General features: G+C 38.6%; 6 protein-coding genes across 12 annotated transcripts; 1 reads left to right on the top strand and 5 right to left on the bottom strand.

Annotated features, from left to right (window-relative positions):
• Window positions 1-6,762: 6,762 nt before the first annotated feature.
• LPAR3 (lysophosphatidic acid receptor 3) lies at window positions 6,763-51,012 on the bottom strand. 2 transcript variants are annotated; one of them, XM_058177980.1, is made up of 3 exons: window positions 28,368-28,437; window positions 26,921-27,677; window positions 6,763-11,954 (listed from the first exon to the last, which is right to left on the bottom strand). In XM_058177980.1, the coding sequence occupies exons 1-3, from the start codon at window positions 28,368-28,370 to the stop codon at window positions 11,623-11,625; spliced, it is 1,092 nt and encodes a 363-aa protein (XP_058033963.1). In that variant the 5' UTR covers window positions 28,371-28,437; the 3' UTR covers window positions 6,763-11,622. The 2 variants fall into 2 exon arrangements, with proteins under 2 accessions (XP_058033963.1, XP_058033964.1); XM_058177981.1 differs by lacking the exon at window positions 28,368-28,437 and adding an exon at window positions 50,759-51,012 and having other exon boundaries at window positions 6,764-11,954.
• Window positions 51,013-76,148: 25,136 nt separating this feature from the next.
• MCOLN2 (mucolipin TRP cation channel 2) lies at window positions 76,149-102,604 on the bottom strand. Of its 3 annotated transcripts, none has more exons than XM_058176339.1 (14): window positions 102,516-102,604; window positions 95,379-95,541; window positions 92,775-92,948; window positions 91,558-91,711; window positions 89,244-89,331; window positions 89,071-89,167; window positions 87,122-87,221; window positions 86,197-86,312; window positions 82,889-83,038; window positions 82,653-82,754; window positions 82,437-82,559; window positions 80,675-80,881; window positions 79,393-79,508; window positions 76,149-76,377 (listed from the first exon to the last, which is right to left on the bottom strand). In XM_058176339.1, exons 2-14 carry the CDS (start codon window positions 95,535-95,537, stop codon window positions 76,341-76,343), a joined length of 1,623 nt encoding a protein of 540 aa, XP_058032322.1. In that variant the 5' UTR covers window positions 95,538-95,541; window positions 102,516-102,604; the 3' UTR covers window positions 76,149-76,340. The 3 variants fall into 3 exon arrangements, with proteins under 3 accessions (XP_058032322.1, XP_058032320.1, XP_058032321.1); XM_058176337.1 differs by lacking the exon at window positions 102,516-102,604 and adding an exon at window positions 96,125-96,334; XM_058176338.1 differs by lacking the exon at window positions 102,516-102,604 and adding an exon at window positions 96,125-96,334 and having other exon boundaries at window positions 86,197-86,309.
• A 2,739-nt stretch (window positions 102,605-105,343) lies between these two features.
• MCOLN3 (mucolipin TRP cation channel 3) lies at window positions 105,344-125,526 on the bottom strand. The gene is made up of 14 exons (XM_058177758.1): window positions 125,135-125,526; window positions 120,742-120,965; window positions 119,112-119,279; window positions 118,528-118,681; window positions 116,104-116,188; window positions 115,930-116,026; window positions 114,508-114,607; window positions 113,840-113,952; window positions 113,600-113,749; window positions 112,969-113,070; window positions 112,724-112,846; window positions 112,145-112,351; window positions 110,777-110,907; window positions 105,344-109,658 (listed from the first exon to the last, which is right to left on the bottom strand). Exons 2-14 carry the CDS (start codon window positions 120,961-120,963, stop codon window positions 109,652-109,654), a joined length of 1,659 nt encoding a protein of 552 aa, XP_058033741.1. The 5' UTR covers window positions 120,964-120,965; window positions 125,135-125,526; the 3' UTR covers window positions 105,344-109,651.
• A 5,399-nt stretch (window positions 125,527-130,925) lies between these two features.
• On the top strand, window positions 130,926-180,187 carry DNAI3 (dynein axonemal intermediate chain 3). Its single transcript, XM_058178607.1, has 23 exons — window positions 130,926-131,037; window positions 149,343-149,620; window positions 151,232-151,273; window positions 152,612-152,793; window positions 153,165-153,269; window positions 153,410-153,550; window positions 154,768-154,967; window positions 156,455-156,571; window positions 157,762-157,952; window positions 159,414-159,538; window positions 159,669-159,758; window positions 160,297-160,380; window positions 161,583-161,711; window positions 162,634-162,707; window positions 163,556-163,703; window positions 166,025-166,112; window positions 167,439-167,575; window positions 169,532-169,595; window positions 172,596-172,726; window positions 173,247-173,451; window positions 177,056-177,147; window positions 178,381-178,503; window positions 179,781-180,187. The coding sequence occupies exons 2-23, from the start codon at window positions 149,356-149,358 to the stop codon at window positions 179,928-179,930; spliced, it is 2,883 nt and encodes a 960-aa protein (XP_058034590.1). The 5' UTR covers window positions 130,926-131,037; window positions 149,343-149,355; the 3' UTR covers window positions 179,931-180,187.
• A 1,219-nt stretch (window positions 180,188-181,406) lies between these two features.
• Window positions 181,407-229,071, bottom strand: SYDE2 (synapse defective Rho GTPase homolog 2). 4 transcript variants are annotated; one of them, XM_058175269.1, is made up of 8 exons: window positions 227,052-229,071; window positions 218,853-219,557; window positions 207,568-208,664; window positions 204,512-204,638; window positions 194,222-194,403; window positions 189,144-189,375; window positions 185,854-185,908; window positions 185,299-185,433 (listed from the first exon to the last, which is right to left on the bottom strand). In XM_058175269.1, the coding sequence occupies exons 1-7, from the start codon at window positions 228,628-228,630 to the stop codon at window positions 185,898-185,900; spliced, it is 3,933 nt and encodes a 1,310-aa protein (XP_058031252.1). In that variant the 5' UTR covers window positions 228,631-229,071; the 3' UTR covers window positions 185,299-185,433; window positions 185,854-185,897. The 4 variants fall into 4 exon arrangements, 3 of the variants coding, with proteins under 3 accessions (XP_058031251.1, XP_058031252.1, XP_058031253.1); XM_058175268.1 differs by lacking the exon at window positions 185,854-185,908 and having other exon boundaries at window positions 181,407-185,433; window positions 227,052-229,069; XR_009154153.1 differs by lacking the exons at window positions 185,299-185,433; window positions 185,854-185,908 and adding an exon at window positions 193,411-193,507 and having other exon boundaries at window positions 189,237-189,375; window positions 227,052-229,070.
• Window positions 229,072-260,107: 31,036 nt separating this feature from the next.
• Window positions 260,108-266,853, bottom strand: C3H1orf52 (chromosome 3 C1orf52 homolog). The gene is made up of 3 exons (XM_058178206.1): window positions 266,266-266,853; window positions 262,952-263,159; window positions 260,108-261,861 (listed from the first exon to the last, which is right to left on the bottom strand). The coding sequence occupies exons 1-3, from the start codon at window positions 266,539-266,541 to the stop codon at window positions 261,782-261,784; spliced, it is 564 nt and encodes a 187-aa protein (XP_058034189.1). The 5' UTR covers window positions 266,542-266,853; the 3' UTR covers window positions 260,108-261,781.
• Between the last annotated feature and the right edge of the window lie 2,711 nt (window positions 266,854-269,564).

Below are 269,564 nucleotides of genomic sequence, written 5' to 3'. Positions count from 1 at the left end.
TGAGGTCTCCTAGATTTAAAAACAACAAGCCAAATTCATGATTATGCATTGAAAACACACAGGATTTGAATAAACATATTTCAGCCTTAGTTTATTTGTCAAGATCAAACAAATCTTCACAAAGTATCCATATGCCAGGAATTGCATCATACAAGGATAACAGAGTAAAATTGTGCATCTAAAAAACAAGCAACAGCAAGACTTTCATCAAGCAGTTTAATACCTTGTATATTGGATGGATGAACTCATTTTGACATCTCAAGTAGTAGCTAAGAGATAACATGTACACCATGTAAACAATTGAGATGCCAAGAGTTTTCAAGATGTTCTTTTGTTTGTTCTCCTATAAACTGAGAGGACCACACTCAGCTTTGCTAACTTAAAGAACCTTCAACCAGAATCCTTTGAAATATCTACAGCAGGAAATAAAGAAAAATGTCCATTTGTTATTTATGATTTTAGGAGGTTTATCCAGTTGAATATGGTACCATGATTTTAAATGAGCATTTGTATAAATATTTGTAGTGTTGAAATGGGTCTTCTGTTCACTCCTAATGTTTACCTTTCTTTTCTGAAATTTTCTATAGGCAGAAACTAAAAATGAAAATTCAATTACGTTTACTCTTCCATCTCTGATCTTGCTCTCCCTAAGAGAATACTTGCAACTAGTGTCTGATTACTTCACTTTGGACGTTTTTCTTTAAAAACATTTTCACCCTACTGATCTAGAATAATATTCAGTATCAACAGAAATTAATGAAATGAATAAATAAAAGAAACCCAAATACAAGATTTCAACTTACAACCATTCGTTTAGTGACTGTTCAAAGTTACAGTAGCACTGAAAAAATGACTTACAATCATTTTTAACTTTTATGACCATTGCAGCATCCCCATGATCACATGATCAAAATTTGGACCACTTGGCAATTGCTATGTATTTATGACAGTTGCAGTATTCTGGTGTCATGTTATCACCTTTTGTGACATTCTGACAACATTCCTTAACAATCATGTTATTAACAACTGAAGTGATTCACTTAACAACTGTGGCAAAGTAGGTCATAAAATGGAGCAAAACTCACATAACAACAGTCTTACTTAGCAACAGAAATTTTGGGTTCTATTGGGGTTGTACGTTAAAGATAATCTGTACTGCCTGGGACAAAATACCATAAATTTAGATCTATTTATTAAAACAATACAGTTAGCAAACAGACTGATTTTAGTATTGTACTAATTTAAATGCTAATAATGAAATCTGAAATACTATAAGTTCTTTTAGAAGTCTCTCTTGAGTTCTAAGCTCTCAGGCAAATAATCTAATGTTAGTCCTCCCACCATCAGAGCTTTGAATTCTCAAAAGAAAGGTCTAGCTTGTTGCCTTGCAAGTATTTTTTCACTAGCAGGCATTATTGGTCATGTAGCTATCAGCCACAGATGCTACTTTGCTAGAAGCTTATGCTTCGCTATTGTTTTAAATACTTTGTTATTTTTTAATATTTAACTAGCTTGTTTACTTATTTCATAGGAACTCTAGGTAGCATACTAACAAATCAAAAACTATCATTAAAAGAACTATCTCAAAGCAGAATAAATTGGCAATTGAAGATGCTAACTAATATATTACAACACTTGTTAGAAATGAATTCATTCAATAATCTGGCCTAATGTGCTTTCTTCCTGAGGGAACAACCAGGTCTTAGGACGCTCATGAAAGGCTATATATATAATTAGGATTATCCAAATCTTGGGGACTAATTGTTCCACAGGGAACCTGCATTTGTGCATTTAATTAAAGCTGCCTCTCCCAGTTTGGAGGAGTGGTAAAGGCACTCTGCTAAAAATCAAGAGACTGTGAGTTCTAACCCTACCTTTGGCCAGTCACTTTCTTTCATCCTTAGAAAGAAGGAACTGGTTAGCCACTTCTGAAAATGTTGCCAAGGATGCCAATCCTGCATGGATTTGTCCAGGTAATCTCTAGGAGGTAAAACTGACACAAGATACAAATTTCCTTTCCCCCTCTTTCTCTTCCCCTTGTCAGGCATCTGACAAGAAAGAACAATGAATATTTAACATAATTTAAATAAAAATTCATATAAAATTAACAATCAGCCAATTTAAAAAACAGTATTAGCATTTTCAGTATTTTCACTTTAGTGTTTATCTTCTAAAATCAAATGATAATGCACAACAAGATCTTAAGTTCCACAGGCTCTATAAAGAGCCAAGTTTTTACAGCTCTCCAAAAGTATGAGTATGGAAACATACAGATTTCAGAGATAGCATATTCCAGAGAGATATGAATATAATTGAAGGAAAAATTATTTTGGGACTCCTGTCCTTCTGAGTTTCAGTAGTAAATCCTGGTTGCTTGCTTCAGTGCCATAATCCTGGTTGTTTGGATTGTTTGGTTCTAAAAGCATTACATATCAATGAAAGAAAGAAAGGAAGCACATTTTAAAAAAATGTCTTGATTTTTTGTCCTGTAAAGTTAAATTAAATTGTCCCAGACTTTTCTAGAAGGCAAATGAAAGGAAGGAAGGAAGGAAATGAAAATATTGAATATTCTATAAAAAGGGGAAACTTTCTCTGTGGCCACCTATTAAAAAGGAAAAATATAGCCCACTGGGACATCCCCCAACAATTCCCAATGGACATCAAACAACATTGTACGGTATCTTTATTTTCAGGACTGTATTTTTAAATTTCCTTGCAAATTGTTAACATACCGCTAATCACTCAAAACCTGGCTATCCTATCAGGCCTGAGAATCCCAGGGGACTGAGAAGATCTTGCAATGTCTCCCTTATGTGGTTCATCTCTTGTTTTATAGTTTTTAATAATGATTTTTTAAATATGTATTTATTGGTTACCTTTTTGAATTGTTTATGCTGTCAAGACTCACTCTCTTGTAAGATGGATGGCTAAACAAATATGATAGATGATAGAACACAAAATTTTCCTCCCACAATCTCTCTAGGTAGGCCAAACTCTATCAGAAAAAAAAATTAGGTTTAGCATGTAGAACATGTACTATATACGAGGCGGTTTAATAGTCTATCTACACTACAGGATAAACACTCCCTGGTAATTAGTTTTGTAGGATATGTTCCCATTACATAGTCTTTGTTTCATCCCCAGCACTCCATAGAAGCGGCTTTAAAATAATGTTTTCCCTTTTCCCCTCAATAAAATTAATGCTGCGGTTATTATCTCCTTGCTTCAAGAATAAATACAGTAGTTGATAATATACTCATGGACCACTCAACTCACCAGCAGAAAGAATGGAATAGGTTGCAAAATTACATCTAGTTAACAATCAAATACTTTCATGCATGAACAAGCCTGTTGCTTTCAAAGTGTTAGATCATTCATAAGTAAATATTTACTTTTGGTCATTTATTTTCACTTAATGAAGGCAGGGAAATCATCCATGTACAGAGATGAAGCATATGCAAGAAATGTCAGATAAATGATATGTGCACACCCTCTAAAGCAGGGCATCCTTCAGAGTGTTTTTGGTTTTTTTAGACTGGCATATTTAAAAAACCCACTCATAAAAAGAAAATAAAGAGGGTCACAGCTGCACACAAAAAAGACAGCAGACAGAGAACAAATCAAGAAAATGCAATATAGTAGAATAAAAATGTTTGCCCAAAGTCCCTCATAATATTGTTTGAGAAGGATGAGTGATATATTTCTTGGGAATGAAATTCAAGGAAGAACATTTGGGATATTAGCAGAGACTAAGTATGTCATTTTCTATATCCTTAAGGGTGGCATATTCTACTGCAGTCTTTAGAAATGCAGAACTAATTCCTTTGTTTAATAATAGCACAGTTGAACAAAAGCCCTACTTTCTTGATGTTTAATTTCTTAACTAATAACTTGTATATATTGATAAATGTAAACTTCCTTGAATTTTTCTAATTTATCTCTAAAGTTATTGTAGCTCATGGGCAATGAACGTTATTGCAACTTGCAGTCATTAACTTCTACCGCTGATTAACATATTATTCATCAGACATAATGGCCTTACAGCAGTCCCACTCAAGATGCAATGGTCTCATGAAGGTTGTTTAAATGGTTGCTTAAATTGTATTTCTTCACGTACTTCAAATACTATTTCAAAAGATTATTTTTATGCATCACTTAAAATGTGGTCAGTCAGTTTTGTTGCTTTTGGAGAAGCCCTCCTATTCATTCTGCTCTACAGAAACCTGGAGTTCTGCCCTGAAATCCTCCCTGACTGTACCACCCTGATGACACCACTGAAGTCTACAGCTGAGTTTTGTTTTGTGTGAAAATATGATTCCTTTGATCTGTCTCAAATATTCCACCATTCCTCTTGTGCCAAATAGTTGAGAATCACTAACTATAATGCTGCAAAAGGAGATTCAGAGAACTACTAAACTATCTTATCATAGAGCAGTGATGACAAGCCTATGACATATGTATCAAAAGGTGACACACCATATTTTGGATGATATGGTAGCATCCAACAACACTCAAGAAGAATTCTCGAAAGCGTGCCTCATTCACGTATGATTTTCAGAGGCTGCGGAGGCTGTGCAAGAGGGCCAGGCGCTCACTCTGACTCCTGAGCCTCCAAAAATACAAGAACAGGGCACACTTTGCAGAGTTCTCACCACTGGAGAGGCTGCGGAAGAGCATTACCCAGCCATAGGTAGGCCACAGGCCTTTCTGTCAACAGAAAGAGAGCACCACCTGAAGGTAAGCAAAGCACGGCAAATCCTGGGAAGTACTTGGCTGCAGAGGCAATTCTGCTGTTCCCCAAGGCTCAGGCACCTTAGGAAACGGCAACCATTTTGAGTGGTAGCGGTGGCTCTCAAGCTGAAATCCAAGCCGAGGCCTCCACTTCAAGGCCAGTCTCAGTGCTTCCACTTAGTGCTGTTGTTCTGAGTGGCCTTGTTCAGGGAGGGGAGGGGGAGAAGAGAGACTTGTTTCTCTTTTTTGGGATGTATGTGTGATACGCCAGTAGAGTCAAATTAGGCATTTTTTTTTATTTTTAACACATTGAGACCAGGTTAGGGTTTGGGTATGCTCAGGACAGATAATACTTCCATTTTGTGAATAATCCTTTATAGCAGTGACAATATAAATATAAATCCTATTTAAATTCAGAATAGAGTGGTCTTCTGAGTAATTCCTTGAACTGGATTTATTAAATATCTCAGCCAGTAATGTCATGCATTCAAAGGTTACATTGTCTAGTTTGGGAAATACCTAGATCAGTGCTAGTCAACCTGGTCCCTACCGCCCACTAGTGGGCATTCCAGCTTTCATGGTGGGTGGTGGGGTTTTGTCCAGTACAGAAGCACTTTCCTTTTTTTAAATTTAATTGACTTTTTAAAAAAAATTCTGTAAGTTGAAGTCCACAACCTTAAGGTTGCCAAGGTTGGAGACTCCTGTCTTAGTTTGTCTTTGTTACACTGTTTTGTGAGCTGCAGTAGGTCCTGGTTTTTTACTAGATGCAATCCAAGGTGCTGGCCATTGATTTTGAAGCCCTACGTGGCATAGGGCTAGGTCAGTATTTCTCAACTTTGATAACTTTATGTTTTGTGGACTTCAAGCTTAAAGTGGGGGGGGGCAATGTTCCACAGGGCATGGCCTAGGTTATTTGCAGGACCATCTGGTCCTGAGGACATATGCCCATCCCACCAGGTCAGAAAGAGTGGACTCCTTCCCTTAAATGCTGCCATTTATTGGGACCCCGAAAGTGTGACTTTTCCATAGTAGTCCATGACCTGTGCAACATCCCCCCCCTCTGGATTCTGCAGCCCCCACTCTTTTATCTTTCCTAGAAGGCCATAAAGTGTTGGCTCTTCTCCCAGGTAGGGCAAGCTGTGAGATTGAAGCCCATGGATGGTTTTTTTGGAGGCATCCAAGGATAGCTCTAAGGTCCAGGTTTTTGTTTTTATGGTTTCTTGGTTTTATTGTTTTGAGCTGCCCAGAATTCTCTAATGGGTTTTATCATACAAATCTGATAAATATTATCTATTTCAGAAAGACAATTGTAAAAAATCAGACAAGATGTTCATTTCTTGCTCCCACTCTCCTTGCACATTGATATGAGATAATGCATTGTAATATGGCATAACTATGAGAAACGAATGATTCAGGAAAAATCGCTTTTCTTTGAGAAAACCTTTTTCTTTCCTTTCCCAGAAAACCATATTTTTTAGTGCTAATTTGACCAGTGTGATATATTAAAAACTAAAGACTCTTAATAGGACTTTTAAAGATTAGCAGAACTGCAGTAAACAAAAAAGATTTAAGAACAGGAGGAGCAGGTTCTGATTAAGACAGAAGACAAAAGGACTGAGTATATTCAGCAGTTTATGATGGAAGCAGTAAAATAGAGGGACATCACGCTTTTCATACTGATTAGAAATACTCAGTGAAATCAGGAATTTGTGACATGAGGTTAGTATAGCATGTATACTCAATTTACAATCTTCTGAAAATGTAATATTAACAGATATTCATGTACCCAATCTAGTTTTCTCTGAAAAAGGTTAGTTGGTGCCTCATTTTTCACTATTAAACCAACTTAACTCCTACATGTCAAAAAAAAAAATAATCCAAACATTTTTAGCCTATCCAATTTAGTGGCTCTCCCCAGCTATCAATAGTCCTGGCCAAAGAAACCCGAAGTTAAATATTTGATTATATTTTTTCCTAATAAATCATTCCAGATTAGTTTCAAAGGGAAGGCATGATTTGTTCCCAACCACTTGATCAAACATTTTCAAATTCTTTATAAGCCTTAAAAATATTGCTTAACATTAGTTGCCATTCCTTAAAAATGCATACTCATTTCTCATTTCTCTTAAAGAAGGAGCAATGGGAACTTTCCACCTCAGGCTTTTCCACTAATCTGGCACTGGGACTCTTCTCTTTCCAGGTGGTGCTCTTGATAGCAGAGTTCATTTTTCTCCACGTTGGGCATGCACAGGACAGATAAGACTTCCATTTTGTGATTTGCCACACATTTAAGTTCATAGAGTTGTTGGTGGTCTTACCTTATCACCTCCTCTCATGTTCTCTAGAAAGTAGTATTAGCTCAATATGTCAGTTTATTTTAATCCATTTCATATACAATGCATGTGAAAAAGAGCAGGGTTTTTGTTCCTGTAGCTGTGGCTGCCATCTTGACATCCACCCAGATTTATTTATCAAACTTATATGCCACTCATCTTATCAAGAGGTGACTCTAGGTGGTTTATAACATCGCTTAACTTGATATTCCCTATTTATATAGGCAGTTGTCCTCAAAATCTTGCCTTACCTTGCCTCTGACTATAATAAATTGATTACTCCACCCACTTAAAAGCTGTAGGCAGCAGCCTGCATTCCTGGTTGAAACTATTGAGGAAAGCACATTAAAAAAAGTGGGATATTTTTTTTAAAAATACCAGAATTTGTCATAATCACTGCTTTTAATAGGTGTTTATTCATAGGAATATAACCTAACTGAATGACCATGCTTGAACACTCACTCCCTCTCCTCTCCCTACTCTCTCGTTGGCTTTCTGATTAATGTGGATAGATTACCATTATAGTACACAAGTGCAGCCCTAAATACTTAAGTCTCAGAAGGTGGCTTATAGTACTTTTCTGACTAATATCTTAAAAGACATAAGCTGAAGCTCACTTCATCAGATGCATAGAGTGGCTAGATTGATATAGGAAAAGGTTGGGGGTGTGAATGTGTAGCTGAAGGAATTTTCAAGTAAGATGGGGAGCTACTTAGATGGTTGAGAGCAAGTGCCATAAGGTTGGAATTATGGGAGAGGCAAATAGCTTTAGCTGTAGTTCTCAGAGAAAATGAAGGAAATGGAGCATGAAAAAAAGTCAGAGAGATACAATAGATAAAGCAATAAGCTACTATTTGAATCATATTTTTATGTGTGAGGAGAAGAAGCAGATTTTCAAAGCTGCGCAGAGAGAAAGAGAACTACTTGTAGATTCTTATTTGCCTTCCTATTTCAAGTGCCTCTATTCAACTATCAGGAGAGTTTCTATCTATCAGGAAAATTATGTTCTCCAGGGGGCACCACTGTGCAAAAGACTATGTCAGAAGTTGAGAGGGACCCTTATTCTGTGGAAGTAGTATTTTTTAGAAATATAGCTTTATTCTGCATCACAATTTTGTATTCATTAAAGAATTGAAATAGATCAAGGATAGGCACTCTTTGGTCCTCTGGATGTTACTAGTCGCAACATCTCTACAATGGTCATGTTAATTGACTGAAGCTGCTGGAAATATTTATTCACAATGCCTGTGCAGTACCATAACCTTAGCACAATCAAAAGTAAAAGCTTTTAGCAATAACTATGGCTTATCGAAGCAAGTTTGATATTCTCCTCTAATTTTTTTCAGATTTGGTTTTCTGTATTTTAAGCTTTTTACTTATACTTTTGTACTTGTGTTTTATTTTTTTGGGACTATAAATAATTTGATCAGATACAAAGGATAGAAAAATAGAGAACTGGAGTTAGTTTTTTTTTAAAGGTAAGGGAAGAGTGTGCTACACTGGAAAAGAGATAATGGTGTTATTTATTTATAAAATGTATATGCTGCCCCTCTCACTGATAAAACTCTGGGCAGCTTGGTAAAAAAAATATAGAAAAAATTAAAAAAACTAAACGCTATATAAAAATTAGAACCAAGGAGACAATGGCATGGGGATGAGATTTTGTTCTCATGGAATGCTTCTAGTGAAGGATACAATAGGAAACAAGAAAGTACATAGAGGCAGTCCTCATTTAGCAACTGATTTGTTTAGTGAAGTTGTAATGTTGATGAAAAAGTAACTTTGCAACAAGTTTCCACATTTATGACCCTGCAGCTCTGTAAGGCAATGGAAAGTTGATGTAAGTTCTTAAGTACAGTCAGGTTCACTTAGTGACCACTTCACTTAATGGCTAAAATGCTGGTCCCAATTGTGCTCAGAAACCTAGACTATCTGTATAAGAATTAAATGAAGTTTGGAGAATGATTAAACCACTGAGAAGTGAAGAAAACTGAAATAAGATTCTGAAACTTTTATTTTTACCAAGAATCATAGATAGGTTATTTTTGTTTCTAGGGTGGCCTGTTATTTTTTAACTGTCTTAAATGTAAAATCATAAAATCATAAAAATATATAGCTGTAACAAACAATAGCAGGCAAGTTGTTTCATCATTCTTAGCTCTTCTAGGAGATCTAACAACAAATTCTCTCATATGCCTCTGCAGGTTCTAACAGCAGAAAATCCAGAATACAATGTTTCCTTTCATTCTTACAATGAAATTCTTTTAGAAGAAAAAAAATACTTCTTTTAAAAGAATGAGGCTTACATCTGAGTTAGCCTATCAAGTTAAATTAATTTGGTCTCCTTTGATTCCTTTTCATGCCAGGAACACACAGGAAGAGAAAATGCACCTCTTTCTTTCAATACATGGTTATTTCCAAACTGAAGCCAAAATATTCATGTTGCAGAATAAATGAGTACATACTGTATAAATAACAAATAGTATTTTCCCCTCACCTTGGAAAGCAGCTATTCCTTGTCCTTTTTTTATGGGAACAGTTTGGTCAACTTTTTGGAACTTAACCATACGTAATCTTAGTGATTGTTTTTTGTTAGTTGCAGGCAGGATTTTTAAGACAATTACAGCATGAAAAAGAAACACAAACCACCCCTCAATAGAAACTATCCATCATTACCTATTCATCACATGTGATTAAATAAATATGGTTGCAATAATGAGATTAACATCATGTGTGATTAGACCTTTAGCATTTCTTCTTTAAAAAAACCAGTAACTTGAGGTGCTCAAAATCAAATACAAAGCATTTATTTTAAACACTAGATAATCCTTTTCTTCATTCTTTCCACAGGCATTAAACCATTTAAAAAGTAACATATGAAAAGCAATCTGTACATATTAAGATTTTTTAAAATTAAAATATTGTAATAAAAGTATATACAAATTCTCATGTTTTTGCAGAAATCTTTCCAGGATCTTATACTAACCTAAAAAGATTATTGCTATCAAATACAGCTGATAAATATTGTTGCCTTTTTCTCTTTTTCTTCTGGTTATAACATACTACCTTGACTATACTGATAATTCATATGCATTCAAGAAATTCAGTTCACTAACAAAATGTCTAATGTTCTTCTGTTAGCAATACACTGGGTTGCAATGTACATAAATGATTGTGAGGCAAAATCCTTTATATTTTTAATGGCATACCATAATAAGTCCACTCCAATTAAAACAGATGCTAATAATTTTTGGACGTATTAATATGGCATGGGAGCTACATGTGCATGGAATAACTTATTTGGGGGACTTTAGCATGCTCTAAAAAATTTTAGAATGCTATTAAATATTGCCCCGCTGAAGCAGAAAATGCCATGCGTGGAAACTACCAGTTTATACAGATTGGGGGTGGGGTAGAGTTAAATAGCAGCTAAAGGACAAATGCTGGTTCTACAGCTCACATTTACAGCCTGAAAAATCTTTATTAAAACGCTTAATTGCAGAACACGTATAATGTTCCATTTATAAAACTAAACAGCCGACTATATTTACTCAGAAGCAAGTCTCACTGAGTTCAGAGCAGCTGTAGGCTGCTACTAAAGCAAACAATTTAAAAGCCACTTTGAATAACCAAACTAATTCAGGCCTAGCTTCTTCCCAAAGAAATTGATGTCTGGGGTGTACCACTTCAGACAGAAGAGAGGTAGCAAACGGACCGAATAATCTCTATTATAGAAATGATAGTCACAAAAGAGAAAGCCCTTCATGTAAAGAACTGGAACATTGTGGAGAAACTTGTTCACATTATTCCCTAATATCCTGGTTATCTGTGTGGCTTTTTATTAAAAGGGAACAACCCCAAATCTGCAATAGTGGTGCAATCCATCTTGCCACCAGAGAGTGTCTTCTCCTACTTGCTGGGCCACTAAAATGCTTTACTTGGCACCAGAGAACTAACCAGCTGCTTTGTTGTAGTGGCAGAAAAGCACTCTTTGCTTTGGAGTATTTGCTTAATGCCCAATTCTGAATAGATGTTTGTCAGAAGGAAGCGCTGAGCGCTGAGAGAGAGTCCAATGTTTGGCAACTGAGGTACTTTTGTGCCAGGCACCCAAAATGTAACGGGATGGCAGCCCTCAAAAGATGTAAAAATAAAGCCTCACTTGAGGAAGAAGTCCTCCCCCCCCCTCCCATCACCTGAGAAGCTGATCCTGCCACCTCACCACAATTGGCTGTTAAGGTGCAGCCCTGGCACAGTGACATCTCACCACTGCCTAGACCTCTGAGGAAGGAGACTCCATAATGCTGCTTGTACTGTTTCCAGATTTATAAGGAACACTGCAGAGTTGAAACCACTCCTTCTATTCTTTCACATCCCTTCAAGTACATTTTTCCCATCCAGTAATTATTTACAAAGATGTCAGGTAACCCTGGGATCTGGGTTTTGGTACAGAGAACATATTCTTCTGTGGTTTCAGGGTTCAGTGATCTCAGGTGGTTCAGAGATCATTTGGATTGTGGCCTACCCCCGCTGCAGTCCCCATTTGGAGGAAGAGAAGAATTCATGTATTTTCTTTGCCACTGATAGTCACTTGACTAATGCCATTTTCCAAGTACTGACTAGAGGAATCTATGCTCCTGCCGAGCACCGCAGAGGGGATCCTTGAAGACCGGCGCTCCTGGCTTCTCTCCTCAAATGAGCAACAAATCATGCGCCTCATAGTATTTGACATCTCGTCGTCTTTGTAAGAGTAAATTATTGGATTCATGATAGAGTTCAGCAGAGCTAGGAGAAGGAACCACCGTTTCACATTCTGAACCTCACAATGAGTGCAATTCAAACCATCAAGGAGTAGTACTACAAGTCCAGGAGTCCAGCACACAATAAAAGCACCTGTGGGGAGAGAACAGAGGATTATTCAAGGACAAGTTTACATTTTCTAAAAAGACGCTACTCATCCTAAAATGTATATGCATAAAACAGTACTAGAGTTACACAATTCACCGACAGATCGTGATAGGCAAGAGTCCATTATTTTACCCTCCTGCAAATTATTTTACCTTTAAAGGTGTTTAGGCAGTTTAATACCTGCTTCTAAGGAAAATATACCATACCCACCAATGCCCATTGGAACCCTTAAATCAGATAATCTGCAGAAGAAGGCTTAACTTACTTTTCCTCCAAAATTATCTATTATTATTGCCTAAATTGTTTTAAAATTTCAAGATAACATAGAGTGCTACAAGAGATATTTTATGAATTGATATGAATCAAATGGTTTGACTTTTGTTTCACAAAGCACTGGGTAAGAGCATTCACGTGGATTACAAAGACTTAAACTTTCTCATTGCTATAATACCCTATATTGTAAATGTTTGTTATAACATCTTTTTCTTTTTTTAAATCCAGGCTGGGATAGAAGAGGAGGAATTTTGAAATGGCAACAGCTAGAAGGATTATGCTTCCTCAACTTACATAATAGTTGTTTATATCCAGTGTTTACACATTTAATATGTTACGAAAAAGAGGGGCTCTGATGGATTAGGTAGAAGTTGTTCATATGATTCCACAGGATCCTTTCTAATCCAATCCTGGAGTAAAATTTGAGAGTATAAATTCATCAGTAATTTTTCCTTGAGGCAATGCTCCTTAGGAATTGGTAGAAGGCTATTGATGTAACATTCCGGTGGTGTATTACAGTGGGAGTAAGGAAACAGCAGTAATGGACAGAAATGAATAATCTTTCTCTCTACTCCATCACTTTTTCTTTTAGAGTAAATTAGTCTACCCTCTCAATATAAAAAAAAGGTCCCTATCTTATGTTCAGTTTTTATCGCTTTCTAAAGATATTAAATCTGAGTGAATGCTGGAATTCCTGAAACTTCATATTGCTTAGAAGGTACAGTACAGGGAAAAAAAATAAACAACAGTTTAAAATATATGTACAAAAAATGCAAGAACATAATTGTGGAGTCACAAGGAATCAAGCTTGATTTCCAGGTTCTAGGCAACACAAAATCATCACTGAATTCGTTCAAGTAATATAGCACAAGTCTGCAATTAGAGTTTGACTAATTTAAATCAGACAAGATCTCTTATGGTATCTCATTGAAAACCATGTTTAATTACTTACTTCCTGCTTAGATCTTTTGGGGTCCGCCACTTCCTTTTCTGTCCAAAACTAAAACTGAAAGTAGATGAACTAGCTTCCATTGAATCACCTAATCTCACTACTGCCTTATAACAGTAAAGAAAATAAATATGGCGAGATGGTAAAAATAAATGCAGCAAATCTTATTTACCTGTAATAATTGCACCACCCATTAAAAGATTGGTTGAAGGGGCTTCACGACAGAATGATTACTAAAGCGTAGATGAGCAAGTTAGAAAAGCTTAGGCACTACAGCATTTTATTTTATTTACATCCCATTATTAAATTCCCAGTTAGCAGAAAGTCTATTAAATTAGAAATTAAAACTACAATATTTAAAGATGCTTCTGATACATTAAATAATTATAAAGCATTCAGATGTGTTATGTCTTCATATCTGGTGCCAACACTGCAAGTTTGTACTCTAGGATTTCAATGCAAACAAGAGAGGGAAAGAGAGAAAATGGCTACGCATAAACCAAGTGTGTGCTTAGCTGAAGCCACAATTGCAGCCCAGCTTATAAAAATAGAAAAATTACAGCTTTGCACAAAAGGCAGGCGGTAGAAATCATACAGAGGAAAATCTGTTTTGTTTTGTTTTTTAAAAAGTCACCGTTTATATTTCAAGTAGTCTTTCACCTCTTTTCTAAAGTTTACAAATATTTTTGTAAAGTGTTCTTGTGGCAACAAGGAAGTTTTCTTCAAGTGGTCTGGATATCTTTTAACCAGGCAGATATGGAAACAAATGATTCAACTACGTGCCTAGAGTTCAACTTACCAGTACACCATCCAACTAATATCCAGTTCAGTAACTCTTAGGACATAGGGAAGGGAGCGGAGTTCAGTTCCTACATTTGTGCCCGACTTGCTGGGCAACTTTAAGGAAGCCCTCCACTTTTCTAACTGCAAAATGTGAATAAAGAGTATATAATCAAGATTGCATGTGAATTTTACATGCTTCCATTCTGCACCACATGAGCATGAATTGTACCTAAAAGAATGCTGAAGCCTCTAAATCAAACTTCATTCCTGGTGACTCCACAATTATGTTCTTCTGTTTTTTTAGGAATGGTAGGAAATGGTTTGGCATTTTTTCTTGCAGAATGTTTTTCAACTTCCTAGTCTAATTTACAGCCCCAAATAAGTCAAAGCACATTCAACACAGAGGATTTAATTTGGAACATTTTCAGATGTTAAAAAAAGTTCTTATAAGTATAATTACAGAAAGTATTCTCAGGATAGATGATCTTAAGCAACATTCCCCAATTTGCTGCTCTCCAATGTATTGGACTACAATTTACATAATTCCTATTGATATCACCATCATAGGAGTTGTAATCCCACCCTACCTAGACAATACCAATTTGGGGAAAATTCAACTTTTAAACATAATCACATCCAATTTTGTTTATTTTTTTTCTGAAATTGCAGCTTTTTTCTGAAATTGAACTACTGTGGCGCAGTGGTTAGAGTACTGCAGGCTACTTCTGCTGACTGCCGTCTGACTGCAATTTGGCAGTTCAAATTTCACCAGGCTCTAAGGTTGACTTAGCCTTCCATCCTTCCTAGGTCAGTAAAATGAGGACCCAGATTATTGGGGGCAATATGCTGACTCTGTAAACTGCTTAGAGAGGACTGTAAAAGCACCGTGAAGCGGTATATAAGTCTAAGTAGTTATTGCTAGAACTGGCATGTAGATAGCTAGTTTTTTTATATTTTGCAAATATATAAATATTAGTATATTTGGAACAACATTGCACAGGACAAGTAAATAAAGTGGAATGAAGCTTTTTAATGATTTTTAAAATCCGTCATTTGAAAGAGTTTACAACCTAAATCTATTTTCTCTTAAAGTCTTTTCTTAAAACTGCATTGATAAATCCTCTAGCTCCAATTATTACTTCCTACATTCCACCTTCTGGAAAGAACATTTTTAAACAACCACTCAAAACATTTGTATACTGTCAATGTAAGCAATATATGTTTATATGAAGAAAGACTTAGGGGAAATAATAGCATTTCATCTCAAATATAGGCATGTCACAACAAGGGCTAAGCACACTTCAAATTAGCAAACCAAAAGTCTTGTGCTGGCTTGTCTGGTATGCCATATTCTTTCTTTTCAAAAAGTTGTTTTGAATTTTTAGCCAAGATGCTTTTGTAAAAGTAATCTGCAAACTGAAGCGCTTCTAGAACAATCTCTCCAACGCAGCAGCTTCTATATACTTTGAACTGCAATCCCATCATCACCCATAAGCCCAATGACTGAAGGTATCTGAAACTGTCCAAAGTCAGGAAACACTGATCTGAGACATGAAAGAGCATAATATTCAACAAAATTTTATGTAGTATCATTCAAAAGTTTGTACATTTATAGCTTGATACATCATAAATTCAGGACAGTAATGACTGACTTTATTTTTTTATCTATATCTTGGTACATATTATACAATACATACTACATATAACATATAATTTGTACATATTTTGACCATAATTCCAATGTTTTTTTACAGACTGCTTTTTTCTAGTTATGGTTAACTACTTAAAGCTTCATTTCAGAGGAGAGCAGAGAATATTAAATGAACGACAGTATCTGATGCAGTTACTAAACAAAAATTGAGTGCATAAATTTGGATGACAAACAAATACACTTCTGGTTTCTAGTCTTCTTTTTCAAAGGAATATAAAGAAATGAATAAACTGGACATAATCAAAACTCTTTTGTCTTCTTAAAAAAAAATCTTAAATAGAAACAGGGAATAATTTTTTTTACAGGTTTCCCTCCCTAGCTGCAGATAACAGTTTTTAGTCTGTGAATGTGAAGGTCAAATGTATCAGGCAGAGCCTATTATGCAAGATGAAGAGAGAATTAAGAGCAATGGATCAGAAATAAGGAAAACCATTTTAAGCATCAAGAGCTTGGAAAACACATGCAGAAATATAAACCCTCATAGACTATTGTTACTTCAAACACTAGTTTACAACAAACTGAATCTTAGCAGTCAGCATACAATCCTGCTAGTCTACAAGATCTTTTATTCTAAAGAATCTATGCCTTGTGTTTCCAGTGATGATGGCCTCCAGTGATGATGGCCTATATCTACTTTATCTACTTATCTACTTTGATATAGTGGCTATTCAATCCTCTACCTTTCTTAAAAAGTTGTCCAAAGATTCTGATAGCAAAAGAATTTTCAATAGAGGCTCTCTTACACTGTCAGGCTCTAGCGAAGAGTTCACATTCAGGAATTATAGCATTAGCCATAAAGAAGTTTCTCATTGGCTCATTGCCATGAATCAATATCTAAGAAATGAAAACTAGTTTTGGGGAATAAAAACAAGACATTGGACAACTTAGGATAAATGAAAGCAGCATAATAATTTTTCAACCACTAAAATACGCAGATACAGGGAGTGGAAACAGTCGTTTAAAAATTTAGGTAGATTGTTATCTCTAAACATAATAGGAGAAAGAATTAGAAACTTCTGAAAAGCAATTGCGATGACGTGCAACCTTAAAGAATATACTTCTGTTCTGAGCAAATTAGTCAGTTGTAACTTACTGCACACAGAGCCTTTATCTGATTTCTGAAAATGTTTCCATCAGTTTAGATTGGCTAGATGCTTTATTTTACAAGTAGTTCATACAGAAATCCCCTTTTTTCCCATCCAAAGGCAATGAAACATATGTGAAACACTGCAAATATGTGCATTAAGTGCACATATTTGCATTAAGTCCCTTGAGGTATCTTTAATTCTTGTTAGCTGTACTTATTAGAGCAAGAGTTGTGTGTCAGATGCTCATTCCATTTGTAATGTTGACCATGTATGTTAAAAGCTGGATCATGAATGCCAACTGATCTTATTTGAAATAAAAATTTCACAATTAGTGTTATAACTCCTAACTAGGGTTGTAAATCTTTTCCTTGAAATGTTCCTTCAATCTAATGACTGCAGGAACTCATCAACTGAGCTTCTGAATGAATATTCCTGACAGGGAAAAAAAATTTGCCTACTGAATTTCTGCTGACACACAACTTTGCAGAATAAAAAACTCTAACAAAGAGACAGGGTGTAATCCTATTCAGATTTCAAGGCCTCCCTGCTTGAAGATTTTTAATCTTTTAGGCTGCTAAATATCTACTAAGCTTTGGAAATCAATCCAAAATCTTAAGACCTGCCCTAGAGGTGCAGGTGTACAGGCTTGAATTCCGTGAGAAAAAGGCCTTAGGATGTTATCTATCACCATAAAGGCTGATCAAAAGTCTCAACATTGAAGAAATTAATGGCAAATTGAGTCTGGACATCAAAATGGTGTCTACCAAATATATTTCTTTGTTATCTTCTGTAAAATGGGTTGACAGCATTCCCCTATAGAGGAAAACAATTAAATATTTACATCTGCCAGGTTTACATGGATCTAGAATAGATTCAGATTTAGATTCTGGATTTAGGTAAAATTCAGAAATGTGTGTCAGAGTCCTTCCAAAAAATACAACTTTGCCCACAAACAAAGTGACAGATCCACTTCCTCTGTTCAAATCTAGCTGTCAAGATTTTAATTTCACTTGCGTATTAAAAGGAGAAGCATAAATCCACATGCAGTGCCACATGAAACTACTGTGGAGAACATCTAAAGTTTTGGAATATGCAGATGATATCAAGATTCATTGCTCCTTAGCATCCAACTTCAAAGAAATAATGGGTACCCTTGGACAGTGGTTAAGTTTAATACTGTGCTGGACTAAGGAGAATAAGACTGAGGGTTTTTTAATAAATAGGAATCTGGACTTGGGGCAGAGGTTCAGTCTTATATGGATAGGATTGTTCTTCCCTGTCTGGGAGTGACAGTAGACTCCCTGGTTTTAAATCACTGGATTTGAAAGTAGTACCTGTTTCAGTGAGTGTACTGCATAAAGATGGCAACTAAGCATTTGAGATTCTTTCTGAGTTGCTCAGATTTGGCAAGTTAACAATGTTTAATTATTGGGTTCCTATCTCACTAACATGACTTTGGGTGGCTAATACAGGTTACAACCACAATATAAAAATATAAAATACATAAAATATAAAAATTTAAAAAAATATTTATTTATTTATTTATTTTGTCACAACAATATATATAAGTATCATACAGAAAAGATTATATAGTGTATAAACATATATAAGAGTAAATATTAGGAGGAATAAGCGCATATATATATATATGAATGGGGTGAGGTCAATAGTAGAAAGTTTTTGGTTAAAGCTTTTAGGATTATGAGAAGAGACCACAGAGTCAGGTAAAGTATTCCAAGCACTGATGATTCTGTTACAGAAGTCATATTTTCTGCAATCTAGATTAAAGCGGTTGACATTAAGTTTAAATCTATTAGTTGCTCTTGTATTATTGCAATTAAAGCTGAAGTAGTGTTTAACAGGAAGGACATTACAATAGATGATTCTATGAGTTAAACTTAGGTCTTGTCAAAGGCAACGGAGTTCCAAGTTTTCTAAGCCTAGGATTTCAAGTCTGGTGGGATAAGGTATTTTGTTGTTTTCAGAGGAATGAAGAACTCTTATTGTAAAATATTTCTGGACACGCTCAATTGTATTGATATCAGAAATGTGGTGAGGGTTCCAAACAGGTGAGCTGTATTCTAGAATTGGTCTAGCAAATGTTTTATATGCTCTGGTTAGTAGTGTAGTGTTTTTGGAAAAGAAGCTACGCAAGATTAGGTTTACAACTCTTAGAGCCTTTTTTGCTATGTAGTTGCAGTGGGCTTTGGCACTTAGATCATTTGATATGAAAACTCCAAGGTCTTTAACAGGGTGGGGGTCATCTGCAAGGTAATGTCCATCAAGTATGTACTTAGTGTTTGGGTTCTTTTTTCCAATATGTAAGACTGAGCATTTGCTGGTTGAGATTTGGAGTTGCCAAGTTTTAGACCAAGCGGTTAGATGATCAAGGTCTTTTTGAATGATAGATGTATTGTCTGTGGTGTTAAATAGTTTGACATCGTCAGCAAAGAGAACACAATTACTTGAGATATGGTCACAAAGATCATTTATGTATAGTATGAAGAGTGTTGGTCCAAGAACGCTGCCTTGAGGAACGCCACTCTTGACAGGAACAGGATTTGATAGAGTATTGCCAATTTTGACCACTTGTTGTCTGTTAGACAGAAAAGCAGATATCCATTTGTGAAGGGGTCCTGAAATGCCATAGGATTTTAGTTTTAGGAGAAGTTTATCGTGTACTACTGAGTCAAAAGCTTTGCAGAAGTCTATGTAGATTGCATCTATTGTTTTGCCTTGATCAAGATTTGTAGTCCATATGTTTTTACAATGGAGAAGTTGTAAATTGCATGGTAATTTTTTCCTGAAACCAAATTGTTTATTAGAGAGTAGGTTGTTTGTTTCTAAGTGTGAGATGATGGATTGGTTGATGATTGATTCCATGACTTTGCAGGTGACTCAGCAGAGAGAGATTGATCTGTAATTTTCGACTAAGCTGGGGTTTCCTTTTTTGAAGATTGGGATGACTGTGGCTAGTGACCAAAGTTTAGGAAGGGAACTGGTAGTGAAAGCTTTATCAAAGATTATGCTTAGGGATTCTGCTATATTAGTGGAAAGTTTTTTAAAGAAATATACACATAGTCCATCGGGTCCAATAGATAGCGATGGTTTCAAGTTATGAAGAGCTTTTCCAACATTATCTTCTGTGAAATCTATATGTATATAGATTTTTATATAAAGATATATATATAAAGATACATATAATGACAAACTAAATAAACCAAATTGGCTGCTGGAAAAAACATTCGACAATCCCAAAGGTGCTTTTCAAAAGGCAACTGGACTTCCTTAGGTTGTTTTCTTTTTTTTGAAAACGTTTCACTTCTCATCCAAGAAGCTTCTGCAGTTCTGAAGCTTCTTGGATGAGAAGCAAAGTATTTTCAAGAAAAAACTAGGAAAGGCTAGTTGCCTTTTGAAAAGCATCCTTGGGATAACCATGGCCTGGATGATTGAGAATCTCCGTAGACATATGCCATCAATGTGGGAAGGATAGATACTGATAAAGTGATGATGGGGGATGGAATAATTGTATTTTATATATATATATATATATATATATATATATATATATATATATATATATATATATATATATATATATATATATATATATATATATATATATATATATATATATATATATATATATATACACACACATATATTTGTTTTCTGAGTTTTTTATGGGTGTTTGTATGTAGGTCTTTGGTTATTCGGGTTTTCTCCCGCGTAAAATTGGAAGTCTCTTGGCGACACTTCGACGAAGTCTCATTTGTCATCTTCAGGCTGATGTTTACAGCTTTGTGTTCCTAGATATATATATATGGGTCTTTGGTTATTCGGGTAGATTCCACCATTCTTAGGATGGTGGAATCTACCAGAAGAAAACACACACAAACCGCTATCTGCACGCACTCTCACACCACCACCCAGCACAGATCAACTCCGTAGCCAAGACACTCATCTCTAGAACAAAACGCTTAGCTGACGAACAACGCCTAAAAACCGAACTACACACTCTCACAAACGTACTAACATCCAATGGATTCCAGAGAAATAAGATTACCAAACTAATCCAAAAAGAACCCCCCACTAAAACCCAAGACAGAGAACAAGAAAACGGCACAGCCCTCCTCCCATATATAAAAGGCACCACAGACAGAATCAGCAAGATCCTCCACAAACATAACATCAAGACAGCATTCTGCACAAACCAAAAAATATCCACCATCCTAAGAAACCCCAAAGACAAAATTGAGTTAGAAAATCAAGGAGTATATGAAATCCCATGCACCGCCTGCCCCACCACATACATCGGACAAACCAACAGAAGAATAAGTGCACGCATTGAAGAACACAAGAACTCAGTCAAAAACAAGGAACCAACTTCTTCCCTGGTCCAACACCTTAAAGCCACAGGACACGATATTGACTTTAAAAAGACCAGAACTATCGCCAAAACTGAACACTTTAACAACAGAATAATCAGAGAAGCCATCGAGATAGAAAAATGCCCACACAGCATGAACAAACGAGATGATACCTCCCGCCTACCAGCCATTTGGAAACCCGCCCTTATTGACAAACGAGTCCTTAACACGAGGAATGACACCAGACCCACACTCACGAGGTCCACACAGGATGTCACCACACAACCACCCAGAAAGCAGACCCAAACCCACACTGATCAGGAAGCACGACCAAGGACTAGAAGCCAGACCGCAGCTGCAAAATTAGCCATTTCAAACTCCTCCAATCCATACATGCAGCAGACTGACACCCACTACGAAGATGTAGCACGACCACGACCACGAAGCCACATAGCAGCAGTGCAGCTCACCAGCTCAAATCCCCCTGCAACTCAGACTAATCTGAGCACAACCAAACCCCCACCCAAACAGGACACACCCCCAGCCAATCAGAACACAAAAGACCCCATCCAATCAGAGCACAGCCAAGCTCCCACCCAATCAGTTCAAACCCCACTAGCAGTTAAAAGGAAGAAACAGCTGCAATCACACATTGCTCCCAGAAGCATGAAGCTGAACCCTGAAGATGACGAATGAGACTTCGAAACGTCGCCAAGATACTTCCAATTTTACGGAGAAAACCCGAATAACCAAAGACCTACATACAAACACCATGAAAACCTCAGAAAACAAATATATATATATATATATACACACACATATATACATACATACATATATACATATATATATATATATATATATATATATATATATATATATATATATATATATATATATATATATACACACACACACATATATTTGTTTTCTGAGTTTTTTATGGGTGTTTGTATGTAGGTCTTTGGTTATTCGGGTTTTCTCCCGCGTAAAATTGGAAGTCTCTTGGCGACACTTCGACGAAGTCTCATTTGTCATCTTCAGGCTGATGTTTACAGCTTTGTGTTCCTAGATATATATATATGGGTCTTTGGTTATTCGGGTAGATTCCACCATTCTTAGGATGGTGGAATCTACCAGAAGAAAACACACACAAACCGCTATCTGCACGCACTCTCACACCACCACCCAGCACAGATCAACTCCGTAGCCAAGACACTCATCTCTAGAACAAAATGCTTAGCTGACGAACAACGCCTAAAACCGAACTACACTCTCACAAACGTACTAACATCCAATGGATTCCAGAGAAATAAGATTACCAAACTAATCCAAAAAGAACCCCCCACTAAAACCCAAGACAGAGAACAAGAAAACGGCACAGCCCTCCTCCCATATATAAAAGGCACCACAGACAGAATCAGCAAGATCCTCCACAAACATAACATCAAGACAGCATTCTGCACAAACCAAAAAATATCCACCATCCTAAGAAACCCCAAAGACAAAATTGAGTTAGAAAATCAAGGAGTATATGAAATCCCATGCACCGCCTGCCCCACCACATACATCGGACAAACCAACAGAAGAATAAGTGCACGCATTGAAGAACACAAGAACTCAGTCAAAAACAAGGAACCAACTTCTTCCCTGGTCCAACACCTTAAAGCCACAGGACACGATATTGACTTTAAAAAGACCAGAACTATCGCCAAAACTGAACACTTTAACAGCAGAATAATCAGAGAAGCCATCGAGATAGAAAAATGCCCACACAGCATGAACAAACGAGATGATACCTCCCGCCTACCAGCCATTTGGAAACCCGCCCTTATTGACAAACGAGTCCTTAACATGAGGAATGACACCAGACCCACACTCACGAGGTCCACAGAGGATGTCACCACCACACATCCACTCAGAAAGCAGACCCAAACCCACACTGATCAGGAAGCACGACCAAGGACTAGAAGCCAGACCGCAGCTGCAAAATTAGCCATTTCAAACTCCTCCAATCCATACATGCAGCAGACTGACACCCACTACGAAGATGTAGCACGACCACGACCACGAAGCCACATAGCAGCAGTGCAGCTCACCAGCTCAAATCCCCCTGCAACTCAGACTAATCTGAGCACAACCAAACCCCCACCCAAACAGGACACACCCCCAGCCAATCAGAACACAAAAAGACCCCCATCCAATCAGAGCACAGCCAAGCTCCCACCCAATCAGTTCAAACCCCCACTAGCAGTTAAAAAGGAAGAAACAGCTGCAATCACACATTGCTCCCAGAAGCATGAAGCTGAACCCTGAAGATGACGAATGAGACTTCGTCGAAACGTCGCCAAGATACTTCCAATTTTACGCGGGAGAAAACCCGAATAACCAAAGACCTACATACAAACACCCGCGAAAACCTCAGAAAACAAATATATATATATATATGCACACATATATTACACATACATACATATATACATATACATACATACATATATATATATATATACACATATACATGTATATTTGCAGTTATGTGGTTGCTAGCACTCTCTGAGACCTGTTGAGACCACTTGGGGGTTAATCAGTGCTCTCAGGGTCACCTGAATCAGGGCGCAATAGGTTGTGGAATCTTCTTGGAACAGCTGCAAGGGCTGCATTGTAAACTGGTTTCTTATTCCTCCCCCTCTGTTGAAGGAGGGGTGTTCAATTTTAACCAGATGGATTATTTTACCCCTCTTTCAAACCAAAGGTCCCCTCTATCCAAAATGTGGTTGCAACTATGCAATGGGTACACCTTGATTTGATTATTATAATGCAATGCATTCTATACAGGATTTCTTTTGGAAAGCTTCTGGAAGTTACAGTTAGTGATAAACCCAAATCTATTAATTGCTACAAGGTATAGGAATCATGCTATGCTTGTATTGAAAGATCTGTTCTGGATGTCAGTTGCTTAGTAGACAAATTTTAACATTAAAGCCCTTAATGGCTTGGGTCATGACTCTAGGAGGACCACCTCTGTTGTTAGAAACTTGTCCTGGTGTTATCTACAGAAGAGGCCCTTTTAAAGATACTCTCACTGTCAGAGGTTTGTTTATCTGCTACATAGAAGTTAGCATCCTGCATCACTCCTAAGCTATGGAATGAATTAGCGGAGAACTGCATTTGACCCCCCCACTCTTGCTATCTCAAAAATTTGTAGAGTTGCATCTCCTACGCCATGCTTTTAAGTATTATTGTTAATTGATGTTATGTTTTAAATGTTTGCCTTAAGTTCCCTTTTTAAAATTTTGGAGTATCCGTTTCAGCAAAAAGCTGTATTAAACAGGAATAAATTAAACATGTCAGTAAATATCACCTGTGCTGAAAAACTGTGTTCAGAAGGTATAATCTGCCAACAACAGGCTGGCTGAGTGAAAAAAGATTTGCAGTGAAATTTCTGGAGAGCACCAAATTATTTAATAGCTTTCCTTTTATAAATGCAGCAATATGGGTATTTGTTTTGGCTTTACACATAGTAAAGAAAATGTAATGCTAATATTTTGGATTTTAACCAACTACTACTGGGAAATTCTGCAAGCTTTTGTGAACTATGGTTTAATTTAATCTTCCCTATGAAAGCTTCATGTCTGATCTAGCACTACTTTTAGAGAGTATGTCTTGATAGAGAACAACATCTGTCTCAGATGCCCTGATAGGAAATGAAAACAAGAAGAGATATATAACCACCTAAAGAAGAAAGAAAAACTCCAGAAGTTTCACATCACAAAACATTATGACTATAATTAAGCATAATTTATTGCTTAGGGTAAGAAATTACATTAATACCCAACAATTTATAAACATACACAATATTGGTATAACAGTGATAACATTCATTTATTTGGCTTAGCACTGATTTCAAGCCCCCTGCCAAATGATACATTCTAATTTCAGAAATGGACTATAGTTTTCTATTTGCTAAATAAAATCAGACAGAAGTGTCAAAAGGTTCGTATAAGTAAAACAGTTACCTTTTTTTTAACAACAGAAGACTGCACTCTAGGTGCAGAACTCTTTATCTTGAATTGGACTATTATTGATATTTATTATTAAGTACACTGCTTTTTATTTAGGTTATATATCCCCCCCATCCTTTGAATTCTAATTAGACGAGAAGCAAGCCACCTGCCAGACTGAATTCACTTATCAGACTATGTCCTTGAGTCTAGCTCAGATAAGAACGTTAAACTTGCTTTTTGCATGTTATGGCTATCTCACAGTATTAAAATACGGGTGTCCCCAGCAAGACAGAGCAGTGTTTTCTTTTGTTATCTTATGTTAAGAAGGCAACTCTAAGAAGATTAATGTGGCATATTCGTAATTATGAAAGGTTTTCAGCTTATGACCAAAAGTAAAAAAGTTTGCAAGCAGCCACCCCCAAGCTTCTCAAGGCCACTTTATCGTCCTTTTTTGAACATCTGCTGAACAGCTTGAGTCCAAGATGCTTCTTTGTAACATTACATCTTTCCTATCAGGTGACAATGAATTTGAGGGAAGAAATTGTCTTTGTGAAAGTATCTTACATAAGAAAGGAATCCTAATGAAGTTGCTAACAGTTAGGAAATATGACACAAGCTAAGGAAAGTTATACTTTTTATTAGCCTTCCCTAATCTGACGTCTTTCAAATATGCTAAATTTCAGCCAGCACGTTCATAATTGGATGAGAAGTGGAATCCAGATTGTCAAAAAGAAGTAAAAATAAATATCTCAGAAGACAAGAGATTTTAAAGGGGACAAATTCCCTAAATCCTCTAATTTTTGCTCTCAGATCATGCCAGTATCTGAACTAGAATGTTTTGTAGAACACCAAGCTACCCCAATTTTTAAGAATCCATATTAGACATTCAAGCAACTAACAAAGGAGTTCTAAAAGTTTTGTTAACTAATTAATTAAATAAAATAATTAAACATGACTTATTTATGCCTGAATTACAGAATACATCAATTCTCCTCTAAATTAGATAGGTAACTGAGCATATGTGATAACTATCAAATTCAAACCAAACTCCTCCCCATTTTTCACTTCAGTGCTCCTATTACTTATTAACAGACTCATTTGTTGCCTTTTGATATTTGTTGTCCTTTGATGGATTGTATCTTTTAACCAAATAGTTCCAATACAGCATCTTAACAAGATATCCTATGTACAGTACTTTACTTGTTTTGCTGCAATTCCCATATGCCACGTGTATTGCATGATTATTGCTGATCCTTAAGCAAGTACCCCAGTACTCGCATGGATAGGAAGGGGACCAAATTAAGCTATTATCATAAATATCAAGAACCTCACAAAGAGTGAATGCTGAAACTACAATCTAAATTAGTCATCTGAAGGGAGATTTCTCTTTTTCCACTAAAATACTAACCTGGGAATTTAGGTGACTCTGAAGTGAATCAGTTTTTTATCTGCAATTGGAATGTTTTTCACTAATAAAACAATCCATGCATTAAAACTCTAAAGAAGATTTCAAGCCTTAGTATTGAGTCAGCAGCTGCATAGCCCCCTTCCACTATTACACAACAACCATATGTAAATAAGCTGAGTATATTTTTCTGAAGAATGTGTACTGAATCAGAAGAATGCAGGCTGAGTCCTAATTACTTGGAGGATGGAACAACAAATAGAAATAGAAATAGAAATAGAAATAGAAATAGAAATATATATATATTCAGGTGCAGAGAAAACTTTTAAAACAAGATAATAATAGCACAGCTCACCGTATCTTACCTAACACTGCCATGACGGTCTTCATAAGTTTCATTGGAGTTTTCCTGCGGCTAATGGATCCACTAGTATGCGGAGACAAAACATTTGTTTTTCTCTGGACATACATGTAGATTCTTATGTATACAACAACCATGATGAAGAAAACTCCCAGATTGGAGACTGTCCAAAATATCAAATAACTCCTGCTATAAATAGGAGCTAGAGAAGAGCAGGTGGAAATGTCGCACAGGCAATTCCAGCCCAATGTGGGCACCGCGCCCATGAAAATCGCTATGGCCCAGATCAACAAAATAAAAAACGTGACCCTCTTCTTGGTGAGATTACTATGAACCCTCATCTTCACAATAGATATGTGCCGCTCAACAGCAATTACCAGTAAGTTGGCCAGAGAAGCTGTCAAACTTGTGTCCAAAAGTCCCTGGCGCAAAAACCATCTGTTTACACTTAATGTTCTTGACACTGGGCCAGTGTTGAACATCAAAAATACATAAGCGATACCTGCAAAAAAATCTGCAGCAGCGAGGTTGGCTAGCAAATAATAAAAGGGGTAGTGGAACTTCTTGTTTTTTACTACAGCAGCTATGACCAATGAGTTTGAAAGGAAAATAAAGAAACAAAAAAAGGTGCCAAAACATAAAACAATTACAAGAGTCGTCCCTGACCACTCGTCCGCCGTATCAGCATTACTCCTATTATAAAAGAAGTCCATGCGTTTATCATAGTGGCATTCATTCATCCTGGTCTTGAGAATTGCATTCTAGAGGTGGGGGAAAGATAAGAAAAAATGTAATTAGAATAAAATTTTGCTTCCTTATCCTTTTACACTTGCTGTAACTATTACATTTTTGCTCAAAAATGATATTCACATTAATACTATTAAATCAAAAATTCTAACGACTATATATTGCCCAAAATATAGGTCTGTGTACATGCAACATAAGCTAGCTACAGAACTGGGATATTTTCTTCCACTTTCTGCATTTTTCATACAGGAATAAAACATTTTATTCCTGTATAATATAAGATACAACTATGATATATTTTGAGAATGCACGATAATACACATAAATATTCTTTATTCAATATCTTCATGAATATGTACCATTAAATGAATTTAAGCACCCATAGTGTTTACTGAAACCTTTTAAACACCATGATCACAAAGCTTTTGTATCTATCTCACAGTGATTACAATCCCTTGATCATAGATCACAAAACTCATTAGTTGCGGTTCTAAGATGAAGCAAAGTTACAATGCAGCAACTTGGCTTCACTTATGGGTAATGTGTAACTGCAATCATTCTGTGCTCATGGTTTATGGCTTGGTGTTTGCACAATCCAAGCTATTCTGGGTTGTTCCTTTAAGTGTTTTACTGAACCAGATGTAGAACAAAGGGACGTGTTCAAAGGCATTTCAGTCTGTCTTAGCAATTGTTCAAAAGCCTACCATGACTACACCTTTATGCTCTTGATTTAATTTTAAATTTCTTCTTGATGGTTTTCCAATAGTTCCCAGTACATCAACCATTTGTCTTTGTCTGCTGTTTCCCTTCTATGATACACTTCTTGATCCAACATCTATAAAGGTGTTTTCAGGCACAGCCTGGGTTTATATCTATTCCATATTCTCAGTTTGGAATGTCTAATAAAATGATTTTTGAAATCCATGTTAATTTTAACATTATCATACCATAAATATCCATGCTATCAAACCTTAGGCCGTGACCTTTTAGCTCTAAAAGTCTCTTGTATCTTAGCAACATCCATCCAGACAGAATAAATAACAAAATACAATTTCAAATTTGGTAAAAATTCTCTTTCCTTTGCATCTTTAATGGTTTACATTTAATTCGTGGGGTTTTTTTTTTCCCTTTGCCATATAAATTTGGATGTATGTTTCTGCCATTATAGTATCATTGGTTGTCAAAATAGGTATTGTCTGAAAAAACATTCTTGGCAAAACGATTTTTATCACAGAAATTCTCCCCAACATTCTCTTTTAATTTCTCCTATCTTAACATATCTGTCTTTACACAATTATTCTGAAATAACATACAATTCATATTTGTCATAATACTTTTCTCAATCTTAAAAACACTTATATACATTAGTTCTACTTAATCTTATACTTTCATATTATTTGTTAACATCTTTGTCTTCTGATTGTTAATACAGTATTAAACCCTGTAGTCCAGTCTCATACTCTTAGTTTCCCAGAATCTCAGTGGAAGAATGTCTTCAAATCAGAAAAGAACAGCACATAAAATCATGGACTTTCTTAGTATGGAGCACGGGTGTCAAACTGGCAGCTTGTCGTGTCCCACTCCTCCGCTGACGGCCGGGTCAGGGAAATCCGAATCAGGCTTGCCTCTGCAGCTCTGCCCAAAGTCCTCAGAGCAGACAGGAGACCAGTAAGTGACTTCAGCAAGATAAGTTCGACTTTGCCTGACTCAGAGACTGCCAGAAAGCAGATCCTTTATATAGGCCATGGGGTGTGGCTCCATGACTCAGCACTCATTAAGGCCTGCCCCTCCCTTCCTTCTGTTGCCTCCGCCTATCCAATCTTCTGATGCGAGGGTCACTCCAATCAGCTGTTGTTGGAAGTAAACTTTCCTCAGGCTCACATGCTGTGGAGGAGGGGGAGGGGTCTAGCTGCTCCGTTTGCCTGGGCATGGAGCCAGGGCTGGGGCCGGGGGATGCTCCCTCCTCTGCAGCCTGCTTGGGCATGGAGCCAGGGCTGGGACCGGGAGGTGCCCCCTCCTCTGCAGCTTGTCTGGGCATGGAGCCAGAACTGGGGCCGGGAGGCATACATTCCTCCGTGTTCGGGAGCAGATAAGCAGACCCCGGCTGCTGTGAGAGCGGACAAGACACAACACAGCTCTTGGGCCAGATGTGTCACATGCAAGCCACACCCACCCTGGCCCCACAAAGGTAAAAAATGTCATGTGATGCAATTGAGTTTGACACCGGTGATATATAGTATTAAATGTTATAATTTAAAAATGGCTATTACAAATTTAGGAAGCAAAGTTGAATTTTCCATTTGTATTGGTGGTAAGAGAAAGAAAAAAAAGCCTACTATCTATATCAGGGGTCTCCAACCTTGGTCCCTTTAAGACTTGTGGACTTCAACTCCCAGCTTTGCTGGCTTTGCTGGCTGAGGGACTCTGGGAGTTGAAGTCCACAAGTCTTAAAGGGACCAAGGTTGGAGACCCCTGATCTATATGTATTTGGTCTCATAGGACAAAACTCTTCTTTAATAGTAGCTCAAATTTCGTAGGAGAGGCACATCCAGAATGGTAGGAAACCAAAACAGAATACTTCAGTGGAAATGACTAGTATCTCCATAACGTTTTAGAAGATGATGTGTAGTAGAAAATGTTTCCTTTTATCCAATTGGTCAATCACATTCAAGCTGAAATTACAAAAAGCCATTTTTTTTAGCCCAGCTCATGGTCCTTCAGTATAGAGCCGTTAATAAAACAATGAAGAGGGACTGGGAATAATGCCAAAAAGAAAAGCTCCAGTTCATATTTCTTTTCTAAGGGAAAGATTTGCAGAATATTGCAGGAAATATTTGTAAATATAAAATCTACTTTCAAATGGTTTTGGTTTTTTTTATGAATGGAATCTGGCCAAACTTCAAAAAGAAATCATAAGAAATCGTTTTATTGTGTACCTTTGGTTTTTTTTTAACCCTATACAGTATGCCCAGGGAATAATTAGGGTTGGGGTTAAGGTTCAGTTGTTAAGTACATACACACATGGACATCACTAAGAATAATTTAAAATGCATGTTCTGTGTGCTAATCAGAGTAAAATAGTCCTTTTCTACTCTCCTTGGCTTGTAATGAAGATATGATCAGAAAGACATATTTTACTTCAGAAATTTATATCCATAATGAAAGTTGAATGAAATATAATTCCATGAGTCTTACGTTTAAATAACATGTAACAACCTGCATTTATAAAAATAATAGCTGAGTCTGAGGGTAACATCTTGAGTAAGATATACTACAGCTTTGGAAAACAGTAGCAAATCTGTTACAATTAGTGCAAAGAAAATCACTTGAGTATAATAACATCAAACCACACCTATAAACCAAGAACTCTCCATTTTTCTACTTGATTGCTATAGTGTTACTCCTTCCTACCAGTCCAGTCCTGCCTTCTACTTGTTCCTGTCAACAATACATTGGCAAACACAGGAAGGTTCAGGTTCCCTGTTAAGAAATCTTAGAATCTGAAGATTAAAGCTAAGCATATTTGTGAAGCCAATTACGTAAACAATAGAATATGGAATCCTTAAGGAACAAAACACAGATCCCCAGACTAAGCAACCTCTGTTACAAAGTCCTACCAAAGGAAAAGAAAAATTGAGCAAATGTAGAAGGGACTAAGGCTAAGAATTATGAAAATGCAATCTCAGCAACTTATTTTCTATGAATTAACTTCCTTTTTGGCAATGAACACACACTTTTATATCAATGACGAGAAGGATTTCAGCTCATCATATGGCCCGTGATATTCCCCTTTCAAATATAACAATCTGATAAAATAATGAACATTTGATTATGGAATTATTTGATTATGGAATTATCTGACATTGGTCATCATTCATTGAAAACTTCAGCCCTCTTCCCATTACCCAACTAGACGAGCACTCTGTTCATCCTTGTCCAGCACCCCTTCATATTTGGATATAAGAAATCATGGGTGATAGGATGCTACTACAATTGAACGATTATCACTATTCATCTATGAGTTTGCATCTTGAAGCAAGCCACACAATCCTGAATTTGTTATCAGTTTGACAAATGTGATTTTTTTTCTTTGTACTAACTCTGTACTAGTTAGGATGTTAGGTTAGGATGACAAATTAGTTACTGAACAGCTATATTGATAAGTCCTGTGATTTCTGAGGAAGAGTATGTGATGTGTGGCAATTAACATCAACAAAAACTTAACCGAACAGCTAGCTTGCTCTAGTAGTTAAGAAACTGGAGAAAGTGAGTGCTAGTCCTGACTCAGGTACAAAGTCAGCTGGGTTATTTTGGCCCAGTCACACTTTCTCAACCTAACTCACATCAGAAGGGTAAATAGGAGGAAAGTGTATTAGGTATGTTTGCCACCTTGACTTATTTTGTTGTGGTTGTTGTTGTTATTGCAGGATTGTTGTGGCCCGCCAACAGCCAGCAGAGCTGACAGCAGATTCGGACAGTGAGGAGGTTGGGGAGGAACATGGGCCAGTCCTGGAGTCTGGGAAAGGCTTGGACGAGGCTCTGAGTCGGAGGCAGAGAGGGGGCCAAGGCCATCTGATAGTTATTTGCTGCCTCCGGAGTCTCCAGAGTCTGACACCAGTGAGGCAGAAGAATAGCGGGAGCCTGTTCCTAGGATACACATGCGCCGAGCTGCCAGAAGACAAGAACAATTAAGAAAACACAGTCGACTTGGGAGTAAGGCTTGGAGATGATTGGCCCCTCCCATAAGACATAAAAGAGGAGTGAACGGGACATGAGCTTTTGCAGGAAGCAATTAGTTCATCTGGTCAAGTTAAAGCTTTGGAAAGTTCTGTTTGACTCTGTGCTAAATTTGGCCTTGCCCTGCATTCCACAATTAGTTCTCTGGCAGCATTCCAAGGGAGATAAGGTGGGTGTTTATAAACATTCCCCTGAAAGACTGTCTGAGAAGCCTTTGGGACTGTGAATGACAATAATTCACACCCGTGTGAATAAAAGAGGTTTGCCAGGACTAGGATTGTGCTGTTTACTTTCTAAGGAAGCCTAGGTCAGAATAAGGATTTTAAAAAAATCTAAAATAAGTCAAGACTGACTTGAAGGAATAATTTAAAAAAATAGCCTATTATTATACTGGAGACTATTAGCAATTGTCCCGTTTTATTTTCAGTCCTCCACATAATTTTGAAAGTAATCATTCAGGAGATTCTTCCCATGACAAAAAACAGTTTGCTTATATTGTTATCCCCGAAGAATAAGAACAGGGTCCTTGTTCCATATAGACACAGTGTACCTGCCTTCCTCAAGTGGTGGCCTAGCAAAAGGCATAATAGAATTTCTGCTGAAGAGTGTGGGTTTCCTGCCTCCTCTTCTCCTTTAAAACCTCAAGTGCAGATATTCAAAAGATCATCTGCACTTGAGGTTTTGAAGGAGAAGGAGAGGGAAATCCCACAAGTCATCCACTGCACAAAGTTATGAATTGGTTAAAAATAACTGCACTTGACTTGATGGCTTGGGACAAATGAGTCCCTCCTTGTTTTAGGTACCCTCCAAGATGCACAATGATACAAGGAAAGATCATCCTGTCTATTTGGCAAGCCACTAAACAACTAAAATTTAGAGCAGGAGTGTCCAATCTTGGCAATTCTAAGTCTTCAACTCCCAGAATTCCCCAGCCAACCCGACTCCTGATTTAGAGAAAGGTAAGACACTTCTAAACACTGCCCAGATTAGCAGTGGCCATGAAAATCTAGGGACCAACTTGTTTAAAGACCATCAATGAAATCAGGTTTATGAGTGACAATTGGAGTTGCGATATATTCGCTGCCGGACAATGTAGACTAAAAGGGATAAAAGTGATTATTGCCCTTCTGAACAAGTCTCTTGTGCATTGTCACTCATGGTTACTCAATGCCCTTTTTCAGACATGAGCATTAGGGAACACAGCCAAGCTTTGAAATTGTGATGTGGGCTGCACAGAAGCAACTTTGAAGATTAATGAATATGCTTTTTCAATAAACTTTCAAAACAGCACGGATTAGAATAGAATAGAATAGAATTTTTTTTATTGGCCAAGTGTGATTGGACACACAAGGAATTTGTCTTGGTGCATATGCTCTCAGTGTACATAAAAGAAAAGATACGTTCATCAAGGTACAACATTTACAACACAATTGATGATCAATATATCAATATAAATCATAAGGATTGCCAGCAACAAGTTATAGTCATACAGTCATAAGTGGAAAGAGATTGGTGATGGGAACTATGAAACGATTAATAGTAGTGCAGATTCAGTAAATAGTCTGACAGTGTTGATGGAATTATTTGTTTAGCAGAGTGATGGCCTTCGGGAAAAAACTGTTCTTGTGTCTAGTTGTTCTGGTGTGCAGTGCTCTATAGCGTCGTTTTGAGGGTAGGAGTTGAAACAGTTTATGTCCAGGATGCGAGGGATCTGCAAATATTTTCACGGCCCTCTTCTTGATTCGTGCAGTATACAGGTCCTCAATGGAAGGCAAGTTGGTAGCAATTATTTTTTCTGCAGTTCTAAATATCCTCTGAAGTCTGTGTTTTCTTGTTGGGTTGCAGAACCGAACCAGACAGTTATAGAGGTGCAAATGACAGACTCAATAATTCCTCTGTAGAATTGGATCAGCAGCTCCTTGGGCAGTTTGAGCTTACTGAGTTGGCGCAGAAAGAACATTCTTTGTTGTCCTTTTTAATGATGTTTTGATGTTAGCTGTCCATTTGAGATCTTGCGATATGATAGAACCCAGAAATTTGAAGGTTTCTACTGTTGATACTGTGTTGTCAAGTATTGTGAGAGGTGGAAGTATGGAAGGGTGTTTCCTAAAGTCTACCACCATTTCTACGGTTTTGAGTGTGTTCAGTTCCAGATTGTTTTGGTTGCACCACAAGGCTAGTCGTTCGACCTCTTGTCTATATGCGGATTCGTCATTGTCTCGAATGAGACCAATCACTGTTGTGTCATCTGCGAACTTCAGTAGCTTAACAGATGGATCATTGGAGATGCAGTCATTGGTATACAGAGAAGAGAAGTGGGGAGAGCACACAGCCTTGGGGGGCCCCTGTGCTAATTGTACAGGTATTTGATGTGATCTTGCTTAGCTTCACCTGCTGCTTCCTGTTTGTTAGGAAGCTTGTGATCCACTTACAAGTCTGTTCCGGTACCTGTAGCTGGTTTAGCTTAGTTAGAAGAATGTCTGGAATGATGGTATTGAATGCTGAACTAAAGTCTACAAAAAGGACCCTTGCATAGGTCTTTGGAGACTCAAGATGTTGTAGGATGTAGTGCAGAGCCATATTAACAGCATCATCTGTTGATCTATTTGCTCGGTATGCAAATTGCAAGGGGTCTAACAGCGGATCCGTGATGGTTTTCAGGTAGGAAAGCACTAGCCTTTCAAAGGTTTTCATGACTACAGATGTTAAAGCAACTGGTCTGTAGTCATTCAGTTCCTTGATGGTGGGCTTCTTGGCACTGGGATGATGGTAGGCGTTTGAAGCAAGAAGGAACATAACACATCTCTAGTGATTTATTGAAAATATGGGTGAAGATGGGGCCAATTGGTCAGCACAGACTTTTAAGCAAGAAGGAGTTATCTTGTCTGGGCCTGGAGCTTTTCCTGGCTTTTGTCTGTGAAATAGGTCCTGCACTTCCTTTTCTGTGATCACTAGGGGTTGTGAACCCAATGAAATGGGGTCAGTTGTAGGAGGCTTGGCTGTTGTTGGTGTGTCTGAGATGGGGGTTGTGGAGATAGGTGGCTGTAGTTTCCTTTCAAACCTGCAGTAAAACTCATTCAGGTCATCTGCCAGTTGTTGATTACCTTCAGCCTGGGAAGGAGGTTTGGCATAGCCGGTGATATTTTTAAGAGTTTTCCACATGTTTGCTGGTTCATTTGCTGAAAACTGATTCTTTAGCTTTTCAGAGTAGCTTCTTTTTGCTGCTCTTATCTCCCTTGTTAGTGCATTTCTGGCCTGATTGTACAGCATTTTATCACCTTTTCTGTAGGCTTCCTCTTTGGAATGTCGTAGCTGTTTAAGTTTAGGTGTAAACCAAGGTTTGTTGTTACTGTGTATTAGCTTTTCCAACTTGACACTGTCCCTATTTAGAAGCATGAAGGGGAATTCTTGGCGTTTAATCTAATACCGATGGAATGTTTGTTTGTTTGTATCCCGCCTTTATTATTTTCACAAATAACTAAAGGCGGTGAACATATCCAACTTTCTCCCCATATTTTCCCCATAATAACAATCCTGTGGGATGGATTGTGCTGAGTGTGTGTGACTTGCTCAGAATGGCCTCATTGAGAAAAGCTAGCAACTACCGTCAAAAGGTTAATTCTAAACAAAGCAGTTGCTTGAGGTTATAGGAGAGAAGAATATTGAGAAACAACTTTGTAAATGTGAAGTGTAAAAACAAACACTGTGATTAGGCTTTGATTATATTCTTGTTAAATTAATCTGGTTGCTTTATATACATAACCATAAATCATTAACTGCACATTATGTAACATTATGCAGTGTAATTTGATTTGCAGAGAAAGGACTTGCTACCAGATTTCTATCACCAAGTGCGGGTTTGCAAAACTAATGGCCTAGTGTTTTGGCAGAGTAACATACTACTTACTTAAGAATATTTCAAGAGCAAAAGGAAAACAAAAGCTTTCATGTAATAAAATTGGCAAGAGGTGTGTATTTCTGATTAGTATTGAAGATGAACTGCTCAGATGATTTTTGATCATTTATATTTTATTGTAATATTTCTTAATGTTTATGAACATGTAAATTTATCCATTAATATATGGTAGGCATTTGAAATAATTTAGTTCATATGTAAAACAATAAAAGAAAGGAACAAATTAGCAGTTACAAAGCATTTGGCATTTAAGATTTCAGCATTTCTGATTCATTAATAAATTGTGTCTGAATTTGAACTTCATGCTACATTTTATTAGAATAGTATTATTCTAATAAAACGTATTATACTATTCTATTCTATTCTATTAACAATTACTTTTGAATAAGTCACAATTAGCTAAGTTCACAACCTGTATTAAGGCAAAATCTATAGTTTTCAAACCATAAAAGCTGCATTCGGATATCGGAGTAAGTCATCAGTGAAACAAAGTACATTATGCCTTATATGAATCCATCAATTATTTCACTTCATCCTAAGAGGAGGGAGATGGTAATTATCTCTTAAGAAAGCTTTGGTGTGACCATACTGCTGATTTGACAGGCTGGGCTTGTCTGTAATAGACTATAATGACAGGGTAGAAATATTACTCATGTACTGCCCATCTTGCTTTATGGCAGGATGTTTTCACGATCTCTTGAAAGGAGTGGTATTGGAATCTCCTAGAATGCTGGTGGATCTCCATGCCCTAGGACAGGGGTGTCAAACTGACGGTTTGTGGACTGGATGCATCATGCGCAGGTGATGCCCACTCCAGCTCCGCAAATGGGAAAAAGTCATGAAACGTCACATGACGGCAACGTGATGTGGTGAGTTTGACCCCTGTGCCCTAAGAGAAGGTTCTAGAAAGGTTCAGGAATTCATACTCAACTGTGGTAAATAGGGGCTTGTCCAGGGGTGAAATGCTACCAGTTTGCACCGGTTCAGGTGAACCAGTAGTAATAAAAGCTAGCAGTTTATCCCAACTAGTATTTCCAACAATCAGCTGTGCCGTGTGATTTATATTCGCTATAAAGCAGGAAATCCTGCTTTCTAGTGAATCTAAATCGCGTGGCACAGCTGTTTCCCCCTCTCACTGTTCTACTTACCTTCTTAAGCCTCCTTTTTCCGTGTGAAGCGTGTGTTTGGTGTGCACTGTGCATGCGTGCACAGCATGTATTTGGCATGCGCTATGCACGTGCACGCACAGCACATGTTTGGTGTGCACTGCGCATACGCAGGCAGTGAACCAGTTGCAACCCACAGAGGAGTTTGCCATTGGTTTGACTGATAACATTTCTTAATTCACTCCTGTCTAGATACTGGACAATATGTAAGGAGGTAACCAGTCTTCTGAGATTACCTATGATTCCTTTGGATTTCTGATTCTGAGGAATTGCATAGGGTGATTTGTAGAATGAGCTCGGCCACATGTGGGCTAAATCCATATTCAATCCATCTTCAAGAGGCCAGGGTGAAGTGAATGACTGGATAAGGGAGGTGTCAGTCACCTTGCAGAGAAATAAGGTTATACCAGAGGCCTTGAGAGGCTTACATGGGATCTAGCCAATTCAAACAACGATTGCTTAGACTCAAATGTTTCGAAGAAAGTTTTTTTGAGACAGTGGTAAGGCTTCCATAGAGCACTCTAGGAGAAACTTCTTCTAAATACCGTATATACTCGAGTATAAGCCGAGTTTTTCAGCACGTTTTTTGTGCTGAAAGGCGCCCCCTCGGCTTATACTCGAGTCTACTACAGCTGGGCCGGCAGGATGAGCCCAAATGCTGCCGGCATGCTTTGCCAGCTCGGCCGGCTCGTTTTGGGGCGGCGGCTGGCCTCCCGCGTTTTCTTCCGCCCCTTTTTGTGGGGGGGGGCAGCGGGGGGCGGGGGGGGGGGGGGGGGGCGGAGGGGGCGTTCGACATTTTCGCCCCCCTCTCACTCGTCCTCCTCTCGCCCTCGGAGGGGGCGGAGGGGGCGTTTGTCACCCTCGCCCTCCTCTCCGAAAAGCCGAAATTGAGTGCGGCGGCAGTGGGGGTGGGTGGGTGGGTGGGGAGGCCGCCGTGAAGTGCCGGCAGGGCAGCCCAAATGCTGCCGGCATGCTTTGCCAGCTCGGCCGGCTCGTTTTGGCGGCGGCTGGCCTCGGCGTTTTCTTCGCCCGCTTTTGATGGCGGCGGTGGTCGGCGGAGGGGCGTTCGACATTTTCGCCCCCTCTCACTCGTCCTCCTCTCGCCTCGGAGGCGGAGGGGCGGAGGGGCGTTGTCACGAATACATCCCAATAAAATGCAAAGGTTTCAAAGCATGTTTTGGAAAAGCAGCGAGGATGGGGAGAATGCTGCCTTGAATGTGAAAGAAGCGTGGAAAACTCCAACTACAGTATATTCTTCCAGTTAAAGTTATTACTTTAAACGTTCTGAAACTTGTTAAAGACAGACACCCAGTACATCTCTAGTTACCACAAATTTAGGCTATAGAGTCTTTCGTAATTTAAGATCTTCTGAAATTATGGTTTAGGAAGTCTATACATGGAGTCTAAACTAAAAAGGTCATGGCTAAGCTTTCATTTAGAGATTCCCAGAGTAGGGCTCTAAAGGAAGACTTGGCAATTCAGTCTACAATGTGGAAATAATCTCTTAGGATATCACAAAGCCTTTTGCATGATACTTTATTTTTCTACTAACGCTCCTTACCACGGAGGAATATTACGTTTCGATTCATTGCTATCAAATCCATGTGGTTAGTGCATATAAAACAATATGATCGATTCAATTATGTCTTGGAATTTTCAAATATGTTTTTTTTTTAATTTTTCTAATTGTTATAGTAAAACACAGATTTTTTTTCCTGCACTCAAGGAAGGATAAATGGCAAGATCAAGAAAGATATTCCGACTTGATAAATAGCATTTGATATTTGGATCCTCCCAAAGAAATAAGTAACTGCCATGAACATAGCAACTGAGATTACTTTCAGCGGTCCTAAAGTAAAATATTATCTTCCTATAATATTCAGACAACTCTCATCTGTTGGAAGTAACTTATAGTCCTTGTTTAGAGACCACATTTGGGACCAGCAACTCAGTCCTTAAGTGAGGTGGTCACTATGTGAAACCATGATTGTGTTTGTAATCTTACTTAAGCTTTCCTTTGTTTTACAGGCCTGCAAAAATCATAAATGTGAAGATTGTAAAGTACTTTTTATTTTATTTTATTTTTGCCACTTGGGACAAATGAGTCCCTCCTTGTTTTAGGTACCCTCCAAGATGCCAGGGTGAAGTGAATGACTGGATAAGGAGGTGTCAGTCACCTTGCAGAGAAATAAGGTTATACCAGAGGCCTTGAGAGGCTTACATGGGATCTAGCCAATTCAAACAACGATTGCTTAGACTCAAATGTTTCGAAGAAAGTTTTTTTGAGACAGTGGTAAGGCTTCCATAGAGCACTCTAGGAGAAACTTCTTCTAAATACCGTATATACTCGAGTATAAGCCGAGTTTTTCAGCACGTTTTTTGTGCTGAAAAGCGCCCCCTCGGCTTATACTCGAGTCTACCCTTGCAGCTGGGCTGGCAGGACGAGCCCAAATGCTGCCGGCATGCTTTGCCAGCTCGGCCGGCTCGATTTGGCGGCGGCTGGCCTCGGCGTTTTCTTCCGCCGCTTTTGAGTGGCGGCCGGGGCGGTGGCCGGGGGGGGGGGCGGGGGGCGGAGGGGGCGTTCGACATTTTCGCCCCCCTCTCACTCGTCCTCCTCTCGCCCTCGGAGGGGGCGGAGGGGGCGTTTGTCACCCTCGCCCTCCTCTCCGAAAAGCCGAAATTGAGTGCGAAGCAGCAGTGGGGGTGGGTGGGTGGGGGGAGGCCGCCGTGAAGTGCCGGCAGGACGAGCCCAAATGCTGCCGGCATGCTTTGCCAGCTCGGCCGGCTCGTTTTGGGGCAGCGGCTGGCCTCGGCGTTTTCTTCGCCCGCTTTTGATGGCGGCGGTGGTCGGCGGAGGGGCGTTCGACATTTTCGCCCCCCTCTCACTCGTCCTCCTCTCGCCTCGGAGGCGGAGGGGCGGAGGGGCGTTGTCACGAATACATCCCAATAAAATGCAAAGGTTTCAAAGCATGTTTTGGAAAAGCAGCGAGGATGGGGAGAATGCTGCCTTGAATGTGAAAGAAGCGTGGAAAACTCCAACTACAGTATAAAAAAACATTTGCACTCAGTACTTTTTATTTTATTTTATTTTTGCCACTTGGGACAAATGAGTCCCTCCTTGTTTTAGGTACCCTCCAAGATGCACAATGATACAAGGAAAGATCATCCTGTCTATTTGGCAAGCCACTAAACAACTAAAATTTAGAGCAGGAGTGTCCAATCTTGGCAATTCTAAGACTTCAACTCCCAGAATTCCCCAGCCAACCCGACTCCTGATTTAGAGAAAGGTAAGGCACTTCTAAACACTGCCCAGATTAGCAGTGGCCATGAAAATCTAGGGACCAACTTGTTTAAAGACCATCAATGAAATCAGGTTTATGAGTGACAATTGGAGTTGCGATATATTCGCTGCCAGACAATGTAGACTAAAAGGGATAAAAGTGATTATTGCCCTTCTGAACAAGTCTCTTGTGCATTGTCACTCATGGTTACTCAATGCCCTGTTTCAGACATGAGCATTAGGGAACACAGCCAAGCTTTGAAATTGTGATGTGGGCTGCACAGAAGCAACTTTGAAGATTAACGAATATGCATTTTCAATAAACTTTCAAAACAGCACGGATTAGCTTTTCCAACTTGACACTGTCCCTATTAAGAAGCATGAAGGGGAATTCTTGGCGTTTAATCTAATACCGATGGAATGTTTGTTTGTTTGTATCCCGCCTTTATTATTTTCACAAATAACTAAAGGCGGTGAACATATCCAACTTTCTCCCCATATTTTCCCCATAATAACAATCCTGTGGGATGGATTGTGCTGAGTGTGTGTGACTTGCTCAGAATGGCCTCATTGAGAAAAGCTAGCAACTACCGTCAAAAGGTTAATTCTAAACAAAGCAGTCGCTTGAGGTTATAGGAGAGAAGAATATTGAGAAACAACTTTGTAAATGTGAAGTGTAAAAACAAACACTGTGATTAGGCTTTGATTATATTCTTGTTAAATTAATCTGGTTGCTTTATATACATAACCATAAATCATTAACTGCACATTATGTAACATTATGCAGTGTAATTTGATTTGCAGAGAAAGGACTTGCTACCAGATTTCTATCACCAAGTGCGGGTTTGCAAAACTAATGGCCTAGTGTTTTGGCAGAGTAACATACTCGCTTACTTAAGAATATTTCAAGAGCAAAAGGAAAACAAAAGCTTTCATGTAATAAAATTGGCAAGAGGTGTGTATTTCTGATTAGTATTGAAGATGAACTGCTCAGATGATTTTTGATCATCTATATTTTATTGTAATATTTCTTAATGTTTATGAACATGTAAATTTATCCATTAATATATGGTAGGCATTTGAAATAATTTAGTTCATATGTAAAACAATAAAAGAAAGGAACAAATTAGCAGTTACAAAGCATTTGGCATTTAAGATTTCAGCATTTCTGATTCATTAATAAATTGTGTCTGAATTTGAACTTCATGCTACATTTTATTAGAATAGTATTATTCTAATAAAACGTATTATACTATTCTATTCTATTCTATTAACAATTACTTTTGAATAAGTCACAATTAGCTAAGTTCACAACCTGTATTAAGGCAAAATCTATAGTTTTCAAACCATAAAAGCTGCATTCGGATATCGGAGTAAGTCATCAGTGAAACAAAGTACATTATGCCTTATATGAATCCATCAATTATTTCACTCCATCCTAAGAGGACGGAGATGGTAATTATCTCTTAAGAAAGCTTTGGTGTGACCATACTGCTGATTTGACAGGCTGGGCTTGTCTGTAATAGACTATAATGACAGGGTAGAAATATTACTCGTGTACTGCCCATCTTGCTTTATGGCAGGATGTTTTCACGATCTCTTGAAAGGAGTGGTATTGGAATCTCCTAGAATGCTGGTGGATCTCCATGCCCTAGGACAGGGGTGTCAAACTGACGGCCTGTGGACTGGATGCATCATGCGCAGGTGATGCCCACTCCAGCTCTGCAAATGGGAAAAAGTCATGAAACGTCACATGACGGCAACGTGATGTGGTGAGTTTGACCCCTGTGCCCTAAGAGAAGGTTCTAGAAAGGTTCAGGAATTCATACTCAACTGTGGTAAATAGGGGCTTGTCCAGGGGTGAAATGCTACCAGTTTGCACCGGTTCAGGTGAACCAGTAGTAATAAAAGCTAGCCGTTTATCCCAACTAGTATTTCCAACAATCAGCTGTGCCGTGTGATTTATATTCGCTATAAAGCAGGAAATCCTGCTTTCTAGGGAATCTAAATCGCGTGGCACAGCTGTTTCCCCCTCTCACTGTTCTACTTACCTTCTTAAGCCTCCTTTTTCCGTGTGAAGCGTGTGTTTGGTGTGCACTGTGCATGCGTGCACAGCATGTATTTGGCATGCACTATGCACGTGCACGCACATGTTTGGTATGCACTGCGCATGCGCAGGCAGTGAACCAGTTGCAACCCACAGAGGAGTTTGCCATTGGTTTGACTGATAACATTTCTTAATTCACTCCTTTCTAGATACTGGACAATATCTAAGGAGGTAACCAGTCTTCTGAGATTACCTATGATTCCTTTGGATTTCTGATTCTGAGGAATTGCATAGGGTGATTTGTAGAATGAGCTCGGCCACATGTGGGCTAAATCCATATTCAATCCATCCATATTCAATCCATCTTCAAGAGGCCAGGGTGAAGTGAATGACTGGATAAGGGAGGTGTCAGTCACCTTGCAGAGAAATAAGGTTATACCAGAGGCCTTGAGAGGCTTACATGGGATCTAGCCAATTCAAACAACGATTGCTTAGACTCAAATGTTTTCTTTCGAAGAAAGTTTTTTTGAGACAGTGGTAAGGCTTCCATAGAGCACTCTAGGAGAAACTTGTTCTAAATAAGCAAGTTGGGGTTGTGACTAGGCAGGGCCTTTTTCTAGTTTCTGCTGATGCACCTATTGTGGTCCTACTTGAAAGTTGGCTGTGATGACAGTTACCCATAGCTACACTACTGTAATGTGCTCTCAATCACACTGCCTTCAGAGATACAGTACTTCAAAGCCACAAATGGTACAGAATGTAGCAACCAGCATTCTGGCAAAGTTGCCAGAAACATAAAACTCTGGCATTGTGAGCACTGCATTTATGCAATCATATATTAAACCTAGTATCATCACATTGTTTTTTTTAATGTCCTTTGTTGGTATAAGTCACCCACCACAACAAAACATTATATAATATAACTGAGTTCAGTTGGACTTGAAAAGACAAGAATGTCCTGTAGAGACCTACCTCTTTTAAGATAATTATGGATCATGTTACAGTCCAATCTATATATATCAACTTGAACTTAAACTAGCACTGAATTGTGTTTCATACCCCCTAAGAAGTACCATATGTAAATAATTCCAGACTTCGTCAACTAATCTGAGAAACAATTAATGATTTTCTTTAAAAATGTAGTTAATCTAATAATATTAGAAGACTTAAATTAGGTAGGGCATATTAAAATTCAAAGAAAGGAAAGATGGGAATGGAATTGAAAGGAATACAAATACAGATATTTAAAAGGTTTAATAAATGAACAGAAGAACTCTAGAAGCATCATCAGTTCATTGGAAAATATGGCCAAAGAACAGTTAATTTTCAATATCTGATGGGTTCTTGACTGACATGCCAATCGCTACGCAATTTTATACCACATCTCTATAGATACTAAACATCTTTTATTGTATATTTATTCGAAGGAAGATATACTTAAACCAGATATTCAAATGTGTTAGAATTCCAGCTGCCAATGATTGTTAATCAAGCTACAAAAAGAATCTTAGCCAAAAAAATCCACAACAAAACAATCAACGGTTGGCAGCACTTTCTTTCAGTGATGATCTAACCATGAAAAACAAATATAGAAAGAAGCCACATTAAAAAAAGTGTTGTGCAATCCTGTATGATATTATAGGTCACTTTACACTACAGTATATTCTTCCAGTTAAAGTTATTACTTTAAACGTTCTGAGACTTGTCAAAGACAGACACCCAGTACATCTCTAGTTACCACAAATTTAGGCTATAGAGTCGTTCGTAATTTAAGATCTTCTGAAATTATGGTTTAGGAAGTCTATACATGGAGTCTAAACTAAAAAGGTCATGGCTAAGCTTTCATTTAGAGATTCCCAGAGTAGGGCTCTAAAGGAAGACTTGGCAATTCAGTCTACAATGTGGAAATAATCTCTTAGGATATCACAAAGCCTTTTGCATGATACTTTATTTTTCTACTAACGCTCCTTACCACGGAGGAATATTACGTTTCGATTCACTGCTATCAAATCCATGTGGTTAGTGCATATAAAACAATATGATCGATTCAATTATGTCTTGGAATTTCCAAATATGTTTTCTTTTTAATTTTTCTAATTGTTATAGTAAAACACAGATTTTTTTTCCTGCACTCAAGGAAGGATAAATGGCAAGATCAAGAAAGATATTCCGACTTGATAAATAGCATTTGATATTTGGATCCTCCCAAAGAAATAAGTAACTGCCATAAACATAGCAACTGAGATTACTTTCAGCGGTCCTAAAGTAAAATATTATCTTCCTATAATATTCAGACAACTCTCATCTGTTGGAAGGAACTTGTAGTCCTTGTTTAGAGACCACATTAGGGACCAGCAACTCAGTCATTAAATGAGGTGGTCACTATGTGAAACCATGATTGTATTTGTGATCTTACTTAAGCTTTCCTTTGTTTTACAGGCCTGTAAAAATCATAAATGTGAAGATTGTAAAGTACTTTTTTAATTACCACTGTAACCATGAACATTTGTCAAATCAGGAGTCACTAAATGAGGGCTACCTGTATTTCTAAAAAAAATGGCTCATATTCACAGTATCATAGTCTCATTCAGTTTTTAATTTCTTTTGGCTTTTTGCATGGTCAACAGATAGAAAGGATTTAAAAAAATAGTCACACTTCTCTTCATATGTTGAAGAATATTGGTCCATATACTATGTCTGAAATCTTAAAAGACTAGCTGCTAGATATATATTTTCCAACTGTGTATCCCTAAAATGTATTGATTGGAAAGCTCGTGAATTTGGGATTTTATGGGAACAATAGACGTGTTTTGCTGGGTACAATTCTTGACTCACTTTAGAGAAACTAAATCAGATTTTACTAAATCTATGTTGCTGGAATCTGATTTTATATATATGTGGGACAGTATTCAAAGCTGAATTAACAATGTCAACATGCACTGTTTATATTCTTGAGCCGGAGAAGATCCAAGCAATTTTTGATTTTAGAGAGCTATAAAGAGGCACCCTCAAGGTTCTTAAAATGTCTTGATTACAGTGGGCTGAAAATAAAATAAGAGTCCAAACTAGGCAAATCTACGATTTGCATCCTACTACAAGGTATATTTTTGTTACAGTTTCCGGTGTTCTTCCAAAACTCAAAGAAAGCAAAGTTAAAAATGCCCAAGTTGCTATCAATAGCCAGCAAGCCATAAACAGTATATTTTTCTCATTTCATGCTTTGTATTGAATACAAAAAAACTGAAAGAGATAGCATGATTAGAATACTGTTCATTTTACCTCCAAAGGCACTTGGGAATATATATCTGGCACAGAATGGAAAGATAGAACATTTTTTGTTTGTTACTTGTATACAGTATTCTAGTTCAACACAGAATGATTTTTCCCCTAGGAAAAAAAAGTCAAAATCTGACCACTGGTGCAAAATAGTCCAATCATTCAGTGATAGTACACATAAGTCCCTTTCAATAGATAATTTACTTCCATTTTTATATGCATATAAATGTCTGATTGTTTGATTGCAGTGGACAGTAAAAATAATCCGTATTTTAGAAGTCTTATCTTCTAGCATTGAAAAATAACATGTTGCTATGCAAAATATTACTACATATTCATCTTTAAAGAATTATCTTTAAATAATCTTTTTTTAAAAAAACATAAATGTTTAACCTGTAAAATGCCTATTTTAAATGAAATAAATGTATTATTTACTTAATCTATCACCTCCTTCTGAATAGTGTGATTTAAATGATGCTTGTGGGAACAGCATTTGCTCTATCCTGGATCCTCTGGTGCATATCAGAGTCAAAATACACATCCCTAGTTACACTGAAAAGGAAAGTGAATCAGTTAGGCAGCAGAAGAGACACACAAGGATCTGCCCCTGTGTATAAACGGAGAAATTTCTGCCTTCTCCAAGGAGAGAGATGGAAGTCATGTAACTAAGGACATGGCATAATGTAAGACCCGTATCTCTCAATTCTGAGAACTTAAAGGGAAGATAAGTGCATGAACCATTCTGATAAATTCTCATTTACTGTCTCTTCTTCAGTATAATAGTTCACTCACTAAGCACTTTTATCTCAAGTACACTATAGTCTACAGGTAATCCTCGGTTTACAACCTTTTGTTTAGCCACTGTTAAAAGTTACAACAGTACTGAAAAAAAGTGACTTACAACTGGTCCTTGCACTTATGGCCACTGCAGCATCCCCATGATCACGTAATCAAAATTCTGACACTTGTATTTACATACAAATGTGTATGCATGTGTTTACAATGGTTATAGCATTCCATGATCACGTATTCATTATTTGCAGCCTTCCCAGGCAGATTCCAACAAGCTAAGTCAATGGGGGAAGATAGATTCACTTCATGAATGTATGATTCACTTAACAACTATAGTAATTCGCTTAACAGTGCAAAAAATCCTAAAATTGGGCATAGTTCATTGAACAACTACCATGCTTAGCAACAGAAATTCTAGTTCCAATTGTGTTCATCAATCGAGGATTACCTGTACAAGAGGGCAAACTATTGGAGCAAGAAGACAATTTGGGGGGTTTCCAATCATTCCAAAATTCATCTTAATGTATTTATAAATACCTACCTAACTACACCTATACCTACACATATACACCAAAAAGATTAAACTATATACCTTTTGAAGAATTTCAAATATTTTCATCATTTTCCAGCAAACAAGTTAGAGCGGGGAAAGGAAATTTTGGGTGGAGAGCTAATTTCATCTTTAAAAGTACATAGTCAGAATTTAAGTCACATGCAAATATGAAAATATTTCCCAAATTCATATTAGATCCATCCGGGGCTGTGATAGTTAGGTTGCATCTAAGACAGTCCTTAAGAGAACTGCTGAGATGAAAGAACAAGCAATCAATTATTGTTCTACTACCTTTTTGAAACAGTCTTCATCAAATACTGGTACTTGAATGTACATTAGGGACAACTCAAGAAACATATTCAAATTTTAGCATTAAACACTTGAGTCTATCTGTGTTGAAGTCCTGGCTATCTTATTTAATAACCGGAAACGTATTGTTACCATGCACTTTAGTAACATTTTATCTCTGTGATGCAATTCTATTTCATGCATAATTTGCCCTCTAAAAGCTATTTGTCTACCAACTCGGTGACTCTGACTTATAAGCTATGCCTTCTATTGACCGCGACCTTTCAATAAACAGTAAATAGAACATATTATTCTGAATTAGTTAGCACCCTTTTAAAAAAAGCCATCGACTTGTGTCTCAATCCCAAATGGATACAGATGTTAATTAGCACAATTGCTTAATTCTGTTTTTCATAACTGACTGAAACACTCATCCTATGAAAACTCATTCTGAAAAGAATGGTGACACTCCTTTTGTCAGCAGGGAGATCCATCCTTTATATCTTATCTATGTTCTGGCTAAAATAGATGAAAAGCTCCAGCTCATTTGCAGACTGTATAAATCTCACAAGTTTACGGCTGAATCCCGATTTAAAATAAATCATCTTTCTAGCTATCTAATCACTGTTGGAAACTCATAACTCACTTTTAATATAAGGCAGGAACATTTTCATGGTTATACAATGTTACCTGCCAGGACTAGAAGCATTATTTCAAATACTGTTCTCACCTTTGAGTAATCACATTTTGTCATTCCCCCACCCCCCACATACACACACCAGTGCTCACACATAAAACTTCAAGAGTGCCCAATTCTGTGTATGACCAAAGTACCAAGGAACAAAAGGAGACTGGGACAAGACAAAAGAATATACTGTTACACGTCCCCAAAAAGCAGCACAGTCAAATTTAATTTTTTTTTAAAAAAAAAACCCTGCTTTTTCATAAACAGCAAAGAAAAAGAAACACTTCAAATGCATTCTCCAAACAGCTGAGCAAATAAAATGAAGTTAAGAGTTTACTCCACTCTAGTTTTATTTGATTCATGCACACACAGTTCACAAAATGAGCAAACCAGCAATTCAATGGGAAATGGAATGTGAATTAGGATTAAGCTTTCCTGAAAGTGATTAACACTTGACTAGGAACTAAAAACCCAAATATTGGGCTTTGGGAGGCAGAATTTGAATCTGTCACAGCTACAATAGGCAACTAATATGATACTGGCATCAACATTCCAATGATTGATTCTTACTTGAAATTTACAGACTATGACAATCAAACCCTCACACTTAAGGTGTGTTACAGATGAAACACAGAGGACAGCTCTGTCCAGGGGAGCTCATTTCCTAGTGACTTCACGGACATGAGTATGTATGTGTACATGTGCAATTTTTATTATAAGAATACATATGAAAGAAAGAAAATAAAAAAAACAAAGAAAAAGTCAAAAGTGCAAAAAGAAAGAATGAAAAGTAACTTCCAATTTTGTTTGCAGCAATGATAAGTAGACATACAGACTTACTTCGTACTCTGTGTTACAACCCTCCCCCTTTTTTTCTATTATCTATTTTTTCTAATCATTGAAACTGTAAATCATAAGTTCATTTTTTTTCCATTTCACCCAAAAAAACCATAAGGGGAACATGTCAAACATAGTTGTAAGAGTACAACTATTATTTGCCGTTTTCTTCTTCTAGATTCTTCCCCACCTACCCACCCCACAAACTTTCCAACCTAGTTTACAATCCTGGGATTTCCTGGTATCCCATCCAAGTATTAATCACATCCAGCCCTGCTTAGCCAAAGCTAAGAACCTTAGAGAGTCCCAAAGATATTGTTTCCTCTGCTTCGTTGTGCTGGGTCTGAGTGGGGAGCTTGGAAGATCCAACACTGTTAATCTGCCCAAGATATAAGTATGAATTATTCCCCAGGAGAAAACTGAACCAGCCACCTCATTCAACTTTTCACCTGGGCAAAGTACTCTAGAGCGGGGGTCCCCAACCTTGGCAATTTTAAGCCTGGAGGAATTCTGGTAATTCTGGGAGTTGAAGTCCACCAGGCTTAAAGTTGCCAAGGTTGGGGACCCCTGCTCCGGAGAGCTGAGGATGAAAAATGGATCCACCTCACCTGCAGTCTCTTTTGATGTATACAAGAGATGAGTTTAGGACCAATTGTTCATCCAAAGAATGCTTTTTCATGACACAGTAAACTGCCAAAGCCATGCATTTTAAACTGATGTCCTTTGGAAACCCAGCCAATATGGAGAAATGGCTTTCTGAACAAACCTTTCCCAAATATGAAAACACAGCCAATAGGAGAAGGAAAAAGAAACCTAGGGCAGCACTGGCTAATCCCAGCTTCTTTTTCACTGGGAAGTCGAGGCAATGAAAGGTTGCTGGGAGCAACTTCTATTTATTTTGGGGTTACCTCCTCCAGCAATACTCTACTCACTTTCTGCCCTCACTGGCTGGTACATATCTATTTGCCCAGCCATGCCATCCAGAGAGAGTGAGAGAGAGAGAAAAAGAAGGAGGCAGAGCAGAAACAAGGCTACATCTTTGAAGGCAACCTAGACCTTCACAGGAACAGCACCTGCTCCTCAACCCCTTCGTGATCCCCGCTCAGGGACCTTGAGGATGGAGGCCCCCGACATTCCTCTTGTCTTTTGCCCTCCAATTTAGGAAGGCGGTGTTCCCGCTAGACCCAGAAACCGGGTAAAAATCTGAACCCTCTCCCTCTCTAGTTAGAGAGGGTCGTGCGAACGCGGCCAACGGATAATCCAAGTTTTATAACTCAGTGCAGATTCGCCTCCTTGCAGTGCAGAACCAGAGAGGCTCAAAGGGGGAAGTCGGAGCCAAAGGGTAAAGCGCACACCTCAAATCTCACACCCTCCGCATTTAGCCCAAAACGCAAGTTGGAAAAATTCGGCTGAGGCATGTCCCAGTGCCGGGACGTTGTCCCCATCCAGCCCCTTCTGTGTTTGTGGCAGGCAGACTCAGAAGGCGCCAGCCAGTCACCCACTCACTCATTCACTCACCGCGCTCAGATGCCTGGCATCTGCCCGCTGCTCTCCGACGATGCGTCCCTAACCCGGACCACAGGCAGCCCAAAGCCGGCGGCCAAGGCAACGCCACCAGCTAAATCAGCGGCGGGGCGGGGGCGGGACCCTCCGGCGCCGGGGGCGGGGCGTCTTAACCTTTGCGGAACCGGGGTGCCTTCCTTTGGTAACCCCTGCCCGCCTCTTGCCTCCTTCCGATTGCCTCCCCTGGACGAGGACTGCTTTTTCTTCCCTTCCTTTAAAGTCAGCGCGCTGCTTAAGTTGGGGCGGATGGCTCGGATTCAATATTGCGTTGCATTTATTCCTGCATTGCATTATTCTTGCATTGCATGGCATTATTCCTGTTCCGGGCGGGACAAGCCAAGACAGGGAGACGGAACCTGGTGGCGCCGCTGACTACGTTTCAAAGGCGCTCGCCGTCGGGGGTTCCCTCTCGCTTGTCCACACAGTTCGAGATAGCAGCTGTAGAGAGATAGTAGCCTTTCCCTCCTTCTCCTAATATTTATTTATTTATTTATTTAATCACATTTATATACCGCCCTATCTCCCAACTCAGGACTCAGCCGGGTACCCCTCTTATTGCCACAGTTTTGACCCGCTCTAGAACTTCCTCGTATTAACACGGAACACAAGACTGCACTGATGACCCACCGGGCTGGGTGGGTAAGCATTGCAATTCAAGTGTATGGAATTCGTTATCGGGTCCAAACCCCAAACGTCACATAATCAGTCGGTGCAAGACAGGCTGATGCCAAAACAAATTAGATCTGGCAAATACCGCACTCATTCCAGATATATAAATCATGATAGGTAATATGACCTCGTTAAATGGAGGGCGATAGTTAACAGGCAATTTACCGTAGTCTTAGAGCAACTGGAAATAAAAATTTAGACTACCTGGCACAAGGGATAAATCCTCCACATGTTCCTGACATGCACACTCTCAGCAGTCCCAGTAATCCCAGCAGTCCCAGTGTGAGGGATGCTGTGAGATATAATTCTGCCCCATCTGAAAAAAGTACACATTTCCCACCCATTGATTCAGTACAAGCCAGAGGTGGGTTTCAGCAGGTTCTGACCAGTTCTGGAGAACCAGTAGCGGAAATTTTGAGTAGTTTGGAGAATCGGTAGTAAAAATTCTGACTGGCCCCACCCCATATCTATTCTCTGCCTCCCGAGTCCCAGCTGATCTGGAGGAAATGGGGATTTTGCAGCATCCTTCCCCTGGAGTGGGATGAGAATGGAGATTTTACAGTACCCTTCCCCTGCCATGCCCACCAAGCCACACCCACAGAACCAGTAGTAAAAAAAATTGAAACCCACCACTGGTATAGGCAATCAGAAAGCTAATTATATTATTCTTTAAAAAGACCCTTAAACATTTAATTCCAAATAGACTGATCCTTTTCCATCTTGGTGCCATACAAAAGTATTCGAAATATGAAATTCCCAGTAAAATTGGAGATTCGAGTCACCACACAACTGAAAACTCAATATTTGGGGAAGGCTGGAGTGTTTTAAAAAAATGGGTTGTGAGAATAAGTCTTTGAACTAAATATATTCTTGTTCCTAATTCCTCAAATCAACTCTGGTGTTACTGTTGTTTTTAAAAATGATGACTGTTTTCTTTATTTTGAGTAAGAGTTTAGAATAACCTGCTTTAGAATTTAAGGCAATACATTTTATTATCTATACGTGCCTAGACAATGGGCCTTTTCCCATTACTGAGTTATTTCTCTCCACTCATTCCTGAAATTGGCAAAAAATATACCGCATCAGATCTGCTGCCCACTTTATTGATAGGTCAGTAGGCTGCCTTTACTGAATCTATTTTGACTCATTGCCAAATGATTCTGTCTTGATTCTGCACATGTAGGAAGAGATAAACAAAGCAATTAATCAATACCTCTGATTTTACCTGCTTCCCACTGCTGAGTATTGTCCACCATGCAGAAAAACATTTATCAAAGCACAATACTGTGGAAAGAATTGAGTTGAGTCTGGCTGTGGGACTCTTTAACATTTCTAGGCTGTTTCTTTTGCACCAGGGGTATCAAACTCGATTTCATTGAGGGCCACATCAGGGTTATGTTTGACCTCGGGGGCCATGGTGGATGTGGCCATGGTGGGCATGGCCAGCTTGATGTCACTTGTGTCAGGGGTGCCTGTGATGGCCCAAGCGCTCTGACAGCAAAAATGGCTTCCCTATCCCAGCTGCAATGGCCTCCTTGCAACCCTTTGGCAGCAAAAATGGAACTCGGGAGGGCCATGCGGGCCTTGAGTTTGACACCCCTGTTTTGCACCTTTCTTATACCTTATTCTGTTAAAATTTGAGCCAAATAAGGTTTGTAGAAACATTATTGCAACTATAAAGGTAGCAGTCTCACAAACAGCATTTAATTGTTTAAATTCTTTTGTTTAATTGTTTAATTCTTTACCCTTTCTTTCTGCCTTTGGAAGATGTTTGTATAGTATCATGGTGAGGTGCATGCAATAAAAAGCCCAGAATCAGCAAATGCACCTAATCATTTTTATTTTCTTTCTGATTTTTGCTTTTTCTCATTCATCTGATTCCTTCTTTTCCTTCCTTTCTTTCTACCTTCTTTCCTTCCTTCCTCCCCCTCTCCCCCCCAATCAAATGAGCCCCTTTTGTTTACTAATTCAATTTCTCTTCCACTTTTGGGAAAATTTTAGTCTAGACTTCTACTGTTTAGACTCCTATAGATATTCAATCAACAAAGGGAAATGTGTGTTCATTCTCAGAACAATAGGTGGGTAGCCATATTGATATTTTCTTGCATTATTAAACAGCTCTTAGTATCTATCAATCAGTTTCTTGGTGTGAATAGATTTTTTGACACATTCTTCTCTCTTTTTTTTACCACCATAAACCAAAAAGCTGACAACAACATACTTAGCAGCATAGCGGACAATCAATTTTATTTTCATCAGCAACCAGGAAGTTACATAAAGCACAGAATAGTTCTCAGTTTTCTTTTCTTTGTTAAGATTAAAAGTAAAAAAAAAGGGTTTACAGTAAAGGATTAATTTCTGACTCTTGCACAGTAAAGCTAAAATATTTCTCTTGTCAATAAGCAACACATAGGAGCAAAGTCTCTGATATCACTTTTCAAAAATTAATTTAGAAACCACTGGAAAAAAGCTTGTAAAATAATTGACCTGCAAGATTCACATCCTGGGTTTTTAAAGAAATATTTTAGTGCATTGGCAGGTGTTAGACACTTAGACATGCTACAAGGTCTTGTCCCCAACCAGACTAGAAGATAAATACTGAAAAACAAGACTTGAGGATTTAACAGGAGAAAGATCTTTCTCCTGTTAAGTCCTCAATTCTTGTTTTTCAGTATTTACGTTAACTTAAATTAAAAATGTCTCTTGAGAAACCTATATGCAGGTCAAGAAGCAACAGTGAAAACTGGACATGGAACCACTGATTGGTTCAAAATTGGGAAAGGAGTCCGGCAAGGCTGTATACTATCGCCCTGCCTATTTAACTTATATACAGAGCACATCATTAAAAAGGCGGGGCTAGATGAATCAAAAGTTGGAATTCAGATTGCCGGGAGAAATATCAACAACCTCAGATATGCAGATGATACCACTCTAATGGCAGAAAGTGAAGAGGAACTAAAGAGCCTCTTGATGCGGGTGAAGAAGGAGAGTGCAAAAGTTGGCTTGAAACTCAACATTAAGAAAACTAAGATCATGGCATCCGGCAGGGGTGAAATGCTTCCAGTTCGGACCAGATCAGCCGACCCAGTAGCACTAGTGGCGGGTGGTTCGGAGAACCGGTAGCAAAAATTTGTGGGGGGCCCCCGCCCATGCCCACCCAATGCCCAGTCACCCGCTTTCCCGCTTGTCACTTCTTTTAAAAAATTGTTTTAAAAGGTAAAAAAAGAGGCTTTGATGATCACAGCTGAGCCATGTGATCGTCAGAGCCTTTTTTTTACTTTTAAAAGCATTTTTTACAACCTATTTGGCCAAATAGGTTGTAAAAAAATGCTTTTAAAAGGTAAAAAAAAAGGCCCTGACGATCCCATCTGAGTTGCCTGATTGTCGGAGCCTTTTTTTTTTACTTTTAAAAGCATTTTTTTACAACGTATTCGGCCGAATAGGTTTTAAAAAATGCTTTTAAAAGTAAAAAAAAAGATGTGCCACAGCTGATCACACACACACACCCCATGCGCTGTTCTACTTACCCCATGCCTCCTTTTGGTGTGAACTGCATGCGCATGCACCTTGCATTTGGTGTGTGGTTCGCACATGCACAGCCAGTGAACCAGTAGTGAACCGGTTCAGATTTCACCACTGGCATCCGGCCCTATCAATTCCTGGCAAATAGATGGGGAAGAAATAGAGGTAGTGACAGATTTTGTTTTCCTGGGCTCCAAGATCACCCCAAATGGGGACTGCAGACAAGAAGTTAAAAAATACTTGCTCCTGGGGAGGAAACCATGGCAAATCTAGACAGCATACTAAAAAGCAGAGACATCACCCTGCCAACAAAAGTGTGTATAGTCATGGCTATGGTTTTCCCAGTTGCAATGTATGGCTGTGAAAGTTGAACCATAAGAAAGGCTGAGCGCCAAAGAATTGAGGTCTTTGAACTCTGGTGCTGGAGAGTCCCTTGGACTCCAAGGTGATCAAACCAGTCAGTCTTAGAGGAGATCAACCCTGACTGCTCTTTAGAAAGCCAGATCTTGAAGATGAAACTCAAATATTTTGGCCACCTAAAGAGAAGGAAGGACTCACTGGAGAAGAAACTAATGCTGGGAAAGATTGAGGGCAAAAGAAGAATGGGACGACAGAGAACGAGGTGGCTGGATGGAGTCACTGAAGCAGTAGGTGTGAGCTTAAATGGACTCCAGAGGATGGTAGAGGACAGGAAGGCCTGGAGGAACATTGTCCATGGGTTCGCAATGCGTTGGACACAACTTCGCAACTAACAACAAGATTAAAAATCCCATTTCACTGGGATTTCCCTAAGTCCTCTCAACTTTTGTTTAAAGAACTAGGTATACGATTAAGCAAATGTGGTTACTGCCTTCACATCCACTTTAAACAAAGTGGAGCAACTGTTGAACTAAACCAGAACAAACTGTAGGCGTCCCCATGAGGCAGGGGAATGGGGCATACATTGTGAGGCCAAACCTGTTCTTCGTATACTCGTGTGTAATATGGTGGTGCAAGTGTTAAAGAGCAGAGCTTGCAATCGTGATGTCACAATACACATTTTGTCATTATTGTGGTTAGGAACAAAGGCTGATGGAACCATCCAAATAAATATTGCATTCTGGAAGCATAGCTTTGTGCCCAGTATCTGAGATCTTGACCTAAATTTACTAATTTATTATCAGCAAACTAACTTTGATACCCCATATTTAGGATTATTTATAGTACTGTAAATTACTTGTGTGTAAGACACTGTACTTTTTTGCCTATGTCAATTGTACATTTACAGTATTCATTGGACAAGTAACAGGTTAATCCTGACCAGGATACTGCTTTTCTACTTCCATGTTTTAAAGTGTTTTTTAAATCCAAAATAGGAAGTACAACAAGGTTGCTTCATGGTTCTATGACTAAGGTATAATACAACAATATAGTATAGTATAGTACAAACAAGGTTGCTTCATGAGTAAGGTAACATGAATGCTATCTTTACTGTAAAAGTAACCACTATTTGTATTGCTAATAAATGTCCACTTTTTCAGGACTCTAAATAGTCCCAGCTGTTTTTGAGTCAATGTTAATTTTTATGAGGGGAACCTAGTACTAATCATCCAATCAGTAAATGAGTTAGCAAATATCTTTTGGGTGACTCTCTGTTAACGAACACATTGTAAAATTGTAGGAGGAGGGTTTTATTTTTGTTTCTAACTCTAATGTCGTGCCAGGCTTGAGTTCAACTCAGCAACCGAGCCTGAAGATTGCCTGACTCACTGAAAATCCAGACCTTTCCAATTAACATCAGTTTACAAAAAGACCTCCTGTTTTCATTTTCTTTCTTCTCTAACTTAGCCCCCTCCATATCCAGTCCTAATACGATTCTCCCAGATCCGCAGGAAGATACCGTATATACTCGAGTATAAGCCGAGTTTTTCAGCACATTTTTTGTGCTGAAAAACGTCCCCTCGGCTTATACTCGAGTATATACGGCTTATACTCGAGTTTTTTTTTTTTTCTTCTTTTTTTCACATTATACCGGATGGTGCAAACTTGGCGGGCTTTTGCATTAGCGCGGGGAAGCCCTGCCGGTGCAGTGGGAGGGCGGGGCGGGGGGGCCGCCAGCCTTCTCGGCTGAGGGAGGCTTTCCCTGACCGGTAGCTGCCTCATTTCCCTCCCTCGGCTTATACTCGAGTCCCCAGTTTACCCCAGTTTTTTGGGGTAAAATTGGGGACCTCGGCTTATACTCGGATCGGCTTATATTCGAGTATATACGGTACTTTACATTTCAGAGTTGGAAATACAGAAAATGCTCTGGGATTCTGGCATTTAGAATCAGATGGAGATTATTCTATTCCATTTTATTCTTTATTTCCTGGGACCATACTAGAATGTGATTCTGCTGCCAGGTTTAGTCATGGTCAAAGCTGCACTGCCTCAGATGACTTTATATTCTACTCATAAAACGTCACTATTCCTTAGGAGTATCAAATAAACTTTACAATTAAATTACCTCAGAGCAGGGTAACATTGATCTGAAATTCTTTCATTTTAGCGGCTGTATACATAATAGAAAGTCAGAAACATGCAGAAATTGAAATCTGTGATGTGTACATAGAAACACGAACGTGAATTTATCACTCTACCCCCTAAAAGAACCACCAGGTTATAGATAACAGATGGGGATATTCATATGGGTATCAGTTATACTTGTGAAAATCTAGAATCTGCGTTGAACTTCAAATCCAGAGAACAATTTCTCTGCCAATTCCTGCAACTTGTAGAACACAACTTGCCTATTACCTTTTATGCCAACGAATGTCTTTCCAGTTACTATGATGGAGAGGCTGAGAAAATCTTGGCGATTGCCAAGAATTGTTCAGCATTCCAGATATAATGAAATTGCCTCTGAGACCATAAGTTAAAATTTAAAAACAGAGAGATGCCAGATGTAAACTGCTGAATGTATGAATACAGGCTTCATGATGAAATATTTGGTTTAATTTTTAATCTAGGTACTTTTTTAAAAAAAAAAATGCCTGCAAAAAGCAAAAGATAGGTTGGAATGTACAGTAATTGAGAGGTTTGATTCTTGATTTGGAAGGGATCAGCAAATTAGTTACATTACAGAAATTAGTTACCCTGATCACTAACATGATATCAATACAGTAGTACAATTTTTGTTGGGGGGTGGGATTCAAATTAGTTCAGATACTCCAGACAAGTATTCTTAACATATAGTGACCAGACATCCCGCTTTTGTTTTTTTTATTTGAATTTATATCACACCCTTCTCCAAAGACTCAGGGCGGCTTACATTGTGTAAGGCAATAGTCTCATCCTGTTTGTATATTTATATACAAAGTCAACTTATTGCCCCCCCAACAATCTGGGTCCTCATTTTACCTACCTTATAAAGGATGGAAGGCTGAGTCAACCTTGGGCCTGGTGGGACTCGAGCCTGCAGTAATTGTAATTGCAGGCAGCTGTGTGTTAATAACAGGCTGCATTAGCAGCCTGAGCCACTTCCCAGCCCTTTTGGCAGAAGGGCTGCTTTTGGCGGGACAGTCCCGCTTTTTAATAATTTGTCCCACGTCCCGTGGCCTTTCAAAAAAGTCCCGATTTTTTTCCCCACTCCCATTCTGAAAATGGGAGGCGGCAACGCAAGAGGAGGAGGAGGAGGTGGAGGTGGAGAAGGGGGAGTGGAGGAGAAGGGAGTGCGAGATCAACCACTGCCTGGAAGAGCCGAGAGGAGAGCCGAGGAGAGCCGAGCCTGCCTGGAAGAGCCAAGAAGCAGCAGCCGCTCCTCCTCCTTCAGCCAGGTGGCGAGACGCATGTGCAGCCCCCCCCCCGGTCAATGGTGTCCCGCTTTGCTATCGCTGAAATCTGGTCACTTTATCTTAACACAGAATCCCTTTCCTTCCATAATTTATTTTATTGTGTTTATAAAGCATAAGTAAAGCTTCGTTATTATCTGACTACTATGGTATTTACACAATGTTGACCAATGTTGACATTCAGATTTTTTTAGTTGTGACACATAACTCTATCAGAATACCAGCATCTAGTTTGAATTTGCAAAGATGAAGTCAGGAAAGCTAAGGCTCAGAATGAACTAAGACTTGCAACAAATTTCAAAAATAGTAATAAAAAGTTTCTTTTAGCATGTGAAAAAACATGAAAAAAAGTCAAGCAAATGGTTGGGAGAAGAGTTACTTGATTCATTCTTTGTATCTGATTTCATACAACAGGGAAAAAAACATAGCCTGACCTATCAAAAGCAATATCATAAAAGAGATTAGGTATATAAATCTAATTAATAATCAAGAAAATGGTAAGGCAAAACCTATCCACTCGACACAAGTTCAAATCACCAGGACCAGATGGATTACATCCCAGAATTCTGAAGGAGCTGGCAGATGTGATCTCAGAGTGACTGAACCATATATTTCAAAGATCGTAGCGAACCGGGGAATTACCAAAGGATTGGGAAAGAGCTGGTGTGGTTCCCATCTTCAAAAGCGAGATGGGGATGAATCCAGGAAACTACAGAACAATCAGCCTGACATCAATATCTTAGAAGATCCTGGAAAAGATAATCAGGCAACAGATCTGCAGACGCTTAGAAATAAGCAAAGTTCTTTCTAGAAGCCAACATGGATTTGTCAAAACAGATGTCAGAAAAACCTTATTGCATTCTTTGACAAAGTGATTAAACTAGTGGACCAGCAAAATGTTCTGGACATATTATACTTGGGTTTCAGTAAGGCATTTGACAAAGTAGACCACAACCTATTTCTTGATAAGATAGAAAAATGTGAGATAAACAGAATCACCACCAGGTGGATTCATAACTGGCTGTCCAACAGGACACAATGTGTAGTTCTCAATACAACAATATATCTACATAGAGGGAAGCATGCATTGGGGGCTCCAAGATTCTGTCTTAGGCCCAGTACTTTTCAACATCTTCATAAATTATTTAGATGGGGGATAGAAGGGGGAATCATCACATTTACAGACAACACAAAGCTGGAGACAACACTTTAGAAGGTACAGAAAGATCTTGAAAGATCTGAACAGTGGATCCCAGCCAACAAAATGCAAAAAAGCCAATGCATTTTGCATCAACTGAGGGATAGTATCAAGATCAACAGAAGGATAATATCAAAATTATATGAAGTCTTAGTACCATTTTATACTGCTTTGGTAAGACCACACTTGGAATACTTTGTCTAGTTTTAGACACCACAACAAAGATGTTGAGATTCTAGAAAGAGTGCAGAGAAGAGCAACAGAGATGATTAGGGAGCTGGAGACTAAAACATAGAATGAACAGTTGCAAGAATTGTTTACGTCTAAGCAAATGAAGGAAAGGACAAGGGTGACATGATAACAGTCTTGCAATTTTTGAAGAGCTGTCACAGAAAAGAGGGGGTCAACACATTTTTTTTTTTTATTTATTTATTTATTTATTTATTTTTTATTTTGTCATAACAGTATGTGCAAACATTGACATAAAACAACAACACATCATATAAACATATATATAAGCAAAAGTATGCAATAACTATATTAATTTGATATAGTGAAAGGGAACAATAGGACAGGAACAGTAGGCACTTTTGTGCTCTTATGCACGCCCGTTATAGTCCTCTTAGGAATGGGGTGAGGTCAATAGTAGACAGTTTTTGGTTGAAGTTTTTGGGATTTTGAGAAGAGACCACAGAGTCAGGTAGTGAGTTCCAAGCGTTAACAACTCTGTTACAGAAGTCATACTTTCTGCAATCAAGATTGAAGCGGTTAACATTAAGTCTGAATCTATTGTTTGCTCTTGTATTATTGCGATTGATTCCCCAATGCACCTGAGGACAGGGCGAGAAGTAATGGAGATTATCAAGGAGAGATGCAACCTAAAACTAAGAAGAAATTTCCTGACAATGGGAACATGTAATCAGTGGGATGGCTTGACTCCAGAAATTGTGAGTGTTCCAACACTGGAGGTTTTTAAGAAGAGATTGGATAGCCATTTGTCTGGAGTGGTATAGGGTCTCCTGCTTGAGCAGGGGTTAAACTAGAAGACCTCCAAGGTCCCTTCCAACTCTTTTATCTTTTATTGTATGTGTTGATCTGTAGCAAACTAATTGGTGGTTTTCAAGATAACAGTGAAGAACAAGCAGATCTCCCAAGTCTTAAGTCAGTCTAATTTAATTATATTCATTTCGTGTGTGTATCAAAAAGGAGAGAGGATGTTCACAGCTTTAAAACTCTGTGCAATTTACTGGTATTCATATTAATTCGGAAATCAAATTCATATTTGAAAATAAGACTGCAAGGAAATAAACTCATTTGCAGCAAGTTAATAATGACATCTTTCATTGCTTTCTTTATTAATATCTCAGTATACCAAATTTGCTTTTAAGCAGTACCATTTCAGTCATTTAAACTCATCCTTTCTCCCCCATTAAACTGCATATCCTGACATATGTTGCTTAAAAGCTGTGCAAATGCAAACCACTTTGCTTTCAGCAAAAACTGGGTCTTAGATAATTAACTTTTCTAATGGACACTTCAAACAAACAAATAATGATAGATTGCACTGAGACATCTCTATGGGGCGTGACATTTCTTGCTGAATTTGTCTTTTTATCATCATTTTAAAAACATATATGTTAAATAAATGTATATTCTACTTTTTCTCTAGAAGTGCCAGGCAAAATATAGTATTCTGTGTACAGTTTCATTTATGCAATAACCCTGTGTGATAGACGGGCTAAGCAATAGCAATGAAGTCCTTTAGAGAGCATCTAATGGCCAAATGTGATTTTAGGATCTCCAGCCTTAATGCAGAATTTACCCATTACATAATACTGTTTGATTATTTTCTTTTTACATTTACTTAAGGTTCCTCTGGTGCTCCTAAATTCTGCATCACACTTGAGAAATCTGACGGAAATATAAAAACACTGGAAACTGAGAAAGTTTCCAGTGTTTGACTATTAAATAATTGGAAATGCCATATTGAGTTGCATGTATGTGTAACATAAATTGTTATAATTGTTTCTATGGTTATAAAAGCATCAAGAGTCATTTTATTATGGCATATTATACATGCAATAAATAACATGATTTGTTTGTTTTTAAATTGACTGGAAGCATCCAACGTGCCAGGGTTATATGTTTCTCAGTAGAGATTTTAAACCTGTTGTTGGTATCACATGACATTAATAAAACACCGAATTCTCAGCAGAAATCCAGGAGCCTCTTTTCATACATGCAAGATGCTGAAGTTTTAAAACAATAAAACAATGTCTGATTAATGATGGGAGAACAAAGTGGAAAATACTACAGAGTGCAACCACTTGGCAATATTAGTTGGATTGTCTATAAAAACAGGCTGATATATTATTATTAATTATTATATCACACATGATCAATAATGTATTATTGGAACCAAGAAATTGAAATTCCCATATCTGGAGATTTAACTAGTAAATCTCTTTTGGTTACTGGCTTAGAACTGAAGGTAGGGGTTTTTTTCTTCCTTTTTCATTGGGTTAATCCAGCTCATTCATTATTTGCTTTCTGCATTTAATAAAATGCTTTTTAATAAAAACAGATGAATACTAAAGAGGAAAATATTTAAGCAAATATGAAAACATAGGACATAAAACAGCTTACTACCGTACTTTCAGTTATGCCCCACATTTTATATAATATTCATTAGATTTATAACATGAATGTGATGTAGCATGGTTTTAATTATCCAAAACCATGGGAATGACATCATCAGAATAATACAGTAACTTATCTTTTACAGCATATGCATAGTTTTAGGCTCCTTAAAACTTGGGACATATATATTCTTGAATTATATTCTATGCCAAAGGTCTAATTTAAGAAAAGAGTCAGAAATATATCTTCCAAATTATTTTTTTTATATTCCACCATATTTAGAGTAAGACTTGATTTTATGCTATGAATGCTGTCAGAAACAAGAACTGTATATTTCTGCAGACGTGGGAAGACTGTAGTTACCAGCTTATTTTGTTTTTCTAAATGGAGTAGGTTCTGTTTCATCATATGTCTTTCTAAAGGATGGCCTAGGTATCTACAACGAAGTGTTACTGAACAACACTCTTAGTATCAACCCTGTTTCTCCCAAAATAAGACATCCCCTGATAATCAGTCCAATCGGGCTTTTGAGCGCATGGCAATAAGGTTTCAGGGTTCAAAACAATATAAGACAGGGTCTTATTTTCTGGGAAACATGGTAGTTATACACGAGCCAGAGCATAGAAAAACTCAAAATAAATAGTTCAAGATTGGAAGATGTGGAGATATCTGGCCCATAGAGTCGCCAAGAGTTGAGTCCGACTTGACTGAATAGATAACATTATCATTATCATTACTAGATATATTTCTGAGAGTTTTCGTTTTTGCAGCCTGCTCACAGAATGTTGTGACTCGTCCTCCCTCCTCTCCTCAGCTGGGCCCCTCTCGTCTCCAACCAGGCTGTTATCAGACTCCGAGTCTGATAATGAAGATGAACAGCATGTCATGCCTCCAGTCCCCAGCCCTGGCCCCATGCCCGGAGAGAATCCAGGAGTGAACGGACAAGCCCGATAAACCTCACTCATACAGCGTGTGTTCCTTTGGCTCAGCCGTCAGAGCAGGAAGCCAGCCAAGTGCTGGAATTACTTGACCCTACTCCCTCTGACCCCTCCTTTTCCCAGAAGCTGCCAGCAGATCCAGCTGAAGACAATTCAGAGTGGGAGAACCCTCGCTTCCGGAGATCTGAGAGGCGACGCCAGCAGAAGGAAGGGAGGGGCAGGCCTGGATAAATGCTGAGTCATGGAGCCACACCCCACAGCCTATATAAAGGACCTGCTTTTGGCATTCCAACCTTGAGTCAAGCAAAGTCTTATCGAGTTTGCTGATACCGGACCCTATTGCTGAAGTCACAACTTGGATTTCTGCCTGCCTTGAGAAACCTCGGAGGAACTTGGCAAGCTGCAGAGGCTTCGTTGCCAAGTTTGTTACGGACTTCCTTGACTCGTTCAGCGGAGTGGGGAATGGGACACGACACAGAATCATAAAATTGTGGACTTGAAGAGTGCTAAAAGAATCATCTAGTTCCATGATGGCGAACTTTTGGCACGTGTGCCAGAAGTGGCATGCAGCACCCTCTCTGGTGGCACGTGAGCCGTTGCTCCAGTTCAGCTCTGCTGTGCATGCGTGAGTGCCTCCTGCCGGCCAGCTGGTTTTCGGGTCTCAGCCACGCATGCATGGGGGCAGGGCACCTGCAAGGGAGCCACACATGCATGCAGGGAGAGGGGCACATGCGGGGTACGGGCACACATGCACGGAGGGGCAGGGCACATGCACGGGGATGCACTCACATTGCATTATGGGCGTTCAGGAGCACGTGCATTCATGCACGAACACTTTAGACACTTGGTCTGGAAAAGATTAGCAATCACTGATCTAGTCCATGGGTCTCCAACCTTGGCAACTTTAAGACTTGTGGACTTCAACTCCCAGAATTCCACAGCCAGCAAAGCTGTCAGTCAGCAAAGCAAAGATGGCTGAGGAATTCTGGGAGTTGAATTCCACAAATCTTAAAGCTGCCAAGGTTGGAGACCCCTGATCTAGTCCAACCCTTTGCAATGCAGGAAAACTAAACTATTCTCACAAGACAGCTCTCCAGCCTCTTCTTAAAAACCTTCAGAGACAACTGCAGGTATAATAGCTTTTCAGTAAGAAGCAAAGCAAAAGCTTTGCTGAAATCAGAGTGAGATTATTTCCATAGCATTCGCCTCATCCATTAACAAATACCTACTGTATTTGTTTGAATACATACATTGTTCTCCCATTATATAAATGTAATGTTCATGGTATCAGATGTATATTTCTTTTATGTACTCTGAGAGCGTATGCATCAAGACAAATTCCTTGTGTGTCCAATCACACTTGCCCAATGAAGAATTCTATTCTATTCTATTTTCCTTGGAATCATTTACAAGTTATGAGTTAAGACTTAATTCCTAGAGCTATCTAGAGGTATCTAGGGTTGGACTGGGCAAATCCTTCATCCAGAGAAATTTGCTATGAAAGAATTTATTTATTTGAATTTGAGAGAGAATGATTAAACAGTAATAGCCAGTCTGATGCCCCTAGAACAGGGCTGTCCAACTCCCGATGCATGGGCCGGATGCATCACGTGCTGGCCACGCCCATGCCAGGTTTAGCAAAGGGGAAAAAAGTCTCAATACATCACTAGCATGGGCTAGGGAGTACAGGATTTGAAGTTTTACATCAGTTGTTTTTAAATACCAATTACATTTCAGTATTTGCTACAAATTTCTGTAGCAAATATTATATACAGTAAATATGTATTATATAAATGTTAAGGACCGAATAGAGTACATATTTTGGATTTGTGTATGTAGATGGCAAGACCATTGTTGTTTGTGATCTACAGTTTTAAATCCTAACATTTGATCTGCTCGGAATCTGTCTTGCAAATTTATATTTACATTTTACTTATTCAAATCAGTATCACATGTCAGATTCAGTTCTAAGCTACAGTAATGTTTACAAGCATGAACAATCACAATAAACAAGCATGTATAGTTTTACCTTAATTTTCATTTGGCAAATTAAACGTTTGTTTTTGTTTCAGGCAAATTACATATTTTCCAGGTACAGCTGTAAGTTTATCCTCTCATCTGTTACGGATGGAAAACATTTGCTACCAAGCTGGTAGCAAGAGTTCTCAGCTGCTACATACAAGGAAAGCAAGTGTTTATATACCCAAAGCACATACTTTTTAATGCATGTAACACAGCCATGACTCAGGGTTGCATCCAAAACAGCGTAAGTGGTTTTTTACACTATGCTGAAGCCATTTTGGATATCATTTATTAACACTGGCAGTTTGACAAGAATCTGCTTTTTTTCCCCCAACCAAACCTGCTGTTGTAAATGTTTAGCATGCTATTAATCTCTGTTGTGTAACCACTCCAACAGTGGTTGGAGTGGTTACACATGAATTATCCCCATGGTATTATCTATAAACAGAGGAATCCCCAAATACAGTCTTACCAGATGTTGGACTAATTTGCTTTAACAAACTTTGTTTTAAGAAAGATTTTATGGAAGCTTCATTTTGTTTTTCCTCAGTACTATTAATTTAAAACCTGAAATATTCATTAACCGGAATAAAACAGTTCCGTTGTGTGCTTAAAACTGCAATCCCATATATTCTAACCAAGGAGGAAGTTTACCTGATCTGTTATTTTTTTCCAGGTAAACAACTATGGGTTCATACTAGAAGTGTGGTATGTGCCAATCTTATTATCTTCAACACACTGCTGCCAAGTCTTTTCTTAGGGATTCTAATATGAAAAAGAATATCCATTGAACAAACTTCCTCATTTATTGTGTTAAATCTCAAACTCATTTCAGGATTCCAGATTCAATTTAAAAGTAAATACAACAAGGATTGCTGAAAGCATCAAGAAACATGCAGTGCCAGATTTTACACTTGCATGGTGAAAATATATATAATTTCCTATATTAACTAGTAACAGCCAGAAGTACATAAGTTTATAGGAATGCAAGATTCCCGCCCCCAATTTTATGTGGATAAATCTAATTCCTTTCAGACACTAGTGCTCAGTTTCATTTCAATCAAATGTAAGCAGAATGCAAATACAATAGCAATGTCATAGAGCAGAGGTGTCAAACTCGCGTCATCACGGAATCATCATGTGACGTATTGCGACTTTCCCCTTCTTCTCTAAACTGGGCATGGTCTATAACAGGGGTATCAAACTCATGGCCCATGAGTTTGATACCCCTGTTATAGAGCCGCTAATGTTCCTCTGCAAAGCTCATGATAGTTCATTATCCTTTGCTTTCATATTTCAGAACAGTATGAATTACCTATATTATGTAACACACTCAAGGACTACTATGTCAATCAATCAATCAGTCAGTCAATCAATCAATCAATCGATTGATCAGTCCACCCAAAAATTGCTTTGTCCTTTCTATTATTTCAACTACAATTGAATCTTATCTCCAAACTCAATTTAAGGTAAACTGTAGTACTGTATTATTTTATTTCTTAGATTTCTTTATCCCACCTTTATTACTTTATAAGTAACTCAAAGCAGTGAGCATACCTAATATTCCTTCCTCCTATTTTTCCCACAATAACCTTGTGAAGTGAGTTGGACAGAGAAGAATTGGCCCAAAGTCACCCAGCCAACTTGCGTGTCTAAAAGTGCTATTAGAATTCAGTCTCCTGGTTTTTAACTTGGTGCCTTAATCAGTAGGCCAAAGTAGCTCTTTTATTCAATAATGCAACACATTCTCAGTATTCATAACATTTTCTTTGTATATAATGAAGTGCAGATTAGAGTTTAAGGGAGACTGCTCACTGCTGACATAAAAAATTAGAGTAGTAGGATTGAAGGGATTGTATGTTTCCCTATCATTAAGTTTCCTTATTAATATATATATATCCCATATCTTAAATGAACCAGATAATAGAACATAGCATTTCTACCTACTCATTGGCTTGCAAATTTGAAGGTAAGGGGGGGGGGAATGAAGAATTTGATTTGTTAGTACAAGGAATCAATGTTATTGAATGGTTCTGGTGACCATGTGGGAAGATGAGAAAATGTTCAAAAACTATAACAAATCATCAATGTAAATTGATATAAACTGAGAGTGTATGGATGATGGTTTTCCTGAAGACCTGGCTGAGAGGAATTAAGATCATACAAAGAGCTCTTCAGTGTTAGGTCAGATCACTTTGTTAGTCAGATCACTATAAACAAAGAATAAAGGACAATGAAGTCAGAGCTAATTTCAAAGCCATGGTTTGTGAACGCTATGAAGAAGGAATTAGTATCTGTTAGAACATGAATCAAATAAATTGTGGTAGCTGTAACTAAAAATAAAAATCTTAGTGGCATGGCTTGAGTCAATGATAACCTTAAGTGTACCAGAAAGTCTAATTTTCAAAAGCCTTGTTCTAACCAAACATTGTCTAAAAAACCCCACATTAGATATTGTTGTTTTTCTCCTTCTCTTTTTCCCCCCTTCAAGGCAGTGATGCACAACAATAAGAACAGAAGTAGACACACAAATTCATGTAAAGGAGAATGATAAAGCAGATACTTTGATCTAAAGAAGAAAAAACAAGTACTTACAAGTTCTCATAATTAAAATAAAAAATGAAACATAATTTTATCTTTGTTGATAGCACACGCCCATCAAATCATGAAGGAAAATAGGTATTAGATTGCATAAAAACTAACAGATAAAAATGTTCAAAATTTACACTGCTCTTCTTTAAATAAATTTAGAGTAACTGTTCTGGTATTAATTTTATCAGACAGTTCCATTGAAATGTAGACACAAGTAATTTAAGCTGTTTTGAAATGTGGCATTACTCTGATATTAGCTCTGATGACAAGGAGCGTGCATGAGCTGACAATGTATTTTACTTTATTGTAAAATAAGTGATTTTAATATTTTAACATTAAAAAAAGAATCACAAGGATATCAGGTGAAAAGTGTAGAAACCCAGTAAGATGATTTTGGTGCCAAGAACAAAGCATTTGGAATAGACAAATTTATTATTTGGTTATTTCAAAAGTCCAGAAAGCTTTGTTTGGCTAATACTGTACTGCTCATAATCCAATGTAGTAACAACAAAATCAATTTGGAAATGTAATCTGAACCATGGGGATCTACCCAATTCATGAGACATCACATCTATGTCATTAAGAAACACAGAGATAACTATAGAAATGCTGACAAAAAAAAGAGGCTCTTTTTTTTCTGGAAACTATGGGGATGTGTTGATTTCTTCTAATTCTAAGTACTTCCTCTGAGTTTCTCTCTGAAAAACCACAATTTTCTTTGCTGATATTAAACCATTTCCTTTGCAGACTGTCCTTTCTTAACTTCCCAGACACTTCTCTGCAATCTTGACATATTGAGTCTAAAAGTAGCTGAATATTCCATTAAAATAATAAATATTTTATTTTATTTTATTTTATTTTTTATTTTTATTTTATTTATTTTGTCACAACAATATATATAAGCATCACACAAAAAGATTATATAGTATATAAAGATATATATGAGGAAATATTAGGAGGTATAAGCATATATATGTATTAGAAGAAGAAAAAAGAAAAAAAAACCAATAGGACAGGAACGGTAGGCACGTTTGTGCTCTTATGCACGCCCCTTATGGTCCTCTTAGGAATGGGGTGAGGTCAATAGTAGAAAGTTTTTGGTTAAAGCTTTTGGGATTATGGGAAGAGACCACAGAGTCAGGTAAAGTGTTCCAAGCACTGATGATTCTGTTACAGAAGTCATATTTTCTGCAATCTAGATTAAATATATTTTACTTTAGGTTGAATACTTAAAAGTTAGGCATGTTGAGAACATGAGAACACAGCAATGGTTGGAATTATATATAAAATGACATTTTATATATCAAATGTGTGTGTGTGTGTGTGTGTATGTATAAATGTATGTGTGTTTGTGAAATTTGACTGCTCATTCTTTGATTTAGCTTCTGATATACCATTTAACATAATTTAATCACTTTAGTCATCATTTAGAAGAACTGTATCTATTCTTCATTAGAGCCTTTACATATTTTCATTGTTTTCTGGTGACTTGCCTCCAATTTGTTTCTTATTCCAGCACATTTTAAATTATATCAAAAACTCAGTCTTGATTCATTGGTCCCTCCGCTTTTGTTCATGGAAACAGCAAAAGGTGAGAAAATAAAGTAGCTTTCAGACTGATCTACTTAGACACTTCAAGAAGCTTTTAGGAATGGACAGGAAATCAATAGAATAACCTTCTTCCACCTCCTTTGTTTTGTAACATAGATAGGTTGCTTGATATTAGCCATCAGACTATTAGCCATTATTAATCTGGTTTTCCATTAATTTGTCTAGCTCATCAAAATATATGACCATCACCAGAGTAGAGGGCAGCAAATTCCGTAATTTAAATATGCACTGAATCCACCACTACAGATTAATACTGCCTGTATACAACCACATTTCCTGGAGTGGAAAACTATTTGGAATTTTGTAAGTGTTCTGAAGTGTTAGCGAGCTTCACTAAATGTCAGTGGAAACTCTGTGTACAATCTTGGCCATTTTCCTGATTTACAAACGGTTGTTGTGTTATGCATCTATATAAACTGCAGCTGCACAGAAAGCATCAGCTATTGATAGCATATGTGGACAACTGTCTTTTCAAAGTCTATGAAAAACAGTAATAGTAATAGTAGTAGGTGATAGGTACACTATTGGAAGATCTGAAGGAGCAGTTTAGGGAAAAGATTTTATGGAGAAAATTTATATCATTGTAATAATCAATACCAACTTGGTGGTACATAATGAATCAATTGGTAGTAGAGGTCGCAACAGTAGCTCAACATTAATATTACATAATGAGACAATACCCTTTCATGGATTACTACCTTGTCGTGGCGAAGGGGCTTGCGTAGCTCAATGAAGCTATGAGCTATGCCGTCCAGGGACACCCAAGACGGACAGGTCATAGCAGAGAGTTCTGACAAAACGTAATCCACTGAAGAAAGAAATGGCAACCCACTCCAGTATCTTTGCCATGAAAACCCCATGGACAGTACAAAAAGGAAAAAAGATATGATGCCGGAAGATGAACCCCTCAGGTCGGAAGGTGTCCAATATGCTACTGGGGAAGAGTGGAGGGCTAGTACTAGTAGCGCCAGAAAGAATGAAGCGACTGGGCCAAAGCCGAAAGGATGCTCAGCTGTGGATATATCTGGCGGTGAAAGTAAAGTCTGATGCTGTAAAGATTTTTTCTCCATAGGAACCCGGAATGTAAGATCCATGAATCAAGGCAAGCTGGATGTGGTCAAACAAGAGATGACAAGACTGAACATCGACATCTTAGGAATCAGCGAACTCAAGTGGACAGGAATGGGTGAATTTAATTCAGATAACCATCAGGTATACTACTGTGGGCAAGAATCCCTCAGAAGAAATGGAGTAGCCTTCATAATCAATAAAAAAGTAGGAAAAGCAATACTGGGATACAATCCCCAAAATGACAGAATGATCTCAGTCCGAATCCAAGGCAAACCATTCAATATCACAGTATTTCAAGTCTATGCCCCAACCACTGGTGCTGAAGAAGATGAAATTGACCAGTTCTATGAAGCCCTACAGCACCTGATAGAATTAACACCAAAAAACGATGTCCTTATCATCATGGGAGATTGGAATGCTAAAGTAGGAAGCCAAAATATAACCGGAATAACAGGCAACTATGGCCTTGGAGTACAAAATGAAGCAGGGCACAGGCTGATAGAATTCTGTCAAGATAATACAATGGTCATAGCAAACACTCTTTTCCAACAAGAGACGACTCTACACATGGACATCACCAGATAGTCAACACAGAAATCAGATTGACTATGTGCTCTGCAGCCAAAGATGGAGAAGCTCTATACAGTCAGTAAAAACAAGACCAGGAGCTGACTGTGGCTCAGATCATGAGCTTCTTCTTCCAAAATTTAGGCTTAAACTAAAGAAAGTAGAGAAAAGCACCAGGCCACTCAGGTATGAACTAAATCATATCCCTGATGAATATACAGTAGAGGTGACAAATAGATTTAAAGAATTAGATCTGATAGACAGAGTGCCTGATGAACTATGGACAGAGGTTCGCAACATTGTACAAGAGGTAGCAACTAAAACCATTCCAAAGAAAAAGAAATGCAAAGAAAGCAAAATGGCTGTCTGAGGAAGCTCTGCAAATAGCTGAGGAAAGAAAAGGGAGAAAGAGAAAGATACACCCAGTTGAATGCAGAATTCCAGAGAATAGCTAGAAGAGATAAGAATGCATTCTTAAATGAACAGTGCAAAGAAATAGAAGAAAACAATAGAATAGGGAGGACCAGAGATCTCTTCAAGAAAATTGGAGATATGAAGAGAACGTTTCATGCAAAGATGGGCATGATAAAGGACCAAAATGGCAGGGACCTAACAGAGGCAGAAGAGATTAAGAAGAGGTGGCAAAATTGCACAGAAGAACTGTACAAGAATGAGCTTAACATCCCTGATAACCACAATGGGGTGGTCACTGACCTTGAGCCAGACATCCTAGAATGTGAAATCAAATAGGCCTTAGGAAATCTGAGCAACAACAAAGCTAGTGGAGGAGACAGTATTCCAGCTGAGCTATTCAAAATCTTAAAAGATGACGCAGTAAAAGTGCTACACCCAATTTGCCAGCAAATTTGGAAAACTCAACAATGGCCACAGGATTGGAAAAGGTCAGTTTACATTCCAATTCCAAAGAAAGGCAATGCCAAAGACTGTTCAAACTATCACACCATTGCACTCATTTCACATGCTAGTAAGGTTATGCTTAAAATCCTACAAGCTAGGCTCCAGCAGTATGTGGATCGAGAACTACCAGAAGTACAGGCAGGATTTCGTAGAGGCAAAGGAACTAGAGATCAAATTGCCAATATACGCTGGATCATGGAGAAAGCTAGGGAGTTCCAGAAAAACATCTACTTCTGCTTCATTGACTATGCTAAAGCCTTTGATTGTGTGGATCACAACAAATTGTGGCAAGTTCTTAAAGAGATGGTAGAACTAGACCATCTTATTTGTCTCTTGAGAAACCTGTATGCGGGTCAAGAAGCAACAGTGAAAACTGGACACGGAACCACTGATTGGTTCAAAATTGGGAAAGGAGTCCAGCAAGGCTGTATACTATCACCCTGCCTATTTAACTTATATGCAGAACACATCATGAGAAAGGCGGGGCTAGATGAATCAAAAATAGGAATTAAGATTGCCGGAAGAAATATCAACAACCTCAGATATGCAGATGATACCACTCTAATGGCAGAAAGCGAAAAGGAACTAAAGAGCCTCTTGATGCGGGTGAAGGAGGAGAGTGCAAAAGTTGGCTTGAAACTCAACATTAAGAAAACTAAAATCATGGCATCCGGCCCTCTCAATTCCTGGCAGATAGATGGTGAAGAAATTGAGGTATTTTATTTTATTTATTTATTTTGTCACAATATATATAAGCATAAGCATGAAAATAACTATATAATATATAAGCATATATATGAGCATAAGTATGTAATAACTATATTAATTGGATATAATGAAAGGAAACAATAGGACAGGAATGGTAGGCACGTTTGTGCTCTTATGCATGCCCCTTACAGACCTCTTAGGAATGCGGTGATGTCAATAGTAGAGAGTTTTTGGTTAAAGCTTTGGGGATTTTGAGAAGATACCACAGTCAGGTAATGTGTTCCAAGCACTAATAACTCTGTTACAGAAGTCATATTTTCTGCAGTCAAGACTGAAACAGTTAACATCGACTTTAAATCTATTGTTTGCTCTTGTATTGTTATGATTGAAGCTGAAGTAGTCTTCCACAGGAAGGACATTGCAATAGATGATTCTATGAGTTAAACACAGGTCTTGTCGAAGGCGGCGGAGTTCTAAGTTTTCTAAATTCAAGATTTCAAGTCTGGTGGCATAAGGTATTTTGTTGTATTCAGAGGAGTGGAGAACTCTTCTTGTAAAATATTTCTGGACACGTTCAATTGTATTGATATCTGAAATGTGGTATGGGTTCCAGACAGGCGAGCTGTATTCAAGAATTGGTCTAGCAAATGTTTTATAAGCTCTGGTTAGCAGTGTAGTGTTTCTGGAGAAGAAGCTACGTAACATTAGGTTTACAACTCTTAAAGCCTTTTTTGCGATGTAGTTGCAGTGGTAATGACAGATTTTATTTTCCTGGTAGTGACAGATTTTATTTTCCTGGGCTCCAAGATCACCGCAGATGGGGACTGCAGCCAAGAAATTAAAAGACGCTTGCTCCTGGGGAGGAAAGCTATGGCAATCTAGACAGCGTACTAAAAAGCAGAGACATCACCTTGCCAACAAAAGTGCGCATAGTGAAGGCTATGGTTTTCCCAGTTGCAGTGTATGGCTCTGAAGGTTGGACCATAAGAAAGGCTGAGCGCCAAAGAATTGAGGCCTTTGAACTCTGGTGCTGGAGAAGACTCCTGTGAGTCCCTTGGACTGCAAGGCGAACAAACAAGTCAGTTCTAGAGGAGATCAACCCTGACTTCTCTTTAGAAGGCCAGATCCTGAAGATGAAACTGAAATACTTTGGCCACCTAATGAGAAAGAAGGACTCACTGGAGAAGAGCCTAATGCTGGGAAAGATTGAGGGCAAAAGAAGAAGGGGACGATAGAGAACGAAGTGGCTGGATGGAGTCACTGAAGCAGTAGGCATGAGTTTAAATGGATTCCAAAGAATGGTAGAGGACAGGAAGTCCTGGAGGAACGTTGTCCATGGGGTCGCAATGGGTTGGACACGACTTCGCAACTAACAACAACAAATGAGACAATCTCATTAGAAAATTTCTAGTCTCTTCTTCTCCAATCCACCATACTCCTTCTGTCCCCAAAATTTCCCTCCCTTGGGGTAGTTTTGACAAATAAAAGAAAAGAGAAGCCAGTAAAAGAAAACATCCATAACAAAAAACAGATATTCTTCCTTTATCTCCTCACAAAGATCCTGGCCAACTTCATTCACTAACTGGGATTTCTGATTGGCTTATAATGGCAATTTCTTTTCTGCTATAAAAACAGATAACCATTTCGCCAATTATGTTGTAGGCATATATACTGGCCAGCCAAAATTCTTATTTGGCAATAAATATGTAGAAAATGACAGCAGTTGGCTTGAATTCTTTCAGAGATACTTCAATATGAACCATGACTAGTTAGGGTTCTCAAATAAACTTTCTTATCACATGGTCATAATCTGCGGAGTAAGCTGTAGGTGTATCAAATCCTACTTGATAGCGTATTATGCTTCAGTTTCTCTAGCACAAGGGTGTCAAATTTGCATTGTCATGGTGGCATCATGTGATGTATCGCAACTTTTCCCCCTTCGCTAAACTGGGTGTGGGTGTGGCCAATGTGTGACGCATCCAGCCCACAAGTTTGACAGCCCTTGTTGTGTCTTGTCCGCTCTCACAGCAGCCGGGGCCTTCTTATCTGCTCCCGAACACGGAGGAATGTATGCCTCCCGGCCCCAGTCCTGGCTCCATGCCCAGACAAGCTGAAGAGGAGGGGCACCTCCCGGTCCCAGCCCTGGCTCCATGCCCAAGCAGGCTGCAGAGGAGGGAGCATCCCCCGGCCCCAGCCCTGGCTCCATGCCCAGGCAAACGGAGCAGCTAGACCCCTCCCCCTCCTCCACAGCATGTGAGCCTGAGGAAAGTTTATTTCCAACAGCTGCTGATTGGAGTGACCCTCGCATCAGAAAACTGGATAGGCGGAGGCAACAGAAGGAAGGGAGGGGCAGGCCTTAATGAGTGCTGAGTCATGGAGCCACACCCCATGGCCTATATAAAGGATCTGCTTTCTGGCAGTCTCTGAGTCAGGCAAAGTCGAACTTATCTTGCTGAAGTCACTTTCTGGTCTCCTGCCTGCTCTGAGGACTTTGCTAGGACTTTGGGCAGAGCTGCAGAGGCAAGCCTGATTCGGATTTCCCTGACCCGGCCGTCAGTGGAGGAGTGGGACACGACAGCCCTGCTCTAGCAGTTTGGCCAACCCTATGCTGTTTACTCAAGAGCAAACTTTAAGAAGCTCCTTTGAGTTTAAAGCTACACAGAACTGCAACATCAGATTTCAATGGCTAATGGAGGGAATTATGGGCATTCAAAACAAATAAAACCAGCACTGACTAATACTGAGGTTTTAGGAAAAAAAATGCTTACATAATCAAATGAGCATTCAACATCTGGCAATTTTAAGTCAGCTTAATGAACCCCAAACCAGAACAATATATATAGCTGAGGGTTGCAATACTGAACAAATAATGTTCTTAGAAAAAACTCACAGTACTCCATTGTAAATATCCAACCAGCCAAAAAAGAGCTACAACCACCAAGAATTACAATATTGTATTCAAGAAGCAGGTCTTCTTTAAATTCTTTAATATAAAAATATTTAGAAATCAAGTTACAATTGAAAAATGTGTAACAACTTTTCCTTTTTAAGATCAGCTATTGCAATCAATTTATAAACTGTTCATCCAACACTTTTACTACAAATTTTTAGCTTCCCGTTGTTGACCGCAAAAAAGCTGCTACTTCTTTTTCCTTGAACTACATTAAAGTCATGAATTTGTAGAAAAGACTTGCACGCACAGTGTTTCCAATAAATTCAAGATGGCCAGCTTTCCAGCAGTTTGTTGACAATTTGGGCCATGCCAACTATCTTTAGTTAATAAGTATAAGGTTATCATCGCTTTTTCGCCTGTAGAAAAAAGAAATAATTCATTATTTTAGAACAGCAAAGGAATAAAAAAATGTTGGAAGGAGGTATGAGTGGACCAATCAAAATATTATCACTAGTAATTTGTAGATTTCCATCCCTCTGCAAAATAATAACTGGCCTTTATATGCCCTTCCTTGCCAGCTTTATCCCTCTTCTCAGAATAGAATAGAATAGAATAGAATAGAATAGAATAGAATAGAATAGAATAGAATAGAATAGAATAGAATTTTTTATTGGCCAAGTGTGATTGGACACACAAGGAATTTGTCTTGGTGCATATGCTCTCAGTGTACATAAAGCTGCATACTTCCATCCTGTGCCTTAAAAATATAATTCGAGAAGAAAAGCCCAAACTTTGTGATTTTATCTAAATTATTTAGAGAACACAGCAGATAATGAAAAGCTCTCCTAGGCCTTCTATTGAAATAGCAGATATTCCATAAGTTGTTTATCTTCACAGTAGATTATATCTATTCAAAATCAGGATCCACTAACAAAATCACGGTTTAAGACTCTGGTCACTTAACACATCTGCCCAACTTTGACCTAAAAATAGTCGGCTAACTCAAGTACTAAAAGTTATATAAATTGCAATAATAAAATATTATTGAATAGGAAATAGTTACTGACGAAGCTTTTACAGGAATGGATTGGGAGAGCCATCTGTCCTAGTTGTTTCAATCTATATTCCTACAATCAGCTATTAGACTTGTCCCATGTCTAATTCTATTACCTGAAATCTTGTTTATTTCATCATCATTGTCTAGTCGTTTTCCTACATGCTCATACCCTGTCCTCAGAGTGTTTATAAAAGACACGCCTGTTTTCCTTCTGTAAAATTGTTACAATAAAAATCTTTTTTCCTCAAAGTAAAGAACTTGCAAACTTCTTTTTTGCTTTGTTTTCTGTTTCAGTCACTTTATTCCAAAGAATGTCTGCCAATTTACAAATACCTTTGAAGTCTACACCACCCTATTTTTGCCTTGCCTTGCCTTGCTTTTTCTATAACTCTCCACACCAATGGTTTCATTCTCATCCATTTCAGAGTACTATCTCTTACGGCCCATTTTCTTAAGCCAACTTTTTCCTGGCTGGCTTTCTATAGTCCTGCTCTTTTCTTCAACAACATAAAGGCTTGCTGACTTCAGCATTATGATTTTTTCAGTGGTCCAGCTTGTTTCTTCTTTGAATCCCCACTATGGTCTCAAAAACAAGCTTGAACCTCTCTTCTGGTCATAATTGGATTGCATCTATTTGCATTATTCCCAAAGTAACGACAGATTCTACATATAATCAGGAGCTGCAGTACAAGTTTTATGCAAGTATTGTTCATACTACTTATAGGTAAAGGTAAAGGTTCCCCTCGCAAATATGTGCTAGTCATTACCGACTCTAGGGGGTGGTGCTCATCTCCGATTCAAAGCTGAAGAGCCAGCGCTGTCCGAAGACATCTCCGTGGTCATGTGGTCGGCATGACTAAACACCAAAGGCGCATGGAACGCTGTTACCTTCCCACCAAAAGTGGTCCCTATTTTTCTACTTGCATTTTTTACGTGCTTCCAAACTGCTAGGTTGGCAGAAGCTGGGACAAGTAATGGGAGCTCACCCCATTACGCACCACTAGGGACTACTTATGCTTATACCTAAAATTTCATTCAAGGCGGTATGAGGCTGCTCTCCTTGTTATACTGATCATAACTATGAATGAACTTTAGAATGCAGTTTTTGGTTATTGAATAGTTTGGAATAATTGTGTGTAGAATTGTTTATTCAGACTCAGCCAGAATCTAGGTTTTATTGCTATATATATAAAATACAAAAAAGTACCATATTTTTTGGAATATAAGACGCACCTGAGTTTAAGACACACCTTAGTTTTTGGGGAGGAAAATAAGAAAAAAGCTGATTGGCAGATGGATGGCCTCCCGGAATACCCCCAATCAGCTGTTGCAGAGGTGAATTTTAGTAACAGTTTCCTTGATTGTAAGCTCTGTGCCTGGTTTTTTTTGTTTTTTTTTGCCTTTTTTTTCTGCCTCTGAAACTTCTGAAACTCTGTTTCAGAAAAAAAAATTTTTAATGCCTCTGAAAAGCCCTGAAACAGCTTCAGAAAAAAAGCCTCTGAAGCTCTGTTTGGGGGCTTCTTTTCTGAAGCTTCATTTCTGATGCTTTTTTCAGCCTCTGAAATCTCCCTTTGAGAACCTGGGGGGGCTACATTCGGAGTATAAGACGCACCCAGATTTTCACCCTCTTTTTTGGGGAAAAAAGGTGCGTCTTATACTCTGAAAAATACGGTATTTGAAAATGGGATTCTTGAGTCTTCTTGAGTCTTTACCATCATAATTATGATGTTTATAGAATTGCAGACTAATGCAATTCCCATCTCAGAATATAATTAAGATCCTGTGCTCTCATTGCTATACCACAATGTGTTTTGTTTGTTATTGGCTTCATGCATTTTTAAAATCTATCCATTATTATTTAGTTTTATAGGAACCAGGGTGCTAACCATGTTTTTTTTTAATTATCTATTAACATTATACATAAACCTAGTTATGAGAAAGCTGTTAGCTCTTTTTAGCTGGCTTCAGATGCCTGTCAATAAATTTATCAAGTAAAGATAAATAATAAAACAAATTATTTTCATCACAGAAAATAATTTGTTGCAGAATTAGAACAAACTTTCAATGTTTTTATTTATTAATCAATTTGGGGAAAAAATACAATCAATGATATAAAATTGTTTATGCCATAATGGAAGCAAACCTAACTGCTCCTAAGAGCAGAATTCTTCCTCAAGAAAAAGAATTATGATGATCTCTTCATTTCCTAAATTTCAAGTCATTTTTCAAAGGATAAATACAAAAGGGGAAAGAGGGCTTAAAAGTTGTATTCATATTTCTAGCTGTGTTTCATCGGAGAGTCCATAACAAGGAAACTTAGGTATATAGTATACTGGAAAAATGCATAATGGAATCAGTGGAATAAAATACTGACCTCATACAGCAACAGAGGTTCATGGATGCCCGCTGTCCTGAGCCATAATTTTCATTGTTGGATTCTTTTAGAAATTCATGAAGATCTGTAACTGGGACTCCAGTTTGTTGGTATTTCTGAAATAGGAGTGTACAGGAAAATCTCTTAGGAAACAGTTTTACTCACACTAACCTACACTGTCTGGACTTCCCATTTCTTCACCTATTGTGGGAAAGGGGCATGATTGGTGAGAAGAGTTATCATTTGAGCAGAGATCTGCAGCCTCAAATATATTGGAAGGTTGAAATCTAATGTTATTTAGGCTGCTCACAAAGAGGGAAAAGTGCTTTTTGGTACACCTTATCTTCTTACCTAATTTTGTTAAGAGTATTTCATTTATTACTTAATGAAACCACAAATATCCTTTCACTTCCTTGATAATTATCATTCAATTTGCTTTCCGAGATAGATTGTTCATCCTGAAAGTGGTACTACAGTGATACAGTTAACTTTCTTACTGTTGTACAAGGATGACTTCTGCTTTTCCCGACCTCTTCCAGTTTACTCTTCTACCCACTCCAGAGAAGCTACTATAGATGTGGCAGTAACTTCAAAATTGAAAAATAAGAAATCCTAGGAAAAGGTTTCTAGCTTTCTAGTATATGATTAACAGACACACTGTCTGTCCACAGAGCCGGGAAGGTTGGAGACTGTTGCTTTAAAAAGCTACTATATCCAATGAGTTTCTATGAATTTTCAAGCTCACATGTAACGTTTTATGTCTGAATGTTCCTATAAGGAGTCAGGTGTGGGCTGCTGGGGGTTCACAGGGGTTCGGGAGAATCTTTAGCTAAGATTCGGTGCAGTTTGGAGAACCCCCAAATCCCACTCCTGGCTAGCCCTGCCCGCACCACCCTGCCCCGCCCTCCCAGGAGTTTCCACGCGGCCCGTTTTGGATGCAGGTAAGTGCAGGGCGCGTGCGGAGGCTTCGGGAGGGCAAAAAACAGGCCTACCGGAAGTTCAGGAAGGCAGGAAATGGACCCATTTCTGGCCTCTAGAGAGCCTCCAAGGCCTGGGGAGGCTGTTTTTGCCCTCCCGGGGGCTCAAAGAAAACCTCCCAAGTCCAGGGAGGGCAAAAATGCCCCCTCTGCTGTGGTGCAGGAGGCTGACTAGGCCACGCCCACAATGACCACGCCCATCCAGCAACCAGGCAGAGAATCCCTTGCTAAAATTTTTGAAGCCCACCCCTGAAGTAAGCGCCAGACCACCTTCAAGAAATAGTACTTAACACAGTATATTTTACCTTGATGGTGTCATAGGCATCTGTAATGAGGGCAATAAAGAGGCTGAGTATCATATATATGAAGAGGCTAATGAAGGAATACAGGTATAATCGACTGAATAACCAGACTATGGAACTCTTCTGCTGGATCTGAGCAAACGTAGCAAACATGTCATCACCATTGACTAAAGAAAAGAGACATTCTGCTACTGTGTTCATATCTTCAAACTAGAAGTAAGGAGCACAGAACATAACCGACATCAGAAACAGCTATTGTGGCATTTCAGAGTAATTTTAGTCCAATCTTCTTAAAATAAACAGGTTACAACTCATTATTAAAATTCAACACATTACTAAACCTGGATTAAACAAAGACAACAAAATATCTGTAGGAAAAAAATGTACATTTCAAAGAGTGAGTGCAGGATTCACATCTCACATAGAGCATATTGTTCCAAATTGTATAAATGTGTTACAATATTCTGCATGTTTTTTTTAGCAAATTAAACACAGATCATAATTCTAAAAGCTGCTTTCCATGCTAAGTGTCAATATAGTATTAATACTCTTTAGGTAACAGATTTCATTGAAAGCATCATTAAGGACTGTCAACGTTTTGGTGGATAGAAGTTCTATATCGGGGTGGGTTCTACTTACCTTTACTACCGGTTCGCATTGTGCCCGCTCGCGCGCTTTTCTGCACATGCGCAGAAGAATTTTGATGACGTTTGGGTCAGTGGGTGGAGCCTCCCGCCAGTTTTACTACCGGTTCTATAGATCCGGTCCGAACCGGGGGCAACTCACCACTGTTCCATATGATATGCGGAGGACACTGAAGTTTGAGGCCATAGAGTAAAATGGATAGGGCTGTCCTGCACTAGGAGAACAGCAATTTCCAGAGTGGTGCTTAAAAGTTTGTGAATTTGCTGTACTGAATTTTCAATATTTCTGCTTAAATATGACATAAAATATGCTCTGTTCTTCACACATCCAAAAGTTAGAAAAACAGAAATCGATCAGCAGTCAAAACATTATTTTTATTCATTTATTTATTGAAGAAATGAGCCACAGATACATATCTATGTGTGATAAAAGTATCTGAACCTCTAGGTTTATTAAATGTCTATTCTCAGTAATCCAGGTCATGATTTCTCCCTTAACAACATAAATTTGGGGCTCAATTGTGATCGTAAATTGAGGACTACCTGTATTTTAGGATTTACCCTGCCAATTTGTTGGCAAGTTCAGCTGAGGCTTTTTCTAGAGCCTTGAACTAGAAAGACAGGAACCTAAGAACTTTAATATTATTTAATATTAGTTTAGGGAAGAAGCTATGTTTCTCTCTTAAGCTAACTAGCATTAGACAATGCTGCCCTCTAGCAATAAACTTGTGCAAGAGAAATCACAATGAATACATTTCACCTTTCAAGCCACCCATAAACAAAGTCAATAGTTGCATTTAATTCCTTCACCAATGAAGACTGGAGTACCACACGGTCTCTTTCTTCAGATATAAAAGATCCTTTAGCAATTAGAACTATGAGTTAAATTATGAATAACTCCACTAATATATAGCCCAGAACAGGGGTCTCCAACTTTGGGAACTTTAAGCTTGGAGGACTTCAACTCCCAGAATTCCCCAGCCAGCTTTTTAAAGTTGCCAAGGTTGGAAGCCCCTGGCCCAGAGGGAAACATTTACCTCTGAATTTATGTTTGTGTGCAATAGTGTTTTATAATATTCCTTAATTAGTCATAAAGAATAAATTCCAGATCACCCACCTACCTTTTCATGATATGGTCCTAGAACAATCCAGCCACAGAAAGTGTATCCAAGGTATATCATCCCAGCACAACAACAGAATCTGAGAACTTTGGGTAAGGATGCTTGCATTGTTAAAATGAGTACCTAGGAAATTGGGAGAAAGTCCATCAGATACCATATTTGTGGGGGGAGGGGAGAACCCCACTCAGTTTCTGGCACTTTGCTATTTGAGCTTACATTGTAGGTTTGGAAGTAGCCCAAATATCGAATGACTCCAACCCAAACAAATAGAGTGGACGTTCCAAGAAAAATGCTGCAAACATCATAGCTTGTAAGATTCTGGAAAAAAAGAAAAGAAAAAAGTTAACCACTGAAAGAGAAAGAGCTGATTCCTCTTCAGATCTCAAGTGTTTTAGAGGTTAGAATTCTTTCAGTTGTCACAAACCAACAGTAACTGAAGCTTTAAGGATTACCTTTGCTTTTATTTCCATCTTCATTATAGAGCCAATGATAGTCATTATGTCACTGATAATCACCAGAACGTACCATCCATTTATGAACTCTAAACGGTCTGCACTGCATACATGGCGTTTATACTTCTCCAGGAAAAAATTCACAAATCTCTGGTTTAAAGATTAACATAAGAAGAAAAAACTGTTTCAAAATAAGAATGATTTACTAATTAACATCACACCACTGCTATGATAATGCCACCATGTGATCATCAAAGGAACTGCATTAAGATAAGTAGTTCTGCTATTGCTGAACTATTTTTTAAAAAATCAATTTTTATTGATTTTTTTCCCCTCACACCCACCCAAATATTTTATGAACAGAGTATTGGCCCTATCATATCTTACACAACTTAACATATCCAAGTACATTTTACTTAGTTACAAGTTCTGCCAAAATGTTATTTTTCCATATTTTTAATCATGTCTTGATATTTTTATGCTTATTTATGTAAGCCGCATTTTCTTTCGCCCTCAAGTTCTAATGTCTTCATTTTTACTAATATATATTCTCTTTTATTATTTTTTAAATAATTCAGTTTTTATCCTGATATATTCAAACAAGTTCGGGGTTGCCTTTCTTCCATTTCATCTTTTTCGTTTTACAGCAATCTTTCTTCTCTTTCTCATTCCTCCTCCTCCCTTCTTTTATCCTTTCTTCTCTCATAATAATAATAATAATAATAATAATAATAATAATAATAATAATAATAATGATAATGATGATAATAATGATAATAATGATAATAATATCAGAGTTGGAAGGGACCTTGGAGGCCTTCTAGTCCAACCCCCTGCCCAGGAAATCTGACACAGTTTCAGACAAATGTTAGCCAATTAAAAATTTCCAGTGTTGGAACATTTACAACTTTTGCAGGCAAGTTGTTCCACTTATTAATTGTTCTGTCAGGAAATTTCTCCTTAGTTCTAAGTTGCTTCTCTCCTTGATTAGTTTCCACCCATTGCTTCTTGTTCTACCCTCAGGTGCTTTGGAGAATAGTTTGACTCCCTCTTCTTTGTGGCAACCTCTGAGATATTGGAACACTACTATCATGTCTCCCTTAGTCCTTCTTTTTATTAAACTAGACATACCCAGTTCCTTCAACCGTTCTTCATATGTTTTTGCCTCCAGTCCTGTAATCATCTTTGTTGCTCTTCTCTGCACTCTTTCTAGAGTCTCAACATCTTTTTTACATCGTGGCGACCAAAACTGAATGCAATATTCCAAGTGTGGCCTTACCAAGGCATTATAAAGTGGTATTAACACTTCACGTGATATTGATTCTATCCCTCTGTTTATGCAGCCCAGAACTGTGTTGGCTTTTTTGGCAGCTGCTGCACACTGCTGGCTCATATCTAAATGGTTGTCCACTAGGACTCCAAGATCCCTCTCACAGTTACTACTATTGAGCAAGGTACCACATATCTGGTACCTGTGCATTTTGTTTTTTTGGCCTAAATGAAGAACCTTACTTTTTTCACTGTTGAATTTCATTTTGTTAGATAGTGCCCAATGTTCAAGTCTGTCAAGATCTTTCTGTATCTTGAGCCTATCTTCTGGAGTGTTGGCTATTCCTGCCAGCTTGGTGTCATCTGCAAATTTGATGAGTTCCCCTCCTACTCCTTCTCTACTTTCCCTTCCTTTCTCTCCCTCCTCCTTTCTTCCTCCCTATCTAACCTTCTCTTCTACACTTATTTACCCTCCCTTTCTTCCTCTCCTCTTTCCTTTCCTCTCTCTCCTTCTCCCTTTCTTCTATCTCTCTCCTCCTCCTTATCTCTCTCTATTGCTGTATTCATTTTTAATTCAATATTTTTCACCATGGAGTCCAGACAACCCCGATTTTTCCATTTATTGGGTATATTTAGAATTCCCCTAATATATTTTTAATTAATAACATTGTCTTTCAACTTATTCCATTTTCATCTACTTCTCTATTTTACATTAAACAGTATATTTCTTCTTTTTTGCTTCTTATATTCACTTCATTTCATCTTTGCTTGCTTCTCTTTTATAATGATCTACATATTTCTTCTAATTTACTTCTTACATACAGTTTCTACTGCTATTGCTGAACTATTGCTGAACTACAATCCAAGTATCATTTATCACTGACTGTCTTATAGGAACTATATTTTAGAAACAACTTCATCCATCTCTAGTGTATACACACACTATAGAAGAGTGTTATTGAATAACTTTTAAGATCTCATTCTTTTTAAAATTTTACTTATTCCTGCTATTCACTGCCAACATTCAGTCTCTGTTTGGAGAGAAATTAAGCTATTTCATACCATTCATTTCTGTGTTCAATAATTTACACGGTTCACCCCATTCCAAATGTGGAATTTTAATTACAGTTCGTTGAACCAGCCAGGGTTTATAAGTAACTTAGGCATACACAACACACAATCAAAATAATCATATTTGTTCCATTTCCAGTTTTCTTAATCCATTTGAGTAGGATGACAGTGTACAGAGAAACGAAAACCAATATTTAAAAGTCCCAAAATGTAATGTTATATCAACATGAAATTTAATTATTCTAATTAATATTATCCATTAGGCAATATCAAACTATAGAATACAGAACGCAAATATATGTTAGAAAATAGCATAAAAGACAAGAATAAAAGAAAATACGAATTATATTTGTATCAAGCCTACAATTTACTCCTTTCAGATTCACATATGCAATTCTCAATTATACTGTGTGTTCAGACGGCTGTTATTATATATAATTTTTGGATTGTGATGCACATGGAATTTATTACTTTAATTTAAGGATCCCAATAGGCTATTTGTCTAATGTGCCAAGATATGTCTGTTTCTTATGCAGTTGAAAATTAAATACCGTGTTTCCCTGAAAATAAGACCCTCTCTTATATTTTTTTTGAATCCTGAAATAAGCACTTTGCCTTATTGCCATGCGCTCAAAAGCCCAATTGGGCTTATTATCAGGGGATGTCTTATTTTGGGGAAAAATTGGTATGTTCTATGTCCTCTATCTCTGGGATTGCACCTTGTGATTAATTAAAGTGACTTAAATAACATGCCTAAATACAGTTGGAAGCTCTAATAATAAGCAACCGTTAAATAAAAGCAAATTTGGAATATGAATTTCCCATCTTCAAAAACATATCCCGCTATTAGTTTCAGACTTAAATAGGACTTCTGATCAAACTATATGACAAATATCTTAACAACAATTCTTACTTTCTGTTATTTTGGAAAAATGAAATGCATGCATGGAAATGAGGCATACACTTACTTTTTGCAATTTTAGAGCAAGAATAATAGATCGTGTGCAGAGAATCAGGGAAGCAAAACAGCTCACTATAACAAGGCCATCAAAAACCAAGATATACTGTGTGTTCTTCTGAACTACTAAAGGGAATAGAAAAATAAATAACTTGAAGACTTAAAAAATATAGATATTTCCAAGCCACTCACTAGAAGGCAGTGGTGAAATCTAAATTTTTTACTACCGGCTGGTGGGCGTGGGAGGGGAAGGATACTGCAAAATCTCCATTCCCACCCCACTCTGGGGTCAGCCAGAGGTGGATTTGACAGTTCTCCAAACTGCTCAAAATTTTCACTACCGGTTCTCCAGAACCTGCTGGATTTTACCCCTGCTACAGAGGTGATAAATTAATTGCAGTAGGTCACCTCCCTTTAAGTGTAGAACATTCTGAACTGAAGAATGAAGAAACAAAACAAAAAAAACCCCAATGATCTACAGACTTTCAAAATATAATTCTCTTAACCACAGGTACTTGTAAAGAATGCTTACACAATAATTTTCCATGTATGCATTTTCTGTGTTAAATTGCAATATTAGTTTAGGTGAGTTTTTATGATTTTGAACTTCTCTGTTCAGTATTTTATTACAACTTAATATGAAAGGAAAAGCTTGATGGTTATTTTAGACATCCATTTCTCTTAGCTGAATTAAAAAAAATTAAATCCAAGGAGTCTTCCATTTCAGAATAATGACATGAAATGGTAAACACTGCTCTTCCACATAGCTAGTTATATAGGCATATATATTTATTTGCTCAAGAAATATGACCCAGTCAAATTTTCTGCATTGTTGACAATGTTTAAGCCATCAGTGCCACAGTCTCTAGGCAAAATGGTGCTATCCATAGAAAAGGAGGCTTCCATTTTCTTACTCAAGTATTCATGATACTTACAAGAGCCAGATATATTCCAGTTTTTACATTCTTGAATGTCAGCGTCAGTATCAAAATATATTTTTATTTTACCACTGTGAGCCATATTGTTAAAAGTAATCTGTCAAGAAAAAAAGAAAAATATATATTTACACCCTAGAATGGATATCTACTTTAGATCATATGGAACACCCTTTTTGGGGGTGCATGCCTTTGAGTCATTGTTGACTCCTGGTAATTGCCTGGAGAAGTCCAGTTTTTTGGAATGATTTTCTTGGCGAAATTTTAAAATTGGTTTGCCATTGCCTTCTTCCCAGGATTGTGAGACAGTGATTGAACCAAGGTCACCCACTGGCTTTGTGCATAACACAGGACTAGAACATAATCTCCCAGCTTCTAGGCTGGTGCCTTAACTACTACACCAAATTGTCTTTGTATACAGCATCCTATATACCAGTGATAGGTAACCTTTTTGCCATTGCGAGCCAGTAGGGAGGGGCAGGCGGGTGTCGCACGTGCATGTGCCCATACCCATAATTCTATGCACCCCACCCCTGCGGGCATGATCCCCTCCCCCCCAGTTCCTGGCACGCAATGACCTGGTAGGCCCGTTTTTCTCTCACCTGGCTCCAGAGCCTCTCTATGAGTCTGGGGAGGGCGAAAACAGTCTCCCCCACATCCCCAGAGGCCCTCCGGAGACCAGAAATGGCCCGCTTACAACTTCTGGTTGGACAGAAAGTGACTTTTTTGCTGTCTCCAGCCTCCAGAGATTCCTAGAGAGGCTCTGGAGGCTGGGGACAGCAAAAAAGTCACTTCCTGTCCAACCGGAAGTTGTTAATGGGCCATTTCTGGCCTCCGGAGGGCCTGCGGGGGTGGGGAAGCCCATTTTCACCCTCCCCAGACTCATAGAGAGGCTCTGTAGCCAGGTGAGAGAGAAAAACGGGCCTTCCCCACCGCCACCCAGATACTCCGGAGGCAGGAAACAGCCCCAGAAGGCCCAAAAATCAGCTGGTGGAGCTGAGCTCGCATGCCCACTGTCTACATGTGCCACGGCTATATACCGTAAGTTTTTTAAAAAGCTACAGACCTCTAAATCTATTCATAGGTATCAAAGCAGTAATTCTCCAGAACGTAGCTTGACAATGTATTTAGGCATCTTGTTACTATCACTAAAAGGTAGCAATTTACAGTACCTAGTTTGCCTCACCCATTTATTTCAATTTCTCCCTAAAGACTAAAATATCCAGCAGCTTACTTTTTTCAATCCAATGAAGAACAAAGCTGTGTAAGTGCCTTGTAGAAGAGGACTAGAGAAATTAAACAACCTGGCATGGAAAGTTGCTTAAACAATGATCACTGCTAATTTTCCCATTAAAAATATTTATGAAATATTACATACAGACGCATTATATACAAAAAAAAAATCCTTTGGCTGGTAAACAAAGTTCCTTCATAGGTCAGTGTATTGCCCACTACAATATATTAAGCTAATGTACAAGAAATGCATAATACAGGGAGTCCTCAAGTTACGACATTAATAGAGTCTGCCCAACTTGGTTATAATTTGTGATGGTTGTGAAAAAGGTCAGTCATGTGACTGACCTGATTTTATGAACCTTTTTATGGTGGTTGGTAAGCAAACAAATGGTTCACTATGGGTCCAGTTTTGCCAAAAACTGGAAATAGATGCCCATTTTCAGCAAAAATGTCATAAAATGCACGTGGTCATGGGATGCTCCAAGTGGCTGTAAATGCATGTGACGGGGGGGGGGGGCTGACTGTCAGAACTTTAAATCTAGGTTTTAATACTCCCCAGATAGAAATTTTTTGAAACTTCAAACAATAATTAAGTGACCGGTCATAAATCTAAGACAACTTGTATTAAGCTAATGTATAAGAGTTGCCAACATAAAAAGTGGTTGAAGAGTAAAAGATATTTTCTATGGGTGAAATAATAAAAAATTGCTCACAGTGTTTTCAAATTCATAACAGTCAGGCAGCTCACGAGTATGAATAGTCTGCAGATCAATGCCTTTTAGTTTAAAATAAATTTCAACCTGTATGAGTCTGGAAAAAGAGAAACCATTACAACATTTTCTTTTTCTAAGGAAATAGAAACTGGGCTTTAAAAACCGCATGTTACCTATAGAATTCAAGGTGGAAAAATGTTGAATTCTTTAAGTCACTTATTTCCTTAGTGGACAGATCCTGAGGTTTCAAATGAATGCATTCTGGAAGAAGGAAGCAAAAGATATACTTAAATACCTACAAATATAATACCTACAAAAATACCTACAAACGTATCTTTTCTTTTATGTACACTGAGAGCATATGCACCAAGACAAATTCCTTGTGTGTCCAATCACACTTGGCCAATAAAATTCTAGATTCTAGATATATACAATGGGCTTGAGAAATTGAAAGATGTGATAACTGTAACAACCTGGTTTCAAAGCAAGCAAACATTAGGCAAAAATCATTATTATCACCATCTTCAGATTTATACAAGAAAGATGGTTCCAAGTTATAATTTTATATTCTGTAAATCCAGTTTGGTATATAAGCAATATCTAAATAATAAAACCAAGAGAAGTAGATAGATGAATAAACCTCCACAAATAAGCTATCTGGGTACCCATCCCAAACCCCTCTTCCAATTAATCCATTGGCTATGCAGTTAGTCCTTGTTTACCAACCGCAATTGAGATTGACAATTTGGTCATTAAGCAAAGAGCTTGCTTAGTGAAACTACAACAGTGCTTATGATCTTACTTCAGTTTTCCTATGGTTGCAATGTTACTTTTTTGTCATTATCGTAATTGTGAGCAGTTGTTAAATGAGGACTACTTCTTGTACAGACTGACACAATATATAAAGAACCTAAGTACAATCAAAAGGGGTAGGCTACACTAGACAATCCCCTTACAGTTCAGAGAGCCAAAGCGTTCATGAGCTTCCCATAAACTTTCTGCTCTTTCTTCTGATTGCTATGAGGAATATAAGCCCCCGTTTTATCAAAATCTGGAAACTAAAATCATCATCAATTCTGGAAGAATTGATCCCAAAACAGAAATAGTCAATGCACATGCCACAAGTAAACTCCTATGTCCGCAACTGATCTGGCAAATAGTTAAATCACAGAACTGCAATTTCCTCCCGATTTTCAAAATAAAGCTAATCCAAAACATGTGAGATGCATTATATCACCAACCTCCACACGAAAGAAAAAGAATAATATAAAAATGTGCCCTCTAACTGCCTAAAGATTTCCCATTTTCACTTTTAAGCAAGCTTGAACTGTAAATTTAACTGTGGTTAGATTTCCTGTTCAGTGCTCAAACAAATCACCCTGGTTTCTCAATTCAGGTAGACAGGAATTGGGGGTTAATTTATATTTCCGTATTTCACCAAGGCACAGTATAACAGGTGGGGAAAGGCGTTTCTTTACTGGCCAAAAAGCTTGGTTCACATCCCAGTTTGTTAAGTTAAAAAACAATTTCCAATGGCACAGATCAAACTAACCATGCTTTAATGAAAAACCCAGTTAGACTTTCAGATCAGCAATTCAATCATGGCTTGGAAAGTTAATGCCTAGTTTATCACCTACCTACCCACACATTTTTTTTTAACAGAGTGCCTTGTATCTCTTAATTAGAGACTTGGGTGAGGAGCAAAAATAAACCAGGAATTACGAAATCATCGCTAGGCCACTGTCTCACTTAGGAATCTAAGAAAAATAATTTATTTCAAATGGTGTAAGTTTCCTAAAGCAAACCATGGCATAAACCTAAGGCACACAGCACATCATGTCAAAATATGAATTATGTTATAACTTGTTGTGATGTGTTAATCTACTTTTGTGGCATACTGAGAGTAAAGCTCTTGCTTTATTTACAGACAAGTGGTCTTTGGGCAGCCAAGGCAAATGATTATATAGACTAGACTAGACTAGACTAGACTAGACTAGACTAGACTAGACTAGACTAGACTAGAATTTTTTATTGGCCAAGTATGATTGGACACACAAGGAATTTGTCTTGGTGCATATGCTCTCAGTGTACATAAAAGAAAAAATACCTTCATCACCGTACAACATTTACAACACTTAATGATAATCATAGGGTACAAATTTAACACTTAATGATACAACACTTAATGATAGTCATAGGCTACAATTAAGCAATCAGAAAACAATCAATATCAGTATAAATTGTAAGGATACAAGCAACAAAGTTACAGTCATAAGTGGAAGGAGATGGGTGATGGGAATAAAGAGAAGATTAATAGTAGTGCAGTTATCCTTTGTAACATTCTACTACACAAGAGAGAAGAGAACTTTAGTCTACATTATGCGCAAACCTGAAATCAGAGACTAACTATAAGTTTTGTCCCCAGGTTTTGAAAAACATGCAAATATCAAATGGACAGCTACAGTTACAGTGCTGATTCCAAAGTACCTGTTTCAATAGTACTGTCTATGAGCAAAGTATCATTAGAAGAAAGCATTGTGCCTTTCTTATATTGTTGCTTACATATGTGTAAGCCAGCCATGTCATCTTCATCTTGCTCATAACCGAGTGTGCCCAGTGATATATTCTTCAGTTGTTGGTACTAGATGCAAAGAACAAAAGAAGAAACACTCTTTTTTTGGTAGCCTCAAATTGGATTATAAACAGTGATAGGATTCAGCCAGTTCGCACGTATTCAGGAGAACCGGTTGTTAACCTTCTAAGCAGTTCAGAGAACTGGTTGTTGGAAGTAAACTTATTTTGTTTTTTTCCACTTTACAGGCTCATCCTGTAAGGAAGGCAGGAAGGAAACATTCTGGTGTTGTTTCTAGCCTAATCTTTATTGCCCTCCTTACAGAAACTGCCTCTCTGGTTAACCCTTACTACATTGTAATAGCTAAGGCGAAGCACCCATCGATGTGAGTGACAGTGAGGTTGTCACGCCCACACGGTCACATGAACACCGAGCCACGCCTACCCAGCTGGTCATTAGGGCAGAGAGCCGATTGTTCAATTATTTGAATCCCACCACTGATTATAAGACATCCAAAAACACAGATATTTAAACAAGAAGCTTGAAATTACCTTTTGCAACATTTCATTTATTGTCAAAATAAACTTGAAAAACCTGTTAATAGAAGGCTATTATATTAATTGCACTGTTTGGTGTTCATTTCCTGTTTTTCCCAGTTACACATTTACTTAGAAGCAAATCTGTGAATTTTAAAAACTTCCTTTTAGAAAAGATTACCCTGAACTGTAACAAAAGTATGCCAAGTTTTTAAAGAATTCAATTGTTATTTCCCTGTGGCAAAAGGGTTGGATTGTAGCTACAGCCTTAGCAAGGTGGCCAATATCTAGCGTATTTTTTGGGCAAGCACATGAATTTACAATTTTCACTTCTAAAGAAGTAGGTATTGTGTTAAATTATTAGGACATACCAAAGGCATAATCCCAGAGATTTTATATCTCTGCACTGAATCTCAGATTCAGCTTAGGATTCAGTAGAAACATGGAGTTGGACAGCCTTTAAATCAAATAAATCCCACATTCATAGTTCTCACATTCAGTTGTCCATTGAATTGACCATATTAGTGTTTCCATTTCTAGTCAGATGGGTGCACATTTTTCACTCATATACTCGGATATCAAAGGTAGACACTTACCTGACTAATTGCAAAAAAGATGCTATCGTAGACATCTTGCTGTGTGTATACACTGCAACTGTAGTCATCTTCATCGACCCCAGAGTAGTTTTTCAGAAACAGATGCTTAAAAGCTATAGTATTCTCCTCTTTAAAAGAAACCACCAACTGGTTACTCAAACCAAAAAGGATGAGCTTTAAGAGAAGAGCAAGAGATGAATTGTTTTATGTAACACATCCTAAATCAGGCAGCAGGTACTTTTTGATATAAGCATCCTAGCTTGCTAAATCATGGTTTAATACAGGCAATATGTAAACCCCCAGCATTTGTGTGTCTCAAAGAACTTTCCAGAACAGGCTACACTGAAAATTTTGAACCTTTTTGTTATTGTTGAGAGAGGTTACCCTTTGACTGTATCCAGTTCGTATGGTTATTTCATGCTTATACTTATATATACTGTTGTGTTTGACAAATAAAATAAATAAATAAATAAAAAAGTTCAAATACTCAGAACCCACTCAAGTCCCTGTTCAGTTGTCTGGGAGCTGCCGAATGGCATGATACAAAGCAGTTCACTTTGTGAAGATGCCAGCTACAACTGGCAGCAAAGCATGCTCCATACACCATAAAACAAGGCCACAGACATTAATCCTGAAAGCTCATCACCACTTGATTTCTCAAATTGTTGTATCTCACTCCATATCGTATTTCAAAGTATTTTTAATTAAAATTTCAAAATATGAAAAAAATGTAAGAAATAAGTTCTTTGTTTTTGGACCCTGATTAGTGAGAAACTACATCTACTTATTTTTAAAAAATCTTTTCAGTTCACTTTCTCATTTATTCTCACCATCCAAATCCAGCTAGATCTTCACATGGATGTAGAAAGCAGCCTTCCAAGTCTGATACCCACAAAATACTGAACTCTAAGTCAAAATGGCTAAAAAAATATGTTGACTACCAACTATAGAACTGGCACTTCCAAAACATATAGAGGGCACCAGGTTGGGGAAGGTTGTTTAATCATTATCAAATCAGATACTTGGTATTTCTAGCCTTACATTATTTATATAGTTCTGTGGTGAGCTCTCTAAGATTTTGGAAGAAAGCCTCTCTGAGCAAGATTCCAAAGATTATTTTCAAATACCTTAGAATCCTTTTAGAATCAACATGCAAAGCATATGTAGTATGCCACTGAATAAAAACACCCATTTAATCTTAATTTCCTAAATAAACTGAAGGACACTCATTAATTTGCATTATATGGAAGAGGCATTTCTTTTTCTCATCTTCGAATCCCTTCAAAGTTTTTATAAATGAAAGCAAAATGGTTGAGCAGCCTCTGTCTTCATACTCAAGGAATATGAGAAATAAACATTTAGACTAGCAGGTAGATAGATAGTATAGGGGTTGTCCAATACACAGAGCAAACACTTGCCTTTACATACTTTAACCTAGAAACTGAATGAGTTCCCAGTGTGACTATACAAATTTATAGTAATATCTTTGGCATCTCCAATATTGTTTGCAAAGTAAAAAGATGTAATGTAAATGTAAAGAGGTGGTGGTTTTGCAAGCATTTGACAATGAATCTATTCAATATCATAGGTAGTCTTCGACTTACGACCACAATTGAGCCCCAAATTGCTGTTGCTAAGTGAGTTTTGTCCCATTTTATGACTTCACTTTGTTAAGTGAATCACTGTAGTTGCCAGCTTTTGCGAATTTGCCAGTCAGAAGGTTGCAAAAGCTGATCACATGAACTCTGGGATACTGCAAACGTCATAGCAATAGCATTTAGACTATATACCGCTTCACAGTGCTTTACAAGTCTCTCTAAGCGGTTTACAGTCTGAGTCCTCATTTTACTGTCCTCAGAAGGATGGAAGCCTGAGTCTACCTTGAGCCGATGAGACTCGAACTGCTGGCAGCTGGCAGTCAGCAGAAGTAGCCTGCAGTACTGCATTCTAGCAACTGTGTCACCACAGCTCTTTACTGGTCATAAATATAAACCAGTTGTCAGGCGTCCAACTTTTGATCACGTGACTGTGGGGATGTTGAAACAGTTGTAAAGTGAAAAACTGTCATAAATAACTTTTTTCAATGCTGTTGTAACTTTCGATGGTCACTAAATAAACTGTTATAAGTCGAAGGCTACCTTTATTCAAGGTCTTTTCAAGATGGGGCACTACTGAACTTCTCCCACGAGAGGCCGAGAGAGAGAGAGAAGCGGGGGAAAGAGTGAAAGATGAGTTCAGTCAGTTAGAGAATATATTCCATGTTTTCATGACATACAAAGATATAATAACTACTCTAAAAACAAGTCAGCCCTATTAATTTTTTCCAGTAGCCCTTGATTAAAAAAACCATTTCCCCCAACTGAATTAATAGTTACTTTTGTAATTCTTGTGATGCAAGTTAACTTAATACACATAACAGGTCAAGTGGTCCAAGACTTCAGAGTGTGACTATTTGTTTATTTTTCTACCCACAATTGATCCAGTTCTCTATGTTTAAGCTGAATAAAATTAGAAACAACAAATCTACTAGGAATTCATTCATTTGCCATTTCATACATGTGAATCCCCAACAAAGTAACACATGAGCATCTTTTAAAATGTTACCTGGGTAGTAACCATAACTATCTTCAGAATCTGAAGCCCCAGTTTCCACGGTATCTGACGTCTAGCTCTGTATTTTTCACATGGATTCATAAAGTAGAACTTTAAATCCTTCTTTAGTGATTCCTCTTCCATGAAATCTGAATCTGATTGAGCCATCATATTCCTGCCGTTCAAAAAAAAAACAAACCAAAAAAATGAACAAACCCACAGGTTATTTTTGTTAAGAAGCTAAACATTTTGCACACATACCACCTGCTTTCATTTCGAAAGTTAACAAATGAAACTATCAGTTTAAGGGAAGCCAAATTATTCTTTCTTTCAACGAAAAAGGTCACCCAGCCATAGCCTGTTTTACACGGTATTTTAAGCAGCACGGTTCCTGAACGCGCTAAGAAATGTTAAACATGAAATAAACAAAACCGAACTAAGTAAGAGTATTCCGTTACCTAGATCTGTTTGGAAAAAGAATGTCCAGTTCTTAAAGGATTTTCAAGGTTCTTTGCTGTAACTTTGATGCTATTTAAACATTACATTCTAAGAAGATAGCCTATTGCACTCCCTGCCCTTAAACTCTCTCACACGCACACTTCTGCAGGATTCAAAGTCCTGAGCCATCACTTGGGAATGAACAGCAGGAAAACTTTTCTCTCCTTCCCCGCCTCTTCTTACACTGAAAAATGCATAATGTTCTCAATCTTGAAGGAAAGTTCCTCAAAGAAAGGGGTTTTTAGGATTATCCTACTTACAATTCTATAACACGTAACTTGGCCCCAAGGCGCCGGTAAGGAGAATTCTCACAATTATCTTCCAGCATGTCAGCAATGAATCGTACAAATAATCTTTGCTTCCTTTAACCTTTTTGCTATATTTGGCCTAGCGACACTGCACAAACAGTAGAGCTATAAAACATGCCTCGGTTGAAGGAGCGATTGAAGGCAAAGGTCTCTGTGGTTGTATATCAGCCGCCTATCTCCTGACTAAATGTATTACACCGCAACACTCACTACATGGGCTTCCTTTTCCAGGAAGCCCAAAACAAATAATTCGGTCTGAATTGCAAATGCCTCAAATGCACCTTGCAGAAACAACATGACCTGGTTGCTCAAATGAGCTGGACATACAGAGAATGGACATCTTCCAAATAGGGTTGATTGGGCCACAAGCTAGCTGCATCATTGGAGGCACAATGTAAAACCATTTTGAAACTTGGATTTATAGGCAGTATGCAACATTTAAGAAACGTTTTACACTGTGTTGGCCTTGGATCTGGCTGCATGTATTACATAAAACAGCCACAAAGGGTCGAAAACCTTTTGAGCTGATGTTAGGAGCTGGCAACTTACAACATAGAACATAAAATAATATTTGAATTCTAATAGAATTTTACATTCTATGTTGTTGTTTTTTCTACAGGGCCATGTTCACTCTTCAGATACAGTGAAATTGGTTCCATATCCAGTCAATGTTGGTCAGCTGAAAGTAAAGTGAATATGTTAAGTCTACCAGAGACTGAATAGAGATGTTTTAGTCTTTTTTAAGAAGTAGAAAATCAGAAAATTAACTGATTTACAGTTGAATTTTGACAGATAATCTTAAGAAACTCTGTGGAGCCCATAAAAATTGGGCAGACTCCAAATGCAGCAGTGGTGGGATTCAATTTTTTTTACTATCGGTTCTGTGGGCATGATGTGGCTTGCTGAGTGTGGTTTGGTGGACGTGGCAGGGGAAGGATACTGTAAAATCTCCATTCCCACCCCACTCCAGGGGAAGGATACTGTAAAATCCCCATTTCCTCCCGATCAGCTGGGACTCGGGAGGCAGAGAATAGGTGGGGGCGGGGCCAGTCAGAGGTGATATTTACCGGTTTTCTGAACTACTCAAAATTTCTGCTACCGGTTCTCCAGAACTGGTCAGAACCTGCTGAATATCACCTCTGAAATGCTGTATATAGCTTTGAGTGTATAGCTTTGACAGCTATGATGCAGATTTTGCAGTGGTTTTGACTAGTGCAAGTTTCCTGTAGCATTTATTTATGTAAAAAAAACCACATGGCACTCAGGGGATTAGAATTTAAAAAACAGAACATTGTATACAAAATAAAGAAACCCAAGTATTGGTTAAAAATGGCAATGAGAACAAAACGACATACATCGAGGTTCTAAAAACATTTTATTTTCAATCAATAAAGACCAAAACAAATAAATCCACCGGCAGGACTGGTTTAACCTCCCAGCCCAAGTATCTGAGGTAACATCCAGGTCTTTTAAGTCTTAAGAAGAGTCAAGAAGGTCGGGGCCATCAGCACCTCTGGGTTGATATTGTTTCCATAGGGCAAACATTGCGACAGAGAGCCAACCTCTAGTTCCCACACAGTGACATTTGCTAATGGAAGGGATATGGAACATGCCAATTCTGCTGGTGTGGCAAGCCCATTTTTTGTGACATTTTTGGCCTCTTTCTCACACACTGGCTTATATTAAAGCTTACTTTATGAGTACAACACACTCTTTCCTTTGGGGTTAAGCACAATTTTGCAGACCACAGAACAGGGATAAGAAATAGTAACACAGGAAATTGAAAGATAGGTGATGAGAAAAAGAGATTGAAGCTTAGCTAAAACTATGTTTATTTTACATGTACTGGGCCCCAACTTATAACCATAACTGAACCTGAATTATGGTCATAAGTAACAGCAGTCATTAAATGGGTCATCACGTGATTGTATCTTGTTTTATTGTCTTTTTTGCAGCAGTTGTTAAACGAATGCCACAGACATAAAGTGAACCCATTTTTTATCCTGGCAAATGGCCATAAATGCAGGCCAAGCACCCAAAATGCAGTCACATGACCATTTAGGGGGTGGCTATCAGAACTTTGAATCCAAGTTGTAAGTACCTGGGGGGGGGGTCCATCGTAACTTCAAACGGTCACTAAGCAACCAGTTATAAATGGAAGAGTAACTACACCACACTTATCTATACCATTCTGAGTTTACAAACCATCCTGCTTCATCCGCTTCACAGGTTGGTCTTTGTTCTTTAACCTTCTCATTCCTCTCTTTTTCACAATCTAACTAACTCCATCCAACCACAACTTTCTCAGCCTTTCCTTTAGCTCAGTGGTAGTCAACCTAATCCCTACTGCCCACTAGTGGACATTCCAGCTTTCATGGTGGGCGGTAAGGGTTTTGTCCGATACTGAAGCACTTTCCTTTTTTTAAATTTAATTGACTTTTTAAAAAATTTTCATAGCATTATTTAAAAACATTTTCATTAGGTTTTCATTAATTCCCTGCGACAATTTAAATTTCTGAAAATATACTATTTGTATCGCCCGCACATAAGTTTAGTTCATGTTATATAAGTGAAACTAAGTGGCGCTATAGTGCGACCATAAACAAAAAAGCCTCATCCCAGAATAGCTCGCGCATCTCCCCCCATACCACCCAGCTGTAACAGACAAGCAGAGCTGGTAGCCGATGCCTCCCCCAAACCCAATCCACAATGTGCGAGAGGCATGCGCAGATGACGATACACTTTATAAATCACCATTACTGTGGAACCAGTGGGCGGTTAGAAAATTTTACTACTAACAGAGATAGAAAATTGGGCGGTAGGTATAAAAAGGTTGACTATCCTTGATTTAGCTGATCAAATGTAGAGAAATATAAGAATAACCGTGGTAATTTCACCTTGATTCTGTCTGCTCTAAGAGGAAAATACAAAGATACAATTACATTAAATTAAAATACAACTAGCAGTTGTTTAAAGAATCTTGGTTACATCTTCCAACAACCTTTGCAATGTCAGTTTCCTGACCTGTCCTGAAGGATTGACGTCATATTACCTCAACATACCTTGGTCACTTACTTTCATATTCAAATGCATTCATTCAGCAACAAGTCTTTATCTTAGTTCTTCATGTTTTACTATACAGCTTTTTGATGTACTCCACTCTCCATGCCACTCTCCATACTTTTATGTTTCTAACATACCCAACTCTCACTTTTACTTGGACGAAAGCATATTATTATGCTTACTTATTTTCTCTTCTGACATTCATTCTTCACCACACACTACATAATACCCCCTAACAGCATTTGCATATCTTAACTGTTCACCATTGTTTTATCCTTAATAAACACTTTACCAAAGTACAAAAATTCATCTACATGTTCTATTTTTTTATTGGTTACTCATACCCTACATCTATTTATTCCATTTTTCCTGTCAAACACAGGTGCTCTGAACTTTAGTGCATTAGTTCACAGTTCCACATAACATCTTACAATCTTAACATTTGCTGCAAAATATTTGGGCTCTTCAGCCAACAACATGGCATGATCTACATTCAAAATTGATATCCATTCATGTTACCAACCAAACATGTCAATAATGTCAAGGGGACATGATATGATTCGCTCAATGTTGAAAAATTTACTAGCCTTTCTGTTTATTACCATTAATTCCAACCTATACTACTTGTATTGCGCTCAGTAGCCAAATCTCTGCCTCTAAATGCCGTCCTCATTTAATGATCACTTCTTTAGTGACAGTTTGAGGTTATAATGGTGCTGAATGAGAGGATTTATGGATGGTCCTCAAAGTTGCCATTTGCAGTCAAATTGCAATTGGGTGCTTGGTGACTGGCGCACAATTATAACAGTTGCAGCATCCTGCAATCATGTAGATCGCCTTTTGTGATTGTCACTTCCAGCTTCCAACAAGCCACATCAATGGTAATGTTATAACTCACTGTCATGTGACATCTCATTTAACAATTGCGGGTGATTTGTTTAATGAAGGCAAACTGAAATGCCATTTTAAGTGGATGTGGTCATGTGCTTTTCTGCTTTATAATTGTGTTGTTCAGTGATGAAACAGCCCAATCATCATTATTAAGTGAGGGCTACCTGTCCTTGCTCAAAATATTCCATAATTTTTGTTATTTTCTTTAAATCAACAAAGTACATTTTTTCTCAAATTCATTTCCTTGATGATTTGCTAATTCTAGTCTGGAATGTTTCTTCATACTATGCCACATGAAATGCCATATAAATGCTATACTGAAAACAAGGATGTCCTCTCTTTGCCTTAGCCAGAGATCTCCAAACTTGAAAACTTTAAGACTTGTGGACTTCAAGTCCCAGAATTCAACAGCCAGCATGTCTGGCTGGGGAATTCTGGGAGGTGGTCCACAAGTCTTAAAGATTCCAAGTTTGGAGACCCCTGGCCTTGGCTGTTCCTCTGAATCTGACAAGCTGAATGGCATCAGAGAAATTTGAATTCTTTTTCCGAAAATGTCTTGTGGAAGCAACTCCACTTTCCCCTGTGTACATAAACAGAACTGGGTACTGAGTGCTTTCTCTTTTCTAACAATACTGACAAATAAATTTCATTCATTATAAGTCAGAATAAAATTGTTGACGCTGGCAATCTGAAAAGCAAGAAGCAGCAACAGTCTTGAATCTTATATGCTACACAGCTAATGCCAGGTAGAGTGAAAAAAGCTCCAGTACCACTTAGGTATACCTGTATTTCAGAGACTGCACATTTAGGAAAATGCATTTGATTGCAAAACCTAAGTGAACTAAATAGGATTTACTTCTGAATAAGCAGAAGGATTTTTTTTTATTGGCTTTGGAACAACCGAAGGAATTTTGAAATCCTACACTTCACACATTGTTCAATCAGATGTAATCCCTACGGCAGAGGATCAAAGCCCACTGAAATCACTAGGCATTGTTCCTGAGTTGAAGATTTCAAACTAACTTATTTACTTTAATAAAAAATTAAACCAGCTAGGAGCCACTTATCAATGGAATTCATAGAAAGACTCCAATGCTTAAAAATTGCAAAGCAACCTTTCTCCCCTGCTGAGAAATATCACAATCTATGCCTGGATTTCTGATAACCAACCAGTCTTAGGTCATCTAAAGCAGCATTCTGCTATTTTTTTTTCTCAGAATAAACACTAAAAGTACTGTGCCATTGCCTTTGGGAGCCCTTTTTGTTTTGTTTCCAATGGACCGAAATTGCTGTCAAGTTAAATCTTGACAGAGGAATGTTCCCAGGGTGGTAGCTGCGTCTTAAAGTACAGATAGTCCATGACTTACAAAAATTCATTTAGTGACCATTCAAAGATGCAACGGCACTGAGAAAAATGATTTATGACCATTTTTCACCCTTATGACCACTGCAGCGTCCCCATGCTCATGTGATCAGAATTCGGACACTTGACAGCTGAGTCTCATTTATAACGGTTGCAAGGTCCCAGCATCCTCTGTGATACCTTTTGCGACCTTCTGACAAGCAAAGCCAATGGGGAAGCCAGACTCGGGCTTAACCACCGCATTCGTAATTTAACCACTGCAGTGGCTCACTTAACAACTGTGGCAAGAAAGATGGTAAAAATGGGGCACCCCTCACTTAACCAATGTCTCTCTTAGCAACATAAACGTTGGCCTCCATTGCGGCCGTAAGTCGAGGAACATCAGAATTGTACAGCCCTCTGCCGAAAAAAAAAAACACAAGTACCCATTTATCAGAAGGCAAACCTCATCACTGACTCTATAAAAATTGCGAATTTGTTTTTGTGTGTGTGTGAAAAAAGCAAGTTTTTTTTAAAAGAGGTCAGCTGTGAGATTTGCCTTCTGATAAATGGGTACAAGACCCTCGATCCACGTGAAGCTGCAAAAAAACTGCTGGGCCACCCGTGTTTGCTGTTCCCCTTTCTTTAAACCTTGCACCCACGCACTTAATCACCCAAGGATTTTCCTTCCTCCAGGGCCCCGAGGCGTGGAAGCCGACCTTGGCTTCCTCCTCCCTTGGCTGTAGGCGCTTCTCCATACTCTTAACACATGAGGAAGAAAGAGACGAAAGGAAGCGGGGCAGAAGCCCAAACGGCGCTGCCCGCACGTGGAACAGGAGCGGACCCAGTAGCCGGCAAGCGAAAACCGGCCACGGGCCCATGCGCCCACGCGCTTTGTCTCTGCGGGGCTCCTCCAGCAAAGGGGAAATTCAAGATGCTGTCATTTACGCACCCGGCCCGACGCACCGTTGCAATCTTTCCAAAGGCCGCCGGGGCTTAACGCACCGCGCCGGGCGGCCCTGCTTTTAAAAAGGGACAAAGCCATACCTGCGCAGGCAGTCGCGGTCAAAAGAAGTGAGTGAGCAAGGCTTCTTCCCACCCCACCCCGATCCAAAGCGGGTCCAACTGTTGCTGCAAGCAGCAAGTTACTTTTGCTACTGCAGGGTGACTTGTGACCCTCTGGCGGGGGCTCCGGCTTCCTCCGCCTCTTAAGGATCCTCCCCATTTCTAGGAAACGTGGACTTTGGGTTCGATTCCCCCCCACTTCCAAACCCATCGAGCGGAGCGGCTCCCCCCCCCTTTGCAATCAAATCAATCTAGATCGGAACGCGAAAAGAGAGAATGGAACTTTGCCGGGTGGCTGTATTTGGGGGGGGGGGCGTTTTGCTATTGGTCAGCCAGGAAGCGGGAGGATCCAGTAAGAGGCTCCTGGAAGGAGTTTTGGGTGGAGGGGATCTTTTATCGGGATAAAGTTTTCTATTTCAGGTGACACAAATGGTTGGCCTCGCGTTGGTCAGTTACTCCCCATCGCTGAGACAATGTAATGTTTTTGAGTGACCCTGAAATGCAGATAAGATAGCCGGTCTTCAATGCAGAGTAGCAGTCTATCTTATATTTGCTCAGCAAACAGGCAGGTATATGGTGTCACCTAAATTTCCTCCTGATTCGTCAGGAGAGGTTCAAAACCTCTGGAAGGCAGCAGTTTGGGCAGTGCTGGGCTTGATCGTGATTGTGAATCTTGGGGATCTATTTGGCACTAAACTGAGGAGATGCACACACATAAGATGTGCGCACATCTGTTCCACTGGCCTTTTTCATAGTGAGCCTTCTCGGCTCAGGATATTTTATCTTCCAGTATTATTTGCAGCAAAACATCCCCCCACCCCCACCCAAGAACCATATTTGGGCTGCAAAAATTTTAAATGGTTACTAGATGGCAGCAAAGAGACCTTTTAGTATCTTGCCTATTTTGTGGGCTTATAAAAATCCATTTATTGAATGATCAGGAGAACATTAAGGAAAAGAGGTTGGGGTCTTGATGGCTAACTTTATTATTTTTATTTAATACTTTAAAGAGACTAGACTTGGGTAAGGATTGTTTTGCTTCTACATCTGCAACAAATCAGGCAGCAAAGCTTAGATTACTGAACCATATTTGACCGCAGAATTCTAGATTGACTACTAGATAATAGAGAAATGTGGAAAGACTATTTTGTCCTGCCATGTGGATGTTTGCAAACCAGGTTGCCTAATCTTAAAAGAAGCAAGGGTGGGAATGATTTTGGTCCCTGTAAAAAAGACCGCTCTGCTGATTTAGTTTTTGGTAACTAGAGCCAGAACAATTGTGATTTTAAAACTGGTCCATGGGATTTGGACAGAGACAGTAGTGGATGTGAAGAAGTCAGAAGTGTACATATACATAGTGAAGGCAGAACAAGCAGCCACCCTGAAAATCACAAACATCTCTCTTGCTGTGCCTTCAACAAATTTGATCACATGGATATATTGGTTGCAAAAATCTAGATCACCACAAGGCATCACAAGAGTTACAGAAAACCCAAGCTTCTTTGCCACTGCCAAATAATCCTCTGGATATCTGCAGCATAAATATGGTTCTTGAAACACAGGATGTCCTTATGAGGCAAAGCGGAAGAGTGGAGTAAAAGGAAGGAAGAAGCCAGCCAAGAAAGACTGCCCATCACAAATGACATTTTGATTCTCTCTGGCTCAAAAGCTCCAGAATCTGTCAGATAAGTCCTGGCCCTTATCTTCTCAAACTTGGAAAGCTTCTTACACAATGGATAGAAAAGGGGATCAGCAGGCTTGTTTTTATTTCTCCTAATTTTTAAAGACATGCCATGGCCTGGGATGACGACTCCATCTGATTACCATCTGGCAAACTTTATTTACAAGTGGAACCCAGTGTATAGAGATCATCTGTCTGTATCTATCTTATAATGATAGGCACTTTCCTTTTGTAAATGTCATCTGAATATCTTGTATCCACAATTCGTCAGGCTTCGTTATACAGTAAACCTCTATGCAGCTTTAGGACAGGAAAAGGCAAAAGACAGGTTGAATAGCAGAACCATTGACCACCAGGCCAGTATGGTTGATAAGGACAATTCTTAGGCTATGAGATAATGGTGGTGGTAGATCTACAGCCATAACAATATGCATAGGCAAATTCAACGTGAAGTAAACATAACAATGGGCTTTAATAGACAGAAGGAATATGTTCAGATTGAATTGTGCACTTTAGTCTTGCACAAAGCCTTTTTCTGCATTAAACAGGCCACTAAAAAGCAAAAGAGAAATTAATTAGAGGTGGATATCGCCTAACATATAGGATTTGCCTGAATAGTAATAACTGAAGATAGTTGTTTCTGGTTCAGAAATATTAATTTTAGCCTTCCCTGTTACCAACTTTATTAGGTAAACCTTTAAGGGGAAGCTACTTTTAAATTTTGAGCTTCAATATTCCCTGGTTGGATTTGACAAGACTTTCACTCAGCCCAATTTGAACTGGGAAAAATACACCTCAATTTTATTAGTATTACTCTTTCATAATACCATCAGACAATGTGGCATATCTATTGATTACTGCTGATTACTTAAGGTAGAATATAGATAATTGATAAAAAAGACTTTTAAGTAAAACAGAACAAAATATTGTTTCAAATCATACAACTCTGCAACTTTATATTTTCCTTCCTTTGGGAATTTTCTCTAGGCCCCAACTCAGATAGATGGATGGATGGATGGATGGATGGATGGATGGATGGATGGATGGATGGATGGATGGATGTACAATATGAAAACATACTACTATAATATGAAATCATTTTTTAAATTACACAAAGCCATTACTGGATAAAGAAATATTTATTTGTAGTGTTAATATGTACCATTCAATATAATATTTGGATGTACATTCAAAATAATATATTATTTTCTACAGTATCATTTTACAAAATGAGAACAGCCAACATGTTTTATACTTTCAAAAGTTTGTACATAGTACATTATATTATCTTGTTTTGTCTTTTGTCAACAGTTTGTGCTGTAATTATTGCTTCTGCATCTGAAATTTTGAGTCTAAAAATAGATTTTCTTTATTTTTCAGATTTGCTTTCCAATATAACATGACATCCATAAAACATCCATAAAAGTCAAGTTTCATTTCAAGATTTTTATACAATTATTTAACAGTCCTAAGACAGGGAAAAGTTAAGAACTATAATTAAGCATATTTCATGTTATGCCCATTCTTGCTCTACTGTAAGCAGATAGCATTTACTTAATATAAAGATTTGAGAAACATACTGCACTGATGATACATTTATTATGTACTATAATAAAATATTCAGTTCTCTATCACTGAATGATCTCTTTTTATCTAAGAATAGACCAAAAAATTCAAATGTGTCAATCCAATTATTTCCATCTACTATAATTGGAAGAGCATCAAATAAATTTGGTATTGAACTTTAATGACTGATGCAGTAGGAAACCTGTGGATCACAGGTGGTCTCCATGTTGTTTTTTTCAAGCCCTGGAGCTTTCTAAGATTGCTATGCTAAATCAAGCAGTAAACCACTGAATGACAGCCATGAAAGTTTCCAGGGGAGGTATGAGATTAAAATCTGTCTTCCATAGTTTGATGTATCATTTTTACTTTTTTGAAAAAATTACTTCAGAAAGCTCCTTGAAGGGATGAAAATCCCAGTTTGGTCCTTCCAGTAACAGCCTCTCCTGTGGCCTTTGCCAAAACTAGGATAGCATATGATAAGACAATAGCCATTAAAGTTGGCTGTAACTGGATTAAAACATTATTTAATCACATTTAAATAATTTGTTGTCTATTTTTGTTTCTGAAGCTTTGCTCAAATATGTCTTTTCCAGTTCCTAGGGAAACTGCTGAGCAGTTGGTTAATCAAAAGTGAGGACACCTGCCTATAAAGATAGAAGAAGCCCAGTCATTTCCTGCTTTGTTGCCTGTGGTCTGCAGATCATCTGCCAGCCACAGCAAAATGTTAGGAAATTTGTGGTCCGGAACACAGCCACTAAATGCTGAAGCCCAATACTGTCTAACTAATACTTGTCGTGAAAGTCTACTCTTAGTGAAATTGTTTCTTAGGAGCAAGCACTGCAAGTTTCTTCTTTCCGATAAGTAATTTTAAAAAGAGATTAAACCAGTACAAAGCTTAAGTTTTAACCCTATGATCTAGGGCAGGGGTGTCAAACTCGCCAGATGTGTCACACACTGGCCACACCCTCCCGATTTAGCGAAGGGGAGAAAAGTTGTGATACACATTGTCGTCACGAGTTTGACACCCCTGAGCTAGGGGATTTTGGAACTGTAGGATTTTCCCTCTAAGGAGAAGAATCTAGCCTTGATGTGAGAACTCTTCAAGACTCAGTCAGATTCTGATGTTAATGAACTCTGACTTCAGAAAGAACCAGAAGGAGGCAGGCTCAGGGAAAGGCCATAGATCCAATTGATTCTCTAACATTTTCTTAAAGCTTGTAACATAGTCCTCAACTTACAACAGTTGACTTAATGACTGTTTGAAGTTACAATGGCACTGAGTGAGTTATTTTCACACTTACGACCATTGCTACATACCCATGATCACGTGATTTACATTCAGATGCTTGACAACTGGCTCACATTTATGATGGTTGCAGTGTCCCAGGATCATGTGATTCCCCTTATGCAACTTTCTGACGCGCAAAGTCAAGAGGGAAACCAGATTCACTTAACAAGTGTGTAACTAATTTAACAGCTGCAGAGATTCACTTAACAAATGGGGGGAGGAAAGTTGTAAAATGGGACAAAACTCACTTAAACAAATTTCTCACTTAGCAACATAAATTTTGGGCTCAATTGTGGTCGTAAGTTGAGGACTACCTATACTGGCTTGGAATGGACATACATTCTCTTCCATTCTTCCAAGCAGGACAGTAATCTTTTTGCAAATATCTCTGTTCCCTCACTTCCAATCTACTGATCTGTTGCCAGCATGATTTTAGAAATCTATCTAACAAAGTGAAATTCAACAGTAAGGTTCTACATTTAGGCAAAAAAACCCAAAATGCACAGGTACCTGTGGTACCTTGCTCAATAGTAGTAACTGTGAGAGGGATCTTGGAGTCCTAGTGGACAACCATTTAGATATGAGCCAGCAGTGTGCAGCAGCTGCCAAAAAAGCCAACACAGTTCTGGGCTGCATAAACAGGGATAGAATCAAGATCACGTGAAGTGTTAATACCACTTTATAATGCCTTGGTAAGGCCACACTTGGAATATTGCATTCAGTTTTGGTCGCTACGATGTAAAAAAGATGTTGAGACTCTAGAAAGAGTGCAGAGAAGAGCAACAAAGATGATTAGGGGACTGGAGGCTAAAACATATGAAGAATGGTTGCAGGAACTGGTATGTCTAGTATAATGAAAAGAAGGACTAGGGGAGACATGATAGCAATGTTCCAATATCTCAGGGGTTGTCACAAAGAAGAGGGAGTCAAACTATTCTCCAAAGCACCTGAGGGTAGAACAAGAAGCAATGGGTGGAAACTGATCAAGGAAAGAAGCAACTTAGAACTAAGGAGAAATTTCCTGACAGAACAATTAATCAGTGGAACAACTTGCCTGCAGAAGTTGTGAATGCTCCAACACTGGAAATTTTTAAGAAAATGTTGGCTAACCATTTGTCTAAAATGGTGTCAGATTTCCTGGGCAGGGGGTTGGACTAGAAGGCCTCCAAGGTCTCTTCCAACTCTGTTATTATTATTATTATTATTATTAAATGTCTATGCTTCCAATGTTAGGGAATATGGACTAAGATTGCCCTGGCCAATGATTTCTAGTTATTCTTTTGCTGATATATTCTCTTTCATCCTAGTGTTTCAGATGAAATCCTTTGAAGACCAATGTGGATCCTAAATAGTGCTGGGTTTCAAAAATGTTTACTACTGGTTCTGTGGGTGTGGCTTGGTGGGCGTGGCATGGTGGGCATGGCAGAAGAAGGTTACTGCAAAATCTCCATTCCCTCCCGATCAGCTGGGACTTGGGAGGCAGAGAATAGACGGGGGCCAGTCAGAATTTTTACTACCGGTTCTCCGAACTACTCAAAATTTCCGCTACCGGTTCTCCAGAATTGGTCAGAACCTGCTGAAACCCACCTCTGGTCATAAATGACATTGAACAGTAAAGATAAGATTTTGCATAAAGGAAAATAACTTTTTCTGATACGAGGTATGATCTTTCCCTTTTTAAGGTCAGTTTGCTACTAGCTAACTTATTTAAAACATATCTGTGCATTTCTTAAAATAGTAAAATATTAAGTTAAGAATATTTTTCTGGTACACAGTACCCAGGGCATTAACAGTGGTTAAGGCACCAGGCTAGAAACCAGGAGCCTGTGAATTATAGTCCTGCCTTAGACATGAAAGTGATGGATAAGAGGCTGTTTTAAGTTCCAAATAGGAGTTCTTTCACAGAATAATTAGAATAAATAACGAGGCCAACCACCTTTATGTTGGCTAACATAACAGATTCACAAATTCAACAGATTCAGCAAACAATTAAACTTGAAAACTCTAAAAATTATCAAGTTGTGGAACATATCAGGAAAAACATGTAATTTGATGGGGAACCAAAATCCACTCTTGGTTGTCCACTATCAATCTCCTTCAATTCAGTTGTGCAAGAAAAGGGTATGAACCATTTTTATAGTTTTATTTTCTGTGGTATTTTATAAACCACTGGGAGTCAAAAGTCCTCTAGTGACCTGTGTCAAATCACACACAGAGAAAATACTGAAACCATCTGCTCTCCTTTACTTTTAAGGTAATCTACAGATACCTATAGAAAACTGAGAAAAGCTTATGCGATTAAGTCATGTAAATTATTCATACATTGTGCCTGTAACATCACAATATAATTTTCGTTTTCCATTGTTTTTCATAACAAGTTTAACCTGTCCATTATATGGTAATTAGGACTCAATTTATAAATTAGAATTAACGTGATTACCAGCACATATTCCAAAAACATTTATGACAATTTTGTGCCTCTTATATTTGAATGTCTTCTTTGATTATTCCTCAGTGAATCTGTGATGATTGTCCAGCTCCAGAATCTCCAACTAATTTCAGCAATTATTGCCAATATTTTCATTAAGACCTAAAGAAGGGGAAAAGGTGCAGAGATAATTTATCCAGCTACAGAAAATATATGATAAAGAGAAAGAAATCAAAATGGTCCCATTTTAGAAATCAAACAAGATCTATTGATCTAAAGGAAATAATTTTAATAAAACAAGTCACCCTGGATAAGAACAGCAAGGTTAGAAATCTTAATGTTAAAAAAAATAAACAATTAGTGCGGATAATCACAATTGCTCACTTTACAAAAATATAACTAATACATAAGTTATCTTATGGACCATTATTTAAAAGGTCCATTGGTATCTTTATTCCTTAAGCCTTCAGAATCAATAATTGCTTTCAGTTCTGACAATTTGAAATGCTGAAAAAAGCATATCTATCTATCTATCTATCTATCTATCTATCTATCTATCTATCTATCTATCTATCTATCTATCTATCTATCTAAACTATCTCTCTCTCTCTCTCTCTCTATCGCTATCTATCTATCTATCTATCTATCTATCTATCTATCTATCTATCTATCTATCTATCTATCTATCTATCATCTATCCTGGTCCAAGAAGAGAAAGTCCCGATTACCCTTGTTACATAAAAAAGGGAAAGATGAAGAGAGAACAGCAAAACTATTCAAGCCAACAGATTCAGAGCTGAAAAGGAGGAATCTGAAAAAAAAAATCCTATTTGATTGGACTCCTGCTCCATTTCTTTAGGCTCCTGAGAGGAGTTGCAGAGCTGGCATATCAGCATTTCGTCTATTTGCTCAAGAGCCAGAAGAAAAGTTATGGCATGAGCTCCTCCAATGGGGAAATGAAAGCAGAATGTTTTGGAAAAAAAAACTCTTCCATTTACCAATGCTGGAAATAAACTCAGCTTTCTAACATGGCTTGACATTGAGGAATCATGAGAATCCAGAGCAGCTTTCAAACCAGTGCAGGATCACTAGGCTTAATGTGGAAGTGCCTACAGTTTCACTAGATTCAAGACTGATGTCCTGTTAACCTGCTTTCTGTTCTCACAGAAGCCAACTTCAGTGTTGTACCCAGGATGGAATATAACATTGAAGAAAAGGGAGGGGAAACACACACAAGCTATCAGGTAATGTAGCTGTCACCCAGTCCTTTAGTCACTAACCTTTTACAACAGCAGAAGATATTGATAGGACTCTCCTCTTCTAATCTGTATCTTCCAGAGTTTGGCAGATCTTTGCACTGGGCTATGAATGAATGAAGTTCTGTCTCTGGAAAGCCTTCACGCTGGTAATGCTAAAAAACAAAAAGTTGTTATGTAGAACAACTCCAGTGGATATTAAACGGCTATGAAAAACACAATTTTTAAAGAGGCCTTGGGTGAGGAAAAATAGGGGAGGTCAGACAGGGTTTCTTTTAGTGAGTTAGAAGCTATTAAAAGTAAGTAGAAAAGTGAGGTTCTTGCATCCTGTTTCTCATCCGCCTCCCCCCAAGATTCCACATGAGATTGGAGATTAGGGTGGACTTGTAAACTGCATTTTATCTGGCTTCAATAGAATTGGATGGGATGGGATGGGATGGGATGGGATGGGATGGGATGGGATGGGATGGGATGGGATGGGATGGAATAGAATAGAATAGAATAGAATAGAATAGAATAGAATAGAATAGAATAGAATAGAATAGAATAGAATTCTTTATTGGCCAAGTGTGATTGGACACACAAGGAATTTGTCTTGGTGCATACACTCTCGGTGTATATAAAAGAAGATACATTCGTCAAGAATCGTAAGGTACAACACTTAATGATAGTCATAGGGAAACAGTCAATATAAATCTTAAGGATACCAGCAACAAGGTTACAATCAAGACTGGTAGAAATGACAGGGGAACACAACTTGAGGCCTAAGGATTCCAGGCAGACTCTAATTGCCTTGGAAGAAATACTCAGATCTCTTCCAAATGATGCTGCCAAATTATATTTTTTCATATGAGAGAAGAGGAAAATTCTGAAATCAAAAAGCAAAACCATCTTCTCCAACTCCTTGTGATTTACATGGATACATCCATTCAGCTTTATTGCCCAGGAATGGTAAGAAAGTGATGTAGTTCTAAATAAATAAACCAGGGGTGTCAAACTGAAGGCCTGTGGGTTGGATGCATCATGTGCAGGCCACGCCCACCCCAGCTCCGCAAAGGGGAAAAACATTGTGATACGTCATGTGATGGCAACGTGACGCCGTGAGTGTGATACCCGTGGAATAAATGATGACACTGCATCATGATGTCATCATGCAAATGGTCCTTTCTTGCTTACTTGCAGTTAATATGAACTTATCAGAGCTCTGTGTCATTTGTATGATGATGTCATGATGCTATGCTGAATTCTTGCAAAGATGTAGAATATCTCTGAATGCACAGAAGACTAATGAGATGAACAAAATCATTTGATATTCAGAAAAATATTTCAGAACTTTTGGAAATTCACATTTAAAAAATTGAACATAACATCCTATAGTAAATATTTATGTACCTTCACTGTTTCATATGTGTCTGTAATTAGGGCAATGAAGAGACTCAGGACCATGTAGATAAAGAGGCTAATGAAAGAGTAGAGGTAGATCCGACTGAATAGCCATACCAGATAGCTTTTCTGTTGCATTTTTGCAAAAGTAGCAAACATGTCATCTCCATTTATCAAAGAGAAAAGACATTCAGAAACCATATTCAAGGTATGGAACTAGAAGAGAACAAATATTCAAAAACAAACAGACAAAAGAAAAGAAAATTATTTCCATTTTTGCTCAAGTTGTTTTAAAAATACTGGCCAAATACAGTAAACAGCAAATAAATGTTACATGTTTTACTCAATACCAGCCCTTGAAAAACTCGGGATATTACAATATTTTATTAATGTTTGCATCAATGCCTCAGATAATAGAGAATATATACTTATACATGAGAACTCCATATTCTGGTGAGAATGTATAGTTACATAACTAGAGAGATAAACTGGCGTTTTCAGATATCTTGGCAGCATGCTCATTTTGTTAACATTTGCCCAAGATACTTCAGATACAAAACTAGATGACAAATATCCCAATCACAGTACCTTAGCATGATATGGGCCCAGCACAATCCAGCCACAGAAGCAATAACCCAGATAAATCATAGCCGCACAGCAGCAAAATCGAATGACATTGGGCAATGCTGCACGGAGAGTCAAAATAAGCAGCTGAAAAACAAGGTCCAAACAAAAACCCAGAGATGCTCATTAGACTTTCCAAAGGTATTCAGTACCGCCAGGCAATAACAGAAATAAATACCAAGGACATGAAGGTTCCAGAAGATCCTTACATTATATTTCTGAAAGAAGCTGAGGTAGCGGATCACTCCAAGCCACACAAGCATGGTGGAAGTTCCTAAGAGGATACTGCAGACGTCATAGCTTGTCAGACTCTATATGAAGATTAAGATGATGTTCAATAAATTACACTGACTGAATTTCAGGTGGGGTCCCCAGAAAAAAAAATACCTTTCATATTCATTTTAACACTTGGCGACACTGTATTTTCTTGACTTTTGACACTGAGATGGGTGGCATATAAATAAATATTTTTGCTGGATTAGCAGATAGACAAGACCATTCTTGGAAGGTGAGTATATCTTATGACATTAAAAATTGGTATAAAAAATGACAGAGAGCTGTTTCCTGGTGGACAGAGAGCACAACAAATTAATAGTCTTTTGATGATATGCACAGATACTGCTCATTCCTAATTTATAATGCCATTACCATGGATAGGTAAAATATACACCTAGAAAAGTCCTTTCTCTGGAGCAGCAGTTTCCTCAATCTGACCATTTCCCCCAGATGAAGACTCAACTGAACTATAAAAATAACAAAATTCAGGTTGGCCAACAAGATTTCAACTGGGACTTCCAAAACTGGAACACAGGTCATCTAATCAGCATGCAAATCACTTGCCTTAGCTTGTATCTCCATCTTTAATGTAGAACCAACTATGGTAAGAAGGTCACTAACGATGATCATGATATACCATCCATTGACAAATTCCATCAGGTCAGAGAAAGATACTTCTTTCTTATAGTGATGTTGGAAAAAAGTCACAAATTCCTAGGATATGTGAGTGGGCAAGAAAAGAGAAACTGCTGTTGAGAAGCTGCAATTACATTTATTAAGAGATACTGACAAACATAAGCTTACCCTTTGTAGATGAATTCCTTTAATTACAGATCGTGTGCAGAGAATCAGTGATGCAAGACATGTCAGTATGACAAAACCATCAAAGATCATCATGTAGTGGGTATTCTTCTGTACTGGGAAAAAGAAGATTGAATTACTTGTCTATGCGTAATTGTTAACCTCGTGTGCTCATAGACACATACTCATTTGTGTCTGGAGGGGAATTTTCTTCATGAAATTGCCTTGAGAGAGTGCTAATAATGGAGAAGGGGTCTCCATCTTACTTAACAATAAATGTCATTGAAAAAGGGAGAGGTGGATAATTAAAGGATTCAGAGCCATCAAAAAGAATGAATGCTTCACACCTTTCGAGAACCCCTCCTCTCTCAAGTTAGTTATTTGCATTTGGGAAAATTTCCCATTGTGGGGAATTCCCTTCTAATATACTGTAAATATTAACCATATAGAAAGAGACTTTTTTAAGGACTATAGCAAAAGATGAAATGATGTAACACACACTCATATTCAAATTGTGTGCTCAGTTGACACACACACTTTTAAAAATATAGTTACGGCAGATTATAGCAAATACTGTGTTTAACTTCATGTATCACTAGGCCTTCAATAAAACCACTAAGCACTAAATAAGTAATAACAAAATAATGGTTTTTTTAAAAAAAGAAACTTACTTGATCCAGAAACATGCCAGTCTTTACATTCGTTGATGGCAATATCATTGTCTAGACTTATTTTAATTCTTCCACTATGAGCTTTGTTATCAAAGACTATCTGTAGATATTGTGGAGGTAGAAAAGATGCTATTATTATTATTATTTCTAAACACTTCGATCCCTCATTAGTTCAGATAGAATCTGAACAGTTTATGCCAAATGCTTGGGTAATAAAATCAAAATCAAAATCTATCTATCTATCTATCTATCTATCTATCTATCTATCTATCTATCTATCTATCTATCTATCTATCTACTTACCTACCTACCTACCTACCTATTTTCTATCTCAGCTTCTCAAAGAAGCCGTGAAGTCTTATAGTTAGCTTGAAGTATAACTTTAAAGCACTGATGGCATATAAAATGCACATCCCGTAGAAAACAGAAAATGCTTAGGGTTTGGGGCAGTGGTGAAATCCAAAATTTTTCTCTACTGGTTCTGTGGGTGTGGCTTGGTGGGCATGGTGTGGCTTGGTGGGCATGGCAGGGGAAGGATACTGCAAAATCCCCATTCCCACCCCACTCTGGGGCCAGCCAGAGGTAGTATTTGCTGGTTCTCCAAACTACTTAAAATTTCCGCTACCGGTTCTCTAGAACCTATCAGAACCTGCTGGATTTCACCCCTGGTTTGGGGGGTTTTTTGCCCATGCATTTAGTTCTGCCAGTGTACCATTCTTCCCAAAATCTAAGCAGTTTAAAAATAAGATGGAGAAATAAAATGAAGGAAGACTATATCTGAATAACCCTCGAACAAAACAAGAGAACATAACCCAATTTCTCCATCTCTTTAATATTGTTTTAGAAATATTGCTATTTTTATCACTATTTGAGTTTTATCACACTTTTCCATCTGAGGAGTATTCAGGATAACCACCAGCCACCATCAACCAAAAAGAAATAGAAACAAATTTTAAAATGCACAATTAGAATATAGTTACATGCATAAGCAAAAGTATTAATATTATTGTTAACACAATTCAAAAAGCTAATACTATACAGAAATATGTCTTGAACTTACTAAAAGGAGAAAAGATGAATTACTGACAGTGTATTTGCAGCTGTGGGCAGGCAAATCTCTGATGGCAATAAATCGCTGGTGCCTGCCTCTTGATTAGATTCAGTTTAGTAATTTCACTTCATTCTCTACTTCTAAGTTGTTAATACATATACTGCAACAGTCCACTTTAAGAAGAAGTTGACACAATCTAGGCCCATTTCTCTCATTCAAACCTGCCCTTCAGAAAAAAACTAATTACAAGTCTTATCAGGAGTTCAAACTTTTTTTTTTTTACTTGCTTTTCTACTCCTGATGCTACCTAGTTTATCTGCAAATACACAACCAAGCTCAGAAAATTCCACGGACTCCACATTTTTACTTACTGATAGTGTGAAATCATAGCAGTCTGGGAGTTCATGTTGTCGAATGGTCTGGAGATTAATGGCCTTCAGTTTGAATATGAGTGTCAGAGTCACAAGTCTAGAACAGAGACTGGAGCTTTATTTCATCATTACCAAAAATATTCAAGAATACCAGCAACTTTTATTTCTCCTCACCTATGGAAGTCTAAAGTGAAATTGAAAGGAGTCTTCCTCAGTGTCCCATTTTCCAGAGGTAGCATTGGCTCCACATAAAGACACTCTGTGGGAAGACAGATGGTTTATATAGAAAATACTCGACATTTCATAAGCTAAAGAAGACAGAAAATCAGTAATAAGGAAATTAAATCCAGTCTGGTCATTAGTAGTCTTATCAAAATAATATGAGAAGTAAAATCTTTCTTCATACTTGTAAGAAAAAAGCAGCTATGTGTTTTTTTTATTTAATGTATGCATTTACTGAACTTCTGCCTTGTGGGAATTCTTATTTGATAATGAATCCCTGGAAATATCTGCTACTTAAAAATAAATTCAAAAAGGAAATTTTATACTTGATCCACAGATCAGTACCCTAATACCAAATAAGTGTAGAATTACAATATTATTTCTAGGGTTACAGGCTCTTCGATTTATGTCTGTAGAATGATATTTCAATGCAGTTATAAATTACTTACATCTAAATAAAATGAAGAAACAGTAATCTAAAAAGTCCTTATAATTATAATGTACTGTAATTGTAATTCCTTACACATATATCAAGAAAAGACCCTCAATCTTTCAAGAGTCCTTTAATATCATTCAAACACAATAAGTTTGAGCTAAGATGTCCTTATAGAATTCAGCCTTGGTATTGGTCAGAAATGTTGTGCATATGTTTACTACATTAGTTCACTAAGATTATTATTTATGTCACTATTTCCAACCTCCAAAAGGAAGTCACAATGCTTCTGAACTACCATAAGACACTACCAATAATTCTATATGTTCAGTAATCAATATTAATGTTGAACAGCTAAGACTGACCACTCAGGTTTATTCACAAAGTTTTAGAGGTCCAGGCTGAAAGGCAGGGCAGAGTCAGCCAAGATATTTCGGTATTTGCCTAAAGCACATGAACATGAACGGCACCCTGCCCAGGTCAGGTACATAAGCCAACTGGCTTTGTAAGTGCGTCGTGAGGTGACATTTTCTTCAATACTTCAGGGCAAAAGAGTAAGAGCGCAAAATAATCCACACAGCAAACATTTATGTCATCCAACAGGTTACTAATGCTTTCTATCACACGTCTACACTCTGAGCCGACTGTCTCACTTTGCCTTATGGTAAATCTCACCCTGAACCTGAATCAACAATCAGTGTTGAGATTACACAACCGATGTCTGCAATGTTGAGTTGGCAAGACACTTTTGTGGAAGAGGGGTGGCAATCTGTTTCGGTTTTGATTATATTACAGTATCTTGCAAGTAGATGCACTCTTAACTCTGTTCAATAATTACTGGTATGAAGAACTGCTTCACATACAATTACAAGAGAGTCATCACACTAGCCTATGAGTCAGCAATTTTTATCAACAGAGTATCGGGCCACTCAGAAACTAAGCCATGTACACCCCAAAGGTGCTTTTTCAAGAGGCAACTGGACTTTTTGGTTTTTCTTTGAAGATGTTTCGCTTCTCATCCAAGAAGCTTCTTCAGCTCTGAGCTGAAGCTCTGAGAAGCAAAACATCTTCAAAGAAAAACCAGAAAGTCCAGTTGCCTCTTGAAAAAGCACCTTCAGGACAACCATGACCTAGATGACTGAGAATTTCCCTAGATATAAACCATATATAGCTGTATGGAACGTATTAGGTCTGACTGAAGCTGACATCGTTTGAGTGACTTGGGGCAAGGAATTAAGTGAAGCACTCACATCACTATTGCAGTTTTCATAATGACTTAAACAAGACTCTAATGTGCCAGTAGTCCTCACTTACCAACCACAGTTGCTAAGTGATATAGTCATGAAGTGAAATATCACGTGACAGTGCCATGCTCAGGATGTCAGTTCCACTGCGGTCATAAATCAAATTACTTCAGGTTGTTAAATGAAATGTCATGTGACCAGAACTTGTGACTGTCTGCCATTTTCCACAACGATTCTGCTTGTTAAAAGCCAGCTGCGAAGGTCACAAATGGCAATCACGATGATGGGATGCTGCGTCTACGGTATTATAAATACATGCCAATTGCAAAGCACCTGAATTGTGATTGTGTGACTTCAGGGATGCTGCAACAGCTGCAAGTTCGGGGATTGGTCTTAAATATACCTATTCACTGTTTTCATAACTCTGAACTGTTGCTGAATGAAGCAATTGGTAAGTGAGGACTATCTCCGGTAGTTGAGTTTCTTCCTGTACAGTGTGCCTAATAAAATATCTGAAGTGTCTATCCATTATATTGTAATGTTACTGGAAATTACTGTGTATTTGCTTTTAAACACTATGACTTTCCTCACGTTGTCTCTGTTTCTGCTTCTCTTTCTCCCTCCTCCCCTCTCTCTCATTCTCCTTTCTCTCTCACACACAGAAACAATCTATCTGATTTGAGTAGTTCAGTATATCACCAGTTTCAATTTCTGGGTCAATATCGAAAGTGTCATTTCCAGGGCTGATAATTCCTCTCTTGTAGAAGTACTGACATATTGCCATGGGCGTCTCTTCAGATCCTCTCTTTTCGTAAGCATGATTTCCAACAGAAATAGTACGCAGCTGTAAGAACTAAGCGACAAGGGACAACCAGTTAATGGAGCTGCCCGATAATGAAAACTGAGCTAATTAGAGAGGCAAGAGGATGTCTGTGATAGAACATTCTGCTTTTCAGATTTATTGACCTCATGAATGGATTTACAAAGACTAAGGTTCAAATAAAACTCAGTGAAATAGATTCAATTATAGAAAACCTCATTTTTATGGGCCAATTGGCCATGTTACATTTATCTCATGAGGCTATCATGAAATTAAAAGGTCTTCATCTCTTGACTCATTAGAGCCAATGCAAGCTATGCGGTACAGGAAACCAATCTGATTTTCCTTCTATGCATATCTGTTCACATATAATGATTTGGCTTTTTTCAAGCTTAGTTTAAATTCAGTGTATAATTTTACTTTTATACAATATAAGGATGCTTTTTATATATATAAAAATTACCTGGTTTATTGTGTAGGAGATCTGGTCATAGACCTCGGTTTGCGTGTACACTGCATAGGTGTCATCCATGCTGTCTGTATAACCTTTCAGGAATAGATGCTTAAAGGATATTGTGTTTTCTTCTTTAAATGCAACCACCATTTGATTGCTTAACCCAAAAACTACAAGCTGAAAATATCCCCCCCGCAAAAAAGTTATATATTAGCAGTCTGTAATGCAAACTTTTCTCCACAAATATTGGTCACGTATTGATAATTACAGCCCAGGTCATTAAATGTGGAACTCATATGTAATATGAACTTAGTATCAGTTTCAACAGAAAGGGAATCCTTCAGCTAAAATACTCAATACGTACATTCTGACCACAACTACATTAATTTTTATAGCTCTTGGAGCATTCTTAGCTGGTTCTATTCCTTCCACCATTTCCTACTCCTTCCTTTGGTAGATTTATCTTACTCTGGGCGTATGAAAGGTATCTTGTAAATAAATCAGGAACTGAGCAAGTAGAAAAGGAGAGCTAGGTAGCATCCCTCCTATTTTACAAATTTTATTTTCATTCAGTGATCAAGCCTGCTTCTAAATTTACATAATTATATTCTTGTTACCTTTATAATTTAGTCCCATTCAATATTACATCTGTATTATTTTTTTGATTTAGGATATGGTTTGCTGAATAAAAACATTGGATAATATTAGTGTAGTTCATATTGGACATTTTCATACTGTATTCTGAACACACAGAAAGACAATAGTTGGTGAGCAATGAGCATTTACTAGAAGGTTGAAGACTGACACTTATAATAATGAAATGAAATGAATCAGAACTGCAGCTATAATCTTGATATTGTTCGTTGTCTCCACTTGACTAATGGCCTATTCTGTACATTATCCCAATTCAGCACCCATCAGATATTTGGATTAAAAATCCTTTAATTCCTAAATGAGATGGCTATGTTAGTTGGCACTCATGAAAGTTCTTATACAACACAGATGGAGAACATATGATGAGGATATTATTAAACTTGTCAATACTAAATACCTGGCAAAAATATTTTCCTCCAAAATATTCAGGATGCAAGAACACTGAGGTCATTTCAATATTTACAGATGGACCTCAACTTACGATCACAATTGTGACCAGAATTGCTAAGCAAGGCAGTCATTACATGAATTGTACCTGATTTTATAATCTTTTTTTTTTGGCACGGTTGTTAAATGAATCACTGCAGTTATTAATTGAATTATGCGGTTGCTAAACAAATCCAGCTTTCCCCATTGACTTTGCTTGTTGGAAGCCAGCTGGAAGATTGCAAATGCTGATCACATTTCTCCAGGATGCTGCAACCGTCATTAGTATATCCTGGTTGCCAACTGCCCAAATTCTAATCACATGACCGTGCCAGCGTAACTTCAGACAGTTGCTAAACAAATGGTTATAAGATGAGGACTACCTGTATTAAGGTCTGAAAGTTTCAAACACCATACAGATGGTTCGGAAAACAGAATTCTCAAAGCATCAGTAAATCAGGGGTTGCCACTTAACTGGTTATAACTTCTTGAATTTGTATTGCAGTAACCAAAAATGTGTGAGTTTAAAAACAAATTGTACCGAAGCTGTGTACCTCACCTGGATAGTAACCATGGCTATTTTCAGAATTTGTATGCCAAGCTTCCATGGTTTCCTTCCTCGGGCCCAGAATTTTTCACAGGGATTCATAAAGAAAAATTTAAGTTTCCTTCTCAACTGATCTTCCAGAAGTTGGCACATTGATGAATGATGCTTTACATTGTATAAGTTGTCATCATCCTGAGTACTACAGCTACCTACAAGCTCTTCAGGATTTTCCATTGCTGGAACAGAAAAAAATTAGCAATATTGGAATGATTAACCAAAAATGCTATATACATGTGTTTGTGAGCATATCTAAAACTCAAGGTGTGATTGTCTCCTTTAACAATGAGAGTTTCAACTCTGAACTACAAGTATGGCAGCACCTTCTATGCCAAGTTATAGCCAGCCAATGTTATTTCATCAGCTAATCATAACAGTGAAAAAGATGTTAACAGTGAAGAAAAATGAGTTCTCCCACAGTTCTCATGTTCCTATCATAGAAAGCACTATTTTTGGAACCAAACATAAGCAAGTTTTTTTCCATAAACACATTATTTTGTATATCAGTTTTCCTGTTTAGATTTTACAGTTGGATATTGTTTCAAAGGTTATTTCTCAAAATAATTCTTTAATTCCTCTTCCCCACTCCACCCCTCTCTTACACGCACACTCATCCTTGGCTCTTGCTTGATTTCTGCAACATCATGAAATGGCTGAGAATCACGGCTTCTGAATGATCTAGAAGTCCAATAAATGAATAATTGTGTGTTCTTTAGCACATGTGTATTATATGGAACTCAATTCTATTTCTTACTCTCACACAGATCACCCTTTCAGAGAAAAGCCACAGAACAAACCAATTTTTAAATCCAACTTCTTGAAATAGTGTGAGCCAAGAAACTTTAGCACATTGGGAGGCTTCCATAAACAACTTCCTGGGCTTTTTAGTATTAGGAACCCTAGAAATTACAATACATTCTGTTTGCTCCTAGAATACAAATGTCAAAGAATCTCCTTGAACTTCCTTCTAGTTCTATTGACCCTTTCCTTCACAGAAGGCATGTGAATTATTTAGTGCTATATTTGCAACATCGGCCATAATATATCACAAGTTTTTGGTAAACATTAAAAGCAGGTGCAGCTCCATTCCTAAGTAAGTGTACTCAGAGGCAGGTCCCTCATTTGAAAAATGGTGTTTTTCTCCCATTCATGTCTGGGTAGAAAGACAATAGGTAGGAAGCATATCCATTGTGAGAATCACGACAAGGTATCATCAGCATCTTCAATACTGAAGATACTAGAAAACCAGGTTAACTAAATTCAATTTACTCTTGAGGACTATATGTGCTGAAGGAATATAATTACATTATTGGTATTGCTATGAAAAACAAAAGAAGCAATATTTGTAGAATTTTATTTATTTAATCGTATATAAATACGATTAAATAAATAAAATAAAATAAAAATAGAACAGATTGCTATGCATATGAAGGACAAAAAAGCTAATCTATAAAGCAGTAGCTCTCTTTCCTTCCCCTTTCCCCCTCTTCTCTGGTCCAGGATCTATATTATATATGCCAGATTCCTCAATTCCTCTCTTTCTCTCTCAAAAAGCACCAACACACAATATCACATCAGAAGCTGTGCAAAAACATAAAACATATCCATGTCAGAAATTTTTATATACATAGAATAGAATAGAATAGAATAGAATAGAATAGAATAGAATAGAATTTTTTATTAGCCAAGTGTGATTGGACACACAAGGAATTTGTCTCCGGTGCATAAGCTTTCATTGTACATAAAAGCTATAAGTTATAAATCATAGTCATCATAAAATACATTCATCATAAATCATAAGATACAACACTTAGTGATAGTCATAGGATACTAAAGAAGCAATCAACATAAATGTTGATATACGCAGATAAATGGGAGGAAAATCATTATGTTATCTCATTTGACACTGACATTTAAATGACAACTGATTTTCTGCTCATTCTAAAGCAGTATAAAAATATTTTCATACATTAAATTACTTTGTGGGACCTATCATATTTGTGCAATATCATGTTGATCCTGTAATATTACCAGCCCAGTAGGGATGCTCACAATCTCACAAGCAGTACTGGGTTGCCCTGGTTCAGACCAGTTCTTGTGAACCGGTAGTAAAACCAATGGGAGGCTCTGTCGCAGAAGCTTCTGCGCGCACAGTCCTGTTGCAAACAGGTAGTAACGGTAAATAGAACCCACCCCTGCTCACAAGGTACAGTAAAACCCATGCAAAACTGGGCCTGATCCCAAATTACTTATATAAATGTGACAGTCCATTTATGAAATATAATGCTAAACATTCTCTTTTATTGATTTACCCTTAAATTGTCAAATCAGAGCCAGACGAAGTATCTGTATGCATAGAGTTAATTAGTAAATATAAAGTCCCAGAATCCATTTTTAGTATCATCATTTTAAAGTGACCAGAATTCAGAAAAATCTTCAAAGAACAGGAAGCTGGTAATATAATCATATCCTTGAGATTTTTTTCCTGATGACAATATGGGTAGATTCATAAGGGGTTGTTGTTGTTTGGCTACAATCTGGAAATGGTCTTGCCACTGCCGTCTAGGATTTTTTTAAGCTAGTCTATACATGAGATTCTTCACAGATTTCCATCCAAGTGCTAAGTACCAAGTAGTCCTTGATCCACTGTTCAACTAGACAAGGTGCTACCACTTGTTGATACTTTTGATTTAGTTAGCCAGATTTTTCAATTCAATACAATTAGTATATTTTCCATGTATTTATTAGGTCTGTATTTAGTAAATTCAGAGTAGCTTTATAAAATAAATAAGCGTGGTATATTTAGTTGGGCATCTATGGTTTGTCAACACTACTATACGAGTGTCTCACAGAAGCAGACAATAAATTTCTGACACTGAGTCTCAATTATTCTAGCCACTGATGGATTATACCATACCCTGTAACTAAAATCCACTTGAAGGAACTGAATTGTTCTATAAGCTAAAATTAAACAGCCAGCTGAATTTGAAAAAAGGGTTATGATTAATCTTGCATCACTCAGTTGAAGTTAAAAACAAAGTTCTAGAAAGCTTTTGTTCATTCACTTAGATATACAAGCATTTTAGCTTTTTCCACAATTTTGAAAATTATTCAAATATCCTTCAGATAAAAAAATAGCCTCCAGAAAGATGTGGGTTTTTTGTCTTTGTAGATATGCAATGTGATCATGCTTGTGGAAATGATAAATAGCCATGATTCATCTGCATAACAACAACATAGTGTCATTCATTAAAATGATTTTAAAGAAAGGACATTTAGAATTAACACTACCTCGACAATATAACATAACAATTTTAATCTGAATGGGAAGGAATATATTTTAGCATCAACCAGTTTTTTTTTTATTTAAGAGCTCTCCCCTAAGTTGTCCATTTGAAGAAACTTAACACCAATTACCTAAAAAGAAATCTACTGTACAAAGAAAGGGCATATAGATTTAATATTACCTCCACAATAAAACATAAGACAGCAATACATTCACACAGCTTTTCATTTGAATGGGAAGGAAGAAATTTTATCATAATCCAGAAGTCTTCCAACTGAAGAAACTTTTTAAAATGTCAATTTATCTAAGGAGGAATCTAAAACAATGCCCACCTATCTAACAACTTAACCTTAATTAGAATAATGAATATTTCCATTAAGTCAATATAGGCTTACACTGATGAATTAAATTAGGTTTTAACAGTTAATTGATCACTTTTATACCCATTGGTATTAGCGTGAAACTATAATTTTGAAGGAAAAAAGGATGCCACCTTCACGTTTAGATGGCATATGCATATACTTCAAGTGCATGCAATTTTAGAAAAATAATTCCCTTCACACAGCGGCAGAAGAGGGGGAGGATGGATACAAACTTAAAAGTTTGTCCCAAAGCATCCCTTTTGAGAAAAATGAACAAATGTGATATTAAATAAATATTAAATAATTATTATTTTAAAAATCCTCAAAAAAAACCCCAATTAAGAGGGAGAAGAGTTTTTTAGTCGAGTAGAAAGGCTTAGAAAAATTAAATTAAATTAAATACGTTGCCTTTCCTCCTTCCAGCCACAGCTCTCAGTCCTGGAATTTTACTGCTTCGTCCTTTATAAATCCTTCATCTAAAGGTTCTCGGGGCACCAAGGAAAAGCAAGCGACGTCCCGCGAAGGGTCTATCTTATAAACACGGCTGGACCTCCTCCCTGGCCTAGTTCCATAATTCAGAAGCGCGATCGGATCCCACCAGAGGCAGCCCATTCCCCACCCCCCTCTCTTTCTGCTCAGGAAGCCTCTTTCTCCCACCATCCAAAGGAAGGACATAAGCGCCCGCCGACCCCAGACTCACCTTTCCAAAAGAAAGTGGCACCGCTGGTGCCAGAAAAGGGTGCCTTGAACCCCCCCCCCGCCGCCTAAAGCCGGGGAGGCGAGGTGCTTTGTGTTTTTTTTTCCAGCCCCGGCAGGTGAAGCTGGTTTCTCGAAGCGAGCAAGCGAGCGCCGGGGTTGCCTTACATCACCGCCAGGCAAAAGAGTCACCTGAGCCTCGCGGCAAAGCAAAGGCTAGGCGACGCAAGGACGTGGCGGCTTCGGCCCGACTCCGCTGCCAGAGCCGTGCCTGGGGAGCATCCCCAGAAGCCGGGCGATGAGCAGCAACCGGAGAGAGCAGGAGGGAGAAGCTGCTCCTCTGCGCCGGCGCCACGTGACCGAGGACAGCTTCTGCCGCCCGCCTTGTCAGCCTCCTCCTCCTCCTGCTCCTCGCCCAAAGGCAATGCGATCCGAGGCCAGGCAGCCGCCCCGCCCGGCCGCAAACCGCAGCGGGGGTGACGGATTGTTTGGGGAGAAGGCGGTGTCTGATTTCCATCGCCCCAATTCCCCTGATTCCCACAGATCGCTTCGCCAGCTGTGTGTTTTCCTCCCTCCAGACCAGAGTCATGGTCTGGAGCGGCCTGAGCTATTAAGGATGGCGTCTCCAGAAAAAGGACTTGGGGGCAGAGATCCAGAAGAAGACCTGATTTACCAGATTTTGAATGTAGCTGCAATGCATTGAGAAACCGCCCCTGCCTGTAAATGGCAGTAGAATAGAATAGAATAGAATAGAATAGAATAGAATAGAATAGAATAGAATAGAATAGAATAGAATAGAATAGAATAGCTGATGGCGAACCTTTTAGGCATGATACAACAGTGATTGGTCTCATTCGATATAATGACGAATCCGCATATAGACGAGAGGTCGAACGACTAGCCTTGTGGTGCAACCAAAACAATCTGGAACTGAACACACTCAAAACCGTAGAAATGGTGGTAGACTTTAGGAAAAACCCTTCCATACTTCCACCTCTCACAATACTTGACAACACAGTATCAACAGTAGAAACCTTCAAATTTCTGGGTTCTATCATATCGCAAGATCTCAAATGGACAGCTAACATCAAAAACATCATCAAAAAAGGACAACAAAGAATGTTCTTTCTGCGCCAACTCAGTAAGCTCAAACTGCCCAAGGAGCTGCTGATCCAATTCTACAGAGGAATTATTGAGTCTGTCATTTGCACCTCTATAACTGTCTGGTTCGGTTCTGCAACCCAACAAGAAAAACACAGACTTCAGAGGATAATTAGAACTGCAGAAAAAATAATTGCTACCAACCTGCCTTCCATTGAGGACCTGTATACTGCACGAATCAAGAAGAGGGCCGTGAAAATATTTGCAGATCCTTCGCATCCTGGACATAAACTGTTTCAACTCCTACCCTCAAAACGACGCTATAGAGCACTGCACACCAGAACAACTAGACACAAGAACAGTTTTTTCCCGAAGGCCATCACTCTGCTAAACAAATAATTCCCTCAACACTGTCAGACTATTTACTGAATCTGCACTACTATTAATCGTTTCATAGTTCCCATCACCAATCTCTTTCCACTTATGACTGTATGACTATAACTTGTTGCTAGCAATCCTTATGATTTATATTGATATATTGATCATCAATTGTGTTGTAAATGTTGTATCTTGATGAACGTATCTTTTCTTTTATGTACACTGAGAGCATATGCACCAAGACAAATTCCTTGTGTGTCCAATCACACTTGGCCAATAAAAAAAATTCTATTCTATTCTATTGAATGGCCAAAGTATGCGCCTGTGCCCAAGCTGCAAGGTGTGGGCGCACGCACGTGTGCGCCCCCCGGCAAGCATGGCAGAGACCTAAAATAGCTGGGACGATGGCGCACAGACCCACAGAGGGGGCTCTGCGTGCAAGCTCTGACTTGCATGCTATAGGTTTACCACCACAGGAATAGAATAACAGAGTTGGAAGGGACCTTGCTGGTCTTGTAGTCCAACCTGAAATGATTAGGCAGGATATCCTACACCACGTCAAACAAATGGTTATCCAATCTCTACTTTAAAACTTCCAGTGTTGGAGCATTCACAACTTCTGGAGGCAATTATTATAGACAACTGATTAATTGTTCTAACTGTCAAGGAATTTCTCCTTAGTTCTAAGTTGTTTCTGTCCTTGATTCATTTCCACCCATTGCTTCTTGTCCTGCCCTCAGGTGCTTTGGAGAATAGCTTGACTCCCTCTTCTTTGTGGCAGTCCCTGGGATATTGGAATATTGCTGTCATGTCATCCCTAGTCTTTCTTTTCATCAGACTAGACATACCCAGTTCCAGCACCGTTCTTTAGCCTCCAGTCCCCTAATCATCGTTGCTCTTCTTTGCACTCTTTCTAGAGTCTCAACATCTTTTTTACATTGTGGCAACCAAAACTGGAACCAACATTCCAAGTGTGGCCTTACCAAGGCATTATAAAGTGGTATTAACATTTCATGTGATCTTGATTCTATCCCTCTGTTTATGCAGCCTACAACTGTGTTGACTTTTTTGGCAGCTGCAGCATACTGCTGGCTCATATTTAAGTGATTGTCCACTAGGACTCCAAGCTCCCTCTCACAGTTACTACTATTGAGCTAGGTACCACATATACTGTACCTGTGCATTTTGGGTAGAACCTTACTTTTTTCACCATTGAATTTCATTTTGTTAAGATAGCGCCCAATGTTCAAGTCTGTCAAGATCCTTCTGTATCTTAAGCCTATCTTCTAGAGTGTTGGCTATTCCTGCTAGCTTGGTGTCGTCTGCAAATTTAATTAGTTCTACATCTGTCCCCTCATCTAAATCATTGAAGTTGTTGACAAGAACTGGGCCTAAAACAGAGCAATGGGTACCCCACTACATACTTCCCTCCATATAGATCAGTTCCATTGAAGGCTACACGTTGCGTGTGGAATACTGGATTAAAGTGACTTGTTATTAAACATGCTACTAACCCTGGTTGGTTAGCCTTACTAGTACCCATCTGAAATTTGTCCTCGGTGTTTATGGGTTTTCTGCTCTATAGCTCAGTGTTGGTAGACCCACACAATCTACAACAAGGGAGTATGCTTTCAAGCAACTGATGAAATTGACATAAATCGATAAAAACAAAGCATAGGCGGCGTGCCAGATTTAATAAAAATATACTAAAATATTGCATATATTGTATCAAGATAGTAAAGGTCATATAAAGCCTAGGTTTTTTTAGAGAAGCTGTACCCAATCTGTTGGCCTCCATGTGCACTGGACTTTTAACTCCAAGACACATCATACCTGAAGAGAATTCCCCATTGTATAAGCCTGTTCAAAAACATTGAGGAGTTTCATCTTCCTGAAAGGCCAATGAGCCATTGAGCTTCTGAGCTCTTCTATGGATCCAGAAATATCCCAAAGAGGCAAATCAGAGAAATGTAAGGTGAATAAGGCCAACCAACAGACTTCACTGATTCCTATCCTGTCCTGGATTATAATTTCCATACTCAAATGAAAATAAAAGTTATGAAAATTGGAATTCTTCAGGCAAAATAAGATGGCTTTTGGGACTATTTAACCATCTCATATTGTACTATAGAAATTGAAAGCTTGACTCATGGTGCACACAAAGTTCCATATAATTCCAAGAAATTTTATTTTATTTCAGATCTTTGGAACCAGACTTCACAATGGTTATTGAATGATAATAAAAGGCACATTATATTAAAATTACTATTTTCTTGGGATTATCACATTATACCAAACCCATATCTGTGCCAAAGAGCCTATAAAAGTTCAATCTGGAATCTGGCAGAGTTAAAAATTGCACAAAGATTCACTTCAAATAGAGCAATGATCCAATAAGTCATCAGCAACCTAACCCAGAACTGGGTATATAATCTGTTTCAGTTGGGATTGATTGATGTGCTGCCCATCTCCTTCCACTCTGTTGTGCGATCAATTGTACAGACTGGGGATGCTGTTAGATTTGCGATAGCTTCTGCATGTTCAAATGATAGCATTTGTCTATTTTATACAGTGGATTACTCAACATAATCTTACAGTTGAAAACTATAGTTATTGCAAGACCTGTGAATTAGAAGCATATATTATGTACCCCATGTAGATTGACCCTGTAGATTATGTACCCCATGTAGATGTAGACCCCCATGCCCCATGTAGATTTTAAAGTTACACTAGTTTTTCCATTTTTTTCTAAATCCAATTTCATTTATTAAATTTTTATACCGCCCTTCTCCCGAAGGACTCAGAATTGAGAGTTCTAGTTCTTACCAATACAATTGTAAATATTTTAAGACTAGGATTTCTGAAAAACTGTTTCCTCACATATGAATCTGAATGTAATTTGGAGCCCAGTTGCATATACAAATTGCTAAACTGGCTAAATTGGGATTAGTGGAAAACTCCTTGTTGAAATTTCCTTCTCAGGGCTGATAGGTAATTAATGATAGGCAGCCCAGTTACTTCTTGGTTATATAAATTTGATCAATCAATTAATCAATCAATAAAATAAACCCAGTATTCTCCAAAAGAGCTCTTGAGATATCTTGGCACTTCAATTTCCCAATTCCCAGCATCCATTTCTGACATTGTGTAATTTAGTCTTTAAATATAGATTGTTTCAAGTGCTAATTGAATAGAAAAGCAATTTTTACAACAGGCACTCAAACAATGAAAGGATTTAGAAAACAGCTTCATTAGCATCACAATAGTCATCTTGTATATAAGGGCCATGAATTTTAAGTATGGATATTAAATGCCATAAGAAAAGTATCCTAAAATTTACTGATGTTATACAGAGACTACATATTGCAGTGTTAAGAAACATTTAAGAGAATTTGCCAATCTTTAGAAAAAATACCATCCTTGTCTTAATGTTCTCTTTTATTTGTATTCATCTCATGAATTATGTCTATACTTATATATGTTATCTAATACATGTTTGCCAAAATAAATAAATAAAATGTTGGATAACCATCTGTCTGAGATGGTGTAGGGTTTTCTGCCTGGGCAGGGGGTTGGACTAGAAGACCTCCAAGGTCCCTTCCAACTCTGTTGTTATTATTATTATAAAATAAATTTGTCATAGATCTTTTGTGGCTGCACTGTATGCATAGCAATTTGTGACTCTCTAATGAAATCTTCTTTTAGTACTGAGAAAGATCTAGTGTACTGTGCTATCTTTGACTGTATCTCCACAAATGAAGCCAAAGTAGATCTAAAGTGCATTTAAGTTATTAAAGTGATTAGATCGGTTTAAAGGAAAAAGTCAGCCATATATCTGAAGAGAGATTTTTTTCCAAAAGAATTACAAAATCGGGAAATACCACTTTAAAAAAAACACAACAACTCTATATCGAGGGCTGGCAACAGAACCGAGGAAAATGATTACTGGAAAGCAACATCGGTACATTCCTTCGCGCCTACATCCTGCGATGATGAACGTATCTTTTCTTTTATGTACACTGAGAGCATATGCACCAAGACAAATTCCTTGTGTGTCCAATCACACTTGGCCAATAAAATTCTATTCTATTCTATTCTATTCGATCCGAATCTTACACGGATTCAGGACCCAACAAAGCCGAATAAGCACGGTCCGCTCTTACACACCGACAGTTCACGAGCATGCTAAAGGCAGAGCATGCTGGAACTTGTAGTTCGCTCTACGCTTTTGGCTCCTTTCTGTAAGAGGGGTGGGTTAAGCGTAAAGAATGCTCATTCGTTCTTGGAGACGCCAATCTTGGGTGGCTGTTGACCATAGCAACTGAACGACGCCTGTTGCGGAAAGGAGCTTGAAGAGCTGAAAGAGGAAAAAGAAAGAAAGAAAGAAAGAAAAGAGGGGGGAAAAGACGGACAATAACTTCGTAAGAGGTAAGTAGTGATCTCTGAGAGAGGGAAAAGTGGCGTACTGGGAACAAAGCCGCATCGGGAGTATGAAACAACAAACAAACTTGGGCAGAACTGAAGCATCCTTTCCCCTCTCGAAAAACTGGACTATATAACAACGCGTTCACAAGCTGTCTTAACTGGGAATTGTAAGCGTTGTAGCCCGCTCCATAGGAAGGGACCCTAGACTGGCAAGCATGGTTTCAACATTTTATTTTCATTGTGCCAGGACTAAAGGTACATATTTATTTGTGTACCCATTGCATAGATAGGGAAATAGTGGCTTCCTTCCACCTTAACCAGTGTCAAACAGCTGAATGACACACACACACACACACACGGACTAGCTCATAGTAGTTTGGCAGCATTGCTGGCTTTTTGTCAATGGGACCCTAGGATAGATATAAGGAGCTGAAACTGATCCTAAGTCATTTTGCTACCTAAAGCAAATGTGATATGTCCTTCCTTTGCCATTCAAATTCGGGAGGGAGGGAGGGAATGAAGGTATCATGACATTCTAAACAGCGAACACTGCAGCTTATTAGATAAACTGAGATTTCAAATTCCTGACTTAAAAATGTTTCTCAGCCATGGCAACTTCAAGCTATATAAATGTCAATTCCCAGAATTCCCCAGCCAGTATATTCTGGGAACTGAAGTCCATAGAGCTTAAAGTTGAGAACCACTGACTTAGTGTGATGAGTGAACCCAGGTGTTATCTGGCTCTGACAGAGTTTAATAATACTGACAATTAAGAGGCAATATTTAGCTGACTTTGGACCTAGTCCATATTTGGATGAGAGCCCACTGGAAAATCCCAGGGCTATATGTTTTGCTGGGAGGTGGAAAAATATATTGGCGAAGACAGGAACAAATCACTTCTATATTGTTGATGAGAGCATTATATAGACATTTTCCTGGAATCGTCAGGAGTCAAATGTGACTCAAAGATGAGTTTACATTTTCCTTAATCTAATGCAATTGATTGTATTAAAAGTCCTTTTAAGACCATTTTCTTTAGAAATTTCCTTCTGATTGTTTATACGTCCAAGATGGAAAGGATTTGTGCAATTTCTGGGTTACATCCTCCTCTTAGGAAATATCTGTTGGAGAGAGATAAGAGAAAAAATATGGGGAAAGGTAGCACAAGTTCTAGGGACTTTGTTTAGATTTGTTCAAAACAGTGGTGAAATCCAAAATTTTTTACTACCGATTCTGTGGGCGTGGCTTGATGGGCGTGCTGTGGCTTGGTGGGCATGGCAGGGGAAGGATATTGCAAAATGTCCATTCCCACCCCACTCTGGGACCAACCAGAGGTTGTATTTGCCAGTTCTCTGAACTGCTCAAAATTTCCGCTACCGGTTCTCCAGAACCTGCTGGATTTCACACCTGGTTCAAGACTCTTTGACTTGGCATAGCTTTGCTTGCAAGCCAAGGGACAATTCTCACCTACTCAGCATGATAGAATCAAAACGTACTATATTACATATAATGATCAATTTTATACATTGCATGCAGGTATTTGCGGTGTAACATCTTATGCAAGATAGCAATTGTGCATCATCATTTAGAATGCACCATGCATTCTTTGACAAAATGACAAAATTAGTGAACCAGAGGAATGCTGTCGATATAATTTACTTGGACTTCAGTAAAGCATTTGATAAAGTAGACCATAACCTACTACTAAATAAAGTAGAAAAATGTGGGTTAGACAGCACCATCACCAGATGGAATTGTAACTGGCTGACCAACCGCACTCAACGTGTAGTCCTCAATGGAACTACATCCACATGGGGGGAAGTATGCAAGTATCTATTTTAGGCCCAGTACTGTTCAACATCTTTCTCAATGACTTGGACAAGGGGACAGATGGGGAACTCATCAAATTTGCAGATGACACCAAGCTGGCAGGAATAGTCAACACTCCAGAAGATAGGCTCAAGATACAAAAGGATCTTGACAGACTTGAACATTGGGCACTATCTAACAAAATGAAATTCAACAGTGAAAAAAGTAAGGTTCTACATTTAGGCAAAAAAAACCCAAAATGCACATGTACCTGTGGTACCTTACTCAATAGTAGTAACTGTGAGATGGATCTTGGATTCCTAGTGGACAAACATTTAGATATGAGCCAGCAGTGTGCAGCAGCTGCCAAAAAAGCCAACACAGTTCTGGGCTGCATAAACAGAGGGATAGAATCAATATCACATGAAGTGTTAATATCACTTTATAATGCCTTGGTAAGGCCACACTTGGAATATTGCATTCAGTTTTGGTCGCCACGATGTAAAAAAGATGTTGAGACTCTAGAAAGAGTGCAGAGAAGAGCAACAAAGATGATTACAGGACTGGAGGCAAAAACATATGAAGAACGGTTGAAGGAACTGGGTATGTCTAGTTTAATAAAAAGAAGGACTAGGGGAAACATGATAGCTGTGTTCCAATATCTCAGAGGTTGCCACAAAGAAGAGGGAGTCAAACTATTCTCCAAAGCACCTGAGGGTAGAACAAGAAGCAATGGGTGGAAACTAATCAAGGAGAGAAGCAACTTAGAACTAAGGAGAAATTTCTTGACAGTTAGAACAATTAATCAGTGGAACAACTTACCTGCAGAAATTGTGAATGCTCCAACACTGGAAATTTTGGTGGTGCTACACTTATTCTTGACTCTTATTCCCCATTAATCTGGCCAGTCATTTACTAAGGAACAAAACAACCATTTCAACAGACATGTGATTTCTGACCCTGATATTTAAATAGTATTAAATGGCTTTTATACACAGCCATGTAAAAAAAAATCTCCTTATCCGCATAGCAAATACAAGCAGGCTTCCACAGCCCCATAACTGGAAGAAACTTACGGTGTTATACTGGAGACCAAGCAGGATCAAGGCTGTTTAAATCTTCATACGGAGGTTGTTTATGAAGCAGGTAACTTGGGACAGAAAGCATACTTCCTATCTGTCAGCCCTATGTGGAAACCAAAACTGTTTCACTGAGGGGACACAGAACTTACCCACCTTGCCTTATTAGAAGTATTTTGCTAGAAAACAAATTAAAAACCATTTAAGGAAAAGAACAACTAGGGGAGACATGACAGCAGTGTTCCAATATCTCAGAGGTTGCCACAAAGAAGAGGGAGTCAAACTATTCTCCAAAACACCTGAGGGTAGAACAAGAAACAATGGGTGGAAACTAATCAAGGAGAAAAGCAACTTAGAACTAAGGAGAAATTTCCTGACAGTTAGAACAATTAATAAGTGGAACAACTTGCCTGCAGAAGTTGTGAATGCTCCAACACTGGAAATTTTTAAGAAAATGTTAGATTGAAATGATGTAGGGTTTCCTGCCTAGGTAGGGGGTTGGACTAGAAGACCTCCAAGGTCCTTTCTAACTCTGTTATTATGATTATGATTTATGATTTAGCATGATGTATGAACCTAAGCAATTATAGCTATTTAAATCAACTATTGTTATTTAAATAGTAGCTTGGAATGATGTTGGCCCAATCAATAAGTAATCTCTGTACAGCTTGACTGTCTACTAAATGGGTAATGTGGAGGAGAATATGTTCAGTTTCTAAAAGCTCAGGCTATAATTATGTGAAATATAATACAAACCATGGTTAAGAAAGTCAGTTATCATGTCTATGTGATCGAAACCTTGAAAGATTAATTTAAAATGCTATTATCTTAAGAATACAAGTGTCAGGGTACATAATGTAAGTGACATTTTTAAAAGGCTGTGTTCTTATTCACATGTGTTAAATGTTAATAAAAGACATTGAAATTTATTCCAATGCAAAGTTTCTAACTTTCAGCTATGTTCATGCATCTTTCACAATGACATTTGCTTCACTTTCTGCCATAAAGACAGAAAGACACAGATCAACAGACAGACAGATAATTGATTAGTCTTACTTATGGCTATATAAAAAAATACAGGATCTAATTCTGGGGTAAAAGAGATAAAAGAAAATACAATAAAATACATATGTGATAAATACAAAGAATCAACATCCAGATAAACACATCACTTTTACAGGATGCTCCAAACTATTTGATGTGATGGGTTTTTAGTTCAACTGTCTTCACTATGAACTTAGTTCTGCTCACCATATGTATATTAGAGCCCAGGAGGGAATAGGACCACCTGCAGTTCAGATCCCAGTGGACTATTTTTTCAGGTAGGGATTAAAAGTTTTTAAGCATAATGGGAGCATGTAGTTGACAGTTGAACAAAACATGAGCAATATCTCCGAGGGTTGGGACACTGTATATACACAGAAACCAGTTACATACTTATGAAAAGGCCACAAATAGACAAGAATAGCGGGCATCCGCTCCTATGACTCATAAACTGATACTGCTGATATTGGTGACAAAATAAGCCATCCTGACCATCATTCATTAATATTTTTCTTTTCTGTGGTATTTTTTTAAAAAATTGCCTGTACAAATTCATGACTATAGTAGCAAGCAAGTAGATAAGCCGCCTGGGAAAGGCAAGGGAAATCATCAAAACCATGAAAAAGCAAAAGTTAGAATATTTTGGACATGTGATGCAACACCGAGAAAATACAGCATATTTCACTTAATCCTCCAAGGAAAGATTGAAGGCAAACGAGGTCCAGGCAGAAGAAGAATCTCAAATCTTCAAAATCTAAGGGACTGGTTTGGACAAAACTCAACAGCACTTTTTCATGTTGATAAAAATAGGATCGCCAACCTCCAATGACGGATATGGCACAAGAAGAAGAAGAGCAAGCAGTAGGAAGGGCATGGATTAAGTGACCGCTTTTTCTATAGTATACCAAAGCTTTCGAACACATTTCCTCCAGAGATGCATTTAGCTCTCACTCTCTCTCCTTGCATTTTACAAGGCAGTAAAAACTGTATTATTCCAACATGGTCCAAATTGATTGTGGTTACCCATCAAGAGTATGCATGTGTTTAAAATATTTACCACTTTGCTTACTACAGTTTTGGTTTCATCTCTATTTTGTTAATCACAATCTAATGTCTTAAATCTGCAGATTAACATTATCATATATGGTTTATTAAAAAGCAACTCCCTTTAGCTATGATGAATCTACTAACATTCACTGGAAGGACATATGTTCAAATGTTATGACATAGGAAGAAAAAGTCTTCTTCATCCATTTTCTCCCTACCGTACTCCTGTACCTGTACTCTGTCCTTTCGTACTCAATTTTTAAAGTAAAGGCTCAAACAATAGTTTCTCATGGGAAAAATCTGTTGTACCCTTTTCTAGCTCTGCAATATTCTGGTGCAGTATCATGAGTAGTCCAAGATTTAGCCATCCCAGATTTGTATAATATTGGTATTATATATGGCAACATTGGAACTGATAACCTATGCAGGCCTAATCTTCGGTATGATGTGTGGCTTTTTCACAACAGCCATATACTAAGAAAGCTTAGTTCTGCATGTTATTCACTGAAAATAAAGTTTGGAATGGATATAAAATCAGAAACCATAAAAAAAAATTTGAAACAAAAATCAGCAGCTACAAGAACAAATAATCATAAAAACCATTAAGGCCAAGAAAAACTATTATCTTATGGATGAAATATATTCAAAATAATGGATAAATAAAAAAGCCATTTAACAAGAAACATAACTGGCGTTAGAGAGAGCATTTGGAAGACTAGGTGTTAGAACAAAGAAGGCTATATGGTGGATCTCCAGAGAAGGATCCAGTGGTGGGATTCAAATTTTTTTACTACCGGTTCTGTGGGCGTGGCTTGGTGGGCATGGCATAGCTTGGTGGGCATGGCTTGGTAGGCATGGCAGGGGAAGGATACTGTAAAATCTCCATTCCCTCCCCACTCCAGGGGAAAGTTACTGCAAAATCCCCATTTCCTGGGGACTCGGGAGGCAGAAGAATAGATTGTGGTGGGGCCAATCAGAGGTGGTATTTACCTGTTCTCCAAACTACTCAATGGTTCCACTACCGGTTCTCCAGAACTGGTCAGAACCTGCTGAATACCACCTCTGGAAGGATCTCCTAAAGCCAAGCAGATTCAAAGAGTGGCAATTCTGCAGCATTTTATAGCAAATTGACAGCTACATATAATAAGAAGGAACAATAATTTTAATATAGGAGACTAGAGGAGCATCCATACATACTCCTAGTTTTCCCTTAAAAAAATAATACTTGAGTTTTCGTATTAACTCTACAGAACAGTTAAAGTAAACTCACTTACAAAATTGACACCATTTAGAAACAAAGTCAAGGAGTAAAAAGAATAGAATGGAATGGAATGGAATGGAATAGAATAGAATAGAATAGAATAGAATAGAATAGAATAGAATAGAATAGAATAGAATAGAATAGAATAGAATAGAATAGAATAGAATAGAATAGAATAGAATAGAATGGAATGGAATGGAATGGAATGGAATTTTTTATTGGCCAAGTGTGATTGGACACACAAGGAATTTGTCTTGGTACATATGCTCTCAGTGTACATAAAAGAAAAGATACCTTCATCAAGGTACAACATTTATAACACAAATGATGGTCATAGGGTACAATTTAACACTTAATGATACAACACTTAATGATAAGCATAGGATACAAATAAGTAATCAGGAATAATCAATATCAATATAAATCATAAGGATTACCAGCAACAAAGTTACAGTCATACAGTCATAAGTGGAAAGAGATTGGTGAAGGGAACGATGAGAAGATTAATAGTAGTGCAGATTTAGTAAATAGTTTGACAGTGTTGATGGAATTATTTGTTTAGCAGAGTGATGGCCTTCGAGAAAAAAATGTTCTTGTGTCTAGTTGTTCTGGTGTGCAGTGCTTTATAGCGTCGTTTTGAGGGTAGGAGTTGAAACAGTTTATGTCCAGGATGTGAGGGATCTGTAAATATTTGCACGGCCCTCTTCTTGATTCGTACAGTATATAGGTCCTCAATGGAAGGCAGGTTGGTAGCAATTATTTTTTCTGCAGTTCTAATTATCCTCTGAAGTCTGTGTCTTTCTTGTTGGGTTGCAGAACTAAACCAGACAGTTATAGAGGTGCAAATGACAGACTCAATAATTCCTCTGTAGAACTGAATCAGCAGCTCCTTGGGCAATTTGAGCTTACTGAGTTGGCACAGAAAGAACATTCTTTGTTGTCCTTTTTTGATGATGTTTTTGATGTTAGCTGTCCATTTTAGATCTTGCGATATGATAGAACCTAGAAATTTAAAGGTTTCTACTGTTGATACTGTGTTGTCTAGTATTGTGAGAGGTGGAAGTATGGAAGGGTTTCTCCTAAAGTCTACCACCATTTCTACAGTTTTGAGTGTTGTTTCGGTCCACCACAAGGTTGTGGTTTGTGGTTTGTGGTTGTTTCGGTCGCACCACAAGGCTAGTCGTTCGACTTCTCGTCTATATGCGGATTCGTCATTGTCTTGAATGAGACCAATCACTGTTGTGTCATCTGCAAACTTCAGTAGTTTAACAGATGGATCATTGGAAATGCAGTCATTGGTATACAGAGAGAAGAGAAGTGGGGAGAGCACACAGCCTTGGGGGGGCCCTGTGCTAATTGTACAGGTATCTGATGTGATCTTGCTTAGCTTCACCTGCTGCTTCCTGTTTGTTAGGAAGCTTGTGATCCACTTACAAGTCTGTTCTGGTACCTGTAGCTGGTTTCGCTTAGTTAGAAGAGTGTCTGGAATGATGGTATTGAATGCTGAACTAAAGTCTACAAAGAGGACCCTTGCATAGGTCTTTGGAGACTCAAGATGTTGTAGGATGTAGTACAGAGCCATATTAACAGCATCATTTGTTGATCTATTTGCTCAGTATGCAAATTGCAAGGGGTCTAACAGCAGATCAGTGATGGTTTTCAATTAGGAAAGCACTAGTCTTTCAAAGGTTTTCATGACTACAGATGTTGAAGCAACTGGTCTGTAGTCATTCAGTTCCTTGATGGTGGGCTTCTTCGGCATTGGGATGATGGTAGAGTGTTTGAAGCAAGAAGGAACATAGCACATCTCTAATGATTTATTGAAAATATGGGTTTATTGAAATATGGGATTTATTGAAAATATGGGTGAAGATGGGGGCCAATTGGTCAGCACAAACTTTTAAGCAAGAAGGAGTTATCTTGTCTGGGCCTGGAGCTTTTCCTGGCTTTTGTCTGTGAAATAGGTCCTGCACTTCCTTTTCTGTGATCACTAGGGGTTATGAACCCAATGGGATGGGGTCAGTTGTAGGAGGCTTGGCTGTTGTTGGTGTGTCTGAGATGGGGGTTGTGGAGATAGGTGGCTGTAGTTTCCTTTCAAACCTGCAGTAAAACTCATTCAGGTCATCTGCCAGTTACATCAGCATGGGAAGGAGGTTTGCCATAGCCATATCTGTATAAAAGTTTGCCATAGCCATAGCTATAAAAAGTAAATGTAACAAAAAAGCAATAATTAAAAGAACTTAATACTAGACCCTTTTTAGATTTAGCACAAGAGCAGATGACTTCTATCCAGTGAAACAAACAGGGAATCTAAAGGCCGACACATACTCTTTTTCTGAAGTTATCATGATGTTGTTACTGGTTTTTGGGGTTAAGAGGGGATTTCTTTTACACCTGTGTCTTTTGATGGTTCAGGGTTTTTTTGCCACAAAACAAATTGCAATCTTTAATCTTTAATGAGTAAAGTGTGTACATGTGACATTAAAACAGTTCAATCCCAGTGCCAATTAATCATTCTTCCTTCCTGGAACAAACAATATTCATGTCTTTGCTGATAACTAATTAACTATCCCCATCCTTGCATACTTAGCAACATGCTGGTTGTTTTGTAAGGTTAAATATTTCACCCCATTAGCTAATTACAAGAATGTGCGCTTACTCTATTTTTTCCCCTCTTTTCTGGCCTAAGATAACTTTTAGTTTTCTAGCACAACCATCTGTCAGTCATTTTTCAATACTGGAATGAGGGAAGTTGAATGCACAAATCAGTCCATATCACTTTACAAAGAAAACAAAACAGATAGCTGCCTTTGGGTCAAATAAAAGGTGACTGGAAAAGTAGAATTATATTTTTGTTGTTCCAAAACATGAAATGTTGGCTTAGAGCTGATGTTGTGGTTTGTGGAAATTGCCAGGGATTTCTCCTCTCTAAATGAGTTTAATGATCATTTATTTATTCAGTTTATATAGTAGTGTATCTCAACAAATCACTCTGGATGGTGAACAAAATTAAAATAAAAACATTACAAAAATTAAAATACAAAGCAATTGAAAAACATCCAACCCAAATCATTAGTACAACTAAGAAGCGAGGTCCCTGAACCCAGAACCAGGTCTTCATGGCTTTATGAAAGGCCAGCAGGGTTGGGGCCATCTGATCTCTGGAGGAAGAATGTCCACAAGGTGCATGTTATGGCAGAAAAGGTACATCTTCTGAGCCCCAACAACCAACAATTTTTTATGGAATCCAAAGCATAACCATCCTGCTTGACCAGATTGGATGGGTAGAAACACCGAGGAGAGATGGTGTCCCTCAGTAATGCGATCCTAAATCATGGAGGAATTTAAAATTGTCAACCAACACCTTGACTTGCACCCAAACATACATTGGCAAAAGTTAATGGAATAATAGTGTTACATTCACCGAATAACCATGTCATTTACTACCCATGAAGCTGAAGCTTTCAAATGTTTTATTATCTATCTATCTATCTATCTATCTATCTATCTATCTATCTATCTATCTATCTATCTATCTATCTATCTATCTATCAATTGTGTTGTAAATGTTGTACCTTGATGAACGTATCTTTTCTTTTATGTACACTGAGAGCATATGCACCAAGACAAATTCCTTGTGTGTCCAATCACACTTGGCCAATAAAAAATTCTATTCTATTCTATTCTATCTCTCTATCTCTCTATCATCTCTCTATCTATCACATTTCTATAACCACCCATCTTATAACCAACTCAGGGCTTAAAAGTTAAAATAGTATAAAAGCCATATTACTACATACTCTAAAACTAAACACATTAAAACCAACAAAAATCTGGCACCAAGTCAAATTTCTTCAAGGGCAGCCCCATCTAGTGTGCACTGAAGTGATCCAGTAGGTCATGAAGACACAAGCAACAGTGAGCAGGCCCTTCTGGTCCAGGAATAAATGCAGCTGATGTACACTGTGCTCCACCAAAACTTCTATTCATTTCTAAGTGGGCAGGCAGAAAAAAAATTCACTTGTATCCAAGCCTTTAATCATCCTACTTGATCTTCTTTGCACTTTTTCCAAAGTTTCAACGTTTTTTTTGTAATGTGGTGACCAAAATAGGATGCGGTATTCCACATATGGTCTTACTAAGGCTTTATAAAGGGGTACTAATACTTCACATGATTTGATTCTATGCTTCTTTTTGATTCTATGCACATGATAGAATCCAAGGATTGTACTGACTTTTTTGGCTGCTACCGCACACTGCTGGGTCATGTTTAAGTGATCACCCACTAGGACTCCAAGATCCCTCTCACAGTTACTGTTTTTCACCCATGTTTCACCTAGTCTGTACTTGTACCTTTGGGGTTTTTTGTTGACATTTTTAGGTTTTTTGTTTGACATTAGATCATTTCATACCATGGACACTATTCTTAGGCGACTGCTGCTCTTATATCTTTATATCAGTAGTAAACAATGCTGGGATTTATATTATGATGCAATGACCTATTTCACAGACAAAAGCCAGGAAAAGCTCCAGGCCCAGACAAGATAACTCCTTCTTGCTTAAAAGTCTGTGCTGACCAATTGGCCCCCATCTTCACCCATATTTTCAATAAATCACTAGAGATGTGCTATGTTCCTTCTTGCTTCAAACGCTCTACCATCATCCCAGTGCCGAAGAAGCCCACCATCAAGGAACTGAATGACTACAGACCAGTTGCTCTAACATCTGTAGTCATGAAAACCTTTGAAAGGCTAGTGCTTTCCTACCTGAAAACCATCACGAATCCGCTTTTAGACCCCTTGCAATTTGCATACCGAGCAAATAGATCAACAGATGATGCTGTTAATATGGCTCTGCACTACATCCTACAACATCTTGAGTCTCCAAAGACCTATGCAAGGGTCCTCTTTGTAGACTTTAGTTCAGCATTCAATACCATCATTCCAGACATTCTTCTAACTAAGCTAAACCAGCTACAGGTACCGGAACAGACTTGTAAGTGGATCACAAGCTTCCTAACAAACAGGAAGCAGCAGGTGAAGCTAAGCAAGATCACATCAAATACCTGTACAATTAGCACAGGGGCCCCCCAAGGCTGTGTGCTCTCCCCACTTCTCTTCTCTCTGTATACCAATGACTGCATCTCCAATGATCCATTTGTTAAGCTACTGAAGCTTAACAGTAGCAGATGACACAACAGTGATTGGTCTCATTCGAGACAATGACGAATCCGCATATAGACGAGAGGTCGAACGACTAGCCTTGTGGTGCAACCAAAACAATCTGGAACTGAACACACTCAAAACCGTAGAAATGGTGGTAGACTTTAGGAAAAACCCTTCCATACTTCCACCTCTCTCAATACTTGACAACACAGTATCAACAGTAGAAACCTTCAAATTTCTGGGTTCTATCATATCGCAAGATCTCAAATGGACAGCTAACATCAAAAACATCATTAACAAAGGACAACAAAGAATGTTCTTTCTGCGCCAACTCAATAAGCTCAAACTGCCCAAGGAGCTGCTGATCCAATTCTACAGAGGAATTATTGAGTCTGTCATTTGCACCCCTATAACTGTCTGGTTCGGTTCTGCAACCCAACAAGAAAAACAGAGACTTCAGAGGATAATTAGAACTGCAGAAAAAATAATGGCTACCAACCTGCCTTCCATTGAGGACCTGTATACTGCACGAATCAAGAAGAGGGCCGTGAAAATATTTGCAGATCCCTCATATCCTGGACATAAACTGTTTCAACTCCTACCCTCAAAACGACGCTATAGAGCACTGCACACCAGAACAACTAGACACAAGAACAGTTTTTTCCCGAAGGCCATCACTCTGCTAAACAAATAATTCCCTCAACACTGTCAGACTATTTACTGAATCTGCACTACTATTAATCGTTTCATAGTTCCCATCACCAATCTCTTTCCACTTATGACTGTATGACTATAACTTGTTGCTGGCAATCCTTATGATTTATATTGATATATTGATCATCAATTGTGTTGTAAATGTTGTACCTTGATGAACGTATCTTTTCTTTTATGTACACTGAGAGCATATGCACCAAGACAAATTCCTTGTGTGTCCAATCACACTTGGCCAATAAAATTCTATTCTATTCTATTCTATTCTATGATATCAGTTTGTAATTGTTTAGGATTTTGTGCTTCAATGTGAGCATCCTTGGAAAGAGCAACTTTGAAAGACAACTTTATCCTGAATAACTAAGAGTAGAGGGCAATCAAAAGAGGGATAAATATAGTCATAGAGAGAAAAAAATCAATTAATGACTTATTTTTGTAATGACTACATAAAACCTCCAGGATTAGAAGTAATGAGATTTCAAATATGGATTGCTGGAGAATAGCAGCTGATGGGACCTGTTGCTTCCGTGTCCTGCTTACACATTACATTGAGAGGCTTCTGATTGGCCATAATGGAAACATGATGCTGGGATAAAGGTGCCTTTAGTCTGATCAAACAGGGCTCTTATGATTCTTTCTCATTTTATATCTGTCTCCCTCACAGTACTGTAATATAAAGCAGGTCTTCAGACATAGACAGTATTCAGATGGGAGCGTTCTTCCAACATTTCATTACTATTTTCCCTTTTTCTGTTGTTTGCAGGACTGTAACTTAGTCTCTTCTCAGATTGAATTTATTAATTGCAAAGAAATCTGCCCTATACTGTCCACGTGATCTGGGCACATCAGTGATCACTAAAACCTTTTGACCTTTTACATTCTTCTCCTCTCCTCTACCTCAGCCTCCCTTATCTTCCCTGCATCCTCTTCCCTTTTTCCTGAACACAGAACAGGAAAAAAAAAAAGCAGAGAAGCACTCCAGCCCTTTCCTATGCGAAGGAGGCACACGCTACTTGTTTCAAAACCATTGCTGCCCCATAGGCACATGACAGTGACTACACGGTTGCTGTATTTCCTTTGAGAGCACAAGTTGCACACAAATGCAGAACGTTATATGCAGTGGTGGGATTCAAGTAATTTAACAATCGGTTCTCTGCCCTAATAATTTCTCCCAACAACCAGTTTGCCAAACTACTCAGAAAGTTAACAACCGGTTCTCCTGAAGTAGTGCGAACTGGCTGAATCCCACCACTGGCTATATGTGAGGGAGAAAGTAGCAGATGTTTGAAAATCACATGTACATGATCATTAACAGCCTTACACACTCCAGGTGCGGTCTAGGATGTTCTTTGTGATAGGAGTACACCTATTTTTGTTAAATATGTAAGCAAACAGTTCCTGTGCAGAAAAGTACATATAACAATTAATTGTGGCACCACAACACCATTGTTTGATCTAGAAAGTAAGCAAGATAAGACCTGGTCAATACTTGGATAAGAAATTTCTAGAAATTTCAGAACCTAGTCTAGATTGGGAAGTAAATAAAAATCTCAGAAAAAGATTATAATATAATGGTAAGAATATTATAAATACATAGAAAGTAAATCCTATTTTTCCTCTTCTTTTCATTTCATTCACTAGATTTTATTACAGACCATAATCATCTGCTACTTAGTAAATTCATTCTAGCTTGCTACCTTTTACTCATGTAAAAGTTTTAAGTGTAACTTAAGTTATTCTGAAAATATTCATTTTAACTATGTGAGAGCAATCCCGTAGGAATAAGTAGGAACTTTCTGCATGGTTTTGCAAATTGCTTTCTAAAAATAGCTTGGTGATTAATCTCTGAAACTTCAGTGTTGTTCATATGACTCAAACATTTGGATGACTTGATAAAAACAATCATATTTTCCAATCCGTGGGTTATTTCAGTTCCTTATTGTCAAAACAATAGTCCTGTTTCTACAATAACCCTTTTTTTTAAATTTTCTATTTAGAAGCACTGAGCATTCTTGTGTGTTTCTCCCATTTTCTGAAATCTGCTGTTACATCAGATTTAGTACTTACTTTGATGGGATGCCTGTCCTGTAATATGCAGTTGCAGGGAAGACATCCAAGCCAAATTAAAGTCTTTTAATTAAATGAATACTAATGCTAACCTCAAAGTAAGTTAATGCCATTCCTGGGAAACTTTGGAAAGGAAACTTGTTTCCGTCCAATTCTGCCATGTAATGTAGGCCATCTCCAGACGATGGTGCTACAGTTATTCTTGACTCTTATTCCCCATTAATCTGGCCAGTCATTTACTAAGGAACAAAACAACCATCTCAACAGACATGTGATTTCTGACCCTGACATTTAAATAGTATTAAATGGCTTTTATACACGGCCACGTAAAAAAAAAAAAATCTCCTTATCCGCATAGCAAATACAAGCAGGCTTCCACAGCTCCATAGCTGGAAGAAAATTACATTGTTATGCTGGAGACCAAGCAGGATCAAGGCTGTTTAAATCTTCATACGGAGGTTGTTTATGAAGCAGGTAACTTGGGACAGAAAGCATACTTCCTATCTGTCAGCCCTATGTGGAAACCAAAACTGTTTCACTGAGGGGACACTGAACTTACCCACCTTGCCTTATTAGAAGTATTTTGCTAGAAAACAAATTAAAAACCCTTTCAGGGCTTTAATTATATGTACAACATGGGCATGCATTGTTCTTCCAAGATCAACATGGCTACAATTTTGTGTCAAAGTGGGGTCCTCGTATTAGACGTAAAGTCAGAATCCACATAGAATGCATTGCAGTGATTAAGATTGCAAGTTATCAGCATGTGCCGCAAAAAATATGGTCTAATAATTGCCATTTTAAAGAAGGAGCCATCCTGCATTCATGTATGCATTCATGTATCAATTAAGGCATCCCCAATAACCCAACCCAAATCTTTTATTTTGCCTCTGACATTTCTAAATTGTATAGTAATTTTATAAAAATATATATATAATTACAATAATACTAACACAAACTAGAAAAGAAAAGAAAAAAATAGGTGCAGAAAATAAAAAAGAGAAAAGCAAGAAAAATAAGAACGGAGAAAAGAATAAGAAAAGAAATATATAAAAGAATGACTTCCTCCTTTCTCACAAATATTAGTGTTTGTAAGTCCAATTTAGATGGTTCTCCTTTAATTGAAATATTTAGTTCTTTCTACTTCCCTTTAGTGTCCAGTCTTTGTGGTGGTGCAGTGGTTAGAATGCAGTATTGCAGGCTAATTCTGCTGGCTGCTGGCTCCCAGCAGTTTAGCAGTTCAATTCTCATCGGCTCACTGATGTGCTGACTTGTAGAGAGGGCTGTAAGACACTGTGAAGCGGTATATAAGTTTTTTTAAAATTTGCATTTATATCCCGCCCTTCTCCGAAGACTCAGGGCGGCTTACACTATGTCAAGCAATAGTCTTCATCCATTTGAATATTATATACAAAGTCAACTTATTGCCCCCAACAATCTGGGTCCTCATTTTACCTACCTTATAAAGGATGGAAGGCTGAGTCAACCTTGGGCCTAGTGGGGCTTGAACCTGCAGTAATTACAAGCAGCTGCTATTAATAACAGACTGTCTTACCAGTCTGAGCCACAGAGGCCCAGAGGCCCAGAGCCACAGAGTTAAAGTTCCACTTAATTTTTTTCTAAAAGAATTCAAAACAAAAGCATTTTTCCATGGGAAATCTTTTTATAATAAATTCCAAAATCTTATTTCAAATCCATCTGTACCCTTAGTTCATTTGTAACTTTTCAAAATCAAAGTTCTAATCACTCTTTTGTTGTTTATTCAAAAAAAAAATTTTTTTAAGTCCTTAACCTTGTATTGAAAACTTCTTTTGCTAAGGATTGAAGGAAACTAACCCAGTGATTTCAGACTTGTTGATTCAAATGTCCCTAATAGCCACAAAACAGTTAACAAGCAATTTCCAAAAGTGATTAGACAAGGAAGTATGCGAACCCGGCGTCCCATTGAAGGGGCTGACCATAGTTTGAACGAGACACCTTCATCTCCCAGAACTCTAAAACCTGTGGGAAATAGCTGTCTTGCAGTCTTTCTATGAAGAGCAACTGTCTGGAGCACTTATGGGCATTCTCAAGTCCTTTCTTTGTCTAGAGAAAAATTAGAAACAGCTAGTCTATTTATCAGCTCTTCATTCCAATGTGGTGGTCAGTTCCATTTTTGTGAATCTGTCTGCAGTTTACCATCTCCCCCCACCCCGAAGTTCTGGCTTTTCTAGTTTATATGTAAGATCATATTAACAGAGAACTGAGAATTGATAGCATTGAAGAAAAACACTGTAGAATATTTTGCACATCAGTGGCATTTTCAAGAGGAGTGTCAAAATCTATCAGAGTTTCTTGCAAAAATCAAATCCAGAAGCACACACAGATAACTGATTCAGCTGGATTCATTAACTTCTTTATATACATAATAACAGATGAAGAATTTACAATACCAATATAGATTCTTCTTCAACATAGTAGCATTTACAAAACAAGGCAGGGGAGAACAATTAGTTTCATTTGGTTTCCGTTTCAATTCTCAGCACAGACTCAGAAGCTGCAGACTGAGACATGCCTTGGCTTCAATCTGTCTCAGCTCCCAATTGGCTGATTTAGTTGCTATGCTTATTCATTGGCTGACCTTGTTACCAGGTCTCTGCCAGTTCATCAATAATCTGACAAAATCTGAAAGATAGCAGGCATTGTGCCATGATCAAAGCCCTTCACTTTTAGTACTTTGTCTTCACAAACACACACATACGTATAAAAGGGACAGGGCTCGGGTTGTAACACTTTGCTAACCATCTTGCAGATTTTGACCCCTCTCCCTGCAGAAATTTCTGTAGAGCGTGAAACCTGGAGAACTTTTTAACAGAAAATTTCTATACTAGTTTGAAAAATTGTTCCAGAACACTGCATTCCGACAACAGCACTGGCCTTAGCAAGTTGAACCAATTTATTTCTGGTATACAGCTGAAACTGAAATGTTCAGTTAAATTCCCCCTTGTTTTCAGTTTTAGACAAGAAAAAATATTAAGTTAATTAGTTTGATTTTCCCCTTTTGTGTGGAATGAGAATAAAGGGACCTATTGTCAAGGTTCCAGAAAAACCTCTTCTGCAGAAAAAAAATTCAGAAGCCATTGTCTTTCAAAGTTCTTTACTAGCATAAGGAAACTGGCACACGATGAGTGAAATTCCAAAACTGAACTTCCGGATTCTCTTCCCAGTTATACAAACCCCAAGAGTCCCACCCCCCTAACCCCTTTGCTGGTCACATGGTCCCACGTTCTCCCAGTTCATTCGAATATCTTCCCGCCACTCCTCCTGCAGATGTAAACACCATCCGACCTTGACCGCTTGAAGAATGTTACCATACCCCTCAACCCCCCTTCTTCCCCTCAGGGGAAAAATGTGGCAGCGTCTGGAACCCTAAGGCCTAGTATGGTTTCCAGGCCTGACACCTATAATAGTTGGGGTAAACAGTAATTTTTCTCTTTTTTTTCAGGATTTTAATTCTGAAAAAATCACTGTATTTTTCAGAGTATAAGATGCACCGGAGTATAAGACGCACCTTAGTTTTTGGGCAGGAAAATAAGAAAAAAGCTGATAGGCTATCCATCTGTGCATAGATTAGTAGCACTACATGTCATACCTGCACCAAGACAAATTCCTTGTGTGTCCAATCACACTTGGCCAATAAAAAATTCTATTCTATTCTATTCTATTCTATTCTATTCTCTTTCTCATACAAATTATTCTCTTCTGCTTTGACTTTCAGGAACAAAATGTAAGGATAAATTGGGATGAAAATCACAAATAATTCAAACACAATTGGGCATATAGTATTTTCAAGAATCCCAACAATATCTCACTCAAAATATCTTGCAGAGTTCCAAATGGATACTTGAATTTCTCACATTTTAGTCAATTGAAGTATTCTCTGTATTTTTGCAAAACCCATTCTAAGTTGATCCAAAACCACAACCCCATTGAAAGCAATGATGAGGTTATCTAGGTAACTCCTATTTAACTCCAACTTTATATAAAATTAATCATAATCAACTAGCTTAGTTATAAATACAGACACTGGGAGGCATCATTTCAGTTCTGTCTCATTATCTGATTTGTCTGTTGTCCACTTTTCAGAAGCTTTTAAAAGATGGATGAAAGTCCAGCACCTACCGAACTACGTACCTCACCTGATAGTGATGGTTCAGCAAAGAAAGGTAAAGGCAAAGGCAAAGGCAAAGCTAAAGGATCGCCAAAAGAAAAAGGAAGTCCTAAGGAGTCACCAAAAGAAAAAGGAAGTCCTAAGGGGTCAGCCAAAGAAAAAGGAAGTCCTAAGGGGTCAGCCAAAGGAAAAGGAAGTCCTAAGGGGTCAGCCAAACGAAAAGGAAGCCCCAAAGGAAAACCAAAATCTCCTGGTAAGTGTAATATTATATAGAACTGAAGAAAGTTATTTGTCTTAATCGAAATATGAACACATTCAAGAATGGATGAATGCAACTAATGCTTTGTCAATGTTTGTGTGTATTTATTCGAAGAACCTTTTTTTTTTTTTTTTTTTACATTTATACCCCGCCCTTCTCCGAAGACTCAGGGCGGCTTACAATGTATAAGGCAATAGTCTCATTCTATTTGTATATTTTTTACAAAGTCAACTTATTGCCCCCCCAACAATCTGGGTCCTCATTTTACCTACCTTATAAAGGGTGGAAGGCTGAGTCAACCTTGGGCCGGGCTCGAACCTGCAGTAATTGCAGGCTCTGTGTTCTAATATCAGGCTTCTCTACTGCCTGAGCTATCCCGGCTCATAACCGGGATATCCCGGTTATAACCTTAACCCTTCCTTCCATCCATCCATCCATCCATCCATCCATCCATCCTTCTCTCCTCCTTTCCTCCCCAGTTACTTTCAGAGGGGGCAGGCAATAATCAGAAAGTTAAATGAATGGCTTTAAGGCGATCTGCACACTTGGAATCAGGACATCAACATCGTATGGCAAACCAGACCAGAAACTACAAAGACCAGATAGCATCAGGGACTGGAAATATTATGACTGGCTCAAGTATAGATAAATATCATTTTAACTGAATCACAGGGAAAGGCCCATAAATTGTTTATTGGGAAAGAATGGATCAGCATGCAGAATGAATATGTTGTACAATGGTTGAATCCTGAGATTCAGAAATGAAAGGAAGCTTTTGGAAGGGATCTTTTCTTTACTTCCTGCGACTGCAACAGCTGCTACTAAGACTCAGAGGATTTACTGGAAAGGAAACCATATCAGGCAGTAAAAAATTGATCCCAGAATACATAATGTGTGTAAGCCAAAATATGGTGCTTTTATGTGATTTTGAACCATTTTCTACTCACGCTCCATTTTGCTCATTCTTGAGGAGAGATTCTTCCTGGAGTCAAAGTATTTATTTCCCTTTGTGGTTTTCTCTGTTGGAATAACAAATACACCCACACAAAGATATATATATATTCTTAGTATTTATTATATACATATATTTTTATTACTTTTGGGAAGAAATATGCAGCCATGAAAATAGTGATCAGAATTCTTGGGAGTCAGACAACAAACAAGTGTAATAAATCGTCATCACATCAAGATACTAGGCTACCCTCTGCGTAAGGAAAACTTAAAATGTTTGGAACTTTTTAATTGTGTGATGGAGTGAGATGGTAGTTTGTTCCTGGTCTGGGATTAGAAATTTATAAAATCAAGATTGGAAGAGTGTTTCTATTTCCTTTTCTGTCATAATACTCAAACTCATCAAATAAAAGTCACTGACAAAATCAAATAATATTTCAGGCCAAAGACAGTACATAAAATACATGGTGATACCCTACTAGTTTAGTGTTCGTAGGAATTTCAGCACATTAGCAGAGGATAATCTTCACCAGTGGGCTGCTAGTCCTGATAATTATCCTTTGTGAAGTGAATTGTACATAAAAATTAAAAACACAAAGCATGCCCTACCTGATTCAGAAAGATTTACATTAAAACCCCTTTCTCTTATTTCAGTTAAGAAAGAAGAGGAGCCTGATCTATCTATGGCAAGCATGGGTAAGTTCAATACTAAAGAAAAAAATAAGCAGATAAAGTATGCATAATCATGCCAGCCATAAACAACATGAATGACCAACAAAAATGTCTTCTTTATTCAGCCTTAGAATAAAATTGCTTATCTTTCCCATAACATACAACAACCTAAGATAGCCAAAATAAATCCCGTTTTCACAAGAAGCTATTTATTTTTATAGTTAATTCCAAAATCTTATTGTAAAAGTCAATATTACAAATTTAATTGGACCCTTGACCCATTTATAATTTTCATAGATCAAAATCTTATTTGGCTTTTTGCTGTTTATTTTAAATTCTTTAAGAAGGTGGAGTTAATCTTGCTGAAGGAATGCAAAATCCATTAAGGGAAGAGAAATGACAAGTCAGTCCTGAAAAAAGAGGTAGTGTGAGAAAGAAATCCCAAATAACCTCACCTTGTTTCCACATGGTGTAAGAGGGACAGGAGAGAATTCTGGCTAATAGTATTCCTGTGATCCTGTTGGAGCTTGGCCTACTTCAAAGACCTGAAGTTCCCTGGGACTGAAGTAGTTCAATTGATGATTTTATATCAAAATGTAGTTTTCTGTAGCCTGAGTCTAAGGACTAAGAGCCTCTTAAACTCTGTGGTTTCTCTTAAACTCTGTGGTTTCTTCCCCAAATTCCCAAAACTTTTACCTTAGACTGTCTACTATAGACTTCACCCCATTCCTAAGAGGTCTGTAAGGGGTGTGCATAAGCGCACCAGCGTGCCTACCTTCCCTGTCCTAATGTTTTCTTTCATTCATACCCTTTTCATGTGTTTATAAGTATGTTTACACTTGTATCTGTCATAAAATACATGCTTGATGAAAATAAATAAATAAAATAAATAATTTAGTCAACCTTTTCTAAAGAACCTTCTCAGGCAGCTCTAGATTTTTATATGAAAAGAATCATCCATGGGGAAGACAACATTTTATTTCCATTGAAATCCATGGTTTCCTTAATAATACAGTTAACCAGACACACACATAAACACTCACACTTCACTACAGTATAAAGTTCTTCTGGAATGTAAAACAAATCTCTTCCATTTTCTTGGCGATTTACTCTTGTTTTACAATATCAGATGACTGGCCATAATTTCATTTTGATGTGACTTCATTGAAGGCAGGGTCCTTCAAAATGTAGGGAAAGAGTATATTGAATTTACTGAGAAATACACTTATCATTTTAGAATTTTTGTGACATTGTGGAATTTTGTAGTGAATACAGTAGGCTCTCTCTCTCTCTCTCTCACACACACACACACACACACACACACCACACACAGTGATTGAAGAAAATTTTTATTTTTTTCAGGCCACCCAGAAATATTTCCCTTGGTCCTCACTGAAAAAACACAAGAAATATTTAATTGCACTGCTGATGTCGATGTAACAGCTGAAAATCCTTACAAGCTCATTAAAAAGGAAGATATTATTAATGATATGAAAACAAGAGCTGCAATTTCTGACTTCCACCCTATCAAAAAAGTTATACTAGTAAGTTACCCTTCAAGGCATGTTGTATGTACAATTCTCTGTTGGAACTTGATGTGCTTGACTATATATCAATTATCCTAGATTGTATTGGATTGGGGATTTTTTGGAGATCCTTGGATTAGAAATGGTCAGCCTAAATGAGCTGGTTAAAAAAACTACACCATATTGCAGAAGACGATATCTATCTCTGTTATGCATGTGAAAAATATAAATTCAAAAGCCAAAAATGTTGGACTATTAAACGATGGATAGCAACTGACATAGGCTCAAGATATAAATTCAGTCTCTCACCCCTCTTCTCTTTTCTCAGTTCTATATGGAGGTTAGTATTTTTTCTAATTACAAAACTCCCCTTATCTATATCCACACAGGATTATCCTGGCGAAGAACTCCTGCTAGCCTTTGATAGAGAATTAAAATATGGACAGATCTTTTATCTTGTTGCAACTGAAGAAGCCAAGGAAAACATTTTAAATGTAAGAAGTTGTTGAGTTATTTGGTATGTGCATGAAAGAGGGTTAAAATAGCATTCTGAATAGAGAATAATATAATTGTGTCACAATATAGTCTTTACCTTTATTTTTTTTTTAAATCAATACTATTTTCCTCTCCATAGCCACCAGAGCCAGAGGAAGAGGAAGAAGTGAAAGAAGGGGTTCCTGAAGAAGTTTATAAACCTCCTGTGCGCAAACCTTGGGTTTCACTTGGAAGTGAAAAGGAAATTGAAGAAGAATCAGTCAGGGAATCAATAAGGAGGGTGAGGAGACTGAATTTTATTAAGCAAAAACTAAGGGAGTAACCTTGTAATACTCTGTAGAATTAGATTCTAGCTTCAGTGGTACCTTGGCACTCAACTGCTTAGAAACTAATCAAATTTGGTACTCAATACATTTTGATGTGAAAATTTTGTCTCTCGTTGTTTGTTGGTTTGTTAGAACTTATTAGTGTTAGCTGCCTTGTGACTCGCCACATTATTCTTTGTGGGAAAAATTTGGTACTCATTGTTTTTGGTACTCATCGCGCCTCCTGGAACCAATTAACGATGAGTACCGAGGTACTACTGTATTTATGAGAAAGTTGAATGAAAATTTCAACATTGGTTCCATAACAAGCAAACCTTGAGGAAACTGGGGGAAAGGTCTATATGCATTTTTATCTACCCCTACATATTTCATTTTCTTTCTTTCTTTCTTTCTTTCTTTCTTTCTTTCTTTCTTTCTTTCTTTCTTTCTTTCTTTCCTTCCTTCCTTCCTTCCTTCCTTCCTTCCTTCCTATCATCTGTCTGTCTCTGTTTCTTTCCTTCTTCCCTGCTCTTTTTTCTTTTCTCTTTCTTCTCTTTCTTTCTCTCTCTCTTTTTTGATAATTTTGTACAGTAATTACCTAGGCAAATATGGATTACTGTTCATGCCATTTTTGGACTAGTTGTTTAATAATCAAAGTCACAAAATTCATTTGTGTTTCTCTGCAAATTACTTTAGGAATATAGTCAATTAACTTATGAATATCTATTCATAAACTTGCTGTTAATTGTATAGTGCATAACACAGGAAACAATGTGCAATATATTATTGTAGTTAGATTTTACTTCACAGAAAAAATAAGAGTACATTTATTGTTAAAATAATTTTAAAGTACAAATAGCAAATATTTCTTCTGGTATAAGGAGTATGTTGTTCTATATGATTTGAAAGTTCAGTTGTTCTGCCCATGGGAGATAAGAAAGAAAATTCATTGCGATTCTTTTTAAAATTCCCATCAAATAACGCTACCTTTCTGATCATATGGACTATTATAAAGATGACCTCTTATGTCTTTTGAGCTGCCCTATCAATGCAGTATTTTAAATATAATACCAGATCAAAAGGAAGCACAAAAAACCAAGTCATATAATGTAACCCTCAGATCTTGACACCTAGGACTGACACTGCTCCAAAGCAATCCTCTCATTAAGAAATATTTTTATTGGACTTTCAGATTAAATATATGATTTCTCGGCCACACAAAGAATTTGGAATTCGGGTTAGGTTCCAAAACAGAAATGCGTCACTTGACAAAAATGCCTATGTGGAGTGTATGCCCTATCAAGACAAGAACTTCACCATTCGGCAGCTAGAGAAACATATTGGAGTTCAGGTAGTTCCAGAAGAAGAAAATACCGGAACTCAGACAAAATGGTATAAAACTCCTACTTTAATTTCTGTTTAAAAAAGGGAAGAAAAATTGTGTCCTCGTTTTGGGAGGGAGGGGATTTTTTTGCGGGGGGCAGAGAATAACAACTTCTACTTTCTTGCACCTGGAAAGCTTGTGTGTGAGAGATTTCAGATATACTTATTTCATCTGTATTCTGCTTTTTGTCTATGATAGAATTCAGAACAATATAATGGAGTTCTGGGTGGCTGCCCATTCAGTGGTTACTGATCACAGCCAGATTTACTTAAATTAAATAAGGTTGCTGTATTATGTGAATTCAAGGTCTGGCTCATGGCCAAGAAAATAGACTATGAGTCTTCAGCTGGGGATTCTGGAAATTGAAAACTAAACCATCAGGGAAGCATCAGACCAATAGATTTTGTTGGATAAGCCCTATGCTTTCCATATTGATTTAGCACTAAAATGGAAACCATGCTTTATAAATCACATATCATCTTAAACAAAAAGTAAACAAATGAACCCACAACTGATTGTGCTACAAAAAGATGGCACCCATATTTCTCCCTCTTTTTCAGTTAGATTTGCCTGTTTCCTCAACCCTACAGCATCAACCAATACCGTGGAGTGTTTGTCAAAATTCTGCAGAATTAGTAGATGCTATAGGATACAGCGTCATGTTGCTGTCATGTGACGTATCATAATGTTTTTCCACTTCGTGGAGCTGGGGTGGGCGTGGCCTGTGCATGATGCATCCGGTCTGCAGGCAGGCAGCGTTGTGACCTAGGCCCAAGTAGTTATTACCAGACATAATCAGTCCTAAACAAACATATTTTATTAGAACAGCTGAGAATTACTTCATTCTCAGCTTAATCCAAATTAATTCCAAAACAAGTCCTTCAGAAAAAGTCCTTTGGGCTTATCTCAAACCTTTATCTTCTTTGGCACACTGCCAAAGGCCTTTCTTGGCAAAGCCCCACCAAGTACAGAAACAAGAGATGCTGACTCAAAACAGATGTAGCAAAATTGCTTTCCTACAGAGAGCCCAAGAGCCTTTGCTGCTCTTTTAAGCCTTATAGGAGGGACCAATCATCTCCTGGCCTTACTCACAAGATGTCCTTTTTGCTTAAGCTGCTCTTGCCTTCTGCCAGCTCTTCGCATGCGTGCTTTAGGAACAAGCTCCTCCTGTTCCTCTTCCTCTCTGCTGTCCGCCTCTGGAGGCTCCGGAGTCCGCATATCGCTCTCAGATGGTCCTGGCCCCATCTCTGCCTCAATGCAGAACCCTCGTCCGGGCCTTACCCAGACTCCAGGACTGGCCCATTGTCCTCCCCAGCCTCCTCACTGTCCGACTCCGCTGCCAGCTCCGCAGGCTGCTGGTGGACCACAGCAGGCAGTTTGATACCCCAGCTATAGGACAAACATCATTTAAATTATGATATCTAGCCTTTAGTGTTGGGAAGTCCTTTTTCTCCCACTCTCCATTTTTTTAAACAATGGAATTTATGTGCTTTAGGACCTATCCCAAAAATGCAACGACACAATATTACCCAAGAGAATTTTCAGAACATGAAAAGGAGGTGTACTTGTCAACAGAAGAGCTGAAAAACTTTATCGTGTCTGTGGCTTTACGGTTAGTATTATGCTCCACTAATGTAATGTGCTGAGATGCAGGCAATAATATGCAAACAAACAACCCCCCTACCCCCCCTCAGAAAAACCCTCCCACATTCTACACTGCTTTAGTGACAGATGCAACTTTCCAGAATTCATTCCTTGTATTTGAGTAGTGTCAGTTTGGCATGATTTGCAGTTATTAAACTGATGAGACATCCCCTTAAAAAAAAAAAAGATCTCTACATAGCTCTGCCAATAAGCTGAATGGGGTGAACCCTACTTCTAGTTTTGGGTTTATAGTAAGCATTGATTGATTCAGACCCATTACTAATGACCATATACTAGTGGAGTAATTGAAAGGGAAATGCTAGGTTGTCTGCTCAAATGGGGATACACTTTGACCAGCTGCACACAATAACAGCCCAAAATAGTGAGAGCATTTGCAGGGTACCCACATTTGACAGGATGGCCCTACTCTGCAAATTTTCTTCATAAACCATTGCTGCCTAATGTAGATAATCCCTCAAGAACCTTGTTTCTCCAAAAAGATGATCCACCTTGAAAAGAAGCTCTATCACATTTTTGAGTGCATGTGATCAAATTAAGCCCCACCTACAAAATTAGCCCTAATTAAGACCCCACCCACCCCTGGGTGCACGGGGTAGGGAGAGGCACACAGGTAAAAAATAAGCTAGGGTGGGGATGGGGGGTGGAGCTGCCCTACTTACCAGACCTCGGACATCCCGATACCTGCCTTGCCTTCTATGGCTGCTTGCCGCCACTCGCACACATCGCTCTGGCCTCCGTCTCACCTTCAAATGCCTACCAGCATCTGTTATCTGCAGTCGATAACAGAGCTCCGGATCAGTCCTGTTATCAGCTGCAGATGCCTTCCAGCAGGCTTCTAAAGGTAGAATGGAGGCCGGGGCGATGCGTGTGAGTGGCGGCAAGTGGCCACAGAAGAAGTGGGCCAGCAGCGGGCTCCTGCTGGGTGGGGCTGTCAGTGCCACCTCCGCGAGGTGAGTCAATAATTAGAACCCTCCAAAAAGAAGGCCTAACTGTTTTTTCGGGGGTCAAAAGAAAATAAGACCAGGCCTTCCTTTTGGAGAAACATGGTATTTCAATTTCTCATTCTTTCCCTCCCTCCCTCTCACCTTCCCTTCCTCCCACCCCCCTCTCTCTTTCTCTCATTTTCCCCTATCACAGAGTTGAAGTCGCACTGCAACAAAATGAAATCATGAATGTTTTTTTCGATGACTGGAAAGCTCTTGCAGAAGAGGAAAGTGGTTTTGCAGGTAAATCTGATGTCACTATGAAGGAGTATCAGTCCTTTACAGATCTGCATTATCTCAAGGACAGAACTGTTAGCTGCGTCTGCTGGCACCCGACCATTTATGGTAAGGTTTACAAAACAGTGGGTCATATTTACAACAATTGTGATGGGTATCTGGAAACCTTTAAAAGGTAGTGGCTCTTGTATTTTATCTATTCTGTTCTCTGAAAAAGCAATCAGGAAGTGCAGTGAGAAAAGCATTTGAAATATTTTGGCAAATAATTTATAATACTGTGGAATTGGAATCACCGTCCTAACTAGAGAGGAGTGTTGGCTGATTGTGTACACCTCTTCTAAAACATTTGATAAATACTGAGAGCAATTGTGTAAAATCTGGAGATAGCCTTTTCTAAAAGAGTGAAAACCTTTAAATTTGGGTGATCAGCAAAAGTAACTCTATTTTTGTTGTTCTAAAAAAAATCAGAAAAAGAGAGAAAACAGGTGGGATGCAATAAGCTTCCCAAAAATGATGACTGCAAAGCTTAACACTGGCTCAAGCAGTGCACCAAGGATGCCATCATATCCCCAAGCCTTTCAACCTTGACTGTTGAACAATTGCAAAAAAGAGAGAGGAGGGGAAGGAAGGGAAGGGGTTAAGGGAAATGCATAAAGATTTCTCTTTTCTACTATCCTGAATATATATGTGTGTGTGTGTGTTTGTTTGTTTCTCCGAAAAGAAGATCAACCCCGAAAATAGGTCCTACCCTGATTTTTGGGCTATGTCTAATATAAACCCTACCCCAAAAATAAGCCCTAGTGAAGGGGATGGGTGTGGCCAGCACAGGGTGCAATCTGTTGTGCCTCGCCCACCCTCCTCTCCTCAGTTGGGCCCCTCCCATCTCCTGCTATCTGAGCCAGAGACTGATAGTGAAGAAGAATGGCCTGGCATCCCTCCAGCCCCCAGCCCTGGCACCATGCCCGGACAGAATGAGCAAACAAACCTCCCTCCTACAGCGTGTGAGCAAGAAGCCAGCCATGTGCTAAAAGTGCCGGCAGCAGAGCAGGAGGACGGAAAGACACAGTGGACGGATCCCCGCTTCTGGAGAAAGGAGAGGCGACGTCAGCAAAAGGAAGGGTGGGGCAGGCCTGGATAAGTGCTGAGTCATGGAGCCACACCCCATGTCCTATATAAAGGATCTGCTTTTTGGCATTCCTTGAGTCAAGCAAAGTCTCACCTGTTTGCTGAAGTCACACCTTGGATTCCTGCCTGCCCTGAGAACTCTGACAGGAATTTGGCAAAGCTGCAGAGGCTTCGTGGCCACGCTTGATACAGACTTCCCAGACCCGGCCATCAGAGGAGGAGTGGGACACGACACAACCCTTCCCTTCCCCAGTCACCTCATGGCTGCTCAGCCCCTTGAATCAGGGCCTGCATATAAGAGGTGACCACGCTCGCCACCTCCTGCACTTCAAAAAAATTAAGACACCTCCGAAAAGAAGCCCTAGCCATTTTTGGGGGGGTCAAAAGAAAATAAGGCCAGGTTTTTATTTTCGGGGAAACATGGTATATATTGTCTTCATTCAGGAATAATTGTCGTAGCAGTGACGGAGCGGCTCTCTTATGAGGACCGAGTTGCCCAGTCTGGGAAATTGCTCTTATGGAAAGCCCCAATTCTGTTCTGGAGTTTTGCTGACCCAATTCATCCTCAGGTATTCTCTGTTTTTGATGACTTGACTATTTCTGAACATTGTTTAACCAACAAAGACACAATCACTTTATTTTGTGAAAGTGGTGTTCAAAATTGATGGAGCTCTCCCTCTCCCCCAATGTTATTTCTAGCTGATGCTGGAGTGCCCTGAAGATGTTTATTGCTTTGAGTTTTCTCCAAATGATCCCAACATCATTGTTGGAGGTTGTCTAAATGGACAGGTTAGCAATTGGATTTGAACACTTCTCTCTCTATCGTCTTTAAAATGAGCATTAAACTATATGTTTATATGCATCGTGTATCTTTTCTGCATTGTGTAATAAGTTATGCTCTCTCCCCCAATTTTTCCTAATAATGTTTAATGGCCCTTAAAAAAGATTGAGAGAATCTGGGCTGCAGATGACAAAATGTGCTTTCAAATTTCCAAAACACGTGGTCCAGATAATAGAACTGTAATGTCACTACTATATTTTCACATCTGGAGTTCAGTCTGCTACTTTTCAACTTTTATGACTTCTACCTGTCTGATATTGAAACATCCTTTCATTCTATGCCTACACATATAATCCTAGCATTGTAATTTCTCACAGAGTCAGGAAAAGCCCTTTCTTAATCTTGCTAGAATTTGGGAAATTTAATAGTCTCAGCACAATTGGAGGGGAACATTCATCATGGGGAGAATATTAAGTAGCAGAGACGTGTTTCGAACACCTCTCCTGCACTCGATTTGTTAAATCTATTGTTCTGCTCCAATGCCAGGTTGTATTGTGGGACATTTCAGAATATGAAGAAAGGTTAAAAAGTGCCAAGTCGGGCACCACTGCTGGCACAACAGTTAATGTGGTGAGTATTCCATAATGTCAATTACTCTTTACTTACTCCTAGATAAATAAATATCTGCATGTGAATAAGTTTTCAAGGGTCTAAGGCAGTGGTGGCTAACCCTTTTGCCATTGCGTGCCAAAAGCGGGAGAAACGCGGGGGTGGGTGGGTCATGCCCATACCCATAATTCTATGCACCCCGCCCCATGTGGAGGTGCGTCCACCACCACCCCGCTTCCCCTACCTTTGGCACGTGATGGCACGGTGGGCCTGGTAGACCCATTTTTACTTTCCCCAGGCTCCAGAGCCTCTCTAGGAGCCTGGGGAGAGCAAAAAACAGGCCTTTCGGTCCCACCAGAAGTCGGCAAACAGGCTATTTCCGGCCTCCAGAGAGCCTCCAGAGGGGTGGGGAAGGCCATTTTCGCCCTTCCCATGCTCCTAGAGAGGCTCTGGAGCCTGAGGAGAGCAAAAAACAGGCTTTCCCCACTCCAAGCTCTCCGGAGGCAGGAAACAGCCTGTTTCCCTACTTCCGGTGGCCCAGAAGGCCCGAAAATGAGCTGGCAGAGCTGAGCTCGCGTACCCATTGATGTGGTTCCGTGTGCCACCTATGGCACGCATGCCACAGGTTCGCCATCATGGGTCTAAGGTTTATGGGTCTCATACACCTCCTCCAATAGTGCTAAATAGAATTAGGAGTTTTCACTTGGACTTTCCAACAAACATAAGTTTCACATTCAGCCTAAAATTGGCTCAAAGCTTTGTTTTGACTGTGGTTTCAGAATAAGACAGAAAACCAAGGGTCGGGTCTATGGTACTATTATTTAAACAAATCTCAGTCTGACACAACAGAAAAGTGTGGTTTATTTAAAACTGAATGTTTCAAACCTTATGGCTCTTGGACAGGAGAGGAAAGCGAGAAGGAAAATCTGAGGCTCAAATATCTGTGCCATGTTACAAGAAATAATTTGTTACATTTGAGTGGCTCAGCTCTCCTCTCCACCCCAGCCAATATATTTTCCTTATTTCCTCCCACTGATGATGGCAAATGCATCATCAATTTCTGTGAATATTATAAGATCCTCATACTTTAAAGAAAGGATTTATTTATTTGTTTGTTCATTAAACTTATATGTTGTCCATCTTGTCTATAAACTTAGTTTTGGTTTTTAAAAGAGTGATAGCTGGTTTCTTCTTAAGTGTTAATAGTTATGTTCAATTTTTAGCCCAGTTTCATGCTGGAACAACAAATAGGAAAGGAGCCACACTTGGTGAGGTACTGTGCAGTCTCATCTATAGAATACGGCCATAAATCTATAATAACTGATATTCACTGGCTGCCAGAGTTTTTTGAGGTAAGATTCAAATATTACTCTTTCCTCTTGAGTCACTAAGGGGGAAAAAATACAAACACCACCAGATTTTTTTCAGTCTTCTTACTTCAGAAGGTGGCTATTGTGAAAGTTCAAAGGAACCTAACATTAGATCCATACACTATCATGGAAGCTTCCTTTGTATCTTCAAAGTCATCATTAGCTCCTCCAAACAATTTCCATAGCTTTTGAGATCAACCAGATGACATTCTGTTGTGTTCTCTCTGCTTCTTCAGATTCTTGAAACAAAAGTTGGGTTATAAACCTAACAAAAAAATACTTAAAAGACAGTCTCTGTGTCTCAATTTGCAACAAATAACAACCCCAGCATTATTTATTCCTGGGGAATCCAAGGGCTGATTCACAAGAACTTTTCTTTCACATGGCTTGGAAGAATTGTTGTGGAAGAAAAATGTATAATTTCAAAAAAATATTGTAAAGCAGTCGGATGATTTTCATTTGTGCCCAGCTACAGTGCTCACTAAGTAATGTGCAGTATGTTCACTTTTTATTTTCTCAACTGGGAATTGATGTTACTTTTATTGTACTTTCTACTAACGTAAGGCGATCAGTGATCCAAGAACAACTGGCTGTTTAACAAATTAGCAAGCCCGTTACAAAACTGGTGTTTCTAAATATGAACATGAAGGTTTCCAAAATATCTGTGCAAAGTTTTCTGCTTTCTTTTAATTGGAAATATTGTGCAGCCTTGAATAAACCTGGGAGAATGTAATAATTGGCCAAAAAGTGGAAAAAAACACAATCTCCATATTTGGCCGCTTGCCTCTTCCAACTTCTGAATTTGCCCATCCTGGAACATCTATCTCTTTGTAGTATTTTTTTTATTATCATTGCTATTCTCCTGTTTCTAATATGAAATGGTATTTTGCTTAATCTTTCTTAGGTCAACAGGATGGGTACTGTTTTTGAAAACAGAGCTGGAATTTGTGTGCAGCTGATGACCTGTTCACCAGACTGGTAATATTTTATTCAAAAAATGTATTATATGAAGATGCAGTTATATGTCTGTGAGTTCCCTCCTCCTATTAGTTCTTATGTGTCCAAATTAGCAAAAATAATCTAGATTTTTATAATGCTCTTTCCAGTGATTCAGTCAGGGAGGTATGATTTAAATATATCTTCAAACCAGGATTGTAACTTATTGAATCATGATGTCAAAATTGGGAGGGAAGATATAAATAATCTCTATTGTTTATAAATTGCTTCAACTCCTATCCTCTAAACTATGCTATAGAGCATTGCACACCAGAACAACTAGACACAAGAACAGTTTTTCCCCAAACACCATCACTCTGCTAAAGAAATTTTTTACTACCGGTTCTGTGGGTGTGGCTTGGTGGGTGGGGTATGGCTTGGTGGGCGTGGCTTGGTGGGCATGGCAGGGGAAGGGTACTGTAAAAAGTCCATTCCCTCCCCACTCCAGGGAAAGGATACTGTAAAAGCTCAATTCCCTCCCAATCAGCTAGGATTCGGGAGGCAGAGAATAGATGGAGGCGGGGCAAGTCAGAGGTGGTATTTACCGGTTCTCTGAACTACTCAAAATTTCCACTACCGGTTCTCCAGAACTGGCCAGAATCTGCTGAATACCACTTCTGCTAGAGTGCATTGAAGACTGGTTGGCAGGCCATAATGAAGGCTATTGATATCCTTTCTGTCAAACAGCATAACATAATTTGTTTTCTTGTATCTACTTAGTTTGGATACTGATTAGATATAGCAGAAACTACTCAAATGCTTAGACTTAGTTTAGATACAAAATACAACCCTGCACTCTTCCACTTTTATTGTTATTCCCATCTATCTAGCACAATATATGTTTGGGATCTCCGAGCTTACAGGGCTACCTTACAACCTTCAGCTGATAAGAAAAAGGAAGAGGGCATTATTAATGTTCCACCGGATGTGCCCACCACTTTCAAACACCTAGACCTTGCCTGGAAACCTATCATAAAGGTACAGCAGAGACGTGCAGAGAACTTTAAAGAATGACTAAGATGGAAGGAAGATGCGTATCTCAACCTAATTTTTAGTCCTCTCCTCTCCTAAAAGTTGAAATTTGGTTCATATAGGAGTATGTTGAAACATTGCTACAATGGAAGATCATGTGTGATCTCTATATGCCAGAAACCGGGGAGCTGAATCTTACTTCCCCAAAGGCATCGAGAAAGAGACGGCAATGCAAGTTTTGTCTTTAAAAAAATGGAAAAATGCCAGATGGTCTGAATAATTTTTTATAAAGCAATTAAAGATCATTTTATGTAATTTGTTTTATAAAACCCAGGGATAATAGGTCATTCAGGTAATTGTTTTTTGTCTATTTAAATCTAGAAACAAATTGGGGAAAAGAAAACCTCAATGGAAAAAATTCAACCGCCCCCAAATTGGAATGTTCTCCATGCATATCACCAGAAATTTAACTTAGTGGAAGTATGGAGACAATTTAATTTAATTGTTAATTTAAAATATGCAAAAGGATACATTTTCTATCTACTCCACATGGCACTAGACTAGATTATTCTTCAATATCTCAATTGACGGGTATTTTGTTTGAACAATGCAGCATTTTTTTTCAATTTTCAATTGTGATTATCCAATAGGAAAAGAGGAGGGGAAATTCCTATTATTTATTTACTTTTTCTTTTATTTATTTATTTTTGTCAAGCATATATAAGATAACAGGTAAAAGTATAAACATAATTTGGATAATTGAAAAGAGTAAGTAAAAAGGAATATTAGGACAGGGACAGTAGGCACACAGGTGCACTTATGCACACCCCTTGGAAGTGGTGTTTTAGCCCTCCAATTTTGGAAAATATCTGGGCAATTCCACATGGCAGCTTTAAGCTACTTCTGTCCCATGTTTGTGCCAGCTGGATTTTAGGCCTGTTTTAAGAAAAAAACTCCTGTGGTGGTGCTAGCAGGCACAAAGGATCAAGACCACAGAATAAGTACTAGTTAAACTGATTTATGCCTATGCACAAGAATCTAGTCAACAAATGGTCAGCATTAAATTGGTGCTAGATAACAGTAACAGAATTGGAATTAATAGAATTCAAGAAGGGTTGAACTTAGACTGATTCCTCTTTTGATGCTGCCCTTAGGCTCAACCTGTCCTATTACAGATATACAAGTATTCAGTCTGGACTACCAATTCCGGTAGTCCTCATTGGACAGTTCCCCTGATGCTGTTCCTCCTACTTTCCATGCCAGGAAAGCAACTAGAAAACTAAATGTTGTTTATAAAATTAAGTACCAATATGCCAACGAGTATACACCCAGAAATCAGCTTTAAAATAAACATTTTTCTTGTATTTCCCCAAATTTGCACCCTAACCTCTACTGCAGCTAGAATGAATTTCATTCTGGTATGGCAGTTATAACATTTACCTAATATAAAGGGAATTATGTATTAAAAAAATAATTTTTGGGTTGGATTTCTTTCATTCCTATTATTCTTTCTCTGGGATATCCTGTCCATTTCTTTTTTAAAGCAGTTAGTTAACTGATGATGAAGTTAAAAACCAGTCCCCCAGGATAAAGTTAATCATTAAAAAATCTTGTACCATGTTTAATGAGCTCCTTAAATAATGTTTTAAGAAGATTAGATAACAAGTTTTGTGTGCCAGCATTGTAAGAAAGATCTCTAACCCATATGGCTTGGTCATGCCCATTCATGACTCTTTTTCGGTTTCAAATTATTACCTATGTTAAAACTTTATTTGTTTTGTTAAACATAAGTTTATATCTTTCTTTCAAAGCCAATAATATTTTTATATGAGTTAGATAATACATATATATTTGTGACCTTCAACTAATGTGAAATATCTTTTTTTTAAAAATTAACAGTACTATAATATCTTTAAATGCAATGTACCAAAAATAGTTTTATCTTAACAGGAAATAGCCAAATTTTATTACAAGAAAAAAATAATTAAACTGATACAGATCTTAGAAGATTTAATAACATTAAATTCTTCTGATTTTTTCCTTTCATATTGTTTTGAAACGTATTGTTAAAAATGGAAACAAATCAAGCAGTCAGATGCTAATTACAACATCAATTAATAGTGTCTATGATTATTATGAACTAGGAATCATAAATTATCTTAGAATAACATTGGTTGGTTTGTATTCTATATTTGCAACCCAAACATTGTGTTTTTAAGAGAACTGTGTCAGCATAAATAGGTTTCTGGCATTGTTTTTCAAATGAACATATCTGTTTTTTTCCATTATGCATCTTGTTAAATGCCTTTTCTAAAATCCTAAAACAGATCAATCTGCCCAAGGCAGATACAAGTGCTGAATATAGTCCAATAAGATTTAGCTTCAGAGAAGAACACTATCACACCAAAATTCAAGGTAAACAATTTTTATGTTTTGGGGAAATATATGAACAATTAGCATAATTTAGAACTGTGTGGCAGAGTGAATAGCAAAAGAGAAAAATCTTACCCAAATGATCACTATGGCTTCCCAATAGAGACATCTGCTGCAACATGACAGAGAGGTACAAAAGATGCAGAGGTTGTGTTGCATCGGTGCAATTCCACGTTCATCATTTGACCCCTTGAGTCCCTCTGTGGATGCTTCCATTTCCTAATATATAATCTGAGTAGTTTTTATAAGGTGTGATCGAACGTGTACCTGAAGAAGGAGTCGGGGAGACTTTTGGCATCACAGAGATTTCCCAGATAGAGGACCAGATTAAGAGACTGCAAACAGTCCTGAGTTGGATGGGGGAGTGGGGAATTGGTTCAGAGTAGCCATACCCTAACACAGTGATGGCGAACCTTTTCAGCACCAAGTGCCCAAACCTGAATGTGCGTGCATGTGCGCAAGCCGGAAACCTGAAGACCAGTTGGCTGGCGTGCACATGCTTGGTTTTTTTGCCATTTTTTGGGTAGTTTTTCAGGCAGTTTTTCGGGCTATTTTTGACCGTTTTCGGCTGTTTTGGGGGCCTTTTTCAGGCCTTTTCTGGCACTCTGGCATCCACAAAGACCAGCTGGCAGCTGGCAACAGCACGCGTGCCCACAGACAGGACTCTATGTGCCACCTCTGGCACGCATGCCATAGGTTCGCCATCAGGGCCCTAGCATCTTTGAGGGTATATTTAGTAAATTAAATGCTTATAGCTTGAGTTTGGCAAGATTCTGTCCACTAGGTCTAAGCAAATAAAGGATTGAACTCGATTGAATCTTGATTATGAACTTCGTTTTCATTGAGTTTGTATCTAGTAGATGATATTAAGTACAATTTATATTCCTAGAGTTTTATACCTAATGGTTAATTATTGTACCACACCCAGAATCGTTAATTTTATGCTTCCCAGAATCACACACTTCAGAGATAGGTGGCTGTCTAAATTTGATAAATAAATACAGTAGATAATGCAAAAGTATTTTATAACTTTTCTAAACTGAAGATTGTGAAGTTTCTTCATTTCTGTTCTCTGCCAGGTCAGGAACCTGTGAGCTTCCCTGAAACATTCCACTAGTAAGCCCTCAGTTTATGCAGAGCTACTTATGTAGTTGAACAAGAAAGTTAATCAGTTTCCATTTCCCATTCGCCGATGTCATTTTAAAAACATCTCTCTTCCCCCTGTCATCTAACCTGCTTTCATGAATGAGAAAAATAATTCATTATGTAAGTTTTACTCACAATCATCTTATTCCAATTCTTTTGTAGACAAAACATCCCTTCCAAGCAAGCAAAGCAAAGAGGCATCCACAGAAAAAATTCCATATGCGGAGATTCAGGGCACAATGATGAAACCTCTTAAGCTGCTGGAAAATATAAATACCAGCTTTTTTGTTGGAACTGAAGTAAGTTTTCCTTTGGGGTGCAAACTGATTTCCTATCTTCAGAAAGATGGGAGAACTGGAGAATTCTGGACAGAATAGTTGTAAGCTGATCAATGAATTCCTATTACAAAGCATCATCATTAGAAAAATGAGTTATTGTAAATCTATTTACACAGACCCATATATGGGTTTGATTACCATTGCTAGAATTCAGCACGGGGTTAGATTCTCTTTGGTTGTGTTTTTCTATAAACGGTGGAGTTGTGTTCAATAACACAGCTCAAAAAAGTTACCCTGGATAAAAGTAATTGCTGCCATTATAATGCTATTGGAAAATCTAAGGCATGTGTAGTTATTATTGAGCTTATAAAACAACTCCTGTTTAGAATATGCATTTTATTAAGAAAGCATCAACAAATACACAAATTAGCAAAGAAAGCAAGAAGACAAAATGATGGTATTTTTGGACTTTTTTGGTTAGGCCTATAGAATTGGAAATTTGTGGAAATGGTTTTTATAAGTGGTCACTAAAGATCAGCTTGTAGTCATACTGGATCTCATATTTCATATGAAAAACCCTGGGGCAATACTGTTTTAGATCAGCCAGATCCATTTCTTGGGAGTGGGCAGGGGATTCCCCACTTTGATCTGTCAAGACATATGTCTTTGTAGCAGGTATGGTTTCTCTCTCTCTTTCTGAAATATCTTTGCTGGCCTATCTGACATGTTCTCATAGGAAACTTAATTTTAATCTACTTTAGTTAGACTATTGTAATTAGTTTACTATTAATTTAGTAAACTAGACTGGATAGTTGGAATTCCACCAGTAGGTTCTCTGCATGAAAACAGAGACTAACCATGCTAATAGTGTGTAATTATAAGAAATGTAGTGCAAAATGTTTTGTGAGTGTTCAAGTTTAAAAGTCTTTATTCTTGAGTATCAGATACGTTCATATCTGTGAAATTATATACTTTTTGCTGTATGTAGAATCTATGTTTTCATTATCACAATGCAAAGAATTAATGAAGAAGAATGTTGTCTATTTTTTAAAAACATAAAACTAAGACAGTCCTCTCTTCTTTTAAAGCTATCCCGTCCATGAAATATTTGGCTAATTTCTGGCTATAAATCTCACTGTATCATCCCCAGCATATGTTCTCCACAGAACACAACATTATTGACTTCCATATGAACATGAAAAACATTATACAGTACTATAAATATAACTAAAATAGGTTATGATCCTGTTAATTTTTTCTTATGCTGCTTCCCATTTAAACAAATAATAGCAAAATTCACTATTCTAAAAATGTGAAATATAATGAAGCGCATTAAATAGCTGGTGAGGATGTATCCCAGATAAAAGAGCTTTTTATCAGATTTAAGAAAACTGAGCTTTCAGACAGTCCACAGAATAGATTAAAGGCTTTGTTATTTTGGCCATAAATACAAGTATCTTGCCAAAAAATCTTTTTTTAAAAAGGGATTGTATTATAAAGCATATTTTTAAAGTATTTATTTATTTTTTATTCTTTATTTTATTTGCATTTATATCCCGCCCTTCTCCGAAGACTCAGGGCGGCTTACACTATGTCAAGCAATAGTCTTCATCCATTTGTATATTATATACAAAGTCAACTTATTGCCCCCAACAATCTGGGTCCTCATTTTACCTACCTTATAAAGGATGGAAGGCTGAGTCAACCTTGGGCCTGGTGGGACTTGAACCTGCAGTAATTGCAAACAGCTGCTGTTAATAACAGACTGCATTAGTCTGTTGAGCCACCAGAGGCCCTATTAAGTATCAGTACTGAATCGTGGTAGCTTTCAGACTGCAAAGATCTAAATGTCAAGATAATAAAATACTTCCCATTTCCAAGAGTTTTGTAAATTTCAAAGGCGATCACATTCTGTAACCAATCTTTCATCTGCGTTCCTGCTCCCCTTGCTAATTACATTTTTGTGGCATTTTGCAGGACGGTGAAGTTCTTTATTCAGACTGGAAGATGGAAAGAGATGGTGACTCAGGAAGACTGCTTAGTATGTCTTAAATTTCTCAATATTTCTAAAATGGCGGTAGGACCCAGATAGTGAGGGGGTTTTTTTAGAAAAAAAAAACTAAGTTGTAAAGCACAACATATATGTTGGATTTCTGTAAACATGGATCACTTTGTTGTTTTGAATTAGTATTTTAAAAAATGGTTGTCCGAATACACTAGTAATTGATTTAGGGCCTGGTTATTTGAAGAACAACTGGTGCCTATGGTTTCTATCACCAGTTGATACCAGTTGGCTAGTTGCCCTTTAAGGTCCCACGAATCAAGCCGTGGGACCAGAAGCCAAGCTTTCCTCATGGAATGATCTCTATCCAGAGATTCTCATGGGTGCCCCCAATTAAATTCTTTTGTGAGTGGTGGGACTTTTCTCTCAACTGTCTGGACCAGTGGTGGGTTTCAAATTTTTCTACTACCAGTTCTATGGGTGTGGCTTAGTGGGCATAGCAGGGGAAGGATACTGCAAAATTCCCATTTCCTCCCATTCAGCTGGGACCTGGGAGGCAGAGAATAGATGGGGGCGGGGCCAGTCAGAATTTTTACTACCGGTTCTCCGAACTACTCAAAATTTCCGCTACCAATTCTCCAGAACCGGTCAGAACCTGCTGAAACCTCTGGTCTGAACTAGTCCTGCAGTTTACTCAGCAAAGGGTTTTTTTTTAATAGTCGCCATTACCTTCTAGGATCGAGAGAAAAAGACTGGCCCAAGACTGGAACTCATAATTGTCTGGTTTCTAGGTTGATTCCTTAACCACTACACCAAACTGGGGCTCACAGTGACATTAAAGTTATTAAAGATCGGGTTTTTCTCTCAAGCGATGAAAGTTGAAACCATGCTGGAGAAAGTGTGGGAGGAATGTTGGTCATATGTTGTCATACAAGCTGTTTATGAACTTTCTATCTCTTTTTGTACTTGTGAATGCCCAGAACCATAGATAGATGATTGTAATGGAATATGGGAATGTTCTAGGGGAAAAGGGACAAGAGGTGCTGTCTAAGTAACAATCAGACAAGAAAAGCAGGAACCGCCAGTGGCTTAACAGTCAGAGAACGAAACTTAGGAAAATCTTCCCTAACCCAGTTAAAAGTGGTGGTGGGAAGTCTGCGTTTTCAGACTGTTAATGTAGCCTTAGAATAAAATAGATTTAACTCATCTTATTTTGTTTCTTCTCTGGTTTTACCCAGGTGGGTTTACAATGATAGATAAATGATACGATAGATATAGATGGAATAGATAGATGATAGATGATAGATAGATGATAGATAGACAGATAGATGATAGACAGACAGACAGGGAGATGATAGAGGATGATAGAATAAAGTCAAAGGGTGATATAGAGAGATAGAAAGAAGAATCATTAAAATACTTCTTATAGCAGCTTCTCCCAGCCTGCTGTGTTTTAGAAGTGGCGGGTTTCAATTCACATGATCTCACAGTCAGCATAGATTCGAAAGTCAAATAGTCTGAGAGCACAAGATTGTGAAAGCTGACCAACAGTTTTCAAATCACCATAGATCCCATGGAAGGAGCGAAAACAGTAGAACAAAGGACATTCAGTATAGTATCTCTTTTTAAGACCACTGCATGATCAATGTCTTGAATGAATTGGCAATCCATTTTTGCAGTACTTAATCATCAATTAAAATAAGTGTAACGATAGTAGAGGCTAATTTGGATGAGAACTCCTCATCCTGATCTCTCAGGAGAGAGAGCACCAAAGGCCCCACAGTTCAACCATTAACTACAACTGCTCCCTTCTATTGGTTCCTCAACTATGTCGAACATTTGAATACAGCCACGTGAACTAGGAAGATGAATTGAGTAACCAGAGTATAACGCCAGTGTTTAAAGCAGGGGTGCAAAGCTACCTGTTCGGGCTAGTTCTCCTGAACCAGTAGTAAAAAATGCTAATGCTTCGCCGAACCGGTAGTAAAAAAATGTAAAAAAAAAAAAGTTCCGATGATTAGCATCGTCAGAACTTTTTTTCTTTTTAAGCATTTTTTTACTGCCAGTTCTCCAGAACTGGTAGTTAAAAATGCTTTAAAACGTAAAAAAAAACAAAGTTCCGACGATCATGGTCGCTCAGCTGATCATTGGAACTTTTTTTTTTTACTTTTTAAGCATTTTTTTTACTACCGGTTTCGGCAAACAGTTAGTAAAAAATGCTTTAAAAAAGTAAAAAAAAAAAGGTTCCAACGATCGCGCAGCACTGCTGTGATCATTGGAATCTTTTTTTTTTACTTTTTAAAAGCATTTTTACTACCTATTTGCCCGAACCAGTAGTAAAAAATGCTTTTAAAAAGTTTGAAAAAAAGGTTCCCAAGATTGCTTGCCACGGCTGATTCCCCTCCCCCCCCACCGTTCTACTTACCTTCCCAAGCCTCCTTTTGGCATGTAGTGCTTATGCTTGCACAGTGCACATTTGGCGTGAATTGCACATGCACGTGCACAATGTGCACTTGGCACGCACGCGCGCATGCACGGCCAGCAAACCAATAGCAAACCAGTTCAGATTTCACCACTGGTTTAAAGGACTGGAATACGAATAAGGAGATAAGGATTAACATTCATCCTCAGCCAGGAGATTCATTGTGTAAATCTGGCCGAGCTTCTTAGCCCAGCCCAGCGGTGTGGCTCAGGCTGTAAGAAGCCTGTTATTAAAACACAGCTGCCTGCAATTACTGCAGGTTCTAGTCCCACCAGGCCCAAGGTTGACTCAGCCTTCCATCCTTTATAAGGTAGGTAAAATGAGGACCCAGATTGTTGGGGGGGCAATAAGTTGACTTTGTAAATATACAAATAGAATGAGACTATTGCCTTACACACTGTAAGCCGCCCTGAGTCTTCGGAGAAGGGCGGGATATAAATGTAAAAAAAAACCAAAAACCCTGTGAGAGAAAATCAGATGTAACAAGTAAATACAAATGATAAAATTTTGTATTTGTGTATAATTCGTGTATTCATATGTTTTTCTTTCTGCTACAGGCCAGAAACCATCTAATATACACAGCATCCATGATGGACTTGTTCACACTGTGCAGAGATCACCATTTTTCAAAGATATCATTCTCACAATCGGAGGCTGGAATTTTGCAATATGGAAAGAAGGTGTTACGGTAAAAATTTCTGGAACCAGAAATCTCCAAAAAGACATTGCAGAACAAAAATGTTAACAGAAGTGCACAAACACGTTGCAGCCTCCTTTGAGTTTAGTAGTATTTCCGCACCTTAAGAACTTAAAATTTTCACTATAGTACAATCCCTAAAGAGGAGGTGGCAGAATTGCTGGTTATTAAATCCATTGAGATTTTTTTGCCAGGGCTTAATTTGTGTGTGTGTGTGTGTGTAGTGTAGTGTAGTGTAGTGTAGTGTATGTGTTATGTAGAAGCAAGCAGCTATGTGTCAACAGCAGTTTCGGACGATTTTGCCTTTCTTGCTAAATTATTTTTTTAGAAATTTGCTGTCATAAAAAATAAAGCAAAATTTATAGAACTTAAGGTGTTATAATTAGATGAGCAAAACTGTAGAAGGTATATGGAATTCTATCTGATTGTACAGTGTAAGATTTTTGAGAGCTGTGAATGGCAAATAATTGAGAAAATACTAAAAAACCCATTTCTTTTGTTTTTAATTCAGGGTGGACCACTCCTTAAGTCAAACTGTGCAGCAAAGAGATATACTGTTGGACATTGGTCTTTATCAAGACCAGGAGTTTTCTTTATTGGAAGAGAAGATGGAAATGTTGACATTTGGGACCTACTGGAGAAAACCCATGAAGCATCTCAGACCCAAAATATCAGCATTGCACATATTACTTGTATTAAGCCCTGGATCTATTCTTGTACGTCAGTACAGTTTGCTACAATTGTATTTGTCTACATAAAAAATATAATTTTGCAATGGATCTTTCTTTAGAAATTAGCAGCATGTGAATAAAGAAATGCTGCCAAGTTGGGAGGAAAACAAAAAACAAACAAAAAATATCAACCTATGCAAAAAAAAAAAAGATATTGAGACTCTAGGAAGAGTGCAGAGAAGAACAACAAAGATGATTAGGGGACTGGAGACTAAAACATATGAAGAATGGTTGCAGGAACTGGGTATGTCTAGCTTAATGAAAAGAAGAACTAGGGGAGACATGATAGCAGTGTTCCAATATCTCAGGGGCTGTCACAAAGAAGAGGGAGTCAAACTATTCTCCAAAGCACCTGAGGGTAGAACAAGAAGCAATGGGTAGAAACTAATCAAGGAGAGATGCAACTTAGAACTAAGGAGAAATTTCCTGACAGTTAGAACAATCAATAAGTGGAACTTGCCTGCAGAAGTTGTGAATGCTCCAACACTGGACATTTTTAAGAAAATGTTGGATAGCCATTTGTCTGAAATGGTATAGGGTTTCCTGCCTGGGCAGGGGGTTGGACTAGAAGACCTCCAAGGTCCCTTCCAACTCTGTTGTTATGTTATGTTATGTTATGTTATGTTATGTTATGTTATGTTATGTTATGTTATGTTATGTTATGTTATGTTATGTTATGTTATGTTAAATTCTTAGATGATTATAAAGTGGATTGAGCTGCTAAAAAAAGCAAGCAAGGAAGGAAGGTGGTGACTAATTTTGGCAAAATAACAACAATAATAGTAGTTGTAGAAAATAGAGAACAAGTCCAGATGTGAATCTTATAAATTAAACTTAGAGAAAAGCTGTATATTACATGCAAATGCATGTAATAAAAGCTTGATAAGATGATTGAACAATGGTGCTTCAGAAGGTGCAGTTTTGCTAGCAGAAATGCTTTCTTGAATCCTATGTAGAGAAGGGGGAGGTAATAGGCAGAAAAAAAATAGAAAAATGAATTGGTAAAGCTGAATTAACATTAGTTTCCACTCTATACAAGTGATTTTTCATTTATAAAAAAAGACATTGGATCTCAGTTACAGTATAACTATGTTGTGGCATGAAAAAAAATCACATAGTCACTGACTAATTTATACAGTATGTCATAATAAACCATAAGACTTATATGTCCCTGCCCAGTATTCCTCAATCCTGGCAACTTCAATTCCCATCTCCAAATTCCATAATTAAATCTATAAATCTGGGATGTTGGGGCCATTTGACTGTATCAAAAAATAAAGACTAAAATATGACTTTGTTAAGATAGGACATTTAACTAGTGAGCCCATAAACAGAGTTAGATGGTGAGACTCATTACATTTGTTAATCGTTCATCCTTCTGGCTTAGTATTTTTATTTGTTTATTTTTATCCCGTCTTTATCATTTTTACAAATAAGTCAAGGCAGCAAACATATCCCACTCAACTTACTCCTTCCGTTTTTCCCACAACAACAACCCTGTGAGGTGGGTTGGGCTGGGAGAGAGAGAGAGAGAGAGAGTGACTGTCTCAAAAGCTTTCATGGCTAAAATGGGATTTGAACTCACAGTCTTCTGCTTTCTAGCCTGGTGTCTTAACCACTAGACCAAACTTGCTGTCATGTGAGGCGTACAGGTACTTCTCAAGTTACAATCATTTGCTCCATCAGGTTTTGAGATTATGGTGGTGCTGAATGAATGTCACTTAGGCTTGGTCGCTGAAGTCATGACCCTTGCAGCACCCCAATGGTTACATGATCAAAATTTGGGCTGTTGGTGCCCCCCCTCCCCGCACTTAAAGCCACAGGGGCACTTAAACTTCCTCCACCTGCCTATCTCCCTGCTCTGTCTCTGCCTTTTTGACCCCCTGCACTCTGCAGCCCTCACTGCCCTGCACTCCACCTCCCCCAGCCGACCTTTGCCCTCTTCTTGCTCCTGCCGCTAACCAAGCATACCCAGCTTGGCCTTCTGCGGGGCAGCTGCTGGCCAGGCAAGGTTCTCCTCCCAAGGTGGCATGCAGCAGTTTCCTTACAAGACTTGTGGAAGGAGGCCTTGTACTGCCTTGCAAAGGGGCAGGCAGGCCTTTTGCAAGGCAGGCCTCATCAGCACCGGAAACAAGAAGACTGTAGAATCATACAATCATAGGGTTGGAAGGGAGCTTGGAAGTCTTTTCAGTCCAACCCTTGGCCCAAGTCAGCTGTCCTTATACCATCTTGGACAAATGGTAGTCCCAATTTTTTCCTTGAAAACCTCCAGTTATGGAGCATTCACGACTCCAGCAGGCAAACTGTCCCACTGATTAACCATTCTCACAGTCAGAACAATTCCTCTTTATTTCCAGGTTGAAACTCCCTTTGGGGACAAACCCTGTTAGATAGTGACGGTCAGTTGAGGTGGGGAAATATGAGGCGGCATGGGCCTTGGAATGTGGGGTGGCAAGGGAGCTGTAACTGGAACTTCACCCTTTGCCGCTGGACTCAGTAGGGTTTGGGGTGACTGGGGCTTTGTGCCGTAGTACCTGGTGGGCTGGGGCAGCTGCCGTTTTTGTACAACCCCAGAGCCTCCCAGAGCCACCTTTTAGAAAAGATGAGTGTCATAAAATTTTAATTAATTAATAATATGGCAAGCAGCCCTAGAGCCATACATTTTGGTGCTGGTTGTTGCCTCACAAGGGAAGGCACAGGGCAGAGTTGGGAGGGTACCTGGGTTGCCATGGCTAAGCGATGCAGCTGCAGGACTTCAATCTTTATGATCGCATCACTGGAAATCAATGGAAATCCCAATCCCAATTGCTGTCTACAGGACTAACTATAATTCATTCTGTGAATTAGCTTCTGCCACTTTCCAGCAATTGAAACCTATGTTTCTGGCCCAACCATTATATACGCTATGTATCAGGGGTGAAATCTACTTACCCTCCCTACCGGTTCAGAAGTGCACATACCACGTGCACTTGGACCTTCTGCGCATGCATAAACCCTACTGTGCATGCGGAGAGGGTAAAAAACAGGTTACTTCCTGGCTAAAACCAGGAAGTAATGACAACTGGGCAAGTGGGCTGAGCTTCGCGCTGCTGCCGCTATCAGTTCTCCGACCCACCTGCCGCCATCGCTACCAGTTCAGCCAAACCGGTCCAAACCGGTAGCATTTCACCCCTGCTATGTATTCATGATAAAATATTTGCCCTCAAGTTAAATGCTCTATAGCACTGTTTCTCAGCCTTGAGAACTTTAAGATCATCTTAAAGTTCCCAAGGTTGAGAAACATTACTACAGTATAGACTATAAATCAGATTTACTTATCATTAGAATTCTGTGTAAGAGTTTTAACTAAGATCAAAAATCTGCCGACTCTATTCCAAAATCATGAACCAATATATTTTAGCAGGTTATATCAACCTGTTATAAAACAGGTTTTAGTACCATTTGCTTGGGGAACAAGTGGAAGAATATATTCTGGAAATGAGCATTTCACACCTATTCATCAACATCAAATCATGAAAGCCAATATTCTACCAATGGTCAGAAGTTGTATGTTTACACCCGCAATAATATTTTCTGTCTTCTCCTACAGCAAAGCAACACTTCCTAGCAGTTGCTGATGATTTTGGCACCTTGCACATTTTAGAAATTTCATGGTCATTAATTCACCCTTCCAGCAATGAGGTTTGTAACTCATTTCATAAATTTTTGTGGGTGGATATTAAAAGTTGCAGAATAAAGTAGCATGGGGCAACTTGTGGCACCTAGCAAACCCTGCCATTTAACAAACAAAACTGAGGTTTAGGCCACATTAGGCAAGAAACATCCGATTCAAAAAAGGCAATAAAGGTAAAGGTAAAGGTAAAGATTCCCCCTCACATTTGTGCTAGCCGTTTCTGGTTCTAGGGACGGTGCTTATCTCTGTTTCTAAGCTGAAGAGCCAGCGCTGTCTGAAGACATCTCTGTGGTCATGTGGCTGGCCTGACGAAACACCAAACGTGCATAGAGCACTGTTATGTTCCCACCAAAGGTGGTCCCTATTTTTCTACTTGCATTTTTTATATGCTTTCGAACTGCTAGGTTGGCAGAAGCTGGGACAAGTAACGGGAGCTCACTCCATTATCCGGCACTGGGGATTCAAACCACAAAACTGCCGACCTTCTGATCAATATGCTCAGCGCCTTAGCCACTGAGTCATTGTGTCCCCCTTAAGAAAGGCAATAGGATAGTGCAAATGAAGCTGCTATCCCATAGATCAATTGCAAAGGTCAGAAAAGAGGAAGGATTTCATTACATATAAACCGTAGTATCAAGTCAGTTATACAGGAAGAAAGTGCCTGAATAGCATTTGGGAGAGCTTCAATTAATCAGTAAAATAATCACATTTGTAGTGACTGGATTTTAATTTTTTTATTTATACCCCCACCTTTATTATTTTTATAAATAGCTCAAGGTAGCAAATTACCCAATAATTTTTCCTCCTCCCATTTTCTCACAAAGCAACAACTCTGTGAGGTGGGCTGGGCTGAGAGAGAGTTGATTGGCCCAAAGCCACTCCATTATCTTTCATGCCTAAGGCAGGACCAGAATGGACCATGTCCCGGTTTCTGTCCTGGTGAACAATTACACTTCTTGGATTTAGCAAATGTTGCTCTCCAGATACTCTGGATTTCAGCATCCAATAACAAGTCCACTGGCAAGATTTTTGTTGAAAATATCTGGATGGCACTGGCATTCTCCAAGCCTAACAAAATATTCATTTTTATTTCTCACATTTATATCCTACTCTTCCACTGTGAAATGCAGGCTAGATAGTATTCAGGTTTCTTCAGTTCTTGTAATTGTATAAAGCTAAGCATGTTTTTATGAATGGACAAACCATGCTCATCATAATTAAACATACATTGAAAATGTCAGCGTTCCAGTGTTCTTCATTACTTTGACCGAGAAGTCAAACATCTGGAGTATTTTGAGCAGCGGCAGGAATTCAGAGATCAAGAAAGGGTGGCACTTGAGTATGAAAGGATGATGAAGAGAACGGTAAGATCTTTAGAGACTGAAAAGCTAAGAGAAGGCTGTTATGAATATTATTTAATTTGCTAACTTCTTGGGCAAATGAACTATGAAAAAGTACGATTAAAATAAGTGGGTTTATGGTGTAGGGGATTGTGGCCAATTGAATATCCTTAGCATCCATGTTTTCTGTAAGAAAGAATATTTTCATTGTGACCTAATTCTTTATTAATCATTATTTTTACAAGGTTTTCTATCCTTCTCTGGAGCCAAAACATTCTCAGATAATGTTACAAACCAATACAGACTTAAACACTCCTTACTCTTAGGCTTGCAATCTGTGGCAAGCAATAATGAGGAAAGGGGGAAAAAATAAAATGCAAGTTTTTACTTTATTTTAACTTTCTTCAGCGACAGGAAGTTTTCCATTTAAAAAAAATATCTACAATACTATATTTTAGTTAATCCAAAACCAAATGATGGTTTGGGCTAATTGCAGTTAATCCATACTTCATTTTGAATTCCTGGAAGCAGAAAAGCCAAAATTGGTACTGAGTCGGCTTTCTTTTCTTATTTTGCCCCTATAATTGTTTCCATCACATTGTACAGGTAGTCCTTGACTTACAACCACAATCGAGACCAGAATTTTCCTGGCTGAGCAAGGTGATAAGTGAATTGTGCCCGATATTACAGCCTTTTTTGTCAGCTGTTGAAAGAATCACTGCGGTTGTGATGTAACTGCTTGTCAGAAGTCAACTGGGAAGGTCACAAATAGTGATGACATGACCCTGGGATGTTGCAACTGGCATAAATACATGCCAGTTGCCAAGTGCCTGAATTTTGATCACATGACTGTGGGGATGCTGCAATAGTTGTAAGTGTGAGGACCAGTTGTAAGTCATTTTTTTCAGTGTAGTTGCAACTGGTTGTAAGTCGAGGGCTACCTGCACAATGCCCTCCAGCCAAACTGGAATAAGATGCGTATCGCATAACCATGCCACTTAGGAATCCTGGAAGTTGCATTCCCGACCCTTCTGAGAACCTCAAGCTGAGAAGGCTGTTCTAAAATATTACTATCAATTTAAATTTATTATAGCCACCCAGTCCCATAGGACTCCTCTTGAGTAATAAGTTACTTTAAAAATAACATTTAGCATACAATATTGCTGGCTATTTTGAAAGTAGATCTCATCTCAGGAATGTAAAGATGGAATCTGGTGAGACTCGGGGAAAAATGCCTGTTGTGTAGGGTAACTTATCATTTCTCCCCACCCTCCCCCTTCATTCTTCTCTTCTCTTTGCAGAAAGTGGTTGGTGGTCAGCGATCAAGAGAATTAATGGAAGAACAGACCAGTCAAAATTACGTAGAATTTCTGGATTTGGAGAAAGCCATATTGGTTCGACTTGGATTAATCAAGGGACCAGATAAATTTAGCCCCTCGAGAAACATGTAGTTTTAGCACTACTTAACAATAATGAGCAACTTCAGAATAGCTGTGACTCTCAACATATATAATTTATACTGCAAGTCCTTCCATGAAATAGACACCCAGCTATTTTTATTTCATTGCTAATTGTGCCTTTGTCAATGAGAATGGCCAAAGATAGCAGACAAACGTGTAGGTGCTATTTTTCCCTATCCCTATATTATGTATAATAAATGCATACTTAAGCAATATTTATTAATTTGCTGTAGTGTCATAATGCAGATTTAATAAACACCTATTTATTTGTAAAATGTGGCATTGTGGAAGGTGTGGTGTTAAAACAAAACAAAAAATAAAGCCAACTCAAAGAGTGCCCCAAAGGTGTTTTTTCAAGAAGCAACTGACTCTGAGCTGAAGAAACTTCTTGGATGAGAAGTGAAACTGTCTTCAAAGAAAAAACAGAAAAGCCGAGTTGCCTCTTGAAAAAGCACCTTTGGGACAACGATGACCTGGATACTGAGAATCTCCATATACAACTCAAGGGTGAATTTTGTATTATCAACTTACATGCAGGTCTCACCTTTCACCCAGGTTAATATTCTGAGTTCACACACAGCCACACTCATATTTTCCACATTTGAAAGTATAGCAGTAGGTAAAATCCTGGACAATATTTCAGTGGGGCTACTGCAGGATAAAGAATGGTGCCACTTTTGCTTTGAAACCATCAATGTACTGCATTACTTTTTAATAATGCAGCTGCTACACAACACATGAATGAATGATACACTGAATTATTTATTAACTGTTGGATGCTGCACATTTGCACATGGGGACAGAAATTTTTAAAAGCGATATATTTGTTTTGTTGGGTATGTTAAATACATAAAGTCATGTCCCAATTGCCATTCAGCAGGGAAATTGGGATGTTGCATTAATATGCTTGCTAGTGACTGTGTTATCCAGGGCATCTCTTTAAAAAGTTACAGATCACTGAATATAAAAATGAAACTTGTTTGATTTATGCACAGCTCTTACATCCTGGTTTCTAACATTAGAGAAGTCAAAATGTAAGCATGTTAGGAGTGTATCAAGAGCATCCTATTTACAGAATGTTCAGTAACATTGGAATAATTTAAAGTAGACTTGCCAATGTTGTTCAGGCCATCAGGTGTACTGATTTGACACCAAGGACAGCAACAAGTAGAGTATCCAAAATGACATCTACTCTTGAGTGGAAGTAGTGATTCCATTCCATTCCATTCATTCTTCTTCACAGGATTCTGGACAAGATGAACTCTGACTTGATAAAAGGGCCATCTGCTCTTATCAACTGTGAAAGGTTTGCCCTTCCTATCATTATCCAAACTGATACATTAGATTAAGTTTGTGTTCTTCCCATTTCATAGCGAACCAGATTAACAATCCTGCAAATATAGTCTTTTCGCACGAGTTAACAGTCTCATTCTTAAAATAACATTTTACAAAAATACAAAATCAAAATTATTTTCAATTTTGGGTTTTATTCAGAATTAACATAGTTCAAAAATAATTCACTTCCTGTACATATGCTTAAAAAAAATACATCAGCTTATCAATAAATGCTTCAGGTTAAAATATATGCTTTTAAACTGTGTCACTATATTGAAATGACTGTAGTTGTGTACCGCCACTTTAATCATCATCATCATAATCATAATAAATTAACCAGACTGTATACAATGCTGAAATATTTCTTTAAGGAAAATGTGGCAAAAATCATGCACCAAATTCAGTCATCCTATTGTCAATAAATAGCTAAAATAATTATAATAGTCAATATCAAGGAACAAATTAAATAGCACTTGTACCAGATCCATAACAAAAAAAAAAGAGAGAAGAACTGATAATGTAAATAAACAGGGGAGAAAAACCAGACCTATAATATAGGGCAGGGGTCTCCAACCTTGGCAACTTTAAGACTTGTGGACTTTAACTCCCAGAATTCTGGGAGTTGAAGTCCACAAGGTTGGAGACCCCTGATATAGGGTACCCTTTCCTTGTCCTCCAGCTATCTTAAGACTATAATTCCCAGAATTCCTAGATTGGATTGAGGAAGTTGTGATCCCCAAACAACTGAAGACATCAGTTGATGAAGCTTAATGCAAAGCAAACAGTGTTCAAAACACACTTTAAAAGATAATGGCTTCCCCTGCTTGATAACTAATATTTTGTAAAGGTATGCCATTTAAGACATATTCTACTCCATTGCTATCTCTTTTTTTTTAAGAGGCACCTGGTTGCAATTTATTGCTGGTTGGGTCTTATTGCCTAATTGCAGACAGAACTTAAATTTGCATCAGGCTTGTATTTACTTTGGTTCACAGCGAATATCAAAAATCTGCAGACCAATCCAATCAGGATTTATTAAAATTTACCCTTCTTACAACAAACTGGAAAAGCTGTCAATATTCATTTAAGAAACCTGGCAAGATAAACAATACATTGATCGTTTTAGCACTTAAGGATATTCTTGGGATTAAAGAAGGTAGACCAATTGGAATAAAGACCTTCAAAATGTTTCAGGCCATTTAAAACACATTATTTTAAAAGGCACTTTCTTCATCCATATCAATCTTTGAAAAAGAGGCGAACTCTTTGGGGGGGTCTCCCTAGGATGGATAAAGGTGTAGAAATGTATTACGGGGACAGGTTTAAAGTATATAAGAAGTGGTTCTTTATCACAAATAAAGAAGCAGCACAACTATCAAAACTGAGGAGCTTCCCATTAGCATAGCAGAAGGGAAAATTCCCTATTCAGGGGGAAAAACTGGACAAGATACACAGTAAGGTACTCAACTTATGACCATTAATTTAATGATGGTTCAAAGTTACAAAGGCCTCAGAAAAAAATGACGTATGATCCATCCTCGAAATTGCAACCATCACACTAGCTCTCCTACCCCATTATGTGATCACCATTTAGGCCAGGGGTGTCCAAACTTGGTCCCTTTAAGACTTTTGGACTTCAACTCCCAGAGTCCCTCAGCCAGCAAAGCAGCAGAGTTGAAGTCCAAAAGTCTTAAAGGGACCAAGTTTGGACACCCCTGATTTAGGCACTTGGCAACTGGCTTGCATTTATGACTATGTGATTGACTTAAAACAACCCAGGATTCATTTAATGACCACAGTGATTTGTTTTAACAATCATAGTAAAATGGCTGTAAAAACGGGTTTGGGCATGTGACGACTTGCTGACCGACCACATCGCTTAGCAACCAAAATTCCATTCCCAATTGTGGTCATAAGTCAAGCACTACCTGTAATGAGGTACACAGTTACGTTTCTGTATTTCCAATCCAATGAGACTGATATAATAATGCCTAAGCATGGTTCACTATATCTGGAGATGCTTTAACACAGTCAACACCCTGGACTGCATTGATTATTGCCTATGCACAGTGCTAACATTAGGCTGATCAGGTTAAAGATCTGCATTTAAAGTCATTACATATTTTTAAAATGTGCATATTTGTGGACAGTTTAGTAGAATAACTCTGCTGGATCACAATAAAAAAATGTTTTGATTTGGTAGCTGCTATGGTCTCTGCCAAGCAATCGAGTCTCAAAGCATCTCTAGAAACATGTTTTTAGTTTCACAATGAGGATTTCAGAAAGGTGTGACAAACAGGCCATTGTGTCTACACAATTTGTTATCGTGGATACCTTAAAGTAATTTGTATGCTTTTAGTTGCAGCCTTCAAATATCTCAGTGTTCAACCACTTTCTTGTCCAGGGTATCCCACAACTGTTTATGTGTGATCGTTTGACAACACAATAGGCAAGTCTCTTTTCAGCTCTCTTTAGTCAGATCTAGAATGGGACAGATGGGCACAGGGCTGTCCCATGGAGTCCTTGGTCCTATCTGAGCATGACTGTTTGCTTGAGACGTTTCATTACTCGTTAAAATGCTGATGCTACTTAGCTGGATAAACATTTGCAAAGGAGCAGCCAAGCTCAGAAAGCACCAAGGACTCCACAATTCAACCCTGAACTACATGTATTCTTTTCTACAGTGCTGTCATGTATAACATCTCCAGTAGGGCATAAAAAAATACTAACCTCCCGCATCAGCAGTTTTACTTGACTGGCATGGGGGGGAGGGGGGGGGAAGGGTGAGCAAACTATAGAAATAGTGCACAACGACTCATTTTATACGGTCCCAGGGCTTGCTCTCTATGAAGAAAAGATATTTCCTATGCTAATCTACCCCCACCTTTTGGTCTGTCTTTCTTTCTCTGTTTCTGTCTCACACACACACACAATCATCATCATCACTATGCTAGGAAATTAAAGAATTGTAGTTTAATATAAGTTCAGAGCACCAGGTTGGAGGAGAGAGAAGAAACTTTTATCCTGCGCAATGAAACGTATCTCAACTAGAAAGGCCCAAATCACGCCTTATGTTTTTCACGTATAAATATCTACAAGAGTTAGAAAAAATATTTTTGCAAGTTTTAAGTAGTTGCTTGAAAGTGTTACTACAGGAATACAACAATATTCATACAACTGAACTATCAAAAAGCCTTTTTTCCCCCCCATAGCAGCCTTTGCATTGCAAGTGAAAAGGTGTCAATATAATACAACGTGATCTACATACAGTTTGTGCCGCATATTATCACTTAAGTAGCAACATTAATCTCCTCTCTTCTGGGAGAACATCCGTACCAGGGCTAAGTTTTCAGGAACAAAGTGTACTGTTCCAGTATAACAAAGATAGAGATGAGGCATTATATATCTTCGATAAACTGTTCAAATTTCCTAAGTGCATAGTACCTTGACAAGGAATATTGCAGAATTGTTTTATAAAAAGTAACATGTTTTCAAATGGTGGAGAAAGACTGTAATATGAACGCCTAACTAATACAGTGATCTCCAATATTGCCCAATGCAATTATAATACAGACTGTCCTCCCTCATCCAAAACTCATCCTTTTCCTTATACTCTCCTGGTGGTATACAACAGAAGGGACATACAAAACTGGAGACATAGCAAAGCGAAGTGATCAACAACTCATATTGAGCTTGTTTTTATTGAGTTCCCGTTCCAGGTTTCCTATCAAAGTATCAATGCTTTCTTGCAAGTTTTTGAGGTTAACTTGATGGTTCACCGCAGAATCCATTGTTTGCATTGTCAGATAGGCCTGAAAGGTGTGTTCTTTGGACATGCAAATGGGCCGGCGGAGCAGCGTTCTGGAAGCATCCACTTTGCTGCCATCGTCCCCACTTTCTGCCTCTTCTGAAGGAACATCATCATAGTCTGCTTCACTCAGAGCTTCTTTGGGACTAACAAAGTAGTTCTCTCCACAAGCAGTCCAGTCTCCGGCATAGCGGTTGCTTGAAGGGCTGTCCAGTCTGGCTGGCCTGGACCGCAAGATCCCAGACACTTCGCTTAAATTTAACATTTGAGGCCGCTGCTTCTTAGGCCTCAGATAGTTCACGGAGGACTGCTGCTCCAGCAAGGCTGACTCTTCAGCTGATGGATGTTGCACTATGATAAAGCATAATTGGAACTCATGTTAGCTTAACAGTACGCCTTAAATAAAGCAACAATATGACATTTTAGTTTTTTCCACCAATCTATGACTTGGGAACATGCATTTATGCATGCACACTGAACAGCCAATAATTCTATTGTACTGATTTTGGTACCAGCCAGTCAAGTTATATTGAAAAGGAAAAGCCAACTAGTAAACGTTTCATCTTAAAACTACCATGCCTTTGTCTACTACTGCTGGAGGAATCTATTAAAACTGGAAGTTTAACCTGATTAACTCTGCAAGTTAATTTTGCAAGTTAATCGCAGTCCAAAATCACAGTACAGTTCGAAGAAGAGCTTCCAAATGCGATCTACAATCAACTATGTAAGAAAAAGCAGGCAGAACAAACACACATTTGGCACTTTTGTTACCTGAACTCATGGTTTTACAGCTCTAGAAACTAAGTCTCCTCTTGTTATCGCCTTCCTATGGTAAACAGTACAAATGTTTTATTCACCAACAACTGCTACATAATTCAACTATAGAAGTTTCTCTTCCAAGCATCTCTCTGTAGTAATGGCTCTATTATTATTATTATTATTATTATTATTATTATTATTATTATTATTATTATTATTATTATTAGTTCTAGTATTAATGATTTTTGGTTCTACTATTATTATCATTATTGATTCTATTGTTATTTTTGCTTATCACAATATTCTGGTTGCGTAATGAACACAGAAGGGACATCATTCCTACCATCTTTACTAACTTTGTCAGTAAGACTTGATAAGGAATGGAGAGAAAATGGCAGCAGGACAAATCAAAATTAGGTCCAAAATAAACTGGGGGACCTTGGAATTATTTCAGCAGTACTGGATGGAAGGAGTTGTATCTCCCTAGCTAGTCTTGTCAGAAGATGCAAAAACTGATGAATGTGCAGACAAAACTTGTTATAAAGAATGTAGAAGGATGATAAGGTGAAAAGTAAAGATCTTGTGGGACCAGGAAAGCCATAAGGAGAAAAAAACTGAGTGAGGATTAACTGCCATTGTAGGGGGTGGACAGTTAGCAAAAGAAGAGTGCACTTTCAAGACTTAAACTTATACCGGAAGTTCTCAATTTATGACCGTTCATTTAACAATTGTTTACAACAGTGCTGAAATAATTGACTTTCGAGCACTTTCTGCCATTGCAAACTCTCTGCAGTGATGTGATTTTATCTCCAGTGCTTGGAAACTGTGGTGCATATACAAAGGTAGCAGCATCCTGTGATCATGTGATCACCCTCTGTAACTTTCCCAGGTGGCTTCTGACAAGCAAAGTCAATGGGGAAAACCAGCAGGGAAGGTCACAATTCAGCATTATATGATGTCATACGATCATGGCAGAAAAGGTCGTAAAATGGGGTGCAACAAATTATCTGGTCCCTATTGCGATAAGTAGAGGACCACCTGTATTGGCCAATAAAAAATTCTATTCTATTCTATTCTATTCTATATTCTGCCTCTTAGGTTATAGATGGAAAACATTCAGTACACCAAGCATATCTATCCTACTTGGGTTGGCATATATATCATGTGAGGCAGTTCAAGACTCACCAGCTCAAGGTTGACTCAGCCTTCCATCCTTTTGAGGTCAGTAAAATGAGGACCCAGATTGTTGGGGACAATATGCTGAGTCTGTAAATTACTTAGAGAGGGCTGTAAAGCACTGTGAAGTGGTATATAAGTCTAAGTGCTATTGCTATTTATGTGATATCTTTCTACAAAGACCATCATGAACTGTAGTGGCTCTGTAATTTCTAATTGCATCTGCCAGGGGTTATATTATTTTTATATTCATTATATTTAATCCCAATTTCCTTTAGAAGCAAAGGGAGATTGTTGTGATATAAAAAGCTAACTCTAGCACATAACAAGGCAGAAGCCAACAAATACAACCTGCCACTTACTCAGATAATCATATAAGTAAACTTTCACTCAGGTTCAAATATCTCCCTGGAAGTAGTATATCTTACTTGTGTAAGAATTCTGGTTTCTTGTTTTAAAAAGATGAGAAAACAAATACATCAACAAAAGTTCTTCTGATTAGGATTTTTTCTTTGAAACAAAGGGCTCATGTGTTAAACCTTAAGTGCCAGTATTATTAAGTTTTCTGAATAAACAAGGACCATGATTTTTCAATTTATAAATAAACAGAAAAATGAAAAGCTGAAGTTGGTCACAAGGATCGTTACCAAGTTTTCCATATTAATCGGCGGATTGATGCTTGGCTTTACTCCTTCACAAGAACAGAGCTCACTCCACAATGTTTAATTAAATTTTTGAAAAGCCAAAGAACTTGGCATGATATCTTGTAGTTACAGAAGAGGACGAAATGCTTAAGCTTATGTTATTCACTTCTTTGACAATATACACCCAGTCATCCAGGAGATACCTTTACAGAGAAAAACCTTCTTCAAGGACTTGATTGTTAATAACTCCATTTTGAATCATCAATCAAGCTTATTTCCATATGTTTTATCTGAGCAGATAATATCAGTTGTCCACATTTAGGGGGAAAAACATCTTGACTTTCGTTCAACTAACAACCTGATCATTGTACTAGCAATGAATCTTCAAAGAGCCATGGTGATGCAGTGGTTAGAATGCAGTACTGTAGATGACTTTTGCTGACTGCTGGCTGCCAGCAGTTCGACTGTTACCAACTCAAGGTTGACTCAGCCTTCCATCCTTCCAAGATGGGTAAAATGAAGACCAAGATTATTGGGGGCTATATGCTGACTCTGTAAATCACTTAGAGAGGGCTGTAAAGCAGGGGTCTCCAACCTTGGCAATTTTAAGCCTGGAAGACTTCAACTCCCAGAATTCCCCTGGGAGTTGAAGTCCGCCAGGCTTAAAGTTGCCAAGGTTGGAGACCCCTGCTGTAAAGCACTGTAAATCAGTATATAAGTCTTAAGTGCTATTGCTAAGTGCTAAAGTGGCATTACACATCTGACCACCAGAAGATGCTATTGCTAAAGCAGAGATCAACTGCTCCAAAAACAATTAGGGTTGTTCCGTGTAACCTATTCATATTGTCTGAAAAATTAGCTGCTGAAGTTAAACCAAGGCCAAAAATTACACCCCTAAATATCTGCCTGAGAGAAGTTATAGAAAGAACCAAGGTTATCCAATAGTAAGTGTAGAGAAAGGAGGAAATGGCAGAAGTCCCCAATTGTAAAGACAAAAAAAAGGAGGGGGGAATAAGGCTGATGAAAAAGAGATGCTTTTTAGACACAGAGACAACAGCCATGAGTATAGTCCTTGAGTTAAGTCAATGGGGACGCTTCAGGGCACTGGTAATAAACACACAGTTTCAGTTGTTTAAGATGGCTAGATCTTACATTCTTACTATGGGTGCAAAAAAACCAAACTCATTCGTCTTTATTTTAAAGAAATTTACGGACAAAATACACAAGCCTGGAACAGATGCAAAAGTAAAAGGGTACATTAGCAAGATATTACTTTATATAACTAATAGAGTGAAAAAATGGTTACCATAGCATAAAGTTATAATGTAATTGATACGCCATAATAACAGGTATAAATAATACGGCATAATAAATTTGTCTTTGTAAATTTATGGTGCAATAAAAGTTTAGCAACAAAGCAACAGATGAATATATTGCTTTGAACGAAATTAAATGTTCTCCATTGTGAGAATTTTTTTTTACCTGGCCACAACTGGAGCAGATAATGTAAAACTTCTATATGTTTTTTGAAATCCAAGGCACTGGCCAGTTCTTCTGAATCAGTGAATACTCTGTTGTTGTGGCTGGTAGTTTCCTGCCACTGACTAAGTAATACAGGCCCAAAACACACAGCTAAATTCTGGCAAGTCATTCTGTTTACTTCATGGTATGAAGCCACCAGTTTCAAATGGTCCAAGAGCATCTTTAGAGTTGCCTAAAGAAAAAGAGGAATGGTATTAGTTCATTAATCACAGGGAAAAAATGTAATTAAGAAGAGAGGCAGTGGCAATATTATTGAAGGCCTTGTTCCTTTAATTCCATCACAACACTGTCATTCATGCCCACTAGCGGTGTCCACTTAAGATAACATTTCAAGAATACCTTTTTGTGAAGCAGAAGTGCACACAGATCTGAGGATTTTGCAGCTGCTCAATATCCTATACATGCCCTTAAGGAAATATTTTGCAAAGGCCAGTGAACTGCAATTTTCTGGTGCCAAAACCAACAAACATAGTAAGATGTTCCCACCACTTCATTAAGAATACAGGAAGCTGCATTGCCAAAATTGGAATACCACACAATCCCTCTCATAATTATTATCTGATTGGACCCTCTGAAGTTTCAGAAAAAATGTCTTTCCCAGCCTAATTGGATTCTCTTGTTTTTGGCTTTTTTGTGATTTATAGTTCTTTATTTGCAACAGATATTGCAGATTGCAAGGTAAACAAATTATCTCTTTTTTTAAAAAAAAAGATACCATACTAGTGAAAACATATATAAAATCTATGTTGGCATTCCACTGCAAAGACAGAAGATAATTTAATCAACATTTGGGGGGATGATATTAGCTGAAAGCAATAATTTATGAAGCACCCTATCATAATTGAAATTACTTAGAAAGGGAAATATATGGTCAAATAACATGTCTAGGGTTAAATACAGAGCATAGTGAAAAAGAAGGGGAGAGATGCTGATGATTAAAAAACCCATCTTTTTGTAAAATCTGAGGAAAGCAACTCTGCTTAGAAAAATGTTTTGTCTAGCTGCCTGCCCATAAAAGGCTACAGCTGGTTTCCATCACTAGGTTCTCTGCAACAGACAAATAAGTTTCCACATTGTTGTTCAGCATATTATGACACCATATAAAATTAATTATGAGCAACAAAGATGATTAGGGGACTGGAGGCTAAAACGTATGAAGAAGGGTTGCAGGAACTCGGTATGTCTAGTTTAATGAAAAGAAGGACTAGGGGAGACATGATAGCAGTGTTCCAATATCTCAGGGGTTGCCACAAAGAAGAGGGAGTCGAACTATTCTCCAAAGCACCTGAGGGTAGAACAAGAAGCAATGGGTAGAAACTAATCAAGGAGAGAAGCAACTTAGAACTAAGGAGAAATTTCCTGACAGTTAGAACAATCAATAAGTGGAACAACTTGCCTGCAGAAGTGAATGCACCAACACAGGAAATTTTAAAGAAAATGTTGGATAGCCATTTGTCTGAAATGGTGTAGGGTTTCCTGCCTCGGCAGGGGGTTGGACTAGAAGACCTCCAAGATCCCTTCCAACTCTATTGTTATATTATGTTATGTTATGTTATGTTATGTTATGTTATGTTATGTTATGTTATGTTATGTTATGTTATGTTATGTTATGTTATGTTATGTTATGATGTTTTAGGCATAGGTGCCCGAAACCGGTAGCTTGCCAGGAGAAAAACCTTGTGTATTGTCCAGAGTAGCAAGACAGCACACAAATTTAATAAATTATTATTATCAAATCAAGAGCATTACAGGTAGTCCTTAACTTATGACAATTGGAACCAGAATTTCCCTTGCTAAGCAAGATAGTTGTTAAACATGAGCACTGATTGTGAATCACTGTTTTCATGACACTGTAACTTTGAACAGTCACTAAACAAATGGTTGAGGACTAGCCGTATTGTTAATAATAAGTATTCACTGTGTTCAGCTTTGCTTGAAAACCATTTGTTTCTACCAATAACTTTGAATTAAATCCTTCTGTATTATTTGACAGTGTGCAAAAAATGTGCGTTGGAGATTGGATTTAAAGAAACCATTGTATCATATTACTACCACCAAACTGATCTGATTATTTCAGTGCTTTGCACATGCATAACGAATCTCTCCTCCCTATAACGTCCAGGATAAATGCTTCCCAATCAAAATCCATATGGTTTGCTACAGGTTTGGACTCCTGATGAGAACTGCCAAGTGGAAGCCTTTAAAGGCACAAGTTCCCTTTCACGTGCTTCCCTTTGTTTATTATATGAGACCTGCTGTGTGGAATAATGGAAAGACACAGAAAAACTGTGATTTCTGGCAGTGGATAAGCTTAGCAACAAAGTTAAAAGAGGCTGCACAAACAGGATCACCTGCACAATCATGCTAAAGGAGCAAAGGGGTCCAGGTGATTGTGTCCCTTAGTTTAGGTGCTAGTGGGTACTTCCCATTCTCAGCCAAATTTCCAAAGCATACAAAACATTAAACTTCTATAATCAGGGGGAATAACCAGTGGTGAAATTCAATTTTTTTTTTACTACCGGTTCGGTAGGCGTGGCGGGCATGGCTAGGTGGGCGTGGGAAAGATACAGCAAAATCTCCATTCCCACTCTACTCCAGGGAAAGGATATTGCAAAATCTGCATTCCCACCCCACTCTGGCACTAGCCAGAGGAGTTATTTGCCGGTTCTCTGAACTACTTAAAATTTCCACTACCAGTTCTGCAGAACTGGTATTCACCCCTGGGAATAACCCCATGCCTATATTAATTTATGTTGTCCGGAACCCTAATAATGCCTCTTTCCCTCAACTCTAGCATATCTACACTTTTCTAACATCAAAAGAGGTTGAATGAAGTGCTTCCAAAAAAAGATGGCTTACCAAAATGGAGTGGGAGGAATCTACCGCTTCATATTTGCTTGGTGGCCATTGTTCTTCTCCATCTCTCAAACAGAACTTTAATGTTTTTTCTACCCATACATACAAACCCCAGTCAGTCAGCTCACAATTTGCTCTACCTGAAGCTATCTGATTTGGGCTACAAAACTCCACACAGTCTCCAAAAGACTAAAATAAAACAAAGCGAGCTCGTTTTAGTGCCATATCATGGTCATTTTGATGTTTATAGATTTCGCAAGCCTTGTTCTAATTTACCAGCAAAATCCAACTTGCCTCAATAATTGGACAACCGTGTTAGTGTGCTGCCGGCCAATCTGCTATTATTAAGAAGAACCCTGAGTAGCTTCAGGCAATGTTTTGGTGTTGATCTGTATCTTTTTTTTCCCTCTGGAAGTTGCAGCAGCAAACAATTCAAGGAGAGAAATGGTTATGTAACTGTCTACCTTTAGCTGGCATCAGACAATAGCAGCAAAGGAAAGCCCCCAAATCACTGTTCACATCACTTCCTCGTACTTGTTAGGGAGAAGAGAATTAAACAACTTACTGAGGGTTTGGAAAGATTAAGGTTAGGCAGACTGGTAAATCTTTTTAAAGGAATACTTAAGTAGTCTTTCTTTCAATGCAACTGCATGCAAGTTTCATGCTGCATCTATTCTGCTATACACACATAGACTGGCTTGATTACAGAATAATTCCAGCAAATCTTCTTTGCAAAGTGACTTTGCAAACCTAATGGCAAAGCTGAGTTACTGCCAGAACTTGCTCCTATTCTGCCTGGACAAGCCGGCAGCCAACCTTCCCAGCTGGCATAGAGCAAATTGAATATGGTCTAATGGCTTTCATGTGCAAAGCTGGATCACTTCTTGTGATTCTGCCTGGACAAACCAACAGCTGCTTTGTACAAGCAACATCAAAGCAAATTCTGACAGTCTCCAGCAAAAGGGCATGCAAGTCCAGCTCAGAATTGGCTCCCTCAACAAGCTGACAGAGGAGTCCTCATTTTCTCCAACTGCTGCTATAAAAAGCAAAAATCAATCCAAAATGAACGTAGAACATAGTGGCTTTCTCAAAAATAAAGTCCAGATTTGCAACCGAAATGAAATTAATCTTTCCTATGAAAAATGGGGTTTTATATGTCATTCACCATTTCAATGAAAACTGATAAAGTTGCAAGGCTCTATTTCCTTTTATATGATAGAGCGATTCAATGTTAATGATTAAAAATGATATGTTTTTGCCAAACTGTTAACTCCAATAAATCAATGAAATCGTTATTATTATTCAGAGGCGGGTACACAAATATATTTATTTTAGGAGATCATGGTATCACCAATGTTGAGAATCCCTGATGTGGTCTTAACATCTTGTGAATCAATTCATTGAGCCAACTTAGCTGAAGTCACTGGAAGTCAAATCAAAGTTTTATTCTGAAGAGGGAAAAAGGAGGGAAAAAGTGAAAGTGATACAGGTAGTCCTTGACTTATGACCACAAATGAACCCAACATTTCTATTGCTAAGCAAGACAATTGTTAAATGAGTTTTGCCCCATTTTATGAATTTTTTTGCACAGTTGTTAATTGAATCACTGCAGTTGTTAAGTGAATTGTGAAGTTGTTAAATGAATATGGCTTCCCACATTGACTTTGCTGTCGGAAGCTGGCTGGGAAGATTACAAATGGTGATTTTCATAAGCGTGAAAATTGTAAGTCACTTTTTTCAGTAATATTGTAACTTCAAGCACTCACTAAATGAAAATGGTTGTAAGTCGAAGACTACCTGTACTAAGCCAGGGTCCCCAACTCCTAGGCCGCGGTTCACTACTGGGTGGTGGCCTATTTGCAACTGGGCCACTCAAGTGCAATGGCCCAGTTCCCCTCTCCTCCTCCCAGCTAGGCCAAGCCGCAAAGGTTGAGCACCGCTAGCTTATTCGGAACTGGGCCCCACAAGCAGCTAGCCAGAGCATGCATGGGTGCAGCTCAACTGTTGCAAGTGGCGGGCCAATGGGCACTAGAACACGAGGCTGCTCACGAGGGCCAGTTCCCCTCTCCCCCACAGCTGGGCCGCCAAGCCACAAATGTTGGGGACCGCTGCCTTAAGCCATGCACTAGTTCAATGGGTTCAATGGGTTAACAAATACTTACTTTCTCAACTTCTGGCAGGCACTCCAAGAGAGCCATTGTATATTCTGAATCAGTACAATCATTTTCACATCCATTTGCTGTCATTTTCAAAGGTTTTTTTACCATGGCATCCAATACTGCTTCATAAAGTTGTTTAGTTATCAATGGAGAAGGTAACTCCCTTAAATAATCTTTGAGGATACCTAAACAAGACATGTAGGGAAAACAAAGTATAATGAATTTACCAGAAAATCACATTTCAGCAGGACAATCAATAGTGCTCCTGCAGAAATTATCTCAAAATTGGGTATCTTGGAGAGACACACACACACACACACACACACACACACACACACACACACAATATATATATATACACACACACACACACACACACATATGTATGTATGTATACAGAGAGAGAGAGGGAGGGAGGGAGGAAGGGAGGGAGGGAGAGAGTTGAAATCCTTCACCGTTTGCCACCGGTTCACTGCCTGCGCATGCGCGGTGCGTGCCAAACTCACGCTGTACATGCGCAGTGTGCCCATGCAAGCAAAATGCACACCAAATATGTGCTTTGAGCAGAAAAAGGATGCTTAACAAGTAAGTAGAATAGCGAGGAGGGGAGAAGCTTTGCCGCGCAATTTAGATTCGCTAGAAAGCAATATTTCTAGCGAATATAAATCATGCGGCACAGCTGAAATTAATATGAAACTTTATTGGGGATAGCACTCATAGCATTACATCACTTCTAAATTTTAATACATAATATTTTATTAGAATGTTTTAAGTATCATGCATCATAGTAGTCACAACCACAAGCAAATACAGGTTGTTCTTTTCCCGACTCAGAACTGTTGCAAATGCTTTATTGATTCTTATTTACATATGTTAATTCCACTGTGTTTCATGTCATTTAAAACAAAATTTCAGAACTGGACATTCAGGCCAAAGGTGCTGGCCCCCTCTGTTGCAATGTTTTAACTCCCTTCCCTTCACACATCTACTCTAGTTCCAGCCATATGCAGCCCAGTGGCATTTTTAAAAAACTCAATGCATTCACTGCTGCCAGCTGCCACTTTGATTGTTCCCTTACATCTCACCCACATTGCCAGCTCCTGTGCTGCCAATGCTCTCCTAGCTGCCAACAGCTGATCAGTACCCCAGCTATTCCTTTGTAGCCAACCTTTCTTTTTAATTTATCAGTCTGACCCTGTCTTCTCTACAAATTGTGCAAGCCGCTCTAATGCATAACCCACAGTTCTTGAATCAAATGCAGTCCCTCTCAGATTTCAAGAGCTGTGGTGGCACAGTGGTTAGAATGCAGTACTGCAGACTAACACATTGCTCACTCCAAGAGTTTGATTCTGAGCAGTTCAAGGTTGACTCAGCCTTCCATCCTTCCGAGGTCAGCAAAATGAGGACCGAGATTCTTGGGGGCAATATGCTGACTCTTTAAACCGCTTAAAGAGGGCTGTAAAGCACTAAGAAGCAGTATGTAAGTCTGCTATTACTATCATGTGCATGATCGCCAACAGATTGCAACAGATTGTAAATTTTAATTTAATTTAACAGACATTAAACATTATTAAAACAATATGGGGAATAGTCATGTGTGTTGGATTTACTTAATTTAATTTCCATTAAATTAAGTTTTCTGTGGAGGAGGACACTCAAATGCCATGTGTAGCCCTTAGAAGAAGGCGGGCATATATTTATGATAATCATTTTAAGTATTTGTTTCATTTTTGTTGTATGCCACCCAAAGTCACATGTTTGTGAGATGGGCGACTATATAAATTGGCTAAATAAATTAATGTTATACTGAGGCATTCAAACCCAAGCAAGCAGCAGACTTGTTAAAAGTAAAACAGCAAAGTAGGTGAAAGTAAAAGGAGTCACAGTTAAGCCCACATTTTGGTTATGTTAACTATGATTGGTTGTTTTTTTTTTTATCTCAGTGGCAGCTTATGTTACATATTGATTTATTATAATGTTTTAATTTTGTTTTTAAACATTGCTAGCCACTTGAGTTACATATTTGAGGTAGGTGGCTGTACAAATTGAGTAAATACATACAGACAGACATAAACACCACATCTAGTTAGCCTCCTCCAAAAGATAAAAGAAGCAGAATAGACCTTTTGGGGTTGGTGGCCCAGCGCGGGGGGGTGGGGGGAGAGGGAGAGGGGATGGTTTTTGTGTGAGGGGGAGGTGCACACATGTGTGGGCATGGTTTCATTTGTGTGAGTTTGTGCACATGCCCGCCATTTGTGTGAGTAGGGCTTTGAGCGGATAGCCAGCTGGCCCATCGTTATGCAGCCCGGTTGCTGATAGGCCTGGTAGTGGGCCATGGTCCACAGTTCGGGGAGTCCTGGAGTAGATCTTATCAAGTGAAAAAATTATATTAGTTTGACTGTTCCTTTAACATTAAAAAAATGTTCTTGATGGAAACACAACAAACCAAGTCAGATTTTAAAAAATGGTCTACCTCTTTCTCTATTGTCTGTTTTTTTTAAAAAGAGATTAAATTAGGGAAGAATTCAAAACTGAATTGAATCACAGCCTTTTAATTCAGAAAAATCTCAGTAAGAATAGGAACAGAGATTCACCATTAGTACTGGTCCTGCAGATCCAACCTTCCCTTTTACTGATAGTGGAAGCAGTCACATTTCTTCTCGGCTACCACGCTGCAAATGTTGTATTACTTTCTTTTAATCAGATAATAACACTTTTATTACACATAGATGTTCTGAAAGGTAGCTGATAACATCACTAGGTAAATGCCTTCAGGTCCTTTGAGCAAATATAGTTCCTGAGGTCTCTTCAGGCTACTTTTTACATTGTCCCTTTATCTTTTTTTTAAAAAAATTGATTTTGGTCAAGATAAATTGAATTAATTGATTGCTTCTTCCCTATTACTAAAAGGCATCCTATGTTTACTTGAAAGGCTGAGAAGCTGATTTGCACCTCTTCACCCTCTCCATCATAGGCAAAGCAATAGTCTTTACATTTGTGCAGTTTAAACTACAACATCCTGTTTATTTCAGTAATCTCTCCAATCCCATGCTACATTTTGGGCTATAAAATGTCAAGACACAAAAACAGATATTTTTTCTGACAGTCATTTTCCTGAACTATTAAAATCTAAAGTCAGATTTTAATCGCTTTCTCCCATTTTGTTCATGCAAGCTGCTGAACATAAGCTGAGCCTTAATAAATCGTACTTTTTAATGCAGGATGAAAACAAAGAACTGAAAGTAGGAAGCTGAGATACCAATTTAAGTATCTGGCAAATAAAGGCCTTGTTAATCCCCAAACCATGACAGAAATACCACTGCTGAATTTTTCTTAACAAAGCAAGGCTTGTTGCAAGACTCAGTGTGCCTACCACAAATCCTACCCTTTGACCCAACTGTAATGTGAATTGTGTTAATTGAAGACTCTGTTAAGAGAACAGAATTTTTAAGATTAAAGCAAGGGGCTCCATTTCTACTCTTCATAGAGAGGAGGTTTTAGAAAGTTACTGGGACTACATAATTTCAGTGTCACCCTCAGAATATTGCAGGTCAAAAAAGCAAAGATTGTCTACAAATCAGCAATCTAAACCAGCCTTTCCCTCAGCCTAATGCTATGCAGATGGCTTCAACTAACCTTCCTATAATCTCCCGGCGTACTATAATCCACAAATTTAGATCGAAGGTGTCCAAACTTGGTAACTTTTATGACCTGTGGACTTGTACTCCCAGAATGCTGGCTGGGGAATTCTGGAAGTTGAAGTCCACAAGTCTTAAAGTTGCCAAGTTTGGACACCTCTGGTTTAGATGACCCCAGTTTAGAAAAGGCTTAAATCAACAGCACGATCAAATACTTGTAAATAACACTTCTGGGCTGTTCTGTCCTCTCTCGCCTCCGTCCGAGTGATGGCTTAATTAGCCGGCACTATCAGTAGATGCTGGCAGCAGAATAGCCAGTGTCTGCCAAGAGCCTCGGTTATCTTCCATGACGCTGGTGAGTCACCCAGGAACAAACGTCAGCTCAATCAGTGGATTTGCCTGTTACAAAGAGACACAGCAGCTCTCACTGCCTTTTATATCCTGTGGGGTGTGGCTCCATGACTCAGCACTTCCTAGGCCTGCTCCACCCTTGCTTCCCTCCTCTCCTGCCTACGAAACCTAGGGTTCGTAATCTAGGCGTCCTTCTGGATGCACGGCTGTCGTTAGAAGAACATATGACAGCCGTCGCCAGAGGAGCTTTTTATCAGGTACACCCGATACGCCAGTTACGTCCCTTCTTGCACCGGGATTCCCTATGCACAGTCACTCATACCCTTATCACTTCTCGCCTGGATTACTAAAATGCTCTCTACATGGGGCTCCCCTTGAAGAGTACCCGGAGGCTCCAGCTGGTCCAGAATGCATCCGCGCAGGTGATTGAGGGAGCGACTCGAAGCTCCCATATAACACCTATCCTGCGCAGGCTGCACTGGCTGCCGGTTGCCTTCCAGGTGCAATTCAAGGTGTTGGTTCTCACCTTTAAAGCGCTCCATGGCTTAGGACCGGGTTACTTACGGGACCGCCTCCTGCTACCGGTGGCCTCCCATCGACCAGTGCGCTCCCACAGAGAGGGCCTCCTCAGGGTGCCATCAGCCAGACAATGTCGACTGGCGACTCCCAGGGGGAGGGCCTTCTCTGTGGGGGCTCCAGCCCTCTGGAACAAGCTACCCCCAGGGATACGCCAACTCCCTGACCTCCGGGCCTTCCGGCGTGAGTTGAAAATGCTTTTATTCCATCGTGCAGGACTGGCCTAATAGTTTTAATGGGGATTTTAATAGTTTTTAGTATATTCAGCCTATCTAAATTATTCTTTTAAATGTGTTTTTAATTTTGTATTTATTGTTCTTAGTTAGCTGTAAACTGCCCTGAGTCCTTCGAGAGAAGGGCGGTATAGAAATTGAATAAACATTAACATTAACATTCAACCAAGCCTGATTGCCATCAGCTGGGTCTGCAGGCGTGGCCTGGGGGGGGGAAGAGTCAGGGGACGGAGGCCTCATTATCTCTTCCACCTGGCCTGTTTCTGGCTCCTGGAGCTGAGCCAGGGAAGCCGGTGCTCCCAAGGTAAGTCCTGACAGCCCTTCCCCCTCACTGTCCAAGTCACTTTCTGGCAGCAGGCCCGGCTCCAAGTCACTTTCTGGCAGCAGGGCCGGCTCGGGGGGCGCAGACACAACATGGGCTTTCAATGTTTTGATGCTTAGGAATAGGGGAACTACCCTAAGTTTTGCGATCTTCCTAGCAAAGGAGCTGCTCTGCGGACAGCACAAAATACCTAAGTAAAAGGAAATGTTTTTGCTTTCCATTTTTAAAAGTTCTCAATAAGGCGGCACTTCTGGAATGTTTTTTCACAGGAGCCACACTGAGCTCTACAATCAAGTCACCGGGTCTTTCCTTTTCAAAACACTTTCTCTCGCTTCATTCCTCTACGAAACAAATTGTCAGTCTTCTGACCCTACGCTGTTCTCCTTTTAGAGACCTTTAAGAGAGGGCAGTTGTTTTTTATGGACTGGCATCTCCTGACAGCTTTATTTTTCTTGTTCCAACCATCGCTGGCACAGAATATAGGCAGTAATGAGAGAAAATGCATACTTCTCTAATCCACCTCATTAATTTCTCATTTTTCTAACCCACTGAACTGTCAACTATACGGTATACTTTACTACGAGAGAGTTCACATGGCTGGAAGCAGACACGATGCAGAAATATCAGAAATCAGCCAGCTGCTAAATTTGCTAAGGCACATTATTCTGAATGACATGTGCATTTCACTGTAAGCCAGTGCCAGCCACAGAAACATTTCTGAGTCAAGGTTTAATAATTAAACGTGCATTTCCTGAGCAACAGAATAGTTCTTCAAAAGAGCAAGAAAAGAAACCTTTGAGACACAGACTTAAAAAAATGATCTTCCGTCGTATTTGACTTTAAAAGGAAAATGTTAAGTGTTTTTTCACTGAAGAGGAATTCTGAAGATTGGCAAATTACTAGAGCAATTCCTATTACTTTATTAGAGATATGCAAATCTCTTAACAAGGTGCTTCTCTTTCAATAAAGTGCCCTTTGAAAGACCTTCCTCAATATCCAGAAGTCACTGCCCGATCTGATTCAAAACTCTCCTAGGATAGCAGACAAAACAAAAATCTAAAATTATACTCCAGTCTAACCTTTACAAATGTAAATACTGGCATGTCCATTCGCCAACAGTGCTCATTTTAATTAGATGAAAGATATTTAATTAGAGCAGAGATATTTTTCTCCTTACTCTCCCAAGTCAGAGACGTGTTTTAAAAACAGGATTCATACTTTGGTGTCACCTGCAGCTTTGAAGTTGGGAAATGTCGGATTCCTTGGCATTCTCAGCAAAGAGCAGAATTCCACTTGCTATGACAAATAAATAATCAAATCAACTCCTTCCAGTTTCTGAGCTTTCGACAGGCGCTGTTTGGGAAACTAAGATTAATGATGACTGAGAGGTAGCTTTTTAAACTTGAAAGCTGAGATTTTTAGGACATGAAACTCAGCAGCTGATTCCAGTTTCTATTCTTGCTAAAACTATCCCTGCATTGCTATATGCCCCAAATAAATCATAAATAATGGACTTTGAAGATTTACAAGACAAGATTAGCAATGTGTGGCAGACAGAAAATGTATTATTTTTACCCATTCTCAGCTACAAGGTCTTATTTTGCTTTAGGGATAAGAACATCTGCACTGACTATTGATTTCTGAGAACTGCAGGGACCTTTTGATACCACTGGACTGGGCCAAATGTTTTAATGTTGTGGTTTCAAAGCACAAAAATAATTGTGCTTAATCTCACAGATTACATGATGACCATTAGACTACAGAGTTTTTTAAAAGGCTTATATATCAAGAGTTGTTATCTACTTGTCTAATAACTCATGTAACTCTATCATGTTCAGAGATGAATAAGAGAGGCAAAGGACATGCAAGGAATGTGGTCTATTCTTCAGAAGTGCTGTGTATAAACTTCCCACAATAATTGGCTGGTCACTGATGACAATAGGATACTAGCTCTAAGGAGGAATGCTTGTTCTAAAACAGCAAAACTCTTTATGGGGAACACTACAATTCAGAGTCTGTGCATATAAATAAAAGCAGCTGTGACTGCTCAAAAGGAGAGGAAAGAAGACAAGAGACTTTCTAATTCCAAAACAGCTGTATTTCAAACAACGTTGCTTGAAACTGTCCATCCCCACAGGAAATTCCACTCTAGTGACCTTCTTGTCATCCAAGAAATGTAAAACAGGAATTTTCCTTAAAAAGGAAGTTATAAATTTTATTTTATTCAACTGTGCAACAACGTAAAAGCACAGAAAAAGTTTACCAGATGATTCAAGATAGTATCCCATATTTCTATTCATCTATACTGGGGGATGATACTTTAGAATGTGTAACAAAAATGTTTTGGGGTAGAGTCCTCTCCTTAAGGATGCAGATCCTGCACTTGTTTCTTGCCTGCACAGACACCCACTTCTGATTTGTACTGTGCAAACTTGATCCTTACTTTCTGGAGGCAAAATCCTATTGAGATGTTTCTACCACCAAGGCCTTTTGAACCTCTGCACACCTATGAACTCTCTAACATCTCTTGAATATTTTTGAGGTGCATAAGCAATGGCTTTCAACAGTCCAAACATTTCAAATGAAAGAAATAATTAACTTTCTTGCATAAGAAACCAAGAATGTACACTTTTTTGAAACAAACATACTCAAGTACAATAGACTCAAGTACAATAAATATTTAAGAACAACTCCTGCAAACCTATTGCAAAGGGGAGGAAAGCTGTTTGGGGTATAATATGGAATAGGATTATGTACATTTTACCCTTCTGATTTATAAGACAGAAGATAATACAAACATGTATAATTTTTCAATGTGCGCACACAGCTGGTATGTTCATTATCTCAGGGAAATAATAAATTCCATCCTTATTGCCAGATGTAAAAGAAGTTCTCAAAAGCTTTTCCAGTATTCCATGGATTCATAGCTCCAATAACTTCTTGACCCAAAAAATAATTTGGATTTATACAAAGCTTGCATTGGTTCCAAAAGAAGAGAATGGAAGAAAATGTACACTGGTTTATTTGTTCAGTAGAGCAAGCTCATTTCCTAGTTACAAAAAAATAAATAAAAATATTGAAGAAACCTACATGTTCAGCTACCACCCTCTGAAAATGTTCAATTTGGAACTGGGGAGAGGAAAATGGGGAGAAGGAATCAGCCACATCTGGAACCCTAAAGCAACTATCTTTTCTTCTCTCTAGCTTTGTCTACCATGCACGCTTTAATTAAGCAATCCAAGGTCAGAACCTTGGGTGAAGAAAGGGAAGGTTATACATGTATTAACATTATATATTAAATTTGTTTGCCACCCATCTCACCACAAGGTGACTCTGGGTGGTTTACAACATTAAACTGAAACCATAAATATATAAAATCACATCAAAATTACAATAAAATACAAGCTATAACTAAAGATGGGGAAGAAGAGAGAATATACAGGGAATGAAATGGAGACTGCTATTAGTCAACCACCTCCAGTGTGGAATTCCCACATCAAGGCTCCAAGCCAACCAGCAGAGCCAGGCCTCCAGGCTCTTATGGAAAATCAGGAGGGTGGATGCCAATCTAACCTCAGGGGGCTAGATGCTCCAAAGGGCCACAGCAGACAAGGCTTTTCTCCTGGATCCTACCAGCTGAAATTCTTTAACTGATGGGATCCACAACATACATCATAAACCAGTGTTGGCGAACCTATGGCACGCTTGCTGGAAGCGGCACGCAAAACCGTCCCGAAGCAAATGCGCACCCTCGCCGGCTCCTCATCGTGTTCCTGTGCTCAAATGGGCGCCGTTCAGCTGGCCGTCAAGTGTGTGCAGTGCCGGCGGACTGCGCATGCGCGAGGTGGCACACGTGCCATAGGTTCGCCGGCACGCATGCCATAGGTTCACCAACACTCATGTGCGATGGACCGCCGCACTTCTAGGGTCGCCAGCAATGCATGCACGACGGCCAAATGGCCAGCGCGCATTGGAGCACAGGAATGCGATGGGAGCCGGCGAGGCCACGCATTTGCCTCAGGACGGTTTCTTGTGCCACTTCCGGCACGCGGGTGGCACGCAAGAACACGAACGGTTCGCCAACACTGTCATAAACAAACTATATTTAGACAAGTTTCCCATCAGTGTCCTGGGGTTGGCAATTGAAATCAGATGGCTCATTGGTTCATGCCATTAGAATTTCTACTTTCATTGAAATATGAACAAATCCTCACTTTCTTTATTAAAAATAGGTTTCATAAGACCCTTACAGCTGATTTAGCCTTTATATCAAGATGAAATAGCCATTAAATAGTAAGACCTGGTTCTGCCAGTGGGCCTGGGGAACCAGAGTGGGATGGAGCCCATTAAATGGCTTGTGTGATTGGCTGTTGCCGGGGCAGGATATGGGGCAGTGGTGGGTTGCTACCAGTTCGCCCCGGATCAGGTGAACCGGTAGCAGTGGCAGCGGGAGGCTCTGCCCACCCGCCCAGACGCTTCTGCGCATGCACAGAGGTGTCACGCACACGCGCGTGTGCACAAGCAAGCCAGTAGCAAACTAAATTGAAACCCACTGCTGAGGTGGGTGGGGGTGGGGGTGATTTTATTACATTAATTTATTTTATTTTTTATTAGCTTTTACTGTTTTTAAATGTGGTTTTTATAATCTGTAAGTTGCCTTGAGTCGCCATGGGTGAATAGGAGGCAATATAAATTTAATAAATAAATAAATTGTCACATAGGTTTTTTTATTAAGCTGTGAATATACTGACAGTAGATACAACAAAGCACTTGTCATGCTTTATTCAATGTGCCAGTGCTTAGTTCCATTCATATATATTAACTAGAATCCAGAATAGCATTTCTCAACCTTGGCAACTTTAAGATTGTGGACTTTAACTTCCAGAATTCTCAAGCCAGCACTCATCTGGAACCAATTATTCCAGAATCCAGAACAAAACTGAATCTATATCAAAAACTGACAATATTGTTCTTACAAAGTTAAAAATACCCTCACCTTGCATTTAGTGACAAAGTATCCACAGTGGGCAGATGTTAGTTCAAAAGGCTCAATTTTAGGACATTATTTGTTAAAAACTTATTTTAATATTTACTTATATGATACACCGCACAATAAAACCCCAATGACATTCTGAGCATTTATTTATCCTTCTATAAAAAGCAAATTTGTTACCTGTTATCACATTTATATCTGGGAACTGAGCTTCACATAGAGTAACTGCTTTGCTATCCTTCTCAAATGCCTCTCGGAGCTCTTTCTTCACAGCTGCTGACCCACATAAACGGTAGAGCCCTACAACCTAGAAATAAAATATAAAACTTACAGAGCAACCATATTTTAGTACTAAAATATAAAACAAATATTCAACAGAAATGCAATTTTAAATATACTGTAGTCCAAGATGTCCATAAAAGACTCTAAAAGGACTAGAAGGGAACCCTGTATGAAATAAAATTTTATCAAAAAAAAGCAAAAGTATCCCTGTTGCATTAAGTTTATCAACTTTAATTGCAATGAATAGAGTGGTATAATAGGACAGGGGAGACCAAAGTCCATCCATATTCAGCCGCAAAAGCTTACCGCTTATAAGCTTTCAGAGGGACTTCAGATTCAGTCCTAGTCATCAAACTGATGGGTTAGTCCATCTTACCTTCAGCATTGTCTAACCCAGTAGAGTCTACCTGCCTACTCTCTTAGAATCCTTTCCCAAGAAGTCAAGGAAAAATGTCATAGAGGGGCTTTCGCAGGGATAAACGCTCATTTTGAATCAAAGGTGCTTTTCTAAAAAGTAACTGGACTTGGTTGGTTTTTTCCCCTTGAAAATGTTCAAGAAGCTTCTTCAGTTCTCAGTTCAGTTCTTCAGAACTCAAGAAGCTTCTTGGATGAGAAGCAAAACATTTTCAAGGAAAAAATTCCAAGAAAGCCTAGTTGCCTTTTGAAAAGCACCTTTGGGACAACCATGGCCTTGATGATTGAGAATCTCCATAGACATTCACTTTGAAATACAGTAGCCTGCATCCTGAAATGAGGATGGACTCTTTCCTATTTAATGTGTTGTCTGCACTGAGTGTGAGCTGTAAAATATGATTTATAGGTTAGGGTGTTGTGGGACCTAGATATTTGTGGGTTGTTTAATAAACTGAGGTTAAATAAACCATTGGTTACCAAAAACTGCAAACCCAGCTTTTATCTCCTCAAGGCAGCACAACTGATGTAGTTATTCTTACGGGAAAAAATGGAAAAGGGAACACTGTACTATTGTCTTTTTAATAATAAATTATTAATATTAATTAAATATGGTGATGCATTTATTGCAATTTGGACTTACAAAGATTTTTCGTCTGTTTTTAGTAAAAAAATTTCTTCTACATGGTACAGCCAAATATCACATGAGTCTCAAGAAATCATGTGCAGGCAATTTGCTAGCAGTAAAACTTATTTAAAAGGCTCTTCTGATTAGGAACCCTTCTGATTAGGAATTTATATGCTTTAAAGAATGGACCAAGTTTCAGCACCATTTTTTTTTAAAAAAATCTAAATCGTATCATGAAAAATCGCTTCTTTCCTAGCAAAGTAATCTCCTAAGAGTTTTTTTCAAAAGGCAACTCCATTACAGCTAACACAAAAGGGAAAATAAGCTATAGCAAGAAAATTGTATTATTTTAGCATTTTTAATGGAAGATAGAATAGAAATTTAACTAATAACAATAGCACCTCATGTACAAACCATGTGTAACACTCTGTTAGATGCATCATTATTACAAATGAACGTTATTTCAGTTGTAGGATGAAGCATTGTTACTGCACAATGCAATGTAAGAGAGTGAGACACTGAATATACCTGGTATTACTTTTTTTAATCCAAATATTTCTCATATAAATACATCCTGTTACAGTGATAGAGTCTAAACCAGAACTAAATGTTTACATGCTACTTGAAATTCAGGATTACATTTTCTCTAACAAATGGAGAAGTTGGGTAAACAATTCTTTTATAACATAAACTAAAACAGTATAAAAAAGCTTTAGTCATCAACATTAAATACCAAAGGGTATTATGGTACTTTAAAAACTAATTCATTTATTACATTTTTCTCCAGAGCCCAGTCCACAAAAGCTTCAACCACAATATATTTCCTAGTCTTTTGTTATTTTTTCAATCCCCTTTTGGAAATTTCTAGATTAATGGTATTTAAAAGCACTACATTCTTATAAGCAAAGAGACAAGGTAAAGCACATTTAAAATCTGGCTGCATTTAAAACCTGAGATCTAAAAGGCTTAAACACAAGGCATTTAGCTTCCCATAATAGGAAATTTTGGTCTCAATGCATAAAGATTTCCAGTGATACCCATTTGCTGAATACTGGGGTGAGATTTGTGGGTGTTCCTGGACTCTGTTACCCACTTAAATTTTTAACCCCAGATGTGCATATTCTGCATATATCTTTACATCTAAGGCTGCCCTGGAGCATCTTCTTAATCCTGTCAAACATCCATACTGTGATTCTAAAGGCATGGTGGCTGACAGGCTACCTGTTATACTGAAAAATAAATTCTCTAAAGCTCATCCCAAGCATTTTTTATAGCCACATTAGACATCTTTTTAAAATCAGTTGGCTTCCCATGAATTTCAGGAAGGCAGGAAGAAATCATTCTAATGGGCTTCATGATTTCTGAGCTTTTGAGATGGGGGAAAAAGAAATCAGATATAGGTTGCCTGAAGTGAAAGTGAATAATCCTATTATTACTGAATGATGCAACAGTCTGCTGTGATGCAAGCAACATCTGTAGGGCAATGCCTACAATTCCCACAGAAACAACATATAAAGTTACCTTACCAAAAAGCCCTTCTACCCTCAAATTTTGTTCAATTACAATTTCTGAATATTATATCCTATTTGAGATTTTTCTGCCCTTATAAATACAAATGCCACCATTACACCAGTGGTTTGGAAATCCTAAAGGCTAGTCACCTAAAATTTGGCAAATACAAAAGGACTGTAGGTTGCACAAAATGATGATTCTTTTTATTCATCTCATCTTGTACCCTAATGTTAAGAAGACCATAATGATGGCCAGCTATCCAAATGAAGATGATGAGGGACTATGTTGTATTCTTTGGATTTAGATAGATAGACAGATAGACAGACAGACAGACAGACAGACAGACAGACATAGAGATAAATAGATATAGATATAACACAATGACAAAACTTTATTTCTTTACCTGGCAACCTCTTTTTTCAATCTCCGTAATGCACTTTTTCATCAAGAGAGGGACCATCAAACCTTCATTTTCCTTCTCAACAACTTTCCGAGCATCAACTCCAAAGAGTATCGGTTCTCGTTCTCCATCTGTCCCACAAAGAGAATTCTCCCACTGTTCCAGAAGAGTTAGCTTGACATAGATAAGACCTCTAGGCTCCAGTTTTACTGCCAACTGATGAGTCTTCGTCACACGAAAAAGCGCAGGAAGAACTATCGTACCATGGCAGCAGACCCGGTTTTTCCTTGGCATGGGCTCCCAGCTGAAAACCACTAATTTTAGATGCTGAGCATTTTCTATCTCTATGTTAAAAGTGTGATCCATGTCCAAAAATGTTGTTCTGCAAGTCAGCAAAGCGGTCCTTGCTTTATTGACAGAATCTACCTGAATTGCACAGAAGACATCTTTGGAGTCCATCCGTGGTGGTTTCAGATCCTCTGCACCATAGAAGTGAATGCTCATGAGTCCAGATATGTACTGGGAACATTTGGGTTGGTCAGCAAAAGTGTAGTGTCGAAAAGCATCAATGTCTATTTCTGATTTATTACCCATGTTACCTGCAAATACTTCCTTTCCTTTCCCAACCCTGCTTTCAGCTGCGTATTTCCCTGATTTTGCTATAAGCTCAGGAGAGTCTCCATCGCTGAGGTAGCCCCCTTTGCTGGAGGATTTGGAAGTCCCTCTGTTTTTCTTTTTATAGCTGTGTTGAGAGGATACACTGCTATCAAGATGATACCGGCTTATAACATTCCTGCTAGCAGCTGCTGTTACATTTCCAGAAGAAGCTAACGGTGCATGGCCTACCTCCTGGCAATTATTTTTAAGCAACAAGGAATTGTCTGAGCTATTATGGCTTGAATTTCCTTTGACACTGAGCTTCCTGCTGAGTTCAGGCAATTTTTTCATCTTCATGGAAAGTTTCCTGACTGTTCTTGGGGATTTTATTTTATCAGGGAAAGACCAGTTTATCGAGCCACCTTTTTTCAGTGGGTTTGGGCTTGGAGGAGAAAATTCTGCTGTTCCTGTCTCTGCCTTGTTTGCAGACATGATTCCAGGACCTTTGAAAAAAGAAAAGAAAAAGAAGGTTAAAAAAAAATACTTGGAAATAAAAAAGCTATTTCTTTGTCTTGATCTGAAAAATGTCTATTTAGAAAGATGCTGAGCACCATCCACACCAGAGTTCCCCAACCTTTCTGACTTTGTGGACTGGGAGAGAGGGTTCCACATATGTGGCAGACATGCTCGCGCAGCTCCATTGTGCAAGTGGCAGGAATGCACAAATGCTTGCCCACCACTCGCACAAGTAGGGATGCATGTGCTTGCCCACCACCTCCATGGCTCAGTTCGGAAGGGCTCAAGTCCCTGTAGTGGGCTGTGGCGTGGGGGGTTAGGGGTTGGGGACCCCGATCTACATTATTCTCAAAAATACCCTTTCCTGTGTGCCAGAATAACCAAGAACATGTGTCCCTCTTTCCTTAAAAGAGACAAAGGAAGAAGATGCTATCTAGGAATCACTGACCCATCCCTCTGCTGATGGACCATTCTGCTTGTTTTGTTGTTCTGCTTATGTTAAATTGATGTCTTTCAAAGGAAAAGCTGAATGCAACTGTTTTGCTTCAGCATCTCTTCTGAAAATAATATTCTATGGTATGTTTTGCCTACACTCTCAAGTTCTGGAAAAGATTAGAAAACAAATGGAACTACTTTGTTTTAGGGCTCCTGTGTATTTCAAAGATGGTCTATTTCACAGTAATTTGCTTTTTTATGGGTTTTTTTTTCCCCTTGGCAAACAAACATGTATGCCTCTTCTCATTAAGGCAGAGTGAACTTACGATATATTTGGAATCAATTCTCCACAAATTTCCAACATGACTTATCTCTTTGAATCACTAATAAATCCTTTCTTACACGTTTGTTACATTTATCAAAGAAATCTGAATTTCATAAACAACCAATGAAATAAGTTAATCAATAGTGGATTCCTAATTAGTTATTTGCATAGTCAAAGTATTTTGTAAAAAAAACCCAGTTTAATAGAAGGAAATAAATAAAAATGCAAAACTGGAATATAGCATACAATAATAGCGATTTATACACTGCAGTTTTTCATAGTGAAAAATGAACCCCCATGAACTTTTGTTCATGGCTCTTACCTCACGGAAGTGGAAGTCACATCATAACCCTGTTTACTGTCTATTAAGTCTATGTCTAATTCTATTACAAATATACAATAACTCTACTGTGTTCCAAATTCAGCGAATTCATAATCTAAGGGTTAAAAACAGATGTTCAGTACAAACTACCAGCTGTAATTTAATATAATTGGGTGGAGGGGCCTTATCCTCTAGTATCCTTTGTGAGACAACAGGACATCACTAGATCACACTGCCAGAAAATGGAGGGAGAAAATGCTTGACTTTCAGCCATGCAGTTTTTCAAGTTGATATTTTTATGTATGTGTTCCAGCAATAAAGGGATTTTGGAAAAATTCATGGACACATTTTACCTTACACCACAAAATACAAAGCCATTTTTCCTGTAGAATTGGGAGACAATAAGAATAATTTATTCTTTAGTTTTTCCTCTAGCATTCTAAAATATACTCAAAGGGACAAGAAATAATATCTGGAAAGCACAGATCCTAACCTAATCAATCCATCAAAGGGACCGGAATGGGCCTCCAGACCATCATTTGCTCATTTGTACCATAAACACTACAGAGAGTACATTTAGCAATACAATAGCACTTGGTCTTATATACCATTTCACAGTGCTTTACAGCCCTCTCTAAGTGGTTTACAGAGTCAGCATATTGCCCCCAACAATCTGGGTCCTAACTAAAAAGTAAAGCAAATGTGCATCTGACCCTTAATTAAATTTTTCTTTCCCACCCAACAACCAACCACGTCTGACTGCCTAGCTTAGACATTCAAAGGAAAAATAACCAAACAAAATCTAAGTGAATACTTATGAAAACACTTATTAAATCCCCCTATCACTACTTAGATACCTATATTATCGTCTGGAGCCGCCTTATAGGAGAGCTGAGCAACGTAAGTATTAATTAATTAATTAATTAATTAATTAATTAAATTTTAGGGTGCTGCTGATAGCAGGAGCCCTGCTGCTTAGTGACCAAGTAGGCATTGTGTTTTTACAGCATCACACAAATCATTCCATTTTTTTCTGAAGCCCATCCAATTAAAAACTGAGATTCAAATAAATAGCACCTTATCCACATTCTACAGAACCCGTTATTTTCTTAAACGGGAGCGAAAACACTCTCTTTTTTGCTGGAAATGAACAACTAGGCTTTGTTTTTTAAAAACGATGAAGACAATTCTACTGCACAAAATATGTTTTCCAGAGCCTCAGTGAAAGTTCTTGTTTCGCTCAACTGCTTTGCTTCTATTGAGGCTATTTCCTTACATGGAATAGACTATTTCTAGCACTCCCGCTGTGTTTTTCTGGCAACAGCTCATAAAAAATGTGGTATTTGATAAATCTGGACAAAGGCCTCCCTTGTACTGCAAATCACCACACTGTCTCACTAGTGGGTTGCACTGAAGCATTCCATAGTAATCAGGGAAAAGTTTTAATTAATTCACATTAATCTTTCTCTGTCAGAAGCCTCTGGCAAAGGCTTAGAAAAGCAAGCCAAAATATTAAAAAACTGAGAAGTCAATCTAACATTCCTGACATTTTATCTCAAACTTCCGGTGGCTTCATAAAGTCTTCCTATTCTTTCATTGTTGGAACAATAAATAATGTCAAAATGGAACCTTCCTTAGCATTATAGAAACCATGTATTACATACAAAGAGGGAACAGACAACTTTTTGAAATCTACTACAACTATTTTACCGACCAATAATTGTAAGTGATATTGTCACTATAGGCTGTCAGAATAGAATAGAATAGAATAGAATTTTTTATTGGCCAAGTGTGATTGGACACACAAGGAATTTGTCTTAGTGCATACGCTCTAAGTGTACATAAAAAGAAAAGATATGTTCATCAAGAATTCTAAGGTACAACACTTAATGATAGTCATAGGGTACAAATAAGCAATCAGAAAACAATATCAATATAAATTGTAAGGATACAAGCAACAAAGTTACAGTCATACAGTCATAAGTGGAAGGAGATGGGTGATGGGAACAATGAAAAGATTAATAGTAGTGCAGATTTAGTAAATAGTTTGACAGTGTTGAAGGAATTATTTGTTTAGCAGAGTGATGGCGTTTGGGAAAAAACTGTTCTTGTGTCTAGTTGTTTTGGTGTGCAGTGGTCTGTAGCGTCGTTTTGAGGGTACGAGTTGAAACAGTTTATGTCCAGGATATGAGGGGTCTCTAAATATTTTCACAGCCCTCTTTTTGACTCGTGCAGTATACAGATCCTCAATGGAAGGCAGCTTGGTAGCAATTGTTGGTATTTCTAACTCTGTATTCCATTTTACAAATTATTTTTAAATCCTACTAAAAGGCGGTCATATGGTCATTATTGATCAAGTCAGAAAATCTCCTTTCAGCATAAACAGTTTTGAACAAAGTATATTACAAATTATGCAAGAGGTGTGCCTGTTCCTTCTGTACACACTATGATTTCACTTATTCACTAGAAGACCTATTTTTTAAAGGATTTGAATCCACCACAGCTTCTAAAGGCTAAAAGTGTTTATGATTAACACTGATAATTCTGTTTACATTAATCACACAATGTAGAATTATGAAATGGTTCAATAATCTTAGCACGGCTTTTTGTAATAATTCACATTTGTATTAGCATTTATTTATTTATTTAAATTTATACCCACCATGTCACTGTTAAAATTTCTCTGGGGGGAAAAAACTAGGAAAAGTTATTTGTTATAACTTTATTATCAAGCAAACCAAGCAATCTGTCCAATATATTGATCCTAAATCAGAAGTCTATATAAGTGACATCTTCTCTCCGCCTGTTTGTCTATTTATCTATTTGTCTATCTGCAATGCTTCAGAATTTGTTCCAAAAAGACCAGTCTGCAACTCTTTAAATAGTCACATTTTTCACTGAAACATCCGGCAGTGCACAAGGCAATTGTGTAAGCACCTGAAGTACCTCTTCCAAATTATTTCTAAATAATTTGCTTTTTTGCTTTTTTGCCTGTATATGAAAGAATTATTTTATAAAATCCTCATTAAAGAATTGTACTGCAGTTTGCAGAGGACAAGTCATACAATTCCAGGCAAAGCCCCCACTGCTAAAGATGTGCAGACAGGTGCTAGGCCTTACACACAAAGTACCTAATGGCCTTTTACCATTATCCAAAATACTGCAGAGTCCTAATTTCAAGAGGTAACTGCAACAATGTTTTTTTGCTTTTTCTATAAGCAAAGTCAGTTCCATCAGGAGCCTTCACCTCCAATCACATAAATCACATGTGAACACTAGTATTTGCTCTATTTCCATGTGCATCCACTTATATGTAACAGTTATGAGCTCTGGCACTCCTCACTGTGAACAAGCATCTCCTGACAAGTTTCCAGTGAGGTAATGTGGCTAAAAATGTTTTCCCATTATTTCAGAAGGCCAAAGCTATACGTTTCTACATACACTTCAAAAGCTTTAAAAATTCAAAAGGACCATAAATCTTGTGCAAAAAAAGCAAACAGTATGATAAAAATTACGAGCAATATGGACTACTAGACTTCAGGAAGTTCAATACAGACTCTATTTATTTATTTATTTATTTATTATTTAAATTTTTATACCGCCCTTCTCCCGAAGGACTCAGGGCGGTTCACAGCCAGATAAAAAATACACAATAATACAATATAAATACGATTAAAATACAATTAAAAAACTTATTAAATTGGCCAAGATTAAAAATTTAAGATAAAAACCCATTAAAAACCCATAAATTTAAAAACTAACCCAGTCCAGCACAGATAAATAAGTGAGTTTTAAGCTCGCGATGGAAGGTTCGGAGGTCCGGAAGTTGACGGAGTCCTGGGGGGAGTTCGTTCCAGAGGGCGGGAGCCCCCACAGAGAAGGCCCTTCCCCTGGGCGTCGCCAGACGACACTGTCGCGCCGGCGGCACCTGAGAGTCCCTCTCTGTGAGGCGCGGGTCGGTGAGAGGTATTCGGTAGCAGCAGGCGGTCCCGTAAATAACCCGGCCCTATGCCATGGGCGCTTTAAAGGCGTTCACCAACACCTTGAAGCGCACCGGAAGGCCACAGGTAGCCAGTGCGGCCTGCGCAGGATTGGTGCCACGTGGGAGCCACGAGGGGCTCCCTCTATCACCCGCGCAGCTGCATTCTGGACTAACTGAAGCCTCCGGATGCCCTCAAGGGGAGCCCCATGTAGAGAGCATTGCAGTAATCCAGGCGAGGCGTCACAAGGGCGTGAGTGACTGTGCACAAGGCATCCCGGTCTAGAAAGGCGCAACTGGCGCACCAGGCGAACCTGGTGGAAAGCTCTCCTGGAGGCGGCCGTCAAATGGTCTTCAAAGACAGCCGCTCATCCAGGAGAACGCCCAAGTTGCGCACCCTCTCCATCGGGCCAATGACTCGCTCCCAACAGTCAGCCGTGGACTCAGCTGACTGTACCGGGATGCCGGCATCCACAGCCACTCTGTCTTGGAGGATTGAGCTTGAGCCTGTTTCTCCCCATCCAGACCCGTCGGCTTCCAAACACCGGGACAGCACTTGATAGCTTCATTGGGGTGGCCCGTGTGAAAAGTACAGCTGGGTGTCATCAGCGTACAGCTGGTACCTCACACGAAGCCACTGATGATCTCACCCAGCGGCTTCATATAGATGTTGCCTCTAGAATCTGTCATCAGTGAGGCAGAAGAACAGCGTAAGCCTGTTCCCAGTGTGTGCATGCAGAGCTGCCAGAAGGCAAGAACAATTAAGAAAGAACCACCGATAAACGGTGCCCCTCACTCCCAATCCCTCCAACCGGCGCAGCAGGATACCATGGTCGATGGTATCGAAAGCCGCTGAGAGGTCTAATAGGACCAGGGCAGTTCATTTCAGTCTCTCCCTTAACTTAAAATAGGACCTGCTCTAATTTTCTAAAGGAAGCCTGAAAAAGGAGCTAGGCATAGTTCTATAAACATTGTCTCCAAAATCCTCGCCATCAAGCACTATAGTTAAGATGGAAATAGCAATTGCAATGAAAAGACAAACTTATTTTGAGAAGCTTGCAATTGCCTAAAAAGGGGTGTGTTTTTTTGGGGGGGGAGGACAAGCAGTGTTTATACTTTTTGATAAGAAAAAGCTGCTCCTTCGTTCTAGAATGCTTTCTAATGGCAAGAGGAGTGAGAAACTACTACACTAGAGAAAATAAAACAATACATTTGAAGGGACTTAGGAGTCTGTAGAAATTTAAGCACCGTGCCATCTTTTGGGAATGCAATTCCTGAAGCACTTCTGTGCCATGTAATTTAAGACTGTTTTTAGTAATCCTTTAAGAAGAACAGTTCTGGTGCCACATTTAGATATCCGCATAAAGTCACAGCACTGAAAGAGAAAAATGCAGTACTTTTTTTAAAAAAAGAGGAGTCAGTAGGTCACCTTAGTATCCAGAACTTTGGAGGTGAGAATGGTGGGTGCAGAATTGGCAACAGCAAAGAAAAGGTAAAAGGGGGCAAGTGATGAAAGATGCATTGTTACATTGCAAAGCATATATGCCTCTTTGGGACTTGCTGTGTAATGCTGTAATGTAAGTAAAAAAAGGGCAGAGCTTGCATCATGGTGTTACCACTGCAGCTTTTGTTATTTTGTCATTAGTATAATTGGCTGTGGATGTGGCATAGGGCAAGAGAGAGGGGAGGAGCGGAACTTTCTCAACCTTCGCAACTTTAAGATGTTGTTGTGCCCCACCAGCGGCCAGCAGAGCTGGCAGCAGATTCAGACAGTGAGGAGGTTGGAGAGGAACGTGGGCCAGTCCTGGAGTCTGGGGAAGGCTCGGACAAGGGCTCTGCGTTGGAGGCAGAGAGGGGGCCAGGACCATCTAGTAGTTATGTGCTGCCTCTAGAATCTGTCATCAGTGAGGCAGAAGAACAGCGTAAGCCTGTTCCCAGTGTGTGCATGCGCAGAGCTGCCAGAAGGCAAGAACAATTAAGAAAAACAGGGCGACTCGGGAATAAGGCTTGAAGATGATTGGCCCCTCCCATACAACATAAAAGAGGAGCAAATGGACATGAGTTTTTGCAAGAAGCAATTAGTTCATATAGTCAATTCAAGCTCTGAGAAGTCCTTTGACTCTGTGCTCTGTTTGGCCTTGCAAAACTAATTGGCAATTAGGTCTCTGGCAGAGTTTCAAGGAAGATAAAGGTGGGTGCTTATCAACATTACCCTAAAAGACTGTGTGAATGGAACAGACCTCTGTTGGAATCTTCACAGACTATTTGTGAATCATTATGGGCTGTGAACATAATTCCCAGCTGTCTCAATAAAAGAGGTTTTTTGGGACTAAGCTTGTGATTTATGCTTTCTCAGGAAGCCAAGGTCAGAACAGATGTGTGGACTTCAACTCCCAGAATTCTGGGAGTTGAAATCCACACATCTTAAACATGCTAAGATTAAGAATCAGCGGAATAGTATAAGTGGATAAAGCATGTTGAAAGCATTAATTGTTCTACAATACAGGTAGGCATCATTTAACAACTACAATTGGGACAAACAACTCTGTTAATAGCAAAGCGTTCACTAAGTAAAACCACAAATATACTTATGAGCTAACTTTAGTTTTCCTTGGCTTTAAAGGCTTGAAAAGGTGGCAAAGGTGAGGATTAATCATAAAGTCAAAAAGGAGTTATTTTTAAAGTTACTTTTCCAGTACTGTTGTTGTAACTGTAACCCAGCACATAATGTATAGATATTAGAATACTTTGTGTTTAAAATATCACTGTAGTAAAAGAATTATCAGTTCCACTATCAATCCATATAAGCCTAACATATTTTGCTTACTGCTTCACATTCATATAATATGAGCATGTTTGGCCTACTGTCCTTTATGTAGTCATTTTGCCTAAATAAACTGTCATTTTCAGTTTAACTAAAATTAAACTAGTAGATACCTTAACAGGATTAAATGAAATGTTAAGTATTACTTAGCAATAAAGCCAATTACTTAACAGTAGGAAGTCTTCTCATCAATTATTTCATTCAAAGAGATCCTCATTCAACTCAAACAAAATCCCAAGAGGCACTTAAAATAGCTTCATTAACTCCATAAAGAGACAGTGTAGGATAAACTCACAAACAATGTCACCAGAGTTCATTATAGTCTCATAATCAAAACATTGAATAAAGCAATGACTTTTGTGCCTATGATATGAAAGTTCCTATTTAATTTTCGCTAGTAAATGAGGGGATGTGTTACAAACCACAAACTAAAACAAGTGGGGGGAAAATCACTGGATTACACTGCAATATAAATGCATACAGTTTACTACAATATTCCCGTTAGTAAATAAAATCCATTGTTAACATTTCAGCAAAAGCCATAAAAATAAAAATGTGCCAAGAAACATTAACAGTGCTGCTACAGCAAATGTAAACCTCCTTAATGTTAATCATCTTCCCTCAAACACACCAACCCTGAGACTACATTAGGAGTAAAGTCATCCTGAACTTCATGAGTCTACTTCTGTGAAAACATACACACACACACACTGGACCTACTTGTTTCTAACTTATGAAGAAATATATATTTTGGCTAATAACTTTGAGTTATTGATATTATAACCTTTGTCGTTCCAAAATATAATTAAAGATATACTGTAGTATCTCCTCTAAAAGAATTTGAAGATTAATTAAAAAACTTCTTTCCAAACCAATGGATATATAAACATAAATTGAGGATTGGTTTTGCCTTTCTATAAGAGGAGACACATAAAGATAAAACTCACAGATTGCTATTGGCTACAAAGAGAGGACATAAACATTTAGAATGATTAAGAGAAAACAGAAATATGATGCTCCCCAAAACTGGTTCTATCTTACCAGAGTTATAACTGATTTAAATAATTTACTGAAAGAGTTATTTACAATGAGAAGGATTCATTTTGGAGGGAAGCTGTCAATACTCCAAGTTACCTGTATAACAAATACAGGAAGTCCTTGCTTAATGTACACTTAGTCAGTAACTATTCAAAGTTATCATGGCATTGAACAAAAGGAAACTACAACGTGTCCTTTTAGTTGTGATTGTCCCAGCATCCCTGCCATCACATCAGCAGGATTCAGGCAATTAGTTTGCAATTATGGCACCACAGCCTCCCACGGGAACATGATTGCCATTTTCAATTTTCATTGCTGGCTTCTGACGAGTAAATTAATGGGGAAGCTGACAAATCACATATAATGATCACATAACCATGGGAGGCTGTGACCTGGAGGATTCTCCTAACAACAGCAACCGAGACTGCTGGAACTGTTCGTGTAAGTCAGGAGTGTCAAACTCGTGGCCCGTGGCCCGAATGTATCACGCACTGGCCATGCCCACTCCTGGTTTAGTGAAAGGGTGGAAAGTCACAATACATCACGTGACATGACAACGCAAGTTTGACACCACTGTTGTAAGTCAATGGAGTAATAACACATTGCATCTTGCACCGCATCATTTAGCGATGGAATTGAGATTCCTGATCTCAATTAGCATTGGTAAGTGAGGACTGCCTATTTTACAAATGTAATTTATCTTTCTTCAGGAGAAAAAAAATATCAACATTTTTTGTAGCAGTTATTGATTCTCAATCTACCACTTCACAGTAATGGCGCCAAATAAATTTCTTTCCATCTCTATAGAATAGTTACAGTTTAATGATTTTTATAATCTTAGCATGCTAAACAATAATTTCCCACCTTAACACATGTCTGATTTAAATAAAAAAAAATGCAGCCAGGAGTTAATTTGTAGCCCAAGAAAACAGCTGTGTTTCAGATATGCTTCCTGCCTACTCTGGCAGAGTAGAACATTAAGATTTCCCACAGGCCTGAGATATAGTGAAATCTTATAAAAAGTACTCTGATGCACACACATTATTACGAAATGCATATATTATATGTACAAATAATTATTTCAGCTGAATATGATATTCATACAAAACAGACATCTACACATCTAAGTAGATTAGGCGTAACTAGTTCCAAGTTAAGATTTGAATTTTCACCTCTGTAAAACATGACTATCGCATGGTTATGGGGGGAAGACATAGTTGTACTGTAAGTTAAAAGTTTACATTACTCTTACCTTCTGTAGTAGCTTTAAGAAGACCTTCATCCACTGCAGACCCAGTCAGAGTATTGCATACAGGCTTTGGCTTTTGTGTTTGCAAATATTCCACTGAATGCACATTATCTATTTGACTTGTTTCTCTAGGCTGACCATTTCCAGAACAGTCTAAAAATTGAGGAAGGCCTTCATTATGCCCTATGACTTTGATTAAATCATTCCCAGGTGCTATTTTGCAATTCAAGGCTTGGGGGTCCAAATGATTATTATGGCCACTTAGAAAACAAGGGAACTCAGGCTCATCATCTTCAGGGATAGGATTGTACCATATTTCTCCTTCATCATCTGCATCATTATCTTCACCAAAATCTAAAGTACAGTTTTTTAGTGCCAAAGATCTTGTTCCATTCTCAGCAGCATGTGCAGAACTGACTCTTCCTCTAGGGCTTTCCTGTCCTAGAAATTTGGAAAAAGTCTGAGGCATTTTTGGCTCAAAGAAAGGACTGGAAGATTTCAGTACCTGGTAATTTTCTCCTGAAAATTTCTTGTAAGAGTTTCCTTTTTCCAAACTAGGTACTCTCCGAGAACTTTGATGTAACCAGTTCCGCTTCTTGGACACAGTAATGCTAGCAATCTGAGGCCTGCACTCAGAAACTTCACTGGATTTCAAGTTCTTAAGTTCTCTTCTCCTCACAGAAGGTATGTAAACATTTTCGATCAGCTCTAAAAATGGAAGAGGGAATAAAAGAGTGTGTTAGATGCCATCAAGTTGTCATTATTGGTATCAGGTGTACTTAATATATTGTAACATAAAAAAGAGCCATAAAATGACACAATGTGCAATCAGATTTAATCCATGAAGATAATAAATAATCCAGTTGCAAAATTGTGAAACTTATTCTGTCCATGTAACAGAATCAAGGGCGTTATGATTAAATACTACATGATAAATTGTGCTGAAAGAAATACAGCAAGCTGTTTTAAAGATAAAAGTCCAAATGAACCACAGACATTTATCAAATATAAACTACCACAGAAAAAGAACCTGGAAAGCTAGTTATCCATCAAGATAATGGTCAAATTATTACCAAAATCTTGATAATGTTTTCTCTACTGCCATCTATGCAACTTTCTAATGCTAGAAAGACTGGTTATTAAATGTCAGGTGCTCCGTTAAGCATGGCTTATATATATTTGTTATAGAATTGCAGTATTTTTTCAGATCATGGTCAACATAATATATCAGATCCAGTCTTAACCATGACTACCTTTATATCTATTTTAATGAGTCTATGGCAAATTTTATTTAGTGTTGCTAAACCCAATAAATTTAGGTTTTACTCAACCGCCTGATAATGTATTTCATAAACTATACGATCACCGGTATGTCCACAAGATTATGTAGATTTATTTCTATTTCTCCCTATCTAAAGTTATTTAAAATTATGCAATAATATTGTGAGCAGGATCCAATTTGGATTGGTCACTGGGACCAGAGGTTTTGTCTTCTGAGCTTTCTGACTTGTGCTGGAGCCCATCCTGAAGGAACTTCTCTCTGGCAGACTACTGTATGTCAGAGTGGAAGTTCCCTGAAGATGGGCTCCAGCACAAGTCTGAAAGCTCAGAAGACAAAACCTCTGGTCCCAGTGACCAACCCAAATTGGACCCTGCTCACAATATTATTGCAAGCAGGATCCAATTTGTGAAGCAAAACCTAAACTTTCTGGTCCTGGTGACCGACCCACATTGGATCCTGCAACATTATCCTGGTACATGTATATTTGTCTTCATTTGTGAATATTATGAGCAGTCGCAAAATATGTTTATAGCTGAAGGCAGCTCAGCTTCCTTTAAAGTCTTAATAGCCCTTCAAATCCCATTAAACTCACTGGGATTTAATTCCAAGGAAATGTTGAGTAAGATCTGGACAGATACATCTGTAATATAAGAGTGAAATATGTATGGCCTGAATGATGTCGAAAAACTACAAATGTCCCTACATACATATCCTGCATATGATGGCTGAAATTACTAGGAAACGTATTTCAAAAAATATTTGGAAAAACAGATTGCCCAAACTACTCTATATTTAGTTAGACTAAATTGTATTAGAAGCCAATGAGTACTAGAATCAACATGTCACAACTGCACATTGTGTTTGGCATGTTTTTCATGCATTATATCTAGTTACCATTAAGATCACTATAGATACATTTCATTAATGCATGTGAGTTTACTTGTGTTTCACTTCAAGATTTAAAATAAATGCCACTAAACTGATTACACAGGCCAGAAAGATTTTAAAAAAAATAGTGAGGAGCAGGGCAATATCAACCCACAATGATAAAAGAAACAGCACACCACATCTACGCAGAACATCTAAAAATGCCACTTTTACGTATAAGAAGGGGCAAGCTTGATTCAAGAGTCAAGCAATCTCTTAATTTAAGAGAAATTACATAACTACATTATGAATAAACTATGTAATTTGATATATTGACAGCAGTAACAGACATAACTACTGTACAAATGTTACTATGGTAATATCAGAATTTGTAACATTTTCCAAGAATACTGATAATGCCAAAAAAAGGGGGAACTACCCCTTTTCCCCTCTGCTAACAACAATGCAAATCAGAAGTCCATTACATCCTTCAATAAATGCTCACTTCGTAAGGAAGCTCTGCTTCAACCAGCACAACAGCATTATTCCTGAATAGAATGTCTCTAGCTTTTCTGGAAGTAAAATATTCCCAGCTAACAAGACTTATTTAAGATGGATTTTTATTAAATCTTTTCCTCCTGCTTCTAATCAAATACCGGAACATATCCCTTTTAAAAATATTTAAAAATCTGTTGGTCACACAAAACACAGAAAAATAAGAAAATTGTATCATCATCTACAGCAGGATTAGACAACCGTTTTTTGAGCCAGTGCACACAATTTTGGGTTTAGTTAGATGGAGTCCCAGCTGATCTTAAAACTAAGCAGGTTCAGACCTGATTAGGACTCCAAAGGGAGACCATAAGAAAAATTTCAAGAATTTGGCCTAGATCAGGAAAAAAAATCTCAGAAGAAAGTACTGGCAAATCTCCCTTTCACCATCTTGCCAAGAATACTGGATATGTCCATGAAACTACCAAGAATCATTCTTAACTGAATTACCATGTCCTCTGGAAGGGTAATATGGCATGCATGATGGATCTACTGTACTTTTATCTCTTTGACAGGATAGGTAGAGAATGCATGACTGATTCAATGTTACCCAGTGAACTCCATGATTTATCAAGGACTTGAATCTGCATCTTCCAAGTTCAATATCTTAACCACGAAAAGGGGAGCTCATCTCTTGTTCAGATATTTAATTCAATGAGCTATTTTAAGTTAATTGCAAAGGTTAAGGTTTCATGATATTACACTTACCTAAATTCAAGTAATTGTTTGCATTATTTCAATGAAAGCTAAGGCTGTTTTTAGTAACTTATAGCTCTATTCCCTTCTCCAAAATCCATTTATCAGGATGACTTTGGGCGTATGATAGAGGCGGAATTATATGCCCAATATATAAATTTTTGCTTGCTGGTTTCAAGAAATGAGTTATTAGGTCTGGGACTGATTGATTGCTCTTTCCTGTTCACCATGATACTTGTAGTAGTCAATTCCAAACTCATAATTTGAAATACAAAGTAAACAGCTTTCACAACTATACAGTACCATGTGAGACCCCTGCTTTAGCCAGTATCTTTACTCTTACTAAAATGACCTGATCCTTTATGATCTATCCCACATTTGTACTGCGTTGGTTTTAGGATTAAACTCATCTTTATGTCTCAGGCACAATTCCCATCTTTACTCTTCAGCTTAAGAAAACGCTATTTCACATCTTCATTGTCAAGTGTAAACTCATGGATGCTGATATTACTTTGTTTTCTTTATATTTAAAGGTAGCACAGATTTTTCTCTTTCTGTTTTTATTCTCATAAGGTCTTCTAAATCTCCTTTAAAGATGGAGAATTCCTCATTTAAATACAATCCATTCTAAATTGAACTTGCTATCATTTAATTGATCACTGTGCTAGTATTTATATTTTGCTTTAAATTGTAATTCTCTTACTGTGCCTATTCAACTCTGTATAATTGAAAGGTACATTATAATTATATGCGTTGTAACCCCCCTATGCCTGTAAAACAATATGTGAAATATAATATTTTGCAACCAATACTTAGAATGCTTTTGCTAATTATATTTTTCTGAAGAAGTGTTTTGTAATAAATCTAGGAGGATTTAAAGCAATGAAACTTTAAACCTGGGATAATCCTAAAACAGAACATAAAACAAAATGTGGCTGCACACTTGAAAAGCATTTTCTACTACAGTAATTTAGTATGTACTTACATTGAAAAGTTGTAACATGAAAGAAAAAGAAACCATACTAAAATGTAACTGATTCTACAGTTAACGAGAGACCACACACTGCTAAAAGGGCAAGATAGGGAATGCCTATTAATGTAATTTAGTCTTTCTTCAAACATTATGAAAAGCATAAACACCTGTAAGGAGCCTTTTCACCTGAACACAGTAATGTTGGGGGATGGGTCCTGAAAAACTCAGCAGGTTTACTTCTTGGATTTTCCAACAATACCCGGAGAGAATTTATACAAAGGTGTGTAAAATTCCTGGAAATTCAACAAACTTTAGAAGCAGTTATACTAGCTGGTATTGATTCCATTTTCTTTATGAAAAAAATATGCCTTATTTGGGGAGACAAAGCAAATATTTGTAGTATCTCCCACATAAACAGCATTTAGTAAAGCAGTTAACTCAAGCTAAGGTAGCTTGGAAATCATATTTCTCCACTCACTGAAGGAATGAGAGGGTGAATATGGAACACCTTGCAGTATATCTACTATTTAATTGTTTTTATGATTAAGCATGATAGATTATGTAACTTGAATGCTTCTGAGATGTGGACAATCAATCAGATGTCCTCCAGGTATTTTGAATCTATGAAATTCAGTGTGGGCATATAATTCTGCCTATCATGTTGTGGTAAAGTGCTGGACTGGCACTAGGGAGACTGATGTTCAAGACTACCCTTAGCTATGGAAACTTCCTAGATAACTTTGGGCCACTCATTCTTGTTTAGCTCAGCCTATGTCACAGATTGACTGCTGTAGAAAAAAGGGCAGAAGAGAATACTATGCCTGTCACTATGAACTCCTAAATGATAGGATACATATCTAACAAATGCATATATTCTACTAAACCTTGACTATTAGCAATAGCAATTGCACTTTAGCAATTGCACTTAGACTTATATACTGCTTCATAGTGCTTCACAGCCCTCTCTAAGCGGTTTACAGAGTTAGCATATTGCCCCCAACAATCTGGGTCCTCATTTTACCCACCTTGGAAGGATGGAAGACTGAGTCAACCTTGAGCGGGTGAGATTCGATCTGCTGAATTGCAGCAAGCAGTCAGCTGAAGTAGTCTGCAGTACTGTACTCTAACCACTGTGCCACCTTGGCTCTATTACCTATGCTAACTCATAGGAATTGAAGTTCAAGATACAAGGAAGTCACCAAACTGTCTAATTCTAAAGATAAATATCTCTGTATCTGAAGGCTAACATAACAAGATAAATAGAAATAATCTTTTTTTTACTACTGTTCAATTCTGTCCAATTCTCGGACCACTGCCTGAAGTCCCTGCTGTTTTCTTGGCAAGGTCCTTCAAAACTGGTTTGCCATCTCTTCCTTTCCACGGCTGAGAAAAAATGACTGGCTCAAGGTCACCCAGGGCTTTGTTCCTAATGTGGGACTAAAGTTCATGGTTTCTAGCCTGATGTCTTAAGCACTATTCCAAACTAGCTCTCGATCTACAGATCAGAATATATTAAAATAGAAGATGCTTATTCCTACATTATAAATACCTGTGTTTCTGAAGAATGGATTCTGAACATATAACTTGTTTCCATAACTTTTCACACATAACCATACATGTAAATAGATTTAAGGCTATGTCTAATTCTTAAAAAAAGAAAAACAAATAATTTAGCTGATTCAGAAGTTATTCAATAATGCAAGTGGTAGAATTAAAGGTTTGGTAAAGCTACACATTTCTGAGATAGCCCTCCTTGCCTACTATATAGGCATGCAAGAGCAATGTGGTACAGTGCTTAAGGCGTTGGAGCATCGAGATTTAGATTCTGATCCTCTCTTAGGCACAGAAGCTCACTTTTGGGAGTTCCTCTCTCAAGCCTAGTCTATAAATTCTAACAACTTGCGCTGAAGTAGACCAATAGATTTGGTCCATAATGTTCAGTGAAGATGCCTTCATATTGTAATGAACCAATTCAGGATGACGATGATAAGATAGGCATGCACAATAAAAAAAAGTAATTAATCAGATTGCCATTTTAAAAACCTACAACTTATAATTTCCATACATAAGAAGAGACCAGGTTTGGAGCCAAGGCATAGTTAGGAAGGCTCTCCCCCAATTTTTCCCCCTTCGTTGTAATTTTGTCATTAAAAGATAGTTCATTCTACTTTGTCCCATCTTCCTCCCTGACCCTTTATTAACATTTAGTGATAATGTTTATCAGTTCAGGTTTATGCTGAACTATTGCAATGCTGGGTTAAAAGAAATAAATGGAATGAGATTGCTTCACATATGGGTACTTGAATAAGTGAGTTATTAACTCACTTTAGCCACACACAATTAATATACAAAGGAAGCCATTTTCTAGAAATGGCCATGCTGAGTTGGCAGCTCTTCCTAGAATATTTCACCCCTCAGAATAGACAGAATAAAATGAAGTCACAGGGCTTCACCAGACCCATGTTTTTTTTCAATTTCTGCTGCTGCTTGAAGCAGGGGTTTTGAAAAAGAGATGAGAAAAGTATTTACTGATATTTCCAGGAGTCCATGAAAATCAAAGTGAGTTCTGTTTTGAAAAAGTTCCTATGTAGGTATGCAAAATATCCAAAATAACCAAACCAATTTAGATCGGATCGGTTTATCCAAATCAGCTTTTTGAACTGAATCTGAAAATTAAACATTCACACACCATTTATTTCAACTTCTGAAACCACTTGCCTAATTGTGTATCAGATACAGTCTGTTTTGGACTGTAATGCTCATTACCCCCAGCTTCCTACCCAGGGAATGATGTAAGTTGTAGTCCAATTCTATTAGCACTGTCCATTTTTCAATCTACTGTCCCAAGTGTGTTGAATGGCAGCTCAGAGAATTCCTAGCCACAATGGCTCCTGGTCTCATTTAACTACAGCATGTTCAATCTAATTGATCTAGGCGATCTAATTAGGGAAGGTCAAAGTACACATGTGGAGACATCATTTGTGAACTCATATTAATTGAGAGAAATAAGAAGTAGGTGTGTAGCAAATACCATGTGGAAACCCTAACTCTCTTCACCGGGTATCCAAATTCCTAAAACAATAGCAACTTTTATATGTTACATGTGACATGTTAGAGAATACATTGTTGTCATGGCAATTTTTTACAGGTTATGATACTAGCTACAAAAGGATTGTCAAATATGCTTATTTCTCATCCTCAGTTGCACTCTTAGCAACAGGAGTTCCAGAAGCATGACACCATATGCTTCAAACTATAATAATGCAGCCAAAGAAAAACACATTTAAACTGTCAACATTGAACAGAAGCAGTTTACACAAGTATTAACATTTAACCAGACTGTACCATGCAGCAGGTTATGCCAAAAGGAACTCAACTGTGGTACGTTCCCTATGGAAAATGTCTAGCTCTGCTCTACAAACATGGACAGAGACTCTTTCTCTCCTGCAATTTACATTTTAGGATTTGGCATAGGAGTTTGCATGCCTTCTGGGTTAAAAATTAGGAGGGCTGAATAATATTGTGTAAACAAGGTTCAATCAACTTCACTGCATAAATCACGTATTCCAGGCTGGAAAAGTGAAACTACCTTTTTTGCCTCTGGAACCTACTGAAGAGATAAGCCAATTGGAAAGAGTACATGAGGCTTTGGTATGGTTATCAGCTTTCAAAATGGCTGGTTTCCTAGGCTTAGCAGACATTCAACAAACTAATTCTTTCACAACCACAGAGAAGCAAGAAAGAGGGGAAACTCCTAACAGCAAAAGTGGGACAAAGCGCTTAGGCTCACAAGGCCCTTCAAAGGAAAACAAGAGACCACAGAAATCATTACCTGTCAGCAAGATTCTTTGGTCTGAAGGGGATACTCGGGCCTTGGTCCCTGGGCCATTCAAGTGAGCAGGGGGCGAAAGTGTGAGCCCCTCTCCTCTGCCAAGAAGTGGTCTGCCACTCCCAGTGACCTTGGTGCGGGAAGATGGGGGGGACATCCCAGCTGTCCCACCCCGGCCTTTCATGCCCAAGGAGAGCAGGCGTCCTTTGTACATCCACTTCTGCAGCTTCCGAACAGTCACGGCGGGTGGCTTGAAGGGGCCCGGGGAGGCATCTTCTGGGGGCTGCTGGGCTCTTCCCTCACGACTACACCTGGCTGCTCTTGCTGAATCCGCCATTTTGCCCTGGGCTCCACACAGCTCAGGGGCCAACAGCTCCTCCAAGTCTTCCTGGAGCCCTGAGGGATGTGCTTTACCAAGGCCTTGGCAGCTGAGGCTCTTCTCACAGTCACTGTCACCAGAGCCGTGTGTGGCAGCTGCCAGGAAGCAGGTTTCCCGGCTGGTACCAAGTTCCTGAGGTTCGAGCAGCAGGTGGCCACGGGGCTCCAATGGCTCCTGAGGAAGAGATTGGAGTGCACCTTCGCTCCGACATCTCCATCTCGGCAGGAGCGGCAGCTTGGAAGCGGAAGGCTGGGCACAGCAGAGGCTCTCAAGACTCTTGCTGATGCCCTGGCGCCAGATGGGATTCTTAGCTGAGCCTTGGGCACTGGGATCGGATCTTTGCAAGGGGGAGCATCCGTCCGGGCAGGAGAAAGACCAGCGTAAAGCATCACCCCCTGCAGCCTCAGAGGCGGGCAGATGGCTAGCGGGCTGGGGCGAGGGTCCTCCAGCGGTAGGGCTGGCCGGAGGCAGGTCGTGCATGGCGTGGATCAACAGGTAATAGGCCTCCTGGAGCTGGCTTCGCAGTTTGCCGGTGCTTTCTCTCGCTCTGGCCCTGCTGTTGCTGCTGCCGCCGCCAGCAACCGGACCGGCGGCCGCGTTGCCTTCCTTGTTTCCCCGCGCTGCTTCTTCGGCCGTTCGGGTCGTTCCTTGGCAGCCCCAGCCAGGCAGCCTCTGGTTATCGTAATAGTCTTCGTCTTCGCTCCCGCCACCGCACTCCAGGGCCGGGCCGGGTTCCGAGCCCCTCGGGAAAAAGGAGGACGAGGAGAAGCAGAGCTCGGCGGCCAGCGGAGGAGCGCGGAGTTCCGGGGGGCTCGGTTGCTGCCGTGCCCTGCCTTCCGCGCGCTTTCTCGGAGGGCAAGCGCGGGACACGGCGGCTCCCGGCAACCTTTCTCCGGGCATCTCCGCCTTTCCCCACCGGGACCAGGCAGCCGGCTCCCGCAAACCCGGCCCTTCCAACGGGGACACGAGGAGCACTTCACAACCGCCCACCTGGCTTCCCAACCCGGGACACGCTTCGGTCGCCACTCCGTTTTCCAGGCAGGGGTGATGGAGGTGCTGGGTTTTCCCTCCAAGGGCTCCGACGCCTCTCTCGCTGGGGTCCCTGGCGGCGGCGGCGGCGGCGGCTTCCCCGGCGCCTGTGGTTACTCGCTGCGACCTCCTACTTCGCAGCTTGGAGAAAGTCCTCCGCAGAGGGTCAGCCATGCCTGGTCCGTCTCCTTCAGTTCGCTGCCGTCGAGCGCAGCAAAGGTGCCGCTGCTTGGTGGCGCCTTGAGCAAAGCGGAGGCGGCGGCGGTGGCAACGGCAAGCGCAACAGCTTGGAGAGCGGCTGGCGAGAGCGCGCCATGATCTTCTCGAGTTGGTCCTTGGGCGCCTCTCACTCTACCGCCGCCGCCGCTGCTGCAGCTCGGGCTCACATACTTGGCATAACTGAGCGGGGTGAGAGGGCGCTCCGCAATGCGCATGTCTTACTGCCAAAGCAGCTGGGCTGAGAGCGCTTTTTTTTTTGACCGGAGCGCGCGAGGCCTTGGCTGCCTCGCGTTCCAGCCCCGAGGCTTCCCAGCCTGGGCCGAGACGTCGGGGGAGAACAACAGGAGAGAGAGAGAGAGAGGCCAGGTTTGCCCGGCTCTTCCCCCCCCCCCACCTCCATCCCTGCCTCCCACCCCGCCCCCTTGTGGCCGCGCGCCACCTCCACACACACGCGCGTGCGGGGGGTGGGTGAGGGGTGGGGCGCTGAGACGAGCTCTTCCAGCTTTCACCCCCTCTGGCTTCCCTCTTCCAAAATTAACCCTTTCCTCGGCCTTCGAATAAATAAATAAAGCCATCGGTGGCTGAACCCAGCGAGAAGCCCAGTTGGATTAAACCCGGTTCTTTTGGGGGAGAAGCCTCTCCTGCCGCCTTCGATCGCCGTTTGGCTTGTAAGAAGCGATGCAACAAAGGAACTTCTCCCCCCCACCCCCTTTTTTTTAATTAATTATTATTATTATTATTTATTTGATTTTTATACCGCCCTTCTCCCGAAGGACTCAGGGCGGTGTACAGGCAAAATAAAACAAACAATACAAAGTACAATTTAAAATGCGATTTAAAAAACTTATTTAAATTAGCCTGGAAATTTAAAATTTACCATACATTAAAAAACCCCATTTAAAATTGATAAAAATTTGACATTAAAATTCAATGCAAGCCAGCCCAGCGCGGATGAAAAGGTGTGTCTTTAGTTTGCGGCGGAAAGTCCGAAGGTCAGGTATTTGGCGTAAACCCGGGGGAAGCTCGTTCCAGAATGTGGGAGCCCCCACAGAGAAGGCCCTTCCCCTGGGGGCCGCCAGCCGACATTGTTTGGCGGACGGCACCCTGAGAAGTCCCTCTCTGTGAGAGCGTACGGGTCGGTGGGAGGCATGTGGTAACATGCCTCCCTTGCCGGCACTCAAAAAGTTCCCAAAGTTGAAATGTGCAGCTGACCAATGCAGGTAGTCCTTGACTTACAACAGTTCATTTAGGCGCCGTTCAAAGTGACAAGGGCACTGAAAAAAGTGATTTATGACCGTTTTTTCACACTTAGTGACCACCGCAGCATCCCCATGGTCACATGATCAAAATCCAGATGCTTGGCAAGTGGTTCATATTTATGACAGTTGCAATGTCCCGGGGTCATTTTGCGATTTTCTGACAAGCAAAGTCAATGGGGAAGCCAGATCCACTTAACAACTGTTGAGTGTTGAGTCCACTGTTTCTTTGTTTCCCCGAAAATAAGACCTTGTCTTATATATTTTTTGAAGCCTGAAATGAGTGCTTGACCTTATTGCCATGTGCTCAAAAGCCCGATTGGGCTTATTATCAGGTGATGTCTTATTCTGGGGGAAACAGGATACTAACTTCACAAATACAATGATTCACTTAACAACTGTGGCAAGAAAAGTCGTAAAATAGGACAAGCTCCCTTAACAAATGTTTCACTTAGCAACACAAATTTTGGGCTCAATTATGGTCAGAACTCAAGGACTATCTGTACTTGCTTCTTCCACGGCAGGGGAATGAGCGTTCGAGGATCAGTGCAAGAGATGGTTCAATTCTTATTTTAAAAACATCCATGTGTCTTGGAGGACAGCCAGGTAACTTATTCTAATGGATAAGACCTTACATGTATGTAGCCTCCCTCACACAATCCATATGTATGCGCTCCGATGAGACTCGCACTACTGCAATTATAAAATGGGATATTCGTTTTCCAACCATTTTATTCACCTTGCTTGGAGCCACCCAGAACATTTCTGGACTTGCATTATGCAGAAACTAAGAGATAATGTTCAGAAAGTGGAAATGGCTTCTTCCAACTACAGAGATTTGATTTGTGTCCCATCAAATCATTTTCTACTTCTAGCTACCATATGGATTTTCTCTGTGACGATCTGTCTCTAAACTCTTCTTTCAAGTTTCTCAGTGGTGCACTCATTGCCACTTACTGCTGGTTGTCCTGTTCTCTTTCCTTCCACCTTTCCCAGCAGTAGATCCTTTCCCAGACAGCTGGATTCTTCACATTATGTATCTGAAGTAGGATTGTAACCAGTGGTGAAATCTAAATTTCTTTCCTACCGGTTCTGTGAGCGTGGCTTAGTGGGGGGGTCATGTGACTGGGTGGGCGTGCCTATGTGACTGGGGGATCAAAAGACAGAAAGAAACTCACTAACAATGTCCTGTTGGCGCAGGGTTGGACTAGATGACCTCCAGGTCTCTTCCAGCCCTGGATTATCCTCTGAAGCTATGTCTAATGCCAGGTTTGTAGTCCTTCCTTCCTCTCCTTTTTCCCTCCCTCTTTTCTTTCTTTCTTTCTCTCTCTCTCTCTCTCCCTCTCTCCCTCTCTATCTCTCTCTAACAACCCCCCCACCCCCCATTTTTTGCCTAGCAGGCTTCAGTTTTTTTACCTTTTAAAAAATGCTTTTAAAAGTAAAAAAAAAAGCCTTTGACAATCGCGTGACTCAGCTGGGCATGAGGGGGCCGGATTTTTGCTATCGGTTCTCCGAACCACCCGCCACCATTGCTACTGGATCATCCGATCCAGTCTGAACCAGGAGCATTTCACCCCTGATTGTAACTATAAAGAGGAAGCTAAATTTCTCTCCCTCCCCCCCAGCTGCCCAAATCAGAAAAGAATCACAGTCCTTACATTTCAAAATTAAAAACATCAGCCAGCTTTTGAAATCATTTCTTTTGCTCCTAAATATAGGACAGTCTATTCGGTCTCATACTTTGGAATCCACTGTGAATCTGCAACATCCTCTTCTCATTAATCACGGTCAGGAAAAGGATCTCAAGTGCTTTTGGTTCTGCCAGAAAGCCTTTTTTTCATTTTGATAAAGCAGCTGGCCAACCAGAATAGTTGGCTGGGGCATTTACTATCTCCAGGCCCTTCCGAAGTTAAGTAAGGACACTGTATGATCAGATAGCATCTCAAAAGGCTGGAATCCTTGTGCCAAAAGGAAACTGCAAGGTAAGGACTAAACTAATTACAAAAGGAAGTGAATTATACAAAGAGTAGGGGGTGGACAGGACAAGGTTTATCCAGTTTTCTACTTTTGTGATCTCTCTCTTGCCCTCTCTCTCTTTCTCTCTCTCTCTCTCTCTCTCCTTCCCTCCCTCTCTCCCTCCCTCTGTCTCTCTTTACATATTATTATTATTATTGTTGTTGTTGTTGTTATTATTATTATTATTATTATTATTATTATTATTATTATTATTATTAGTCCCAAAAGTTAACAGGTCAAGGCCTGTGAAAAAAGAGTTTCAGTAACTATGTGGCCTATCACTAAATTAAAACTATTTTCCAGTTGACCTCAAAATTTTTGAAAAGATTAGAATGAAACAGTTATCCTGGCAATTGTCACAGCTATAAAATTATATATTTTTGCTTTTTCCCCCCTGATAATTTGGAATGTCGCTTTTGGTGGGGAAACAACATATCCAGAAAAATATCAAAACAAAACAAACAAAGAAAAAAATAACATACATCCAGAAAAATATATAATGACTACTCTTATACTCTTTTAACATCCACAAAGGATGCTGTAAGGGACCTGAGATTGTTTTTTTTAAAATATTTTCTCCTTTCTTTAGTGGCACATTCATTAATGCACTATATATCCATAAACACTGGTAAACCTGTTGCACTATAATGTAACATGAATTAGACCTAATAAGTACACAGTGTACTCTAAACATGATGCAACAATTAAGTTTTTCCTGGTATTTAACTTTCAAGCCAGATCTTTTCCCTCCCACACCTACACAAAAGAAAGAGTCATCAGGTGGTGGAGATTCAGAAAGTGTGTGTGTGCTTTTCTTGTTTGCTTTTGTGTGAGGATACTAACGAAGAAGACAAACAGATGCAACAGCTGGCCCTGTGTAGCAGCAAATGTGCCGTGGCATTGATCACAATATGGTCTGGAGGAAAAACCTTTTGAACAGGCTTCACAAAGTGATCTTAAAAATTCTATCAGTTGTCTCCCACTGACACAACTTCATCATGGGAGATCATTTGATTGAAAACAACTTTGAAACAGGGTGCCAGATGTCCCCTATTTAAAATGGATGGTCTTTATAGAAGCCATTTATAAACACATCTTCATAGAACGCCCTGTAGCCGGCTGATTTATCTTCATCTGATTGGAACTTTTAATATAAGCTAAAGTGCCACCTACAAAGAACAACTCGCTTGCCTGAGTTCATTGAATGCTCCCTGAACGGGATTTAAAAAAAAATAAATAGAAAGGAATTACCAACTTTAATTTTTGGTGCAGATGAGAAAATAAACCACTTCAAATTACACTGTGAAATCATGAGATTGGATCACTTATTTTTAACCCTATAAAGTGTATGGAAAAATAGATATGTTTATGTATGTGAAAAAATAATCAGTTGAATGAATAGCAGTCATACAGACCTACCAGCTGAACCTTTAGACTGAAGATGATGTTCTTGATAGCCACATAAAGGTGTTTCTCTCCTGTCATAGGAAACATAGAAATATAAATTGTGCTGGTCCAAGAACCTGTTTTTACCATGCCTCCACAATGAAACTAGGTAGTGCGGCTGCTCTCACCCAATTTAATGTGGGGAAGGTCAAGATTGCAATTAGTGGATTCTCTGCCAATTTTTTTTAACCTACTTACACAATGCCATAAAATGTAAAAATTTGCTTTTCTGAATATATGCTATGGGCCTCCAAGCCTTAATTTTTACTTTTGTGTGATTATTTTGACACAACTATTGATCTCTCATAAAACTGATAGTCCTATGAAATTACTTTCTGGATGCTGAAATCTACAGTTTATCAGGATTATTGCAGGGCCTGGGAGTTTTGATAGTTCTCTTAAATAAATAGAAGATTAATAAACCCATATCAAAGAGGTCCCCTCCAGAAAAAAAAATCTGCCTGAATTATCAGAAAACCTCAGAAATCAGAGTTCCCGCAATATTCTTCAGCCCTATGTCCCTTTCTTTTCTTTCTTCATCTCCCTCTCGAAGTCAATTTCTCAGGGATTCATTTTGGCTCATGTGAGTTTTGCTCATGATTGTATGTCCTAGGTACTTTCCATACTTTAGGGACTTTCCAGCACACACACACAGACACACACAGACACACACAAACACACATACACACAGACACAGAGCGTGGGATTTTAAGCTGTCAATGCTTAACTTTACCTGGATCTTCTGGGCTTTTGAGAATCCAGTGTAAAGAGAATGGTCTGTCTTGCAGTCAAAAATGCTTGCTGGGCAAACTGGAGCTCACTAGATATATTGTCCCATCATTTACTTATTTAGAAACTTATATGGCCAACTATCTTACAGCAGATAATTCAAGGCAGCTCACATAAACACTAAATAAAAAGAGCAAACCAATCCAGCAACCTCACATCTCTCAAAGCTCAGCACTAGAACATCATATAGTCACGCTCTTACATTTGCTGGGCTCACTTCTATCCTAGTTCAAAACCTGGGTGAAGAGCCAGGTCTTCATAGCCCTCTGAAAGTTAAATATAGGACTCTGAATCTCAGGGGGCGAGGCTGTTCTAAAGGGCTGGGATAGCCACAGAAAAGGTGTGTCCCAAACTTGTCCTCAAGACTCATTAGATTGTCCTCATAGGACATTTTGTGCTGGAAGAAGAAAAACATTCTTTCCAAACCAGAACAATTAAAAAGGATTCTAGGCTGCCTCAACTGAAAAGAAAATTAGGGTGTTTTTTTTTCACATTGACAGAATACAGCTTGATAAGAAATTGCTGTCTGAAAAAAAATTAGTAAGAGCATGATCCAGGTAAAGTTAAGCATTTTTGCTTGACTCCAATAAGAAAGTTCAGCACATTTAAATTATTTTTACTCCGCCTTAAAAAACAAACAAACAACCCTCTGGTCTGTGATGGTAATATCTATCTATCAACCATAAAACAAATTAACTGTAGATATTCTCTTTAAATAGAGAATATATTCTCTTTAAATAGAGAATATCTTTTTGTTAACAGCAAAAACAGTACATAAAACATGGTTGCTATTTTGTTTTGCTTTGCTTTTTTTTTTTTTTGGCAAATGTTTTATAGATATCAACTCATACTGTAAACTAGTTTTAAACTGATTTGAATTCAGAATTTTATCGTTACATATTTGATAGAGTTTGTGCAAACAAACAAAAAAAGCTTCACAAAAAAAATATTCACAAAGACATGCCAGGATGCTGTTTGGAAGACACTGCAGGAGCTTGGACAGAACTCGTTCATACATTAACATAGCAATGCTAAAAATCTAAATGCATATTCAGTCGCATATTTTTTTCTAAGAAGTTGCAGATCGAGCCTTGCCAGTTTCATCTAAAATCTCAGCTTGCATTTATTAAGTGTCTCAGCTATCAGATACATCAGTAATCAAGTGGGAATATTAATGACTGCCCATGGGCAAAAGATTGAAGATATGGGAGTGATAAAAATCCCTTGTAAAGCAAAACTCCAGTCAACCTAAAACTGTGCATCCAAATTGCAACTTAAGATTTCAGCTCAATTCTTCCGGATGGCTCTGAAAGTAACTATTTTTTCAAGTTTGCAACCAGTATTTAGCATCCTGAGAGTATTAATTGAAGGATTTCAATTCAGAGGAGTTAGTATCTGTGACAAGCCAAAGGCAAAAGTATCAAAATCACTTGTATCAACAAAAATTCAACTGAAGAATGGGGGGGGGATAGTGGTTTGTTAAGAAAAACTGACAAATAATTCTGAATGATTATGCTCCTAGGATCATTACCAGTTTTCCAAAATAATGCCAAAGTTCTCTAATAGATCGAAAGGTCGATCGAAAGGTCGATCGAAAGGTCGGCAGCTCAGCGGTTCGAATCCCTAGTGCTGCCGTGTAACGGGGTGAGCTCCCGTTACTTGTCCCAGCTTCTGCCAACCTAGCAGTTTCGAAAGCACGTAAAAATGCAAGTAGAAAAAATAGTGACTACCTTGTTGGGAAGGTAACAGTGTTCCGTGCGCCTTTGGCGTAGAGTCATGCCGGCCACATGACCACGAAGATGTCTTCGGACAGCGCTGGCTCTTTGGCTTTGAAACGGAGATGAGCACCGCCCCCTAGAGTTGGCAACAACTAGCACGTATATGCGAGGGGAACCTTTACCTTTTACCTCTAATAGAACATCAGAGAGATGCTCCACAAGTAATTGGAGTAATGCCCTTGAACCTTGACTGACTAGCAAATGGGAGGACTAAATGTTAGGATCTGGGATCCATGCAACTACTACAGTGGTCCAAAATAGGGTCTCTACTGTTTTCATGCTAATCGATATTCTATTGCATATCATCTGATTCAAACTGTAAAATAGGTTGATATTCTGCACTTTAAGGTAACTAAAGGATGGTTATTCAGACTGCAATAGACCTGTTTGGAACACAAAACAAAACAAACCAACTATACTAGAGTTACACGTTTGTGATATGAAGCTTTAAAAATTCTACATGTGTCTAATTCTATTAAAGTTTCATCTAAAAACAGAGCCAACACCTCAATCCTACAAACTAGGTTTAAATTGCAGTTGAACATCGTAAACATTAATTTCAGAATGGAAGGTTGATAATGTTATGCACTTCTAGCTATTCTAAGCCAGAGAGAAATTTCAGGAGCTACGTGCACCAAGTTCAGGTTTTTAGAAGGACGAGTTAATAAAGATATTTTTTGTTTCTAGTGTTTTTTTTCTCAGTAGCATCATTTCTATATTCCATGATCTGCAAGCTATTTTAAAGCTGGCATTATAAGCATCTTCATCCCGAATCCTCAGAATAGAGAAGACAGGCAGGCAATGCCAATTAGCCAGAGTTTCCGCTGTAAATGTGGGGGGAAAAACATTCAGTCATTCCATCCAAAAGCACTGCAGGTCCTTGAAGCCATAAAAATCTGTTCATGCCCCCTCCCATGCAAATAAATAAATACTGATATATGGCACATTTCCAGAACATACTGTGTGTGTTTGACCTGTTGCAAAAAAAACCCCAAAAAACCAAATAAACACCTTTGCTATGAAAGAGTAGCTACAAAATACATGAGCCACCATTTCTCTCTTGCATTTAAAAGCCCTAAAACTACTGTTTTTCTAGTGAGACAGTCTTGAAGCAGTAAATGGCCCTTCATTCTTCCCTGCCGCATGGCTCTTGCAGAAAGAGGATATAGTATTCTCATCAATTTCATTCTAGTCCCTCTTGAGAATAATTGTGGCGCTCTGCAAAATGAAAACATGGCACTTCTTTTCCCCTTTTGGCTTACATTATACTTAGGAATTTTGGGAATGGGTTGAGCAGGAGAAGATATACCAAAGTAGTTCTCACCTTAAAACAGTGCCCGCTTTTCCTTTTCTGTAGGTGAGGTTGCTCAAGAGTAGGCCAGATTTGTTGTATGAACCTAGTCACTGTGCTTCATTTGAATCATGTCCAAATATAGACAGTTGGATTAACTCAGCAATTTAATCACATTGTAACACAGCCATGGTAGGCTTTTTGTAATTTCTTTAACAAAAAGTTGCAGTGGACAAACTTGATCTGTTGAACTCTGATGTCTTTTACGCATTTATTTTACTCTCTCGTATCCAAATCTTAACACAGTTATTGTCAAAAGGTTGCAAAAGCTGATCACATAACCCCAGGATATTACAACCGTCATAAATATGAGACAGTTGAGTGACTTCTGGTTGAACATCCGGTGCTTTTGGTGCAAGATCTGTGACCTCTGCGGGTCCATTCTGAGCTCTCCCTGTTGGGGGCTTCACTAGAAGCCATAGCCACCTTGCAGGGGTGGAGAAGCAAAGGGGGACCACCTTGCAGGTCGAGGGGAGCCGCATCTCCCCTCCCTGACTCAGAAAACCCCCTCATCTGAAGACTAGGAGCAGTGGCAGTCAAAATGGCTGTCATGAAGTCAGGGAACAGCCAGAATCTTAAGTTTGTGCAGGAATAGAGAAATGCTGAATGGTGTGTCATCTGGGTAAGAAAAAATTTACAGCTGAAGTTGGACCCCACAAAAAATTTAAGGGATCCTTTAGAACAATTTGCTACAGTGGCATGCAACTACTATGGAAAAAAAGCATATTGGAAATTTAAAGAAATAACTGTTTAAAAAGAAAATTAAGTGGGAAATGGAATCCCCAAAATAAAAGGCATGATATTAAGAAGGCATATTAAGATGCTGGAACTATAAACCTACCTTTTTTCAAATAATGGAGCTATAAAATAAACTAAGCAAGAGAAATACACTGGATGTGTCAAAATAAAGGTAGTACAGCAGCAGAATAACAATAACAGCAGAGAGGAAATAGAGTGAAGTAAAGAGCACCATCTGTTGATTATTATTATTATTATTATTTATTTGATTTTTATACCGCCCTTCTCCCGAAGGACTCAGGGCGGTGTACAGGCAGAATAAAATGAACAATACAAAATACAATTAAAACGGAATTTAAAAAACTTATTCAAATTGGCCTGAAAATTTAAAAATTTACCAAACGCTAAAACCCCATTTAAAATTAATATAAATTTAAACATTTAAAATTAATAAGAATTGAGGAATTAAAACAGCGGAAAAACACTTTAAAAGATTTAAAAAGAAAATTAAGTGGGAAATGGAATCCCCAAAATAAAAGGCATGATATTAAGAAGGCATATTAAGATGCTGGAACTATAAACCTACCTTTTTTCAAATAATGGAGCTATAAAATAAACTAAGCAAGAGAAATACACTGGATGTGTCAAAATAAAGGTAGTACAGCAGCAGAATAACAATAACAGCAGAGAGGAAATAGAGTGAAGTAAAGAGCACCATCTGTTGATGATAGTAAACTTTTGTGACTCGGGAGCAAATAATGAAATGGAGGGAAATAACTGTTTAAAAAGAAATGGGAGGACTAAATGTTAGGATCTGGGATCCATGCAACTACTATGGAAAAAAAGCATATTGGAAATTTAAAGAAATAACTGTTTAAAAAGAAAATTAAGTGAAATGGAATCCCCAAAATAAAGGTAGTACAGCAGCAGAATAACAATAACAGCAGAGAGGAAATAGAGTGAAGTAAAGAGCACCATCTGTTGATGATAGTAAACTTTTGTGACTCGGGAGCAAATAATGAAATGGAGGGAAATAACTGTTGAACGATGTATATTTACTTTCTAACCACTGGAGACTGGAATATTAAAAAAAAGAATTGGTGTGTGGACCTCTAAATACTACTGAATTATTGGTGAAATCCAAATTTTTTTACTACCGGTTCTGTGGCTTGGTGGGTGTGGGCATGGGCGTGGCTTGGTGGGCATGGCAGGGGAAGGATAGTGCAAAATCTCCACTCCCACCCTACTCTGGGGCCAGCCAGAGGTGGTATTTGCCAGTTCTCTGAACTACTCAAAATTTCCACTACCGGTTCTCCAGAACCTGCTGGATTTCACCCCTATATTGAATATACAAAAATGACTTGAGGAGTGGAGAATCCCTGAAGTAATTAACTGATTTGATTGGACATTGATAAGACATTTAAACTTGATATAAATTTAAACATTTAAAATTAATAAGAATTGAGGAATTAAAACAGCGGAAAAACACTTTAAAAGATTTAAAAAGAAATGGAGGAACAAAAAAGGTTTGGGAGAAATGATAGGATTTAGAACAGAAAGTTCTCAAATTCTGTGGTCTTTCGGGTGCGCTTCAAGATCCTGGTTACCACCTTTAAAGCGCTCCATGGCTTAGGACCCGGGTACTTACGAGACCGCCTGCTGCAACCCTATGCCTCCCACCGACCCGTACGCTCTCATAGAGAGGGTCTCCTCAGGGTGCCGTCCGCCAAACAATGTCGGCTGGCAGCCCCAGAATAGGGCCTTCTCTGTGGGAGCATCGGCTCTGGAATGAACTCCCCTGGTCTCGTCAAGTGCCTGATCTTGGACCTTCCGTCGTGAGCTAAAACATATTTATTCATCCAAGCGGACTGGCATAAAAGGATTGATTTTAAATTGGGTTTTAGTAGTATTTTAAATTCATTTTAATTCTGAGCCATTTAGTAATTTTATATTTTAAATTCATTTTAATTCTGAGCCATTTAGTAATTTTATATTTTAAATTCATTTTAATTCTGAGCCATTTAGTAATTTTATATTTTAAATTCATTTTAATTCTGAGCCATTTAGTAATTTTATATTTTAAATTCATTTTAATTCTGAGCCATTTAGTAATTTTATATTTTAAATTTTAAATTCATTTTAATTCTGAGCCATTTAGTAATTTTATATTTTAAATTTTAAATTCATTTTAATTCTGAGCCATTTAGTAATTTTATATTTTAAATTCATTTTAATTCTGAGCCATTTAGTAATTTTATATTTTAAATTCATTTTAATTCTGAGCCATTTAGTAATTTTATATTTTAAATTCATTTTAATTCTGAGCCATTTAGTAATTTTATATTTTAAATTTTAAATTCATTTTAATTCTGAGCCATTTAGTAATTTTATATTTTAAATTCATTTTAATTCTGAGCCATTTAGTAATTTTATATTTTAAATTCATTTTAATTCTGAGCCATTTAGTAATTTTATATTTTAAATTTTAAATTCATTTTAATTCTGAGCCATTTAGTAATTTTATATTTTAAATTTTAAATTCATTTTAATTCTGAGCCATTTAGTAATTTTATATTTTAAATTCATTTTAATTCTGAGCCATTTAGTAATTTTATATTTTAAATTCATTTTAATTCTGAGCCATTTAGTAATTTTATATTTTAAATTCATTTTAATTCTGAGCCATTTAGTAATTTTATATTTTAAATTCATTTTAATTCTGAGCCATTTAGTAATTTTATATTTTAAATTTAAAATATATAGAAAGGAAGAGTTAGAGAATGGGAATATGAATGATAAAACAGTATCATGTCTTTGAATATAATAAGATGTAGGGAGGAAAGAAAGAAAAATGGAATTATCAACTGGAATAGAAGGAGAATTAGAACTGAGAAACCAGCAAACAAAAGATAATGAGGAGACACTATTAAAATTAATAAGAATTGAGGAATTAAAACAGCGGAAAAACACTTTAAAAGATTTAAAAAAGAATTGGTGTGTGGACCCCTAAATACTACTGAATTATTGGTGAAATCCAAATTTTTTTACTACCGGTTCTGTGGCTTGGTGGGTGTGGGCATGGGCGTGGCTTGGTGGGCATGGCAGGGGAAGGATAGTGCAAAATCTCCACTCCCAACCTACTCTGGGGCCAGCCAGAGGTGGTATTTGCCGGTTCTCTGAACTACTCAAAATTTCCACTACCGATTCTCCAGAATCTGCTGGATTTCACCCCTATATTGAATATACAAAAATGACTTGAGGAGTGGAGAATCCCTGAAGTAATTAACTGATTTGATTGGACATTGATAAGACATTTAAACTTGATTAGGAGGTCTGGTTTCTGAACGGATGATTGAAGACCTAAACGAAATGGAGTTAATAACTCAAAATAACAAAGACATTAAGGACCTTATCCTGGAACTGCACAAAGACATGATGGAAATGTTGGATCGTATAGATATAAGACTGGAAAATTATATACAAGAGATGAAGAGCAAAGATCAGGACAAGAAGGAAAAAATAGAATTATCAACTGGAATAGAAGGAGAATTAGAACTGAGAAACCAGCAAACAAAAGATAACGAGGAGACACTATTAAAATTAATAAGAATTGAGGAATTAAAACAGCGGAAAAACACTTTAAAAGATTTAAAAAAGAAATGGGAGGAACAAAAAAAGGTTTGGGGGAGAAATGATAGGATTTAGAACAGAAAGTTCTCAAATTCTGTGGTCTTTCGGGTGCGCTTCAAGATCCTGGTTACCACCTTTAAAGCGCTCCATGGCTTAGGACCCGGGTACTTACGAGACCGCCTGCTGCAACCCTATGCCTCCCACCGACCCGTACGCTCTCATAGAGAGGGTCTCCTCAGGGTGCCGTCTGCCAAACAATGTCGGCTGGCGGCCCCCAGGAGTAGGGCCTTCTCTGTGGGAGCATCGACGCTCTGGAATGAACTCCCCCCTGGTCTACGTCAAGTGCCTGATCTTCGGACCTTCCGTCGTGAGCTAAAAACATATTTATTCATCCAAGCGGACTGGCATAAAAGGATTGATTTTAAATTGGGTTTTAGTAGTATTTTAAATTTTAAATTCATTTTAATTCTGAGCCATTTAGTAATTTTATATTTTAAATTCATTTTAATTGTATATATTTTGTATTTTATTCTGGCTGTACACCGCCCTGAGTCCTCCGGGAGAAGGGCGGTATAAAAATTTAATAAAATAAAAATAATAATAATAAATAAATTAAACAATGGGGAAAGACACGGCAAGGTGGAAAAAATAAATTATGGATTCAGAATATAAACCTCAAAGTAGATGGAATGAAAGACTTAAGAGGAAAACAGAGTAGACAAGTTTAAAAAAAAGGTAGGATTAAAGGAAGGGATGTGGATAAGAGATAATGGTTAAGGGGAGAAAAAGAGTTAAAGATATGTCATGATTATATGGTAATAATTGTATTAATATTAGAATGATACGGTTGAATGATGGTATTATTAAAAGTGTATAAAATATGACTCATGTAAGTAAAGTGAAAGTAGATATATTTATGCGTATTAAATAAAATTTAAAATATATAGAAAGGAAGAGTTAGAGAATGGGAATATGAATGATAAAACAGTATCATGTCTTTGAATATAATAAGATGTAGGGGAGGAAAGAAAGAAAAATATTAGTGGAAGTTTAGAATGGAAGGGTGTAAAACAATGTATCACAAAGTCAAATAAGTTAGGAAAAGAAATATGAAAAATAGGCACAAAGAATGAAAATAGTGGTAAGCTTGAAATGTGAGGATGTAAGAAACTGATATTTAGACCGTTTGCTGTTTAATTAATGAAGTGATGTTAGTATTAAAAGAATATTGCAGTTGCATATATATATATATATATATATATATATATATATATATATATATATATATATATTTGTTTTCTGAGGTTTTCACGGGTGTTTGTATATAGGTCTTTGGTTGTTCGGGTTTTATCCCGTGTAAAATTGGAAGTGTCTTGGCGACGTTTCGACGAAGTCTCATTCGTCATCTTCAGGCTTCAGCTTCGTGCTTCTGGGAGCAATGTGTGATCGCAGCTGTTTCTTCCTTTTAACTGCTAGTGGGGGTTTGAACTGATTGGGTGGGAGCTTGGCTGTGCTCTGATTGGATGGGGGTTTTTCTGTGCTCTGATTGGCTGGGGGTGTGTCCTGTGTTGGTGGGGGCTTGGTTGTGCTCAGTCTAATCTGTGCTGCAGGGGGATTTGAGCTGGTGAGCTGCACTGCTGCTGTTTGGCTTCGTGTTCGTGGTCGTGCTACATCTTCGTAGTGGGTGTCAGTCTGCTGCATGTATGGATTGGAGGGGTTTGAAGACAAAATTGAGTTAGAAAATCAAGGAGTATATGAAATCCCATGCACCACCTGCCCCACCACATACATTGGACAAACCAACAGAAGAATAAGTGCACGCATTGAAGAACACAAGAACTCATTCAAAAGAGGAACCAACTTCTTCCTGGTCCAACACTTTAAAGTCACAGGACACGATATTGACTTTAAAAGACCAGAACTATCGCCAAAACTGAACACTTTAACAACAGAATAATCAGAAGCCATCGAGATAGAAAACGCCCACACAGCATGAACAAAGCGAGATGATACCTCCCGCCTACCAGCCATTTGGAAACCTGCCCTTATTGACAAACGTGTCCCTAACACGAGGAATGACACCAGACCCACACTCACGAGGTCCACACAGGATGTCACCACCACATCCACCCAGAAAGCAGACCCAAACCCACACTGATCAGGAAGCACGACCAAGGACCAGAAGCCAGACTGCAACTGCAACATTAGCCACTTCAAACCCTCCAATCCATACATGCAGCAGACTGACACCCACTACGAAGATGTAGCACGACCACGAACACGAAGCCAAACAGCAGCAGTGCAGCTCACCAGCTCAAATCCCCTGCAGCACAGATTAGACTGAGCACAACCAAGCCCCCACCAACACAGGACACACCCCAGCCAATCAGAGCACAGAAAAACCCCCATCCAATCAGAGCACAGCCAAGCTCCCACCCAATCAGTTCAAACCCCCACTAGCAGTTAAAAGGAAGAAACAGCTGCGATCACACATTGCTCCCAGAAGCACGAAGCTGAAGCCTGAAGATGACGAATGAGACTTCGTCGAAACGTCGCCAAGACACTTCCAATTTTACACGGGATAAAACCCGAACAACCAAAGACCTATATATATATATATATATATATATATATATGTCACTAGAATGATGATATGTATAAAATTATTAACATGAAGATTAATTAATATGATGATAGTATAACGATGATGATGATTAACAATATACGTGTAAGTGATTAAGTCTGTTTCTTTGATTTTTGAATGCAATTTAAAGAAGCTGTATGGTTATAGTTGAAAGAGATATTAAATGGAAAATACACCATATTCTATAGGTATTGGGAATATATGCAACAATGAAAAGAGAGAGGAAAATGGAGTGAAGTGGAAGGGAATAGAAGAAGAGGGGAGAAAGAGTAAGAGTAGAGAGGGGAAAGGAGAGAGGGGAGTGGAGGGGAGGAGAAGAATAGAAAGGGAAGGAGTGGAGAAGTGGAGAAGAAGAGAAAGGGGGAAAAGAGAAGGGACAGGAAGAGAGAAGAGAAAGGGAAGGAGAGGAGAAGGAAGGAGGAAAGGAGAATGGGAAAAGAAATGAAAGGAGAGGGATGTTGTAAAAATGGGTAAAATGTGTACAGGAGAAAAGAAAACAGACGGATAATTTCGTATTTTTTTTTCTTGAGGGTTATACTATTGAAACCGTAGCAGAAGATAATACGGATGCTAAAGCACATCGGTTTAGGTGTTATTGCATACTAGTTAACATTTATATGAAAATTAAAATTTTGTGTAAAAGGTGGGAGTAAATAATATGAAATAAGGAAAATGAAATGTAATAATTAGGAATATGTTTATATGTACTGAAATGTATGATACTCAAACATCGCGCCATTCACACAATGATATGTATAAATTTTTAAAAAATAATAAAAACTTGATTAAAAAATAAATATGAGTCGGTTGCCAAGTGTCTGGATTTTGGCCACACACTATGGGGATGCTACAACGGTTTTAAGTGTGAAAAACAGTCATGTCACTTTTTTCAATGCCTTTGTAATTTTGAATTGCAAACTTTTGAGGGCTACCTGTACTGATGTCTGTTTCATTTTTTTTTAATATGGATGTTGATATTCCTGGTATAGAAAGATTGGGCATTCAGGGTCTGTGTTTCTCATTAATAAATAACATAATAATTTTGTTGAGGATTCTATCGGTGGTGGGTTGCCCCCGGTTCGGACCGGTTCTATAGAACCGGTAGTAAAACCAACAGGAGGCTCCACCCACTGACCCAAACATCCTCAAAATTCTTCTGTGCATGCACGCGCATGCGGGCACGATGCAAACCTGTAGTAAAGGTAAGTAGAACCCACCCCTGGATTCTATGGACTATAAAACCCTGACATTTTTCACTGGATCTGAAAGTGATCCTAGAGTTCCCTAGATAATAAATGAGTTGGAAAAAAATATAGTAATTCAATTTTACCAGAAAAGGCCTAGAACAAAGATCCGATCTAGAAAAGTCTAATGTTGTACATTTTCAAAAGACAGGACCTTGATGCATTAATGCTTTAATCTGAACTTGATCTAACAAAGTGCTGCTGTTTGGGATATGAGAGAGAAACTTTGTAAATGGCCCTTCAAAAGGCTTTGTTCATAAAAGCAAGAAATGTCCTCTTTGATGGAGAGGTGGCATAGGTCAGACACCTTGTTATGTTTAATAAGTAATTTGCTCTAGGAAGGCTTATGGAACTGAAGTCAATTTAGGGATCAACGTTGTATTATAGCAGCCTGCTGCTTTCTTTTTCTTCTCCCCATCTTGGTCAACTGGGAGTTATAAAATGTCCAAACAGTTTGGTTTAAGGTGACACCGGAAGAGTCCAATGCCTCTTTTACAATGCTTCTGCTTCTATATCTCACTGTTTTTATTAAAAAGGGGATGGTTTAACTCAGGGCTGGTTCGGAGGCCATTTCAGCAACCCACACACAAGGATGGTAAACCAGACAGAGAATTACAAAGCCAGCTAGCAAAGTCCAAAGCTTCAACTTCGTCTGCCTTGGAGGCATGTGGAATTCTAGGTCTGTTTACTCTGCTGTGCAATTAAACAAATGAAATATTTTACATGTGAGTCACCCCTAAGTTACACACGCAGGTTCTTTTTTTAAAAAAAGCTATTCTTTCACTGAAATCAGAAGAAGACCTTATTCATTCCTTGACTGTAGGCACTGCTGCTTCTGTGCAAAAGCCAAGTTTGTCCATTTACATACTGGATAGAGGTGGGTTTCAGCAGGTTCTGATCAGCTCTGGAGAACTGGTAGTGGAAATTTTGAGTAATTTGGAGAACCGGTAGTAAAAATTCTGATTGGCCCCACCCCCATCTATTCTCTGCCTCCCAATTCCCAGCTGATCAGGAGGAAATGGAGATTTTGCAGTAATCTTCCCCTGCCACACCCACCATGCCACACCCACCAAGCCATGCCACACCCACCAAGCCACACCCACAGAACTAGTAGTAAAAAAATTTGAAACCCACCACTGTTACTGGATGATTATTTTACATGTCTTCTATGTTTTAACAATGGATCTCAAAGATAATTATGATATGGCTAGAAGATTAATAATAAAAAAAAATTGATAATGGTCATCACCATAATTAGTAAGCTAGGTGAGGTTGATGGCCACCATCTTCCTTAGTAAGCTAGGTGAGGTTTGTAGAATGAGAGCAGATCACTATGAAATACTACTGCTTTAAGCTAGTCTGGAATGACAAAAGATATCCCAGAAGGGAATGGCAAATCACTTCCCTCTTATTGCCAACAAAATTGTATGGCTATCTTCCTGAAGTCATGAAAGTTTACTTTTTATGTTTTACCTCTAAGAACATAGTAATTGGGATTGAAACCGAGCATATGCAAGGCTGATTAACTTTGAACTGTTCATTTCTAGATAGTGCAGAGAGTTCCAATGTGTATTTTAATAAATGAAACGGAAAATTGTCCTTGAAATGAGCTCTTAACATTTACTTTTCCACATAATCACCACCTTTTGCAACATGCTTCTGCAACGATGGATAAGCTACGTAAAGCTGTGATGAAAGAACTCCACACATTCTGTCTCTTCAGCCAAGTCCTGACAGTCATTTCCACTTTTTCATTTGAGTCACAAATGGGTGCCCATGGTTCCTTGAATTCTGGGAAAGTGGAACTCACATGGCACCAAGTCTGCACTGAAAGGTGAATGAGGTAAGATAATGAGAGTCAACTTTGCAATTGCCTCCTGGGTGGCTTGTGGGGTGCAAGGCTTAACTTTGTCAGGTCACAGCAAAATCTTCCTGTTGTGTTTCTAAAATCTACTTACTCGTCTTTTCAAAGTTGCAGGTAGCACCCTGACTGATAGGGGTACCAGATTCAAGAAAATCTACATGAATAATATCCATGTCTGGAAAAAAAACTGACCATTCTGCTGAAGCCTGGGTTTTGAATTTTATTTTGTAGATATTATTTTGTGATATTATTCCATGGTCTATCACAGTGATGGCTAACCTTTTCTGGACCGAGTGCCCAAAGTGCACGTGTGTGTGCATAAATGCGCGCATGCGCACCCAACCCCCCCAAAATGCAATGCGGGTGCGGGTCCTGCGCACCCCCCACCCCTGCACATGCATGTGTGCCCCCTGCACCCCCTCACACATGTGTGCATGCAGCTCTGCATATGTCCCGTCTCCCCACACATACATGGCAGAGACCTGACGACCAGCTGCCCAGTGGGAGGCACGCGTGGCAGAGCTGAACTGGGGCAACGGCTTGCGTGCCCATAGAAAGGGGCCTGCGTGCCACCTGTGGCACGTGTGCCATAGGTTCGCCATCACGGGTCTATCACTTCATTTCTGGTCATAATGATGAGCCTATGTTTCATTAGCGGTCCCAATCCTTACCTTGATTCTCGTAGCATGACAACTGGCAAATTTCAGTTAACTTGCAAATTTCAGCTTCTGAAGCTTTCATGTCTGCTGCCAGTTTGCAGCAAACCAACCTTGCCCAAATCTTTCAATGTGGAAGAACATCAATATGATCCACAGGTTCCTGTGAAATATCAACCTGCATAGCAATTTCACTTTGAATGATTGTCCTGAACCAGTTCACCTTCCTGTTATGAAACTCATCAGTTGCGGCTTTATTCTTGATCATACAAATCAGCTATTCCTGATTCACCACCTTTAGATACACACAGTTACACAGGCCAACATGATTAGCATAAATAGCTTACATTGTGTGGTAAATTTCAGCTGCAAAAACTCCCACAGTTAAAAAAAAAAAATCAAGTATGGCATGTTGCTTAAAGCATTGTGACAAGTTATTGCAGGCTTCTGTTTCACAAACAATAGCAACACAATATTTTCTTGAAACAACTTCTCATAGTCTCAAATGAAAGAACAGATGCTAAAGAACATGCCAGATTTTTTAGCACATCAGTACTGCCACCTGTTGGCAATTTGTAATATTGGAGGCATTACTTTTCATTTGGTCTTCATAAGACATTAATACGGGAGGAAGGTCATTTGGATCATAGTTATTTTAGCCCCAATATGTATTCACATGCACATAGGCATATACAGAAAATCAAGTGTATGATTCTCTACTCACCACCCCTTCACACTAAACCTGCTCTGTTGGTGAGGATTTGATGATTTAAAGGTCAAGGATATTCAAAATATTTTTATTTCCCCTATGGATAGAAACTGGTTTATTCTATGTTGTTTCTAGCAGAGTTTGAGCTCCCAGTCCTCTTTCAGCATAATCTTTCCTATTCATTCCTAAAAACACTGCAGCACTTCAGTATAATTTTTATTAAAGGGGCTGTGCTGTGTAGCCTGGCTTATGTAGTAATTCACTATTTATAAGCTAGTGTGCCATTTTAAGGTTAATGGCTGCAATCCAGAAACCACTAACTACAAATAATCCAGATGGCTTCTCTAGTGAATAGCTTGTTTCAAGCTTGCATACAGTATTTGTAGAACTGTTGTTAAGCCTAATAATTAAAATTTGTTTCATAAGTAAACTGCACAGAGATGTCTAGGAATGGCTCAGTAAATACTATTCATTTTGCATAGTATTGATATTGTTTACTGACACAGCCCAAATTTGACTTGAGAAACAAACAGGGGGCTGCATTCCAATAAATGGGTGAGGTCAAGACAAAGCGTAGAGTAGGTAGTTTAGGTAGTTTAGGTAGAGTAGGTAGTTTAGTCAACAGATTAGTCAAAAGAATGGTCAAAAGTTAATGGAATAGTCAAAGAAATAGTCAAAAATTCTATTTATTTAAAATGTAAATATGTTGTTCAGTCACTAGGCTGAATCCTACTCTTTGCAACCCACATGGACCACAGCACACCATGCCCCACTGTCCTCCACTATCTCCCAGAGTTTGCCCAAATTCATGTTCATTGCATCAATGACCCTATCTAACCATCTCATCCTCTGCTGTCTCCTACTTTTGCCTTCACTCATTCCCAACACCAGTCTTCCAATCAGTAAATATGTTAATACAATCTATATGGTATACTCCCAATATATTTAATGCTTTTCCTTCTGTGGTGTCAATATAATACTTATCATGCAGCAACTTTTAGAGGTGGTTGAAAACCAGACCAAAGGTTTTGAATACCATATGTGACTGTAGGGTGTTGTTAGGATGCACATAATGAGTTCTATGCATTTAACATTTTTTTCCAGTTGAGTAAGAATACAACATTGCATACAAAAGATTTATTTTTATTATATGGCCACTTTGGGGGAGAGGGGGTTAAATAAAAGGAGCTGCTTATTTTAAAAACAAAAGGAAAAACCAAAAATACGCAGTAAAAAGAGAATTGGAATTCAGAATGGAGAGTGTTCTCTAACTGAATATAGTGGGCTAGAAGAAACAAGAAGTAGATACAACAGCAAAAAAGAAAGGAAGTCTAATTTTCCCCATTGGCCAAGAAAGGAGTAACCATAAGTTGCTAATTACACCTGATTTGCAGGGGAAAAAATCCTACCAATTAAAAAGTCCTCTCACTACAGAGCTAAAGAGGACTTTAGAGGTTCTGTAAATAAAACTTGGTCCCACAACATATTCAGGTCAGTGGTAACATTCAATTTTTCCCCCTACCGGTTCTGTGGGCATGGCTTGGTGTGGGGGGAGTGTCCTGTGACTGAATGGGCATGATCAACTCGATGTCACTCACATCCATGCTCATGCCGGTTTAGCTCTGCCTGGTAAGGCCTGTTATTAAGAACACAAAGCCTGCAATTACTGCAGGTTCGAGCCCGGCCCAAGGTTGACTCAGCCTTCCATCCTTTATAAGGTAGGTAAAATGAGGACCCAGATTGTTGGGGGGGCAATAAGTTGACTTTGTAAATATATACAAATAGAATGAGACTATTGCCCTATACATTGTAAGCCGCCCTGAGTCTTCGGAGAAGGGCGGGGTATAAATGTAAACAAAAAAAAACAAAAAAAAAACTCAGTCACATGACCCGCCACCACCAAACCACGCCCACAGAACCTGGTAAGGAAGAAACGTATGTATGAGCACAAAAAGTGCTCACAGTGAATGCTGAGGCAGAGAGAAGTCAAACTTTTCTCTCTCCATTCACAGCAGATCTGCTGCTCCCTTTATAGTCCCCCCCAGCCCCCTCCCTCTCGGAGACTACCTTAAAGGGACAGGCTGCAGCAGCTCTGCTGTGAATGGAGGGAGAAAACTTTGGATTCTCTCTGTTGCAGCATTTAACGTTGAATTATGTGGCAAAGAGAAGCCAAACTTCTCTCCCTCCATTCACAGCAGAGCTGCTGCAGGCTGTCCCTTTAAGGTACTTCGACCCCCTGGGGGCAGGGGGCAAGAGGGGACCATAAAGGGAGCAGCAGCTCTGCTGTGAATGGAGGGAGAAAAGTCTCACCCTATAGGACAGGGGTGGGTGGGTGGGTCGGGTGGCCAGAAGGGGTGAACAGTGACCAGGTGAGTAGGCATGTGTGGGTGGGGCCAACCAGGGGTGGTTTTTACCGGTTTAGCAAACTGATTCAAATCATCCCTACTGGTTTTCCGAGCTGGTCCAAGCCGGTAGAATTTTACCCTGATTGAGGTATTCTTTTGGGTGGTATTCCTACAATTCAGTCTGATACTTTCCAGATTCCTTGGAATACACTCCCTGAAGCTCCCTTTCCACTTTCTGTTGGAATAGTTATCTTCATGTGATCATTTGTATGTTCACTATGGAGAGACCTTGGTTGGAAAATGATAGCAAGATATGCCCTGTTGGCAGAGTTGATTTCTCAATTTCATCATGGGACGTTTGTCATGAGAAAGCTACTTTCCATAACGTGTTTGGGAAGGAGAGCTGTAGAAGGCAGTCTCAACCAGAAGGTTCTGTAGCAAGGGGGATCGATTATTTGCTTTGGAAGTTCATCCATAATGCCATCCACCCAAAAAGCATATCCAGCTGCTTCGATTCTCTAGAGAGACTAACCTTACACATTAAATACAGGAGGGATAGAATGGCCTGAGATGCTTAACTTAAATGCATACCAAACAGTTTTAATCCAGTGGTGAAATCTGAACCGGTTTACTACCGGTTCGCTGGCTGCACATTCGTGCTGTGCATGCATGCACAATGTACAACATGCACCAAATGCGAGGTGCATGTGTGCAGTGTACGGCAAAAGGAGGCATACAGTAAGTAGAACAGCACACAGGGGGTGATCAGCAGTGGCACACAATCTTTTTTTTTACTTTTAAAAGCATTTTTTTACAACCTATTCGGCGGGAGGGTGAGGGATTTTTGCTACCGGTTCTCCGAACCACCCTCTGCCATCACTACCGGATCGGCCAATCTGGTCTGAACCGGCAGCATTTCACCCCTGGACTAGGATTTATCTTTACAGGCATATTTGCAGAGTTCCACTGCACATCTACACAGCTTTCACCCTCCATCTCTACAATTTGAAAGTAATTTGGCTTCAGGAATAGCTAACACAATCCTATAAAGGAGAGTCTTTGATTGCACTCCCAAGTACACAGGGGGCACCCTCTTCAAAGCAACATGACAGGTTTAAATGGATTACAAATACCTACGCACGTGGCTTAAGAGATGTGAGACACCCCTGCCAACCAAAGACCAATAAGAAAAACTCAACTCTTACTACTTCACTCTGGCTAGCCTTAATTCTGTTCAGCTTCACACCTACAGTATTCTGCTCGGTACAGCTCTACCGTATTCTGGTTATAGGCAAAATTATTTGATAAGGGACAAGTACTGCATTGCAGGGTTTTTTTTTCCTGATTCAATATAGTTGCATACCTGTGTGACTGATGGCCCCATGTTTGGGCACCTTTTAGCAGGTCAAAGCCTGCAGGTCTTGAAAGGAGGAATCCTGGAGACAGACACACACAAATGCAAACTTTGTCTTAGACAGCTTAAACCCGTTCAACCTGTTCTGTAGCGACTACTCACTGTTAAAGCAGTCAGGTAAAACTCTAAGTGAGAAGAGTCAGGATTCTTCCATATACCCAGCCATTTGATTAGCCGGGTTTACTTTCACAATTAAAATGCAGCAGAGATAGAATGGGCTTTTTTCGCCATATTCTTGCTATATACCACTAAAACTCTCATGCTTGTTACCATTAATTGGGAGAAATGGCATATCAACCCAAGTACATCAAATGGACTAATTTATGGAACGCGTCCAAAATCCAGAACCCACAACTCTTGCAGGACTGAAATTTGGCAAACGTTATAAAACTTTTTATGACATAAAAATAAAGCATGAAACATTTCCTGTGGTCAACTGCTGCTCTTTAATTGTGCTATACAGATACATCTCTGAACAATATATACTCTGAGGATCAGGGGTGGTATTCACATAGTTTTCCTATCGGTTTGCAAATGTAAGCAGAAATGTGAACCCCATCCATGCATATGGCTGGCTTTCCACGTATGCGCCCACCCTCAAAAACATGCCTAAATAGGATGGCATAGAGCCGGACCTGGTGGGCAGGGCCACCTGTGATTTCTGCCACTGGTTCGGGTGAACCGGTCTGAACCAGCTGAATACCGCCTCTGCTGAGGATATAATAGATATTTCCATACCACACATCTGTCAACTTGACAGTCAATCAGAATATGACTTTCGTAAATGTCTCAGCCACTCAGTTGTTCAGCTACTGTATAGCTAATAACTGGATGTTTCACTTCACCTGTTTAGTTTTGCATATAAAAATTCCTTCCCTCTCAATCAAGTAGGAAAAGATTAGAAATAAAGTAAAATGATGGGAGGTATTTCCTATATTTTTTGCCATTTATCTAGGCCTGTCAACTTGACATCATGCTAAGAGAACAGCTGTTCTGTTTAACCAACGTGACCATCTTACATAAACAATTGGCATTCCTGTGACTGCAAATAGTTCCCCATTTTGCCTGGTAAATAATGCTACAGTAGAAAAGAAACAGCAATGGCATCACCATGCTGGCTGTGAAATTCTGGTAAGATGAAAATCACCCATCTTAAAGTTGCCAAGTTTGAGAAACACAGGATTATAACTTCCGAAGACACCATAAAGGAGAAAGGTGTATTACTGGATTTTTCACACTATAAGACGCACCGGACCATAAGATGCATATTAGTTTTAGAGGAGGAAAACAAGAAAAAAAAATCTGCCTCTGCCTATCAGCATCCATCTGGTAAATTCATCTGGCTAGCGTCCTTGCACCAACAGCAAACAGCCTGGTCAGCTTCAGCATGTTATTGCAGCCCCAGCATGAGGCTCGTCAGAGCTCTGCTCCATTGCACCCACCACTGGTCAACTGAGCTGAGCTGCTGCCACTGCCGGGGAATGCTAGAGCCTTCACTGACGAGCAGTTGATTGGCGGTTGGATCAGCCTCCTGGAATACAACCAATGAGCTGTTCTAGGCGACGTAGATCAGCAGTGAACGGTAACGGCAAACGGCAGTGGTGATGGGGTGGTGACAGGTGGCAGTGAACTCCCTTCCTCCGCCGCAATATTCACTCTATAAGATGCATAAACATTTCCACCCACTTTTTTGGGGGAGAGAAGTGAGTGCAAAAAATACAGTCATTAAATCCTTACAATATATTTGTTAAGAAAGCTTAGTAAATACAAGGTACAGGTAGTTTTTGACTTACAGCTATTCATTTAATGACTGTTCAAAGTTACAATGGGACTGAAAAAAGTGACTTATAACTATTTTTCACACTTACAACCATTGCAGCATCCCCAGGGTCACATGATCAAAATTTGGATGCTTGGCAACTGGTTCATATTTATGACAATTGCAGTGTCTGGTGATCTCCTCTTGCAACTTTCTGATAAGCACAGTCAATGGGAAAGCCATATTCACTTAACAACCATGTTACTAGCTTGTCAACCGCAGTGATTCACTTAACACGTTTGGCAAGGAAGGTTGTAAAATAGGCAAAGCTCACCTAACAACTGTCTTGCTTAGCAACAAAAACATTGGGCTCAATTGTGGTTGTAAATCAAAGACCGCCTGTATGCTTGTATTAATATTGTATTATTTTTATTTTGTATTGTATTAAATAGTGTACGTTTGATAAGATTAAATGGTTAAAATGTTAATCATTCAGAATATTCCGAATAGAAATATGACATTTGTTCCACGGTATGACTTTCAAATCACCAAAGGGAATATTACAGACTCTGAAAAATTGATACTTGCAAATTCTTGTCCATAGAATGACTTACGGTAACCAAAATGAATTCCATGTTTTGTAAGTGTGTAATAGTTCCTTTAATGAACTGCAGCAAAGCTAGAAATAGATTCCATTAATAGTTTGTTTATGCTCTTTTTTAGACTCTCTTAATCAGCTAAAATCAACTGAAATGCACTCATTAATTATTAGGACTAAATTAGATCCATTATTCACATTTGTAATCATACTTTTAAAGAAGCTAATATAAAAAAGCTGAGACAGACAGTAGTATGGATGCCTTAACACCCACATGCTTCAATCTCGATCAGAGGCCTTGTTATCTGTAGTGAGAGAAAAGCTCCCGGTGGTGTCTAAATTCCACTGACTTCCAATATGAACCAACTACAGCTAATGTAATTTGAGCCCATCCCAAATATTTATTAATTTTAAATATTGCTTTAGGTGTTTAAGCAAACATGACCTGTCATTATAGACTTGTTATGAATCTGCTGAACAATTAATTCTTGCAATAATACTGTACACCAGCAAGTCTCTTCCATACTCCCAGCTATAATGTCTGCTGAACATTTCTCCCAATTATTCCACCAAGAGATTTCCCCACTATCCTGTCAGAACTGAAGAAGCTTCTTGGATGAGAACCGAAACGTCTTCAAAGAAAAAACAAGAAAGTCCAGTTGCCTCCCGAAAAGCACATTTGGGACCATCAAGAAATGATACCACTGGGATATCCTCCTCCTCCTCCTCCCCTCCCTCCCTCCTTCTTTACCCACAGGTGCAGGGTCTGCTTTTCAAATCAATGAATGCCATAGTTACGTCCACGTTAATTGTGTCCTGCCACCTTTGCTTTGGTCTTCTGTGTGGACTTTTACCACTGATGTTAAAGTGATAGGTGGTACAGATGGTGGTATGGGGTGCTACTTGTAGAACATGGTCAAACCATAGACAGTATATAATTATTTTACAATGTATTCTTTGTTTTTTCCCATATTTAAGAGACAAGGTTCCAAAAGTGTCACCACTTGCAAGCATTGCTAATATTTAAGGATGGTAGGAACTCTAGGCCAACATATCTAGAGGGCTTCAGGTTGTCCATACTTGGCAATGCTTAGAATACAGAATGAGAGGGATCTTACATATACTAAAAGCAGATGTTTGTAGCACATTATGCTTATTGTGTTTCAGTGTTTTGAATCCCCCATCTGCCACTTCAGTTTGGAATATTAGCCAAATGAAAAGAGTAGGAGTTGTCTCCTCCCATCATGTTCCAATTCTCTCCATTTTTTGGTTCTTTTCCCACATTCCTTTCCTACAGATCAACTCGAGAAAAGAATTGAGTGGCTCGCTATGTTTACCTTGTTTCACGGCTGCTCAAACAGACAAACAGTGAATTCTTTGCAAGGACCATAAACATAAATCCAATTGATAGACCAGTAAAAGGAAGGAAGAGATGTTTTTTTCACAAATTCACCTATAGAACAGCAAAAAAAAAAATCATTATCATCATAATTTGGAACTTTAAAGAACTGTTTGACTGGGGCAATTACCATAGTATGAGCCTTCCAACCACTTAATATCCCTTATGTACTCTTGGAGAAAGAGATGAGAATAGCACATAACAGGTGGGTCCTGAGTAAAAGTAGGAAATGCATCTTCTTTTTCAAGGAAATTACACTATGAGGACTATGGGTGACACGATAGCAATATTCCAGTATTTGAGGGGCTGCAACTTATTTTCCAAAGCACCAGAAGGCAAGACAAGAAACAATGGATGGAAACTAATCAAAGGAGAGAAGCAAAACGGAATTAAGAAGAAACTTCTTAGGGTTAGGGTTAATCCTAACTTATCTGTGTGTGCTACAGCTGAACACTGAACATATAGCCCACAAACCAAACAACCTGACCAAAGTAACTGCTAGAGCTCCTTTAAGGATACCATATTGGTTTACATTTAAATCTGATTAATGAGTGAAGCAAAGAGGTCTTCAGCTTATTAGCAAATGTTAGCAGAAGACATTTTGCTCCCTGAGGCGATGGACAACATGGCAAATGCTTCCTATTCTAGGTGGATTGGCAGCTGAATCTTCCTTACACATTGCTGATATTATTCACCACTAGGCTATTTTCAGAAACCCATAAGAGTTTATGTGGTTCATGCAGCTTTGCCATAGTACGTTCAGGAGCAATTACCCATGTCTTTTAGCATCTAATGTCTGAAAAAATGCTTTACTGTCTTTCCTGATACAGTGGCTTTCTTCTTGGATGTCAGCGTATTTTCCCAGAATATGTATATATTTGCTGCTTATATTACATTATTTAGCCTTGGCAGTTTCATCGTCACAGAAATACTCTTCTTCCACATTTGAGAGAAATTTGTCTCATCCTGAAGACTAATTTTTTCCTCAAGATTTTCCTTTGAGGAAAAACAAAGGGTTGTTCTAAGCCTACAAAACCAGAGAAGGAGCAGATTCTCAGCAAATAAAGTTTGAAATAAATGTTTTGATGCAGCAAAGGAAATGTAATTCAAAGCCTCTGTCAACCCTGGCACCATCTTTGAGCATCTTCAGGGTTGCCGCAACAAGGCTGGCTGGAGGTGTGGGAAAGGGATTTTGACTGAAGAAGATAGTGTATATTCTTCAAATAACTGCAGGCTCAAAGGTTGGTGCTCTGTGGAAGAAAAATGGTGAAGTATAGATCATTCTTGGTTGTCATTTATGAACATGTTTTATTAGTATTGGTTTTGTGTTTGTGCTTGGTACTTGGTACTTGCCTTTTAAATTGTAACTAAATAATTTGATGGACTGTTCACACCTGTGTGGATATACTTGATTTTTTTCAATGAATAGATATTTCCTCTTCGGTGGTTAGATATGAAAGAAAAGAGATTTTTTTCAGATTTTCAGAATAAACTTCTAGACCAGACTGGACATTAAAGATTTGAACATTTTGATTGGTTTTTAATGTAAACCTATATTATACAAGTTGTGTGTGGGTATGTAATGTACTGACACAAAAATATGCTTCATTGATTCATTATTTATTTTATGCTTTCAACATTGTGGACTGCTTTGAAGATTTTTTTATGTTAGGGAGTATAAAAAGATATTTTATACATAAATGAACCTTGTACTCCATGCTGAGAGCAAAATGCAAATAAAGAACTAAGGCTGGAAGAAGCTTGATTCCCACTTTTTTTTAACCTCCTCAAATAGCTGAAACCTAAGAGTTAAATCTTTATCTATACATATTTTTTCAGTTAAGAAATGCAAATATGGCTGTTTGAAATATATAAAAGACATTTTAAACAAGTAGCTAGAACCAATAAAAAAAAACTTAGCAGAGACTGTTAAGCAAATTTCTGGATCATACTTGCATTCAAGATAACACAGTTCTTGGAAGACTGTTCATCAAAACTAGTATAGGTATTTGCATTATTAAGATTTTTGAACTGACTGGGAAAATATTAATGCAGTAACCAGCACCCTCTAGTGGTATAAATTTCCTCCTAATGTACTCCTAACAGTTTGAGCCATAATATGTAATATATTTATTCATTTATCATCTTTAATTTGGTTATTCATTTATTATACCGCATTTCATCTGTTGTAAAGCCAATCTGCCACAGTATTCAAAGTCACTGTAGGTTCAGAAGCCAAGTACAAGCGTGTTGCTGCTAAACAGGAAGGAGCAATTTAAAACATGCATTTTCTACTAGATTATGAAGTTGATCGCCCCATCTAGTTCAGCCAGTCATCTAACCCCAGACTTTAAGATACAAAACTTTCTCAGTTTTACATAAGAGATACAGAGGATTGAACAAGAAATCTTTTCCGTACAAAAGATATGGACTATGAAGCAATTTCTAGGTTAACAATGTTTTCCAGAAATTATTTTTTGTATTTTGCGAGTGAAAGGAGTGAACAGTCCATTTTCAAAGTTGGCAGGTAGATTCTCATCGATCCCCGAAAGAACACAACAATCCAGGATATTTACTACATTTTTTGTTGTCCGAGAACCCGAGGAGATCATCTGCCACTTCCAATGGCCCAAATGCAAGCAGTTGGCATTTCTGTAAAAAGCCAGGTTCCCAAAATTAGAATGCTTTCGTCTGGCTTCTTTTTAGCAAAGGCATATGCTACATGAATGAACACCACTTTCAAAGACATATTAGCAATTCTATTTGCTCTTGTTTAACAGCTCCAGAGGGAGAAGGAATTGGGCATTCATGCGGGAGGATGTGCTTCCGGTAGGAAAAAGGGATTTGCTACTCAGTAAAGTGATCTGTTGCATTTAGAGCAGTTCCTGCAATGTTTTAAAAAAGGCAAACATGATACTCCATCCCTAACTTTTGTTTAAATCAATGCCACAAAGAATATATCATGGGTGCATTTAAAGGTTTCTTTTGTTACCACCCGTATATATAGTCTCAGATATAGTTAACACTGAAATAGGTTCCCTAAATTATCTGAAAAACTGAATGAAGTTAATGGCTAAATGAAAGAGTCAATCTTTTTTATGTCTTTAAAAATAAATTTCAGAAAAATCTCCTTCTAACTTATTTTTGTATTGCAGTCCACCACAGAAATATCCGGTTATTATTAAAATATAATTTACTTCATCTTCCTTATTTTTAGATCGTATCTCAGAAAATACTCAATTATCTGTCAGAAATCTGGATCATTTTTTAAAGTTATTAAGATATTTAACTAGATATTAACCCTTAGTCTATTTGTAACTTTCTAAAATCAACACTCTGATTGCCCTTTTGCTGTTAATTCCAAATAAAATAAAATAAAATAAAATACCCTTTCATCACAAATTGAAGGAAACTCACCCAGTGAATTCCTTGCAACTTGCTGTTCCAGAAGTTTTTCATACTTGAATTAAAATTACAGTAATTTTTTTCTGACCCATATAAAAACTTTTTGTTAAGAGGAATCCAAATTTCAGATGTCATACAAACTATGTATAGAGTTATAATCCAAAAAAGATTTCCAACCTGAGTTATATTCAGTTACTTTTGTAATATGGTATTATTTTAGACATCATAGCATATTCCCAGATCTTGGTCATTCTTTTGCAGTTACTTTATTCCTTGAAGATACCAAACATCCCTTTAAAAAGTCTATTAAATTATCTGAAAGCTCTTATATTAACATTAACTCTGAAACTGAATGTTGCCACTGTTCTTGTATATAATCTAGATTCTAGAATAATTGAAATTGATGCAGTTTATTAAATAAATGAACAAACAAGATAACATCTCACATGAAGATCCAGCTGGATAATTTTTACCTGTTTAAAAACAATTCACTTCAAAATATAGAGGTACAATATATATAAAAACACACATCAAAAGTATGGGAGAAATAGTCCCTAGTAATGCTATATATCCATGTAATTTTCTTTGTCAATCAACAATTGAAGCATCTTAATCGTCCTTCTATATGTAATTGTATTTCTATTTCATATAGAATTGTATCCTAAAAATGGGATACAGTATGAAAGAAGTTCTATTTCATATACCAATAAAATGGGAGCAAAGTTTATTTTATATGCTGGCTTATAAAAAGGGGAGAAACGTCAAACATTTTTTTCTGATTACTTGAAGTGCCCATGAATATTGTTAATTGCTCGATCTGTTCTTAACATGGTTTAAACAGAAAAACAAAGCTTTTAAGACTGACATACTAAAAAATAAAGTTGGAAATATAACAAGAAAAACTGCAATTTAAAAATCAGAGGTTGGAGATATTTTGCAGAGCAAATAACCTAAATATGAACTGAAACAAAAATCAGTAGAAAGCCTTGAGTACACCATTGTATGAGTTAATTCCATAGAATTAATTCATACCATGAGAAGTAGCTCTGAAGTTCTTAGGATATAAATAAGGTGCAATCACTTTGATTTCTTTAGAGATATATTTTAGTACTTTATCAAAATTGCCTAAACAATCTTGGGATAATTATTGGACAACAGCAAGTCAATTTGCAATATAAAACCAAAGGAACAGTATATAAAATAAATGGGATCACAGCCAGAAATTCTGTGTAAACATTTGATCCATGATTGCAGGCCAAGACAGGTCTCAAGGGAAAAGGCAAGTGGGGTTTAGAGAAAATCTAACTTAAATCCTGTTCACTTAATATTGTGAGAATCTTTTCTATCTCCCTAAAATCATACTTTTATTTATATGGCTGTTAGACTGTTTCTAGATTTAGCCGATTGTACTGAACTCCCTTGGAAACTATGAAGGAAAATATTTCTGAATTTAGTTTCCAAATTATCACTAATTCAACTTCTATACAGTAAACACGTTTGTCTAATACTACAGAGAAATAGTTTTCAGTTACAATTTCAATCAGTGAAATTTGTAATAAATGTACCTTTGACACATGCAGCTTTATTTTAAAACTATTTACAAACATTTCAAAACAATTCATTTTCACCACAATGCAGTTAAAAACTCTCCCTCCCCCCCAATAGCATTTTTATTAAGAAAAGAATCTATCACAATAGTAGTCCAGTAAAACAATTATTACATTTACATTTCACATATCATCACTGTTCATGTGTAGTAGTTTTCATAATATTTGCTTATTGCTCCAAATATTAAACTTTAAATGCCGAATTTATACTTTTTATGTTAAGGTTCATAGTGTCACATGAATCTGTCTTAAAATAGGAAGAGAATATGACAAACTTCCAAAGTCTTTATGAACAAAAATACTGTATTTACCACAACATGTTTAAAGAGTTGTGTTGCAATTAAAAGGTTTCCACTAGAAACATTTGCATTAATAGACTTGACATTTACATCAAACATCAATCAAATCAGAACTTTGACAACTTTGATTGATAAATTCATCAGTCTTTGTCCAATTCATCATTGCTTTTTCTTCTTTGGCTGCTCGTCAGGGTTTAATTTGCGTTTCTTAACTGAGCTGGATTCATCTTTTTCACCATCTTCAAAAAAGAGACAGTGTATGTAAGGCAAAGTTTTCAAAAGCCACATGTGGAAAATATTATCAATAGTATCAGCTTTTGATGACTACATTGGCCTGGCATCCATGCAGTCTTATAGACATCAATACAAAGGCAGTTCAAAGTTGTTGCCATTTCCTGGATTCCACCCCCCTCCCCCCATGACCAAATCTGGGATACAGACCTGGGAATTTTGTAATAATCAATCATCAAAATATTAATTAAGTCCAATTCTTCTTAGTCTCTTCATCATTGAATTGCTTTTATAATTAAAAAGTTAAAGGAATAGAGATTAGGGAAACTTCCTTAGCCATAATAGCAGTCCAACTATGAATTCAATGACTAAGGGCTTTCCATCAATGGTGATATTTGAAAAGAGGCTTAACAGATCGCTTTTGTGGATATTTGAATTAAGCCTTCTATAACTTGGCTTACAACCTGGTGCTTTCCAGGTGTGTTAGTCCAATATTTCTCAAACTTGATAACTTTAAGGCATGCAGACCTCAACTGTGGGGTTGAAGTCTACATGCCTTAAGGTTGCGAAGTTTGAGAAACATTTTGTTAGACTTTAACCACAGCCAGGGGCTGAGACTGGGAAAGGTTATTCCAGCACTGAGGTGGCATGAGCTTTTGAATCTTCCCTTTGTCTAAGAACTTATTGTTTAATTTAATCTTTAAATACTGTTCCTGTCTATTAAAAGCATGTTCAATTTCAAATCATTCATCATCTTTAGACAAGGTAGATAAGGCTATTCTTAGACATTAAACAGCAAGAAATACTATTAGTTGTTAGTAAAAATACAGGAATTAGTTGTTAGTAGGAATATAGGTTGATGTATAAAATTGAACGCATTAATCAAAATACACATAAGAATGTGCAAAGAAAGATTTTGGCTTTCTATATTTCATAGGAAGCTGCCATCAAGTGTAGGATTAAGTTTAATACTACTAACATTATAACTAGATTAAAAACTATTCTACATAATTCATGTAAGAGATGCCAATCTTCAAATAGCGAAATATACAAAACCAGCCAACATTATTTATTTTGAATGAAATTGGATACTATTACCTGATTCAACAGTTTCTTGTTCTTCTTCTGGTAAGAAATGTACATTGTTTACATGCTTTGGAGCATCATCTCCATTATCTTCATAGATATTTGACCATTTGATTGCCATATCACGTTCAGGAGGAGGTGGAGGCTTTTTTTCTTTGATAGCATAAGTTTCAGGGGGAGGAACAGCATTTGTGGTCCATGCCTTGAATTCCTTAGGAGGCTGTTAAAAGAAATATGAAAAGATCAGTACAGGAAGTATTATGTAAGGGGCCTCTGTGGCTCAGACTGCTAAGACAGTCTGTTATTAACACAGCTGCTTGCAATTACTACAAAATATTCAGAGTTAGAAAAGTACTCACTGTAAGAAAAAGTGAAAATAATACCGTGTTTCTCCAAAAATAAGACTGGGTCTTATATTAATTTTTGCTCCAAAAGACACAATTAGGGCTTATTTTCCGTCTAGGTCTTATTTTGGGGGGAATACGGCACTAAATGCATCTATCTGGCTGACACTCTTAACTGGGACTTATTTTGGGGGTAGGGCTTATATTACGAGCATCCTGAAAAATCATGCTAGGACTTGTTTTCCGGTTGGGTAACTTATATTCAGGGAAGCAGGATAAGAAATATTAATGTAAAAAAATAATACTAAATTCTGATCACGTAGCAGCTAACTAAGGTCACTAGAATGGAAGGCTGATGGTGCCAAGCTTTGTTTCGTAGAAATCTCGCCTTATCACATTCCTTGAAGCTGTGATTTGGTATATCTTGTATTGACCACCTTTTTTTCTCTCGGGGATATTCTATTTGACTGCCATCTTCTATCCCTACTATTTGAGAGGTAGATGGCACAAAAAACACAGTCATGTACTAATTTTCTAACAATTAAAACGTCAAGATACAAAAAAGTGGAAATAATGTCTGTAGTACCTTATCCTCATTATATCGTATGGAGCTTGGTAAGTAAAGTGTTTTTGCTCTTCCTTTCCCCAGGGCTGTAAATCAATCTCAAAAAAGATAAGCAAAAATCAAACTTTATTTTAAGAAGTAGATTTAAAAAATTAAAACCCCATTTAAAATTTTAAATATTAAAATGCAAACCTGCAATGTAGAAATAGATAAATGATAATTTTTAAAATTACAATATCCTGGACCAGGGATCACTAAACTCTTCAGTTCACCTAACCCTTCATGAAGTTTCAAATTGTACACCGACTCCCACATATTATATGAAAATAATATAATAAATATTGTTGTAAGAAATAATACTATAAATGACAATCATAATAACAGTCCTTGGGGGTTGATATTGACCACTTTAGGGAATACCAGAATGTTAGTGTTGGCAGCTAAAAATAGGATTCTCTCCAAGTAGAGAGTTCAATATCTTACAGGTTCCAAGAAGGTTCTGAAGAAAATATTGGAGAATTTTTCTGTCTCCAATCAAGGGAAGGAATGGAGGAACCTGGCTCTATGTATGATCACGAGCCATGTCTCAGGAGTGATGTTTACTGTGACTGAGCTTGTGCCTTTGATTGAGCGCTGGGTGGCTATATATAAATAAATGAAATAAAATAATCTGGCCAGGAGAGAATGTTCGCCTCACATCCTAAATTGCATTAACAGAGGGATACAATCAAGATCAAATGAGGTACTAATACCACTCTATAAAGCCATAGTAAGACCACACCTAGAGTACTACATCCAGTTTTGGTTACCACACTATAAAAAAGATGTTGAGACTCTAGAAAAAGTGCAGAGGAAAGCAACCAAGATGATTAGGGGACTGGCGGCTAAAATATAGGAAGAATGGTTGCAAGAACTGGACATGGCTAGTCTAGTGAGGAGAAGGACCAGGGGAGACATGATAGCAGTCTTCCAATACTTGAAGGGCTGCCACAGAGAGGAGAGGTCAAGCAGTTTTCCAAAGCATCTGAAGGCCAGACAAGGAATAATGGATGGAAACTGATCAAGGAGAGATTCAACCTAGAAATAAGGAGGAACTTTCTGACAGTGAGAACGATCAACCAATGGAACAGCTTGCCTTCGGAAGTTGTGGCAGCTTCATCACTTGAGACTTTTAAGAAAAGATTGGACTGCCATTTGTCAGAAATGGTGTAGGGTCTCCTGCTTGAGCTGGAGGTGGGTGGGTGGGTGGGTTTGGACTAGATGACCTATAAAGTTCCTTCCAACTGTTAATCTGTTAAATCTTTCACATCCTATAAGATTGGAAAGTTTCATGTCCCATATCCCGCACAAAGTAATAATACTGAATGGAAAAGTCATTCCAATTTATTTAGCATTTTGAGCTATTCAAAAATGTGTGCCACAGGGATGCTTTTTTTAGGGTTCTACAATCCAACAAGACAGACACAGACTTCAGAGGATAATTAGAACTGCAGAAAAAACAATTGCTACCAACCTGCCTTCCATTGAGGACCTGTATACTGCACGAATCAAGAAGAGGACCGTGAAAATATTTACAGATCCCTCACATCCTGGACATAAACTGTTTCAACTCCTACCATCAAAACGACGCTGTAGAGCACTGCACACTAGAACAACTAGACACAAGAACAGTTTTTCCCCCACAGGCCATCACTCTGCTAAACAAATAATTTCCTCAACACTATCAAACTATTTACTAAATCTGCACTACTATTAATCTTCTCATCGTTCCCATCATCCATCTCCTTCCACTTATGACTGTAACTTTGTTGCTTGTATCCTTACGATTTTGTTTTCTGATTGCTTATTTGTACACTATGACTATCATTAAGTGTTGTATCATTAAGTTTTAAATCTGTACCCTATGACTATCATTAAGTGTTGTAAGTGTTGTACCTTGATGAAGGTATCTTTTCTTTTATGTACACTGAGAGCATATGCATCAAGACAAATTCCTTGTGTGTCCAATCACACTTGGCCAATAAAGAAAAGAATTCTATTCTATTCTATTCTATTCTATTCTATTCTATTCTATTCTATTCTATTCTAGTGTGGGCTGGGCCTTCAAGAGAAAGCCAGTTTGCGGTAGTGTTTAAGGCATCAGGCTACAAATGGGTGATCTTGAGTTCTAGTCCTGCTTTAGGCACAAAACCACTATGCAATTTCATTGGTGCGTGAAAGATGCACGAAAACCTATCCCATATTTCAGTTAACCTAACCAGATCAAACGCTTTGGTGTTTCTGCGGCAATTGGCTAAGAAGGGGCAGGCACCCTTCTCTGAAACCTACCTAATCCTTGGCCTACCTTAACCGTGATGGAGCCCAGGCGCCTTCCCTGCCAGGAGAAATACGGAATAGATAGAAGAGCCTTTGCTAACCTCTTCGGGAGCTCGCACGACCCGACTCTCCCAATCGATCTCCTTATGCAGCGGATTATAAAGGAAAGCCGGTCGATTGACGCTGCGGAAGAGCTCGTCGGGCCCAGGCAATCGCGATTTCCCCTCGGGGGTGCCGTTCTGGGACTGCTGCGAAGATCCCTTGGCGCCCCTGCCGGAGCCTTCCTCGTCCTCAGCATCCGAGCCGCCACTCGAGCTGTTGTCGCTACCGTACGCCGCGAAGAAGCTGAGCGGGTCCTTCCCCTCCGCTGCTGCCATGGCAGGGACTCGTGCAACTGAAACACCCGTCCTCGGGAACCAAGCATGCCAGACGAAAGTTCCGAGGTCGTGGCGTGTGCGGGAAGCCTCTCTGGTTCCTTTCAGCCTGTAGTACTACCTGCCAGGGGGTCCCCCGGCCGGATTCGTGCCTCCGCTCGGAAGAGTTCCCTTCTTCTTGGCCATGGCTTCAGTACGGACTTAGTTTTATTAAACCCCGAGTTTAATAATCTATTTCTATATTAATGTTAAAGAAAAACAATAAAGCATATTCTATCTTCTTTCCGAACCTTCAGTTCCATCATTCCGAAGATGAGTTTATCCATTCTAAACGTCGAAAAGCACCGAAAGAGGGCTGCCGTATATAGGCGGCAGAAATCCGGACGACTACTAAATGAAAACCCAGATTTAAAATTCTTCATCGCTCCTCGTGGTTGTCCCTATTTTTGCAGCCCGGATGACACCCCAAATTAAAAAGTATGCAGTCAGTTACATTTTTCTACGTGTCTCTTGTAAACGGTGGAATGAAAAGTTCTCGCTGTGCAATCAGTCATTCGTTTGAATAAAACTGAAAAAGTCCCCTTGTTCCTTTACCATATTTATCAATAAGATCCTTCCAGGTATGTTTACTCAGTTGTGGTGTCGTGATTAAAGTAGGAAGTACTAATTAAATGTAATACTAGAAAATTAATAAAACTTTATTTTTTAAAAAAGACTGAATTCTACCAAATTACCATTGTAGTCCCCTAAATCAGGGGTCCCCAACCTTTTGGACCTCAGGGACCACCAAGTTCATAATTTTAAATCCCGCAGACCACTAATACAAATCCAGTGCACCGCTTGCTGAAAGGCCTGGACTCCCAATGATGGGATAGGGTCCTTCAGGCATTCTCCCTCCTCTCTCTTTCTCTCTCTCTCTCTCTTTCTCCCCCCTCTCTCTCCCACTCTCTCATTCTCTCATCTCTTTCTTTCTCTGTCTCTCTCTCTCTCCCCCTCTTTCTCTTTCTCCCCTCTCCCTCTCCCCTACTTTTTCTCTGATTCTCGTTTTATCTCTCTCTCACACTCATTCTCTCATTCTCTCATCTCTCTCTCCGCCCTTTTCTCTTTCTCCCCTCTCCCCTTTTCCTCTCATTCTCGCTTTATCTCTCTCCCACTCTCCCACACATTCTAATTCTCTCATCTCTCTCTCTCTCCCTCTTTCTCTCATTCTTTCTCTCTCTCCCCCTCATTCTCTCCCCTCTCTCATTCTCTCTCTCTCTCTCTCCCCTCCTCTCCCCCCCTTTCTCTCTCCCCCTCTCATTCTCTCTCTCCCCCCTCATTCTGATCCTCTCTCTGATTCTTTCATTCTATCTCTCTCTCATTCTCTCTCTCTCATTCTTTCTGATTCACTCTGATTCTTTCTTTTTCTCTGTCTCTCTTTCTCTTTCTGATTCTCTCTCATTCTCTCCCTCTCCCTCTCTGATTCTCTCATTCTCCGCGTGTCCCTTTCAGAGCCAGGCAGCTTTGAGCAAGAGCTGCGAAGAGAGTGCCCCCCCCCCGATGACATCCCCAGGACCAGGCGGTGGAGTGCCCTTGGAGTTTTCCCTCCAGCTGAGTAATCAGCCCAGAGACTCTGGGAGGAGGAGGAGGCAGGCAGAAGTGGGGGGCGGAGTGCTCTGGAGAAACAAGGCGCGCCAGGAAGGACTGCTGCCTACTGCACCAACCTTGTGAAATTGAGGTGGGGGGGGTCGATACTTAATGCAAGACATCCCCCTTTGCCCCCCCCGCACTTCTTCCAAGAAGGGGGTGTTCTTTCTCTCTCTTATTCTCTCTCTCATTATCTTTCTGTCTCTCATTCTCTCTCAGATTCTCATTTGCTCTCTCTCTCTGATTCTCTCTCTCTCTCATTCTCTTTCTCATTCCTTCTCTTTCATTCTTCTCTTTTTATTTCATTTTGCGCGGCATCAGCATTCTGCCTTGGTGTATTTGCCCAGCTGGTGGCGCAAAGCAGCCCTCTCTCAAGGAGCCCGGCCGAAGTTTCCCGCACCATTTCAGTGAGCACTCCTTGAGAGACGAGAGCTTCCAGAGACCCGATCTGGCATCTGCAATGGAGAGCAAAATCTGGCTGCTACCTGGACCAGACACCGTTTACCGTAGCAGGAGACGAGGGCTGCTTTGCGCCACCGGCTGGGCAAATATACCGAGGTGGAATGCTGATGCTGTGCAAGTGCAAGTAGTGCTTCGCTCCCACAGCTTCCAGCAATTGTAATAGCTGCTTTGGCCCGCTTGCACCGCAGCTCTTCCACCAGGGTGCACCGGCAAAAATACGAAGATTTCTCCACAGACCACCAAAATTTTCTTGTGGACTACTGGTTGGTGATCGCTCCCCTAAATGATATCAATAACACTTAAGAGTTATATACTACTTTCCAGTACTTTACAGTCCTTTTTAAGTGGTTTACAGAGTCAGCATATTGTCCCTAACAATGTGTTGTCATTTTACCAACCTTGGAGGGAAGGCTGAGTCAACCTTGAGCCCATGGGAATTGAACTGCTGGCAGTCAGTGCAATTAGCTTGCAATACCACATTCTAACCACTGTGCCACCACAGCTGGTCAGTGCAGATTGGAATGAGTTTAAGTCCATTGAGCAGAACCTTGTGGCATATGTACTTTTCTGTGGAAAGTATCTGCTAGTAAAAACTAACGTTAAACTTGGTTTCCTGCACTATCAAGGAATAAGTGCAGGAATATAGACTGCCAGTCAATACAGTGGGCACTGCAATAGGACATGAGCTATTGTTTTGATGGTTGCATCTCAGCATATGCAATGATGATCTATTGACCTATCCCCGCAGCAGATTCAAGAGAAGAACATGCCTAGTTAATATAAACACTTTCTTAAAGAAAGTATTTTTAAGATCATTTAGAATAAGGGAATATACTATAAATCAGGGATCTCCAATCCCCAGGCTGCAGACCGTACCAGTCCATGGCTTATTGTGAAGCAGGCAGTGAGAGGCGAGTGAGCAAAACTTCATCTGTGCA

This window comes from Ahaetulla prasina, chromosome 3 (assembly GCF_028640845.1).
Source record: "Ahaetulla prasina isolate Xishuangbanna chromosome 3, ASM2864084v1, whole genome shotgun sequence".
NCBI lineage: Eukaryota > Metazoa > Chordata > Lepidosauria > Squamata > Colubridae > Ahaetulla > Ahaetulla prasina.
This window is presented reverse-complemented; position numbering and strand designations above follow the sequence as displayed.

Excerpts from the sequence above, each read along its gene's own strand:
- LPAR3 (XM_058177980.1), bottom strand. Across the intron at positions 11,955-26,920 it reads GACCGTCATGGCAGTGTTAG|GTGCTTTTATTGTGTGCTGG; the intron begins GTAAGATACGGT and ends CTCTCCCCACAG.
- MCOLN2 (XM_058176337.1), bottom strand. The coding sequence starts at position 96,192 with ATGCTGGAAGATAATTGTGAGAATTCTCCTTACCGGCGCCTTGGGGCC. Across the intron at positions 95,542-96,124 it reads AAGTTACGTGTTATAGAATT|GAATATGATGGCTCAATCAG; the intron begins GTAAGTAGGATA and ends TTTGAACGGCAG. Across the intron at positions 89,168-89,243 it reads TTCCACCTTGAATTCTATAG|ACTCATACAGGTTGAAATTT; the intron begins GTAACATGCGGT and ends CTCTTTTTCCAG.
- MCOLN3 (XM_058177758.1), bottom strand. The coding sequence starts at position 120,963 with ATGGAAAATCCTGAAGAGCTTGTAGGTAGCTGTAGTACTCAGGATGAT. Across the intron at positions 114,608-115,929 it reads GCTATGATTTCACACTATCA|ATAGTCTTTGATAACAAAGC; the intron begins GTAAGTAAAAAT and ends CAATATCTACAG. Across the intron at positions 113,071-113,599 it reads AGATGGAGATACAAGCTAAG|AGTCTGACAAGCTATGACGT; the intron begins GCAAGTGATTTG and ends ATCTTCATATAG.
- DNAI3 (XM_058178607.1), top strand. The coding sequence starts at position 149,356 with ATGGATGAAAGTCCAGCACCTACCGAACTACGTACCTCACCTGATAGT. Across the intron at positions 166,113-167,438 it reads CTATCACACCAAAATTCAAG|ACAAAACATCCCTTCCAAGC; the intron begins GTAAACAATTTT and ends ATTCTTTTGTAG. Across the intron at positions 177,148-178,380 it reads TTCACCCTTCCAGCAATGAG|CGTTCCAGTGTTCTTCATTA; the intron begins GTTTGTAACTCA and ends TGAAAATGTCAG.
- SYDE2 (XM_058175268.1), bottom strand. The coding sequence starts at position 228,630 with ATGGCTGACCCTCTGCGGAGGACTTTCTCCAAGCTGCGAAGTAGGAGG. Across the intron at positions 219,558-227,051 it reads CCAAAGAATCTTGCTGACAG|AGCTGATCGAAAATGTTTAC; the intron begins GTAATGATTTCT and ends TTCCATTTTTAG. Across the intron at positions 204,639-207,567 it reads TTGAAAAAAGAGGTTGCCAG|GTTGTAGGGCTCTACCGTTT; the intron begins GTAAAGAAATAA and ends TTTTATTTCTAG.
- C3H1orf52 (XM_058178206.1), bottom strand. The coding sequence starts at position 266,541 with ATGGCAGCAGCGGAGGGGAAGGACCCGCTCAGCTTCTTCGCGGCGTAC. Across the intron at positions 263,160-266,265 it reads TCGTGCGAGCTCCCGAAGAG|CCTCCTAAGGAATTCAAGGC; the intron begins GTTAGCAAAGGC and ends TTCTTTTAACAG. Across the intron at positions 261,862-262,951 it reads ACAAGAAACTGTTGAATCAG|ATGGTGAAAAAGATGAATCC; the intron begins GTAATAGTATCC and ends TCTTTTTTGAAG.